Source organism: Ambystoma mexicanum, chromosome 3p (genome assembly GCF_040938575.1).
Source record: "Ambystoma mexicanum isolate Mex_15411 chromosome 3p, UKY_AmexF1_1, whole genome shotgun sequence".
Taxonomy (NCBI): Eukaryota; Metazoa; Chordata; class Amphibia; order Caudata; family Ambystomatidae; genus Ambystoma; species Ambystoma mexicanum.
Genome location: NC_090925.1, coordinates 260,409,714 through 260,698,071, shown reverse-complemented (window position 1 = coordinate 260,698,071; position 288,358 = coordinate 260,409,714). Strand labels below are relative to the sequence as shown.

General features: G+C 45.7%; 1 long non-coding RNA gene across 2 annotated transcripts; it reads left to right on the top strand.

Moving 5' to 3' along the window:
• The first annotated feature begins 133,321 nt into the window (after window positions 1-133,321).
• LOC138580319 (uncharacterized) lies at window positions 133,322-284,113 on the top strand. Of its 2 annotated transcripts, XR_011304231.1 has the most exons (4): window positions 133,322-133,711; window positions 165,974-166,131; window positions 282,362-282,546; window positions 283,581-284,113. It is a non-coding gene; the product is annotated as an uncharacterized lncRNA (long non-coding RNA). The 2 variants fall into 2 exon arrangements; XR_011304230.1 differs by lacking the exons at window positions 282,362-282,546; window positions 283,581-284,113 and adding an exon at window positions 172,657-173,082 and having other exon boundaries at window positions 133,342-133,711.
• The last annotated feature ends 4,245 nt before the right edge of the window (window positions 284,114-288,358 follow it).

Genomic DNA, 288,358 nt, shown 5'->3' with positions numbered 1-288,358 from the left:
ATATAGAGTTCAGCTCTCTTCCGTAGCACAATAGCTTTAAGGGAGATTAGTCCTAGCTCCAGCCTAATAACAGCCATAGGGATGCACTGAGGGAGGCCGAGAATTCTTCTCCAAAGCTTACCTTCAACTAACTGCAGCCAGTTCAAATTCATATTAATCAGTGGGTCGAGGCCGTACGTTACCATTGGTACCAAACATTGTACATACAATTGACGTGCAGCCCAGATTGAAAAACTACTCTGATCTTGTGTGAATTTATAGATTAACGCAGTAAATTGTGCCGCCTTTGTTTTATGGACCTGCATACAAGTGATGTAGTTTCCCTTGCTGTCAAAGTCCACGCCTAGGTATTTATACGAGTGCGTATAGTTTATTTCAATTAGTCCCACCAGCATACGGGGCCTTGCAACCTTGCCCGCTGTATATAGTATCAATTCCGTTTTGCTGTGATTAATGACTAATTCATTAACCTCAGCATTACACCAGAGTTGCTCTCTTAGCTAGATAGCTGTGGTAACATCCCATTACTGCGCAGCATAAAATACAGAGGACGAAAATGTTGAATATGTTACAGCAAATTTCACGCAATTATATGTGGGGGTAGGGTAATAAATAATCTGGGGGGATTATGGAGGGCCTGCGGGGAGTCTCCTCCGTAGTTATAATTGCATTGACATGTGCAAAAAGAAGAAAAAAGTCAACATTTTGTTCTGTATTTTCTATTTGTATTAATAACAAAGATCTAATAGCTGTTAAGAGTACATACTCGAAAATACACCCTGCTATTCACTAGAGTGTATTGTAGGATCCTTATATTTATTTAGTGTCCATGATCCCCCCAGCAGGACCTGCCGTAGGAATAGAGTTAGGGAAGAGCATAAACCTGTCACTGTGCATCAGCAAAGAGAGTAAGCAACAACCCCCTGCAGTGGGTGACTACACTCATTCATCAGCACGGGAGAGGCTTACTAATGTCACATTATATTTTATTGATGGTCCAATGCTCATACCTTCCCATAACCCTTAGTGTGTGTTTTAAGACATGTACCATATATAACAAATCACCACGCAGTACATTTAAATAGATGTCTCACACATTATGCATTTGTTCAAATGCTTCTGATAAGATTCTCAGTAATAAACACACAATGCATGCTCTTACACTCTTCTGTATAGTGTACATCTTTTTTTTAATGAAAAATAAATTATATAAAAACGTTGCTACAATTGTTGCCACTAAACATAATACACTTAATATGCGAAAGGGTATTGATGAGTAAGCAACTATTATTGTCACTGCCTCAAGATCAATCAATCATTCAAAAGCATAATAGCCACTTCACAAGTAATTGCCTACCTCCTCAGATCTTAATAGGCAACTTCACAGAATGATCTGCCCTCTCAATACCTCTTCTCTTTCGCAGTGTGTTATTAAAGATGGGTAAAACAGGAGCTCATACTCTCTAATATCCTTAGAATATAGGGAGATGAGCTGTGTAGGTGGGATGCCCGGAAGCCTCTAGTGTTCACAATCCAAGAATACATTGAGAATAGGTGGTGAGCTGTTTGTCAGGGATAGGCACATTCCCCATACTGCTCAGTCAAAAATGTTAGTTCTGAAAGTAAATAATAGGTCTGCTCAAAGAAGCAAATAGCAAAGTCTTATTGTGACTCAAAATCCCAATAATGCAATTTCAGGTGCTTTAAAATCAAGTTAGGAAAAAAAGGAGGAAGAGCCCCCACTCCACTCTGCGTTAGTTTACATGAAGGGAGCTTCCAGTCTGCTCTTGTGTGTCTTCCAGCCTCAGATCTGCCACCTGTCTCTTCCAGCCTCAGGTCTGTACAGCTCCCTCTCTCCCAGATCTTGAACATTTTATATTCACAGCCCAATCCGTAGCTCACTTTCTACCAATTAGAGTAAGGAGACATTTATGTAGAGGTCACTTTCTACCAATTAGTATCATGGCCAAAATGCGGCTGACGTAACTTCCCCTCTCTAACAATTAACATGAGGGTCATAATTCTGCTGAGGTCATCCTCACACTGTCAGCATTTTCATTCTCCTCCATATTGGCTATGATTCAAAACATTTTAGTTCTTAAATGATTGTTATTTTTAATTAGAACGTATCATTTTTGTTTACCAAAATTAATCGAGGCACGTGGAACGCTTCCCAGTAAATTTGTCTACACTTATGTTCACAGTGTTCCATAACAAATATAAAATTGGTGTACATCCCAGAAAACGAAATGAAATGTAATTCATTCACTGTTTTTCATTGTAAATGTTTTTGCATATCCTCCCGTAAAGGTAATTCAAATGCATTTCAAAACAGTGCTCGTGATCAAGAAACCTGACTGTTTACTTGCATTAATGCAATCATGGCTTGGACTATCGCTCAAAATACTATGCACTAAACACGGTTTGAAACTAAAAATACATGTCATTACAGTTCTCTGTATCATCCTAAAATGCATCCATTGGGCTGCTCCTGCCTACCTTAAGGACAGCATCACATGGTACATCCTAGGATGGAACAGTGGGTCTATGGACGATCACCAATTATTCATCCCTAGGACTCTGTTAAACCAGAGGAGATAAAGGACTTTCAAGCTTTCAACTAAATAACCAAATTCTACTCATGACAGCACAAGGTTTTCTAGTTGCATACACCTGTTGATGGAACATCTTTTCAGGTATGTTTTAGGTCTGGGTTTCAGCAGAGTTAAGATCAATGAGTAGAGAGGATTGATTTCACAAAGGCAGTATATAAATGTTCCAACTGACAGACCAACTGAGAAAAAAAGAAAAACAATACATGGGGGGGGGCTCCTTTTGCCTGTTACACACACTAAGCTGTTAACCTGTCATCCCAACAAACCCTTAACACATGTGTTGCACCATGTTTCGCAGCCGGGGTTCACAGTTCCACTACTTTGTTGGGTACACTTCTACCACTCACATGAAGAATGGTTTATGCTAGTTTGTATTTTGCTTTGCACCTTTGAGGCCTGAGGCCCACTTTGAGGATTGGGTTCGCTGGCAATCTTCTTCATGCCTCTATAGTCAAGCAGGATTTGTTCCAGATGCACAGCAGTGTGTGCAAAGGAATATCTGATTGAAGATTGAATGCCAAACTTTAGAGTTGACTCATTTCCCATTAAAGAGATGGGATTTGGAGCAATCCGCAGTATTTCTCTGAAACCAAATGTTTTATTATAGTATTAAAGGAAAGATACATTCATAGGTGGATAGTGTGACATTTAGACCTGGACGAATGGGATGAGGTTGGGGAGAATGGTCAAATATCAGAGTGGCACATGTATCTAAATTTTCTGAAGCAGCCCTTCTGTTAACACTAGACTTTGACGTCTCTCTGTATGATATCTGCACACACTTCTTCTCTGAGCTCACAATACCGTTCTGTAGCCCTCTTATCTCATGTCTCTTGTTCTTTTACAGATAACTCCCAGAAGGCACTGCACCACTTTCCCTCTGAAACTCCCTTCAATCTCATCTCATTTGCCTGAAGTATGAGTGCATCACTAATGAGAACGAACCAAGCCTACTAACACGTTCTATGGGATTGAGCTCATGCAGGAGTGTATACAGTCACATTTACCACAGTTCTATATAAATAAACATACAAACATAAGTAAATCAATCCTCAAATACCTTTATAAAAGCAAACAAATAACATGTGTTTTTATGAGTTTGTTCGGGGCCGCTTTGAACCCAAGTTGGACGTTTTAACATTAGGTGGTGGTAATGGCTCTGAGATCTCCTAGTGAATGGGCTTTTCTATTGCTCTATTTGATTTTTTTAGATGACGCAGTTTGTGTTCAGGAAGGGTGCAGGCTTTTGGGGGTGGACTACTGTGGTGGCACCTGTATCATAAATGATTAAATGAGCATGGCCCTTGCAGAGAAGGCCTGTGATGGCTGGCCAGATACTGGCAACTCACATTAAGGGGCCTTCTCGCATGAATTGACTGAGGCAGTTGATGAATTTTCTAAGTAGAGGGGCAACAATATTTGCACTTGATAGGTTGTAATGGAGCATTTGATGGTGCACATTTCAGAAAGAAAACAGATAACAGACTTTTCCTTGTGTATCTTATATCAACAAAGAAAGAAATGTCCCCTGATCATTCCTAAATGTTATGAAAACTTTTTATAGTGTATTAAGAAGAGAGTTGAGTGGAACAGTAATGAATACATGAACATAAGTCTACCATTAGGGAGCTTAACACTTGAAAAACTAAAAAATGAAAAAAAGCATCATTGCCTTCAGGATGCTAAAAGCAATGTACTCATAAGGCAAACATGGAATGAAGCAAAGGATTGTACGGAGAACAGGTATGTGAGCCAACACTGTCTATCTCAAGCCGAGAAGAAGAGGAAGAAGTAGAACAAAGCAACACTACAAGATCAAAAAACCTATGTATGACAGAATAAAAATGCTTTGTTTTCAACAAAGAAGATAAAAGAAGAAGTTAATTATATTTGATAGCAACTGATTCAGCAGGCATCTGTTTGACGAGAGCAGTAGAACTGTCTAACAATGAATGACACATTGAAGGTTTGTCTTAGCTATTGTACAAATCCTGGAGACCCTCGTGCAAGGGAAATTGCATATCACAAGCTATGTTGGAACACACATGTAGTGAATGTTTTACCATGCAAGCCTGCACTAAGCGGAAAGATGCTGCCAAATTACGAAGCAACAAATGTTGAATTTGTATCTTCAATCAGTGATTTTTTCCTTGAAGGCAATGTAACAACAATGGCGGGAATTGAAAAGCTTTACAGGACATTTGTAGTTAATAATACGTTAGAAGACGGTCAGATGAAAACAATAAAACAAAACAAAGGTTTCATAGAGGAAGAGCTTAAATGTATGGCATTATTTTTAATAATCCCAAAAGGGTAAATGTACCACAACGAGTATCACTGAAACTAAAATCAGATATCTCACGCAGAAGAAGAATTTCAATAAAAATATGAGAACACTTCTTGAAGCAGCTACTATTGGCTTAGGTATGCCAGAGGTCTGGGTCAGCTCCCAGGGACCAACATCCCTCCTCCACTAACAAACAGAGGACTCAGCCAAGGGCAAATTAGAACTGTTTATTATACAAATCACCAGGGATCATACTGGACATTTGAAAATTCCCAGAATCACCACTCCCAAGCCCATGGCGGGCCATTTTGTTGCCCCACTGCGTTACAATATGGGCCCTTCTCCGAAAAGCCTATAAGTCTTTCTGCTTGGGTGATTGGAGTGGGTTCCCTTATAGATTGTACCCATAGATTGTGGTTGATTGGCCCTTACATGTCAGGTGGCTAGCCTGCTCCTTCCCCAAGAAACTATCTATTACATTGTTGCAGGGTCGTAGGATTACTATTGGCCCTTGCCCTCTGACATCCACCATTGGATTTCTGTTCCATGATTGGCTGGAGCTGGTCTCCCCAGGCCTGGGACCCATCTCTGTTGTCAGCACTCTCTGCACCTCTTCAAGGTGACGAGAATCACTATGTGTTCCCAATGTAACTGTTAATAGTACCACTTTAGTCTGTGAGAGTGCCCTCAGCGTTGCAACTTTGTTAATGATTCCATGTTTCACTTCACGTCTCGTCTTCCCACCATGGGTGTATTACCACAAAACCAAGTTCTTCCACTCTGCAATTTATGAGGATTTATTCTGTTTTTCTGCAGATGGGCCTTTGTCATTTTAGGTTTGGAATTTGTTGTTTGTCACTGACCTTGGCTGTGAGCCCTGGCCGGCTGTTCTGTGTAGCCTGGTATGCTTTCCCTCGTCTCTCGTCCTGTGGCTTGTGGCCTCATGTTGTACAGGAGAGCGAGATGTCCACCAACAGGCCCATAGGTCAGTGCTCACCCTCTAGTACTTGTAAGACAAGATAGCTGTACCATGTGAGGGATGGGGGTGCAGGATTCACTTACTCCAACATGACTCAATAATGTAGTTTTGCAAAGGGAAGTCTGTTTAATGACAAGTACATCAAACAGGGAAGCAGTTGGGAATCAGCATCGTTGTGACCACCTGTCTCGCTCTGACTTCATCGAACTTCAGTTGAACAGCAACCTTTATGCATAAAACACGTCATCATTGACGTCTAATTCTACAAAAAACTCGACATGCAATATAATTGGTTAGGAAAGGTAACTTAAGTATAGGTGCTATATCTGTATATGATAATAGATCATGCAGATTTGATAATTCTTATCGAGTGGGTGTCTATGCCCCTCCCTCTACATCACACGTGATAGACGTCACTACAAGTACGACGTCTCATTGGTTCTATGATATATAGAACCCTAGATAACTTGGTCCATTGTGATTGGGCAGGTTACACCCCTAGACATAAATCTCGACTTTTAATTAGCAGCATGCAGAATGGACACCCAGGTGCCTGGTGTCCCAGGTTTCACCCTGCCTCCCTTCCATCAATCAGTATCTTGGACTATGTGTCAATTAGTTGGCTGGGTATGGCCTCGAAACTTCTGCCTCTTATCAGGAAAAGTTATGGCATCCTCGGGTTCTGGGTGACATCCGGCGGTGGTACCTCTTTGCGCCTGGCTGATCACGTGTTAGTTCATCATGAATCTGCTTCAGTTTCCAGCTTTTAGTGTATTTAATTCTGTTTTGGCCTCGCCACCTGCATGGGCCCCCCTTATCCTGACCTTCATGGGGCGGGGCAGGCTGGTATGCTCTGAAGTTTGAGTCTTGTTAGCTGACGCTCTCCTCCCTTTCGCTGGATGACCTCGATTTCCTAGGCATGAGCCACTCTTTGTTGAGTTTCGATGCCGCTCCTTCTCTTGACTCTGGCTGGGTTATGAAACTTGGCCTGTTAGGCCTCTGTCAGCCTGGGTACATTTCTGCTTTACAAAATGGAGTCGCACTTGTATAATGTGCCTTATTGAGGTAGATATGTGGTTGTCGCTTGCCAGTATTGGTTTCTAAGCTTCTTGCGTTCCAAGCCTATTTACACACGTTTAACTGGTTGGTTACTTCCATCTTGTCTTGTATCAACGTTTCCTTATGTTTTAACTTCACCTCTTCCCTGTGTCCATTACATCTATTTTTATAGCTACTCGCACTGCCATGCTATCTTCGATAGCCGTTTTTTATTAATTCACGAGTCTGTCCAGGCCCTTGTGTCATTTCCACCGGCCTTCCATTAAGGCTTTTTGGGTCTCTTCAGGGACTGTCTGTAGGTACTCTTCCTTTCGTCTCAGCGGCTGGTACGGCTGTCTAATAGGGTACCGTGCTGCCCAAGGCTGTCTGGTTATGGGCGCTTCAACAGGTATGGATCTCTGATGTACACTGGGCAGAGTCCCAGTGTAGCTCTTTGTTGGTTCATCTGCTCCTCATATGTCACATACCTTGGTGAGTACTCTCCTGGTACCTCGAAATGAGGGGCAGGGGTGCAGGCCATGTTTGGGACCTCCTCTACACTCCCCCCTCTGGTCGGTTCATCGACCACTTCTGCGATCTCTTTTGTATTTATTTCCTTTGATTCTTCGGTGTCATGTTCATCGTCTTCAGGGTTTGTATGAAGATGGTGTGAATGTGTGAGTCTTTGGAGTCCATATTTTTATCACCCCTTTGAAACGCCCTGCTGTTTTCACATGTTCGTCTTTGTTCCATGTCATTAGCTGACATTGTCCATTTGGGCTTCAGTAGATCCATTTTCCTTCATACCTTCTTCGTTTCTTAGGATATGTGAACTTTGTTCCTTCTGGCGCAAACTTGCTGGCCTTCACAAAGTCTCCTATTTCTTCATCAGGTCTCTGGGTTTCCATCTTGATTCGACATCAACCATTATTTTCATCCCTATGGCTTTCTTCGCAGTTTTCTGGCACTGTGTAATGATTATCTTGATAACACAGAATCCTAGCAGTACCATTGTTAGTAAAGCACCCAGAAACTTGAATATATCTGCCATCCATTGTGGGACCCATGAGAACAGGGCTCCAAACCTCTGTCATCATCCACTTCATCACTTTCATCGATCATCTGGTTTTTCAAGTTTGTCAACATACTTATGGCCTCTGTTAGGTTTCAGTTTTCTTCATCATGCAATGATACAAATGTGCAACATGATTCTCTGATTTTTGCACAAACACCTCCATCCATCGCTGTGATCATGTCAAGCACATATCTGTTCTGGAGGGTTATCAGTCTGATTGCTCTCAGTTCTTCTTTGATTGCGTTAAATCCTATTATAGTGGTATTGATGGTCTGCAATAACCCCCATCTGGTTATCTGCAACCATTTAGCATTCACTCCAATTTGGATGTGTGGCAAGAGCATCGTGGTGAACACTGTTAAGGTGAGGCTGAATAGCCTGTGTTCATATGGAATTGCATGGAATGCCTTTTCTGATTTGGCAGAAAAGTAGTTTTCTCTCTTCATTCTGGATACCAGTTCCACAGATCTCCTTCTCCTTAGATGAGCATCTGCTTTCGGGAAACTGTCCAACTTCAGGTCATTCTTAGGGATTACTAGCACGGGAACCTGCACGTTCACCAGTGTGCATATTCCTCCCCAGTTTTTCGCCAGCCTTATGTATGCCTTGGATCCACATGCCCAGTAATAGTCAATAATAACTGCGGTTCCTTGTGTCATTCCTGGGGCTTCAAAGATTTGTTCGCAATTTACATTCTCTCCCATCTTCCTCGGGCCATTACTTTTGAAGCATAGTTTTGGGCTTTCCAGTGGTACTATCTGCAGGGGTCCTCCTCTGTCTTCGACCCGTGTTAGCAGCTTTACCAGTTTTGGCCATAGAGGTTTGCATAACATCTGCAAATTCTCTATTGCTTCTCGGCAGGCTCCAAAGACCATCCATGCTCGGCAGATTACTACTCCTTCTTCCCACCCATCTGGGGAAACCACTGTTCCCCAAATCTGCATTTGGCCTCTGTTCTTCCAGATTTGAGCCTCTTCTGCAGTTTTTCCTTGAACGTTCAATCTTGGGTTTATTACCCAACGTGTTCCTGATCCTTTGACGTCAGGATTCTCGTATCTCATCACGTGATTCCTTGTGTGCGCCCTGTTTCTTGTTTTAATGTCCTGGACGTAGCCATCTTCATCTGGGTAGTCCTTTTCGTTGACCCATATCAACGAGGAGTCTCTTCCCATAAATTGTCCTCTGGTGTTGCACATTGCTACATGTGACATACAGTGTGCTGTGGGTACATCAATTTCTACAGCCTCAAAGATCTTGGATTTTCCCATGTTGTGTGGTAGAAGAGCACAGACAAAGCATTCTCCGTCTGACTGACTTTGTCCTACTTCCTTCATGTACTGGTACCATATGTTATTTCTGAGATGGGCTGTGCTGTCCAGATAATCGTTGAACTCATTGTTATCTTCATGCTGGCTTCTCTTGATTCTCAGCGTTCTTCTGTAGTTTGCTATTACTATTTCCTTAAAAGCATCTGTGCTGCTTTTCCACTCTGTGCGACTTGGTAGAGCAGGCTGCCTTGGCTGTATCGCAGTCGTAGGAGACGGTTTTTTGTTTCTTTTCCTTTCCTCTTGTAATCTTCCATAGAGATTCTCTAACCGCCGTTGACTCACCAACTCCCCAACGACCGGCTGTGTTGTAGATCTGGTGCTTGTTCCTTGCGCCTGGGCTGGCGTGCTTACTGTTATAGTCTCTGTAGTTCTATTTTTCAGCTCTTCGTGCAGTTTCTTTGCTCTGACTATGAATGGGAACAAATAATCTATCAGTGCTTGTGTTTTCTCTGTGAGTTCCTTTGTGGCTACTTCTGTTCTTCTGAGGGATTTTGCTATGCCCTCTTTCATTGGTTTCTCACTTGGTTCTCCTTGGTTGCTTCCGCTATTTTCTGGAACTGATTGTTCGGCAGGTAGTCTCCCCTTCTCTGCTGCCTTCGTTGGAGGCCTTGTAGCCATAGACACTTGCCCTTGTCTGTGTGCATTCTGTGTGCGGGCGCGTGTAGTGGTCAGTGCCGCGTTTTCATTCATTCCGTGCTGACCCTGTCTCCAGCTTTTCTCGTCATTCGTTACCTCAAGTGTGTCTGCTAATTATATTTAATTTTAGTTCGTTAACTTTACCATCAGGTTTTCTTGGGACTGGGATGACTATATATGGTCTGGGTGCTTTCGTAAGCCCCAGACATTCATAATCTGGTGGGTGCACTGAGATTGGGACACTTCGCGCACCAATGAAGAAAGCAGTACTGATAGTCAACGACAGAAAGACAATGATAATTACTACATATGTACACATAATAGACTTGTAGGACATCTGGCAGCATTTCCTTCCAGGGAAGCGGGGGCGCCCCTGCGCTGGTGGTAAAACCAAGTTACTGTTCTGTGCCCCCATTTCAAACAAGTCCATATTCAGTTATTTATTTAATTTCTTGCTCTGATCTCGTAGCTCATGACTTCATTACTACTAAAGTGACGAGTGCTTTTCATGTGTCCCCCCACTTGCAGGTGCTGTCGGTAATCTCTGGGTATACAGTACAGTTCCTGTGCTAGAATATGGTAAAGGGTTAGGCTAGCAACTCTGGTACATCACATTCATAATGCATATTTACAGTAGGTAAAGTCCCAGTGCATTCCTCGAATTTGCCTTGGTTCTGAGGACATGCTAGAACCTGTTCAATGCGAAGGAATGAAAAGGTGGAACTGCTAAAAATCACACAAAAATAAACAGTTGTAAAAATAAAAATGAAAGTGAACATGAAAAATAAAAATAAAAATATGGTGAAATAGAGGAAAAGGTAAAAAGAAAAAAATAAGATGGTGCAGTTCTTGTCTCTGCTCTCCTTGATCTGTCCTGTGGCAGAAGATTGAAGAACTGTGTCTCTGTCCTCGATTTGTCCCAGGGCAGAAGATAAAGCACTGTCTCTCTGTCTCCACGATCTGTCCCATGGCAGAAAGTCTCACTGGAACCTCCTAAGGTATTCTCGCTGGAAGTTAGATAGCTCCACCTGGAGCATTATGCCGTGGAGGAGTGTGCCCATGTGCGGGACGTTGGCTGGATCTCTAAGGAAGGTGATGACGTCAACATCTGCAGGCCTCCCCAACATTTCCGGATAGTCTGTGACTAGTCTAAGCAGGACATTGTGCACCAGCCGGGTGTCCTCGGGTGATAGGGACATTTGTCCTGTTTGGCTGGGTCCTGATCATGAGCTTTCCTTTTGATTCGCACAGTCTTTTCACCTTCCTGTTGCGTGTACTGCCATAAGGTGATTTAATTTAGTCCACAGCTGGTTCAATTGAACTAGGTTTCTTGGGTCTCTGATGAAAGTGCATGTGTCAGTTGTTCTCCCGACGAGTCTTGAGCATTTCTCGATTATTTGAAAGAACAAAGTAAATGTGAGTTCATCAATGTCTACTGGCGGTGGAAGCATTTGTGTCCTCTTTGTTGTGCTTGGGTAGCTCGGCGAAGGCTTCCGTGATGTCAGTCAGCAGTTGCCAAATTACCTTCTTGTTTGCAGGATCTTGAATAAAGTCTGTGACACTGGTTTCTCTCCCTATGAGTGACGGATATGATATTACCACCAGCTGAAAGTAGGTTAGCACATCCCACTTGAGGCTTCTGCTGATGGATATCATTAGATCTGTGAACAAAGTCTTGATACTAGTTGCTTCAGGATACTGTGTTACGTTCTCAGCAATGCATCTTATTTACAGTCTATTAGAGTTCTTGATTCTTTGTACTACTTGTGTGTGATGCTATTTCAAAAGTTCATTTAATCAACGTTGTTGTGGCTTTGTGTGCGTGTAGTTCTCTTCGTTACCCTGCAACTGTGGTGTACAGAGTGTCCACATTATTGTTCTTTATCACCTTTCTCTGGTTTGGGGAAGTATTCTATTTAAAGCCACAAATTGAACCAGAGTTCTTTTGTCATTGTTTTGCTGCTCATGCGTCCTTCTTCCTCACCATGGATCTTGTCTGCACGTGCTGAGGTTCTTCCCTGTTGTCTGTGGTTTCTTCGTGGTTAGATGCAGCTGGAGGGCTCTCTCCTATATAAGGTTTAATGTCATTCAAGAAGAGCCATGCCCTTCTTCCTTGGACTTTGACGGCTGAAGGAGTGCAGTCCTCTACGATGAAAGGGCCATTGAATCGTGGCTCATCCCACTTCTTCCTTGTAAAGTTCCTTATGAGAACAGCGTCACCAGGGAAGACGGGTGGCGCACATAGACTTTGCGCGGAGTCTGTTTCAGCACTTCCTGTTGTATTTTGTGCTGCGCTGCACCCTTTTCTTTGTCGCTGCAGCTGGCCTGAAATGACAGAGACGCTGGATGTCATACAATTCAAGTAGTCCTGCATCTCTGTCCCCAAGACCTCTTTTGTTGGCTGGGCATCACATCTAGCTCTATCTCGGGAGGTCAGAGGGGTCCTCATCCTTCTGCCTGTGACTATGTTGTGCGGCGTGAGATGATAGTCGGAGCCTGGTTGGTTCCGAAGTGCATACAATGCCAGTGGTAGACAGTGCAGCCATCCCTTTTTTAATGTGAGCTTAAACTTGGCTATCTTCTCCTTTAACAGGCCGTTGAGCCGCTCACATATACCATTCCCCTCCGGATGATATGCCGACGAGAACTTGTGCTTTATACCAAGCAACAAGCTGATCTGCTCGAAAACTGCATTAACAAAGTGAGCCCCGTTGTCTGATCTCATTACCTCGTACACCCCCCATTTAGGGAACACTTCCCTCACTAGAAATTTGGCAGCACAGGTACAGTCTGGGTGTGCACAGGAACCTGCTTCTGTCCATCTAGAGAATGGACACACCACCACCATTAAATACCTGTACCCGTTGCACACTTGAATCATGTCGACGTAGTCGATATGCAAGTGCTCAAATGGCCCATTTGGCTGGGGGATAACTCCTCTTACTACTTTTAGTGTGTGCCCAGCGGTAAATTGCTGGCAGATTATGCAGTTCACCATGAAGAACGCAACATGCTCTGTTAAATTCTGTGTAAGCCAGTCTTCTGTGAGCGTTGCAGGGAGATTTTCTTTTGACATATGTATAGGGTAGTGTAATTGCTTCAATGCTACTTTCAGTAGGGCGACAGGCATTACTGGTTTACCAGTGCTGTCTTGCCTCCACAACCTGTCAGAGGGGTTTAAGGAACACCCTCAACGCTTCCACAAATTTCTCTCCTCCTGAGGTGCCTTCCCTTCGAGTCCCATTAGCTGAGTCTGTCCCATGTTGCTATAGGCCTCTGGTGAGGTTCGTGTTACCATCATACGCTCATGGGTACGTGCCACCTCCACGTCCATGATTGTTTCATCCTTGGAGGCCATGCGCTTGGCTTCCGTGTCTGCTTCATGATTTCCACGTGACACGAAATCTGTCCCTTTGGTGTGGGCGGCACATTTCATGACCGCTATGCCCACTGGGAGCTGTAGTGCTTTTATCAACCTGTCCAATAAGGCTGCATGTTGCACTGGCGTGCTGTCCGCTCAGAGATAGCCCCTGCTTTTCCAGCGTGCTAAGCCTGCGTGCACGGTAGATGTCACATAGGCAGAGTCACTGTACACCATTACTTCCTGGTCTGCATGATTCTCAATGGCGAGTATCAGCGCCAATAGTTCTGCAGCTTGCGCAGAATAGTGAGATGGTATTCGTGCACTGACGAGTACCTGGAACTCTCCATTCGCTAGGTGTTCTAACACGGCCACACCTGTGTATCTTTGTCCATCTTCTTGGTCGATTCTAGATGAGCCATCAATAAACACGATCTCACCACCTGCCAGGGCATTTTCTTTTACCCTGGGGATTTCATCATAGAAGTCCTCATAATTCGCGCAGTCATGTACAGGTTCTCCCTCTGTGACCGGCTCAGCTATGAACGTAGCTGGATTCACAGTTTTACATCGCACTATTTTGATCGATGGGCTAGAAATAATCACTTCATATGCGGATGCTCTCTGAGATGTAAGCGTGCCCTTTGGCTTCTCTAATATGGCGAACAACGAGTGCTCGACATACAATGTCATGTAGCACCCCATCACAATGGATGACGCCTTTTGAATTGTGAACGCGGCAGCAGCTAGATTTTGTTCCCATGGGAAGTGGCCCTTCATGACCGGGTCCAGACTCCTGCTACAATATGCTAGGGGCTTGTACCCCAATGAGGTTCGCTGCGCGAGCACTGCCGTCATAAAATTACCATCGGTGTGTGAGAACAGGTAGAATTTCTCTGCATAATTAGGAATCCCGAGAACTGGGGCCTTTCAAATTGCCCCCTTGAGTTCTGCTAACCCCTTTTCCATTGCCTCAGTCCATACAATTTTTTCCATTGTTGCCTCGGCCTTCTTTAGGGCATGAAGCAAGGGCAAGACCCATGCTCTGACATAATTGCACAGGCCTAAGAAGCTTTGCATTTGTTTTATCGTGCGTGGTTTAGCCGTGTTCATGATAGCTTCAGCCCTTTCTTGGGTTACCTTTTTCCCTTTGTGTGAGATTAGCTGTCCTATGCACAGCACCTCTCGCTGACAGTATTGTAGCTTTTCCTTGTCAACTTTATATCCTTTCTCAGCCAGGATAGTCAATAGCTGGACAGAGTCACGCCTGCATTGTTCCTCAGTGACGCTGCAGATCAGAATCTCATCCACATATTGTAAAACAACACTGTCTACTGCAATATTGCTTAGGTCCATCTGCAGGACTCTCTTGAAGATGGATGGAGACTCACAGTACCCTTGTGGCAGCCTCGTGCTTTTCAGGCGCATTTGCCTGAAAGTAAATGACGTCAGATCTTGTGAGTCATGGTGCAACGGGATTGAGAAAAACGCATTTTTCAAGTCAATCACTGTGAAATATTTTGCCTCAGTGGGTATGTTGCATAGAATTGTGGATGGATTAGGGACTAGAGGGAACTCAGCTTCAACTATATTGTTTAATGCTCTTAAATCTTGGATTAAACGCCAACACCCTCCCTTTGATTTCTTGACAGGGTAAAATACTGTGTTGCAAAGTGATTCTGATGTCACTAGGATGCCCTGCTCCACCATGGCAGAAATTGTCTTAGCGATCCCTTCATCTGACTCTCTGGACATAGGACATTGTCGTGCTCTTTGTAAAAGTGCTCCTGGTTTCAGTTTAATTTTCACTTCACCTGCCCCCTTCAGGAGGCCTACGACAAAGGGCCCTGTAGTCCATACCGCAGCAGGCACTTGGGCCATGTCGTCATCAAAGTATTCTGGATTTATCAACGCCAACATCATTCTCTGTGGCACCTCCCGTTTGATCATTTTGACCCAAAATATGAGACTTACTTCCACCCTTGTCTCTTCTAGGTCAGGGTGGTCTTCGAACAGATCGTCATCGGTGACGTCAGTCACTCGATACCCTTCTTCGATGGCGATAATCGCACTCCATTGTCTGCCTTCATCGTCATATCCTTCGACCAATACAACTTTCCCTCGCACTGCGGCAGATTGTATCATTAAGGGAAATACTTGTCCCTCTTCTTCATGCATAGGTATTCTTGGTCTGAATAGAAACTCATCAGGTGTCCTCATAGTTCTATCTGCAAGGCCTGGCAATCCCGCCATGAGCACCGGTACGCCATATGAGAAGACTTCTGGCTCTAATGGTATAGCTCTCATGGCTATACGTCCGGAGTATGCACTGATCATTTCGCACACGTTTGAATAATGCATTCCTGGAGTGGAGCACACTATACTATTCTCGGTAAATGAGATTGTCATATTCAACTTAGTCATTAAGTCCCGACCCAGGATATTTCCGTGAATATAATAAAGGTACATTAATTTTGCGCTCTCCCAAAGAGATTGGGAGCGCGTCTGTAAAGGGAACTCTACTGTGAGCTCCCGTGAAACTCTGAGTATCTATGGCCTCGCCGGACAAGGAAAACTCCTTCTCGTATGCACGAGTGCGTCGCACCCGTGTCAACTAAGAAGGAATATTCTTTACCCCCTATTAGGACATTCATCCTAGGTTCCCTATTAGGGTCTGGTGTCACTGATAGGATAGAACACATCAGAGTCCCCCGTGAGCTGTCCTATTTCATTTATAAATTCGGCTGACTGTATACTTGCTGATTTCCCCCATTTCCAGGGTTGACTCCCCCTCCGGAGCTTGTGCCCTGCGACATTTGCGGTGGTGCCTGCTGGGATTGTCCTTGCGGTACTTTCCCCATGTGCGAGGGTTGAACCACTTGCTGCGCAGCTTGCTGCGAGACTGACACCTCCTGCTGCACTGCGTGATTTTGGGCACTGCCCTGGTGTGGGACAGCAGGCTGATTCGCCATGCTTGTTCCCATTCCTTGGCCGTTTTGCCACATGCCTTGGCTTCCGCACATGCGCACCACATATACTGTCATTCCACACAGCCAACACACTGGTGGTGGTCGGGCCATCTGTCCATCTGGCATAGCTGGACTGCCCATCTGTGCGTTCTGAAAGCCACCTTGATTATTCTGAAAGCCTCCTTGGTTATCTCGAAACCCACCCCGATTACTCTGCCATCCTCTTCCTACAAAACCCCTTCCCCACGGGTAAAATCATGCGCTACCCTGATTATTCAGCGATGGGTTAGTCGCTTGCTGGGCGCGCAGTTCAGCTGGGCTTGTCAGCATGGCTCCCTCGAGAGCATACTTTGAGAGTTTCTTTTGCACCAGCTTCGCCTCCTCACCCTTACGAGTTGCTTCCTTTTTCCGATTCTTTTCTTGCAACAATCTACAGTAATGTGCAATTGTCAACAGCTGTGTTTAGCTTCTATTCCTAACAATTTCTTGAGCTGATTTTGCACTGGCTCAGGCAATCCTTGGCATAATATATGGTAGAATACAGGGATAGATTTCGTCCAAGACTCATGTGTTTTGAGCACCCACGCGTCTTGAAAATTCTGGATATAAATCAACGGATCCTCTGACTCTTTAATTCTCCGAGTCATTATAGCCCCCATATCAGAAGTATCTGGATATAGCGTTCACAGCGCTTTCCACACTGCTGCTCTACAATTATTAAATGGCGCTCCATCATGGGAGGTGTTAATTAGGGTTACCCTAGGGTAGCCTACCCGTTTCCATACATCGTCTGCTCATTCACCAAGTATGGCAATTAGGAGGCCCTTAATGTCCCCTATTGCTAAGGTGACACTCCCCGTCATTTTCTCTGACTCGTGTATCCACTTCCCGGCTCCCAATGTCAGCATTGGAAGCTTATTTTTTAGGTTCTCTCGGTCCATGTGTGGCCATGGAATATATTGTGGTCTTGCCCCCCCTTTTCTAGCAGCGGGAATTGGAATGCACAGTCTTCCTTTTCTTTCCCCATAGCTCTCCGGTCTATCTCTGGGGTGGCATTTCTGCCTTGCCGTCTCCCTGGCAATGCCCTTAATCTATCTGCACAGGCTTCTGCTGACGCCCCCCACTGACCGTGGGGTGTTCCTTCATGTCGGCCGGACTGCGCGGCAGGCTTCGGTGTCCTACTTGTGGACTCGCTAGCATCTGACCATCGTACCTCTCGGTCCCCTGGGAGCTGTTTTCCGCACTGTCTCCCTTCCTCATGTGCCTCATCCTCCGTTTCCCCACCGGAGTCAGATTCTGAATACTCCCAGTTCACACAACTCCTTGCATCTTCTTCGTCCTGCCCAATCTCCAGTCTGTCTAGGGACAGTTCCCTGTTCCCACTACTTCGGGTGACATCCTCTGTGTCATATAGCTGAGTGCTCTCCAGGCGCTCATCTTCCCTTCCCCCATGGGATCTCTGTTCTAGCCCCATCTCATCTTATATCTTATCAATCGTTTCCCCAATGCTTCTGGTGTCGAAGTCATCCGCAATATTTGTCCCACTCGTACCTGGTACCGAGTCATGTGCAGGAAATAATTCTTCTATGTCTTCCCATTCTACAACAGGATTGAGTTTTTTAACTTCCCGCTCCAAATATTCAAGATCTCGTGCCCTCTGTCTGCGCTTACATTCTGCTTCCTCATCTATTCCCTTGCGCTTCCTCGCTTCTTCTCTAACTTTGTCTACTTCCCTCATCCTTTCGTTTCTATGTTCCTTTGCCCTTTTCTCTCTCTCTCCTTGGCCTTTCATCATCACTTCCTTTTCCATCTAGTTTCAGCAATATCTGCCCTCCCATCCATTCGTCTTTTGCGAATGTTATCTCATCAGTTCTACATTCACTTCCTTTCCCTTTCTTTCCCTCTCTCTCCCTAACCAGAGATGCACAACTCTCTGCCTGATCCTTTCCTTCGTCATTGCTTCTCTCCTTGTCCCTCGGGACTGTGGAGGCAAGATTAATTTCCTGGTCCTTTTCTTTATTGTCGTCATTACTATACGTAGGTGACTCATATGCAGGGTTGCTATACCCTGTGGCTGCCTTTAGTTCTCTTAACGGGTAGAGCCCCTCTGTCTTACTTCCCTCGATGGCTGGCTCAGGCGGGGCCGGTGGCGCGGTAGGCGTCTCACCCCCTCCGTGCATACGTTTAATATCCAATCTGCAGGAGGCTCTTCCTCCTTCGTCTGCTCAAACATCTTCCATTGTTCTAGAACAGCAAGACGTTTCTCTAGCTTCTTGCCTGTATATGTGGCATGTAGTTAAGTCGTCATGTCTTGTAAGACGGCTTTTGATAGGGACCCATTCTGTGGTCAAGGCATAAACATCTTGGGGGCGGTACACTTAACCCACTCTGTGCTATACTTTTTTAATTTAGGTGCATGCTTAGGTAGTTGCTTGCATAGATGCGCAAGTGGGGTGACCTCCTCCATTTCAATTCTGTTACCAACAATATTTATACAGTTTGCTATCCTTCTACTAGTATGAGAGAGCACCAGATACGCAAGCTCCAATCCAATCTTTTCCCGCCAAAATTTATATGATCAATTAACTCAAAACCATCAATTCATTGGCGATTCCCTCTTCTTCGCAGAATTGCGTAAAATCAAATTTCATCTCACACAGTCAACAATACAGTTCTCTTACATTCAGCATACAGCAGAACACATAGGACAGACACTTGACAGACTAGACAGACACGAGCTGGTCATACATATACCTGCCTTTTAATCAATACCCCGTCATGGAGTTTAAACAAACTCCTTTAATGCGTCTTTAAACGTCATCGTAGTCTAATTGTCTAATTATTATGTGGGCTATGAGTTCATGTTTCTTCTGACCGCTGTATTAAAGCTCAGGAACAAGGCGAATCCTTACGTTTTTCTCTCGGGTGCCCCCCCAGTAACCTTATGTTTTTCTCTCAGGTGCCCCCCCGGTAACCTTACGTTTTTCTCTTGAGTGCCCCCCCAGTAACCTTACGTTTTTCTCTCAGGTGCCCCCCCCGGTAACCTTACATTTTTCTCTTTTATAGTCGAGTTATTAACCCCTTATATATATATATATACATATATATATATATGTATATATATATATATACAGTCTTCTCTACTTCTGACTATTTATTTTTTTCTCCGCCACCCTCCGTTACCTTTCCCTTGCTTGTTCTAATGCCTACAAGACATTTGCCAAAGTAATGAGTTTGTTGTTTCACTCACTGATCGCATCTTTTCCTCTCTGGAGCTTCGGGATCACCGCCCCTCCTTTTCAGCCTCTTGCAGTCTTTTCGTCCGATTGGCTGCCCGTGGGAATGAGAAGGGATATGCTTGGAAAGGCGGGTTCCTTCAGACCCACTGCAGATTTTTATGGACTCACACTATCATTGTCCACGGGAAGCTTCTCAGCCTACTCAGCCAGAATGGCGAAAGGACTTGTGATATTGCCGAAGGCCTAGAGTTACTTCGTGCCGTCGGTCTATAGGTGTCTTATAACTATATTAATCAATAATCCATAATCGATGGCTGAAACCATCCTCTGCTACCAAGTGTACAGGAGAGCGACATGTCCACCTCCGGGCCCATAGGTCAGTGCTCACCCTCTAGTACTTGTAAGACAAGATAGCTGCACCATGTGAGGGATGGGGGTCCAGGATTCACTTACTCCAACACGACTCAATAATGAGGACTAGTTTGGCAAAGGGAAGTCCGTTTAATGACAAGTACATCAAACAGGGAAGCAGTTGGGAATCAGCATTGTTGCGACCACCTGTCTCACTCCGACTTCCTCGAGACTCCCAAGACCCCCCTTGTTATTTCCATATTTTAAGTAACTTTGGGTCTCAAACTAAGTTACTAGGGGAATCCAGACATGGACCGCTTGCTCACTATTCTTAGAGAGGCACAGCTCCACCCCAGTGATGAGGCCCAACCCGACTGAAACACGTGTCTTGGCTGCTACCTACTACTTCCAACTTCCATCCTTCTGCTGTGTATACCTGGCCATACACAAACATTTGTGGTCTTTCCCAACATCCTGGTTCTCCTCCTATTTCCCTGACCCTCCTCTTCGGGCATGGCAATTCCTTCAGTGTTATTATTTTTGTCTCTCCTTTCTGTGGGCCATCTGTTATGTATTGCATCATCTGATCTAATTGCCAGTAATTGTTCCTCATGTCAATAGTCTTTATATAACTGTCTTCATAGGGAAAGGTTGCCTTGGACATCTATCTCAATGTTGCTGTCTTCCCTTGGAACCTTCCTCGTGTTGTTACCATGGATAGGTACATAAGGCACTGTGCTCTTGCTGCTGCTACTTCAGTTGCTATAAATGTTCTGGAGGCACTCATGGCATAGGGGATTAATAAGCAGACATAGTAGCTATTCCCAGTGGTTTCCCTGCCTACTTTGGTAATGTGCCTGTACCACATGTTTTAGATACTCAGTGAGATATAGGTTCACCCCTAGCATGTCTGTATCAACACTGCACTTACCTCTCCTTACTGTGCTTACTGTGTACCCCTGTTGACCAGACATGGTTGTCCCAACTGCCGGAGTTGGGGTAGTGTTAGCAGAGGATACAGTGGTAGCACTAGCAACAATAGATATTCGCCAAAAAAGGAAAGCAAAAACACCACTTGGGAATAAGAGACAAGACAAGATAAGCACTTTTTTAAATAACCATCTATATTACCTGTGCTGCTTGGATCCTGGTGCAGCTTGAAGATATCAGTTGCCTGCCAAAAATGTGCAAAAATGAGTATTATAGTATTAGTATGGTATTAATTCAAGACTCGTGGACCATGTAGTCGGCCATGGAAAAAATGAATAGTTGTTCCCACACAGCTTTAATTCTAGGGTCGCAGAGTACTGCAAGGACAGATGGGTTTCCTCTTTCTAGTTGTGGGAAAACTTGGGCCAGACATGCGATGAAGACACAGAAATCCACATTAGGGTGACATCCCCAGGTTCTGTTGGACCTCCTAACAAATTGGGCAAATTTGCCTTGGAAGGTTTCAGGATGGGTATCAGTGGAAACATGGAAGAAATGTAATAAAAACAGTGGCACTTTCAGGAGGAATGTGTGTGGAAAGAAAAATAACAAACAGATATTTTGGATGTGTAGGAAGTCCTTGCCCTAAATCTGCAACCCATGGGCAAGTACCTATTGTGTGTCCTCTACTGGGCTGAAACCAGATGATTGTTTTGCTTTTCTTGTTGAGGATTGTTGACCCTGTCGAAGTCGGTGCTAGGAGAGGACACCGCTCTTTAGGGCTTGATGTCGCTGAGGTGATTCCAAGTTGTCTTTCCAACTAATTTCACTGCTCTCTCAGTCACGAGTTTGGCCACATGCAGGCCTGTAAACTGTGGGGCATCCCACCTGCGGGAAGAATTTTGCAGGAGAACCAGATCACTTGGGTACAAAGGTGGCTGCTTAAATAAGTTCTTGTTGGTGTCAGTGCTGTCATTCTATTCTACGGCTTCAGGCCTCTCCTCTTGTCTTTGAAGCTGGTGAGAAATAAAAGAGGCTCTAGCAATCAAGGAAGTTGTATACTTGTCCATTTCCTGAACCAATACATCAGACACATTTTCAAGATCCTTTATTGCCCTAGTGGGAGGAGCAAGGGGAAGTCGAATGCACCATCCTGTCACCACCTCATGTGGGGTTAAATGGTGGTTGGACCTGGCTTATTGTGCAGTGCGAACAAGGCTAAGGGAAGTCAATGGAGCAAGTTCTTACTTAGGGTCTTCTTAATTTTGGTGATAGCCTCCTTCAGCAAGCCTTTGAGACACTCACATTTACTGTTTGCTTGTGGGTGATAGGCACAGGAGAATGAATGTTGGATTTCTTGCATAGTTGTGATGTATTGGAACATATCATTGGTGAAGTGAGGGCTGTTGTCAGACCGGAGGACCTCACACATGCCCCATTGTGGGAATATCTCCCAGACTAGAAATTTTGCCACTCTAATGGCATCCTGATGGGAACAAGGACTGGCCTCGATCTAATGGAAAATGGACACAAAACAACTATCATGTAGCGGTACCCATGGCAAACATGGATCATGTCAACATAGTCGATGTGCAGGTGTTGGAATGGACCCATTGGGTGAGGTATGGCTCCTCTCACTACCCTCAATGTATGACATGCAGTATATTGTTTACACACTCAACAATTAGTCATGAATTCGGTCACGTGTCCCACCAAGTTAGGACAGAACCATGTTTCTCCAATATGAGCAACAAGCACCTCCTTCCATGTATGGGTTGGATTGTGTAATTGTGCCAGATACTGGGGACCTTTGCCATGTCCTCCTTGAGAAAGGTTGGTGGTGCTTTCAGCACCATCACCATTCTCTGTGTGGTACCTCTCTGTAATGTATCCTCACCCAATATGTGATGCTCATTTCGAACACCATCTCATGGTCTGATATGTTGTTTTTGAATAGTACTTAGTGACTGTAGTCAACCTGTATCCTTCTGCCACTGTGATGACTGCTCCCCATGGTTGTCCTGTGTCATCTGTCCTATGCGCTGCTATCCAGTCATCCCCCACTATTAGTGGCTCTAATTCTAGTGGCACTGTTGTCCCTTCATTCTCGTCTAATGGTATCTATTGCCTGAATAAGTACTTATTTGGAAGGTGCCACATTTTCCACTGGATCCCTAAGAGCCATGCTAATATTTTTTCGGTCCCATACTGGAACAGATACTCGTCTACTGGCACCCTACTCTGTACCCTTTGTCCACAATAGGCTTGAATGAACTCCCTCACGTTTAGAAAGTGTATCCCTGCTGTGGAACACACTATCCCCTCGTAGGTTAATTAAATGGTTATGTTAAGTCTGCTCTTGATGTCTCTCCCCAGTATGTTTACAGGTGTCTGTCGGGAATAAATTAGAGGCAGAGCTAAGTCATAGTCCCCTATAGAAAGTGCAACATTTTCTGTTAAAGGAACCAATTTCATTGCCCCAGAGAACATTTGAGCATTCATGGTATCGCCTGATATACTGTATTTCCCTTCCTGGATGCAGGATTTAATCGCCCCTGTCTCTACAAGAAAAGAAAAACATTTGTCACCCTTTGTCACCTCTATATGTGGTTCCTCCGCAGGGCTTGGTGTAATCGATAGGATGGGACACATCAATTCCATCTGTGGCTGTGCATTTAAGGGTGTAATTACATTCTGTTTCCTAAAAATGGGTTGCCCCCAATGCAGTGACCCCCTCCTAGTTTCCTAATGGGAGTTGTTGTCATGGAGTCTGTGCATGCCACTGTCCTATCGTTTGGTTGTGTGCTGTTCTGCATCTGCAGAATTTGCTGTGCCGTGTATGTGTGTTGTGTGTTACCCTGCACCTGTGGCATCTGTGGTGCCTGCGAATACTGCTGCATGGGTGCTTTCATTTGTGGTGCCTATGTCATGGGCTGGTGTGTCTGTGGGGATATGTTTGGTATCTGTGCTTGGGGTTGTGTTTGGTCCTGGGCAAAGAATCCATTCTGTTCCCCTTGATATGCTGGCTGGTATTGCATCCCCCATTTTGTTGTGTCCCTCCCCTGCTTCTGTATATCCTCAAGATATGCCCTAGCTGTCCACACACTCAGCACTGGGGTGGTTCTCTCAATTGCACCTGAAACCCCTTCTGGGCCCTGCTGCATTTGTTGCCTATATTCTCGAAACCCCCTGGAAATCCACCTTGGTTCTGCTGCATCTGATGCCCATACCTGCATCCCCTTGGTGGCCCTCCTCTTCTTCGGAACTCATGTTGCACATCCGCATACCCCATGAACCCCACCCCCCATGGGAGGTGTTGTGTACTGCATCTGTAGTGCCCCTTACCCTCCCGTGCTTGTTAATACTGCCCCTTCCATGGTGTATTTAGTTAGCTTCTTCTGTATTAACTTTGGCTAGTCCTGCTTTCTTTCCTCATGCTATTTCCTCTCATTCTCCTGCATTAATCTGCAGTAATGCACTATCATGAGTAGTATTTCTGACCATAGTTTTGCTTCCATCCCCACCAACTTCTTCAGTTGCCTTTGCACCTGTACGGGAACCCTCTGGCATAGTATATGATATAATAATGCCACTGTGTTGTCACGTGGATCTCGCTTTTCAAGGCGCTAGAGCTCTTGAATAGTCTGAATGTAGTGTAAGAGTTGCTCCATTTTGCGTGCCATAATCTCACTAATGTCTGACGTGTCTGAGTACTATGTCCGTAGAGCTTGCCATACGGTTGCTCGGTAGTTAGCAAATGGCACACCATCATGCACAGTGTCCTGGGTGGTTACTTCTGGGTACCCCGCCCTTTTCCATACGTCATCAGCGGCTTCCCCGAGGATCGCCACTAATAGCCCCTTTAAGTCTCCCGCTGCTAATTTATGTCCCGTGGTCATCCTTTCCATTTCATATATCCAGTGCCCAGTGTTAACAAGGGTACCCTACACCTCAGGTTTTCTTTGTCTATATGCTTCCATGGTATGTACTGAGGTTGCCCCCTTCCCTTTTCCAGTAGGGTAAACTGTGTAAACCTGAAATCCCCATTTGCCCCTCGTGTCAGCCTGATCTGCCTATCCAATCTCTCAGCATCTTTAATGACAGTGTATGCCTTTACCGGCTCTCTCTTCCTTCGTCGGGAAGGTCCCTAATCCTCTGCACGTAGGGGATTAGGTCATCCATACTGCATGATGCGTCTCTGGACTGTCGTGATCTGTCGTCCTTGTCACCCCTAGATTCCCCTTTGTCCTTTCCTACTTCCCATGTCACGCTTCTATCTGTGCTTCTCCCCATCAATCGATGCCTGGGTCATCCCCTTCCCTCATCCTCACTTCTCTATGCATCCTCATCTGATTCGTTACGCCCCCATGTCACTGTCAATATCGTCTGCAAAGCTGAGCATTCTTGAGGTCTTGTCTTCTCTTAGGTTACCCTCAAAGTCAATCAAGTTCCTGCTATCCATTCTCCGAGAGGACCCTGTGTCTGTCCGGCTCCGATGGTGTAGCAGTCCTGTCCTGCGTGGTGCCACTGTCTTGCTCCATTGACCTATCTCCTCCCACCTTGTCATCTATCCTGCCCATTCCCCACTTTGTCCTTATGTGTCTCACTGCGTGCTCCTCTTCCTCCTTGTGTTTTCACTCTCTTACGACTCTATTTTCCACTTTCTTCGTTCCCTTCTTACTAAAACCTACCTTTCCCTCTCATCTTCTTCCCTTCATCTCTCTAACTGTTCAAGCTCCCTCCTCCTCCACATCTCTCGCTGCTCCGGCTCCTTTTCTTCTTCCTTTTGCTTGTGTCTTTGCACTCTCCCACGCTCTTCCTTCTCTTCCCTCTATCTCCTTTCCACTTCATCCATCATCTCTACCCATTCCAGTGCTTCGCTGCTCCCTTTATGACTTGCTATTTCTGTACTCGCCCCTCCTGATACTCCTGTTGTGTTCCCATCCAATTTCAGAAGTATCTGACTTCCTACCCAGTCGTTCGACGCTGTGCCCTCTAGCCCCTTCTTAGTGTTTATCTGGGTCTCACTGCGTGCTCTCTTCCCACCATCTGTCTGTCCAACCCCTTTCTTGTGTACCCCTCCCCTGCCTTGAGCTCTTGTATAGGGTATATCCCCTGCGCTTCTGCTGTAGCATCTATTTTTTTGTGCTCAGGAGGAGGTGGGGGAGTGGGCCGAGGGTGCTGCGCCCTGTGTCTCCTGCTGGCTTTACAGCTGAAACAAATGTTCTTTATCTCCCTTGATGTCACCTCCAATCTCCTCCTGAATACCCCCCTCCTCTCAACTGATGTTACCTCAGACCTCCTCCTTAATAATCTCCCCCCTACCCATTTGATGTTACCTCCAACATCAGCGGTACACCTTCCTCCTTCAGCTCTGCCTCTCGCCACCTCACTCCTTATGATGATCCTCCTCATCACCTCCTCACTCTTCTCCACTACTTCCTGTTTTCTATCTATCTGCTCATTTCTCTCCCACCTCCCTCCTCCTGCTACAGATCAGTCTCCTCCTGGTTTCATCTTCATCCCTCTGCAAAGGCTCTCCTCTGCCTCCAAATGCCCACATACTGGTTCAAATGCCAACGTGTTATATTGTGGGATTTCCGCACTGCAGGGAATCTCCCTTGCCTAGTCGAATTCAGATGTTTACTCTTATTCTCAGGAGTGAGTTGATAAGTCTCAGATTGTCTGCAGATTTCCTTGTCTCTTTCTAGCTCCATGCCTCTCTGGGAGGAGCACAGTACACAGCTTTATTAAGGCTGAGCCTATTTTGAAATCACACGCCATACACCCTGGGACAATGGCTGCTGCCGCTGAGCTTTTCCTCCCACAGTCAAGTGATGAACTGTTCCACTATGTCTGAAAGTTCCGGGAGCAAATGGCTAACTGTGCATGGCAAGCAGATTAGGGTGCTGGAAAGTAGCAAGCGGTCTCTCCCATATGGACAACGTTCTCCCTTGTGTCTGGTAGTTCAACCACATTTTCATCTTTCCAGGCATGTTCCAAAAAACGCTTTGCACCTGCCAGACACAGCATTACCTGGGCAGTAGTTGGGAATGTCCATGAGGACACCTTACAGGAGATGAGGGTCCCATGGATATTTTGCATGCATCGTTCTGGAGAATAGTCTATTTGTACCTTATCTGCTTCATCCAGCCTTTGAAGACCCAGGGACATGTTCTTGACATATTTATTTATTTATTTAATGTTTGCTTCTTAGGCGCTTATACAATAAGGATATACTGTTTCAAAAATGCCCACAGGGCAGGGAGGGAGGAAGAGTGGGGAATCCATTACAACATGACAACACAATATTTAAGAGCAGAGGGGGAAGAGGGAGGGGTGAACCTGCTATGCTTTGTGAGTATTCAGAATGTGCAAGTTCAGAAAGGAAGAGGGAAGCGTGGTAAGTGCTGGGGAGTCCGAGCACGTGGGTGAGCCATGGACGAAGTCCTAGGACTGAGGAGTGCTACATGGCCTGGGCCACGGGAGGTGTAAGTGCGAGTCTCCAGAATGGAGGGTGTGCGGATGCAAAGTGCTGGGGGATAGACAGGAGCTAGGGAGAATTTATGTGGGAGTCAAGGTCCAGAAGATGCATAAAGGCCAAGGACACTGATGATTCAGCAACTGTGGGATTAGCAGAGGAGAGAAGAAGGGACGGGGAGGTAAAGAGGAAAGTCTTAAGGAGCTTCTGCAATTTGAGAAGATCCTGCTCAAGGCGCAGGGGCAGGGGGAGGCTATTCCAGAGGAGGGAGCCTGCAGAGGAAAGTGAGCGACCCTCTGCCCTCTGTTTCGTAAAACGCTTTACACAGAAAGAGTTGGTGACAGAGGAGCAAAGTGGTTTAGAGGGAGAGTATTTAGTGAGATAAAGTTGAAGATCGTGTGGTGCTCGGGCTATGTTATGGGTTCTGCCAAAATACTGTGGGATTGTGGGATAGTCAAGTCAACAAACCTTTATTTTAGAAGCAATTTCCAACAAAGTACATACAAAGGATTGCACAATAGTTTCCAGTAGTATAATAAAAGCAAGAATCGCAAAAATTAAAATAAATTGTAAACATAATAATAAATACAGTACACACACAAAACCTACAATGTGCATATTGCTTTAGCAGCACACTCATTCGCCTTGCCATTCCAAATCAAGGTAATAATACAATGTCTTCAATCATTACACCCTCATGTCACAGGGGGGGTGGTGAACTTCCAAGTACATTCTCATTGTCTGGCAATCAAGGACAGAGGATCCTCATTATATATATATATATATATTTTTATTTTTTTTATTTTTTAGTTGTTTTGGTCGCGAAAAATCGAGACCTTTCAACTTAAAATCTTGTTTACAAAAAGCATTTAAAACAATCTACAAACAATCATACAGGATAATAGATAATTAATAGAAGGTTACAAAAAAGAAGATAAAAGACTTTAAAATAACTGTTACAGTTTCGCTATGTTGAGACAGCATATTTTGGTATTTGTATTTGTTGCAAGTAATTAACAATGGCATATCTCACTGACTTCCTTTTGGTATAAAACAATAATGCCCAGAGTTCTTCAGCAGTCATAATTTCTTGATCCACAAATAAGTGTTTGAAATGAATGCAACGAATTTCTAATAAATTCACACATTCGGTACACAAATGCTTCAATGTTTCTGCTTGGCATTTACAGAACCGGCAAAGCAGGGGTGTGCCATTTTTGTTGCGGTTATTAGTAACATCATTTGTAAGCCAGAGGTTTAATCTGAATCTCAGGAACCCACTACGATGATTAGAGTTTGGAGATTTTAGCAAATAATTAGCCACAACATTGTAGCGCTTTAGTTCAAAGGGATTAGACTTAAAGTTTTTATAATATGTACATGCCACACGTGTGTGGATCCAGTCTGTTTCCCATATTTTTGTTTTTGCTTTGTCTGGATTTTCTAGCAAAAGCGTACTATTTATTTGCGCTTTATCCAAAAACTTTTGAACTTTCATGCGCCACATTTTCGGAAATATATCCACAGAATTCAACAAGTAAGTTGCTATAACGCTCGTTATTCCTATTACATGCTGATTCATCAAACACTTGCGATATAAGGCACACAGTTTCCATTTGTACATCGCATAAACTGAAATCAAGCCAAGTTCGTATCTTATAAGTGGTAATGGTTGCGAGTTTGGTAAGTTCAGGAGTTGCCTCCAGAAACGACCTTCTCTCGCCCACCAATAGGCATATGACATGATTTTTTGGGTTTCTGCACCATACAAAATTATAGGCACCACTTTTAGTTTGAAGTATGAGAGTACCGGTGACATGGAGAATTTACAATAACGTGCTCTGATGATACGTGCTTGTGAGATGGTCATCTGCAGTTTAAGTAGACCCTGCATGTTGTATTGGTCCACAGCACATAGATTACAGATCAACATACCCAGATATACATATACATTGGAGACAGTGATTTTACAGTCTTGAAGTGGCCAGTGCAACTGTGTCTTACATTGTCTTCTAGTCCCAAACTGGACAATATTGGTTTTTGCCACATTAACCTTAGTATATGCATCCAGAGCACCCAGAAGCTTGCGCAATCCTCGTGGGGTATGGGAAAATAGCACCATATCATCTGCATACAGTAAACATTTTATTTCAACCCCCACGAGCCTCTGAGAATCAGATATCACATTGTCAAAGGTTCGATTAATATCGGAGATAAAAAAGTTAAACGGGGCCGATGCTAACAGGCAGCCCTGTTTCAATCCCCGGGCAGTTACAATCGGTGGTGTTAATAAACCTTCATTATTTAGCCTGACCTGAATCGTAGTGTTGGAATGTAATTGGATTACCCATTTGAGTATGCTCCATGGACAGTTTGCATCCATCAACTTTTTATACAATAGTTCTCTAGGAACCGCATCGAATGCCATTTGAAAGTCGATGAATGCAAGATATAAGGGTTGTTTCCTCTGGTAAGTTCGCTGGATAAGGCTGGACAAGGTGATAATATTTATGCCAGTGCCTATACCCTGCAAAAACCCAGTTTGAAATGGGTCCCTTAGATTGTACTCCTGGAGCCAGTTATTAAATTTCGTCAACAGTATCCTAGCAAATAACTTGCCTGGGCAGTCTAATAAAGCTATAGGCCCATATGACTTTGGATTCTCTCGATCGCCCGTCTTAAATATTGGAATAATGATGGATTTCTTCCAAGTCTCTGGGATGTGACCTGTCTCAAAAATTTGTTTGAAGATGCGACATAGAATGCTTGCCCATTCATCCTTGTACTTTTTTAACATTACATTGTTCAAACCGTCTGGTCCTGTAGCCCGAGAAGAGCTCAGTTTGGAAATACACAGTTTGACATCATCCAAATCAAAATGAAATTCATCTGATGCAGTAAATTTATGGAAGTTCAACCGCATCTCCGGAAAGGGAGTATGATAAAGTTTTTCAAAATACAGCTGCCATACATCTGATGCAATTGAGTGTAGCTGGGTGACCTGCTGATCTGTATTAGAGGTACGATTAAGTAATGCCCATATACCAGCAGTGGATTTTTGGAGGAGCTGTTTTAGCATATCAGCTCCTTCCTGTTCATACAATATTGCTCTCTGTATTTTGAGCCATCTTTTGTATTTTTGTTTTACCGTCCTAATTTCGGTGAGCATGTCACTGGAATTTAACTTTCGTAGATAACGAATGGTATGTCTCAGATTATTTTTTTTTGTTTTTATTTCTGCATCATATACGTGCGTATGTTGTTGTTTCGACAGCCTATTGCCACTAAAAACTCGTGCAGCTGTTTGTAGGGCAGCTGTATAATCTTTACTTATACCATCATGATTCTGATACAGTTCCCATAGGGTTTGGTCCAACTTTGCTAACTTTTCTCTATCCCAACTTAAACGATTACATCCATTATTTACTATCAGATCGGTGATGTTCGGATTCTTCCATTGTGATATTTTCATGTAACCAATCTGTTGAGTAAGTTTCAGTTTGTGATGGTCACTTAAATCTGTCAGTACTATCTCAAAAGTTTTAACCAAATTGAAAGCCCTCGCGTTAACATAGGCATAGTCAATAACAGCACATTGTGTACCTCTATGCCATGTGCTTTGTGCTGGACAATCCCCTCTCATATTACCATTAAGCATCTGGAAATTACGCTCTGCCATGATCAGTGACCACGTCAATTCATCTCCTACTAATGCAGTATCCTCCTTTGTAATGAGATGTAAATTAAGATCACCCAATACTATAATGGAAGTTATGCTCTCATCACAGGCCAAGGTATCCAAGATTTCGATAAACTGTTTGAAAAATATCTCAGATTTTAGTGCAGTGGTAGACCAGTAGATATTCACTATTGCTATATGTTGTTTATTGCAAGTGAGTTGTAACACTTGGAAAGACATGGAGGGCGATTTGTTGATAAGCATGTTAAAACCACGGTCTTTTTTTACCGCTATAATTAGCCCGCCCTTCGGCCGACCAAAATGACCTTTTTCTGCCGGGGTAAAGATTATATTATGAGAGTCCCAGACCGGAGGGCACAATAGCCATGTCTCCTGCAATACGATTACATCATTGTTGATCAAGTTCCCTATAGACGGGGAGTTCAGATGGGTGTGCCCTCGAGTGTTCCAAGATACTATTGTCAAGGTTTCTGTATCAAGACATAGTTATGTGGGCCCTGTCTGATTCGACATATTCTGGAATAGTGCAGAGCTGTTTGTTGAGGTGAAAATACGAGACGTATGACCTTGTAATATAGAGGGGCTAGAGTAAGCTTCTTGTGTGATAATGAAACCTAAATCAAATAGAACCATTCTGGCTTGCCATAGGGTTTCGGCTACCAAGGCTGAGCGAACATATAACCGTACTGTAGAAAGGTCAGAATGGTTTAAAAACTCAATCTGATGTATGTCCACTGACGATATGGTCGACAAAACTGGAATTTCAGCACATATGTTCAGAATGCTCGACCGGTTTAAGTCATAAGATTTAAAGGGAGATTCTCGACATTTAATTATAAAGCGAAAGCATGTCCGCTCTTGTTTTGCCTTAAATTGGGGTGCTCGTTCCTGTGTCATTATTGGGAGCCTTACAGGTGAACTTAGTTGTTCTTTTTGGGTGTATGTACGCCATTGAGTCCCTCTTAACAGAGGATTAAGTGCAGGGTAAGCCTTTTCTGGAACAGTTTTGATGGATTTTGATTGTTGCACAAAAGCTTCAATGGATGCTCTTATTTCTTCTCGCATCTCCTGCCGAGAAACTTGGGTCTCAGGGGATATTGTGGTGGGACAAGTTACCACTACTGGTTGCGCCTGTTGTTTCTGTATTTGGTTAGAACCATTTTCTAACAAGTAAGCCTCAACAGAGGCCCTTATTTCCTCCCGAAATAAATGTGTGGGCCCAACTTCCCCCTTGTGAATATCTGTGGGGGAGGGTCCTTTCTTCAGATATGTAGCAGTTTGTGGAAGCTGGCTAGTATTAGTCTGCGGGTAAACAGTTTGTGGGAACTGTCTAACATCAGTCTGCGGAGGACATATGTCTAATGAAACAGTCCCTATCGTGGGCTGTTCCATTTGAGTGTCCACCTGGCTGTTCATCACCATGGGATGTTGTCTTTTCCACTGATCACTTTGTATTTTTTCCGAACAATTATTCGGAAAGAGATTTAAATACGCATCAACCGATTTCTGGATTTCTGACTGAATTGCAAGTAGCATTGATGCATTCTGAATAGTGTTGCTTTTATTAGAAGACAGAGTAGGAGATGATACAGTGGGTAAGGATGGCAAAACTGATGATGTTATAAGAGGTCTCGTTTGGACTACTTCTTGCTGCTTGTTATTACATTCGACCAGTTGAACCAGATCATCCAAGGATTTATATGGCAGGGCTCCAGATGCCATAACGGCTATCTCAGGGACCTGCTGACCGGTGAGTACTGGAACTATCGGGTCCTGGTCAGCAGATGAACCCACTGCATTCTTCCTTTTCTGTCCCTTTCCCATTTTAAGGGTAGGTGCAATTGGTTTAGTTATTTGGATTTTTCTTTTTTTATTCGGGCGCCCATTGTTAGAATTCGTAGCTGGTGAGCTAAAAACTTCAAACATATTTCGGGTGGTTACTGCCTGAGCTGGTTGTACACTTGTTAGATTGGAGACTGTTTCAACAGATGGTATGGTCGACTGACCATCTACTGTGATTGTCATGGAGGTAGTCGGCCCCTTTTGTACTTGAGGGATAATACTGATGGATATTGTTTCACCTGTAGGAGCTACTTCGGCTGTGGTGACCATATTATTTGGCAGGTTCACTTGGTTAGTCAGGAGAGTGCTGGGGTCAGTTGGTGGTATCTCAATACATACAGTTTGGGTGGATTTTGCGCTTGTAAGTGTTTCTATTGAAAAAGAATTTTTCTGATGAGATTTACTTTTAGACTGCAACCAGAGAAGTTGTTCCAGAGACTTGGATACATTATGAACTTTCAAGTCCAAGCCTTCATATAGTTTTGCTATGGCTAACAGTGCTGTATTCATAGCAGATAGCGTATTGTTTAAGGCCGGGGCTTCTGGAAATGAAGATCTCTCTTTATGGACAGGATTCAGAAAGAAGTCTGATACTCGGGCCTCTTGATCAAATCGTGGCTGTCTAGGAGTAGGGGCTATGAAAGAGACAGACTCATCAATGGATTCAATAGGGGCATTCATATCCTTTACGGGTGATACATCTAGATCACGGTTAGATATCTCATTATTATGTATTGAGGATGGTAAGAGCTCATTATTTGACTCCTGGTGATCCTCCTTATCTGGCTCCAACTGAACAAGATCGCCAGTATTCGAACAAATATATTGTACCTCCTCAGACAATTCTTCAGTATGATTTGTGAGATTCATAAGCTCAATGTCCTCTTCCTCTATTTCGCCAATCATGGTGAGGTGGGTGTAGGCCTGCCTTAGCTTCTGTTGGGCTAGGACCGTGCATAACATGGGTTTAGGCATGTTATCCCCCGGGAGAAGGGGCACTAAAGGTCGTAAGTCTCCTTCCAGACATGCTGCTATTATCGTCATGTCTGTGGGGGCACCATGCGGGCTACTTTCATGATCAACCACCTTCGAGGTTAAAATATCACTTGTGGTGCAATTCTCTTTCAAAATTTGTGATGATATCGTACTTAACTGGGTGTTTGTGGCAACAGTATATATGGAAGGGGACAATGAAACAGTGTGTTCGTTAGTCTCAACAGTCCCTTCTTTATCTAAACCTAACAAAAGTTCATCTGAAACTGAACGTGACCGATAGGTCGAAGAACGGCCCCCTTTTGGTAGCATGCTTGTGAGCCGAGTTTGCAGATGGACTTTTTTGGGGATTTTTTCATGATCTACATCATTAAATTTGGCTCGTGCCTTTGTTGATAATGGCATATTACTAGTCAATGTGTATGGAATCATTCTCCTAGGAATAGCTTAAAAGCAAAAGTAAAAAGGAATAGGGTACCTTAGACTCTGGACTCTGCGACCCGCGAACAGCCAACAGTACTTGTGGTACTTGGCGGGTGCGCGCGGGGGTGCGCAGTCACGTGATGCTAAATAATGCTGAGCAAGACGTGCTCGTAGAGGGAGGAGCCAAGTAAGCAAGTAGACCTTTCAAATAGGATAAAAAAAAAAGGTCATGTGTTACTATTGTTAACCACTAGGGGAAACAGTAGAGCTTTTGAAGGCTCCACAGCCTACACAACATAGAAATCTGATAAAGCACAAGAGTGCACAACAACAACAAAATGGACAAATCAATGTGCACTAGAGTGCACAACAATGGATGAACAAACGTCCACACTGTGCACAAGATGCAGTCAGTTCGTCACCTTTGTCTCTGTCTATAACTCCAGGCAGTGGAGAGGTGTTACAGCCTCAGACGTCCTCCTGCTGTATGGGCTGCACCGCCGTACAAGTCCGCTGCAAAAAGAAAAGAGAGTTCCTCGATAGAGATGCGGGTAATCCAATGCCAGGTCCTCACGCACGCAGAGTGCCGACACAGCCAACAGTACTTGTGGTACTTGGCGGGTGCGCGCGCGGGTGCACAGTCACGTGATGCTAAATAACGCTGAGCAAGACATGCTCGTAGAGGGAGGAGCCAAGTAAGCAAGTAGACCTTTGTCTCTGTCTATAACTCCAGGCAGTGGAGAGGTGTTACAGCCTCAGACGTCCTCCTGCTGTATGGGCTGCACCGCCGTACAAGTCCGCTGCAAAAAGAAAAGAGAGTTCCTCGATAGAGATGCGGGTAATCCAATGCCAGGTCCTCACGCACGCAGAGTGCCGCATTATATATCCTATACCATCAATCAAACAAGAGGTTTGATGCTGCACTTTGAGTTTTGATCAATACTCAATCAACACACTAATAATAGAGTAGAACATGGTTTAAAATTGATAGTACAACCCAAAGCCCTCATAAAAATACACATTATAAAGATTATGCGTACAAGTTGAACAAAATAACATTAAGGAATGAGTTACGCAAAGTGTAAAAAAGTTGGTATCAGAATCCTGATGTTTTATCCTTGTTTTATGTAAAGATTTCACATAAAACAAACATATTCATGAAAAGAGAGCAGGGGCATCAGTGATTGCCTCCATTAAGATGTGCTACAGTCATAGTAATTAAAGCCCCCTTAAGCTTATTTTCGAGGGTAATATCAGTATTCTAGCCAGAATTGGGCTTCTCCTGAGGTGATAGTCAACTGATATCTTTTGGACCCTTTATAGACCCTTCAATTGCTTGCTCGTAAGATGGATAAAAGCCGCCTTCCTCCGCATCATAGACAATGTATTCTTCTTTTCTTAAAGGCCCATTCCATAAGGGTAAATCACAGATGAAGAAAGGCTTAGCCTAGACCATACTTTTATGTGAGATGTCAATGAGGGCTGGTCCAGGCAGAGCCTGGTTACTTGGATCCTATGTTTACTATCTTGCATAGAATTAAGACATGCAGGATATACATTCTAACCAAATAAGTGCTTGTAAATGCCCACAGTTTTCTTTCCAATTTCATTTACCTACCTTTCGTCTGTCTTATCTGCAACCACTGTTGATTTCAGAAGGAATATCATGTAGGCAGGGATTCACTCAGTGCTTGAAAACCATTGCGGCAGAAACTATGGGATCATCTCAGCACCACCGCCGGCCCGTTATCAGTTAGCAGGTGGAGTCATCTGCCATCCCACCCGTTTCACCGAGGTTAAGGCATGGGGCTGCATTCCACATCCCTGAGCCTCCCATCCCTAACATGTGTCTGGCACAAGCGAGAATGCATCTTATCGTCCCATGTTTCAAGAGACTAAGGTACATGCAAGGTTTTGTGGGGGGCTGTTGAGGTTCCAGCCTAGGAGCCGCCCACTGCATCTGTTACAGAAGAGATGGGCTTGGAGTTGCAGCCCTCAGCCTTAGGTCAGGGGCAGAAGGATCAAGCTCAATCACCCAGGTTAGAGGTGCAGACTGTTTCTCAGCCTGGCAAACCCACTGCGTCTCTCCCCACCCCTTCCATTCCTCTGACCTATGAATCTGATGATGGCAATGGTGGGCTGAATCTGGAGATGGGGAGGATGACTTCAGTTCTGGATATGCCCCCCCCCAGTGTCGTGAGAGAATGCTGAGAGATATATTTTAGAGCACAGAAGATGAGTCCAACCCTATCCTTATCAGTAAACCAGAGGGACAGGTAGCTCAGCAAGCAAACTTCGAAATGGCACCATATGCTTCCAGACAGCATATATTAAACAAAGCACACGTCCTGTTGGCACTCACTTTGTGTCATGAAGACATAGACCCCACTGTGTCAGGAGGGTAGATCTGCATTATGGAATGTCTGCACCGACTGTGTTGTCAAAGATACCAGTGTCACCTATGGCAGCCATTTTCCTTGTGGTGCACCATGTTGCCTCTTCTTTTGCCTCTACCCAACAGCCAATGGCACCTACTTTCCCTACTGTGTGCCCACAACTCATATCTTCCACGTAGTATTGTTTTGTTGAATGTTTGTCCCGTGGGAAGGAAGGAGCCAATCTGGGTACCTCGTTGACTCTTGGCCATAAGAAGCAGCTTCATGCACAGGAATGGGACCAACGTACACAGCAGACTCCCAGGCATCAGTGGAAAATCATCTATATGCTGGAACCCCCTGACCCAGTTACCCTGGAGCGGGAGGGGGTCAGGGGGGATATCAATCCCACAGCAAAGTGTTCCCAGCAGCAAGCAAAGCTATTGCCGTGGGAGGGGACCAGTAAGCAAGTACAGACTTTGCTAGTCATTTGAGTGCAGTCAGAAATATCATTCTAACCATCAACAGGTATGGCTCTTTAATGCCAAACCGGTGATAACATTGGACAGTTGACCTTTTGCTTTATGTCCTTATTCAAAACAAACGTGTTTGCGACCTAATAGCAAACGCCGACGCCCGCTGCCAAATCCCCACTTGGAATGACTGTGCATGAAAGTCTATACCCTAGTTGTATAATGCTCAACTTCTTGTGGTGAGTAGGACATTGAGCAGGACGGGGGGGGGGGGTAGCGGTGGGTAGAGAAAGTCCTCTTTCTGATGGATGTGTGGAGAAGCTGCTAAAGCACTGGCCACATTGGGTCACCTTGAGCTCTAATGGTGATCAAGAGCGGTCATCTCAGCGGCATTATGCTGTCCACGAGCAAGCCACTTTGTTCATGCAATTCTTTGAGAGCAAGAGCCACAAAGGTGCAGATAGCTTGAATAAAGTAAAGCATGTGGTTGCACAGAGGCTAACGGGGGAGATGGGAGCATAGATCATTGTAAGACACTCCTGCAGGGCAGGGGGCATATAACCAATTGTTGTCATTCTCCCACTGGGAAATGTGGGTATATGCTATTTTTGCTCCACTCCTGCAGAAAGAAGGGACACGCACCTTAAGTTTGTTTCACTCCCAAAGGGCAGGAACCACACACCAACATTTTGCCACAGCTCTGAAGGGAAGAGGTGCACCCGAAATGTTTGCCACACTCCTACGTGGAAGTGGCCAGACACTTAATTTTTGCTGCACCTCAGCAGGGAAGAGGGCACTGCAGTCCCACCATCAAACCCAGCATCAGCTGCATAGGTTGGTGGAGAAGCTTGATCGTCCACGTGTATCATACCAAACTTGTTACATAAGTGCGCCTCCCCCTCATCAGATTCAAGGTAGGAAGACACTTGTATCAAATCAACCTTCTCCCCTGCAGCAATATCATTTTACTCACTGGTGGACAGCACACGTTCTCCCAACTTTCCATGTCCTTCAAATAAAAAGAAAACACAAAAGAAGATGTCTCCAACAAAAGATTTCCCTATCAAAATACATAAAATGGCTTCCCAAACCACACAGGCTTTACAAAACAAAATGGCTTCCAAAACCAAAATGACATCCCAAAGCAAACAGGCTTTTCAAAACGAAATGGCTTCCCAAACTAAGACAAAAATAAGTTTGCCTTGCATATAAACAAATATTATACACAACATACAATCCTCTTTTATAGCAAGAAAACATGTTGCTTCCTAATCTGATATGAATCAGCCTTGCCTCACCTTCCTGCAGCCAGCTTCAATACCATGAACTAAGTTCCTTATAAATGTGTGTGAAGTACCCTTCACTGAAACGTTACCTAAATCTTCCAGTGAGCACGCAGAACCCATGACCATGTACGAGTCACCCACCAGCTCCCGCCCTTGGACGCACCCTAATCCAGCAGATGAACCAGCAGGCCGCGCAGATGGTTTTTTTGGGAAATTGACCCAGGCTTACTTGCAACACCTTGAGTTCCTTGTCAGCATCGTCTCAGCTCTAGTGCTGCTGTGCAGATTTCGGGCTATTTGAAAGTTTCCAGCCAGAGTGATGTAGGCAAGTTCAGTGAAACAATATAGCACTCTAGATTATCACACGCAGCTCCACCCCTACCCCACCCCACCACCACCAGCAGCGGGGCCTGCGCGCGTGTGTAATTGGAAGGTTTGAATATCAGGAGCCCCAGTATAGGCTACAAATGGAGGCAGCAATTGGGATACTTCTACAAGCAGTCAGTACTGATGTGGGATACTTCTACAAGCAGTCAGTACTGCTGTGGGATACTTCTACAAGCAGTCAGTACTGCTGGAATCGCTGTTAAATGGTTTCACTATAAGGCAGTGCCAGAGAATATCGCTAGTGGGCCAGCCTTAGGCATGGGTGACCTGGGCAGATGACCAGGGCGCCAAACCGAGATTTATTTATTTATTTATTTGTTTATAAAGCGCCAAAGCCCTAAAGATCATATACATACAGCGCCACAGCCTCCGCCTCGCCAGCATGGAGGGGCCTTTATGAAGCTCCTTCGTGCTGGTGCAGCAGGGGCCGTGGCACTCTGCTGTAAAATAAAAGGCTTCCCCATGCTGGGTGGCAGTTGCGCCCTACCTAGGTGAAAGGTTCTTCCACTGGAGGAGTTTTTCACTTATATTGGGCACCGCTGCTGCCCTGCATGGGGGAGCAGTTTTTCCATTAAAAAGGGCGCCGCTACCACTCCAGCTTGGGGAAGCCTTTGAAAGCCTGCCCTGAGCTGGCACGGTGATGGCACCCTATTCAAATGAACAGCCCCGCTCTTGTGCTGGTGCCAGGCTCACCAGCACGGGAGAGGGGAGCTTTTCATTTGTATAGGACGCCGCTGCCACACTAGTGCGGGGCAGCCATTGAGGCTTCCACAAGCTGGCAGGCTGGTGGCACCCTATTAAAGTGAAAAGCTCCCTGCTCCTGTGCTGGAGCGGGAAGCTTTGCACTTTAATAAGGTGCAGGGGGCAGCCTTTCAAAGGCTTCCCTGATCTGGTGTGGTGGCAGTGAAAAGCTTCCCACTCCTGTGTTGGAGAGGAGTTGTTCACTAAAATAGGGAGCCACTGCCCACAAAACAAACCAAAAAAAAACCTCTGTTTTCCTCCTCCTCCTTGAGGAGGAGGGTGGAGCTTTGGTCAAACCATGCATTTTGCATACAGGCAGAGAGCATTGTTCCCAAAATACTGAGCCTCACTCGTCCCTTTCCCTGAAGACGTCTTCCAGGTTGAGGTGAGTGGGGGGAAGGGGGGTCTGCAACTTCCTGCAGTGGCTTGCCGTGTCTTCTATATGGAGTGGGATGTGAGGTCAAGAGCCTTGCTGACCTTTGGAAAGGAAAGTCTGAGAGAGGGAGCAGGGGCCATATATTCAAAATCAAAAACCACGATGGGTCACAAGCATATGACCAGGCGAATAACTTGATAATGGCTGCCAATATAAACGTAGGACTAGATTTCCATAGCACTGGGTTGGGCATAGGATGGTCTATAGTTTGCAATGTGAACACTTTGGAAGTGATTGCATAACTCGAAATGCTAAATGCTGTCATATTCATTCAAAAATCAATTTCCCATTTGCAAGTCATTCAATGAAAGCATCACTGCATTTAAAATGTACTGGTCCATGTTCTTTCCCTTGTTATTCGGGCAGATATTCAGGCAGACAGCCAATCAGAGCAGTAACCGAATGTGGCAACTCTTATCAGAGGTTCTGCAGACCCTTGCACCCAGTCCCCTCCATCACACTCCCTAACACATTGCTTGCACCCCATTTGCTAGAGCCGTGGCAGCCGTTGCTGAGTGCAGCTTTAACCGATTAAAAAAACAGATATGTAGATATCTCACTATCAAAACCTAGAATAAACAAACACATTATTTCCTATTGCACTCTTTTTAACTACCTTTCGAGGGGGTCGGGGGGGGGGGGGTAAATAGCAATAAGGAGGCTTTCTAGCTGCAATCACATTTTGGGAACATAATAATGACCACAGATCTTTATATTTTGTCAAAAATGCCTGTGATAAAATAAGTGTATGCGTGACACATTAACTACACAATGCACCCTACACTTAGTGCTCATGTCATTGTTCGCAACACTCACCCTAACATCAAGTTGTTTGTAGCCATGAACCATGTACAATAATTCACACCCTTTCAGGATTTTGATGTCAGGTATGCTGAAGCCCTCCGAGTCCCTAGTGGGGATGACTAGAACAGAAGGGGAGGTAGGTCTCAGGGTAAGGATGTCTGTGCACATGCCCAGTACCCAACGCACAGACATCCTTAGATAATTATATTTTTAGGATGCTTGGGACCACCTTGGCAGATCCGATTCCATGGCGGGCAGGGAAGCATACATGCCAACCCGCCCCCTGGCCCCTGCTTTAAGCGGGAGACTCCTGATTTTTCGATTTAAAAATATTGCTACTTTTTACTTACTCCTGTCTAAAATAATCAAATCCCCAATGCAATCCTATTGGGGAATTCCTTTCTGCTGCTTTCTGGGCAAAATCTCTCCCTCCCAGGTGCTCGAGGCATGCATGAGGAAGGAGTGAACAGGTTGTCTTCACTATTTCCCCAGGGGGTGGAGAATCCCTGGGATTCCTTCTGGAATTAGATGGGAGTGGGTGGGAAGGTACACTGCTGGGTTTTCCAAAGCCCTGGCGATGACTCCTACCATTGGACTGCGTAAGGTAGCGAGCTGCAAGCCCCTGTTCTAGTAGTTGAATTTTTAAGTCCCCGCTTTGGGACCCCAGTATTAGTAGGCACTTCCCAAAGCAGGAGGCATTGTCACCAAGGGGTGTGACTGTGCCCATTTGGTGTTTTGGGCAGTGCCAGTACCTCCACCCAAGTTCAAATCAAGGACAACATATTGCAACATATGGCCTCAGAAATGGCACTGCCCTTGGAACACGCTACATGTGTCTCTCTCCTCTCCTACAAACCCTGCTCGAACAAAATCACCTCAGACCATCAAAAAGCCCCGTAGAATTAAAAGGGTGATGGCAAAATCAGCGAGCCAATCAGCGCAGGCGCCGTGAGAAACCGACCATGGGGAATAAAAACAAATGGGAGGACACTACATGAATTTAAAATCGATTTTTTATGATGGTAAAATGGGCCTTTAATGGTACAACGCGGGTGTCTGTCAGAGAATAGCAAAAACGAGATCATTATAGTGACAGTTTTGTAGCTGCCGGCTCCCCGTGGAAGGAAGCCTTGAAGAACATTATAGTATGGAAATGCTCAAATAAATCCCTTTAATGGGCCACAGTTTATTGGTTTTTACTACTTTTGTTGCTAGTATTATCAGTGGACAATGCCTTCTATCCAGCTCACAAACTCTAAGGGAAGTTAACCAGCTCTATCACGTCGAGTCACAGAGAACAGGCTCATTGTTTTTGTAAGTGGGCTTGAAAGCAACAGCCTAGGCTTAACTAAAAGGCACTCCATTTGCCACACAGGGCTCAGGGCTCTTTCCAGGTTCCAAGCAGAGAGATCCGGGAGAGGGAGTCCGTCTGTCAAGATCCGGGAGGGGGGGTGGTCAGTCTGTCGAGATCTGGGAGAGGGGGTCAGTCTGCGAGATCCGGGAGAGGAGGTCAGTCTGTCGAGATCCGGCAGAGGGGGTCAGTCTATTGAGATCCAGGAGAGGGGGTCAGTCTGTCGAGATCCACGAGTGGGGGGGGTCAATCTTTCGAGGTCCGGGAGAGGGGGGCAGTCTGTCGAGATCCGGCAGAGGGGGTCAGTCTATTGAGATCCAGGAGAGGGGGTCAGTCTGTCGAGATCCACGAGTGGGGGGAGTCAATCTTTCGAGGTCCGGGAGAGGGGGGCAGTCTGTTGAGATCCAGGAAAGGGGGGTTCAGTCTGTCGAGATCCACGAGAGGGGGGGGTGTCAATTTGTCGAGATCCAGGAGAGGGGTCAGTCTGTTGAGATCTGGGAGAGGGGGGGTGGTCAGTCTGTCGAGATCCGGGAGAGGGGGAGCCAATCTGTCGAGATCTGGGAGAGGGGGGTCAGTCTGTCGATATCTGGGAGAGGGGGTCAGTCTGTCGAGATCCGGGAGAGGGGGAGCCAATCTGTTGAGATCCGGGAGAGGGGGAGCCAATCTGTCGAGATCCGGGAGAGGGGGATTAATCTGTCGAGATCCGGGAGAGGGGGGTCAGTGTGTCGAGATCTGGGAGAGGGGTGTCAGTCTGTCGCGATCTGGGAGAGCTGGGTCAGTCTGTCGAGATCGGGAGAGGGGGGTCAATCTGTCGAGATCCGGTGAGAGGCGGGGTCAGTCTGTCGAGATCCGGGGGAGGGGGGTCAGTCCATCATAATCCAGGAAAGGGGGGGTCAATCTGTCAAGATCCGGGAGAGGGGGTGAGTCTGTCGAGATCCCGGAGAGGGGCTCAGTCTGTCGAGATCCGGGAGAGGAGGGTCAGTCTATCAATATCCGGGAGAGGGGGGGCCAATCTCTCGCGATCCGGGAGAGGCGGGTCAATCTGTCCAAATCCGAAAGAGGGGGTCAGTCTATCGAGATCCAGGAGAGGGGGGGTGAGTCTGTCGAGATCCAGGAGAGGGGGTCCGTCTGTCGATGGTTGGCAATGGTTGATTATTGTTGGCAAGGTCGACTATGATGGGCAATGGTCAAGGATAATGGACCAAGGTTGGCAATGGTCGAACAAGATTGACTGTTGTCGACAAATGTCTGAGGATGGTCAACCACAATTGGTCATAGTCAACCATGGTCGGCGATGTGGTTGGGAAAGAGTTGGAGATACTTGACCCTGGTTGGCAATGGGTGCAAATAATTACCACTGTTCCGTGATGGCTGACTGTGGATAGCATAGAGCTAGCAAGTATGCATGCACGCAGCCTCACCGCAAGAAAAGAAAAAGCCAATTCGAACGATGCCAAATGTCTGACCCTAAAAGTGAGACAGAAGACAGTGAAGTCAAAAAACGACCCCAACATGCCACCCACAACTATGCCATCCATTTTGTATCACCACCTACATGAGCCAAAACTAAAACCCTAAGAGCTCAATGTGGGCTCCTCTGAGAGAACTGCGGTGCTAGGCGCACTATTAAAGCTTAATATCTAACAGAAACCTTGCTGGGCCACTGCAGAGCACGTTACCACAAGGGGGTTCAGTAGCAGGATTCGATACCGACACAACCAGGAGGACAGAATGTTAAGGTTGCAGGTGGAAGGATATTGTAAGAGGGGCTAGAGAGGGCTACAGTCAGGGTATACAGTCTAGGGCGGGAATGCCAAAGCCAGTCTGGCTCAGGGAGGCTCTGCAGATTATCAGTCCATGAATCATATTGCTAACAAATGAGACCTGCTGTCCCAGGTGTGACTGCAGTGCGTGTGTATGTGTCGGGGACTGTACAGTATGTACACATGAAAACCTACAGTGTTAGCTTAAATCACGCACATGTAGACTGGCCTATTGGATATTTGGGATTGGATGGCAAATCGGACTGGGGCAGAGTCAGCCACATTTCAGGCTCAACACTAGTTATAGAGGTGTCAAGGGAGGCTAGAGTCTGTTTGCAGCAAATGCTGTGTTCGTGCACACAGTATATGATAAAGCCGAGATGTATGTTTGTCTGATGCAGTTATGCGCAGTAGAGACTACATGCTTCGCGGTTGTCACCGCTAGAGGGAGCTGTTGCCTTAGGATGTATAGTGGTCCTACTTTTTGTCTGAACATGTCTTTCTTTACGCACGTTGGCCCGTGTACAAGGCTTTCACACTAGTTTACTAATATTTGACTCCATATTCAAGTTGTAGTGTAAATAACGATGTTTTTTAGTCTTTCCAGAAATAGTTATGTCGTACAAAGCATAAACACATTTGACTTTGTATTATCCTCAAATCAGGGCATGCTTTATTTTAATGTATAGGTATCACGCATGAGCATCCGGTTAGAGTTGGGCAGCAAATCCAGCGCTCTCAAGTTGCCATGTGTGAGCAGGCCATCCAGTTCTGTGCTTGGACTCTGAGATAGCATTTTTTTTTTCATTCCCATTCGAAAGTTAGGAAAACTACAGGTCCCAGAATGCCAAGCAAAAACAGGATTGAATGGACTTCTCAGGCATGGCCGCAGCAAACCTGCGAGCTCTGACTAATCAGAGTGTTCAGAACTGGTCTCTACAGTATCTAGCGAAAGAAGACTTCGTCCTTAGCAGTCTAATGGCTGCCTGTGCCTCGCAAACACCAACATATCACTTCTTATTTCATCAAATATTTGCGTACCTGAAGCTCCTGTTGTATTCTCCTACTATCTACCAGGCCAAGGGGACCCACTTCAACCACACCCTGTCTGCCATGAAAATAAAAAGAGGGCTCTTGTTATAGTGAAACAGCTTTCTTTATTTCCTTGGCGTCCATCTTTTCTTTAATTCTTGAAGAATGCTATATTTAGCTTGGAGCACAAAGTATTTTGTATTTGCAACGACAAAAATGTCCATCCTTTCCATTAGCATCCTTAATGTCACACTAGGGTGGTAAATGTAATGGGGTCGTGCCTTGCCTGCAGACAGAGGTGCAGCTGGCCAAGGGTAGGCTCTTCTGCCATCAATACCTTATGTGCCTTGATTTAGGCCTCTACTCTGAGACCTTGGCTGTGCATTTAGTTCTCAGTTTTGTGCTAAAACATCCAATTACTCAATTACACTGTGAAGTTCTTCCGCGTTGCTGCCCCTCACACCACAAGGGCGGACCTGTGTGTAGACCGTCCTGCTTCTTCAATAAGTCTAAACTAGAGGCACTCGTGCAGCAGTGAGGAAAGGAAAATCTGTGTGTGAATTAAAACACAGATGAGAATCATGTTTGTCAATCTTTGAAATACATTGGAATTCTGGAAGCTCTGACATATCTGAATTGAAGTGAATATTAGCAAGACTTAACCTTCAACGTGTGCACGATTGGGGCATCTTAATGCCAAAAAAAACATTGCTCTGGGCATTCCTTTTGCTGGAGTAACGTTTTCGCCTGCACAGACGTAGCTAGGTATCCTCACTGTTGTTGAGCTCGTTATCAGTGAAGGATTGGGAATTTTTTAACTGGAAGAGTGTAAATATTTTCCCGTAACGTGTGTGATGAATGAGTTTAGAGATGGAGCGCAAACTAACCAGGGGAGGTTTAGTGGTGTTGCCCTGACACATTTTTTTTAAATAATGGGTAATAATCATGCATTCTACAGCACACTTTTTTGTAATGAAAAGTTGTCTAAACAGCCATACAATTTGCAATCATTTCGGTTGGGCAATACATGAAACGATCCAATACGTGCAGGGCGACCAATAGTGCAAAGGAGCATTTTCTAACACATTTTCATGATACCTGTTCCCATAGTATATGCCAGCATTGCCACTGTAAGAGCACGCTTATGCATTGTCTTCTCAATAATGTCAGTATTGCCCCATTACACTCATGCTCAAACTCATGTTGTTTTTGCCCAGTAATGCAGACATTGCTACTTTAAGAAGTCATGCTCAGACTGGCTGTTCTAGTACATTACAGTATTGACACTGTAAGAACACACTTATGTTGCTTTGCCCAATAATGTCAGTAATGCTGCTTTAAAAAGGCATACTCGTGATCACTGTGCAATCTATGCCAGTAGTGTCAATATAAGAACACTCATGTTGGCTTTTCCCAGTAATGCTTTGTTGCTACTTTAATAAGACAATGGGCCTCATTACACGGATGGCGGCAAGGGTTTACCGGTACCAGTATTTTACCGGTACCGGTAAATCCTTACCACCTTACTAGGAGGTCCCTTTGCGGGTTGGGGAATTTAATGCCTGCTTTTTGCAGGCGGTAAAAACTAACCCGCAAAGGGACCAGGGAGCTAATTACGGTACCGCAATTTGCGGTACCGTAATTAGCGCCTTCCCCATTCCCATAGAGCCCTATGGGGAAAAATGGGAAAGGGGAAGGGCAATGGTGGAAGGGGGAATTACTGCCCTCCTACCTTGGAATAGGGCGGTAATTCCCCTTTCCACCAAGGCGGTGCCAGTATTTTACCAGCATGAACCATGGCGCTATTTGCGCCATGGTTCACCGCCATCCGTGTAATGATGCCAAATGAAATTTTGACCATGCCAGTATATGTCCGCAATGCCTTGTAAAATGTTGCCCTGCAGCCATTCCTATAGAAAAATTACAATTCTGGTGCCAGGCCTCCATACCCTCTGCCTCCACCATCTCCTCCATCTACTAGCATCAACACCAGCCCCTCACGCACACAGATACATTTGAATAATGCACACACATCCACGTTAATGCACACGTGCATATGTGCATATTTACACCCAAGCACTCTCATTCACACAAACACACATTCAAATAACACTGACGAATGCAAACATTATTTCTTAACCTTACCTCATCTTGATTAATGGTCCTATACCTGGTCTGCAATCTTTTCTTTTCTAGATGAAAGGACAGCACAGCAGGGAAAAGCAGGGAGGGACGTTTATTGACACTTTTCTCCGAGTCCCATCTCCAGCATGACCCATAGGAATACAGGAGTAGCGCATCCAAATAGATGCCCTTATAGGATCCTATGAGCCATGCTACCTTTATCCACCTACCACCACCCAGTTTGGAGGCCTCCACCTGGGACACTACCCCAAATGAGGGCTTGGAGGATCCCTGTCCCTGGAGGCAGCCGGCAGTTGTTCTGTCATGCACAGTCTTGAAATTGAGCACTGTTCATGAAATAATGTTCACTGTTCCTGTTCTTAATGGATGAACTGCACTCTGTAAACATTATGCACTATCTACCACTGCTCCTTATAACTGAATCTCCACCAACCAACCAGGGACGTCATTTCACCAAAATGCCAGGGGTAGCAGAAGTGACATCACACAACTCTTGACCCCCTGATGACATCACAGGAAGTGATGTAATTTGACCCCACCCCGAAGTGACATCGAGGTAAGCGATGGAACACGATCTTTCACTACGTTGACAAAACAGGAAGTGGCATCACATAGCATTGTACACTACGAAACCTATAATGTGATGTACATTTCATACAAGAATGGATCACCATATGTATCGTTAATATCAGTGTGTATAGGCCCATATTACCAAATTACTGTGAATGCAAGCAGACGTCCATGGCCAAATGATAATGATGTGTTATTATAAGCACTTTATATTAAGCGCTTTATATAGAAAAAATATACACCCAATATCACCCAACCTGTGTTGGTACTCATTTACCGACCTCAGAAGGATTAAAGGCTGAGTTGAGGCTTTTAAAAACAGACTAAATCAGTGACTCACCCCATGAAGTGTGCCTGAAATAAACCTTTAATGAGTTTAGCAATTACTGTATAAAAATCTAGAAAGACACAATATTTGGTATATTGGCGTTAGACATGTGGCACTCCTGTTTTTTTTTTAAAGGGGCTTGAACAAGAAACAAGAAAGCCAGCCACACCAGAAGTAAAGAGCCACATGGTGCTGGTCACATCCCAGCATCTTGCATTGAAAAAGAAAAGAAGAAAAAAACACCTTTTTAAATTATTTTCTTTTTTATAGAGGTTGGAAGGGAGACCACAGAGGTCGCATTTGCGACCTCTGGCGACCCCTAAATGACGTCCCTGCAACCAACCAGATGGCCGAATCCTCAAAATCATGCCACGGTATGGGACACTTACTGTGAAATCATCTTGACCTCTGAGAACCCTGGTGCTCAAGAGATCAGATGTGTCCTTTATTGGGTCGCGTAGAATCCAGGAGAGGACAGCCCTGCACATAGAACTGGGAAGGAGAATAAGTGCACCTGCCATAGTAACACTAAGCTGCCAGGTGTTTGCCCAGGACTAATTTCTCCAGGGAGCCAGTAGAAAGCCCTGGGATTCAGCCAGGGGTGGACTGGGAACCAAAAGAACCCCTGGAAATAATGTTCAAAGTGGCCCCAGATAACCCTTTTCCTATGAGAAAATGTGGAAATAAAATAGGTTACCACACAAAAGAGACCAAGGGTGGAGAGACCCACTGGGAAATGTCCAGAGTTCACTATAGACCAGTCCAGCCCTGGATTCAGCCTTGCCCACGCTCAGTGAGAAAGAACCTTTTCAAAGGCTGGTGTTTGAGTGCCTGCTAAGGGTCATGCCTGAAGTTAGTAAAACATCCTGCAGCCAGAAAATACAGTTGTGCGGAGGTGCACCAGGCGCTTTTTTCCCTTTGCTTAGAGTCCCAAGTGCCTGGGTACAGTCCTGCATTGGCACCTACGAGCACACGCTCTAAGAGGAAGCCCCAGTAATTCCAATGTCATCATGGTTAGCGAGCCTGCGTTCATTTTCAGCACTATTGAGTTTGCCATCTGCAGTGCTACTGAATTCACTGTTTGATGCAGGTCAAATGTCATAATCACCAGGCCTCCTCAGAGCACAATCTTTGAAGCTGAATGACCTTGTGCTGCTTGTTTTAGGGCAAGTGCTGTATATATTGTTGCTGGCCCTTTGCAAAGATATATTTGAGGTTTAGTTTAGATAACCTAACTCAACCTCTTTTTGCTGCCTTGATGGTTTTTCTTTTAGCATCAGCATTTTCAGACCTGGCCTACCAATTTGGGGGTCCTAAACCTTTTTGAGGAAGTTGGGTTTGCTTGGATGATAGCTTAGAAAGTTAAGTGCTCACCTCAGAAATGAGACAGCCTGCATTTTGTAATTTCAAATCCTGGCAGGACCCACTCAGCTCTTCATCCTTCCGATGTCAAGAAGTTAAATACCATTCAAATTGTCACAACAGTTAGTAGAACTCTGGTCTTAACTAGCTGGAGACATTGTATCATAGTTCAACACAGGCTGTTCTTTTCAGAGTCTAATTAAAGAGATCAATGATTTCTGCAGACCACACACATCCGTCCTCTCCATCTCCCTCCCCCCTTGCATATGCCCATTTGAGAGAGCCCCCCCTAGCCGTTGCTGACAGTAGCATGACCAGAGATTGATGGCGGTGCTGCGAGCAGCAGTGGCAGAGGCATCCCCAAGGATGCAGACCTCACTGGTGTTTGGAGACGTACATTGTCATTACCTGTGTCCTGCAGGAATGTCTGCAACGCAATTAAGAAGAAGGCAAAGAAGCAGGTTATCATTGCGGAACTGATAGTCTGGTACACACCTATTGTACTTTTGTGAAATACCCTTTTAAGAAAGGGGATGGGAGCAAATAGCACCAATAAGAGTTCTTTGCTCCACTTCATAAAATCAAACAGCATTCTCGGAACAAAATACGCAACACACATATTTATATATGACAAATATGTCTTGGATGTGTTTGCAAGCCCAGTTCCGAATGCGCAGACATCCTTCGAGAGTTATAGGTCTAGGCGTGCTGTACAGGAAGGTGATATTATTAGCTATGCCTCTTTATACTCGTCTATTAATGATGGCAAGAATGCTTTTTATAGTAAGACCTGTTGGAGTGTAAAATATCGCTATAGGTTTATTTTTCTAGTTCAAGTTAAATGTTTATGAACAGATCATTTAACATTTGTCCAGAATATTCGCTGACTGATAAAAAGGACTATATTTTTCAGTCACTCCAATGATCTGTATTTGAACATTGGACATTGAAGTCTCGGGAGGATAGCTCAAGGGCAACGTGCTCACCTTAAAAGCAAGACGACACAGAGTAACACAGGTCCGATCCCCGGATCTGTGCTTAGAAACCTCTGGGTGTTAAGCACTTTATAAATAACCTATAATATAACAGCATTTTATGATAATGAATTTATTTTTGTGATTGTGGATATATTTTTCATACCTCCCTCCCTTCCACAGAACCCGGGTGCCCTGTGCAACATGTCTTTTAAAATATTTTCCACCCTACGTTTGTAAGAACTATGTCTATTTAAAATACGTTTTTCAAGCAGCAGAGCCATTGATAGTTTTTTTTAGGCAGAAAAATAAGGATCAGCTCCAGCTCAGCGAATAGCAACAGACAGCTCAGTGAATATAATTTAAAAAATATGCTAATCTTATAATCAGTCCATCCCACTGCCTGTTTTGTTTAGTGATAGGCCAGCAATTATCAGCCCTTCCATTCAGGGTCCGAAATATCACTGCGGGAAGTTTGAAGAACATGTTACTTTGTCGCACTGGAGAAATCATCTTGAGGTTCACAATGCGATGGAACAGGGACCCCTAGCAGAGCACACCCCAACACCTAAATAGTCTCTTGATGCTTGAACTATTTGTGCTATTCTTACACAACTCAACAGCGCACATTTTTATAGCACTTTGATTTCATACAAGCTGTACCCAGTATATCACACACTGATCTAGCACTCCCTCTATCTCTGCGCTCTCTCTCTCTCTCTCTCTCTCTTTGTTAGTGAAGTTTTGTACACACACACACCCGCTATCAGCATGGTCTGGCTTTCTCACTCTATCCCCCACCTCTCTCAGTGTCTTTGTCTCTCTCCTCCCCTCTATCTCTCCCTCATTCTCTCTCTCCCTATGTGTCTCTCTCCTTCTATTTGTCTAAACCCTTGTGCCTACGGGCTGGACTGAGTGCATGCATTGTACCCAATACACAGACCTCCAAATGGGCATTCCCAGTCCCCAATGTGTATTGGGACTGGGGCTGCATATGCACTCAGCCCAGCCCCTTACCCTGAGTATAGGCTTCTACTCTCAGCCCCATCTCTTCTAGAATCCAGTAGGCGGCACCCAGAGGATTGACAGATGTTGAATTTGTCTGAATTAGTATATATGTCTGTTGTTACATATACTTAATTTTACTGTTAGAGCGGATGTGTAATAATTAAGGTGAAACCTAACACATAATGTAGATCTGAACACTCTTTGACTAATAACCTTTGACCCATAGAACGGATCTTCATGAACCTTTACAAACTAAATGTCTGATCCAGGTCCCACAAAACGGTTGAAAAGCTATAAAGGATCAAAAAGGGTTGTTTTTCACTTCATGTCTTGGTTTTCCCTTAATAGAAATGTGCAATTATTGCTCAGGCTACAGCCTAAACGACTGGATGGATTTTCACCAAATAAGAAACAAGTTGGGCACAAAGTGCTTGATGGAAATTCGTGTTGGGTTGGTGGAATTCCGCCAGTAGTTTTTTTTAAAAACATTTGTCAGAGAGTGCTGTGCCCCTGTACCTACAAATTCAGTTATGTCTCCCATGATGCATTGCAGGACCCAGCAATTTTCATTTCTGAAAACCCACCACATTAAAATTCGCCTCGAGATAAGATAAGGTGAAGGTGTAGTGTAGTTTAGACGGTGGGCAGCATGGACAGGTGGGCAGGGTAAGAGAGGAGAATTTGTGAAGGTTTAGGGTCTGGGGATACTGGTCAGCGTTTTCTACTGAACTTGTCCTCAGGAAATATGAAGTGTTTACACCCAAACGGTAATAAAATGGGATCTCAGAGTAATCTCTAAGCACACGTCAAATTCCCACCAGGTGTGATTGTGTACCAGGAATCCGGAGTACAGGAGGGATTCAGGCGAGCATTTCTCCTTAATCGAAGAGCTGCAGCAAAGGGTGGGAGATAATAATGAGAGTTATTATCAAACGGCAACGGTTTATGCCAGTAGGTTCTATTAATAATCAAGGTACCTGTTTAGGGATTGTTAATCCTCTGTATATGGGGAACAACACATCCCTTTAATCTCAGGGTAATGCTACGCCGTTTCCATATGCATACAAAAGGCAGGGACAAGTCAATATGCACTCGCTGTACTTGGCTCTGAATGAACTCTGTTGCCGCAAGGAGGGATCGTAGCAAGAATCTCTGTGACGAACATAAATAACTAAATCTAACTACCTACAAAACTGGAACAGTGGATCCATACCTGGTAGCGGTGCTTGAGTTCCGAAAGGAGGGAAAAGTTATTTTGTTTCTTTGGAAGGATGGATGGCAGCGATCTCCCGTCAATCAACTTTAGAGAATTGTGCATTTGAAAGTGTGTGCCAAGTGGTGTATGAAACATTGTGGCACGTAATGCTTGGTCCAATACGGTTGCAACAGTCTACTGGATAACAGTCGTGAGATCGGGGGCCTTTGCTTAGTGTCAGGCGTTTGAACCCTGACAGTACAACCTCTCCCACCTGGGTGAACCCCCAGGACAATGGGTTAGGTAGGCTCTGGGTGCCACAGATGAAACCGTTTCACTAGGATAGGGACGTGAACATCATTTGCTGAGATCCAGGCCCGTATCCCACCCAATCAACTAGATATTGCACTGTCTTCCTCCACCGCTGGGAATCAATGATTCTTTTGACCTCATACTCATCCTGTGGTCCTACGGTGGGAGGTTGGGGTACTCCCCTATCTTTGTAGTGTAGGGAATGAGTAGCAGGCGTGAGAACGGACACATGAAACACGGGGTGGTAGAGATAAGTTCATGTTCACAGGATTAACAACCTCAATTATATTGAAAGGACCAATGAATCGTGGTTTGAATTTTCTATGGCACTTCTGCAAGGTGATGTGAGTAGTGGCTAGCCACACACTGTCATTGAGTTTATAGTTAGGGGCTTCTCACCTCTTTTTGTCTGCATGTTTTTTTGTTATCTCCTGTGCATGCATGAGTTGTCCTGAAGCCTTCGAGAAGCTTTGTTATACTCTATCGATGTGTTCTCTTCCAACTGATAAGGTCTGTAGGGAAGGATGAGGGGTGATAGCCATATGAGATGTGAAATGGCTTGTCTGCCAATGAAGCATGATAAGAGTCGTTATAGACAAACTCTGCTATAGGGAGTAGAGTAACCCAGTCTTGATTGCAATCAGTAGCGTAACAACGTAGTTATTGGCCTATAACCTGGTTTACCCTCTCTGTTTGACCATCACTTTGCGGGTGGCATGCTGAGGTGAAACACAGATCGATTTCCAGGAGCTTGCTGATTTCTCTCCAAACTCTTGAGACAAATTGTGAACCCCTATCTGTGACAATGTAACTGAAATATTTTTTTATTTTTCATAAACAGATTGGCTGAAGGAATCTTGGCGAGAGCAATAAAGTGCGCCATTTTCGTAAAATTAATCTACAACCGTTATTATCGTGGTTTTGCCTTGTGTCAGAGGAAGATCAGTGATAAAATCCATCGAACAACGGTTCCAGGGACCCTTTGGTATAGGCAGGGCTTTTAGTAATTCCATGTTTTTTTGGTGATCGGTTTTGATTCGAGCGCAGATTCCACAACCCTGTATGTAATCATGGACGTCCTTGGCCGAGTCCTTCCAGCAAGCATACATTTCCACTTTCTTTTGTGTCTTTGAAATGCCGAAATGTCCGTAACCAGTGGTATCATGGCACCAACGTAAGAACTAGGACAGGATCGTTTTAGTAGGCAACCACAGTCTGGTATTGTAAAATAAAAGTCTTTGGGCCTCATTACACAGATGGCGGTAAGGATTTACCGGTACCGGTAAAATACCGGTACCGGTAAATCCTTACTGCCTTACTCGGAGGTCCCTTTGCGGGTTGGGGGATTTAACGCCTGCTTTTTGCAGGCATTAAAAACCAACCCGCAAAGGGACCCAGGCAGCTAATTACGGCACCGCAATTTGCGGTACCGTAATTAGCTCCTTCCCCATTCCCATTGAGCCCTATGGGGCAAAAATGGGAATGGGGAAGGGCAATGGGGGAAGGGGGAATTACCGCCCCGCCAACCTTGGAATGGGGCGGTAATTCCCCTTTCCGCAAGGCGGTGCCGGTATTTTACCGCCATGAACCATGGCGCTAATAGCGCCACGGTTCTCCGCCATCCGTGTAATGAGGCCCTTTGTCTTTCTTGAAGAACAGGACTTTCTTCTAAGAACCTTTTCTTCATGTTGGGAATGTAGGTGGCAAATATCTTCCTTTTGTATCCTTTCAGAGTAGACTGTAGTGCAGAGATCATTTGAAAGGGGGCTACAAAAGGGAGTCCTTCCACCGATTCCGATGGGAATGGATTCCTACGTGATAAGACCTCGGCTTTGGTGTTTTGGTTGCCTGGGCTATACGTCACGTTAAAGTTGACTCTTGAAAAGAAATGGATCCATCTATTCTGTCTCTGGATAACAGAGTTGGCAGTATATTGAAACTCCAAGTTGTGATGGTCTGTAATGACCAGGATGGGTGTTTCGCACCTTCCAGGTTGTGTATCCAAGTGATGAAGGCTTTCTTTATTGCTACTAGCTCTTTGTCAAAGATGCTTTAGTTCTGTTCGGCTGAGTTGAGCTTTATGGAATAGAACGCTATGGGGCGTCTCTGGTTAGTAGATGTTTCCATCTTTTCCGTCTGTGATAGTATGGTGCAGACGGCATAATCTGAAGCATCCGCTTCGACTACATAGGGCAGTTTGGGATTGGGTATCTTCAAGATGGGTGCCATGGTGAACTTAAGTTTTAGGCAGTCAAAGGCGTCTTGTGTGGAGCGATTCCAGCTGTATGTTTGTCCTTTACAGAGTAGAGAAGTTAATGGTGCCACGATCTTGGAGTAATGTGGTATAAACCTACTGTAAAAGTTAGCAAATCTTAGGAATCGCTGCAGTTCTTTAATGGTTCTGGCTATTCTGTAATAGCATCGATCTTTCCTGGGTCCATCTCGAACTTACCCGCAGAAAGAATGTATCACAAGTATGCTACCTTTTCTTAGTGAAACACACATTTAGAGGTTTTTGCATAGATGTTTTGATTGCAGAGCCGAGATGTCACTTCTTTCACGTGATGCATGTGTTCATTTTTGTTGGTGGAATATATCTATATATCATCCAGATATATGACCACAAAGACGTTGAGGATGTATTAAAGTATTGAAAGGCTGCAGGACAATATGAATATCTGGTAATGCAGGAAGACTGCAGGAGCATTACATAAACCGAACGGCATTACCAGATATTCATAGTGTCCATAACGGGTGCGGAATACCATTTTCCATTGGTCTCCTGCAGCAATTTCTATCAGATTATATGAACCTTTTAGGTCTAATTCGTGTATATGGTACCATGACGGGCTTGATCCAATAAATCCTGCATTAGCGGTAGGGGATACCTATTCTTTATGATTATATCATTGAGCTGACCGTAGTCTATGCAAGGTCTCAGCACGACTCTGTCCTTTTTGGGATAAAAAAGATGGGTGCCCTAGCCGGGGATGTAGAATGACATATGAATACTTTTTCTAGGTTATCCTCGATGTACTGTTTGCGAATGGTGTTTTCTTTCTCAGTTAAGGCATGTGTCCTTCCACAGGGTATCCCGGCTCCGGGTGCCAGTTTAATCTGACAATCATATTGATTATGTCGAGGAAGGTGGTAGGCCTCGACTGGGTCAAAGACATCAGCATAATCATGATTCTCAGACAGGATATCTGGTAGTTAAGCCACCTCAATAGTTAGAAACAGTGATGCACACCGATAGGTAGTTTGTGGTATACCAAATAAAGGTAGTAATTCAAGTAGAGGGATGCTAGTCACATTTTAAGGTTCGGGAGAGGAACTGGGATCATGGCACAAAATCCCTACATAAAACAGAAAGAAAAAGATTCAACAAGGGAATCCTCCCGTCCCCTGCACACTATCAGGTGTTGGCATAGAGACAATTACTATATTGTCTAAGATGATAGTCAATATATTTCAAAGCACTGTGAGTTAAAATAATTTCATTACACAGAGAGAATTCTTTGAGAAAAAATATGTATCTAATTGTTTCATAATAATGAATATGCACTACATTTGCACAGAGATAAGGTAGGTGTCTATGCTGTGGTCTTCCCCAGCGTTAGGGACCATCTTCAAATCATGAAACTTCACTAATGAACGCTGTTTTCCCTTTCTTTATTTGTAGCTTCTACAAGCGCGCTATGATTCCACTACATTAATCCATCTTTCTACTGCAATTGCTGTGAAAGCGCCATTACCAAATCCGATTCTTATCTCTTGAATGGTGGATCTACACCTCTCCGGAGGTATAAACATCTATTAACATCTAGTTGTTTATTTCTTCTCACATTTTTCTTTTCTTACTTTCTTGTCTCATATAAAAAAAAAGTTTTCTCTACCATTGGTTGTAGGTACCTAGAACTTACACAAGACTTACCTTAATGTTTGCCTGTTTATTCGTGCTCTCTTCGGCTCGAGTTGTTCATTCAACACATTACATGAGATTCCTTTGCCTAACACTCTAGGCAGGTGAGTCTTATACTGTGCTTACCCTTATTCAGTCACTATTTTCTCCTTAATCCAGCTATTGCGCACTCTCCATTAGAGGACCGGTTTTCACCTATATTGTTTACTTATTTTCCGCCACCTAGAGTCATAGTGGGTGGCTCTAGTGGATAGTCTAACACTACTTTTGTATTTTCTTACTTTTTTCATACGCGTATTTACACTTTGCTTTTTAGACCTTGCAACACTCTTGGTATTCTTGAGCGTCCACCACAGGGCATACTTTGGAAGTTGGCTGATCGAAGAATTTTGATATCTACTGATCAGACACACAGTTCTGTGTCCCCGGACTATTTGACTTTTTGACAGGTATGTGTGCATTCTGAGACCTGGTTCCATTGACTGATCTCCAATTAAAACACCCCTTCTCTTTTCTTCAACTTACATTCTACTAGATGGGAAGCCACCTCCATAGTGCGCTGGTTGGTGAGAGTGATCAGAGTATATTATATTGTTTGATGACTGATGCAACTACTCTGTGATTATTAGAACTAATTACCATGAGTGAAAATACAGTCTTAACCAGTTCAATCATATATTCTAAGTAACCTGCCCTTCTACTCTATGTATCCTGCTCTTCATTTTTCATTAGACATGTCTCTTTTGTTTAAATTACGATGTTGAAGTGCCTCATATTTCTCTACCAGATTCTACAAAAATTGAAAGTGATTTTATTAATTCAAAGGATAATCCACTTTGACTTCTGCACTGTGAATTAATTTATGACTATATTAACACTTATACCTAGTATTGTCTATGCATTTCAAAGGTCCTGATTGTAACAATGTAATTATGTTTATTTAACAGTCCGTATTGGCCATTTGAAGAAGGGGATCAAGCCTTCGAAACGCGTCGCCTTAGAAAACGGACTAACATTTGTTTGCTTCTTTTGTACATTCATTTCTGTTATTTGTATACTTTGTATATTCATTATTATGAAACAATTAGATACATATTTTTTCTCAAAAAATTCTGTGTAATGAAATTATTTTAACTCACAGTGCTTTGAAATGTATTGAAAATCATCTTAGACAATATAGTAATTGGCTCTATGCCAACACCTGATAGTGTGCAGGGGACAGGAGGATTCCCTGTTCAATCTTCTTTTTCTTTCTAGTTTAGCCACCACCCCATAGGATCCCTAATGTATGTCAGCCATGATGTCTGTCATAGGGATCTGGCAATGTGAGGGACATCTTTCTGCCAAAAAGTTAAGTTTCCAGTGGTGCCAATCGATCAAGGGCTTATAGCGCGTGAGCCACGGAATACAGAGGATCACTTGAAAATGAGGAACAGCAATGAAGTCAAACTGGATCACTTCTTGTTGTCTCCCTGATCATATCATCTGGAGCAGAAAGCTATGATGGGTGATTGGTCCCGACGTAAGGCTGGAACCGTCAACGGAGATGGTGGGTTTTTCTACCTGTTTAACAAGCAGTGGAATCACGGTCTTCAGAGCAAAAGAGGCATCAATGAAATTACCAGTCGCGCCACTGCCAGTCATAGCCATCACGTCCAACCACTCTTGAGAAGTTATCTTGAGGGTGACCAAAATGATGAAGTGTCTAGGGATATCCACTGGTTTGGTTAACTGAAGTGAAGTAGAGGTGAGCATACCGGTACTCATCGATTCCTCCCTCTTGATAGACGAGTACATTAATTTTCCGATTTAGTAACTGTTTTTCTGTGACAATTACGGGCATTATCTCCTGGGCTTCCACAATAGAAACATAGGTTCCCCTTTCTTCTCCTTTCCCATTCATCTGATGTAACCGGTCCTCGAGTGCTTCCTAGTTGCATAGGTTCTTGTTGTAACACTCATTAATAAGAGGTAGGTGTTGAGCGACTCTGGAAATTGATACTGTGAGGCAGGAGAAAAATACACACTGTTTTTCAAAGATCTAGATTCTCATTGCGATCCAGAAACAGCGATTCTTATCAAGCTTCAAAAGAAAAGAGTAAATACTTCACATAAATATAATATGGTGTGGCAAGCACAAAATAGGCTGGATGAGTAGAGAAGTATTTTCGATAAATTTAAATAAACTATGAAGAGCTTGATTTTCTTTTGGTAGTCAGCATTCTTATTTAGTTAACACATATTGATAATAAAGTATATGACATCAGTTATGTTATCAGAAGAAATAAATGGTAGAATTACAGATGGTGGGAGGTGTAGCATAACGAAACCCTTGACATTCAGTGAAATAACTTTAGATAAGGGATAGTTAAGGTAAATAAGTTCAGTGCAACAAAACTCTTGTAATTCGGAAAAAAACATTAGTTCCTGTGACGTTAAGGTGTCGATTTAATGCAACAATAACCCTGACATTTGGCATGTGTCGGAAGCTACGCCACCTTAACTATGAGGATCCCATTGTGCAGCCTCTAAACACACTGATGGCATCATTCATTTTCTTACACTGAATGTATATAACTCTCTAAGAATATCTGTGTATTGGGCAATAGGTATGTGCATAGTTCTGGTTAAGACAAATTGTCTATGAGGTTTCAGAAGATAGCATTTCCTGATAACCTTTGAGTCAGTCAATGGAAATTCAGGAATATTGCCACAGTAAATTCTGGAGACATACCTCCCTAAATGGAACGTTTTAGAATCTTTCTTGCACTTTCTTGCACTGCTTCATATCTAAAAAAAATATGTGCTTTTTATTGTGTTTTGAATACCTTAATACCTTTTAACGTGATTTTCCCGAGGATAAGCTAAAATGTTTTGACCCAAATATCTCAAAAGATACAACTTCGATTTTTGAGATTTTTGGCAAGCTGCTAGATCTGATCCAAAATTATTCTGAAAATCGAGTTGGCGCATTTTGAGATATTTGAGTTTTAAAATGTATCTGTATTTCACGCATGGGCAGAATGAGCGCACATTTTCTATACGAGCTGAACATGCACGTGTAGGAGATGTATATTTTGTCCTGACTTTGATAGGAGTTTTCCTGTGAACATGAGATGTATTGGAGATGTAAACTGCAACATGGACAAAAAGTAAAACTCCTATATGCCTCTTACACGTATACAAACGAAAAACAGTCACATCTCACTTTAATATGAATTTTCCTACGTATAGTAGTAGTATAAGATGTACAAAATGAAAGTAGATCTTCTAAACGAACTAGACATGTACATGTAGGAGATGTACATTTCATACATGTACAGTACCATATGTATGAAAACTCACATCAAAGTCAGGGAGACCTTTCCTGTCAGTTTTCCAAAATAAATGAGATGTATTGTAGCTGAAAATTGCATACATGAAGTAATGCAAAAGTCCTATATGCATATAAATACATCAAAGTTAGACATCGATTTAATATGAGTATTCAAACATATAGGAGGCATGTAAGACATGCGTGGAATGAATGTGCATCTATATGAACTGCACATGTATATGTAGGAAATGTACATTTCTTAAATACACACAACTGTTCGTATGAAAAACACATCAAATGTAGGACTGCCTTTGATGTGAGTCATCATATGTATATAAGATGCATGGGAGAGGTAAATTGCATACAGGTACGGAATGCATAAAATCCCACCTCAAAATTAGACCTCACTTTAATGTGACTTTTCATACATATAGGACATGTGCATTTTACATGACTGTATAACATAGACTTATGAGCTATGCATAAATGCCACCCACTAAAATGTTATGTATTTATTTATTTTTAGTGCACCTAAACCCATTGGTGTCAAAGCGCTTTCACATGTAAAACAACACTATAAATGATAGTCAAGAGGAAACAGGGAAACAGGGCCAGTTATCAGGAAGTCTATCCAAAACAATATATGAGAACGTATGTAAAATATTCTCTGAAGAGATGTGTTTTCAGATGTTTTTTAAAAAAAAATTGAATCAAGGTGCTGTGGTAGCATGTTCCACCAAACTGAAGCAGAAGCTTGGAAAGAGCTGCCATCAGCAGGACTACGCTGGTGACGTTTGTTAGTTAGGAGTTGTTGTGTTCTTGAGCGGAGGGAACAAGACCGTATAAAGTATTGTAGTCTGGCCATAAGATATGCAGGGGCATCCCCAAACACACATTTGTGGACAAAAGACATGAATATGAAGTTAATTCTCTGGGCAGCTGCCAGCCAGTGCAGGCTTTTCAGTGTGGCAGTGATATGAAATCCTCTGGGGGTGTTAGCCACAATGTGTGCGGCTGCATTCTGTATCACTTGGAGTCTAGCGACCTCGTATGATGGTGCTCCGGCAAGCAATGCATTGCCATAGTAAGAAATACATGGTCTGAACTGAGGAAGCAAATGAAGATAGTAATGGCTGGAGCTAACAGTAGTTGAAACCTGGGCATTCATGTTCATCTCAGTATTCAGATAAATGCCCAGGTTTATGGCTTTCCTCAGTAGCGGAATAATATGAGAGCTTATAGACAGTGCATCATAGGAGTTCCCAAGCTTCTTGATGGTATACATTCTAGACACCCACACACGCTCATACATTTTACACCACATACTCCTATGTTCCACATGTTATGCTACACACTCTAACGCCACACAATCTTAATCCACAGACTGTTTTGTCACGCACGCGTATGCCACATGAGCCTCTATTACACACTCTTAACACGCAAACACACACATATGCCATGTGGTCGTACACCATATGATCATATGCCACATGCTCTTCTTTTACACCTGCTTTATAGCACATGCTCATAAAGCACACACTCTTATGCCACACACTCTTACCCACACGCACACACACACGCATTTCATGTGCTCATATTCCATGCGCTCTTATGCCACAAGTTTGTTGGCCACATGCTCTTATGCCACACACTTACACAATATTTTTGCAGCATGCACTCTCATACCCCATGCTCTACCACCACACAATTGTATGCCACATGCTCTTATGTAACACACTTTTACACCATGTGCTTTTATGCCATATGCCTTTATGCCACACACACTTATACCACACCCATGTATATCACACACACAGATTTACATCACACACTCCTCTTATGCCACATGCTTGTATGCCATATTCTCCTACTACTCACACTCTTGTGGCATGCACTCTTATGCCACTTGCTCTTAGGCCACACACACTTAAACTACTCACACTTATATCCCATGCTCTTATGCCATGTACTCTTCACCAAACACTCACACTCACACCTTGCATTCATATGCCAAGCTCTCTTATGCCACACATACATAGGCCATGCTCTTTTATGCCACACACTGTTACACCCCATGCTCTTACTCCATGCACTCTTACACCATGCACGCTTATTGCACACACTCTTACACCATGTACTCTTATGTCACACGATTATACAATGCACACTTATGCCGCGCACTCTTAAGGCACACTCTCATATGCCATGCACTCTTAGGACATTCATACACATATGATGCACTCATATGCCATGCTCTCTTATGCTGTGTGCTGGTAGCTTACACATTCTTATGCAACACACTTGTACCACACTCTTACATCATGCATGCTTATGTCACACACTCTCATGCCACACACTATTACAGCACAAACTCCCACAAGCTGTTATACCACACAGTATTATGCCACCTGCTCTTATTTCTTGCACACTTACGCCACACACTTACACCATACACTCTCACACCTTGCACATTTTATGAAATCTGCTTTTATTTCTCACGCTCGTACTCCAAACAGACATACGCCACACACTCTTATGCCATGTGCTCTCATGCCATGTGACTTATGCAACACACCTATGCCACACACAGTTACCCATGCTGTTATGCCACACACTCATATGGCACACACTCTAACAGCACAGACTGTTATGCCACACTCTTATTCGACACACATTCTTACACCACACACACTTTTATGACACACACTCTTACAGCACTCAATGTTACACCACAAACACTTATTCTATGCACACTTACATCACATGCTCTTATTCTGGATGCTCTTAGGACATATGCTCTTACACCATGTGCGCTTACACCATGCACTCATATGGCACACACTCTTATGCCACAGACTCTTACACCATGCACACTTATTTCATGCACACTTACACCACACACACTCAAAGCACATGGTCTTAAATCATAAACACTTATGCCAGACTCGCTAACACCACACACTTCTATGCCATGTGGTCTTATACCACACACTCCTATGTCTCATGCACAAACTTAGGTCACAAACGTATGCGACAATATTTATGCCACACACCTTTAACACAAACACTCTTATACCATGCGTTCCTATGCCACACACACTCCCACCTTGCACCTCTATACCATCTGTTTCCACGCCATGCTCTTGCACTGCACACTTATGTCACTTATGTCACACCCTTACACTATACAATCCTCCACTGCATGCCCTTATTCACACGTTCATATCATTCATGCTATTGTGAAACATGCTCCTATGCCACAGAGACTTACACCACACACAGTGATACCACACACCCCCACACACTCGTAAGCCACACACTTATACTACATGTAATGTGTATTTAATCCTCTTTTTGTTTAAAGTGCAGACCTAGCTCGAGAACAGCAGAGTGATGTACAGGGTGTGGGTTGGCATCTTTTCACAGTAGTGCAGTACTGTGGATTGAGGTCTGTGCATCCATTGAGATTAGTCCTTGGCCAGGTGTTGGTGAAAAAGCCACATTTTGAGAGATTTGCAAAACTGGTAAATTGAGTGGGCATTCTGAGCAAATACTGGGATTGAGTTCAAGAGAGTAGGTGTACTCTTACACCACACCCACTTACACAACATGCTCTTATGCTAAGTGTTCTTAACCCATTCCCTCTTAAATCACAAACTACTATGACCCACATACTTATGCCACACACATACCTATGCCACACATACAAACCTAAGCCAAATGAAATATGTCACCCACTCTTATACCACCTGCTTTTACACTGCACACTTTTACAACACTGTTAAGATGGATTTCCGACCTCTGACCCGGTGGGCAGAGGTTTAGAAGGCCAGCCCAGTTTCCTGGAATAGGGTAACCTTCTGGACAAGCCAGACAAATCAATGAAGCATTCGCGGCGGTCAAGACTAGTTCTCAGGAGGGGTGACGGTGACTGAAGGACCTCAATGAACACACAGAGTAAAGGACACTTACAAATCACTTCCAGTCAGGTGTATATATTTTAAAAATACAAATACACATATTCAAGGCCTTTAAGTTTCAACACAATAGTTATTAACACTAACACTTTTAAACCAACACAATCCTACTAAAATACATATATACAAAACCAAGTGGCCTAAAGTGTTAATGCACGAAAAGGGTCCACAAGCTAGAAAAGGGAAGGAAGCAGGTAGTGCAAAGAGTCTTTAGGCAGTTCTGCAGTAATCACAATCCTAACTGAAAGGCAGTCCAGTCCCTCAGAAGAGGGGAGCCTATTGCTCAAATGTACTTGCAATGCAGGCGCACACAGTAGTGCAGATGGGCGAAACAGGGTCTCTTATAGGGTCTGTAGCAGCTCAGGAAGGTGGGTGAGGTGATGCAGAATAGGTTCCCAATATTTGTAGAGGGTCTCCCCAAGAGGCCAGAACAGGTTCCAGGTGTTGGGAATAGTTCGATAGCCCAGGTTATCTGTGGAAAGGAGAGGGGCAATCAGGGGCCACTTGTGTGTAAAAATGGATGGATGCGCTAGGGGCCACTGGTAAGGGTTGCAATTCTCACTGACCTCAGTCGCACCCTGGACCAAACTTCGGCAGTCAAGTCTGGTTGCAGGCTCAAATGCAGCAATCTCGCGGCTCTGGGGCTTTCAGCAACAAAGGTCCAGCGTTGATTCCCAAATGGGACAGTGGCGATTATTGCGCTCCTGGTGGATGGATCAGGCCAGTTTCACTGTAGCAGGCTTCAGGGCAAGGAGGGGCATAGCTGCAATGCACTTGCCAAGTTCGTCACCATGGCGGGGCGACACGGTAACTGTGTGTACTCCGGTTCGGCACTCTCTCTTTACTCCAGACCTGGGAAAGCCAAGTGTGTGAAATTCAGTGTGAGAGTGCCGTGAACACAGAGCTTGTGATGTACCAAGTTTTGAGGGCCTCCTCAAATTGGCAGCAGTATCAGAGCAAAGGGCCTGTACAAGCTTGTCAGCCCACTGGTGGCCCAGGGACACTTCCGAGAAGGCTTACTTGAAGAGTTTGATGAAGGTGCCGAGAATAGTTGATCCTACTATTCCAATGGGTCAAAGCGTCTTTGCAGACCTTCTAGTTCGATCAGATGCAGAGGGTTCCAGTGGGCTCAGGGTGCCAAACCTTCCAGCGGGTCACCAGCGGTTCCTTGACTCGGCTTCTTAGTTTCAGGATACTTGGATCCTATTCTTCATTCAGTGAGAACTCAAGAGATCGTCATGGTATGGGTGTTTGGACCTTCTCCAGAATCTCTTTCGCCCCAAATGAAGAGGACCCAATGGGAGATCTGCTCACATACAGGCACACCATACGTGGACCAATCATGGACCACGGTGGTCCCAGGCATTCACAGCACACCAGACTCTCTGGTATCCAGGATGTGTATTGTAACCAGACTGTTCATCCCACATCCTGGAAGCACACACACAAGGCAAGCAGAAGCCCGCGAACGCTTGGCATTTCGCGAGAGAATGCATGCCCAAATAGGGACTAACCAGGGTCGGCTGGACTTGGGGAAGGTGAAGTGGCAAGATGGCCAAAGAACAGGACAAAGAACCTTGTGGCATGGTCATTTTGAAGCCAGGCCACCTATTTGTGCCAAACGCGGTAAACAAAGTTTACCTGGCAAGAAAGGGTTAAAGATTTGAGGAAAGATAACCTGCCACCAGCCCTGTCCAAGGCACATCTGCACTTCTCCTTAAAAATCCTTCGAGAGTGTATAGGGCCTTTGGAAATGACAGGAAGACCCAAGTGCACTGTACTGTAAGGTACTTTGTGCACTTGCAACATGGTGCAGAAAAGTTGCTACATTGACAAGGACTAAGGGAAACAAAGTCTCCCAGTACTCACTCTCTTTAAGGGTTCCCCCATAACAAAGTGAGCGAAAAGCCCAGGGGAGTGCAGCTGAAGGCTATGCTCTTCTGTCAAAGTCAGACTATGGTGTTAAACATCAGCAAAAGGTTGGGGGATACACAACTGGAGGGAAAATTGCACATGAAATGGAAATCTTTCCTAACAGATGCACACTCTTGTGGCACACCATCTTTTTTTTAAACGGGTCGCCCTTCACACCTACGGTAGATATTTGTAAAGATTCAGTTTGTATACAAAAGGGAGTGCGTTATTAACCTGATTAATAAAAGGGAGCCAGGTTGTGGCGTAAGATGCATTTCTCCCTTTTGATAATGGCGTAATTTTCTCTGAAGCAAGAATCTCCCACACTTTACCCCACCACATCTGTATAATCGGATGCTCTGGGGCTTTCCAATTTCACACCTCTTTCCTGCCAATAACAGGTAGGTAAAGGGCTGCTCCATTACCCCCAAGTGGATAAATCCCACCTCCCCGATTCCCCAACAGGATTACAAATGGTTCAATTTGCAAGCTAACTTCTCTGATCGATTTAATGTGTGAGAGAACCTCCTTCCAGAAGCACTGGGCTTCAGGACATAACCTCCACATATGGATATAAGTTCTAGTAGTCTCACAACCCCTGCAGCAAGATACTGGGTACAATCTATTAATTTTATTGAGCCTTTCTAGGGACAGATAGAATCTGTAACATAATTTTAGCTGGCATTCCTTGCCATTTGTACATCGAAAAGCCTGGTGGTTTCTTTCCCAGAAGTGTCTCCAGGACTCCTGCCCAAACTGGCGACCCAAGTCCCAACTCGACATATAAGGGAACTGTTCTTGGAGATCGAAGTAGTCAAGTAGTTTATAGAGCTTTGAGACTTTTGCTTTAGTGAGTCCCGAGAGGTACGTGAATTCCAACGCACCAAGTGGCACACAATCTTGCAGCACAAGCTCTTATGACATATGCTCATATGCTACATGCTCTTAAACCACACACATGTACACCACATGCTCTTTTGACAAGTACTTTTATGCCATGCCCTCTGTTAGGGAGAATTCTCAAGAATGTCCTTATTTCACTTGCCTTTTGAGATCCCCAAGAACTTTGCTGGATTTGTAGGATTTTAATTTTTACATGGAAAGAGTGTTAGCCTTTTTTCTCACTCTTTCATGTATTTTGATTTGTGTTTTACATTTTGTGTTCTTTGGATATGGAGTTTTTAGACAAACTCCATAGGCATCATCTTTTTCTTGTGTGTCACACAGCATCTTCAGTGCAGTGGCACAGGGGTGTCTTTCAGACTCCCCAAGGTTTAAATACCTTCTCTGGGACTGACTACTGTCTCCCAGAGCATGTGAAGTTAAATTGACTTTACTAGTCCTTTTAAGATCATAGACCCAGCACACACTATCCTCCTATAGGGTTCTGGAGGGGTTGCCCAGCATCCCTTGTGTCTACACACTCATGTAACAGTCAAATGTTAGACCCTTTCCTCTTGAAATGGCTGGTGGCAGTGGTTTTTGAACAAACTACCATGATTTTTCCCGACCGCGAACACTGATAGCAAAAAATAGGGTCAGCCATTTTTTTCAATATGGCGCCCATGACCCCTCTGTAAAAACAGACTCCGGTCATCTTTTTTCACTGTTTCTTTTAGGAAAAGTCCATCTTGTGTTTAACTCTGCGTGCCAAACCAGGTTTGGTCCCTTTGTTCGATGCCCTTTTGCAGGCTTCAGTGCTGAAGCCCTCGTCTGGCACCTGAGTGCCTGGGGTGGACAGGATGTGAGGGAGATGCCTGAAACTCCCTTTGCTTAGTCTCCTGGGAGACTTGAATGCACTCTGGCGTGATTTGCTGGCTGACAGTCCTGGAAGGACAGTCACCCTGTTGGGTGAGTGACAGCTAGGCTGGAATGAATGGGAGAAAACTAAACTGTTTAAAAGCAGGTCTCTGGGACTTGGAAGGCAGAGTCGACCACTGGAACGAAAGAACCGAAGACAAGCTGAAGGAAGATGACTGCTGCAACTCCTGGACCATTGGTTTGCCCGGTGAAGCCCTGCTGCAGCTCCGAATTGCCTGAAAGTCCATCGACGGAGAAGCTCCTTCAAGGACGAATTCTTCCCTTAAACTGGTGGGAACAACCAACTCGTAAGCCACCTGGACACCGTCTCCATACTGGCCGAATTTTCATCAGACTGGTGTTGAAAACCGGATAGCCAGTGAGAAGGATACCAGTTTGTGGACTTTAAGGCACTCACACCTTAAACCGACGCTTAGCCAAGCTTGTGGCCTCTTCCCTGGGAAGTGCAGGAACCTCCCGACATCCTCATTTTCTTTTCCCCACGCCTGGAGCTCAGGAACAGCGAGATTTGCAGGAACTGCAGGGAACAACTGCCTCAGCTACAGCTTTTCTTCATCAATAAGGTACTATGCAAACGCGGTCTGGAAATCGTTTCTGTCGCAGTGAAAGTTTGTGAAACTTTCCCAACTTTGGAGTCTTCCTGGCTCCTAAACCAACATATCTCTCTTTTTCTGGCAAACTACTTCCTCGAACATTGGCAAAGACTTAACCGTTTACTACCAGAACTGTGCTATCCTATCCAAGACTCTGAACCATTGACTTTGGCCTAGGCCTATTGAATTGAATTGTCAGTTGTAGTGAACTGAAACTATTTTCCCTGCCTTTGAAAGTAATTGTACTTTAATTCTTTTAACCTTTGTCTTTCTACCCCTTTTAAAGTTACTGAAGTGCCATTTCGCTCCCAGGGGAGCCTAACTTGTTCAGAAACGTATTGGTTGTGTACTGTAGTGTATTAAGATTGTGATATTGAGCTGCTTCTTAATAGTGGAATGTTTTCCAACTGACTGTGTAAATAAATGTATATTCTTTTACCAAGAAACCTTGAATAGTGTTTGTTGGAACTACTGTGATTGCAAGTCCTTTGTGTAACCTCTTGTACTGCTCACAATACTCTTGAGATAAGTCTGGCTGGTCACCCACTGCTACCACATAACTGTGTAGTACAGACTTGTACCAAAGGTGAGATTGTGCTTACACCTGTAGTCTTAATTGTGTGTAGTGTTCCCAAAGCAGTGGTTGAAGTGTATGAAAAGAAATAGTGGAACTATGTTCCCTGCTGGCCTGCCCCACTCCCCACAAACCGCTTCGCTACACCCCCTCCAATGCACAGTACAAACCCCCCAAACAAATGTGCCTGCTGTTTAAGGTGCAGTGCACTGAAGTGCAAGTTAAAACTGCCTTGTACACATTTATCTTAAAACAAAACCATTCCAGAATGGTATCTTTTTAAAATAAAAGTATAGGAACAGTAAAACATCATTTAAAAATGTAGAGGAGCACCGCTCCCAACCACTCCCACCCACTTTGACCACTGTCCAAAGGGTACTGCATGTAATTCTGCCTAACACCCTCTTAAGTCACACACTATATTGACTGACATACGTATTCCACACACATGGTTAAGCCACAAGCACTTATGCCATGCACTCTTATTCCAAGTTTTACTCTGCACATTCTCATGTCACACCGTCCTTCTTACACCACTAACTCTTATGGCACACATATATGCCACATACTCTTAGGCCATCAGCTCTTCCATCATGCATGCTTACAGCACACATGCATATGCCACATGATCTTATTCCACACACTCTTTCAATGCGCATTGTTACACCACAGTCTACTGTGGCACACACGTACGCTGTATGCTCTTAGGCTATGAGCTCTTTCATCATGCACGCTTACAGCACACACTAATATTCCACACACAGTTATGCCACACATGCATACTCTTACACAACCTTATGCCACATGCCCTTATGCCACACTATTTTACACCATGTGTTCTTACACTATGCACTCTTACACCACAGACACTTACCCCATGCACAACTATGTGACACACTCTTAATCTACATGCTCTCTTGTCACATGTTCTGCTCCTATGCCACATGTTCTTTTGCACCATTCTAATATGCCACACACATTTCATGCCACATGCTCTTACTGCACACAATTCTATGCCATGCACACTTAGACCACAAAACACTTATGTGATGGCCACTTACAAAATGTGCTCTTATGCCACATTCTCTTACACCATGCACTCTTATGCCATGTGCCCTTAAAACATGCTTGCTTACTCTACAGACTCCTACACCACACATTGTTATCACAAAAACTTAAACCACATGCTCTTACACAACATGTACTTATGCCACATGTTCTTACACCATGCATGCTTACACCATGCACCCTTATGACACACACTCTTATGCCACAGACTCTTCCACCATGCGCACCTATTTAATGCACACTTACACCACTCAAACTCAAAGCACATGCTCTTACACCAAATGTACTTATGCCACATGTTCTTACACCATGCATGTTTGCACCATGCACGCTTATGGCACACTCTTATGCTACAGGCTCTTACACCACACACACATATGCCATGCATACTTAGACCACAAAAATATACAGCACATGCTCTTATGTCATAGGCACTTAGGATATACTCTTTTACACCACCACTCCTATACAATCCATTCTTACATCTCATACAAACTTATGTCACATAGCTATGTCACACATATGTGTCCCTGCATTTGTATCACACTCTTATGCCATGCACATCTAAGCCACACACTGAAACCATGCACTCATACAACACATACTGCCATGCCATGAACTCTTAGGCCATGTGCTTTTGCATCACACACTTATCCCATGCCCTTATGCTACACCCTCATGCTCTTTTGCCACATGCTCTTTTACCACACACATACCCCACACACTCTTATGTCACATGCCTTTTCAATATATGTTGTTATGCCAAGTGCTCTTAGGCCATTCCCTCTTATGGCACACACTGTTATGACACACATACGTATCCCACACATACTTATGCCACACATATGCTTAAGTCACAAACATGAATGTCACCTACTCTTATGCCACATGTTTTTACGCTACATGCTCTTATGTCACACACTCCTATAGCACATAGGCCCTCATTACGACCCTGGCGGAGATCCATGGTGCAATTTGCACCATGGTCCATGGCGCTAAGCTGCCAACTCCTCCATGGTGGTTGGCGGACTTACCGCCCCATTCTGACCTTGGCGGGGCGGTAAGTCCCCAATCCCCATTTACCCTTCCCCATTCCCATTCTTGCCCCATAGGGTATAATGGGAGTGGGGAAGGCGTTAATTACGCCACCGTAAATTACGGTGGCGTAATTAACAACAAGTCCCGTAGCGCCATGGATTTTTCCGCCTGCAAAAAGCAGGCGTAAAAATCACCATGGCGCTACGGGAACTCGTAGTCTGGCGGAAAGGTACGCCATGCATTACGCCGGCGTAAACCCCTTTCCGCCAGGGTCGTAATGAGGGCCATAGTCTTTCAGCACATGCTCTTATGTCAAAAGGTCTTACACCACACATATGCCACAACCACATACACCACATGCTCATATGCCACATGCTCTTATTCCACAGGTGCTTATGTCATTCACTCTTATGGAACTCACTCTTACACCACACACACATATGCCGCACACACACTTATGCCACACACACACTTATGCCACACACACACTTACACTGCATGCTATTATGCAACAGGCCCTTATACCATGCACTCGTACTCCACCCACTTATGCCTCTTACACCAAACACTATTGTGCCACACACTCTTATGAGCCACACGTTTATGCACACACTTTTACTCTACATGTTCTTGACCAAAGTCTCTCGCGCCACATGCTCTGTCACCACACACCCTTATGCTACGCTACTCATTCTTACATCATTCACTCTTACTCCATGCACTCTTATGACACACACACTTATATCACATGGTCTTACAACATGCATTGTTACATCACATGCTTTTATGGCACACCAATTCATGCTATGTGCTGTTATGACACAGGCTTTAACACCAAAAAACTCATAGGCCACATGTTTATGCCACACATTCTTATGCCAAACACTCTAATGCCAGACACCCTTACATCTCAAGCTCTTATGCCACACACTCATAGACCATGGGCTATTTCACCACACATGTATGCCACACTCACATACTTCACATACCTTTACAATGCATGCTTTTAACCCACCTGCTCTTCACAAACACACATACACAATGTGCTCTTAAGACATGCATGCGTATGTCATGCAATACTACTCTGCACACATACTTATTAAACACACTTATTCCAGATGCTCTTATAACACATGCAGTGTATGCTACACACTCTGACAGCACACACTCTTATGGCCCCTGCTCTAATGTCACACACATCTTATTCCACAAAATCTTACACTACATGTGCTTACGCTACATGCTCGTGCACCAGGCACACATACACTCTTGTAGAGGAGACCCCAGACGTGGGCTGCACCCTTGCCCCTCGCTTCGAGGTGCCAGTAAAGTACTCGCCAAAGTATGTGACGTACGAGGAGCAGCTGAACCAACAAAGGGCTGCAATGGGCCTCTGCCCTGTGTACATTAGAAGATCAATACCTGGTGAAATGCCCATAACCAGGCAACCCTGGGCAGCACGGTACCCAATCAGACAACCATACCAGCCGTTGATACGGAACAAGGAGGAATGCCTACACACGGTCCATGAAGAGACTCCAAAAGCCATAATGGAAGGCCAGTGGAGATGAAACAAGGACCAGAGCAGCTCCGAGAACAAACTGAAGGAGCACTGAAAGCATGCATGCCAGTACTGACAACTGCGAGGATAATTGTAAAGGACAAAGGGGAGAGACACTGTGAAAAACGTATGAGAATGGTGCCATGAGACAAGATGGAAGCAACCGCCTTATTGACGTGTGTAAATAAGCTTGAAACGCAAGATGCTAAGTAATCAATTCTGCTTGCAGTGCTTAGTAGAAGTTAGAGCGGCAAGCGCCGACTGTATACATCTACCTCAATACAGCACAATGTACAAATGCGACTCCATTTTGTATAAACAGTAGTACTCCCAGGCGGCCAAGGCCTGACTGGCCAAGTTTCATATCCAGGCCCAAGCTGAGGAAAGGAGCGGGATCGAAACTTAACAAAGGATGGCTCATGCCCGGGAAATCGAGGTCAACCAGAGAAGGGGAGGTGAGCATGAGCTCACGAGGCTCCAACTTCAGAGCATGCCAGCCTGTCCGTGAAGGTCAAGATAAGAGAGGCCCATGCAGGTGGCTAAGCGCATACAGAATTAAATACACAAAAGGTTGGAAACTGAAGCAGATTCACGGTGGACCAATACGTGACCAGACAGGTGCAAAGATGTACCACCGCCTGATGTCATCCAGAACCAAGGGGTGCCATAACTTTTCCTGATAAGAGACTACAGATCCAAGGCCATACCAAGCCAACTAATTGACACATAGCCCTAAACCACTGATTGATGGAAGGGAGGCAGGGTGAATCTTGGGACATTAGGCACCTGGGTATCAATTCTGCATGCTGCTAATTAAAATGGAGATTTATGTTTAGGGGTGTAACTTGCCGAATCACAAGGGACCATGTAATCTGGGGTCCTATAGACATTGTAACCAATGAGACGTCGTACTTGTAGTGACATCAATCACGTGTGGTGTAGAGGGAAGGGCGTAGATGCCCACCGGATAAGAGTTATCCAATCCACTTGCATTATTTCCATATACAGTTACAGCACCTATACTTAAGTTACCTTTCCCAACCAATTGTATTGCATGATGATTTTTTGTAGAATTAGACGTCAATGATGACGAAGTTTGCCCATAAAAGAGGATGTTGTACTGAAGTTCGAGGAAGTCGGGGTGAGTCAGGTGTTCGTGAAGCTGCTGATTTCCATAAACTGATGTATGTATCATTAAACAGACTTCCCTTTGCCAATTTACTGAGTCCTGATTATTGATCCTTGCCGGAGTATGTGAATCCTGCACTCTATCCTCGCATGGTGCAGCTATCTTGTATTACTCGTTTTCGAGGGTGAGTGCTGACCAATGGGCCCGTCAGTAATTACCTCTCCTCGTAAACACTTGGTAGCAGAGGATGGTTTCGGCCATCGATTAGTGATAATCGATTAATATATTTATAAGACACCTTTAAACCGACGGCACGAAGTAACTCTGGGCCTTCCGTTACATCACAAGTCCTTTCGCCATTCCGGCTGAGTAGGCTGAGAAGCTCCCCGTGGACAATGATAGTGTAATCATTCCCAAAAAATTCTGCAGTGGGTCTGAAGGAACCCGCCTTTCCAAGCATAACCCTTCTCATTCCCACGGGCAGCGGATCGGACGAAACCCATAAGAACTGGAAGAGGAAGGGGCGGTGATCCTCAAGTTCCAGAGAGGAAAAGAGTTGATTGGTGAGTGAAACAATGAAACACTCGTTATCCTGGCAAAGGTCTTATAGGCCTTAGAGTAAGAAGGGAAAGGTAACGGAGGGTGGTGGAGAAAGAAATAAAACATCTAGAAGCAGAAAAGACTGTATATATATATAGGGGGTAAAAGACCTGGTCATCTGAAGGAACTGGGGTAAGGAATACTGGGAGGGCACCCGAGACAAAAAACTGTAAGGAATTCCGGGAGGGCACCCGAGACAAAAAACTGTAAGGAATACCGGGAGGGCACCCGAGAGAAAAACGTTAAGGGATACCGGGAGGGCACCTGAGAGAAAAACTGTAAAATTCTCCTTGTTCCTGCGCTTTAAAGAGTGGTCAGAAGGAACTTCAACCCAGAGCCCAAATAGAGGGGGGCGCTAGGCTACGATGACGTTTAAAGACGTCATAAAGGGGTAGTTCAAAGCCCATGTCGGGGTATTAATTAGAAGGCAGGTATATGTATGACCAGCTGGTGTCTGTCAAGTCTGTCAAGCGTCTGTCATATATGTCCTGTTTATGCTGAAGGTGGAATAATTGTGTTATCAAATTAATGGCAATGCATTTTTGCTTTACGCGATTCTGTAAATGAGAGGGAATCGCCACTGAATTGATGCGTTTTGAGTAGAATTGTTGGTATAAAATTGCAGAAATATTGGATTGGAGCTTGCATATGTGGTGCTCGCTCATAATAGTGTAAAGTTGAAACACTGTGTCATCATTGTTGGTGACAAAATTAAGAATGGAAGAAGTTACCCCACTTGTATACTTGTGCAAGCAATTGCCAAAACATGCAGCAAAGCTGAAGAAATATAGCCAGTAGTGGGTTAAGGGCACCGTAAATAAAATGTTTATGCCGTGGCCCCAGAATGGGTCATTGTCTAAGGCTGTCTTACAGCACATGACCACGTTCCTACATGCCACATATAGCGGGAAGAAGCTCGAGAAACGCCTTGCTGTTCTCGAGCTATGGAAAATGTTTGAACAAGTAAAGGAAGAAGAACCTCCCGCAGACTGGATATTAAATGTATGTACAGAGGGGGGTGAGACGCTTAGCGTGCCACCTGCCCTGCCGGAACCAGTTGTTGAGGGAAGTAAGTCGGAAGGCCTTTACCCACTACGAGAACTTAAGGCAGCCACAGGTTATAGCAACCCTGCATACGAGTCACCTGCGTGTAGCAGTGACGAGACGAAAGAGAAGGAACAGGAAATTGACTCGGCCTCCACGATCCCGTGGGACAAAGAGAGGCGAGATGAAGAAAGAAAGGGCCAGGCACAAACGAGTGCACCTCTCGATAGAGAGAGAGAGGGAAAGAAGCGGAAAGGAACCGATGAGGTAACATTTGCAAAGGACGAATGGATGGGAGGGCAGATACTATTGAAATTAGATGGAAAAGGAAGTGATGACGCAAGGCTAAGTGAACGGTCTGTTGAGGCGCAAAGTAAGGAAAGGAAGAAAGAAATAGCTATGAGAGATGAGAGGGCAAGAAAAAAGGATAGGTTGAGGAGAAACCAACTATATCGCAAAGAGCAAGGAATACCGATCAGTCGCACACAATGCGCTGCCTATGAAAAGTGCAGGCAGAACATGCTAAAGTTGGAGGAAGAAAGGAGGGTGCACGAAAGGAAAGTGAAGAAGAGAGAAGATGAGGAAAGTAGAAGGGCAAAAGAATGTAGAAACGTGCGGATGAGGGAAGTAGATAAGGCTAGAGAGGAGGCGAAGAAGCAAAGAGAAATGGATGAGGAAGCAGAGCGTAAACGCAGGCAAAGGGCGCGAGATTTAGAATATTTGCAGCGGGAAGTGAAAAAACCCAATCCTGTTGTAGACTCGGAAGACATAGAAGAGTTCTTTCCAGCAAATGATGCAGTACCAGGTACAAGCGGGACAATTATTGATGATGACTTCAACACCAGAAGCATCGGGGAAGCGATTGATAAAATATATGATGAAATGGGACCGGAACGAATCTCCCAAGAGGGAAGGGAAGATGAGCGCTTAGAGAGCACTCAGTTATACGATACTGAGGATGTCACCCGAAGTAGTGAGAGTAGGGGACGTTCCCTAGATAGACTCGAAGTCAAGCAGAACGAAGATGATACAAGAAGCTGTGTGAAATGGGAGTATTCAGAGTCTGACTCCGAAGGGGATACGGAAGAAACTGTGTATGACGAAGGGAGACGGTGAGAAAAGCAGCACCCAGGGAACCAAGAGGTACAATGGTCAGATGCTAGAGGGTCCACAAGTAGGACACCGAAGTCCGCTGGACAGTCCAGCTGACACAAAGAGACACCCCACGGTCAGAGGGGGGCGTCAGCCCCTGCCTATGCAGACATGCTAAGAGCATTACCAGGCGGCGGAAAGGCGGAAATGCCACCCTGGCAAAAGACCAGAAAGATAGAGAGGACTGTGCATTCCAATTCCCGCGATTAGAGAAAGGGGGAGCAAGACCGCAGTACATTCCTTGGCCGCACATGGACCGCGAGAATCTTAAAAATAAACTTCCCATGCTGACGTTGGGGGCTGGGAAGTGGATACATGAGTTAGAGAAAATGACATGGGGTGTCACTCTAGCCATAGGGGACATTAAGGGACTCCTAATTGCAATACTTGGTGAAAGAGCAGATGATGTGTGGAAAAGGGCAGGCTACCCTGGGGTGACCATAACGAATACCACTCATAACGGAGCGCCATTTAATAATTGTAGGGCAGCAGTGTGGAAAGCGCTGCGCATATTATATCCGGACACATCATGAATCTTGGACAAATCTATCCCTGTATTTTACCATATATTGTGCCAAGGGTTACCAGAACCGGTGCAAAAACAACAAAAAAATTGGTAGGAATAGAAGCTAAACCATGGGCCGAAATCCAGTTGATAATTGCCCATTATTGTAGGCTGTTGCAAGAAAAGAATCGAAAGAAAGAGGCAAAGCGTAAGGGAGAAGAGGCGAAGCTAGTGCAAAGGAAATTCTCGAAGTATGCGCTCGAGGGAGCCATGCTAACAAGCCCAGCCGATTCGAGTGCGCAATGTGCCACTAACCCGCCGCAAAACAATCAGGGTAACGCGGGATATTATCCGAGAGGAAGGGGATTTGGAGGAAGAGGATGGAAGGGTAATCAGGGAGGCCTTAGAGGTAACCATGGAGGTTTTCAAAATGTTGAAGGTGGTATCCAGAGCACACCAATGGGCAATCCAGCTATGCCAGATGGACAGATGGCCCGATCACCACCAGTGTGTTGGCTGTGTGGAGTGAGAGGACATGTGGCACGCATGTGCAGAAGCCAAGGAATGTGGCAGAACAATCGAGGAATGGGGGCAGGCACGGTAAATCAACCTGCTACCCTACAACAGGGCAATGCCCAAAACTATACTGTGCAGCAACAGGCAGCTGGCTTGCAGCAAGGTGCACAGCAAGTGGTCCAACCACTGACCACTGAACATGGGGAATGTACCACAGGGCCAACCCCAGCAGACACTGACGCAAGTGCCTCAGAGCACTAACACTAGTGGGGGAAACCCACAGGTATACAGTGGACCGAACCTATACATGAAATAGGATGGCTCACAGGGATCTCTGATGTGTTCTATCCTATCAGTAACACCAGACCCTAACAGGGAACCTAGCGTAAATGTCACCATAGGGGGGAAAGAATATTCCTTCTTAGTTGACACGGGTGCAAAGCGCTCGTGCATACGGGAAGGCAAGTTTTCCTTGTCCGGTGAGGAAATAGACACCCAGAGTTTTACTGGAGCTCATAGCAGAGTTCCCTTTACTGCTGCACTCCCAGTCTCAGTTGGAGAGTGCAACATGAATGTACCTTTATTGTATTCGTGTCAGTCCCCGGTGAATATCATGGGTCGGGATTTGATGACGAAGTTGAATATGACCATCTCGTTCACTGAGGATGGCATAGTGTGCTCTACCCCAGGAATGCATTATTCAAAGGTATGCAAAATGATCAGAGCATACTCTGGACGTGCAGCCATGAGAGCTGTACTGTTGGAACCAGAAGTTTTCGCATATGGAGTTCGAGTGCTCATGGCAGGATTGCCAGGCCTCGCAGACAAGACTATGAGAACCCCTGATGAGTTTCTATTCAGGCCAAGAATACCCATGCACGAAGAGGAGGGACAGGTGTTTCCCTTAATGATACAATCCGCCGCGGTGCGAGGAAAGGTAGTATAGGTTGAAGGATGTGACGACGAGGGTAGACCTTGGTGTGCGATAGTCACCATCGAAGAAGGGTATCGAGTGACTGACGTCACCAATAACGATCTGTTCGAAGAACACCCTGACCTAGAGGAGACACGGGTGCAAGTGAGTCTCATATTTTGGGTCAAAATGATCAGGCGAGATGTACCACAGAGGATGATGTTAGCGTTAGTACGCCCAGAGATCTTTGATAATGAGATGGCCCTAGTGCCGACCAAAGTATGGACTACAGGGCCCTATGACGTAGGTCTCCTTAAGGGAGATGGCGAAGTAAAAATTAAATTGAAACCAGGAGCAATTCTGCCACTGGTACGACAATATCCCATGTCCAGAGAAGCGGATGAAGGGATTGCAAAGACAATCTCCGCCATGATGGAGCAGGGCATTATAGTGACATCGGAATCACCCTGCAACACAGTGATTTATCCTGTCAAGAAATCAAAGGGAGGGTCCTGGCGTTTAATCTAGGATTTACGAGCCCTAAACGACATAGTCGAAGCCGAGTTCCCTTTAGTCCCAAACCCATCCACAATTTTGTGCAACATACCCACTGAGGCAAAATGCTTCACGGTGATCGATTTGAAAAATGCATTCTTCTCGATTCCATTGCACCGTGACTGACAAGACCTGACATCATTTACTTTCAGACAAATGCGCCTGAAAAGTACCAGGCTGCCACAGGGGTATTGCGAGTCTCCATCGATTTTCAACAGAGTCCTGCAACTGGACCTAAGCAATATTGCGGTGGACAGTGTTGTTTTGCAGTATGTAGATGACATTCTAATCTGCAGCATCATTGAAGAGCAATGCCGACATGACTCAGTCCAGCTATTAACTATACTGGCTGAGAAGGGATACAAAGTGGACAAGGACAAGTTTCAGTACCGCCAACGAGAGGTGTTGTACATAGGGCAACTGATCTCACATGAGGGGAAAAAGGTAACCCCAGAAAGGGCCAAGGCGATCATGAACACAGCCAAGCCGTGCACAATAAAACAAATGCAAAGCTTCTTAGGCCTGTGCAACTATGTCAGAGCATGGGTCTTCGACTACAGCTCATATACCAAGCCCTTGTTGCAGGCCCTTAAAAAGGCCCAGGCGACGAGGGAAGAAATTGAATGGAATGAAGATATGGAGAAGGGGTTTACTGAACTCAAGGGGGCAATTTGTAAGGCCCCAGTTCTCTGGATTCCTAATTATGCTGAGGAATTCTATTTGTTTTCTCATGCTGATGGCAACTTTTTGGCGGCAGTGCTCGCGCAGCGAACCTCATTGGGATATAAACCCCTAGCATATTACAGGGGGAGTTTGGACCCGGTAATGAAGGGCAACTTCGCATGCGAACAAAATCTAGCTGCCATTGAGAAGGCGTCATCCATTGTGATGGGGTGCTCCATGACACTATATGTTGAGCACTCGCTATTTGCCATAGGGCACGCTGACCTCTCAGAGAGCATCAGCCTAAGAGGTGATTATCTGTAATCCATCGATCAAAATAGTGCGATGCAAAACTGTGAACCCTGCCATGTTTATAGCTGAGCCAGTCACAGAGGGAGAACCTGTGCATGACTGTGCGAACTATGAGGAATTTTATGATGAAATCCCCAGGGTAAAGGAAAATGCCCTGGCAGGTGGGGAGATTGTCTTTATTGGCGGGTCTTCTAGAATCAACCAAGAAGACAGACAAAGATATACAGGCTGGCCATAATCAAACACATAGCGGGTGGAGAGTTCAGAGTACTTGTCAGTGCACAAATACCATCCCATTTTTCGGCACCGGCTGCAGAGCTAGTGGCGCTGATACTCGCTATTGAGAATCATGCTGACCAGGAAGTAACAGTATACAGCGACTCCGCCTATGTGACGTCAACAGTGCATGCAGGATTAGCGCGCTGGAAAAGGAGGGGCTACCTCCGAACAGACGGCACGCCAGTGCAGCACGCAGCCTTATTGGACAGGCTGATAAAAGCACTACAGCTCCCAGTGGGCATAGCGGTCGTGAAATGCGCCGCTCATACCAAAGGGACAGATTTCGTGATACGTGGAAATCACGAAGCAGACACGGAAGCCAAACGTATGGCATCCAAAACTGAAACAATCATGGACGTGGAGGTAGCATGTACCCATGAAAGAATGATGGTAAGACGAGCCACACTAGAAGCTTATAGCAATATGGGGCAGTCACAGTTAATGGAGCTCCAGGGGGAGGCACCTCAGGAGGAGAAAAATTTAAGGAAGCAACAAGGGTGTTCTTTAAACTCCTCAGACGGATTGTGGAGGCAAGACAGCACTGGTAAAACAGTAATGCCTGTCGCCCTCCTAAACATAGCTCTAGAACAGCTCCATTACCCAATGCATATGACTAAGGAAAATGTTGCCTCAACACTTTCCGAAGACTGGTTTACACCGAATTTAGCAGAGCATGTTGAATTCTTTATGGTAAACTGTATTATCTGCCAGCAATGCACTTCTGGGCACACATTTGGCCTCATTACGACCGTGGCGTTAAGGGTTTAACGGCGCTGTAAAAGGTGTTGGCGCCGTTAAACCCTTAACGCCTGATTACAAGGTCCCTTTGCGGGACCCGACCTTAACGGCTGGTATTTCCAGCCGTTAAAGTAGGGACCCGCAAAGGGACTTTGGTGCTAATAACGGTACCGCAATTTGCGGTACCGTTATTAGCGCCTTCCCCATTCCCATTGAGCCCTATGGGGCAAAAATGGGAATGGGGAAGAGCCATGGTGGCATGGGGAATTACCGCCCCACCAACCTCGGAATGGGGTGGTAATTCCCCATTCCGCCATGGCGGACACCGTCATAGGTTGTAATGAGGCCCATTGAAAGTAGTGAGAGGAGTCATCCCCAGGCCGAATGGACCTTTCCAACACCTACATATTGATTATGTCGATATGATCCAGGTGTGTAATGGGTACAGGTATTTACTTGTGGTGGGGTGTCCCTTCTCCAGGTGGGTAGAAGCAGGTCCCTGTACACACCCCGATGCTGCCTGTGCTGCTAAATTCCTGGTGAGGGAGGTCTTCCCTAGATGGGGGGTGTGTGAGGTTATGAGATCAGACAATGGGCCTCATTTTGTGAACACAGTGTTCGAACAGATTAGCTTGTTGCTTGGTATAAGGCACAAGTTCTCATTGGCGTATCACCCAGGGGGAAATGGGATATGTGAACAAATCAACGGCTTGCTTAAGGAAAGGATTGCCAAGTTGAAACTCACATTAAGAAAGTGATGAATGCACTGCCTACCACTGGCATTGTATGCGCTTCGGAACCAACCAGGCTCCGACCATCATGTTACGCCGCACAAAATAGTCACTGGGAGAAGGATGAGGACCCCTCTAACCCCCCGAGACAGAGCTAGATGTGATGCCCAGTCAACTAGGGAGGTTCTGGGATATGAGATGAAAGCGTACCTAGACTGTCTCATAGCCAGCACCTCTATCATTTCAGGCCAGCTGCATCAACGGCGGAAAGGGGACAGCACAGCACAAACCACAACAGACAATGCTGATGCAGGCGCAGCTTTCAGCCTTGGCGCACCCCTTGTCTTCCCAGGGGACAGAGTTCTAGTGAAGAACTTTACGAGAAAGAAATGGGATGAACCAAGGTTTAACGGCCCCTTCATCGTAGAGGACTGCACCCCGTCCGCTGTCAAGCTCGTGGGCCGAAGAGCCTGGATTTTCAAGCTATTCATAGGAGAGGGCACCCCTGCTGCACCCAGCGACGAAGAACCTACAGATAAGGAGGGAGAACCTCAGCACGTGCAGACAAGATCTATGGCGAGGAAGAAGGACACATGAGCAGACAAGTAACGAGAACGTTAGGAAAGTGAGACTCGTAAAACAAGACATTTCCTCGAGCCAAGTGAAACATGTCTAAAGAACAAATACACGAACAAGTCAGTATAGCCAACAAAAGAACTATTGTGAAAATTGTGCCTGCGACTGAACTTTTTCATATACACTAAAAGAGACAATAGTAAGCAAGCAAACACTCTGTGCAGCCAAAGGTGCAGGGTAAAGGAAGAAAATCACGTACTCATATCAGAAAAAGCGTTAACCTCATGAACATTTAAAACCGCACGAAGCATTCATAAGCCTAAGACTCTGGTAAGCAACCTAACAGGACATTCCTGAGAACTGAAACTGTTATCCTGAAGGACCCAGCATAAAGACTTTGTTCACGATCACACGGTTCGTCCCAGCAGAAGCCTCAAGTGGGATGTGCTCACCTATTTTCAACTAGTTGTATTGTCCTATCCGTCACTTATAGGCAGAGAAGCCAGCGTTACGGAATTAATTCAAGACCCTGCAATCAAGAAGGTAATCTGGCAACTATTGACTGTCATCGCAGAGGTCTTCGCCGAGTTGCCCGAGCACAGTGACGCAAAGACCAATGCTCCCGCCTCAAGTAATCATTGATGAGATCACATATACTTTGTTCTTTAGAGATCCAAAAAACAATTACTTTCTCAACCAAGTGTGGTACAAGCTGAACCACGTGGTTGCAACTCACGCAGCAGGAAAGTGCAAAACTTGTTCACATCAAAAGAAGGGACTGCGATTAGGGTCCAGCAAACGAGGCAAATGTCCCTATCACCTGAAGGTACATGACTGGCACACAACGTTTTGCTTCGATTAGTCACAGACTATCCGGAAATGGTGGGGAGACCTGCAGATGTGGACATCATCACCTTTCTTAGGAATCCAGCCAACACACCACACATGGGCGCACTCCTCCAAGGCATCATGCTCCAGGTGGAGCTGTCCAATTTCCAGCGAGAATTCCTGAGGAGATTTCAGTGAGACTAGCCGACGAGGGACAGATCGAAGAGGAAAAAAAAAAAGAAACAACTGAAAGCACAATGCGAAAGAAGGCCTGTGACTCTAGAGCCAAAGAACCAGACAAATGTCATTAACACCGGAAGACAGTCGGTATGCTTTTCGCGTTTTGTTTCATCTCATTGAAAACTTTCCAGAACTAGTGGGCAGACCCTGCAACATTGATGTGCCCACTTTTCTTAATGATCCAGGAAAGAATGGCCAACTAAACAGGCTCCTAAGAGCTATTGCATCACAATTAAGAAACAATTAGGGACATCCGCTGCTGAGGCGAGCCTTAGAAGGAGAGATCCAAGATAAAACCCTTTAGAATCCCCAGCCGGGGACAGAGCAAGGAAACAAAGACACAGTTATTCATGCTTCCAACATAGAACAAATCGAAAGGAGGTAACAACATCTTGAACTTCTTTTCCTATTTTCCTTATTTTTCCCTATTTTGTGCATTATCATTCCGCAGTGGAGTAAATGGGGAAGAGAGAGACTGTTCCTCAACTCGACCTCGAACAACCAAGTGAAAGGAACACCAACATGAACTTCACTGCCGTGTTTACCATTTTCAACCTTTTTCTTATTTTTTCCTACCTCCTCATATGTTCACTTTTATTTTTATTTTTGTTTTTATTTTTTCAATGGTTTACCTATGCGTTATGTGTAACAAATCCATTTTTATGGTGTCACTGCGAACAAATTCCTGCATGTCCTCAGGGCCAAGACGAATTGGGAAGGTGCCCTGGGAATGCGTTGTATACACAAATGCAGGAAGAACGTGATGTGCTAAAAACGGTAGTCTAACCTTTTTCCATACTCTAGCAAAGGATCTGTACTCCTTCTGTCATCACTCGCAAGAGGGGGGACATTAAACTGCACTTGTCACTTTAGTGTTTGCTGAACTTTTTAAGTAACAAAATCAAGATAAGAAAAGAAATAAACTTTTGAATATGGACTTGTTTGAGATGGGGACTCAAAACAGTAATTTAGTTGTGCCACCGGTGGATGGGCACCCCCGTTTTCCTGGAAGGAGGTGCAGCAAACTGTACTTCAAGGCAATCATATGTATATGTATAGTGATTATTGTAGTATTTTTGTCGTTAACTGCATTTTTTATTGGTGCACGAAGCATCCCAATGTCCGTGCATCCACCAGGTAATGAGCGTCTGGGCCCCACAAAGGCACCCAGACCTTATATTGTTATGCCTGTTCCAAGAAAAATTGATGATAAAGCAAATGATTTACAGTTGAATTTAATTAGCAGTGATATGGAGGCACCTGAAATTATGAATGACGAGAAAAGCTGGAGACAGGGTCAGCACGGAATGAATGATAACATAGCACTGGCCACGGCACACACCCATACACTGAGTGCACATGAACAAGGGCAAGTGTCAATGGCTACGAACCCGCAGGCTAAACCAAATGAAAGAGAAAAACACCTTTGGAACAAGCAGCTCCAGAAGGCAGGGAGCAACGCGAGAAACCAAACCGAAGTGAAATAGCAAAATCACTCGATAGAACAAAGGAAGCAATGAAAGAACTCACTGAGAAAACACATGCGATAGCTGAGCATGTGTTACCACTCATACATAGAGCAAAGGAGCTACATGAGGAGCTGAGAAAGACAACTACCACAACTATGATAGCGGGCACACCAGCTCCAAAGTTAGAAGCGTGTCGGAAGAATGGTAAGCCAGATGTGGTGGGAGGAAATCTACAAAAGAATGCATGAGGGAAGGAAAAGAAACACAAAACCTCCCCCTGTTACTGCAGGGCAGGAAATGAAACCTGCCCCTCCAAGGATAATACCCGAGAAACTACCTGAACGAAAGAGCAGTACAGACGCATTCAGAGGCTTAGTGATGGCCAACCACAGAAAAACGTTAAGAATCAAGAGAAGCCCACATGAAACTAAACAACTACTTGGACAGCACAGCCCATCTTGGAAACAACATATGGTACCAGTACATGAAGGAAGTTGGACAAAGTCAATCAGAAGGAGAATGTTTTGTCTGTGCACTCCTGCCATACAGCATGGGAAAGTCCAAGATCTTTGTGGCTGTAGAAGTAGATGTCCCCACAGCACACTGTATGTCACACGTAGCTATGTGCAACACCAGAGGACAATTCATGGGAAGAGATGCCTCATTGATATGGGCCAATGAAAAGGACTACCCTGATGAAGACGGGTTTGTCCAGGACATCAAAACAAGAAACAGGGCGCACACAAGAATGACATTATTAGATATGAAAACCCTGACGTCAAAGGATCAGGAATAAGGTGGGAAATAAACTCAAGACTGTACGTCCAAGGAAAAACGGCAGTAGAAGCTCAAATATGGAGGAACCGGGGACAAATGCAGATCTGGGGATCAGTAGTTTCCCCTAATGGATGGGAGGAAGGAGTTGTAATCTGCCGTGCTTGGATGGTCCTTGGAGCCTGGAAGGAAGCAATAGAAAACTCACAGAGGTTATGTAAACCTCTATGGCCGAAGTTGGTGAAGCTGTTAACATGGGTCGAAGACAGGGCAGGGCCCCTGCAAATAGTACCGTTGGAAAACCCGAAACTATGCTTCAGAAGTAATGGCACAAGGAAAATGGGGGAGAATCAAAACTGTGGACGTATATATGAGGCACCAGGAATGGCACAAGGAACCACAGTCCTGATGGACCTCTATTGGGCGTGTGGATACAAAGCATGCATAAGACTGCCAAAAAATTGGGGGGGCATATGCACATTGGTCAATGTCCATGTTCCAGCACTGGTGATTCCAAAAAATGATCTGAAAATGGACAGCTTCCTGAAAGCAGATGCTCATCTGAGAAGGAGGAGATCCGCAGAGCTGATATCCAGAATGAAGAGAGAAAACTACTTTTCTGCCAAATCGGAAGAAGCATTCTATGCGATTCCATACGAACACAGGCTGTTCAGCCTCACTTCAACAGTATTCACCACAATGCTCCTGCCACACATCCAAATTGGAGTGAATGCTAAATGGTTGCAGATAACCAGATGGAAGTTACTGCAGACCATCAACACCACAATAAAAGGATTCAATGCGATCAAAGAAGAGCTGAGAGCGGTTAGACTGATGACCCTCCTGAACAGATATGTGCTTGACATGATCACAGCAATGGATGGAGGTGTTTGTGCAAAAATCGGAGAATCATGTTGCACGTTTATACCATCGCATGATGAGGAAAATGGAACCCTTACAGAGGCCATAAGCATGTTGACAACTTTAAAAAACCAGATGACTGATGAAACGGACGAAGTGGATGATGACAGTTGGTTTGGGAACCTATTCTCATGGGTCCCGCAATGGATGGCCGATATATTCAAGTTTCTGGGAGCCTTGCCAGCAATGGTGCTGCTAGGATTCTGTGTTATCAAGATAATCATCACACAGTGCCAGAAAACTGTAAAAAAGGCCATCAGGATGAAAATTATGGTCGATGTCGAACCAGGCTGGAAGCCCAGAGACCTGACAGATGAGGAGATAAAGGACTTTGTGAAGGCCAGTGAATTGGAACCAGAGGGAACAACATTCACTTATCCCAAGAAATGAAGAAGGTATGAAGGCAAATGGATTTACTGCAGTCGAAATGGACAATGCCAATTGATGACCTGGAACAAAGATGAGCATGTGAGAACAGCAGGAAGTTTGATAGGAGTGATAAAGATATGGACACCCAAATTGCATACATTCACGCCATCTTGTGTAAACCCAGGAGACGATGAGCAAGAAGCTGAGGAATCAAAGAAACTGAATATAAAGGAGGAAACAGGAGTGGTCGATGAACCGACCAGAGGGGGGAGTGTAGAGGAGACCCCAGACGTGGCCTGCACCCCTGCCCCTCGCTTCGAGGTTCCAGTAAAGTACTCGCCAAGGTATGTGACGTACGAGGAGCAGCTGAACCAACAAAGGGCCGGTACCCAATCAGACAACCATACCAGCCGTTGATACGGAACGAGGAGGAATGCCTACACATGGTCCATGAAGAGACTCCAAAAGCCATAATGGAAGGCCAGTGGAGATGAAACAAGGACCAGAGCAGCTCCAAGAACGAACTGAAGGAGTACTGAAAGCATGCATGCCAGTACTGACAACTGCAAGGATATTTGTAAAGGACAAAGGGGAGAGACACTGTGAAAAACGTATGAGAATAGTGCCATGAGACAAGATGGAAGCAACCGCCTTATTGAATGTGTGTAAATAAGCTTGAAACGCGAGATGCTAAGTAATCGATTCTGCTTGCAATGCTTAGTAGAAGTAAGAGCGGCAAGTGCCGACTCTATACATCTACCTCATTACAGCACAATGTACACATGCAACTCCATTTTGTAAAAACAAAAGTACTCCCAGGCGGCCAAGGCCTGACTGGCCAAGTTTCATATCCAGGCCCAAGCTGAGGAAAGGAGCGGGATCGAAACTTAACAAAGGATGGCTCATGCCTGGGAAATCGAGGTCAACCAGAGAAGGGGAGGTGAGCATGAGCTCACGAGGCTCCAACTTCAGAGCATGCCAGCCCGCCCATGAAGGTCAAGATAAGAGAGGCCCATGCAGGTGGCTAAGCGCATACAGAATTAAATACACAAAATGTTGGAAACTGAAGCAGATTCACAGTGGACCAACACGTGACCAGACAGGCGCAAAGATGTACCACCGCCTGATGTCATCCAGAACCAGAGGGTGCATAACTTTTCCTGATAAGACACTACAGATACGAGGCCATACCCAGCCAACTAATTGACACATAGCCCTAACCACTGATTGATGGAAGGGAGGCAGGGTGAATCTTGGGACACTAGGCACCTGGGTGTCAATTCTGCATGCTGCTAATTAAAAGGGAGATTCATGTTTAGGGGTGTAACTTGCCCAATCACAAGGGACCATGTACTCTGGGGTCCTATAGATATTGTAACCAATGAGACGTCGTACTTGTAGTGACGTCAATCACGTGTGGTGTAGAGGGAAGGGCGTAGACGCCCACCCGATAAGAGTTATCCAATCCACTTGCATTATTTCCATATACAGTTATAGCACCTATACTTAAGTTACCTTTCCCAACCAATTGTATTGCATGATGATTTTTTGTAGAATTAGACGTCAATGATGACGAAGTTTGCCCATAAAAGAGGCTGTTGTACTGAAGTTCGAGGAAGTCGGGGTGAGGCCGGTGTTCGTGAAGCTGCTGATTTCCATAAGCTGATGTATGTATCATTAAACGGACTTACCTTTGCCAATTTACTGAGTCCTGATTATTGATCCTTGCCGGAGTATGTGAATCCTGCACTCTGTCCTCGCATGGTGCAGCTATCTTGTATTATTCGTTTTCGAGGGTGAGTGCTGACCAATGGGCCCGTCAGTAATTCCCTCTCCTCGTAAACACTCTTATGCCTCCCATTGGTACACCATACACACTTATGCTGCATACACTTAGGCCACATGCTGTTACGTGACATTGTCTTATGCAGCATGCTCTTATGCCACACATTGTTATGCCACATACTCTTATGGCACACACTCTGATGACACACGCACTTATGCCACACAAACGTGCATGACACAAACTTACACGATATGCTTGTTTGCCACATTCTCCTATGCAACAAGTTTATTTGCCAGACACTTAGGCCACACACCTAGGCCATACACACTATTATGACACCTCCTCTTACACCATGCATGTTTAGGCCACACACACTTGCTCTTACACCATGCTGTCTCTATGTCACTTATTTTTACCCCACACACTCTTATGCATGCGCTCTATTATCAAATGTGTGAGACCGCACAGACTTATGCCACACACACACCTATGCTGCACACACATTTATGCCACATGTCATGCAATCTTGCATCACATGCTCTTACTGCACCTAATGTTACATCATGCCCACTTTTGCCACACACACAATTATGACACAAACACTTACCCCACATACTGTTACACCACATGCTCTTACACCTCACACTCTTATGGCACAAAATATTATGCCACATACTGATAGGCCATGCACATTTATGCCAAACACATTTATGTTGCACACAGTTTGCCACATGTTCTTACTCTACAAGCACTTACTCTGCACACTTGTTTTCCCCATGCTCTTACACCACATGCTCTTAGGCCACCTGCACGTATGCCATACACATGGATGCAACACACACCTATTTCGCACATCTTTTGCCACATGCTCTAACCAACATGCTCTTATGCCACACTCTGTTACACCAAAAACATCTATGCCACAGACACTTACATCATCTGCTCTTATGACACATGCTCTTACGCCACATATTCTTATGCCATGCACTCTTAGGCCATATGATCTGTGACACAAACTCTTACACCACACTCACTCACATCAGACACATAATTATGCCTCACACTTTTATGCAGCACAAAATAAAGGTATGCCACACATACTTCTGTCAAACCCACATATACCATACATATGTCAAACACATATATGCCACACACGTATGTCACATCTATGCAGCATGCTCTTATGCCACATGCTCTTTCACCAAATACTCTTATGCAATGCACTCTTATGACACCCACAGATTTACAGCACATGCTCTAATGCCAGACGCTCTTATGCCACACACTCTTATGACACACGCTTTTAAGCTACACACTGCTACACAAACACATATGCTATACACGTTTATGCCACATGTTCTTACTTCATGTGCTCTTATGCCACTAACTCTTAAGCCACAAACTCTTTACCACATGCTCTAAACCACATGCTCTTATGCCACATACTGTTAAACCAGAAACACTTATGCCACAGACACTAATGGCATCTGCTCTTATGGAACATTCTCTTACAACAAATACTCTTATGCCATGCACTGTTAGGACCTGTTGAAATGGATGGGCCCCAGCCGGCCCATAAGACTGAGGGTCTCCAAAAAACCCTTTAAAATGAGCAGCAGCACCCCTGAGATAGATGGGGCTGCAGATTCGTACTCTTGCATCAAATAATAATGACAACCCACTAATTTGGCAAAGGGAGTCTGTTTAATGACAGGTACAGAAAACAGAGAGTTCAATGAACATCGGCAACCTCTCGATCTTCCTTTTAATATCAGACAAAACACAATATTTAAACCAAAAACACGTCATCATGTGTAATCTTAAAAACCTAACATGCAACTTGATTGGTTTTAGGAAGGTAACTTTAACATAGGTACTATATTTGCATATGGTAACGGTGTGAGGGGATTGGATAATCAATGTCAGGTGGGGCGACTAAGCCCTTCCTTCAAACTGGCCAATTTAAACATCACTAAAATTATGACATCCCATGGGCTCTACTCTCTACAGGACCCTATATTACATGGTCCACTACGATTGGGTTGGCATTGATCCCACTCATACTTCTCCACTTGAGCTTAGCAGCATGCAGAACAATTATCCCAGTGCAGGGAATAAGTCTGCACCCCAGCTTCCCTCCAATTATGTTACAACCATTCATCACCACAGTGGTCGTGTGTCAATTACTGCTTTATAGTTTGGCCTTGAGTCTGCTTCTTGGTCTGAGAAAGTTAAGGAGTATGGGTATGGCAGGGCTCCATGCGTAGGTGTGAGAGTCTCATCCCATTCTGCCTGCCTTGCCACATGATTAGGACACCGTGAAATCGTCCTCTTCTTCATGCAATTGTCGTGTATTTGATTTAGTTCTGCCAGTCGTCTACCATTTGTGGCTTATCGCGACCTTGCTGAACAGGCTACTCTGTTCTTTTTCTCTTAATTGTATCCATTACTGGCCTATTCCAGCCTGATACAGCCCTGGCTTCCTTGCATGGTTACCTTCAGCTGGGTTTCTGTCCGTCTTAATTCTTGATTTGTTTGCTGCAGCATTCTCCTCTTGAGACCTTTAGTAACCTCTGTTCAATACTGCTCATGTGCATAGTGGATTTTCACTCATCTATAAAGTGCTTTTGAGGTAGATATATGCATGGTTGGCGCTTGCCGCAATCTATTTTACTACCAAACATAAGCAAGCTTCACAATTTCTTTGCTTCTTACGGGGTCTTGCATCTGTACACGTTTAAACTGATTTAATATCTTCATTGTGCATATGGCATAAGTTTCTTCATCTTGACATCAACTGTTTCACCTTAGGCTCACAATGTCACTTATCCATGCTATTTCGTCTCTTTGTTAGCATTCTTATGTCATTATATATTCTATACGTGCGTCAGTCCGATTTCTTATGACATCACCATTCATCTTGTTTTAGTATCTTCTTGGCTTCTTCAGGTATTTCATTCTGACAAACATCATTTTGTCTTCTCTGTAGATATGGTCTTCTCTGTGGGTACCTTACTGTCCAGGTTTTCTTAGGTGTCGGTACTTCAATAGGTGCTGTTATTCTGATAGGCACTGGGCAGAGCCCAACTGTGGCTCTCTGCTGGTTTATCTGTTCTCCATACGTCACATATCTTGGTGTGAACATTCCTGGCACTTTTAAGGGGGTGGCAGGAGTGCAGATGATACCTGGCACTTCGTCTTCACTGTGATCTTATGGCATACAATCTTACACCCCACTCAAATTTCATACATACACACACACTTACGTCTCACACTATTATGCCACACACTGTTACACCACAAATATGTTTGCCACATGCTCTTACACAACATCCTCTTATGCCACATGCTCTTAGGCCATGCACTTTCATGCCACACATTTACGGCACACATTACTATGCCACACACTCTTACACCATGCACACTTACACCACACCACATAATTACACCATGCAGTTATACCACATGCTCTTATGCCACACTTTTACACTATGTGCTCTTATGAAACATGCTCTTATACCACACACACACACACACACACATACACACACACACTTATGCCACACACATGTTTGTCCCATGCTATTATGGCACATGATTTTACACAATGCTCTGTTATACCATACCACCTCATGCCATGAACATATATGCAATGTGCTCCCATGCCATTTGCTCCAGGCCATTTTCTCTTATGCTACACACATATGCCACATTCATATGCTACACAGCCTTATGCCACAAGCTATTCCACCACACAATCTCACACCACAAGCTTTTATATAATGCCTACTTACACCACGTTCACTAATGTCACACAGATATCCCATATACTCTTACACCTCAGATGTTTACAGCACACACCATTACCTTACACACTCTTAAACCAAATATACTTATGCCATGTGCTATAGTGTCACATGCTCTTACACCATGTGCTCTTACACTACATATAATGATGCCACACATACTTATGCCAATAAACTTATGACACAAACACTTAAGCAACATGCTCTTACACCACATGCTCTTATGCAAATCACTTTTATGCCACACACACTTACAGCAAATGCTCAAATGCCCATGCTCTTACAACACACTCTCTTATGCCACACACTCTTATGCTACACACTGTTACACCAGAAACATGCATTCCACACATGTTTGTGCAATATGCTCTTATGCCACATGCTCTTATGCCACACACTCATACACACACACATACACATCCACATTTACACCAAACACACCTATACCAGACACACTTACAACACATCACCTTATACCACATGTTCGTATGCCATGTACTCTATTGCCAAAATTTAAACCACACTCTTATGGCACACTCTTATACACCACACTCATACAGCACATGCATTTGTGCAACATACTCTTATGCCACATGCTCTTACACCACTGGCTTGTAGGCCACATGTTCTTAGTCCATGCACACTTATACCACGCACCATTATGACACAAAAAATTACAGCACATATTCCTAGTCTATGCCCTTTTACACCATGCTCTCCTACTCAACAATACAATATTACGCCACCCAACTTTTGCCACGCAGATTTATCCCACATGCTCTTATGGCACAAGCACATATGCATCAACACACTGCATACCTGCAGGTTTTTTATGCTTGTCACATCAAAGCATAATACAATAAATGTAACAAATATCCATTTTTTTTAAATTCACTATATAAATGTAACCAATAAAGTTCAAGAAATGTATCTGAACAATTCTCTCATCTAAACATCATTTCAATATAAAAATCTATCTAATATACACTCACCCTGAGAAACACTGTCAAACCTGAATGCTTAGCAACCAATGTCTGTCATCACGGGCTCCACAAAATAAGATGTATAACATGGGGTCTCTCTACATTCGACATTATTTATCTTACTCTCTGAACAATTTAATTACAACATCACCTGTCTGTTGTATACTATTTTCAACATGTTTCAGTCCTTTTCCGTTATTATTTCCGAACCATGATCAGGAGTAATGCCTAAAAAACACCCAAAATGTTACTACATCACCACAAAAACCAAAAGTTGTTTGTCTCATGCAACATCTGTGAGATACACCCACATAACCAAATAATAGAATAACAACTTTTTTTGTTTGAGTTTTCTTTTTATGAACATCCCAATCTTCACAAAAACCCTGCAAGTAACATAACACATAGGGGTTAGCTTACACCTGTGTATATTACCACTTGCTTTAAAGTAATTGGTCCAAACACAGTTACCAGTACCGTAAAGACTTTTTTTATGGTCGCAATTTGTTATTATTACAAGCTTCTTTGAGTTCTCAAAGACACTGTATCCGATCTGTAAGAATCCATGCGGAATAACACAAGTGCCATCATCAGGGCAAAACAAAACGAAAGAGATTTCAGTGTATCGTGCCACCTCTACCCATGTTGTGAGTGAGCACGTACCTTTCATTCCTTACTCATTTCATAATTTTTGTTGCAAACTCAGTCTCTAGACCCCTTCCAACTGCCAAATGTCTCTTGGCGTTCTCTTGACTCACCCTCACCTCTAGCCTGATAGGATTTGTATGATGTTTGACCTTGAAATGGGTTTTTTCTGTGTTTTATTTTCCGATACCCTCGGCTGTAACCACAGCTAGCTCCCACATCGAGAGAAAAAAAGATGTCGACTGTTTCATTTATAAACACCCGGATTCTTGGTTATTTTTATCAAAGTTCTAGCTGTCTATTTTGGAGAATATTTTAAAAACTACTTGACGGAATAGCCACAAACCACAAAAGGACCCTCATTCCATGCTACATGCCCAATTTGTTTCACACCTGCTCCTACTCCCTCCATTGGTTGCGCTATGCAGTCCTGCAAACATTTCCCTTTTTTTGTCTATGGGAAAATTAATGGGGTCTAGGCTGCAACTTTGTTTCTTTTGTTTTTTTGTTTTCTTAATAACTTGTTTTATTTTTTAACAAATCATTCCCACAATGTGTATTCTGGGGGGTGAGGGGCTAAGGCATACCTAGTTGCCTTCCCAATTTCAACCAAATCTGTTGCACGAGTTGAAAAGTATTAGCAATTCATTTTCTCGGCTTTCCTATGAGAGTCTGACTCACCTTAACTGTAGGGCACCCTATAATATATATATATATACATATATATATATACAAAATTCGACCAAACTCACCATGGGGAAAAACGCACGAGTAATGTTCAAACAAGGAAACTGACATTGTTTAAAAAAATAAAAAAAAACATAGCGATTATTTGTTTATGATTTATTTTGTACTTCTTGGTGCAGTCATTATTAACTTCCTGGTAATCTTTTTTGTCAAGTAGTTGACTCTCTTTTGTATTGTTATGTGTGCATGATCACAACAGTGCCATCCTGGTCTGCTGGTTTTATTAAGATTTCCTTGTTCATTTGGAGTGTTCTTATTGCCCTAGTCTCTTGGGGGTGAGTTTCGGTTTAGTTACATGTTGCTGTGTATGTCAGTGATTACACCTTTTCTGACATAGTCAATGTAGGTTTCAAGTTTTGGGCTTCACCATTTGTGGGGGTGTCCACTTAAGTGTTTTTGTGCAGTCGTAATCTGGGGAAGCCCTTTGTTGTTTTGCCCAGTGAAGTATCCTTTGAGGTGTAAGTGTTCAATGTCTCCACATAGTCCTTTGGGGAGTACAGGCATGTTTTTGAGGTACATACGAAAACACACGCCATCCTTTCAATTTGTAGGGATTTAAAAACTTTGTTGTAATGTTTCTAAAGCAATAGGACTATTTTTGTCAACTACTGCAAGATTTTTTTGTGCCTGTTTTTGTAAAGCTTTCATATGGAAGTTGTTTTATCTATAACGTGTACCTTCTACAAATGGTAATCAATTTCAATGTGTACAGTTGTGCCTTCGTGGTTCACACATGCATGCCTCTTGTAGATAAGGGAGATGTCCCAGACCTGCGTCCCATGCGTACTCTTGCTTCACCCAACAAAGAATAAAGGAACATTCTCGATTTTTGCACTTGGTGGCTATATGCTGCTCAGCGGCAGGCTGACCCTGTTGGTAATGACCCTATGCCCAAGTGAAGATCCTGATCAAAGTGAGGGCCACAGGCGGCAGTGCCCTTTCCAACAGGGTCGGCCTGCCGCCAAGGGGCATATCGCCTTTAGCACCTTTAGTCGACGGTCAAGTAAACAAAAAAAAAGCAAAACATACTTTTTTTCCTTTCTGTGATGCTCGTCGCAGACGGAATAAAGGTATGTTTTCATTTTGTTTTTTACTTGAATGACCATTAAATTTAGCACCTGCGTGTTGTTACTTGTGGGTGCTAAAGGCGGTACGGGAGGCGGGGGGAGCAAGGACAGCACAGGGACAGGGGTGTACCGCCATGGAGGGGGGCTTGGTATGCAGGCTTAGACCAAAGGATTCAGCCCGCTTTCCGAGTTCCCTGATTGGCTGGCACCCCAGCACAGGGTGCTAATAATATTTTCAGTTAGTCCATTAAAAGTTATCAAATGTAGAATTTTGTATGACTTCAAAATTGGAGTAACCCAGTGTCAAAACCTTCTTTTCGCATTTCAACCTAAGAACTAACCATTGTTGGAATGGTATATGATTAAACACAGTTTAAGAGCAAATCCTGCTGCATGAAGCTCACGACGCACACTCCATCTGCATGTCATGCTAACTGAAGTCTATATGGCCTCCTCATTCACATTTCACTTAATTGCAATCCACACTCCAATATCAAAAGTAAGCTTATGTGAGCTCAAGCATTCGTTTGCCCATCCGGGGCTGGAGTGCCGCATCCATCTGCTCCATTGGCCCACTGAGATCTTGATCAAGTCACTATTTCGTAGTCTCTCGGTTCCCTTCACTGCACTTTGGAAAAGTAGAGACAAGGCAAAATGGGCAGTGCTAACATATTTATTAATGTTTGAGTTTAATAATGCGCTAACTCACTGTGGTGATGCTTCAAAGCTTCCAGGAAAAACAAACGAGGACCTTGAGTACAATACAAAGGTGTTGCATGTGTATACCAGCAATAGGAAGCTTGCGATGAGGGTACATCTTAGTCAGAGTCTCTATCAGAGATTTTAGCGGACATTTGGGTTACAATGCACAGGTGGTTGTAGTCATTCTGGAGCTTTCAAGTTATTCATATTACAAAAGTCATAAAACAAGTGGACGCAGGAACAAGTCAGATAACATTTTGCAGGACCAAGGGAGGCAAATGCGAGTTCACCAGGTCATAGATACATGAGTGCTAGTCATAAGGTACCAGTGTGGTGAAGTCAAGTACAAGAGCCATTGGGGCTGACACACCGGAACTAGATCTTCTGTTCCTGGAGCCAGATCTCCCCATTCCTTGCAACATATAACACAATTGCACTGGGAGCTTATCGTCTTTCTTGCATCAAAGAGAATACAATGCGCAGATTCCTTTCTTGAAAAGAGGAGTTGATTTGCAGATATAATAAAATATTTAACCTCTAAGCTTAACTTACTTGTTATAGAGTGCATTGTCTATACGGGCATTAATACATTGTGTCCTCGGTCCCTATGTCCCTATAATTTAGAAGGATGAAAGGCTGAATTGTATGTGGATGTTTACCCTTAGGTGACACACACACAGACCCGCACCCGCGCACCCTTCCCTCACCTCAGCAGCAGGCGCTCCCTACACTACCAGGAAGGACCCTGGTTCTGACTCAGTGGTCTTTCAGAGACTGGGCGTGAAAGCGCTTCCCCCTGCGGCTTTTAAATCCCGTGCTCTGTACATTGATGAATGGGTCTGCGTGGAGCATGGCTCCTTTGGGTACCCCGGAGGCCTCTGTAAGCCCAGCCGTAGATCCGGCTCCTGCGCCTGCCTGCTGTGCTCAGCAGGCAGAGCCGCCATCTGGGCACACCTGGGAGGAGCTGCAGTAATTATATGTTCCTTAAAATTAGGCATTAATATGAAGTGTTTAACCAAAGTGGCCAGCGCACATATAGAAGGGGTGCAACACAGAGGCAGACTGGTGCTGGGGAAGCTTTAGGCACATGGCAGGCTGTGCCTGACATGATACAAGGTAGAGGGAACTAATAGCCTTACCAACAGTAGTGTGATGTGCGTCGCATATAGCACACGTAGAAGCTTATTTTCATTAGTGGGGTGCCGGGAATGAAAGGGGTCAATCTTTTATGCCTTTCATTCACGCCACATTTTCAATCATTTGTATGGCGGAGAGGAGGGGTGGGAAGTAACCTGCGTTTCCGCCACCTTCCTTCCACTCCACCATACAAATGCTGCTGCATTTGCGTACAGCATGGATTTTCATGCCAGCGCAAATGCTGGAGATTCCTATGGGGTCCACCGGTCCATTTAATGCCCGTACACCAGTTCATATTATGTAACAAGAGCACAAAGGATAAGCTCCCGGTTTCTTCCACAATGCGTGGCTCAACTCTGGTAGTTCGGCTTTCAACTGACCAACGTGATCTTGTAGCTCTTTCAGCTTATTTGTCCCTTTTCTTGGTCCGCCCTTCCAGGGTGATTAAATATCAGATAGGCTATACCTGTCGGTGGTCCTGCTTGGACTGAGAGAGTCTACTTCATACAACAGCTTATTGTTCTTCAGGCAAAGTGTGGTGCTGCAGGTTGTATCCCGGACTGGACTCAAACCTCTTGCGTTAAAGTTTCCTTCTTGACGAATGTATCTTTCAGCTACAGCCCCTGTGGCTGTTTCTGCTTCTTGAAGCCTTGCAGTCACCCCTCCTAGATATATGGGGCTCTTTGCTTACTTTTTGGTTTGTGGTAGCCCCCTCTAGGGCCTTATGTTATTTTAATTCCTCTTTTGGTTTTTCCTTTCAGCTTTGGCGTGCTTTTTGAGTTTAGGGTCCTCCTTGACGTCTGGCAGAGCTAAGCCGCCCACCTTCCTCTCCTTGCCGCAGCACACGTACCTGTGTTCTCACATGGCCCATCATCAGGGGTGCTGGTTGCTCCTTCTGGTGGGAACCATCTTTTTCTGTTTGCCGACTTCCTTCTTTTTCGCTCAGGTTCTGCGGTTTGGCCCTGTTGGTCTGTCCCTTCGGTTGTGGCGCTGTCTCTTTTTCCTTGAGACCTCAGGGAAGCGAATCCTCAGCATATCTGGAATCCGCAGAGGTGCGCAGGCTCTCTGCCCACCACATATGCGTCATGGTCCTGCCTCCAGAGGAACTCATCTCTGCGTGGCAGCAGCGGCTCCTGCTCTGCAGGGTGTCCCTGCTGCTGGTCCCTTTCTGGCAGTCGTCCTCTTCTGCTGTAGCTCCGCTTCACCCCCAGGTAAGAAATCTGTCCCTTATATGTTCTGTCATGGGAGCGAGAGGCAGGCTTTCATTGGTCATGGACTTTCCGTTTCATGTGGGAGTCAGCAACCAAAGCCACCATTTATAAATGGACCACTTTGTTAACAATGTCATCAACTTACATGTTTGCAACAACTCTGTTTGACAAGGGTATTAAGGGAAATTATATAGATAGCTTCACATGGAAGTCGTTGTCCCCTAAGGGGGGTCCCCCCAGTGAGATCCTGTTCTACCAATACCATAGGGAGTGTTTTGCGTTGCAGGCTCACCTGCCTAGTCTCAAAAGGGGTGGATTGCCCTGGGGGAGAAGGGACACATTCCCTGGATTCATCACATAACCTGCCCATTAAATGGGAGCTCCCCTCTTCACAATCAAGTGGAAAGTGACTGAGAAAATTGACACTCTCTTGTTCTTTCCCTACAGAGAAGCAAAAGAGTTGTAAATCTAAAAACCACCTCATGACTCAAGCATTTGAGTCCTTTCGGAGGCTCGTATAAGTTAAGGGGGAATGATCCGTGACCGGTCAGAATTTATAGCCCATAAATAACATCTCAGACTGGTAATTGCCCACTTAATGGTAAGGACTTCCAGTTCCACAGTGGCATAGGTCTGTTATCATGGGAACACCTTTCTACTTGTATAAAGCACTGGATGTTCTCTTCCATCATGCAATTGGAAGAACACTGTCGAAAGACCTACTTTGGTCTGTATGATGAATTCCCAATTGAAGTCGGAATCTTCAGAACAGGTTCATCACAAAGGATCTGTTTTAGTCCTTAAACATTCCTATAATGTGGATGGGTCCAAGTGAGCATATTTGGCTAGGAAAGTTTGAGTTTGTCAGTGTGGGTAGCTGCAATGGTCCAGTAGTTAGGAAGTAATAGCCTATAGTATCAGGCCAACCCCAGAAATTCTTGAAGTTCCTGCTTGGGTTAGGGGTAGGTGTCAACTTCACTGTCTTTACTTTTGAGTCTGTGGCTGAACAAGACCATTACCAATGAAATAGCCCGAATAGTTCATGGCCTTTTGGGCAAGATGACAATTGATGGGTTTGTCCCTAAGCCCAGCTTTTCTTAAGGCCCTGGTGACTTCATACAAGTGGAACAGATGTTCTTCCAAGCTGTTACTATGTACGACAATGTCATCCAGATCGGTGCCTGTGAATGCAGCGTAGGGTCAGAGCACTTTATCCATAAGCCTCTGAAAGGTGGCTGGGGCACTGTGAAGTCCAAAGGGAAGGACAATAAATTGATACAACCTCTGTGGGGGTGGAGAACGCATTTTTTTCTTTATCAGAGGTTTTAAGTGGGACTTGCCAGTATCCTTTGGCAAGATCTAATGAGGAGATATACTCAGCATTCTCAAACCTTTCAATCAACTCATCAATCTGGGCATGGGGTAGATGTGAAAATTTGAGACTGAGTTGAGTTTCCTGAAGTAGATACAAAATCGTCAAGACCCAGTAGGTTTGGGAACAAAAAAACGATTGGGGATGACCCGGGCCCTCAGAAGGTTCTGTCACCCCCAGTGCCAGCATATTAATAATCTCTTACTCTATAGCCTTTTTTTAAATTTAACTTTTATTGATTTTAAACATCAGTATTGAACATACAGGTGGGTACATGTTGTATTCACATAGTAACACCAAGAAACAATCTCCTTACCACCTGAATAGACTTTTAACATCAAGAACACGTCTACCCCTCATGGGGGGACGTTTTGAACCCATACCCCCCTCCCACCCACCCCTTGACCTTGCACGTACAACTTCCGGGACTTCTGCGTTTGTTGTGGCGATTTGTAGCGAGCGACATGATGTTTGGCGCTTATCAATGCTCAGGTTGGAGTTTGTTAGATGTATAGTGTAGGTTTGTGACAGGCATGTTAAATTGGCGGTGTATCTTGAGATGTTCTATCCGGGCAATGGTTGGATGTTGCTTGACTTTGCTGGTGCGTTGGGTCATTCGTCACTGAGCCCGAGATGTATTGGTTGGCAAAGTCGCACCAGGCCTCTTCATGTCATGCGGCCTTGTCATGGAGTGCTGCTGTGATTTTTTCCATTGCGAAGATGTTTGTTGCAATCTGTATCCAGTCTTTTTTAGTCGGGAGGTGTAAGGACTTCCATTTGATGACTATGCTCGCTCGAGCAGCCAATAGCAGGGGGGATACCAGTCCTCTAACTCTAATCAACTCATCATCCTCTTCTTCCAGACCGAAGAGGATCAGAAGGGGGGACAGTTCCCTTTCTATGCCGTCTAGCTGTTTGATCCATCCCAGGACTTCCTGCCAATAGATGCGGGCCTTGGGGCAGCCCCGCCACATGTGCCAGTAATCGGCATCCATGTCACATTGACACCAGCACCTGGGGCTAGAGGACTGAAACATTTTGGAAAGCCGGCATGGGTCGTACTACCATCTGTGGAGTAGCTTTGTTGCGTGTAGTTTATATTGGGCTGCGATTGAGACTTTAGATGGAGTTTCACAAATTCTGTCCCAGGCCTGTTGGTCAAATTCTCTACCGAAGTCTTTCTCCCATCTCTCTTTCAGATGGGAACTCGAGGTTTGATCCTTTGAGATCAGAGCGCTGTACATGCGTGCTATTAGGCCTTTATTTGTGGTGGTTGTGTCCAAAATTGTCTCGAAAGGCGTGATCTCCCTCTGCGTTTTGGCCTTCCACTCTTTCTTGGATAATACTCCTTTGAATCGGAGGTACAGAAAAACTGGGATCGGGTGTAGTTGGAGAAAACTGGGATCGGGTGTAGTTGGAGGGCTTCCTCAAGGTCTGTAATTTGAATGAATTTACTGTTTCTCCACAGCTGGCCTACTCTCTCAAGTCCAGCGTCGAAGCAGGCTTGGAATCTGGCGTGTTCGGGGATCTCCTCTTTGATCCCGGGAGACCAGAGATGGCTCAAAGGAGAGGGCCACGGGGTGACTCCGGACATTCCCTTTGCGTCCTTCCATATGTTCCACAGAGTCCCCAGTATTGGGTGGTTGCGTAATCTTCTCGTCAGTTTCGGCCTGGGGACCCATAACCACTCAGCGAGGGTAACAGGGGTGAGATTATCATTGTCTAATTGGATCCATTGCAGGTCCCTTCTGTCACGCAGGTGTGGAATCAGGATCCTAAGCTGAGTCGCCTGGTAGTATCGTTCTATGCCCGGTAGACCTACTCCCCCGTGCTCTTTTGGTAGTATCAGGGTTTCATATGATATTCTAGGTTTTTTCCCATTCCAAAGGAAGTCTAATATGGCTTTCTTAACGTGTTTGAAGAATTGTTCCGGGATCGTGATGGGAAGGACCTGGAAGGGGTACAAGAAACATGGGAGTCTCACCATCTTGATGGAGTTCAGACGTCCCATCCAGGAAATCGTAAGAGGTTTCCATTTTGCAAGGTCCGCTTTGAGGGCGTCAAGGAGTTGGGGGAAGTTTGCCTCATACAGATGTTCGAGATCTCTTGTTAGGTTGATCCCCATGTATCTCAGTGTTGGACCTCTGATGATTAATCCTAGAGTCTCCAGGTCCACTTGGTGGTCCGGGGAGGGTATGTGGATCGATTTGGTTTTGTTTATTTTGAAGCCTGAAAGTGTGTCATATTCTTCTATCAGGCAAAGTGCTCGAGGAATCGATGACATCGGATTTAGCACGTGAAGCAGGATGTCGTCTGCGTACAGGGCCAGCTTCTACTCTCTGCAGTTTACTCGCAGTCCCTCTACATCAGGGTCTCCCTGGAGTGTCTGGGCGAGGGGTTCCAGCAATAGCGCGAAGAGAATTGCAGAGAGAGGGCATCCTTGTCTCGTTCCACTACTAAGTGGGAAGCAGCGGGAGTATTGGGAGTTTACTGCTACTGATGCACGTGGCGCTGTGTAACCGGCTTTGATCCCTCGTCGGAGCGCAGGTCCCAGGCCTATTTTCATCAGCGTGGCTTCTAGGAAGTGCCACTCAACTCTGTCGAATGCCTTCTCGGGATCGATCAAAAATTGTGCGGGCGTCTTTGGTATTTTTCTAGCCTCGTGTATGAGGTGGAGGGTCTTCCGGGTAGAGTCCGCACCTTGCCCCCCATGGATGAAGCCCACCTGATCATTGTGGATTATCGCTGGCATGTGAGATTCAAGGCGCGCAGTTAGGACTCTCGTGTAAATCTTCGCTTCAATGTTTAAGAGGGAAATTGGACGGTGGGAAGCACACAGGGTGGGATCCTTGCCTTCCTTGGGTATGACAGTTATTAATGCTTCTGACAAGGTTTCCGGCGCGACACCTGATTGAAGTATATTATTAAAAAGCTCGACCATAAATGGGAGGAGGGTATCCTTAAAAGTTTTATAGAAGCCTGCTGTGTAGCCGCCGTTACCAGGGGCTTTCCCAGCGGGAAGTCTTTTGATCGCCTCTTCAATCTCTTCACCTGTGATCAGGGCGTCATTGGTTTGTGCCACGTCCAGAGGAAGGGACGGGAGAGGCACTCTGTCCATATATTCGTTGATCGCCTATGGATGTGGGGCGGCCTCGGAAGTATACAGCTTTTCGGAGAAGTCGGCGAAGACTTCCGTGATATTGGGAGGACGATGGTCATGGGATGTTTCACCATTGTGTATTGTTGGGACCCATTGCTCTTTACGTTGCCCTCGGAGTCTTGCGGCTAGTAAGGCGCCCGCCTTGTCCCCATGTTCGTATTGTTTCTGCTTGAGGCGTTGGAGTTTGTACACAATGCTACCAGTTTCTAGTTGCCGCAGTTCTTCCCTCTTGTTGTTGGCTTGTTCTATGTTCTTTAGTCTGTCGGGGGCTGAGGATCGGGCGATGAGGTCAAGCTGAGAAATTTCTTTTTGGAGTCTATTTTCTATGATTTAGCGTTCTCTTTTCTTAGTGGCCCCTTCCTTGATGTGTAGTCCTCTCCAGGTGGCTTTACCTGCCTCCCATACAGTATTTAGAGAGGTCTCGCCTGTGTTATTTTGTTCAAAGTAGTGAGTGATGTCCTGTTCCAGCTGATCCCGAAAAATCGGATCTTTGAAGAGTGTCTCGTTGCATCACCACTTAGAGCTCCTCTGGGGGAGAGCCATCCGGTCAACAGTAACTGTGACCATGTCGTGATCTGACCATGTTACAGGAGATGTGTTGGATTCGACCATAGCCACAGTGAGTTGGGGGGTAAGGTATATGTAGTCAATTCTGGTGAACGTTGCGTGTGGTGCGGAGTAGAAAGTGAAGCCTGTTGAATTCGGATTCATGTGTCTCCATGCGTCCTTGAGGTTGTAGACCTCCATCATTTTTGGAACCTGTGAGCGACCTGGGCCAGCTGGGGGCGGCGGCAAGTGGGTTGCCTGCTTGTCTATCTAGATCTGGGTCCATCCATGAATTTAAATTGCCTCCCAGGATCAGTTCGCCTTCTGCTTCAATCATGACCTTGGGGACTGTTTATTGGAGGAATCTGAACTGACCAGCGTTAGGCGCCTATATGGATGCGAGCGTAAGAATGGTGTCCTGTATTTTACCAACAAGCACGAGCGCTCTACCACTTACGTCAGCCCAGGTTTTAAGGTGTTCGAAATGGACTGCTTTGTTGATTAAGATGCCGACTCCAGCTTTCTTAAGGGGGCCGGAGCACCAGTATTCGATGCCAGCTTTGGTGCCTAGAATTTTTCTCTCCTCTCTTTTGGTGTATCGGGTTTCTTGTAGAAAGAGGATGTCAAGTTTTGCTCTCTTGAACTCTCTGTAGACTAGCGATCACTTGGTGGGAGAATTGAATCCCTTAAAGTTCAATGTGCCAATTTTGAGTGTACTATGCCTGTCACTTCGATTGTCATGTCCGTCAATCAGATGTGTGTTCTTTGAGTATCGCTCATCATGTTGTGTCGCTCATCATGGAAGGTCGACGTGAAGGAAGAGATCAAATAGGTGCCTCTGAGAAACTGAGGCTGTAGCATTTTCTGCCCCCCTCCCTCAAAACGCTCCCCTTCAGGGTATTGAACATCATACCCGGTGCCCTCTGTCTTGTCTTGTTGCTCTTTGCTCTTTCAATGAAGGTCTGTGTCTTATTGCGGTGGCGTCCGGGTTGGACTGGATGTGAACAGCCGGTCTACTATCGGACCACCAGCAAGGGTCGTAACCGCATGGCCCCATCAGCAACTATCCTCAACATAACATTTTGAGCCCCCACCCCCCCTTATGTGAAACTTTGTAACAAACAACATTATGTTTAACAACAACAACTTTTCTTGTGAACTAGCATATTTAGTGATACATGCGGTTTCCGGAGTCTTCGTTCATCGGCAGCTCATGCTTGCGCTCCAGGCAGTTCACGTGCCATGAGATGGGACCAGTTATAAGGGAGTGCTGAGATCCGGAATATAAGTAGGTCCTTTTGCAGAAATTCTTGAAGTGAACGTTGCAGGAATGCCAGACTTGGGTGAATAGTATCACTTGATGTCAGGTGTGTCGTTGGGTCGCCTGTACTTTCTGGATCCCTTTACTCTTTTCCTTCTCGGGCCCTGGAGTTCCCATCTCGATCTGTCCTGTGCTGGGGCGTCCTGTCCCCCCTCCCCTGGGGCCGGCCCAAGGAGGTCTGCGATGCATTCTCAGATTTCTTCCTTCGAGTGGAGTAGTATCTTCCTGCTACCATGTTCAAACGTGAGGGAAAAGGGATATCCCCATCTGTATCTCGTGGCTTGATCTTTAAGCCATCTCGTGAGGGGGCAACAGAGACGGCGTAGGGCCAGTGTAAGCGAAGATAGAGCCTGAACGATAGTGATTTGGGCCCCCCCAAGAGTGAGGGTGCCCCCGGACCAGGCTTTAGCTAGTATCCTTGTTCTGTCCTTATATCTGTGGAATCTGGCGAGGACCGATCTTGGGCCCCGTGGAGGGCCTCCAGCTCTGTGTAGCCTCTCGGTCTTGAGTTCATTGATGTCCTCGTCTGCAGTTAGAATTTTTACGATGTCATGTATTGTTTGTTTGAGGTCTTCTTCCGTCTCCCCCTTCCGCTCTGGAATCCCAAAACTACGTAGGTTGTTTCTTCTCTCTCTATTTACCAAATCATCCATCTTAAGGCGAATTTCATCTTCCCTTTTATCTATGTTTCGTATTCTGAGTTCCATTTGGGCCTCTAGGGTGTCGATGGAGGCTTGATTGTTCTAGACTCCCTCTAGCCGCTCCTTGATATTGTCCACCTTCTGGGTCATCTTGTCCATTTTACTGCCGAGGTTGGCCCCCATGTTCCGGATTTTACTTTAGAAGTGTGGCAATGTCTCCCTTGGTAGCTGCCACTCCCGTCTCGAAGGCATCTAGTGACATTATTGTTCTTGGTTCAGGAGCCTGAGGCAGTGTGGTATAGGCGTATCTGGCTAATTTGCTTTTAAAGTTCATAAGGTACTTGCATGCGAGGAGGCACATGCCCCGGGAGTGGGGGCCCTACCCTCTGCACTGGTGTGTTGGGTGGCACGTGAGCTGTGTTGTGGGAAGCCGGGGGGGTGTCCCTTGGTTCGGGAGCTCTTAGATGGGACGAGGCACATGCCCTGAGTAAAGGGGCTCTACCCTCCATTCGGGTCGGATCCTGTCGGTGGGCCCGGTACTGTGTCAAGGGGGTCCAGGTATCGGTGCAGGCCCGTGAGAGGCTCCGGGAAGGTTGTGTGATGTAAAACCTCTGATAAGGGGGTCTTGGCTTCCCAGTTAGGGGGTGGAATCCGAGGTCTCCGCGGTCCTTGGTGTTGGGGGGGAAGTGTGTGGAGCCCGCAAGTGTCGAGCTATCAGCAACTATTCCTTTACTTGTGGAGGTTGGGGCTGAGGTCCACAGGGTCCCAGTGCAAGTGTCTTTGTCCAGATGGAGACAGGGGCCGGTGATCGTAGCAGGCAGCCTTGTGCTTCTTATCAGTCAGGGCCTCACGTCGGGCCTATGGGACTTGATGTTTGGCTCTGGGGGCGAAGGGGCACCCTCCTCCGCTGTAGTTACTGGGCCTTCAGTGTTGACCCCTGTCCCGATGTATGGGTCGTGAGAGGGTGACTTCGGATTCTCTTTTGGGTAAATTGCTTGCTCAGCATGTGTTCCCACTGTAGGTGGTTTTGCTGGGTCGGAGTCGATGGGTGTGGATGATGCTCCAGCAAGGGCCTGTGACACCCCAGTGGTCGAGGCGTGTATGGTTGTGGCAGGGCAGTTCTGTGGCTTCGGGGTCAACTCACAGGCACACTTCGGACCCTTAATTGTGGCATTGATAGGTTATAGTCTGGGGGCCCAAGCCTTTATGGGCCTCTATTTTCACTTTCTATTGCCCACCCTTCCTCCTGGTCTTCTCTGATACTCTTCCCCACTGTTAGGGGGATTTTCGCCCTTTCCGCACTTGTTTCCCACTATTTCCGTGTGTGTGGGGGCTCCAGAGGCTCTTGGGGCGGGCGCGCACCTTCCTTGGATTTGCGCGTTCTCCTCAGTACGCGGGTAGCGGGCTCCATGTCTGCAGGACCACCCGCACATTAGACCGCCCCCGGGAGGGGTGGAGGAGGCTTCGGGGTGTTGCTGGGCTGGATGCCGGAGACACAGCGACAGCATAGGGCGGTCGCGCCCTGAGCATGGCCTCGTGAATGTAGGGAGGGGGGCGGCCGCCTACCTTACTGAACTGGTGGCCGTGATCCGTGTCCCCAGGTGTTCCGCTCCTCACTGCAGGCCCGGGAGGGACGGTGTTGGCTGCTGTACCGGGTTTTGCAGCAGGGCTCCGGAGAGGGAGAGGGTGTGCGCCCGACGGGGGAGGAGGCCCAGACCGCACCTCGCACTGCCAATCCGGGGTGTGCCCTCCAATCCTGTGCGAGCCTCCCGGGAGTCAGACGGGCCGTGGAACTGCCAGAAGCGTGCCCTGCTTACGAGGCGTGTTTCTTTACTTTCCACAATCCGATTTCACTCAGGATTTCATCAGCGTTGGGGGGGGGGGGGATCTTCAGCCAACTTCCTCGCGATTTTGGGTGTCAGAAATTAGGTTCCTGCTCCATGCCCATCAACAAAGTGGCCATGGTGAGCGTGCATTGTCCCACTAGGTCAACCACCACCTAACATGATAGACCTGGTTTTCTGGTGCCTCTCTGGTTCATTTTCTTCTAGCATCTTGTAGGGGCCGTACCTTTTCAACATCATCTTGTTCTCTGAGGTGGATACAATTACCAAGACTGAATCAGCCACTGAGAAGGATATTGCTATGGCCTGTCTGTCATGCAACTGTGTCTGGTGTTCCTGGGCCTTGTAAAGATATTGGTTGACAATCTCTCTTACGGCCATCATATGAGATTTAGGTTTATGGGCTGTTTGGTCGATCGGTAGGAAGCCTCTTCCCTCTGTTCCCAGGTTTCTCTAAGCATATCCAACACATCCCATGTCTCCCTTCCATACAGGAGTTCAAAAGGTAAATATCCTAGCGAGATTGGGGAGCCTTCCGGACAGCGAATAGAGCCTGCAGGATCATTAGGTCTCAATTATGCCCATCTGTTTCTACCAACTTCCCTATTATTTGCTTTAAGGTTTGATTACCAGATTGTCGGTCTGGGGTTGTAGACAAAGGTTTTTAGTGTCTTTATGTCTACTATTTCTTTAACCTCCTGTGGGACATTAAGGTAGTGCCCTGATCACTAAGGATCTCCTTCGAGAAGCTCACCCTGGAGAGGAAACAAATGCAGTGCTTCATAATTTGTTGACTCATGTTATTCCTCAAAAGGAAAGCTTCAGGACATCTAGTACCATAGTCAACAATAACTAATGTGTATTTATTGCCCAGTTTGGAGGCCGCACTATTTCCATTGCTATATGCAAAAAGAGTCTTTGATAATAGGTAGCGGTTGTGTTGGAGCCCAAGGTACGGGATCTGCTGAGGTCTTCTAGCATACCTCACATACAGCCATGCAACTCTTTACATCAACATATACACCGGGCCAATAAAATGCATTGAGTACATGGCCTTGGCTTTTCCCTACTCCTTGATGACCAGCCATCAGGTGGGAATGGGCTATCTCCGTGACTACTCAGCAATGACATGGGGGGTTTTCTAGCTGTGTTTTTCTATGAACTAGGATGGGTCCCAACCCTGTGTCGGTTTGGTCTGATCCCACTTCTGACACCACTTGTGGTAGGTCAGAGATAGGAGGTGGACAACTGGACATTGTAGTCCATGTCTTGGCTTTACTAAACCCAAAGAGAATCCTCAACTGGCCCTATCGTTATGGTGGAGTTTCCCTATTCTACAAAATAACAAACCATGCGTGTCAGGACATCATACACACACAAATAGTCCTCTGTCCAAACCTATCCTTATCTAACTGGTCCTTCCACTAAATAATAGAAAGCCAAACTTAGCCTAGCAAAGTGGTTCTCCCTTCCTTTCCTTGGCTTCTGCTGCTTAGTGCTTGACCCCTCCCCAAATGTGTCTCTTGAAAAAGTCTCTCAAATCTGCTCAAGACCTTCCTGTTCTCCTCTGCTTTCTCTCTTTCTCTCTCTCTCTCTCTCTCTCAATGGGTAACAGGCTCCTCCATGATCAGTCTCCTCTGCACTGCCTCCGGGCTCACTGCGCACGTAGGAGCTGTAATTGTAACATTTACAGCCCCCTGCCTCCTGCACTTACTCAGAGTCACGCGACCCTGACTGCACTCACTCTGAGCAATGCTGCCCTGATTGCACTTCCCCTTTCCCTATCCCTGGCCCTTCCCCTCTCCTGCACTTTGTTTGCTCTGTCGTACTTGCACGATCAGAATGACACAAGGCCTAGTAAGATCATTTTCCCTATCCTTCCTCTGTCTCCGCCCGCTTGTCATGTCACGCCTAGAAACACTTGTGTACAGGCGCGTTATAAATGACTTATCATATCATATCTCTCTTGAACTCTCAGGTTCTTGTCTTTGGATATAGTTCAAACAAAAATAGGATGTAACTGCAGGTTCCCACAACAATCAAAAGAAAAGAATATTCCTTTTAGCCCACTAGGCTTCACCTTTCTTGTACAGTTCCAACCAATCACCAGTTTGTGTTATGTAACAAGAGCACCAAGGATAAACACCCAGTTTCTTCCACAATGAGTGACTCAATTCTGATAGTTTGGCTTTCAACTGACCAACGTGATCTTGTAGCTCTTTCACCCTTCTTTCCCCTGTTTCTCAATTCACGCTTCATCACTGATATCTTTGTAGATGGTTAAAGGAATGGACTGGTCCTTTTAATGACAACACCTCTGTATGTGTAGTTATTTATCTATTTTTGTATTAATAGATCCTTTGCTGAACCTGGCCCCAGCTTGTCTTTCACACACTTTTCATGCTCAACAGGCAAGATACAGTGCTTGCTCTTATTGTATCCTGGATCCATTAAAACACTTGAAGTGTTATATTTCAGTGCATGGTTTAAAGAGGAATTTCCTTCTGACTCTGATGGACGCTCTAAAGAGTGTATTTTAACTAATATATTGTTCAAGCTAGTCCTCTTAAGGTCATCGAAGTGCAAGTACAGTATTGTGTCTATGCGATCTGAAGTCAAACACCTGGGCATTTATTGGCAGATACATTTGAGGTTGGGATGGCTAGAGGTTAAAGTGGTCAAGATCTGGGCTACTTTGCTCTACATTCTTAAGAGTGAGCTCATGATGGTAGCTGGGGGCTTAATCAATTTCAGGCTGTAGTACACACATGATTTGAATGTTGAGCTCCCCACTTATCAACTGCACCATCGTCAACTACAAAATACTACTTTTCGTCTCATTTTCAAACTCAGTAAATCCCATTTCTTTCAGCCTGCAGACACTATCTTTACTGGTTATAGTAGGGGAGCATTTGTAAGTTTGTTGGGGTTTTAACAAGGAACATGTGGAGCTGACCTTGTGTCATCAACAAGTGCCAATAGATGACTAACTTACATGGCGTCACTATGCCGTGTGCTGTGTAGGACTGATGACATCATCAAGATGGTTGCTAACAAAGTTCATAACATCTTCAATATCTCTGTTATTTATGGATCAATTTTAGTTTCTATGGTTGCACCTGAAAGATATATTCAGACTTAAAAAAGTGTTTCTGATATGATTTACTGTGAAGCCAACGTGTTCCAAAAACTACCATATTTATATTATGAAACCTCATTTGTACTTTGATTGTATGTTCTACAGAAAACAAAACCTAGCAATATACTATTTCAGTAATTGCCTCTATATTTAAACTTGTGAACCTTCAGATAACATAGTTATATAGCATCTTTTTGTAGGTTAGTAATTACGATCAACATCATCTTTGCTGCATTTCTTGTCCCTGTCAAAGCCTGCCAAGTCTGGCATAGTGTGAGAATCATCATCATTTTCTCCACACCAGGGAGGTCATTTGGGGGTCAACAAAGGTTGCACCGGTGACTACTGAGGTCTCCCTCCCTTCTAGTCTCCCTTACTAATCCGAAAAAATATATATCTTAAAAAAAATGTTTATATCGCAGCTCCTGGGCTGTGACCAGCGCCATGTGGCTCTTTGTTTCTGGAGTGCCTGGCTTTCTTGTTCAGGCCTCTTTAAAAAAAAACAGGGGGTTCCACAAGTGTAACACTTTGAGTTGTGAACCTAAATAAGAAAGAATAGGAATAACAAATTTGACTTTCCGGAATTCTATATAATAATTGCTAAACTAATTAAAAGTTTATTTCAGGCACACTTCAGGGGGTCAGTCTGTTCTTTAACAACTCAAATTCACAATGCAGACAAAATGTACAAAAACCATTTAGAGTAGAATACGTATTCATTTCGGATTATCACAGGTTGTGTGATACTGTATGTATATTTGTATTTGTGCATATATATATATATATATATGTATATAGGTGTAAGTGTATGTGCTATATAATAACACATCATTATCATTTGGCCTTGGATGTCTGCTTGCATTCACAGTAATTTGGTAACACACTGATATTAATGATACATATGGTGATCCACTCTTGTATGAAATATATATCCCATTACAGTGATATTGTAAGCCTATTTTATTTCAGTTTCATAGTGTACCAAGGAACAATGCTATGTGATGCCACTTCCTGGTTTGTCAAGGGGCAAAAGGTCCTGTTCCATTGAATTTCACAGGTTTTTATTAGTGCCACCTAACCATAAAGTCCTTTTCACAAAGTTTTTTCATTGAATTGTTTAGGTTTTTATTGGTGCAACGTAACCATAACTTCTCTTTAACAAAGATTTTTTCAGAGACTTCCATGGGTTTTTACCAGTGTATGCTATTTCACAGGACTGTTCGTGAACATATGGACCGTTTGCAGACTTTTACAGTGAAAAACACTTGTTTTTTGGCTTCTTATGGCCATACCCCATCCCATCCAAATCACCCCTCTCCTCCCCAGAGATTGTTTGATAAGTTTGCCAAGTGTAATGTTGTGTTTTTTTTATATGTTTTTACCGTGAAGTCCGCGGACATCGGCCGAAGTCCGCTAATCCAACATGGCGGGCGTTTCCAAAAATCTGACGCACTTCACGCTTTTCACCATCCGATCAGTGGGCGTGTCCGATGTCCGCGGACATCACGTGTCCCTCTAAGCCAATCGGATGCCTGTCTGTGAAGCAAACATGGAAATGGGTCTGCGAACCGAACCCAGATATCACCATTTTTGTGACCTACATTTGGTCATTTTAAAAATAAATTCTGGATGGGTTTCCACCAAATTTACAAAGGCACGCTTTCTGGACCAAGCCGCTGCATCTGCAGCAAATTTGGTGAAAATCCATCCAGCGGTTTGGGCTGTAGGCGTGAGCAAAGGTTTTTTCCAGTCAGTCTATGGAGAAAATAAAAATGTGGGACGCCCACATAACGTTGCCTCCTCCCCCCTTGATAAAACCTCACCAAACTTGCCAAAAAATTCAGAGCGGGACGTATACTTTTTTTGCAAAGTTTGGTGAGGATTCGTCCAGGGGTATAGCGAAGTTATAAGCTGCCCAAAAGGTGCTGTTAATATGAGTTGAGCAACTTAACCATAACTACATGGGCGCTACCGCAGGCCGTGTAATATGTATATATATTTGTTGGAGACAAAGGTACGCCCCAACACTTCCCCATTTCGCAGACACCAGGGTAAGCAGGACAAGAGCATGAGGAATCCTACCTGTCCTGACCAATGTGGATACGCTCAGAGAAATAACCAAAATGACACATCAAGATGACACGTCAGTCATCCAAACTCCCATTCAGTGCAAACTCAAGGTGTCCTGAATACTGAATAACACACAAAAGTAAGCCTCGTCCCCACCTATTTTGTAGGCACATCTGAGAACAGAGAGAAGAGTGAGGGTCATGGTGATGCCAGCAGTGATGGTGAAGAAGAGTCCTCCTGCATGCAGCCAACAAACCCCACACCAGCAAGATATGACAGCTGACCTTACACCACAGGACAACCAGCAGATGTGCTGTAGGGCTCAACACTAGATGGGCGCACTGTTTTAGTACTAGGTGAGAGCTTCTGTGCCCCAATCAACATTTCCCAAATGCCATGGCTATGCCACATGCCTGTGGGATCCTTGATGTGCATACCTGTATCGCTGACCACTGTGAGGGTTTAGCAATGGCTGGTGGATCTGCTGAAGCAAGCCAAGCATCTCTCCACCCACTCACTCCGGGGAGTTTCATCTTGTCAACTCTCTGCCACTTTCTCTTTCACAAACTCTCTTTTTCTCCTTTCCCTCTCTGTCTCCCGTCCTCCCCTATTTCTTGTCTCTATCGCTCCCTCACTATGCCCTACTCTACCTCTCGAGCACGCCTGCCATCTCAAACTCCTTTCCATCTTTTCCCTTCACTCTTTTAGAGAATTGGGAGCCTTGCTCAGCTCCCTCTTTCTCACTTATTTGTTCTGCATATCTCTCTTTCGGTTTCGCTCACTCTTTCTCTCTCTCTCTCTCTCTCTCTCTCTCTCTCTCTCTCTCTCTCTCTCCCCCGTCTTATTTTTCTCTCTCTCTCTGTCTCTTTCGCTCTGTCTCTCTCTCTCTCTGGGTCTCTCCCACTCTCCTTCTCACTCCTTCCTGTCTGTCCCTCTTGCTCTCTCTCACTCATTCTTTTTATCTTTTCCTCTCCCTCGGTCGATGCTTTAGTATGGGAGCCTGCAGTGCTTGCCTCCTTCCCCAGGCATTGTGGAATGTGAGATAATGAGGGGCTGTGGGCCAGCAGGGCTGTGGCTGCGTTGAGAGCCTCACCTGTTTTAGTAATCGTATGTGGGGATGATGCGAGGTCTGAGCCTCACTAACTATTGCAAAGGAGGGGGCGTGAGTGGGAGCAGGGGCTGCATAGAGGGTGGCCAGATTTTCGAAATGAAAACAACCTGCCAACGAAAAACAAACATTGGCAATGCCAACGGTTTGGGCTTTTATGTGGGCATGAGAAAGGCACTTGCCAGGCACAGCCATGGTGGAATCAATTGGCCATTTATGGTAGCAGGTGGACAACAGTGTGAGTACCTTGTCATCCAATAGCAGTGCCTGCCAAATGCCTAATACTTATACACAAGCCAAAACTCACTGTTGACTTTGACAATGTTTCTTTTTACCAGGACTTCAGTGAAGGACATGCATGATGCTTATACATCGAGTAACCAAAGTCAGACCTGGTTAAGACATTTTTATTACACCAGTAGTGGGTTTACAATTCCAATTAAGTCATTAGCTCAGAAGACTTATTTGAGAAAACACCGGCAGGCACTTCGAGTGCAATGTTTGATGGTAAGACTTAATTAAAGCAAGCTCAAAGAGTTTCCATGGAGAGGTGTTTTGTGCAGGGAGGGGCAGGAACTGGGTGGGCTTGGCCACAGGGATTAGCATGGCCATGGGCAGCCAATGGGTGGGCAAATAACCAAACAATACCTACAGGCTGTGTGCCCCTCATCATATGCCATTGCTCCCCATCTGTACTCACAATTTGGCAGCAGTTGCCAATACAAAAGTAGGACACTTCAATAGTGTGGGGGCGGTTTGGAAATACGATGTTCTCTAATTTATAATTTCATAGATTTTGACAGCAATCACATACATTCATGAAAATATTGCTTAAAATGAGCCTCGGGTGGAGCATGTTGCCATGCCCCCAGCCCCAGGGAACGATCGTGGCGGTGATAAGGTGACCCTGTATGTACCAACAACCCTCACAAACTGCGCCCCCTACGCTGATAACCTATCGGGTCAGCGCCAGCCGATGAGCTCCTCCATGGCAACTGCAATGGTCAGCGGCAGGCCTCGGCCCTCATTTAGGAGCAAAAGATCTGCCAGAAATGTTCCCCAATGTTTAGACTAATTTACTCAAGTCTTCTCACTAAAACCTAAATTAAAGGGACGAGTGGGTGGGACAAAGAACAACGTTCCTGCGCCGAGAAGCCCTGTGGGTCCGGAAACACCAGGAAAAAAGAGAAGGGGTTGCTTTCCATCTCCTTTTATCCTCCTACTCTCAGCACACTCGCACTCCACATGTGTTCTCCACTTCTGACACCCGATGATGACATCAAGCCGCCTGATGCCAGTCACAGGTGCCTTATGGTGTCCTGCTCACACAACCAAGCAATGTAACTCTGGCATGCTTCTGGAGCTTGCTTACTACAAGAACCTCTGCTGCCCCGACTTGCTGGTGGAATATACACTTCCATCAAATCAAGTGATATGGGCCTGAGGCAGGGTCGGTGTTCCCATAGTGAAATTCCAGGCAACAGCCTAGAGGGCCACTAGCATAGGAGCACACGGTGACAACATTTTGTCTCTGAAATCATTAAGTCTACTCCACTAAAGGAGGCTTTTTTAAAATAGTGTTAACGTAATCACTTCTAAGGACTCCAATGTCTGTGGTTAAGGTACAGAGTTATAACATTATTTGCCTAGGATCACACACTTTGGGTAAGCAGCAAAGCAGGGATTTTATCTCACTGTACCATTGAGGCATTTGACGACACACCTTCTGAGCACTAGCTAGTAAAACATATTTAAATTTTGTCTTTAAGAACTTCAATAATAGGGTCGTATAGAGTTTATTTGCAGCATAAACAAATCACCTAAGACAACCGGCCAATATTTAAAACCTTATAGAAACACATTAAGGCAAATCCCAATGATTGTTGCCACATCCTGGATAGAAGAATCAATCAATAAATTTGCTTTATTTCAGAAAACTCCATAAAAGCCCGATCACAATGTTTAACAAATACAATTGATAAAACATTAAAAATATTAATAACATTAAATTGGAAGGTGCACCGTGCAATATTTACATATGTCAAGAATATATCTGAAAATGTAAACTAGTATTACATTTCTTCACACCCTGATCGATCTAACATATCATTTCAGAATTCTCGGTGATGCATACTGTAACACAGTGTATGCCCAAATATCATAGCCTTCAAAATATGTAAATATCAGAAAAATAACCAATCCACACAGCGCTTCCAGATAAAGAAAGTGGGACTAAACAATTCACCTAAGGCCAACCTTCAGTCTGTGGAGGAGCACTTTTTAAAGATCCTTCCAGCCGCTTCAGTCTGTCTGATTCCAAATTCCTTCAAATAATGCCATTTCTGATGAATAGATAGACACAGAGAACAACATAATAAGATGGAGCACTGTTTCAAGGGTATGTTTACAAATATAACACAATTCTGTGCTCCCTATGGCCAATTTAGTTGTGAAAACAGCAAGAGGTATGCAACAGTAAATTGAGAAGCCACCCTCAACACCGGGAGTTCCTTCCCTCCCCACTCGCCTGGTTATGCATCAAACTATTTAACAGATTCTTTTTTTTAGCCCTATCCAAGACACATATCATGCCCCTTGGATCCATCTCCCTTGGGCTAACAATAAGCCAAGAACCAGGCCGGTGTACAGGAAATATATTGGTATTTATTTAAATGAAAAGTAATAGAAATTAGCATGAAAATGTCAAAAAGCACTTTATCCGTGGCACAACACAATCAACTCATCTCAGCATAAATAAATCACAACAGTGAGTTAAAAAGAACACAATTGTGTTCTTCACTTTCTGCAAATTTCACTTCACAAAATAATTACACTAATCAATAACAAAGGCACTTATGCAATGTGCGATTTTGATTTTCCTGCATGCTTAAAAGGGTAGCAGTAGGATTTCAAGATTGGTAAAAATCCATATGGCAATTATAATTTCGCCCACACTTTTGGTTAAAAATAAACACTGTGATGTATTGCTTTGTTTTTCAGACCCCACCTTGCTTTGGTCGATTTTGGGAAGTCAGATAAAAGAATTGGTATTCTTTGGGGAGTTTTGGATTTCAGACCCCCCCTTACTGAAAGGCCTGTGTCAGGGACACTGGACAAAAAGATTGGACTGATTTTAGGACAAAGACACCTCTCTTCTTTAAGAAGTCGGGATCAGCTGGACAACAAGGATTACCTAAAACATTTATAGGCTATTGTTTTCAGCACACACTGGGAAGTGAGCTTTGTTCATTTCGAATTTAAACAAAATTCAACCTGTAGTGTTATGGCAAATGGGGAATTAATTAATAATATATTTGGTTAAATAGGCCAAGGATCTATACCTTCCCCCCTCCAACCCACTATAAAGGGAAAGGATTTCATACAAGCAGACTCCCCACCTTTTGGTTTCCCAGGGCTCAGTTCTACTTACATAGCAAGCCTCTGTTTAAGGTTCACGAAAGCTAGCTGCATTGCAGGACACTCTGGAATGATAGGGCAGGGGTCTGGTTGCTCCACTCTCAAAGATGGCCTCCCGCCCTTGACCATTGGACCCAGTCAGCTTTGAGGCTTTCCTAGAAATAGACAGCTCCCCCCAGATGCACTCTCAGAAATCTCTGAGTCTTTTTACACCTATCAGATGGTAAATGTGAGAAGATTTCCCGATGATATGTCTGTTGTCTGTCTCTTCCTATTTCTCTTCCCTGTCCCAGTGCAGTCTCCCTTATATAGCAGAGATGACACACCAATTTTACTATCTTGGGGAAGTACCCTGCAATAATCCCTGCCACTAGGATTGGACAGTTACCCTTGTCTCTCCTCCTAAACCCAGCCTCCAACTAAGGATTGGTTCAGGGGTCTGGAACAATATATGGCAATTCCCATTTGTAATCACCCTTTATTCTCCTTTCAACTTTTTGGCAAAAACTAGTTATGTATCACAGCTTCATAATTTTACAGTTGCCATACTAAACACATTTTCTGCTTCAGCTAATCATGGAGAATTAGATAAACTGACTACCAAATCCGTACCATATAGCACGGCCATGTGGCATCTTGCTGCCGTTTCCAAAAACAAAAGCTCAAAGGTTATGAATATGTAAGTTATTAAGGATTTCCCCAATTTCATTTTCCACCTGCTCACCAACTCTCACATTTGGAGCATGTTCAGATCAGCCAGAAAGCTAGTTAACTGGCCATTACAGTTCCCAGAGTCACAGGTAGCTAGCTACATTTTATATTCCCAAAATTGCCTGGAAATTACATAAAAAATGGTACATAGATGAAATCCATCCGCCTTACGATGGCTGAGAAAAAGGCCTAAATGATAATAGTCCTTTTAAATTAAGTGTGAATTTTTATGTGGGACAAATTGTCCCACATTTATTTTCACTGGGTCAGCCTGTGGCCAGAGTTTATTTTATCAGTCTACTTTGTGCTGAAAGCTTGCTCTTTGAAGTGGGCCCCCATTTTCACACATATTAGCCATGCTCCAGCCAAGTGGTAACTTTTCTTGAAGTCAATGCTTTCAGGGCCGGAAGGTCCAAAGAACACTGAATTGTGATGCCTTTAGCAGGACATTTTATTGCAGTTGGTCATTAGATGGAAGATGTGACATCCAGGCTGGAAGTGGGAGATGTCCTTGTGAAGTTTTGCCCGAAGCCAGCAAAAGGGTCTGCCTTGGGTTGACATTTTCCAGCAAGACAAAGTGGCTCTTCAAATGTCACTGGAGTTTTGTATGTGAAACATAATATACATTGCTTTTAGTCAACCAGCACATCATGTTTTTTTTTCCTGACATTTTTCTGTGAGCAGTGATATTTTTTCTCTTTTACTTTTTAAAACCGTTTTTGTTTGTGCACACCTGTGCAGACCGTTTTTGTTTGCAGTGTTTAAAAATCCTGTTTTCCACTTGACAACGATCTTTGGTTTCTCCTTCCTTTGTAAATTAAAATGCTGCTTATCAATTGGTAATCACAGTAGGCCCCTTTCCACATGCCTCTTTAATGTTATTTGAAAAACAACAACAAAGTCCAGGCGGTTTTTGTTTCAGTGTTTCAAATCCTGCCATTCATGTGAAAGGGACTTCTGTTTGGAACCTTTAAATGCACCCCACAGGTAAAATATCCAAACAAAATTTTGTTGAAACATTTCTGCGCGAAGGATCACTTATTCTGATTAAATGCTTTTAAAAACTCTTTAACATTCAAATAGACTCTCATCTTTTTGCCTCTTGGCCAAAAAATCAGAAATTGTACAGAAGCCACATTTTTCAATGCCACCTTAATTTTATTGTTCATAGACTGGAAAAGGTGAATATGTCGTCCCAGGAATGGCCAAAGCCTATCTCTGTCACTAAAAATTGTACTGATTTCCGCCATTTCCAATTGCTACCTTTGAGGTTATTAGCTATAGACCATGTGATGGTTTCATGCTGTGCCAGTTCAGGTTCAGTGTTTAGGTTGAGCCAAAAAAGAAGTGGAAAAAGAAGTGGCTTCAAAGGAACCTGAAAAGCCAATCGGTAGTATACTCACTTCCATATTCATGGCAACTATTGGGCCGCTAGACAGTAAATGAAGTAGCTGTCTCAAAAACGTACCTTTGGCCAGACACAGTGTTTCTGTCGCTATCTCTCCCTATAGGTCTGAACCATGCATTGCTGCACTACTGGCAAACGCTTTATAAATCCCCAGCATAGGTTGAAACACACTACCCCCTCCCCCTGTTTATAAATAAGGGAGGTATTCACTCTGGCCTTTGCCTTAAGGTTCACTCATTTTGTTTGAAATAGTCCTGCTATGGTCCTTTGATAGAGATGCGGATTCCAAAGTGATTAAATGATTCAACTGGGAAAATCCTTTCGCCATTAAGGACAAATGGCGCTGTTTAATTTCTTGGCACCGGAATGCTGACATATAATTATCAGGGTCTTACTATTATACTATTATCAATAGACGGATTTAGATCAGATTTTAGATTTAGGTTTTGATGCTACAGTAATGGGGAGTGTTGGTTCTCAGCACCTTGCAACTACAAGGACCAGAATTCAATGCACTGATGGGTGTTGAAATAATCATGAACACCTGGGAGTGCCTTCCTGAAGAGAGCATGAGGCTCGGAAGGGCTTGAAGGAGAGCCCCACCTGAGTTGCCAGATACACTGAGAGCTGGAGTGCGCCCTTTATCTTGGTACACATACATTACTTAGCCTCTCCAATGACGCGACCTGCTTTTTAATGCCTACGGGGGTCTTCGTTGTACTAGCCACATCATCGGCATAAAGTCAAATACCCATGTTTTCACCTATTCGTCATGGGGGCGTCATACTCTAAATTTTGCATCTGGGTTGCCACCTTATTTATATACATTAAAAACAAAAATGGAGCCAAGATTCAACCCTGTCACACACCCCTATTAAGTGGGGAAAAATCTGTACTCTCTCCATTATGGGGTAAGCAGACATCCCGGTTTTGCTGGGACTGTCCGGGGATTGGGACCTCTGTCACCCTGTCCCGAGAGTTTTTATGTTTTACAAACCCTGTGCCTGGTTTTGAGCAAGAAGAGAGTGAAAGTCCTGTTTTTTTTAAAAATCTCAAACAATTATCAACTATAATAAACAGTGTTAGATGTAAAGAATGTTGTCATGTTAGGATGGGGTTCGAACCCCCAACGTTCCAAGTACTAGCGTTATGCATTAACTGCTTGCACCACAGAAACAGGCAGAGAGGACAGTACATAGCAAGATATATAATGTCAAACGGAGCAAAAGCACCTTTGTTATTAATATTTCCATGTTTTTTAGAGTGTTATAGTTGAGATGCTCAACATTTTCACACTAAATACCAATAACAGTCAAGTTCATTGTACAAATATAACATTAAAATACATAATTCAATCAGTATCATGCTTGGTATTTGCATGATGATTTTATCAACACTCAAAGTGCACCATTTGTATGCATATACTGTGGGAATAGGGGTAGGGTGAGGTCCGGTTAGGGGCAGGGGAGTCCTTCTTTTATGTTGTTGGCTGTCCCGGTTTTTTGTCTTGAAAATCTGGTCACCCTACTCCATTGTTGCTGAACCTGACTCTAGCACTATTATCAGAGCATGGCTTCTGGATTGGACACAATAGTCATGTGGGAAGCCCCGCCTTCCTCAGCATCTGCCATCATTTAGGTCTATCCACAGGGCTAAATGCCCTTCAGCAATCCACCAAAACAATATAGAGGGTCTCCCTTTTGACCGTGAGAGCATTGAATATCAATGAGTCAGAAAGCCTGCTCCAGAGTGTCCTTCCAATTCTGAAAGCCGCCCTGGAATTCTGAAATAACTTGTTCTTCATGTTCCTATTCTTCAAGGCGAGTCAGTAAAACCTTCCGATAAACCTTAGCGGACCAGCAGTGAGATTGGCCGGTAATTCAGAGGGTTATGGCAATCTCCCTGCTTAAATATAAGCATAATTTGGGCATTGTCTCGGGGGAATACCACCGCGACAATGTGCTTGCCTTGGAAACAAGAAAACATGAAGCAACACAGGTTCGATCCTGGGGTCCGCGCTTAGAAACCACGCGTTATAAATACGCAACTAAGACATATTCCTGTAACAGCACCTCGATGCCGCTGGGCTGTGTGAGCGCTTTAAAAATGCAAATTAATTAAAATTAAATTGATAATGCCAAGACGTAGGGGTCGTTATAGTTTAATTTACAGTGTTTAAAAAAGCATTAACGAGCAGACTCAAAATTTAGCGTTCATTATGAAGGAAATCGCCAGGTATCATGTCAGGCCCGGGTGCTTTATCTGCCGTTTGTGCTTCAATCACTCCTATTGCCAAAGTGGTTTCCCATAGGGGAATAATTGGGTATACACTCGGGATATTCAGGGCTAGACCCAGACATAGCTTTACTGAAGTAAAGAATAGAGAAATGTACCATCCAATCGCCGCCTTCTATTTGAGATGCTATTGCTGTATCTGATGTCGTTTGTTTGGGTATCAAACTCCAGATTTTCCTATTGTCTTTATGAAGCACACTCTGCAGGTTCATGGCCCAGTTACAAGAATTAGTCATTCTTTCTTGCCATCTGTGAGGGTTTTGGATAGAAGACTACGAGTTCCACAATCAGTAAAGTACTGACCGCAGGGGCCAGCTTGCCCCCACAGAGGGATCCACACTGCGGAAAACAGGGACACTTGGCTAGCTAGCAGTCTGCGACATTTTGTAATGCCGCTGCCTCGTCAGGCAGGCCCTGCCTTTAGGTGAACGTGTCTACAATGCTGCTCATTCTCTGGTGTCCTGGCCAGCAGGTTTCACACACATATTGGACTAGAGCAGGACCCTGCTAATGGGCAGCAGTTTCAGTTAATGTCTGCAACCACTCCCTGGCATTTTAGGCCACTGCTGAAGGGACCTACCTGCTCATCTTAACAGCTGTCATGAGCAGGAGAAAATGCAGATGTCAAAAGGCACCTTAAAATACTTAAGTCAATTAGCAGAGTTATAGGACATTTCCAAAGAAAAGTCCCCCTTCACTCCACTGGTTACCTACCAAATCTGTGTCTGCTATCAAGACAATTGTATTGAGTAACACAATAATGCTCTTTTTAAAGATTAATTTATTTCCATTACGTTTACTAGCTTGACATGCAAAAATGGTTTGCTTTTATGTGGATAGTTAAAATGTCCTTAAAATTAACAAGCTGGAGGTTTGTGACAATGTTTATGATCGGGTGATCTTGCCTCCAAACTGATTTTAGTGTTTTTCTTAAAGTGCTAAAATTACAATGGTGAAAAGAAACAAGAAATATTCGAATATTATTTTGCATTCTGTGATTTGTAGTTTTCCATTTTGTATTTGGAATAAAGCCATGATCATATTCTTTGGGCTTGACATGTTTCTTTAGGAATGTAGTTTTTGTCAGGTTGCTTTACTATTTGAATTTTGCATTTTGCAAGTATTTACTACAAGACAGTATTATTATAGTTATTTAGGTCAACAAAAAAATATGTGTACCAAATAAGACTCAGAAAGTATGTCGTCAAGTTCAGAAATTACAGAGTGGGCGTTAATTTCATGCCATGCTGCTACCAATCACAGACGTTGCTTGGGCCCCCCGGAGTACTTTCCTACAGGTGAATGAGTGAAGCTCTTTAATTCGCCCTGTAATGTTATGTTATTTAGTCTACCACTGTACACCTGCTCTTTTCAGAGGTCCTTGGTGCTTCACGGTCTGCAAAAGGAGGGTAGGGAACTGGCGTACAAATAAGGGGAGCCGGGTAGGGTTTATTTGTTCCAATGTGCAGATCTGCAAATATAAGGTTTTATGTGGTGTTTACATTTTAGATTTGTTGTGAGTTGACAGGGGGAGTGGTTAAGGTACACTCCATGCTGCTAATGTAAATTCCCCTTGTGGGTGTATGCAGTTTCTGTCAAAGTGGTGTTTAAGGAGTGTGAAGAGTTGTGTTGGCCTATCTGTGATGAGTTAGTGTGATGAATAGGAACTTTTATGTGCAGACACATGTCTTCAGGTGGCATACCCTCCACTGTGTAACATGTGTTGCTTCGGTGCTGGAGTCGTGTGTGAGATGTGCAGTTTGTTGATGGGAGTACAATGATTTTGAGGTGGTTATTGTTATTATGTCTTGCCTAACAAACCATCCAATTACTGGGGCTACCCTTTCCACTTTGGAAACATCACAGTTGATCACATGTGTCTGTTTATGTCATTGCAAACCATTCTTTCTCCAGGTGTTAAGCCATATGATGTCATATGATTTGATGTTAGGCTAAGTGATGCTACGTGAGGTGACACTATCCATGGCACAAACTCACAGCCCAGTTTCTATTCAGTGGCCAATGACCTCCCTCCTGACTGCCCACTAGCACCTCAAAGACACTCAAACTGTAGTGTCACTCAGTCATACATGGCAAGGTGGTAAAATGCAGATGGACGTGCCCCATGAACTAGCAATTGACAAAGCCATTATTTGAAGTGTTCGTCTACCCTCCACCCCTGACGTTTTGGCAAAGTTGCATCCCTGACACCAGACATGGCAAACAATGCAGGGGTACCTATTACCTCTCAAAAATGTCAGCTCTCTTGAAGTGTTACAAGTGTTGATGTGCAAAGGTCGTCTACATAATCCACCCCTTTGTCAAACAATGACTACAAGCAGACGGGTTTATCACAAAGGCTCTTGTGGGGCTATAAGAGTGTTGCACTTATGAAGATGTATAGGGCAGTTTATGAGATCTCATGTTTTCCATCTCCAGTTATGAAATAATTAATCATGTGTGATTTTTAGGCTTATAACAAAGAAAACAATGTATGTTTAAAACATCTTTGATGGCATGCGTGTTTGTGTGTATAAGTGTACGCACCTGCGTGTATGTGTCTGGGGAAAAGGAGCAGTTGGTGACCACTGCGAGCCGCATGATGCAGAACTGAGAGCAGCGCTGGCATACATTGGGACAGGCGGCAGCACCTGATTTAGGCACCAGCCTATTGCAAGGGGAGCAGCACGTGCAATATTGTTCAGACAGGCCTTGTTTGGGCTCTAGCAGCGAGCAGCGTGAGAATGTCTTTAACAGGGGCAATGCTGGCATGTATTTATTCAAGACCAGCCACAAAAAGCATCAAGGTGGGACAAAACTCATGACCTGGTTTGGGCATAAGCTGCTTGGAAATGGGGAAATGTTGACATATATTGTTGGGAGAGGTCCACTTGTTACATGTTCTGTGTACTGTTGAAATGTTGCCCTGCAGATTGGAATGTAAATTCTACATGGCTACCCAATTGTTCTGATTTTTTTTGCTGTGAAATGAACAGTTGCAGCCCATTATTTAAAAACATGTCTAAGGAGACGCACGGCCAAAACCTTCTTGTGTTCGGTTAGGGGAGCCAGCTTGGTTCAAATCAGGGGAAACATTTACACCCCTCAATTTTACAAATTCACCAGCTGCAGCTGCTTTAGACTGGCAATGCTGTCGCAATGGGGCATGGAATCCCATGAAGGCGTCTGGTTAGGAATTGCTGCCTTCTTTGACCACTCATTGGAGCACCTGATTTCCTGACTTTTCCATAGTTTACCCCCACTTCTGCCACACTCATTGCTAACCCCCTTTTTCATATTTGAGCAGTGGGCACCCTGGATTTACCTAAGCTTCACAAGGAAGCTTTGTTTTGTGACTCTCTCTTGCTCTGGGCACTTTTGACATAATGCTTTGTTGGGGCGTGTAACTTCTTTACACTCCTTCCACTGCAGACATGTGAGGACTGCTGTGAAGTTGTCTGCTGGTCCCTCTTACCATCACTCTCTTTCCTGCCATACAGGTGTTGACATACCAATTCCTTCATTAAGACCTAATTGTTTTCACATTCATTTATTGTTATGATTTGAACTCGTTTCCTCTACAATATGTGCCTTTTTAATTAAAATAAACTATCTGTGAATCCCTTTAGTTATCCTGGAAGCAGCCACAGATTTGGTAGATTACTGCAGCTGTGCAGCGGCTTTCGGTTGAAAATGTCCCACCACGGTTTCAGTGGCCTAAACATTCATGCATTAGAAAAATCCTGCATGTGTTACAAGACGTGTTGTTAGGCCTTGCTTAAACTGGTGGCTCTCGCTCCCCTCGCAGGCCTGGGCACCGGTATTATGGGTGCCCTGTGATGTCCATGAATGCTCGGTCGGGGAGCGAGCTTCAGTCATCAATAGACCAGCATGTCGGCGCTGGAGGGGTTGAAGCCAAATTAGCCCAATTGCTTGGAACTGCATCGGTCGGATATGCTGTGATCTGAGCCAGCCCATCCTGCTAGAACAGAGGACAGCCTGAGTGTACGACCTTGCTACCAAATGGTGAGCCCTGTGCAGTGTTCTCATTACCACGCCTTTGACATACAGTCAAGAGCTGTGTATGCTGAGGTATCAGGGAGCTTCAGACCACCTTTGGAACTCCCAAATCCCCCAGGGTTTACAGACCAACACCGGCGCTTAAAGAGGTGGTGTCGACTGCTTGTGTCTTGAGCTTCACATTGAGGTGGACTCCATGCACTCCATCAACTGGGGGCGCTGATGAAATCTTGCAATCCCACAGCAGAGTGATTCATTTTTCTGTATTCTGCTCACTGCAGGGCCTTCGTCGGTCATTGGAATTGCAGTTTGACGCAAATAGCAGCGTGTACAGGTGTGGGCGTGCATGAAAGGTCTCACTAGGAACACGACCTAAATAGGAGAAGGTCATCACATCCAGGGCGGGAGTGGAAGGTGGGCGAGTTGGCACAACTGACACTGAAGTCACGGGTGCACTCTGAAACCTGCCCGGGTCTGACAAGAAGGCAGGGCTGAAGGACGCACTCCAATTCATCCCCCGAATATCTGTGAGCGGGCGCCGTCAACCCGCGTGCATCCTCGACTTGAGCCCTGGGCATCCGTCACAGAAACCTTCGTGACCCCACATCACGTGGCTCTGGCCATCAGGCCAGACTCTTCGGGTCTCTGTGGATGGCCTCTGCTGCAGCTGTGGAAGAGGCCTTGTGCGACGAGCGCATGTGCGTCTAGACGAGCATCACTGCAGAACGCTTCCTGCGACGGTGGGTGCTGCTACTGCGAGACAATGCAGCAGCACGTATGGCTTTACCCCGCATTCCGCTTAACAAGTAAAATAGATGACATTTGCATATCCGCCCCATTGCATGGCGGGAATTGTGCGCCAGCTGCTCAGCTTATCGCGGTCTCCTTGCGATAGGTGGTTTGTAGCTCTCATCCTAATGCGCTGGGGGTCGCAGCGTCTCCACTGTCAGCGCCTCCAATTGGTACCACGCTAGTGAGGGTCACCCTGCACTGCAGAGGAACTTGCGGAGTCCAGCCAGGCCTGGGGGGCGGTTTTTTAAAGCGGCAGTTCAGCGTATTTGGTGGTAGCAATAGAGTCATTACTGGAAGTTAAAACGTCTAAGGTCAAACAACAGCCATCCTGCCCTGCCTTAACAAGGTGTTGGTGCCCTTTAATGCCCTGCGTGGTTGTTTAGAGCACGCCCACTAGCGCAGAAGGGAAAGCCCAGCGTCATTTAATGGCGACTTTGTGAGTACCTCTCGACATGAGAGCATGCTAAATTTTGCTCCATCACTTCAGGAGAGCTCCCTAAGGATGTCTGTTAAGAGGACAAGCACCATTGCAGATGTGAACTGTCTTCCGAAGGCAGGCACAGATGCGTGGAGGGAGGACGGGAGAGGCGATGGGAGGTTACATCCATGAGCAGGTCATTGTCATTGGGTGGGAGAGTTAACATGGATACGGGAATTTGTAAGTAGGCCGGTGGTGGCTACATGAAGTGGTGGGTCAGTGTGTGGTAAATTACTAGTTCTGGGAATACTTTTTGAAAATGGACCATGGGTAGGACACATCTTTTAGAACAGCTAGTTCCTGTTATCAAGTCCATCTGTCATTAAGAAGGAAACTATACTTGAGAAGGTATTTGCCCTCAACAGGTACGACTGTTACTGAGAAACACTGTGCCAGGAATGCCAGGTCACTGGGAACGGGCTGGCATAGAGGCTGCAAGGCTGGGCCTTTGATACATGGCGTGGGGTTGCTCGCACTTGCTAGGACCCTGTAAGACGAAACACCACCCTCCCTGCATGAAAAAACATTCTGATGGCCACAACACTGAGTTAAAATCTACCACCTTGCAAATATGCAGACGCACTAGTTATAGGCAAAGCATGTACAGTTTGACTCGTGTTCCTCAATTGCGACCCATAGAAGACTTCAAGAACTATGGGCCTCATTACAACTCTGGCGGTTGCTGCGCCGGTAGAACCGGTAGGCTGCCGCCGCAGTTGTGATATTTTCTGGCGCCTGGCTCCACGGAAACACCGGGGGATTACGACCCCGGTGTTCCGGGAAGTCAGGCGCTGTCAAAATGGTATTCCTCCTTCCCATTTGAGTCCCGTGGGACTCAATGGAAATGGGGAACATGGAGGCACTAGCACCGTAAATAACGGTGCCAGTGCCTTCGTGAAAGTCTGCAAGCGGCTGCCGTTCTGCCCGCCATGTCATAGCTGGCGGGCGGGATGGCAGCCGCATGCAGACTCAGAGTCTGCCAGTCCGGTAACAAAGGTGGCGGTAGGCTTACCAGCATTGTTGTTACTGACCGGCATGCTCGTAATGAGGCATCCATATTTATTTATGTATTTATTTATTTATTTATTTATAACATTTTTGTAATGCCCAAACCCAAGGATATCACAGCATTTGTACAGAAGCAATAGAAGTACCAAAAGACATAAGTACAGGGTGGGGTTAGACAACTTTTATGGCGTAGCCAGGAATACAAGATTTCGGGCTAGGTAAGGTGGCAGGTAGCACCAGAGGTGTGGTGGTTAGTCATATCTGAATACCCACGAGAATGAGAACTCTCATGACACTTTGGATGGTGATGTTGGATCTTGCAGTACTTATATCACACTCTTCCAGGTGCCCATGCCTTTTTACAAGTATACTTTGGCGTGACTGGAGTTCTGTATTTTCAGGACCAGCCTGAATTCCGAGCACCTACCCCAACCTAAGACCATGGTGTCACTGCTGCCGAGGCTCCTGCAGCGAAAAAGAGACGAACAAGAGAAAACAAGATGATATGGTGCCAGCGCTCATGATAGGAAATGCGTGCACCTGTGGGAGCAAGGCAGTGTTCAGATCAAAGTACACAGAAAACAACCAGAAACGGAACAAAGGGTAATTTGTGGCAGGATTTTGAGTTGTCCTGATAGACCTTACACACATAGGAAGAACCTTGAATACAAAATATGTTAGAGCCGGCTATTCAGCAATCAGGATAGCGAGAGGTGTGCTTAATTCACATTTCTTCAAAAGACATTGAACTAGGCTTAAAAGTTCAATCTCCTACCGAAGGATTGTGAAAACTCAACAAACTCGATGACTATTCAACGAGTGCGGCCCTCACCAATTCCTTCAGCAACCCACTAAGAAATAACCCACCCCCTCCAGATTCCTAGGCCCAAGGTACAGGTACCGGGTGGGGACTGTGTTGGAAGATGGCTGCTCAAGAGCAAGCATTTGCATGTGTGCTTTGGGTGTCCCTAGGTTTCAGCCCAGGAGGAGACCGTCATCATTCTTTGTCAATCCCTATTCCCCGCAATTTCTAGAGTTTTTCTCTGCTCCCAAGAGCATCCAGAACCTCAGGTCTCACTGGGCTCTGTGGAATGTGTGCCTCTATGGTCGCACTGTGGGACTTGTGCCTCTCTGGTGGGTAATCAAGATATGGTGGTAGTAGGTCTGTTCCAACTGGCCAGCTTGTATTTTGCACAGATTCATTTGATCAAATGTAACCCCAAAAATTCAACAAGTTGTTTTTGGGTCAGCCAAAATTGGTGGGGGGAGGGCAAGAGAGTGGGGAGGGACAAGGGGGGCTACAGAGAGTCTTCTCCTACAATCTGGAGTAAAACATGTGACAACAAATATGATCACATTAAATTCGACCAGTTATTTTTGATCAATTTACTTCTGATATGATAAGCTGATGAATGAGAGGAAGGTAACTCCTTTTAACTCCTTTCTGATTGATAGACGTTCCCCCCACTTGCTACCTGTGGTACATAGAACTTCCTGTTATTGTACATTTTAAAGCCTAGCCTTTTGTGGAAGGACAGAGGGAGAATGATGTATTAGCCTCAACCCTTCAATGGCTTCCGGAGCACATCGCCGGACCCTCGCACAACGATGCCCCCTCCTTTCCCCCCTCTCTCTCTGGCCGCACAATCTGGGCCCTCTTCCTGCTCCTACCTGTGAGGCTAAGAATCTTGGGGTCATCTTTGACTCCTCCCTCTCCTTCTCTCCTCACATATCTGATGCCTCTAAGAAGTCAAAGTATGAGCTGTACCTCAGAGGTATTCTCCCTTTCCTCACTTTCCCCCAGAAACGTACTGTCTCTAGAGCTCCGGCTCTCTCTAAGATGGACTATTGCAATAGCCTCTTTCTAAATCGTCCTGCCTCTACTCTACAACCTCTACAACATATCCAGAACAGGACTGCGAGACTTGTCCTTGGCCTCAAGCCCACTGATATTATCTCTCCAGCTCTGAAATCTCTTTACTGGCTCCCAGTGGCAGCCAGGGTCACGTTCAAGGCCCTTAGCATCGTCCACAAGGCTTTCTGGGGCCCGGGACCGCACTACCTTCAACTCTCTCATCCTAAACATCTCCCTTCTTGAGCTCTCCGCTCATCCTCCTCCAACTCTCTGAGGGTCAATCGCTTTTCCATGCAGAGAGTTGGGGGCAGATCTCTTTTCTTGGCTGTGGCCATCTCTGGAACAGACTCCATGCCTCTCTCAAACTTCAGCAGAACCACCTCCGGTACCGGAAGCAACTCAAGACCTTCCTATTTCCTTTTTCTTTCTCTCTTCCTCTCCCCCTGCTGATGTCCCGACTGCTCCACGTACTGGTCACCTGGCTACGCTTTGAACTTGGGCCCAGACTTCTGTATGTCCAGTTGCCCTTCACACTGCCTCTTGTCTCCCCCAGCACTTGTGGTCTGTATCTGCAACCCTACAGTCCCCTCGCTCTGGACTTTTGAGCCAACTGCTGGCTGAACCTATTGAGTTACACGCACTTAGCCACCCGCTGGCTGCACTTTGAGTCACATGCACTTCTCCACTGTGCAGCATAAAAGCTTCATAACATATATTGATACATTTTGCTAGAAGAACTGCACCCCCTTACTGAAGTGAAATGCACTAGGATAGAACCCTGTAAAGTGAATCGTTCAACAAGGGAACTCTTCTGCAATTGATCTCTGCTGGAAAGAGCAGAAGGCGGTCAAGTGCATATGCCCTTGGAATCACACTTAGTCAATTTGCTTAGCGGTGCCATTCCGCATTGTCCCCCCCCACTTTTAGGCATATAAGACATCATGCAATGCTTACCTATATCTAAGAATCACAAGGACAAATGGTGTATATTTGGAAACACAAGATCACATGTATTGGAGTCAGACAACAGCCCCAAATAAAGTTACATCTCCTTAGACTTCTAAGGTAGCCCATTGGTTATGTAGGCTTTGTCATTATCTTATAGTTCCCGGGGTCATGTGTCACTTCCGGTTTGCAGAGTAGCGGACGTCCACCTCTGATTGTAACTGTCAAACAGTAATTCCTCGGGACCACTGAATCTCACTGGCGAGGAGTCGCAACTGTCCCTAAAGGACTCAGTGCCCGTCGTCCGAATTTGGCTCGAGTGTGGAAAACGGGAAACTGCCGACAAACCTACACCATTCGGAGTCCGCTGAAAAGAAAAGCACCTAATAAAACATGTATTACATATAAGTCAACCAAACCTTATTAACAAGCAACCAAACTCCTAATTACATACACATGCACCTAATTACAAACAAATGCTCCAAAACGCACAACCTGTTCGGTAAGTTACTGCTTCGTGCCCATGCTATCCTACCTAAAGGGAGAGGGTGGTGGGTATTCAGGCAGGGGGCTGTACAAAGAGAATGGGCTAAGCAGCCCCCGCCTTATAACTACTCCCCAGAGCCCAGCTGGATGTGGCTGGGCCCGGGGGAGCCCCTTCCTATCCTGGAGGAGGTGAGGTGAAGTGCTATGCAGGCTGTCCATCTAGCGCCCTCTCTGGGGGCTGGACATCCCCTTAGCGGGCCAGTTTCCATTACCCCCCGCCCCCTTCTAGGGGTATAAGACATCATACAATGGTTTCCCATACCTAAGAATTACAAGGACAAATGGTGTATATTTGGAAACACAAGATCACATTTATTGGAATCAGACAACATTTTGGGGGGCAGCCCCAACCCTAAGTAAAGTCACATCTCCTTAGGTTTCTAAGGTAGCCCCTTGTTTATGTTGGGCAATGTCATTGTCTAAATGTTCCAGTGACACTTGTCACTTATGGTTAGCTGAGTAGTGGACGTCCGCCTCTGATTGTAACTGTCAAGCAGAAATTCTTCGGGACCACTGAATCTCATTGACATGGAGTCTCAACTGTCCCTAAAGGACTCAGTGCCCGTCGTCCGAATTTGGCTCGAGTGCAGCTATCAGGAAACCAGCCAATGCCGAAACCGCAGCGTCATATTCCTCCATGCTATGACTGCCCGTAACTCTGCCACGCTTTGGGGGTGGGGCCCCTGCTCCCCTCAATGCCCGCACACACTGAAATGTATACTTGTGTAGTGTGGGCTTGCATTGCTTTATACAATGCAAGCCATGGAATGCTGGTCAGGTTGGAACCTTGTGTTCCCTCAGGGTTCCAGGGACTACAGTTGGGGATTCAGGATGGGAGATGCTACTAGAAGGATGTCTATACCTATGCTCTTCCTTTACTGCTGAAACTACAAAAAAGCGTACTTACCTTTTGTACATTCTGGCTCCTGTGTGATCACTGCATCCTGACTGCCTTCCCTGAACCAGACAATACAAATTGGCGACGAGGAATTCGAACCATGAAGAAATGTGGAGCTTGTGATGAGAACCGGAGTCATGATGATATGCTGAGCCAGCTTGAGAGGTGTTGTCCCCCGGAACTGGTTCAATGTGAAATGATGATTTCCAATGCGGTTTCATTCTAAGAAGTTGATTGGCCATATAGTGCTCCATGGTGGCTTGGTGAAAGGATTAACTGCAGGAGTGCAGCGATGTTAAGAGCACTGGAAAAAGGGAGCACCTGTGGATTGCGACAGGTCAGTGCCCGGGACAATGAGCTGGCGTGGCTGTGGGAGGCATGCTGGGACATGTGGTTCCCCATCTGGCGGTGCCTTCTCGTTTTATGAGGCTAAATGCAAAAAAAATAATAAATGTTGGGAGAAAAGTAGACAGTGGAGCAGGAGCACTTGGTGTCGGATGTAACGGCATCCAGTTGTTGCAGGCATCGGGAGATGGTGAAAGTGGTTGGCTGCCAGTGGTGACTGTTGGGGTGGTCGTGGAGTTGGAGCTGTGTGCGTCTCAACGGTAAAGAGACCAATGGTGACGTCATCATCATGCTGAAGATGATCTGTGAAATGGCTCACGTCACTGGCTCAGAGGTTTGTGTAAAGCCTGAAGTGCTGAGAGGAAAGCACCCCATTGCGCTCGGCAAGCATGATGACGTATTGAGCCTACAAAGTAATGTTCAGAAGGAGGCTTGGAATGCGGAAGAGGAAAGGCAATCCTGTGTCGGAGGAACGTATGAGGTATGAAAGCAGTGAAAGCGTTGCAGCAATATTTAATGCTGCGCATGAAGGAGTTTTAGGCCTTGGAAGTACTGCTTTATATCTTCCGAACATGACTTTTATTTTTCAATGGCTGGGTTTGAATGGACAGCCTTTTCGAAGCGAGGAATGTGTCTTCGTGTGTTCCGGAGTTTAAACAAGGTACTGCATTTTTTGAGCTGTGCTGCATTGAGAGAAGATTATCCGTTATTTCTATCAATGAAACTGGCGAGTTGAAACTGTCCATCCTGGCTGGGCAGGCGCAGGCTGTCATGGACAACTTTCCAGGAGTGTGCAGTTCCAGGATTATCGAATATTGCTTGTATGTATTCCTCCAGCGTTTTCATGACATTTTTTATTCCGCTCATAATAGCGTTTAGTGATTTCTTAAACTTTATGACTCTGCACGTTTGCAGGGGTATGGCTAGGCCTCCATGCTTTGCTGGGATCTTGTTTTAAAGTAATTTCAAAGTGATGGCTAGTCCTATTTTGTTTCAGATGGACATGTATTGTGAATTCTCACATTTAAATGTAAAACGTGTTTTAACAGGTGGACATTTGAAAGAAATTATTTTGTACAGGAATGAGGCACAACGTACTTGCATTGTGCTATGTTACATGGTGATGACTGGATTTTTGGCAATTTCGAACCTAAGTGAAATGAGGCACAGGTTTATGGTGGGGTGCTGGGAACCTGTGTTAAAAGTATTTTATCATGTTTAATTGAACCATAGCGTGCCTTTTCTGTGAGTGGTGCCTGATCACGACCACTTGCAGGGAGGTGTAGAAAAGTGCCCAGCAGCACCACACATGTGTGTATTTTAATGTGCCCAACTAAAGTGCAAGGAATTTACCGTATTGTTGAAGTTTTAAGGAGGATATGTAGTTTATGAAAATTAGTGATTGATTTCACTGCACCGTCCCGGGAGGATAGCTCAGCGGCAGCATGCGCGTCTTGGAAGCAAGACGACATGAAGCAACACAGGTTCGATACCCGGGTCCGCGCTTAGAAACCTCTGGGTGTTTAAGCGCGTTATAAATACGTAACTAAGACAAAAAAACTATTCCTGTAACAGCGCCTCGATGCCTGCGGGCTGTGTGAGCGCTTTATAAATGTAATTAATTATATTACTACTAGTATCAGAAGGTGTGACCCGATTGAACATGGGTATTACATACGTGCCACCAGGTTTGATAGTGAGGCAGTGACTTGAAATGAATATGTCTGTAAACTCAGGTTCTTGGTGATGAGTAGGATAGTATAGTGTATATTAAAAGCCAGTGGGCGAAATTAATGAGTATGTGACAGCGCTATGTTTGTGCACAAGAAAAGGAAACAGTATACTGGCTATTTCGTGTTCTGTTTTATTTGGACATTCACAGGTGTAATTATTCTGTGCCTGTGTTTCTAAATGCTTGGTTACTTCAACACTGTCATCTGTTTCTATGTGCTGTTTGTTTTGTGTGTCTGGTGTGTGTGACGGTTTTGATTTTGATCTGGCTGCTGACCGGATCTTTGTGAGTGTTCAGGTTGGTGGTATGACTGCTGTAGAAGGTTACGAGTGTCTCCGTTTTCGAGAATGGCATGTGATTATGTGTGGGTTGAGAGCGTGCCTATCGAATGTGCTCGGGTGTGGCAGACCTGAGGCCCCGTGTGGCAGGCGGGGTAAGAGGAGAATACACTGTGATGGTTCTGATTGCGGTTTGGTGTGGAATGTGTTAGAGGGTGCTTTGAGCTTTGAGATCTGAGCGTGGCAGTCCTGGATAAATGGAGGTATGTTTAAGTGTTGGTCTGGAATGTTAGTTACGTGTTTGTGGATTATGCTCTGAAGGTTGCAAATGGGTTTTGTTGCTAGGAGGTTGTTACATGGTGTGCTTGGTGAAGGATTCTGTTTGCTATGGTGTGAGTCTCTGTATTGACCCCTTCTTTGTAAGGAAGGGGGATGTGTAGTGTAGGATTGCATTGCTTTATACAATGCAAGCCATGGAATGCTGGTCAGGTTGGAACCTCGTGTTCCCTCAGGATTCCAGGGGCTAAAAAAGTTGGGGATTCAGGATGGGAGATGCTACTAGAAGGATGTCTATACCTATGCTCTTCCTTTACTGCTAGCCTTTACCCTGAAACTACAGTAAAGCGTACTTACCTTTTGGCTTACTGCACAAAAACCCAGACTCATTTAAAAGTGGAAAAGGTCGCTTTAATGTGACAGGCCAAAGCTTACAATCAAAAACGCTTAACTGGCTCCATGGCCTAACAAACTAAAGAAATATTTTAACAACCAATTAAATAAATTAAACATTTTCATTTTCCCCCAACAATTAAATAATTAAATAACCCATTTCCTCCCTAATTATCCCTTGGACCATACTGTCTCCTTGCCCCTTTTCCAGGCGTGCTTTCTCCCAGGGGCCATGCCCCTCCAGGCTCAATACCTGTTCCCCCGGGGTGACCTGCTTGTGCAAACAGCGCCACCCCATCCTTTCCCGTGTCATTCCCCCATTGTACTTCCCTCCCCCCACATCAAAAGGGGCCATGCCCCCGGCACCAGAAAAACCCTCCCCCGAGGAGTTCTTTCTGCCCCCCCCCCAATTTTTTCTACCTCCAACTTTTTACCCAGTCTCCCAGCCAAGAACCCAAGTCCGCCAGGTAGTGATTATTCCCATACACGGACAAGTGTACCCCATCCTCTCTAAAGATAAGGAGACCCTCATATGTTATTTCCTTATGGTCCATGACCTGCACCGCCACCGAGGCACAAAATTTGACAATTTCTCTGTTTATCCCCTTCCTGGCCCGCTCTATTGCTCCCTCACTTCTCGCTCCCCTCCAAACTCTTCGCGGCAACAACTTAGTCCACACCACTGTTAGGAAAGATTTCGTAATTGTGGGTAATTTTCCTTCCATGTGGCAACCCCTAAACATTTTGCTGTTGTTTTCACCATGATCTAGACTTTGCCAGAGAAGTGCAGCCTTCTGCCGCACTCCTCTGGGCTTTCGCTCCATTCTTACGGGGAAACTGACATGCCCTTAAGACAGTCAGTACCGGGAAACGCTGTTTTCCGTAGTTTCTTTTATCATGTTGCGGCTTTCGTGCAACATGACACAAGAGGGCACTGTAAGCAAAGTTACTGCTCTCTTGGGTCTCTAGCCTTCTACAGGCCCAAGATACTCTTTCTGGATTGTAACTGATCGGTGCAAGTGATTCACGGACGGGAATGGTGGCAGCGATCGTTTCTTGTTTTTTGTGCTCCTTTTGGCGTTTTAAGCGCGTTTCTCGCGCTTAGCCCAAAATGGTGGCCTGGCTCCCAAAATGGCCAGACCACGAGGCTCCTTTTGTCCTGTCCGCTGACCGTCTTGCTCCCTTCACCTTCCCCAGGTCGAGCCGACCCGGGGCCTTCCTTATTTGGGCATGTACTTTCCCGCGAAACACGGATGCTTACGCGGGCTTCTACAGGCCTTGTGTGTGCCTCCAGGATGTGGGCTGGGATGTCTGGTCCCAATACACATCCTGGGTGCCAGAGAGTCTAGGGTGGTGTGAATGCCCGGGACCACCGTGGTCCGTGATAGGTCCACGAATGGTGTGAGTGTTGATGAGCGGATCTCCCATTGGGTCCCCTCCGTTTTGGCGCGAAGGGAACCGTGGATAAGAGGGGGCTGGAAACACCACTACCATGTCGATCTCCTGCGTTCTCGCGAACGAAGGAATACAGGAGCCAAGTATCCTGCAACCACGAGGCTGAACCGAGGAATCGCTGGTGACCCGCTGAAGGACTGCTTCTCTGCACTGCTGTCGCCTTGTGAAACCCTTTTTACCTCTGATCGAACCAGAAGGCCTATACTGGTACTTCGACCCTTGGAATAGCGGGAACAGCTATTCTCGGCATCTTCACCATCTCCTGCTCGTAAGCCTTCGGAAGTGTCTCTGGGCCATCCAGCAGACTGACCAGCCTACACAGGAGTCTTGCTCTGTAACCGCCGCCAGGTTGTGTTGTATTTCTAGTCCTGGTCACTCTCACACAATTCGTACACTTGACGTTCCCAGGTCTGAAGTGAGTAGTGTACATTTGACTGAGATACACACGGCCGCTCCGTTGCCCTGCTGTGATAACAAACTGTGCGGGTTCACTTCGTTTGGGACATCTTTAACTCAACTCTGCTGCTGCAGAATCAACACGACGACGAGACGTCCCCTGCTCTCCTGAACCTGCCAGCGACTGAAACTGACACGGAGAAGCCTGGGTCTGCTTGCATCGGGGACCGGTGAGTAGCATAGCTAGGAACTGGTCGCCCTCCTGCAGGAGCCCATAGCTTTTCCCCGCTGTGTCAAAACAGCACGCCTTTTTCGTACTCGCACTCTGCTTCTGCCCACAGTGGAGGCTGCGCTTGAGTCACGGAACTCTGTTCTTCTTCATTTGTGCACTAAACTGAAATGCCTGATTCCCACGAAGAGACTCCCCCTTTTGCCCGTTGGCACCAGCGTGTGCAGGTACTTTTGAGCACAAGGCTCCACTCTTCGTAGGGCTCGGACTTCCTTTTAGTTAGGTGCCTCTGAAGGCGGACTGGGTCTAAGCATTATTTCGCACTGCCTGTTTCCTTCTCTTCTAGGTGGACTACACATTTCGTGCATCTAACGCTTTAGACTTGTTTGTATTTGTATATATATTGTATTGGTATGGTATGTGTTGGTTTACTAGAGTTGTATTGTGATTTCTCGCTACGGTCATTGTTTTAAAGGCCTTGGAATAAATGTGTATACATTTTTAATATAACACCTGTTTGGAGTAGTTTGTAAGTGTCCTTGCTTTGTGTGCTCATTGCGGGCTTTCAGTCACCCTCACCCCTCTTGAGACCTAGTCTTGACCGCCGCGATCGCTACCCTGATTGGTCTGGCTTGTCCAGAGGTTACCCTGTTCCAAGTAATTAGGTTGGCCTTCTGAACTTCTGCCCCGCCAGGACAGAGTTCAGAAATCCGTCTTAACAAATTGGTGTACAGCGGTGGGATACGACTGAAGGTATCCAGTGTTGCGCACGAACTAAGGCATTTCAAGTTATTCCTACCAGGACACGTAGTGAATTGTTATAGTATAACTTTAAAAAGGCCATAGTCCTATCTAACAGTATGGAAACAAATACCTTGTTAACTTTAAATGCTTCCAAATCAGAAACATTAAAAAAGATGTGTGCGGAGAGAGGTGTTTCCTCTCAAGGCACGAAATTGGATATGATCCAAAGAATCGTGGCGTGGCAAGAAGCGCAGCTTGACGCTATAACATCTGAGGACAGTGCGGAAGGAGGTGGGGCTGCTCTGACTGGTAGAACCGACAGTTCTGCCGCTGCACTGATCCACCGCGACCACGAGGAAAGGGAGGATGAGATGTCTAATGTTTCCTCTGCCAGTGCTGATGGGGAGGCTATGCTTGAATTCAAGAAGCAAGAGCTGCAGTTTAGGCAGAAGGAGCTTGAATTCAGCATAGCCAAACTAGAAATCGAACAGGCAGAAAAACAGAAAGACAGGGATCACCAGTTGGAACTGGCCAAGCTTCAGGTTGAAAATGGGTCCAAGGGTCCTGGACATGGGTCTGGGGCCTCCTCTCATCCACGGTTTCCGAAAGATCTGCTCAGTGTGTATGAGGAAAGGAATGACATTATGGACTGGCTGAATGCGTTTGAGTATGCATGCAAAGTTCAACAAGTTGACAATGCTGATAAGATTGCCTGGTTACTCAGCAGACTGCCACATTCTGGCTGTAGTGCCATTATGGAAATGTCGAAGGCTGAGCAAGCTGAATTCGCAATGTTAAAGCAAACTCTCATTTTAAAGTTTGGAAAGACTACGGCCCAATATCTGAAACGATTCAGAGAGTATAAGAAAAAAGATGGTGGTATCTTATGTAACTGAATCCTTAAAAAACTTAACTGGCTGGGTCGAAGGTTATAAGGTTCTACCTTTGAAGGCATGATAAATCTTGTCATGCTGGAACACATTTTTGCATCTTCAAGCAGCATTTGGCCGATTCGACGGAGATAGATCCTAAAAAGCTGGCCATTGCAGCAGACTTATGGGTGTCACATCGAGTGTCCCATAAGGACAACACTCATCCTGGTAAGCAGGAGGAAGGGAAAAAGTCCAAAGATAAGGAGGGTGGAGAATCTGATAAATCTTCTTCTCAAAAGGGCCACAAAAAGAAAAATAAGGGTAAGACACAAGAGAACTCACAGGGTAGTGGAGGTCAGCCTCCGAAACAGAACTCTGTTTACACTAAGCCTCCCTATGTAAACAGACCCAATGGATCTTGTTTTGCTTGTGGAGCAACTGACCACGTGAAGGGGGATCCCCGGTGTAAGGTTAGACCTTTGGGGGTCCACCGCGCTAATTTGGCCTTCTCCATCCTACGAGGAAGATGAGATTACAGGAGCATCCTTCTCCTCAGACTCATTTCCCAGCGGGATAGAAGCTGAGGTAGTTTTAGTTTCCCTGGGTTCCTGGGAGCCTAAAGTTGCAGAGGCTTATGCTAGGATTCCAGATAATACCAAGCACTACTTTAAAGACAGTGTGCTGATCAATGGAGTAGATACTCCAGCTCTTAGGGATAGTGGGTGCAGTCGAACTGTAGTGGATTCTACCTTGGTAGACTCAGAGGAAGTTGCCAGAGCTACTCTGATGCCCACTAAGTTGGCTGACGGCCCACTCCGTATGTTTCCAGTAATACCTGTAAATCTTACTTTAAATGGTACAGCAGTCAGGATTCCAGTGAGCATTCAGAGAAACGTCCCAGGAAAGGTCTTGTTAGGTAATGATCTCAGAACTTTAGGGCTAGTAGGAGACACTGGCGAAAGACCCTACACACGGTCTCAAGCACGGGCAGCATTGGCCAAGACCAATACGCCGCCCCAGCCGAAGGGGAAACCCAAGGCGAAAGGAGTAAACAAGTCAAGTCGAGGGAAAGAGAATATTCCCCCGAGCTCGTCTACCACTGCGGTGGAGGAAGTTGGTCAATCGCTCGGGCCTGACGAGGAGGTGGCGATGCCTGAAGTATTTGACCCCAATGACCATCCTGAACTAAAAGACTTGTTAGTAGAAGGTGGTCCTGATAGGGACGAATTCAGTAAAGGCCAACGTGAGTGCCCATTTCTGGAAGGCCTAAGGAGACAGGCCTGCTCCCAGCTTGATGGTGAACCTCCTGGGACGCATCAGATTTATTGGGAAGGTGGACTCCTGTATAGTGAGCCCACAGAGTCTACAGAAGGAGACCATAGGAGGTTGGTGGTTCCCCTTGCTGTTAGGCCCTTCCTCCTGCAGTTGGCGCATGAAGTGCCCCTTGCTGGTCACCTTGGTATTAAGAGGACCAAGCAAAGGTTATCCATGCACTTCTACTGGCCCAAGATGGGGGTGCAAGTAGAAAGTCACTGCAGGAGTTGTGCCTCCTGCCAGTTATCTGGTAAGGTTGGCTCGACAATCCAAGCTCCATTGGTACCACTCCCAGTTGTGGGAATACCATTCGAAAGGGTAGGGATCGACATCGTTGGTCCCCTTGACCCGCAAACATCCTCAGGCAATAGGTTTATCCTGGTGCTGGTAGACCATGCAACCAGATATCCTAAGGCCATCCCATTGAAAACTGTAACTGCCAAGTCAGTTGCAAAAGCGTTACTTGGCATATTTACTAGGGTTGGCTTCCCTAAAGAAGTTGTGTCGGATCGTGGCAGCAACTTTATGTCGAAGTATATGCAGGCTATGTGGAAAGAATGTGGGGTCACCTACAAGTTCTCTTCTGCATACCACCCCCAGACCAATGGTCTGGTGGAACGTTTCAACAGAACGTTAAAGAGCATGATTGGGGCTCTGGAAGAACCTCAGAGAAGAAAATGGGATATTCTTTTACCATGCTTACTGTTTGCCTACCGAGAGGTACCACAGGAGGGTGTTGGCTTCAGCCCCTTCGAACTTCAGTTCGGTCATCCTGTACGGGGACCCTTAGCCATAGTCAAAGAGGGATAGGAGATGCCCACTCCCCCTGTTACTACCAACGTAGTAGATTATGTGCTGGGGCTCAGAAAACGGATGGTACTTCTGATGGGCTTGGCTAGTGATAAATTGAAGGCAGGACAAGCGCTGGTGAAACATTGGTACGACCAGAAAGCTTCCCTCATCAACTTTACACCTGGTCAGCAAGTCCTGATCATGAATCCCATAAGGCCTCGAGCTTTACAGGACAAATGGTCAGGCTCTTACACAGTGGTGGAGCCCCTGGGTGAGGTTAACTATTTAGTGGACCTTGGAAGGCCTGGACAGGCTCCAAAAGTGTTTCACGTAAATAGGCTGAAGGATTTCGTCCCAAGAGTCGAAATCGCAGCACTGCTACTGGCTTCAGACGTTGAGGAAGAGGAGTCTGAACCTCTCCCCGACCTGTTCCAAAGCGGTCCTTCAGATAGCTCCTTTGAGGGTGTCCGAGTGGCCCCTCACCTGACTTCTGATCAGCAGGCTGAGGTGAAAAGTTTGCATAGGCAGTTCCCCCCCCTGTTTTCACAGTCGCCTGGTTTGACACCTTGATGCAAACATAACATAGACACAGGAGACAGTGTACCTACCAAAAGTAGGGGATACAGGATGTCAGACAAAGTACGGTCTTATATTAAGACCGAGGTCAACAAGATGTTAGACCTTGGGGTGATTGAACCCTCTAGTAGTCCTTGGTCCAGCCCTGTGGTTTTGGTTCCAAAGGCAGGCACTTCTGAATTGAGGTTCTGCGTGGATTACAGGGCTCTGAATGCTGTCACCAAGACAGATGCACACCCCTTGCCTCGAACAGATGAGCTGGTGGATACTTTGGGTGCCTCCAAGTACCTCAGCACGTTTGACCTCACTGCTGGCTATTGGCAAATAGCTTTAGCAGAACATGCCAAGGAGAAGACAGCGTTTTCTACTCCAGACGGCCTTTACCAATTCCGGGTAATGCCGTTCGGGTTGAAAAATGCACCTGCCACTTTCCAGAGGCTTGTGAATCATGTTTTGAATGGGTTGGACGAATTCTGTCTTGCATATCCGGACGATATAGCAGTTTTCAGTGCCACCTGGGAAGACCATGTGAAACACCTCGGGATTGTGCTCCAGGCTCTTCACAAAGCACACTTGACCATAAAGGCTAGTAAATGCCAGATTGGACAAGGCTCAGTGGTTTACCTTGGACATGAAGTAGGTGGAGGGAGGATACAGCCTCTTCCCAGTAAAGTACAAGCAGTACAAGACTGGCCTACCCCCACTACACAGACCCAAGTGAGAGCCTTCTTAGGACTCACGGGGTATTACCGCAACTTCGTGGCAGACTATGGCACCATAGCTGCCCCTCTGACTGCCCTCACCACTCTGAAGAACCCCAAGAAGGTAACTTGGACCGACGAGTGTGAGAAGGCCTTCAACGGCTTAAAAGACTCCTTGTGCCAGGCCCCTGTCCTCAGGGCCCCTGATTATCAAAGACCTTTTATTGTGCAGACGGACGCCTCTGACACTGGGATATGATCTGTACTATCGCAAGTAGATGAGAAGGGTAAGGAACACCCTATTGGTTTTATTAGTCGCCAGCTTAAGGACAGAGAGCTCAGATGGTCCACGGTAGAGAAAGAATGTTTCTCTGTTGTGTGGGCCCTACGGAAGCTGAGGCCCTACCTCTATGGGACCCACTTCACTGTGCAAACTGACCATAAGCCCTTAAAGTGGCTAATGAACATGAAGGGGGAGAATCCAAAGTTGCTTAGGTGGTCCATAAGTCTACAAGGCTTCGACTTCACTATTGAGCATAGGCCAGGTGTCCAACATAGCAATGCTGATGGGTTGTCCAGAATGTTTAACCGACCTGAACAAGAGACTCATCCAGGGGTGGATTAGTTCCCCCTGTCCATAGTCTGGGAAGGGCGAGTGTTAGGAAAGATTTCGTAATTGTGGGTAATTTTCCTTCCATGTGGCAACCCCTAAACTTTTTGCTGTTGTTTTCACCATGATCTAGACTTTGCCAGAGAAGTGCAGCCTTCTGCCGCACTCCTCTTAGCTTTCGCTCCATTCTTACGGGGAAACTGACATGCCCTTAAGACAGTCAGTACCGGGAAACGCTGTTTTCCGTAGTTTCTTTTATCATGTTGCGGCTTTCGTGCAACATGACACAAGAGGGCACTGTAAGCAAAGTTACTGCTCTCTTGGGTCTCTAGCCTTCTACAGGCCCTAGATACTCTTTTTGGATTGTAACTGATCGGTGCAAGTGATTCGCGGACGGGAATGGTGGCAGCGATCGTTTCTTGTGTTTTGAGCTCCTTTTGGCGTTTTAAGCGCGTTTCTCGTGCTTAGCCCAAAATGGTGGCCTGGCTCCCAAAATGGCCAGACCACGAGGCTCCTTTTGTCCTGATCGCTGACCGTCTTGCTCCCTTCACCTTCCCCAGGTCGAGCCGACCCGGGGCCTTCCTTATTTGGGCATGTACTTTCCTGCGAAACACTGATGCTTTCGCGGGCTTCTACAGGCCTTGTGTGTGCCTCCAGGATGTGGGCTGGGATGTCTGGTCCCAATACACATCCTGGGTGCCGGAGAGTCTAGGGTGGTGTGAATGCCTGGAACCACCGTGGTCCGTGATAGGTCCACGAATGGTGTGAGTGTTGATGAGCGGATCTCCCATTGGGTCCCCTCCGTTTTGGCGCGAAGGGAACCGTGGATAAGAGGGGGCTGGAAACACCACTACCATGTCGATCTCCTGAGTTCTCACGAACGAAGGAATACAGGAGCCAAGTATCCTGCAACCACGAGGCTGAACCGAGGAATCGCTGGTGACCCGCTGAAGGACTGCTCCTCTGCACTGCTGTCGCCTTGTGAAACCCTTTTTACCTCTGATCGAACCAGAAGGCCTGTACTGGTACTTTGACCCTTGGAATAGCGGGAACAGCTATTCTCGGCATCTTCACCATCTCCTGCTCGTAAGCCTTCGGAAGTGTCTCTGGGCCATCCAGCAGACTGACCAGCCTACACAGGAGTCTTGCTCTGTAACCGCCGCCAGGTTGTATTGTATTTCTAGTCCTGGTCACTCTCACACGATTCGTACACTTGGCGTTCCCAGGTCTGAAGTGAGTAGTGTACATTTGACTGAGATACACACGGCCGCTCCGTTGCCCTGCTGTGGTAACAAACTGTGCGGGTTCACTTCGTTTGGGACATCTTTAACTCAACTCTGCTGCTGCAGAATCAACACGACGACGAGACGTCCCCTGCTCTCCTGAACCTGCCAGCGACTGAAACTGACGCGGAGAAGCCTGGGTCTACTTGCATCGGGGACCGGTGAGTAGCATAGCTAGGAACTGGTCGCCCTCCTGCAGGAGCCCATAGCTTTTCCCCGCTGTGTCAAAACAGCACGCCTTTCCGTACTCGCGCTCTGCTTCTGCCCACAGTGGAGGCTGCGCTTGAGTCGTGGAACTCTGTTCTTCTTCATTTGTGCACTAAACTGAACTGCCTGATTCCCTCGAAGAGACTCCCCCTTTTGCCCGTTGGCACCAGCGTGTGCAGGTACTTTTGAGCAAAAGGCTCCACTCTTCGTAGGGCTCAGACTTCCTTTTAGTTAGGTGCCTCTGGAGGCGGACTGGGTCTAAGCATTATTTCGCACTGCCTGTTTCCTTCACTTCTAGGTGGACTACACATTTCGTGCATCTAACGCTTTAGACTTGTTTGTATTTGTATATATATTGTATTGGTATGGTATGTGTTGGTTTACTAGAGTTGTATTGTGATTTCTCGCTACGGTCATTGTTTTAAAGGCCTTGGAATAAATGTGTATATATTTTTAATATAACACCTGTTTGGAGTAGTTTGTAAGTGTCCTTGCTTTGTGTGCTCATTGCGGGCTTTCAGTCACCCTCACCCCTCTTGAGACCTAGTCTTGACCGCCGCGATCGCTACCCTGATTGGTCTGGCTTGTCCAGAGGTTACCCTGTTCCAAGTAATTAGGTTGGCCTTCTGAACTTCTGCGCCGCCAGAACAGAGTTCAGAAATCCGTCTTAACAGCCACCACTGCTTGAGGCCACATTTCCCGCACCCACACTAAGTCCCTCTTCATTTTCTTTAGCAGAGCCACCCGCGTATCTCTCACCAGGTCATTCTCCCCTGCATGCATAATCACCACCTCTGGAACCCCATAGCGTTCCCTCATCCCTGCCAATATAGGAAGCAGCTGATCCCACCGCAGGCCCCCCAACCCGTGCCATCTCACCACCACTTCCTTGTAACTGCACCCCAGATGCCTGCCAAACACCCTTTTTTCCGCCTCTTTTCCAGCCCACTTAACAATTGAATGGCCAACAATCCACACTTGCGCCAACTCACCCTTTTTTCGTGCAGCATCTGAAAAAGAAATTACAAAATCACTGACAAGTCAAAATATATTTCAACAAAAACAGTTGGCCCCACAAAGTCCTACGCCACCTTTCTTCAACATTCCCCTTTATCAAACTCCCTGACGTACCCCTTGTATTTCCCAGACCTCCAACGCCCCAATCTTTTCACCTTGTCTTCTGAAAGACCCAACCTAGCACCTTGTCTTCTGAAAGACCCAAACTAGTACCCTCAGATGCTGCTCCCATCCTAAAGGAATGAGTCCCAAAATCCTCTCCCTTTTCTCCCACTGCCACCAGCGCCTTCCGCAATACCCCTAGCACCTGGGCCGCTGAAACCGGCGATCCATCTGCATGCTGAAAAACCAAGCCTGTCTTACCCCCACAGCGCTACTTCCACACCCTGCCTCCCTGAACTGGGCATAAATCCTTGCTCCCTCGACCCAGCAAAACACAAGAGCCCCTTCCCTTCTGGTCCGTCTTAGACCTTTTAATCTTGATGTCCAAACCTTCTTCTGTAATTTGAACATCTTCCCATTGCAGTCCCCCTACCGCCCCTTTTCCCCCGACCAACTCAGAAACCCTGAAAGCCCCAAAAAATAACCACGTAAAACAAGTCGCAAACAGTTCCCCTTCCCATACCGACTAGCAAACTCCCCCCACCACCTCAATCAACCTCTGCAGCAATTCCGCCGATATCGGCCTCCTCTTATCCTTGTCCCTCTTACTCTCCCTTGCCCATCCTTCCAACATCCTACTCTCCATTTCCCCCCCACTTGGCTGAAAACCCCAAAACCATTTCCCATAAAAGGCAATCCCTGCTAGCTTTCCCGCTATCGTTGCCCTTGACCAGCCCCTGTCCATGCACCTCAGGAGGAAATTCGTGACATCATCCCTCTTCCGCATCCCATCTACCCTTCCAACTACAAGCTCCTCCTGTAATAAAATCCTCCCAGGCCCTCCTGTATGACTTCTTAGATGCCGAGGCCAATGAACCCTCCACCAAAGCAAGCGCTCTCAGCTTCCTATCTTCCACAGCTCCTCCGGAATCTGCTGCCCCTCCTGATCTGCATCTGGAGCCAATCCACGGAATCTCTGCCATTGAAAACGAGATAATGCATCAGCGATGCCATTATCCTTCCCTGGCACATGTGTTGCCTTAAACAGCACATTCCATTCCATTCCATTCCATGCAACGCAGAACAAATTCTCTCATCAGTCTTGCCACCCTCTGATCCCTAGCTGACTGTCTGTTCACCACATGGACCACGCATTCGTTGTCGACATTGAAGTTCACCTTCTTGTTTTGCAGCTCCTTCCCCCACAACTCCAATGCCACTAGTAATGGAAAAAATTCAAGAAATGCTATACTCCTTCCTTCCTTCAACCACCTTGCTGGCCACTTCTCCGCACACCATTTTCCCCCCCAAAACACTCCAAAACCTCCGACCCCTGCTGCATCCGAAAATATCTGAACTTCCCATGTCACCGGGTCTCCCTGCAACCACATTGACACTCCATTGAAACTCTCCAAGAAGCGCAGCCAAATTCTGCAATCCTCCCTCACTGCCCCCGATACTCTTATCCGATGATGTGGCAAATCCAGTTCAATTCCTAGAAATGTTAACACCACTGCCGGCCCTTCTGTTTTGTCTTTGGCTAAGGGTACACCTAGCTCCTCCATCAATTCCTGAAACAACCTTAGCATTTCTTTGCAGTCCTCCTCTTTCTGCCCCGCTAATGAACAGAAAATCATCCAGATAGTGCAGCACACTCTCCCAACCCGAGCTAAATGAGAAAACCCACTGTAAAAAGGAGCTGAACCGTTCAAACAAAGCACAGGAAATTGCACACCCCATTGGCAAGGCTTTGTCTATGAAAATGCGGTCCTCAAACTGCAAACCCAACAACCAAAAATCCTCCGGGTGCACTGGCAATAACCTGAAAGCCGCCTTGATATCGCACTTGGCCATGAAGGCCCCTCGCCCTTCCTTCCTTATCAGCTCCACCGCCTGTTCAACACTTGCATACACAACCCCACATTCTTCTGGGGCAATGAAATAATTAACTGACATACCCTCCGGCCATGACAAATGATGAATCAGTCTGAACTCCCCCGGAGCTTTCTTGGGCACCACCCCCAATGGGGATATCACCAAATCACCCGGCATGTCATCAAATGGGCCCACTATCCTTCCTGCCGCTATTTCCTTGTTCAATTTTTGTCTTACCACCTCAACATTCTCTCTCCCCGACTTCAAATTGTCAGCCCACCGACGCACCCTTGGGCCCTGGTACCCTAATCTGAAACCCTGACAAAACCCCTCACTCAAAATCTTAGCCCCCTCCCTATCCGGATAAAATTGCATCCATTTTTCCAACACCCCCACTTTAATTGGAGTAAAAGCTTTTCCCCACAACCCCTTTTCCTGAACCTCTCCCCTCCCCCTGTCTCCCTGTTGGAAACACTGAGTGAGAGGGTGTTTTCCACCACACTTGCTACACTCGTGCCTGAACCTACACAGGGGCCTTGTGCAGCCGTCCTTATTATACCCCCAGCACGCTGCTGAGGACTGACCCCTGCCTCCTCCCCCTACCCCCTCATGGGTGGGGCGACCAAGAAAGGGCCGGAAAGGCACGGGCAGCCCACTTGCTGTGTGCAATGTCGGGGCAGGCCTCGTTGGGGCCATCCATTGCAGCCAGAGATCCATGTCTATCTCCCTCCAGACCGCCTGACTGTCCTCTGCCATTCTCGCTCTGAATTCCTCATCATACCTTACCCAGGCAAAGCCCCTAAAACTCGTGAAAGCCTTCCTTATTACGTCCATATATTTAAGCAGGGCCACGCAACGCTCCGGGAATTTTTCACAATACACACTGGCATAAATGATAAACGCCGACGTTCAATTCTCAATAGTCACTGGGACCCTTGGGCGTGAAGCCAGTTCCCTCTCTTCCTTCTTAGACCCCTCCTTTGCTCTCACTTCCCTATGGAGCAATTTAAAGACATCCACAAATTCCCCCGCCTGAATCTTCTCCCTGGTCGCTGCCATCAAATGCGCCCCCAATGGTTTTGTTATCCCCATGTATGGCAATTTTCTCTCCTTTCCTTTCACTTCAACCTCCTTATCTTTTCCAGCTTGCACTTCGGGCATCAATGGCTCCACCACCTTGTCCGTTTGGACCTCCACTGAGCAAATGCTCTTCCCAACCCCTGCGGCTCCAATGGCCTGCACACCAACTTGTTTCCTTACACCTTGCAGTCCAGACCCTTCCTCCCCTGTCCCCCTTCTTGTGACCCCTCTCTGCCATGCAGATGACCATTCCCTTTCCCGCTCACCTCTTTCCACACCTGCCGCCTGTGGTCTGGCGTCCACACCGATGCTCCTCATCTCCTTTCTTAGAGGGCTCCTACTGCGGGGACAAAACATGTCAGCACACTCACCCAGCCAATAGTTCCCCTGACCCCTTACCCCCCGGCCACCCTGCACTTCCCTTTCCAGATCCGACCTCAAACTTCTTCTCTCCTCCCCCTTTTCCCTTTCTGCCCTATGATCTTCCACTTCCCATTGCCCCCCATATTCCTCCCATCCAACTTCATTACCCCTTAAATACCATTGCGGATGCGAGCTCATGCCCGAGTTGAGTTGATGATCTTCTTGCGAGCCCGGGGCGTCCGCCCCGTCACTCCTTTGACGTCTTCTTGGCGGGGTTGTGGAAACCCCTGCCTGGTCCTCTTCTCTCGGGCGAGGCATTCCGTCCTCTACCCTGGAATCCTCATTGCTAGGGGATGTGCTGCACCCTCTAGGCTCTCCTTGCGCTGATCGAGGAGGGGTCGTACTGAAACCCTCTACCTCCACCTGACCAGCGGGGGCTGCGCAGCGCCCACCGCCCTCACTCCTCCTACCCGGGGGGGCAGTTCCGCGCCCCACTCTAACCTCCTCAAATGACGGGGACCTCTCCCACCTTCTCCCACCTGCACTCTTCTGCAGGTATTTACCCCCTCTTCCCTTCTGCCCTGTCACCCCCTTCTGCCCCCTTTCACTGGCTCCGCTCTGACTCCTTTGAGCCCTCTCCATCTGAGAATTCCTATCTTCCTTAGAACTATTAGTCGCTCCCTCCCTCCATGGCTGCCCACCCGAAATCATTTCTCCCCCTGACGCCCTCCTGTCTATCTCCTTCCTCAACTTCCTGCCCCTAGTTTCCCAAACCTCCCCTCTCTCCGCCGCGGGGGTGCAAGCCACCACTGCCGCGAGAGCCCCATCTGCCGCTGCTCTATGCTGCGGCCTGCTACCACTTACCTCTCCCTCCCCTGTGACCTCTCCACCAGTGACCTCCCCCACTGCTCCCTCCAACTGGGCCCTAGATGCCCTACTAATTAATTCTAAGGCCTCCCTCAGAGCCCCAGCATCCACCAGACCCTTCTTGCTGGCTCCCTGGCCCACCATTGTGCACTAACAAATTGGTCAAGCACTACTATCTATTCCCCCCTTCCTACTTAACCTAGCAACCTAAGCCCCCGAGCCAGAAACTACCCATGGACCTGTGCCCAAAATGCAACGCACTAACTAGATAATGGATAAATATGCCCTTAAACAAACCCAAAACGCTAATAAAATACCCAGAAGCACTCTTAATTAAATGCTGTATATTTTCCTTAATATAAATCTTTTTTTTATATTTTTTTTTTATATTTTTTAAAATTACCCCTCAAATACCGCCAAACTCCTTAAGAAAACCCCCCAGCCTGAAGAACTAACTTGCCCAGGAAAAGCGAGCCCTAAAGCCAGAAACCAGCACAACTGTGGCAAGATGTGACAAGAATGCACTGCCCCCTGGTGGCGTCTGAGCCCCACCGCACCTACTGGCCACAAATAAAAAAGCGTCCCCTTTAAGAAAGGCTACACTACACGGCGCTCCCTCTCCCCAAACCCGCCCTCCGCAACTAAAGAAATCAGGACAGGGAACAGCTGCCTGACAGACCTCCCTTTCCTTCGCCCTAAATCACTCCCGTCGAAAATCACGTACTGCTAAATTGACCGGAGAAAATCTACCGGACCCCTGGATACGCCGAGGGCGAACAAACTAAACAGTAAGGGGGGGTACCTTATATACGGTACCCCCGGCTATGACAAACCAATAATTAAAATGAAAACTTAAAATATATATATTTTTTTAAATTTCCCCCCCAAACTCCCTCTCTCCTTCTCCTAAACTAAAACTCTCTCACCTATGCTATCCTGCACACGAAGACCCCAGCTAACTCAGGGAAGGCTCGGGAGCAGGCGACAGGACCGTTCCACAATCACCAAGTCCTAACCGTCGCCTGCCTCCCGAACCTTCCCTGAGCCCTTAAATACCCCTGGGAGGCGCTCTGCCCCCCACGGCCACTCGCTGGCCGTGTGCAGCACCAAAGACTCCCCGGGGGGAAGCGCTTCGCGTTCCCCCCGGGGCCCCCCTTTTGTACCAACTTTCTCCTGTGTGATCACTGCATCGTGACTGCCTTCCCTTAACCAGATACTACAATTTATCAAAGAATTTAGCTGCAACCCGCCTTCAATAATGCCCCCAATATCGCTGTTAAGGAAGAGATAATGCCCCTTGTCGGTTAAATGCACCACATCAACATCATAATGGGAAGGGAGCGAATTCAAGCAACAGTGTCTAATAAATGCTAAGCCCTGAGCTTTTGCACATTTTTCAATTCCTCTGTTCAACCTCCTTCTAGATTTATCCATCTCCACGTGGCATGCTGTACCCTGCCGTTTCAATCTGGGCACTACCTCTGACCAGATTATGTCCGTACCAGGCAATTCGTGCACCAAGGTACGCAGAGCGACTTGGATCTGTGCCAACAAGTGGCCTCTCCCCATGATGGCGAGGTCATTGCCACCCAAATGTACTACTAGAACTCAGAGTGCCGGTCTCCACTGCAGTTGTCTGTGCACTGCAGGCAACAAAGAGTGCCACATCATACCAGGTGACCCGAGCCAAATCCCCCTGTTTTTCAGAAGTCCTACATCAGGACTCAAAATCCATCGATGGGTTGCTTCCTTAGCCCGAGCTATAAACAAATGCCCCATAATCCATATTGTTTCATCTGTTGATACAAAGCATAGTGTCATAAGGTGTTAAAAAGATGGAAATCAGAAAGTCAGTCCTTCTTAAGTTGAGATTTCCCTCTGTTCAGTGCCCAAAGTGGGGTCAGGCTTGCCCTGTGGCCTCTTATAGAGTTGAAAGCGGTTAGAAACCCATCTACCGATTTCCTTAATTGCTGGTGCGGGCATCCCTTGCGTAAAAAATTGGTAACGGCACCTATTCAAAAACTGTGGGAGGACCAGCCCTTGCCATGTACTCCCAGTGTAGTCGACAGAATTTTCCTAAATTGGTAGTTGGTCAGTGGTGCTCCACTAGCATGCATCAGGAGGGGGCCCGGTTGCTGGGACTCGGTTGCGATAAAAGCCTCAGGGGCAAGACTGGACAGCTGTTGCTGCAGGGGGCCCTGTACAGAATAACCTACTTTCCCTTAGCCCCTTGGTCTGTCGTACACTGGCTGAACTTGATCTGTAACACTTTGCTGACAAAACTGAACATCATCCAGGGCAAGGGCATTCCCATACTGGTCCCGCCTGCCGGCTGACACTAATTCACTGACCCGAAAGCCCCAAAAAATGCCAGCAAGGATGCTGCCCTAAATAATGCCACCTCAAATGCATCAGTGTATACCCTTGGCATGGTGTGCAATAACCTCTGCAGCAAATCAAAGACAATGGGTTTGCGCCCATCCTGCTTAGGTCCCTTTAACTGGCCCTTTACCTTAAATGCCATGCGTACCACAAAATCTTTGGTTAATTTGCAGTAAAAGGCTTTGGCTGCCTGTTGCCCCAACACCCAGCTCCTGCTCCTACCTTCCATGTGTGCCCAAGCCACAAAAACATGCACTTTTTAAAATTACATTACATTACGACATTTGTATAGCGCACTGTGGACCCACCGGCATAAAGGTGCAGACAGTTAGACATACACTTCAACGAATAACGGATATCACATGATAGATGTGAGAAAGAGACACCCAGAGAGGTCAGGGCAGGAAATTCCTGGTTTAAGTAAACAAGTATGCTTTTAGCTCTTTCTTAAAAGACGACAACAAACCCTGGAGTCTTATGTATTTAGGAAGTTTGTTCCAAAGTTTGGGGGCCACCAGATGGAAAGCTCCCTTCTCGGCTTTTGAAGTTCTGCTTCTAGATTGAGCACGCAGGTTCTGTTCGCTGGAATTTAGCCCTCTTCCATTGACTTTGAAATAGAGTACTGCAAATATGCACTTGAAAGTGTGCACTTGAAAGTCATGGTTAGTATCCTGTAGGTGACTCATGCTTCTATTGACAACCAGTGAAGAGACCACCTGGCGCCCGTTACTTGGTCTCTTCTTGAGAGGCCCAAAACTGCTCTCACCACCCTATTCTGCATGGTCTGTAATCTGTGCAAATGATGTGTACTAATACCCGCCAATAAACTTCCACAGTAATCCATCTTCGCTGCAATGATGGCTCTGGCGATTGTCTCTGCACCTTTTTTGTTTTTCAATTCCTCGGGCCACAAAGTGAGTGCTATGAAAATGTGGAAGAGCTCCAGCGCCATGATATTCTTTGTCCTCCCCTTCTTTAGCCACTGGGTCGGCCATTTTTGTGCACCCCACTTCTGGCCCAGGATTACACCAAATCCCTCATTACCTGAAGCATCAGAATACATCTGCAACATGGTCCTGTCATTTGATAAGGTTCTCTCTATATCAGCAGTCATCTCCTAAACTTTCTTCTGTGGACAACTGCAAGTACCCTTAGTTTGATACCTCTGTAATCCTTGTGTTTTCTCCAGTGTCAGCAGAATGCCCATCCTGTTCATCAGGTTTTAAAGAAAGACAGTGCATGACCGCAGTCCATTGACCCTTCCCTACTCATAAACACGAAATCATCCAAATAATGGATGATGCTACCCCGTTGCTCTACCCTGCGTGCCGCCCATTCTAAGAATGTGCTGATAGCTTCAAATAGTGCGCAAGACACACATCAAACCATTGGCATGCATTTCTCAATGTAGTAACTGCCATTCCATTGAAACCCCAATAGATGAATACTGTCTGGGTGTACAGGTAGGAGGTGGAATGCTGATTCTATATCTACTTTGGCCAAGAGTGCCCGTCTGCCCATGCCAGCCACAATAACCATGGCCTGGTTTGAGAAGTTTGAGAATCCCCTCGCAGGATTCTCAAACTTAGGTGGCCCTGACCTACTACGCATTACTGTTTGCTCTGCATTGTGTTAAACTAGGGTGTTTTTCTCCCCTCGCAGGATTCTCAAACTTAGGTGGCCCTGACCTACTATGCATTACTGTTTGGCTCTGCATTGTGTTAAACTAGTGCCCTCCACTCACTTCCTGTCTGCATACTCGTGGCGTCCGCTTCCCCTCCTACTCCATGGTGCTCTCTATCTCGCCTATCTACTCTAACTGCTTCTCCATTGACTATCCTGCTCTCCTCACTAAATCCGGTAGGAAAAAGTTTAAAAAGGACATCCTGGTCTCCAACCCAGGCCTCCCTATCGCTGACACCTACACGAGCGCCTGCTCCAAGGAAACTCTCACTGACATTCTCTTTTTCGTGCCTTCACCTGACCTATGGACCCCTCACATGGTCGCTGTGCTCTCTCCTTTCTCCACCTCTCCCATTAATGGTGGCACCCGTTGGGATGTCCTCTTGGCCCCTTTCCACTCCTCTAAAGCCATCATTAATGTCTATGCTAACGGGACCGTCTTGGTCCAAGGCCCTCAGGCCAACCTTCACCTCTTTGATAGACGCTTCCCATGCCTCATCAACTTCCTCTCTGCTCCCGCTGTCCCCCCTCCTCTGTCCTCGGCTACCTTGCCTCTCCCCTCCCTCCCTGCCCCTTCTCTTGCTCCCTCTTCAACTCCTTCTCTAACACCTCCGCAGGGCGTACCTCTGATCTGTACCCCTCCCCGGAAGTTTTTCAAGGGTGGCAACCTTCTCCACATTGCCACTCTAAATTCTCGCTCTGCCATCAAGCACTCCTCTGATATCTGTCGCCTTCTTGAGGAACTGGACCTCGACGTCCTCGGTCTCACTGAGACTTGGTTCACTGCCAGCTCTGCCACCAGCTTCGACACACTCCTACCTGACGGCTACAAGATCCTCTCCGTGCCCAGGCCCAACCGTTCAGGGGGTGGTGTTGCCCTTATCTTCCCTGAGTGGATTCCTGCCACTGTCATTCCTACGCAGACCTACTCCTCTTTTGAATGTCTTGTCTGCCGACTCTCTCTCTCTCCTAGCCATTCCCTTACCGTGGCTACTATCTATCGGCCACCTGGTCAAATTTCCTCCTTCCTCTCTGAGTGGGCTGACCTCTCCTCCTCACTCCTGTCCTCAACCACCCAACTCCTCTTTCTCGGTGACTTCAACATCCACCTCGATGCCTCCTGTCCCCCCACTGGTCTCTTTCGCGAACTCTGCAACTCTCTCTCACTCTCTATTCTCCCGTCTGGGCCTACTCACTCTGCAGGGCACACTCTTGATGCTCTGATCTCTTCTGACCTTCCCCTCTCCCTCCCTCTCTCCACTCCTCTCTCCTGGAGCGATCACTTTCTCCTATCCTCCCACCTCTCCCTCCCTACCCCACAGGCAAAGCCACCCTCTTCACTGCCACCCACCTTCTCGGTCATCCGGCCCATGAAGCGCGTGTCAGTTGAGGCTTTCGCTGCTACCTTCTCGCCCCCTCCTCCCACCCCGGCTGACTCCCACCCTGACACAGCCCTCTCCATGCTCTATTCCTCTATATCTGATACTCTCAATATCCTTGCCCCCGTCATGAGAATCCGCCTGAAGCCCAAAGCCAAATGTAACTCCTGGTATGACTCGGATCTCGTCACCCTAAAACGCAAGTGCAGGGTGGCAGAGAGGAAATGGTGTGCTTCATGTTCATCCTCTGACAAACTGGCCTGCCGCCTGCTCCAAAGGCAATACCGGCTCTCCGTTCTCACCAAGAAGAGAGCCCTTATCCAAGCCCGCATCTCTGAGGCATCTAACAACTCGGCCGAACTCTTTAAAATCTGCAAGGAGCTGGCCAACCCTGCTGCAGTCTCTACCTCTCCTGTCCCCTCCCAGGCCCTCTGCACTGCACTGGCCTCGCACTTCATCTCAAAAACTCAGGACATCCTGTCCTCGCTCTCCTCCGCTCTCCTCCCTCCCTCTCTTCCCGGCTCTTCCTCTTGCTCTCTTGCAGCAGCCCCTCCGCCCTCCTTCTCTGCTTTTCCACCTTTTTCTGCTGATGAGGTTTCCAGACAAGTCCGATCTATGAAAGCCTCGTCTAAACAGGTTCACCCCTGTTCCTCCAAAACCATCAAGGACCACATCGACTCCCTGGCTCCTGCCCTGGCTGACTTTTGCAACCACTCATTCGCCTCTGGAGTCTTCCCATCCCCCCTCAAGCACTCCCTTGTGCACCCCCTCCTTAAGAAACCCTCTTCCGACCCCTCCTGCCCTGCCAACTATCGCCCAATCTCCATTACTCCCTTCCTGGGCAAACTCCTGGAGAAACTGGCCATCTCCCAGCTTAACCTCCATGCTGAATCTGTTGGTAATCTTCATGACCATCAATCCGGCTTCAGAGCGGCCAGAAGCACGGAAACTGCTCTCCTGAACATCCGTGAGGACCTGCTCCTTAACCTCGATTCCAACACTCCCTGTGTTCTCATTCTGCTCGATCTCTCCTCTGCCTTTGACACTGTCAACCATGCCATCCTGCTCAACCGTCTCCGTGATAACCTGGGTATCACTGGTCAGGCTCTGGCATGGCTGACCTCTTTCCTTTCCGGTCGACCCTCCCAGGTCCAAATGGGCTCCTTCCTCTCTGACATCTTTTTCTCCACCTGTGGTGTCCCCCAGGGATCCAACCTCTCGCCCTGGCTTTTCAACCAGTATCTGGCACTCCTTGCCCACCGCATCGCCGCTCTCTGCCCCCACTTCCAGTGCTATGCGGACGATACCCAGCTCATTTTCAGGCTACCCTCGGCCTCCTCCTCTCCTTCCCTCATCTCCGACTGTCTGTCTGCTATCCAGGAATGGTGTGCTGCCAATGACCTCTGCCTTAACGCCAGTAAGACTGAGATTCTACTCATCGGCACACCCACTCCCTCCTTCCCTGCAGCTCTCTGGCCGGCCTACCTTGGCCCCCTTCCCGCCCCTACCTGCAAGGCTAAAAACCTCGGGGTCATCTTCGACTCCACACTCTCCTTCTCTCCTCATATATCTGACGTCTCTAAGAAGTCACACTACCAGCTGCACCTCCTCAGAGGTATTCTTCCCTTCCTCTCCTTCCCCCAGAAGCTCACTGTCTCCCGAGCCCTGGTTCTCTCAAGGCTGGACTACTGTAACAGCCTCTATCTTAATCTGCCTGCCTCCACTCTCCGCCCTCTGCAACTTATCCAGAACAGAACTGCGAGACTTGTCCTTGGCCTCAAGCCCAGGGACCGTATCTCTCCAGGACTGAAATCTCTTCACTGGCTCCCAGTGGCTGCGAGGATTAAGTTCAAAACCCTCTGCATTGTCCACAAGGCCTTCTGGGGCCTGGGGCCTAAATACCTTCAACTCTCTCTTCCTAAATATCTTCCTTCACGAGCCCTTCGCTCATCCGTCTCCAACTCCCTCATGGTCAGCCGCTTCTCGAAGCAACGAGCTGGGGGTAGATCTCTCTCCGCAGCAGGGGCCTCCCTCTGGAACAGCCTTCCTGCCTCCCTGAAACTTGAGGAGAACCATCTCCGGTTCCGGAAGTACCTCAAAACCTTCCTCTTCGCTTCTGCCTTCTCTCTCCCTCTCCCCTGCTAAACCTGCTTAACTCCCCACTGAATTCTGCACTAAACCTGCATCTGGGCCACTCTCAGCGACCTCGGTCCAGGGCCCAGCCACTCTCCACTTTCACTGCCTCCCTAGCTCCCCCTGCACTGTGGGACTGTCACTGTATCCCTACAGCCCCCCTTCCCAGCACTTCTCAGCACTTGTTCTGCACTTACCTCGCACTTGCCACCAGCTGGCCCTTTTTATTTATTATTTATTATTTTATTACGCTACTTACCTTGTACTGCACTTCCCCTCCACCTCCTCCCCCTGCACTTTCTCCTTTTCCCCTTACCTCTGCACTTGCACGATCTGAATGACACCTGGCCTAGTAGGATCGTTTGTCTGTCTTCCCCTTGTTTCCCTCCCTCCCTGCCTCGTCGCGCCTTGAAACACTTGTGTATAGGCGCGTTACAAATACCATATCATATCATATCATATCATACCTGGTCAAAAGATGCGTAATGCACTGAGCAGTGGTCCTGATCCACCCAAACATTGACTGAGTTCCCTTTCGGGTATGACAGGTGGTGGATCAATCTGAACTTGCCCTTTTCCTTCCTGGGCACAATGCCCAAAGGGTAAACTATGCAATTAGGAAGCGGGGGGTCAAGAAAGGGGCCCGCAACCCATCCCAGTTCCATTTGTTTCCTTTTTTTGTCACTCACCACTTGTGGCTGTTGAAGTGCAGAGGGGAGGTTCCTGGCCACCCGACGCATCAATGATCCACCATAAGGGATCTTTAACCCCTTGCTAAAGCCCTCCATCAATAGATCCTGCTCCTTTTATTTTTGGATAGTCTTGCAAACATTCCTGCAAAACTCTCCTATCCACAGGAAAGATCCTTTCACCCACTTCACACTATTGGGCCCCTCTGTGTTACCCTCTGCCCCAGGCTCCCGCTTCTATCTTGAAGCAATTCACAATTGGATGATTCCCCCCGCATCTAGTGCATTGGTGTTGAAATCTGCACCTGGAGTCCCGGGTGCAAGACCCTTTGTTAAATGATCTGAACAGGTTTAGGATTTGCCTAATTTTCCAGAGGCACTTAGGCCATTGTAAACGTATCAACATGTGGGTGTACCTTTGTGTTTTCTCAAGGAAAAAAAATATGATTCAAAAAGGGGCCCATTAAATTGGGCTATTTTTTGTCATGTTGCTGGGTCTCCTAAATTGAAGATCCCATGTAAAAATCTACGTGTACCGTCCACTTGTCCTTATGAGGTGTAGTTTCTAAAGTTAAAGAGAGAGGGGCTATGTAAATACACTGGTTATTTCATACAACATCCTAATGATGTATACATTTGAAGGATATGTCATGTCTCAATTGACCCCTAAAGAATCCAGAACTGGAAAAAGTCAAAACAAGATTTAATAATAATTATTGCAATATATTTGGCATTGACAAACAATCATAACTCTTAATTCCCAAATAATGTTCCTAGGTATACAATGATTAATCCGAAAAATCCCATTGAGTTAGTGTATAACAATACATGTGATGCCCATAAAGCTTGTGCATAAAGTTAGAGGGTTCAAAACAGTTATGAATATTTTCTGAGGCTGCTTTTCTCCAGCCATGTCTATTTCTCTCCTCACCTTTTGGTTCCAAGAACGTATTTATGTGAATCCTAAGGGCCTTTGGCTTTATTTTCTCCCACTAGTCACTTGGCCTATCCTCGGTTAAGTGAGAGATACTCATGAAATTTCGACAATGTTATTTCCTTTTCATCAACGTTATACATTGATCTTATGTATATCCTGTATTAGTAGAACAGGGGTTGTCAGGGTCTTTCTTCAGCCCTGTATTGAACCTGTGTTAGTAAACAGGTGTTTATCAGGGTCTTTTTTTTAGCCAACGTGAAGAGATTATATGGAGGGAACAGGTCTACTTAAATGTCTTGGGGCTTTCAACACCAGATCTGCAGGCCGGTCCTGCAGAGAAACCTCTGTGTGCTTGATCATTACCCCTCTGTGTTGAGGAGCCTTTCTGAAAGGGCCGCCAATCGGTTTTCTGGTTATGCTCAGACTTACCATACAATGGCTTCCTTGTACCTTTTGATGCTTCAAAACTCGGTTTACTGGCTCTGTCCTTACCACCCATGAATGACACCCAATATTCCATATTGTTCTGATCCCATGTCATGTTGGGCACCATCTCCATCTTAGACCTAAAATCCCTGTCATGATCTATCCTGTGTGTGTTCCACACCAGCCGGGGCTGCCGCCTCATTATCCCCTGGGAAGTGCACCCTGGAGTCCCTCGCAACTGTCGAAATCTGCGGCTGTACTGGTGCTAGACAACTTGGCGTGACCACTGCCCCTCTTAAACTTTGCAAGTTACCTACCCCTGCAATCCCCACAAGCACATCGGGTTCTGGGGGACCATCAGATACTCTTCTTGCCGTCTCAATGCTGGCCGCCTCCCTAGGTGCCTGCACCACTCCCTGTAATAATTTCTGCATATCGTCCAAAGCATTGCTTATTTGTTCACTTACTCCTGCAACACCTGCAGGCAGTGTACTTATTGAATGACTGCCCAACTGCTAGCCAGTTTGTGTAGTCGCCAATCCACCTATAACCTCCAACTGTCGGGGCCGCCTGCTGCATCTACACAGAGTGCCCTGCCACCTCTAACAACGAGGGTTCCCGTGGCACAACCACCTTACACCTCGGTTTGCGCACTGCACGCTTCTTAGTCAGTGGTGCCTCAGGACTCATTGCCCCCTGTGGCACTACATCTTCTTGTGACAAGAAACATACGACCTTCGCCTGGGTACGCGAGTCGTCCATTTAGTTATTGATGCTGTTATGATGGCAGGCATCCCCACTTGCTGGTGGGTTGTCCAGTGCTGGGGGCACGCACACCTAGGCTTGCACAACCTGCTGATGACTGGGCACCTCTTGTTCATCCTCCAGCATCCTTTTGGCCCAGTCCTTCCCTTTCATACGCATTTCTGCCTTGAAAAGAGCAAACATTTCTGCCTCCACCCCAAACCCATCACCACTGGGACTGTTCAAACTAACATCAATGCTGGCAAACATGTCTAGTGAGCCAGCCTGTGACATTTTCAGCGTGCCCTATAATGATGAGACAAAATGTTATTGGTGGACTGTGGTGATAGAGACAGGGGGGAAAAGAAGCTAGGGAAAGGGTCACCGGCCAAACCTATAGGCTCAGTTAGGTAAACAAAACAATTAAACGGTCCCACTGAGGGGCTGTGACAAGCTCAGGAATAAAAAGGGCTTATAATGATGTAGCCTGCTCTTGAAAACGCCTGCTTCCTAATCCAGATTCACTTGGACCCCAGACGTTCTTTCTCCGGAGCGCCGCTCTGCCCCCAGAATGTCCCCGATACTGCTTGGCCTGCTCACACATAAAACTTCAGGTTGTAAATGCTGCATCATTATGAAAACGTGTAACCCACACATACCAAGAACCCGCTTTACACCGAGCTCTCAGAAGACTCACAGCGAGTACTGTATACCACAACTGACATTCTCCCTACGATGATAATCTCAATATTCCAAAAACTCTTTCGGCATGCCCACAATATCGTTTCCTAAATGATATAATTGAATTTTCAGATGTACCCCATATTCCCATCGACCCTTGGGGCATGGTGACAGCCACCTAACCAACAACCATCCTGCTGCGCAGGCTAACAATGGACTCCATTGAGGTAAACCAAAACACGAATAAAGCCTGAGACATGGCGACCGTACGGGGCACAAAGAGCACAGAGCACAATTTCAATAGACTATAAAGGACAGGAACAAAATAGGAACCACTCGTCCGCATTTTGAACTACCAAGCACTCCGACCGGCACACCAATAAACCCTGCAGCATGCGACTGAAGGGAACACACAGGGCACGAATCGCCATTTCCCCAGACTCTAAGGAGGGAAGCAGCATAGCAACCACTCGACCCTCGTTTACTAACAAACACCACCGCCCGGCACACAAGGAACCTACATTTACAATTCCAACCCAGCAGCAAAGCGACTAACCAGGGAACGCCAAGATCAACCCAGACACAAAGCTTCAGCATTTAAATTCACAAAACCCGGCGGCACGGCAGCCGAATGGAGAGACACAAATTCAATATTTAAACTCACAAACCCCTGCTGCACGGCAGCCGGGGGACCCAAAGGTTGAGCATGCACAAAAGTCCAGCATTTACAGTAACAAAACCCTGCTGCATGACGGCCGAACGGGGAGACCAACATTGCATATTTATATTCGCAACTGCTGCGGTATGGCCGCTGGGGGACACAACGGTCCAGCGTTCAAAGTCACAAACCCTGCGGCACGGCGACCGAACCGATGAACACATATTCACTATTTTAATCCAAAAACCACTGTAGTACAGCACCCGGAAGGGGGCACAACGATTGCGAAACATGTCAATAAACCTGCGACCCGTCAACCGCAATACGATAAACTTTAAAAATCACAATCCCCATGGTGGCTGCATCACATCAGCCGGTTCACTCAAAATGTCTACCTTGCTCTTTACTCTCTGTGCCGAGCTCCTTTCTGGAATGGACCCTGGGCTCCTCCCTAGATCAACACTGTATCTCTTCAGGCAGGGGATTGTGCAAAGAGAATGGGCTAAGCAGCCCCCGGCCTTATAACTACTCTCTGGATCCCAGCCGGATGTGGCTGGGCCCGGGGGATGCCCCTTCCTGCTCTGGAGGAGACAATGTGAAGTGGGGGGGTGGCCAGAAGGGTGGCCTGCTATGCAGGCTGTCCCTCTAGTGCCCCCTGTGGGGGCAGGATATCCCCTGAGTTGTTGCACCACTCCCTGGACACCATTTCTTTTGTTGTTGATCTCAGTAATTGTGAAGTGTGGATGTTTGCCACCATGGGGTCTGTTCAGTAAAACTTGATTGTCAACTGTATTGAATGGAATTCACAGAGCTAATACTATCAGTGCATGCACTCAGCCCTCACTGGACATCAATGGCTGCCTTGCTGAGGTTGTTGTGAAAAAGACAACAGAAATTTGATTAGTACTGAGGCTATAGATGCCCTGTTTATATATTCCATGTGTTTTCCCTTCAGGTGTCCCGGGTCCTGCTTTGGCACTTTGGGGAAATACCTTGCACAGGGCTGCTCTTCACCTGCCTCCATTTTCTGATACGGGTGCACCCTCCACAATTCCTGGAGGTGCCCTTCTCTCTCACATGCACCCAACTCCCCCGTTTCATGCAGGGGACACCCCACAACCCTCGGTCTACTGCCAGCCCTGCTTTTCCTCCCTCTCCTCGATATCTCCACCTGCCTACATCTGCCATCCTTTTCCACACCCCTACCCTTGCCCCCACCGACCCCTGACTTGACCCCAAACTCTGCTCCTTACCTCGCTGTGCCATCGCTGCTGCTTCGGTTTCTACACAAGCATGCAGACATTTGGGCATGCTCTGTTCCCAACAGACCGCCACTCAGGAAAGACGGGATGTTGAATAAAAAAATATTCACCAAAAGTGGGCGATACCATTTCTACAGCATGCAAGTGGGGGTGACAACAGAATTCTCACTGCAGGAGAATGCCAGTGGGTGCTGTTACAGTTAACATGAAGCAAGGCCACAGAATTGGGCTAAAAACCAAAATGCCTTTTAAAATGCAGCTTTTGCAACCTTCACAGTGCTGTTTTGGTGCTAGATCCATTCATTTTCCAGTGTAGCATTGAAATTAAAAGTGTACTGAAATCACAGATCCTCCAGGTGGCTCACAGAAACTGGGCCTCACTGACTGACAGCAGCTAAGAAATGTATTTTATGAAAAACCAGTCCAGCAACATTTTGTTTTCAGTTACATAGGAAAAATGCGGCTAAAAGTGGCAATATATAACAATTTCAGCTGTACAAAGAAAACTCCAAACAAAGGCTGGATGCATATATCCAGATTGCAAAACAAAGCCCAGCATTCAAGGACAGAAATAATGCTGAATTAAAAGTGTATGTGCTGCATAAGAAAAGTGGATTTAAAAGACTCAGTTTAAAGGTGCTTTTTCAGGGAAGAAGTGCAAAGATCGCCTGTTTAAAAGTATGTTTTTGTGAAAGGCCTAATTCTTTAAATATCATAATCTACCTATAAACTGTGTTCAAGTTATATATTGTAATGAAAGCTGTAGGTAATTCTTTAAAGTCAAAACCCAGTTTGGAATTAAATAATTAATACTGACTTAATAGTGGCCAACCTGGGAAAGATGACACTTCATGTTAATACCTTGCTGCTACAGGAAGGCTTAATTGATGCTGGAGGTTCTCGCATATTGACAACAATGAGCTGATTAGACATTCGTCTCTGGCCCAGCCAAGGACAGTGGCAGGCTGCCTACTGATCCCTACAGGGGAGGAGCCGTGAGCTTCCTTCTCAAGCAAGAGGACACCCCACACTGATCAAAGGAAGTTGACAGCTGTTGCCAGTTGAATGAAAGTAAAAAACAAAACTGACAAGAACTTTTGGTGTTTAAATGCCTATTTGTAATTAAGCTTTAAAAACTGTTAACTTTGCCACAAGAAGGAGGATAAATGTATGCTTTTCATTTGAGAGAAGTGAACCCTGTACTGCATAACGAACCAAAGATACACCAAAACACTGATTGCGCCAAAACTATTAATGCTGCACGTCTAATATTATACATACACACTCTAGTGATGATTGCCCAGATATGTACTGAATTAGGAATTGTTAGGCCAAACCGTTATGATTAAAATTGACAAAATTCCACAGAATGACAAAGACAGCTCTCACTGAGACAGGAATTGAATGTAAAGATAACCCATCAAATATGTAATGCATGTGTCTGATTTTAGTAGGGGACATAATTATAAAAATGTGTATTTGTGGAAAAGTTAAGTTTTGGTCAAAATCACTGTGGGAGTTCCTAAATCACCTCATAAAATATGACAGCTCTTTCTGGCTTCCAACCAGAACAAGGCAAGTGCCTCTGACCTATCACAGCCGAGTGGGTGTGGACTGTAATTCTGCCCCTACCATCAACTTTGTGATGTCACTTGGCATGATAAATATAGGGACTTCACCACATAAACACACACACACACACTGATTCCTGACTACATCCTGATTTCAGCGCAGCGCTTTGTTCCTGACTACTTCATCCTGTCCAGAACTTTTCATCTTGTCCTGATTCCAGTCTACTTTGCAAAACCAAGGCCCAGCAATTGCTGAACTCTTCTTCAGCTATGCCCAAATACTGAACCATCCCAAACTTCATGAAAAATAATTCTGATCCAGTCTGGCTATTCCTTTCATTCTAGGCACTAAAAGGCTGGTAGGAAGTCGTAAAAGGGAGACAGTGTGTGTATCTGCAATTGAGACCTGGTCGGGTCCAGGAAAAGAACAGCTTGGACATCCTAGGGTGAGCTGGATTTCGTTGTTGTGTCAGGTTCTAATGGTGGTGGACATTCCAAAACCCTATGTGTTCAAGGGAAGGATATTAACAAGATTACTACCTTTGGTAGATCACTCGAGGTACTCTTTTTCGAATTCTACATGCTGCTGTTAGTAGTGAAGAGCCAGAATTGTTATGGCTGGTGTGGTCGAAGACATATATTTCTTCTGACCCTGGATCGGGTATATGATATATTGTATACTTGATACCCTATTGGTGATTAGGGTTTGGCTATGGTGTTTGATTACACTGATTATGCCCGTATTAGTGATACTTTTTTTCTTTTGTTTACCCTTAGAGATAGCAACCTGGTGTATGTATAGGAAGAATCTACCTGAAGCACAGGATTACTTCTGCCCCTGATGAATGTCCGGTTATTTGAAACACAAAGGACAGAAACTTATATAAGTTGGGCTGGTTCACACAATGGGAAATGAGAAGAATTGAGTTGCCATTGTTGTGTGGTGCTAATGAAATATTTGGCATATAATTTTTGATACTGTGAGGTGGAATGATTTTAACATGTATATGATTGTTATGTGTATTTGTTTTTTAAACAAAAGAGTGTATTATTTGTGCTGAAAAGAGATTAATATATTAAAAATGATATTTTTTTTCGTAACATTGCCTTTGATGATCATTTAGAACACAGAATGCAGCCCATATTTGTTAAGTGGCCGCTACAAGAAATTGCTATCTGAGGGTATATATTGTTTGATTTAGTTTGTTGTATGTTCTTTCCTTTTGTTGAAATACAGATTACTTATCCTCACTTAGTAGGAGGGAATATCACCATAGTATGGGGATACCCCTGTAGAAGATTATTTTACCAGTCTGGCTTGCTACCATTCATGCTTGCCTACTGAACTCACCATCCCGCTAATCTATTGTGTCCAGTGACCAGAAGGGCCAATCCAATCCCAATCCAGTCTGAGGTGCCAATAAAATTGACCAGAACCGCCCAGCTGACCATCGTACCAGAGGTGGCCTGCTTCGGGTAGATTCGATCCGGATGACCAGAACCCTGACGGTCCAATCTTAATTTGCAGTGGACTGTAAGTATCAACAGGAATCATAGTAACCATACTATAATTGCCTTGTCCTATCCTAATCTTAACCCATCCTCTCTTTAACTTAAACATTTAAGTGTCACACCAGTCTTGAAACCTTGCTTTGATTTCTTGTGCTAGTGATAATTTCTGGAAAATCCTTTTGTCTTGTGAAAATCCCAAACCCTTAAAATCATCAAACGGGTATATATATTATATTTGACCCGTTATTATAAAAAATCGCATAGCGGAAATTGGGCGCGAATTCACGTTTTGCAAAAGTTTCACACGTGTCTTTTTCTCATTCAAAGTATTTCCACACTCCCATTCTTATTTAAAGTGTGTACCGTTGCTCATATTCTAGCTTATGTTTGCTAGGACATGTTTAGTGTTGCTCCCATAGGAATTTATATCAATTTAAGCATTTTTGCACACTTTTCATTGCTTCACAAAGCCATTTTTAACTGTCAGTTTAAAGTGTCCATGTTCCAAAAATGTTCCTCTCTTGTGTGGGGAGGGAAGATTATATTCAAACCCTGTATTCTGTTGTTCATTCCTGAACACCTGCTGCTCACTAACATTGCTATAGAATTGCTCATGTGTGAATTAGAACTTTGCGGGGGGAAATATTAACCTAAATGCTATCTTTTCACAAACCCAAACTGTCTTTTTCCTGAGGTTTATCTTCTGTGCTGCTCAAAAGTGAATTCAATTGCCTTACTTATTTACTGATTTGTATTGTCGCCACATTGGTGATTGCTGCCCCAACAAAGAAGAGTGCGAGGGGCGCACTCTGGGTCCCAGCTAGATGTACCTTTCCACAGTCCAGTTGATGTTCTCCTCCTAGCGCGCTTTCTTGCCTCTTGCAATCATCAGGGAGGCAGTCTGTTCAGGTGTTTATTCAGGTGTTGATGGTTACTACCAGTGATGGCCTCAGGGGATTCTGGTTGCTGTAGTCATTCAAGTAGCCAGGAAACGACTCAACCTCCAATTACAAAGTGTAAAACCCCAGTTGGGGGGAGGGGGGAAAACCAACAGTGTGGCTCTCCTGAGTAGGGGCATGTGTCACCCCGGTGCCGCCGACTCTGGAGCCCGGGACTCCTAAAAGATTTGACAAAGAAGGATGTGAGGGGCGCACTCTGGGTCCCAGCTAGATGTACCTTTCCACAGTCCAGTTGATGTTCTCCTCCTAGCGCGCTTTCTTGCTTCTTGCAATCATCAGGGAGGCAGTCTGTTCAGGTTTTGATGGTTACTACCAGTGATGGCCTCAGGGGATTCTGGTTGCTGTAGTCATTCAAGTAGCCAGGAAACAACTCAACCTCCAATTAAAGAGTGTAAAATCCCAGTTGGGGGGAGGGGGGAAAACCAACAGTGTGGCTCTCCTGAGTAGGGGCATGTGTCACCCCGGTGCCGCCGCCTCTGGAGCCCGGGACTCCTAAAAGATTTGACAAAGAAGGTTGCGAGGGGCGCACTCTGGGTCCCAGCTAGATGTACCTTTCCACAGTCCAGTTGATGTTCTCCTCCTAGCGTGCTTTCTTGCCTCTTGCAATCATCAGGGAAGCAGTCTGTTCAGGTGTTTATTCAGGTGTTGATGGTTACTACCAGTGATGGCCTCAGGGGATTCTGGTTGCTGTAGTCATTCAAGTAGCCAGGAAACAACTCAACCTCCAATTACAAAGTGTAAAACCCCAGTTGGGGGGAGGGGGGAAAACCAACAGTGTGGCTCTCCTGAGTAGGGGCATGTTTCACCCCAGTGCCGCCGCCTCTGGAGCCTGGGACTCCTAAAAGATTTGACAAAGAAGGGTGCGAGGGGCGCACTCTGGGTCCCAGCTAGATGTACCTTTCCACAGTCCAGTTGATGTTCTCCTCCTAGCGCGCTTTCTTGCCTCTTGCAATCATCAGGGAGGCAGTCTGTTCAGGTGTTTATTCAGGTGTTGATGGTTAGTTTCAAAGTCTAGGATGCAGCGGGTCTCTTGTTGTCGAAGCTTTCTCTCTCTATCACCCCCTCTTGGACTGCTCTCTATGAATTCCAAAGAAGTCAAAACTTCCATGTTGTTTTCATGATACTCAGTAAAATGTTTTGCCATTGGGTAATTTGCATCTTTGTTTAGGATAGCTCTGACATGTTGTTGCACCCTTGTTTTTAGTTTGCATTTGGTACTTCTGATATACCACTTTTTGCATGCGCATAACAGTATGTATACCACATACTCTCTCTCGCACGTGATTTTCTCATCTGTACACACAGTCACTCCTGTTATTGGATGCTCAAAAGTGGCACAGTTCTTTGCAAACTTACAGATATTGCACCTTGTACACTTGTAAAATCCCTTCCTTCGGCTCGTCAGCCAGGTATTAGCATCTCCAACTTCTTCTTTTTGCATGAAACTATGGACAACCATTTCTTTGATAGAGGTGTTTCTTCTAAAACTGATATAAAGGTTCTTTTTCAATATCCCTCCAATGTCCTTGTCTATAGTTAGTACTTTCCGGTGCCTTTATAGTTCCCGTTTCACCTCTGCCGTCTGACTATCAAAGGTTAGTATGAGACATATTGGTTCATTCTCTGTTTTACTCATTGTTTGTTTTTCCGACAAGAGAACTTGTCTGTCCTGACTTCTGGCTCTGAGATACACTCTTTCTATAACTTCTTTTGTATAGCATTGTCTTAGAAATCCTCTGGCTGTTATTTTACTGTCATCATCATATGTGTCCAGAGTGGAGCTATTTCGTCTTACCTTATGAACTCTCCATAGGGTACGCTCCAAATTAAGCTCTTAGGGTGTCCACTTTTTGCGTGTAGTGGTGTGTTCGAACCCGTTGGTTTTCTGTGTAGTTCACACGTCAGTGATTGATCCACTATTCATAGATTAACATCCAAAAAAGTTATAAAGGAACAGCTATGGGTTTCAGTGAACCTGAGGTTATTGTCATTTTGATTTAGTGATTTCACAAATTCCACCCAACCTTTTTCAGTTCCTTTCCACATTATAAATAAATCGTCTATGTATCTGAGCCAGATGACGACATTTTCCATTTGTTTGTGGTTTTGTTCCGTCCATACCTCAGTAGCTTCCTAGGCACCCATGGTTAAATTCGCGTAAAACGAAGCAAATGTCGTGCCCATGGCAGTGCCCTGTAGTTGCCTAAAGGATTCTTCATTAAAGAAAAACACATTGTTGTTCAAGCAAAGATCGATCATCTCTAGGATCATATGTGTATGTTCATAGTAGTTGAGAGACCCTGTGTTCAAATATCTCTCACATGCCTTCTTTCCATAATCATGACCTATCGACGTATATAACGACACAAAATCCATTGTGGCCATCATGTAGTTAGATTCCGAAGGAATGTCATTTACATGGGATAGGAAATCCCTGGTGTCTTTGAGATAAGAAGGCAATGAGGAGACAAATGGAACAAGTATTTTGTCTATACATTTTGACATATTCTCCAAAACTGACCCTACCAATGATACACTATGTCTCCCCGGTGATTTTTTGCAGTTCTTATGTATCTTGGGGAGAAAGTATATTGTGGGTGTGATGGAGTTTGTTGTCTGTAAGAATTTACAATTCTCTTCGGTTATTGCCCTTTTGTTCCCAACTAGCTACAAAGTTTGTAACCTTCCATTCTAGTTCTTTTGTGGTATTTTTCTTAATTCTTTCATAGCATTTTTTCATTTAACTGTTTGTATGCCTCTTTGATATAATTTTCACAAGTCATTAGGACAATATTACGTCCTTTATCCGAGGGCTTAATTACCCAGTTGGTCAGGTCACGTAATTTTTTAAGGGCCATTCTGTCCTTCATTGTGAGATTGTTTATCACTTTATGACCTCTTTGTCTTCTGAGTTTCTTGAGGTCTTCAATGACCAAGGTTTGGAACGCCTCTATGTCATTGGCCATGTTTAACATGGGATTGAATTTCGATTTTTGTTTTAGTTTACTTTTCACTGTCTAATCAGTCCTTATATCTAGTTCTTCGAGATCTATTGATTGTAATTCTTGGTCGGCGTTTACCTCTATGCCTTTTTGTAACTCTACCAGGTCGGCAAGCACCCCTATTTCAGCAATGGTTACATCAGTTCTTCCTTCTGATGCTGTAATTTTCCATGCCTTCAATTCAGTGGTGGCGAAGAACTTTCTTAGACGTAACTTTCTCACAAAATGGTCGAAATCTATCTGGGTTTGCACATAATTAAAATATGATGTTGGGCGGAAGTTCAAGCCCATACTCAATAATTTTGTTTGGTTGTCAGTTAGACATATATAAACTTGTGTGATTTGAATTTTAAATAAATAAATACATATTTACCTTTATCAACAAACCTGATTCCTGGTCCACTGTGACCTCGGGGGGGGGGGGGTATTTTTGAGATGGGTGTGATATGAGTGGTATATCACTCAGAATATTGAACCTACAGACGTAATAAATAAGTATTTCATTTGTGCAGTACATGCTAGGCGAGACCCAGGTGTGTGCCTGATTGAAATCCTTAACAACTGCTCTAGGATGACTCCATAACAACATCAGGACAGTTGGGGGATTATTACAGGATGATTCTATGACAATTTCAGGATGGATGGGGATTACTACATGATGGGCCTCATTACACGGTAGGCGCTAGGGATTTAACGCTACCGGTAATGGAATACCGGTAACGTTAAATCCCCATGCTAATTACGACCCCGCTCACCGATATTAGCGGCACCGCTAAGTACGGTGGCACTAATAGCGGGCAGTCCGCGTGCGCGCCACCCTCCATCCCGTAAATAACGCCATGCCGCTAATAGCACAGCATCACAAGGTGAGCGGACATGCCAATAGCGGCATGGTAAAGCCCCCAAAACCCCTTACCACCATGGTGCTAATACCGCCATCGAGAACCACCCGTTAAGAGAACTGAGCAGTGTTCCCACCTGCCACAGGTGGACACAATCAGCACAGGTGGAGGCAATGGAGACTGTGGCAGCTCAAAAGGAGCACACCACACCCCTTCCCACACCCCTTCCCACACCAAGATGGTTCCAATACTTGCAGCATTACATGGGCTGGAGGACATGATTGCAGCGCAGCAGCAACAACAACAGGCAGCACAGAGGAGACGCAGGAGGAGGAGGCAGAGGGCAAGACAGGCACAGCAAGCACCACCACGGCACCCAATCATACCACAGAGGCACCCACCAATACCCAGGATCAAAGTCAGTCCATTTAACCTAACCCCAGAGCAGATACACACCCTGTACCATCACCAGCATCGTGAACATGATACATAATGACATTGTGAGCCTCATAGACATCCGAACTGCCATCCCCCCTCTACTCAAGGTGGTGACTGTGCTCCACTTCCTGGCCACAGGCACCTACCAGCATACAGTGGGACAGATGCATGGCATCTTACAACCAGTATTCTCACGCACGCTGAACCAGGTACTTGATGCCCTCCTGAAGCATGCACCTGAACACATATTCATGCCACGGACTGCCCAGGAGATTGCAAACACCAAAGCTGGCTTCTGTTCACTGGCAGGCATCCCAAGTTGCATCGGGGCCATCGACTGTACCCATGTGGAATTGGTTGTACCACATCACAATGAAGTAGTCTACCGAAACAGGAAGCAATTCCACTCCATCAATGTCCAAATGGTATGTGACACCAACAAGGTAATCACACATTGTTGTGTCATTGTTGTGCCCATTTCCCCGTATCAACCCATGATTCCATGGTCCTGCGGAACTCAACTATCCCACGCTACATGGAGCGACAAGCCAGACAACGTTCATGGCTACTTGGTGAGTTGCAGGGCAAGCACATGGCTGTGTGATGGGGGGGTAGATACTCCAACTGGGTGTGATTGGGGGGGGAGAGATACATACTCGAAATGGGTGTAGCTTGTCGTCCGTCGGACGAATGCACATACAGATGTATGCCAATGTCCATCTGGGAAGCCCGCAACGTACTTGAGATGAACAGACATGCAAGTATAAGCTACACAACATAGATGACAATCCAGGTCTAGAAACCTTGAACATCCATCCACATCCACATTGCATAACATTCCACGCCACAAAATACACAAATGTCATACATGCCGTCAAGATAGTCATACAGAATTAGTCCAGCACAACAATAATAATGCAATGTGCTCTTGAAAGCATGCAAAGGGATCACCCCTAGCCATAGCATTGCACCACGTACCTATAGCACCACTGAAGTGATGCCTCTCAGCATGGGAACATCAATGTTGGAATGGCATAACACCAGCAGTGTGGTACCAAATCTGCCTGGGCCCAGGGACACCCAAGACCAGGTCTCACCCAGGACATGTCAATTACTGTTGGAGGCATTAATGGGGCATGCCTACTTGCAGGGTCGAGCTCACCTTTGCACATTGCAGTCACACAGACCATCTGCATGTATGCTGTTAATTGTGTACTTCAATCACAATGCAAAGTCAATTTGTGTGATATGAACAGGCCGCTCTTGAGGTGAACAGTAACAGGACCCCATTTGTCCACCCATACAGTTGATGCCGGCTATCCCCTGAAGAGGCGGCTCCTCACCCCTGTACGGAACCCACAGAACAGGCACGAAGAGGAATACAATCGTGCACATACCCGTACCTGCATTGTGATCGAGCAGACTTTTGGCCTTTTGAAGACACGGTTTAGGTGCATTAGCAGGTCTGGTGGCACTCTGTTGTATGGCCATGAGAAGGTGGCCAAGATCACCATGGCATGTGTCATGCTGCACAATATGTGTATCAGACGGAATGTGCCACTGACCCCTGACGTTGAAATAGAAGCACCTGATGAGGATGATGATGGTGATGAGGACGGAGGTGAAGGGGATGCAGGTCATGCAAGAGGGGATGGCCAGGAGGGACGTGCTGTGAGACAGCATCTGATCAACCAAATATTCTGAGTAACATGGTTTCGTACTGTCACATGGATATGGGTAGTAATGCACTGGTGTCTGTTTGGAAGCACACAATGGACCCTGGCGTCAATAAAGTACACATACAATGAAGAAGTCCAAGCCTGTGTTTTGATGAAACACCAGTGTATTAAGGAACGTAAAGAAGAAAATCTGCATGTCCCCAAACATTCCACCACCCTTCCCCCCACCCCTCACAACAGTCCCATAACACCCTTCCCCCCACAACAGTCCCATAACACCCTTCACCCCACCCCCCACAACAGTCCTATAACACCCTTCCCCCCACCCCCCACAACAGTTCCACATCTGTCTGCCACAATGTTTCCCTCCAGCCATGCACGCAGAGGCTTCACCATGCACTCCCTATTGGCCATTGCCAACACCAGCATTGGGAGGCTGCGTAGACGTGCGCCTCGTGGTGCGTGAGGAGCGGCGGAGGGGGCTTGTCTGCCTCGAACTGGCGGATGAGGATGTGGCAGACTGTCCTGGTGGTGGTGGTGGGAATTGCCAGTCCAATGCGCCCGCTATCCGTGTGAGGACTTCCCTGACTCGCATGATCTCGCCACACAGACTGTCTGTACATGCCTCCATCCCCTCCCTGTAGTGCCTTGCTGTCTCCGTAATCTCTGCCCTGAGACGGGCAGCCTCCTCCACATGCTGCCCAACCATCACAGTGAATTCTTGTTGCCGCTGGCTGATGCTGGCCAGGTCGAGGGCAGTGCTGGGTTCTGGTGGTGTGGCTGCTGTGGCCTGTGATGGTACCAGGTCAACAGATGAAGCCACCGGGGGGCTACTAAAAGTTCCCATGTTCTCATCGCCAGTGACATTGGACCCAGGTGTGTGCTGTGGTGATGGCTCGGGGATTCCAGGGGGGGTTGGGGTGTGCAGCTCTGTGTGGAAGTCGGTTGGGTCCTCCACATCTGATAGTGGGGCAGTGGCTGCTGCTTCTCCTGCAGAACTAGCTGGAGCTGAGGGTGGGCCCTCTGTGGCTGGGATCGGTGGTGGTGGGTTAACCTCCGGAGGTGGGGCAGTTGGTGGTGTGGCAACTTGTGTCTTGGAAGTGGCGCTCCACCGATGTTTCGCACTCTGCATCTGGACCCTTCTGCCTTTGCCCCTTGATGTTGTGGGGGTGTCCTCTGTGTCCAAAGCCCTTAGTTCCTTATGTGCAGGGGGTGCCTGTGATCCATTTCCAGAATCCTCACTGTCTGTATGTGAGCCTGTCGGGGACAAGAAGGGGGATGTCATTGGTTACGGTTCGATGTACTTAATGCAGTATACATCAATAATGCAGTTTTGGCCATTTTGACTACATTGTAAAGGATGCAGGTGATGTGTCAGTTCAGTGGCTCATCCATGCATGGTTGTGTGTGGCACTTGTCTCTGGTGATGTGTGCATGTATGTGTGTTTGGGTCTGACACTGACATGGCCAGGCTGTGATGCATGTGTGGATGTTTGGCCAACCATGAGGTGATTCTGGGCTCACATTTGGGGGGACCAGTAGATTCACATGGATGCTTTCATGTGTACACTCACCTCCATCTGAAGTGGTTGCCACGCCATGCTCCATCGTGCCGACTCCCTCTATGCATTCCACTCCAATGAGGTTGGCGCATGTCTCCTCCCAGTCTTTAAGTTTTATGGGCGACCCAGATCCACCTGCTGTGGCAATTTTGTGGTTTTCGGCAAGGATGCTTCTCACCCGGAGTCTCAGGTCATCCCACCTCTTTCGCCACTCACGCACATTGCGAGTGGTGGTGCCCACAGCACTGACTTTCAATGCAACCTCAGCCCAGATTGCCTTTTTTTTCATGAGTGTCTCCCGCCGCATGTCGCTGGCAAAGACCACGGCAGCATTGTCAGCTAGGGTCTGGGTCAGCATTATTAGCTCCTCTGAGGTAAATTTTTCTTTCCGCTGCCGGTCGGTGGTTTTTTTCAATGCCTTGGGCATGTTGAGGGTGTCCCTGATAATTTTCAACTGCAAGCTACTCCAAACAGGTCCAGGGGGCAGAGGATGGCAATGGATTGTGTTTTTAAAGATGGCCGCCGTGCTCTTTCCCGTTCCTGTGCGATGACGCTATTTCCGGTTCCGCAATTTAACGGTCACCGCTAGTAGCGGTGACCGCTATTTGCATGCAGCGTGAGGGCGGAGGTGCTATCTGCACTTTCGTCGAAGGCGGTAAGAGACTTTTTGGGGTCTTTAGCGGCATGGCGGTAGGGTCATTACCGGCATGGTGCTATGCTCGTGTCCGCGTACTAGTAATGGTATGCTATTAGCGCCCTCTTGCGAGGGCAGACACGTTAAGAGCGCCATGCCGGTAATTTGAGATTTTTAGCGCACAACGTGTAATGAGGCCCGATGACTCCATGTCAACTTCAGGATTGATAGAGGATTACTTCGGCATGATTCCAAGACAACTATAGAATTAGCTGTGTTGATTACAAGATAAGCCCATGACCAGGGAGCAACATGTGGGGTCACCACTAGTCATTGGCTAGTCATATTTGACTTTTAGGGAGCACAATATGGTGTGGCCTGTGAATGTATAGCATTGCGATGGCAAGTTACTTTTTTATGTCTGGCTAGTAGCTTGAAACTTGAATTTTTACCCCCTGCCAAGAGAACTTCAGGATTGGTTTGAGATGACACCAGGACAATTCCATGACAACTACCGGGTGGGGTTGCACGACTTCATGAGGACTGCCTCAAGGGAGTTTCTGTGACTGCCACTTTTCCATCCACATCACCACTGCAGACTGCTCTGTGTATCATGGGCCCCCAATGCAACACTGAACAGCATACAATCAACCTAACCGTACTCAAATCCAACAAAACACAGCAACAGCAGACAGGCAGTTCCCTCCACAAAACTATATGCCCCACCCATTGTCTACCATCCTTCGCCATGTCAAACAGCACTCATTCACCACAGTCATTCAAATTAACTCCTTCATTCATCAACACTTACATACCACAGCAAACCATATGCCACACGCCAGATGTTTAAAATGGTCATAAATATTAAAACCCAGTGTTGTAATTCACTGACACTGAAAGGTGTAATAAAAAAAAATTAAAAAATGCCTTTATTTGATGTAAACAGTAACATCGTTAGGATTTAAAATATGATTGAATTTCAAACAAACACAGTATAATTATATTGGATGTGTACACTTTAATTAACAGGTTTTTTGGTAAGGAAATCTGTAATTTGAAATATACCCATATTTTTGTGCAGTCATTTTAACCACATGTCCCCTCAACCAGTTCCTGAATGTGCCTCCCAAAAATCTACTGACAGGTCAAACCACTCACCCCTTCACTAACATCAGCCCACACTCACTCATTTGCCCAACCACATGATGACCAATTCTCCCACTCACTCAATTGCGCTCCCACACACTGAATCATTCCCCCAGCACCTGCCCCCCCCCTCACACAGCCACAGCCTCCTCGGCACACACACACTCTCCTTCTCAACAGCAAAAACGCTTTTTCACCAGCACACACAAACACCCTCAACCACCCAAATAACCACCCACCCACCCACAATCTCTTAAACACACACTCACTCAGCCACACGCGTGCGTTCTCTACTCAGCACATCCTCTAAACTCCATGCACACATGCACCCGCTCTCCACTACACTCACAAACACGTATGCTTTCTCCACTCCGCGCATACACGCTCCCTCTCTTCACTCCCAAGACACAAGTGCTCTCCACTCACTCATCATGTGGGGTGTTGACCATTGCATGCTCAACACCCCACATGATCCACTCCCCACACACAAGCTCCCTCCACCCCATCACTCTCCATCCCCATGTGCCCCTTCTCTCTTCACTCCACACATGCGCTCGCGCTCTCTCTGCATGCGCTCTCGCCCTCCACTCCCCACACATGTCACTGCTCTCTCTGCTCCGTGCACGCTCTCTCTCTGCTCTCTGCCTGTGCATGTGCAATCCCTGCACGCACACTCTCACCATTCTCCCCGTGCACACTGTCGCTCTCGCCACCTCCATGTGCTCTCTCCACCCCTGTGTGCTCTTTCTCTCCAACCCCACTGCACACTTTCTCTTTCTTCCTCCCCATGCGCGCGCTCTCTCTCTCCATTCCCCCATGCATGCACCCTTTCTCTCCGCTCACCGGGTGCACTCTCTTCCCTCCCCAGACATGCTCTCCCTCTACTCCCTAAGCTCTCTCTCTCTCCACTCCCTGTGTGCTCTCTCTATCCACTCCCCATGCTCACGATCTCTGTCTCCATTGCTCCCACATGTGTTTGCAATCACCCGACTTCCCTGCGTGTATGCGCTCGCTCTCTCCACTGTGCCCACATGCATGCTCTCTCTCATTCCCCCACACACGCACTCTCTCTCTCCACTCCCCCATGTACATGCTCTCTCTCCATTGCCTCCACGTGCGCTGATCTCTCTCTTTCCACTCCCACGGTGCTGATCTCTCTCTCCACTCCCCTCCCCTCCCCTCGCGTGTGAACTCTCTCTCTCTCTCCACTCCACCCTGCACATGTGATCTTTCTCTCTCACTCTGCACTCCCCCAGCGCGCTTGCGATCTCTCTCCACTCCCCATGAGCACTCTCTCTCCACTCCCTGTTCCCCTCTCTCTCCGCTCCCCGAACCACGCACTCTCTCTCCATTCCCCTGCGCATGGAATCTCTTTCTCCATTCACCCCGCACACACAATCTCTCTCTCCACTCCCCTTGCACATGCAATCCCTCTCGCCACTCTTCCCATGCATGCACTATCCTCCCACATGTGCAATCTCTCGCTCCACTCCCCTCACATGCACAATCTCACTCACTCAGCACTCCCCCAGTGCGCTTGTGATCGCTCTCCACTCCCCGTGAACACTCTCTCTCCACTCCCTGCTCCCCTCTCTTTCCGCCCCCCATGCACGCAATCTCTCTCTCCACTCCCCCGTGCACAGAATACCTCTCTCCACTCCTACTGTGCATGCACTATCCTCCCACAAATTCACCCACAAGCACAGTATCTCCCTCCACACCTTCCACATGCACAATCTCTCTCTAGATAGACTCCGCTCACGCGCTTGTGATCTCTCTACACTCCTCGTGTGTACTCTCTCTCTAATCCAATCCCTGTGCCCCTCTCACTCCACTCCGCCGTACGTGCAATCTCTCTCTCCACTCTCCCCGCACATGCAATCTCTCTCTCTCCACTCTTCCTGTTCATGGAATATCCATCCACGCATGCGCAATCTCTCTCTCCACTCCCCCCACACGCACAATTGCTCTTTCTCTCTCTACACTCACACCGGGCCATTTCTCTCTCCACTCCCCTGCATGCACTCCCTCTCCACTCCAAATGTGTGACATCTCTCTCTCCACTCCCCCTGCATGCATGACATCTCTCTCCACTACCCTAACTTGCGCTCTCTCACTCCACTTCCCGGGCATGCACCCTCACTCTCCACTCCGCCATGCAGTCTCCCTCTCCACTCCCCCATGTGCATGATTTCTCTCTCCACTCCCACTGCACTCGCAATCTCTCTCCACTCTCACCACACATGCGATCTCTCCACTCCCCCTATATGCACAATCTCTCTCTCCACTCCCCCCTGCATGCACAATCTCTCTCTCTGCATTCCTATGCACACGTGCGATCTCTCTCAACTCTCCACACACCCTCTCACTCCATTCCTCCCAAGTGCTCTCTCTCTCCACTCCCACACATGCTCCTCTGTCCACTTCCCATGTTTGCACATTCTCTCTTTCCAGTTCCCCTGCATGCACAATCTCTATCTCCACTCCCACATCTGCTCAATCTCTCTTTTCACTCCCCCTGTGTGCTTGCTCTCTCCCTCCACTCCCCTGTGCGCTTGCTCGCTCTCTCCACTCCCACAGCACTCTCGCTCCCTCTTTCTCCACTCCCCGAGGGTGTTCTCTCTCTCCCTACTCACCAAGCATGCACTCTCTCTACCCACACCCCATGGGTGTTATCCCTCTCCACCCGCGTGTGTAATCTCTATCTCTCTGTCCACTCCTTGGTGTCATCTTTGACTCTCCTTACATCGCAGACCTTGCAAAGAAGACCCACTATCAGCTGCACCTCCTCAGAGGCATTCTCCCTTTCCTCACCTTCCCCCAGAAACTCAATGTCTCCAGAGCTCTGGTCCTCTCTAGGCTTGACTACTGCAACAGCCTCTTCCTCAATCTTCCTTTATCCTCCCTTCACCCCCTTCAACTAATCCAGAATAGCACTTCAAGACCTATCCTTGGCCTCAAGCCCAGGGACTGCATCTCTCTAGCAATAAAATCTCGCCACTGGGTTTCGGTTGCTGGTAGGATCAAGTTCAAGACCCTATGCATCATCCACAAGGCTTTCTGGGGCCTGTGACCCCACTACATCCAACTCGCTCTCCTAAATACCTCCCGGCCAGAGCCTTTCAGTCTTCTAGCTCCAACTCTCTCTACTGATCAGCCGCTCCGCTAAGCAGAGAGTGGAGGGTAGATCTCTCTCCTCCACAGGAGCCTCCCTCTGGAATGGTCTCCCTACCCCTCTCAGGCTGGAGCCGGATCGCCTTAAGTTCCGGAAGCTCCTCGTTTTCTCTTCCTCCATCCCTCTCCCCCTCCACTGCTAACACCCCCATCTGCCACAGTGACTGCTGCCTGGTTCCCTCTGAATTCTACAGAACACCAGCCCCCCCCCCTGACCAGTCCACCCCACTCCTCACACTTAGCATGTGGACCCTCACCCACTGCACCCCATGCACCCCATGCAATCCCTGGCACTTGCCCTCCTGGACCCCTTTTAGCACTTGCCTAGCCCCTGCTGCCCTCTTCCCCCTCCTACACACTCCCTTTTTCGTTGCACTTTGCGTTTCGTTCAGACCGGCACCCCCCTCCCTCGCACTTCTTGTTACTGCATTTGCATGATCCGAATGTCACAATGGCTAGTAGGCCCGTCTTTGTTATCTTTCTCTCTTCTCCCACCCTTTTTTGTCTTGTGGCGCCTTGAAACACCATTTGTTGTATATATATATATATATATATACAAATATCCAACAAAATAAAACAAATAAAGTATGTGCTCACTCTTCATGCCCCATGTGCTCTCCACTCCCCCCTCGCACTCTCTCTCTCTCTCTCCACTCCCCCGAGTGTGGTATCTGTGTCTCCTACTCCCTGTACATGCTCTCTCTCTCCCCACACCCCATGCATGCTTTCTCTCTCTCTCTCTCTCTCCACTCCCCTTGCACACGCGATATCTCTCTCCACTCCCCACACGTGCTCAATCTTTCACTCCACTCCTCCTGCATGCTCGATCTCTCTCCACTCCCTCCGCAAACTCTCTCTCTCTCTCTCTCGCTCTCTCGACTCCCCCTCATGCGTTCTCTCTCTCCCTACTCCCCATGTGTGCTCTCTCTCTCCCCACACCCCATGCATGCTCTCTCTCTCTCTCTCTCTCTCTCTCCACTCCTCTGTGGTCTCTCTCTTCACTTTCCTGCACACGCTTTCTCTCTCTCTCTATACTCCCCCCTGTGCATGCTCTCTCTTCCCCCCCTGTGCTCTCCACTTCCCCAACGGTCTCCATTCCCCCTTGCTCTCCACTCCCCCTCATGCTCTTCACCCCCCTCACTCTTTCTCTGCACTCCCCCTGTATGTGCTCTCTCTCTCCACTCCCCCCTGTGCTTGCCACTCCCCCTGTGGTCCCCACTCCCGCCCGCTCTCCACACATTGTTTCTGAATTGGGCTATGGGATGGTATTTTGCAAAACCCAGAAGTCATTGCTCAGCCTCACTATAAATTGCCTTCTGGGGTTTCCTTAATGCTTGGGAAAAAAAATACATTCATGATCTTTTTCATTATCATATTTCTATACGGTTTCACATACAACAATATGATTTGTGTATTTTATGTCACATCTCTATGAAACAGAGTAATTGTGAAAGACAAACATTTGTACCAATCACAGGCAGGAAAATATATGGGCAGCGGCCTAATTTGCAGACTGGCTTCAAATCCCACCCTTACCATTTAACTACAGCGTGTGATCCTGGGCAAATCATGTTTTTTTAAAGGAGCTTTAGCTGACAAAATTAGAAGTCTCTAAAAACGATTCAGTTCACTCTTCTCTACTCAAAAAAGGCCCACTCATGGTATTGCTCCCTGCATGACATTAACAGTAACCCAATAACCTATGTTGCACAATCCAAAATGTGTCTATCTCTTGGCTTACTTATAGTGACTTCTTGTAATGTAACGTTTTGTCATTCACTACAGTAGCAAAGGCGCATGTCACCACATTTGATGTAATGATCTATGATGTTATATTTGTTAATATCTATGCAAATTAAGGGGTCTGTTGTGTCTTGTCTTTCCCTGTACCCTGCCCTGTATGCATTGAATGCCGTGTGTGACTCACATGGAATGCTGTGTATCAGAATGTTATTTTCTGAATGGTTCTCTGAAGGCCAGGTGAGAAGATGGGTTGACTGAGAGAGGATGCCGATGGATGTTCTGTCCAAGTAACTTACCTGATGTGGCCTAAATGTATTCCTGCACCCTGTACGCGTAGCTGGGACCATGGTGTCAGTGTCATGCTTGGCCAGGACCCAGCTTATCAGGGCCTGGCAAATCCTAGAACTGGCCCTGAATGTGAAGACACTCATGGGTTTGTACATGACTTCCTTCCGGTAAATAACTAAGTGGTCAGTTACTTGTGGTACATTTCATTGTGTTTACTCAAGGGGCGGTCACCCTTGCCCCTCAACCTATCTCTATTTTCCCCTGTGGTGAAATCTACCCCCGAGTAACTTACCACTAGGTAATTTTAGTTCATTAAAGCACGGAATACATACTGTTTGAGTTTTGCGGCTCTGTGTCTGCTCTCAGTAAGTATTGGTGATACTCCGCTACAGAGATGAATTGAAAAGTACTCCTTAAAAAAATATACATGCGTATAATTTCCTATAAAAAATATAAAATACACTGGGCTTGTCCGTATATCTCCAGTGGCTAGTAGGGTGTTGTGCTCTGCATCACACACGTTCTGAAAAAGTACACCACCACAAGCTGATGGATGCAGCTGATTGTAAAGGAGAAGTGATGGTGGTGTAGTTGTGTTCATACATTAAGATTCAAGTAATCTAGCCACCAGGTGGAATTGATGAACGCCAGCTGGTAGCCGCGCAGATCGAGCCCATTTTGGGCGTTCAGTAGGGCTGGCATACCTTGCAATGTACCTCTCCTCGTACCTGAATGACAAACTCTGCACTCCGATTGTGTGTGGAATAAAAATGTGAGCCGTAGGCTTTAGTGCTTGCAACACAACACACAACAAGCGATTAGAAAAACAATACTCAAGGTGTTCTTTTGGGCACCTCGTGGTCCAGGAGAGTGATGCCTGCCACCAGCCAGATGGTCTTTCATAGCTCATCTTAGTGCCCCACAGCAGACTTTCTACTCTTCCTGAGCTCTGTTAGCAAGTCCTATTTTGCGCCTGCAAGCTGGGCGTTTGCCCCTCCAGCTTTTAGCATCCCCTTCCATTTCTGGCTAGCGCCCCTCACATATCCAGCTGGCATTATCTCCTCTGACCCATACCGCCACGCCAAAGTGGGTCCCCGGCCACTAGGGTTCCCCTTAAAAGTACCCTTATACACACCCCTGTTCCGCTAATACTGTAGAAGTGTTTTTTTCAAAAACCTCTATACCTTTTGGTGACAGGTGCACCCCCTTTGGGTAAAATAGATTGGGGTTGTTTCGGGATAACCCATGCCTAATAAAATGTAACCCAATATTCTTGCAAAATCTCTCTAGTACAATGTTTAGTTTTCTCTGCGATGTTTCCAAGTCTGTCTGCCTTCGGCCCCGTGCAATATCCTCCTTGACACCCATTCTGTCAGGAATACGTCTGTTTCCCTCCAGTGGTGGGCTGTGCTGTTTAGTGGGCCACACAGGTCCAAACCCCAAACCCAAACTTTCCTAGATTATTCCCACACAAGTGTATTGCCAGGTATTCGGGCGGGTCCCGGTACCCAATCAAATCGAATAGTCTGCAATGGATGCCCTCCCATCTCATGCCCGGGGTCCCCCACCAGGCAGTGATCGTCTTTTGGAAATACAGGCCTTTGTGTAAGCCCTCTATCCACCTCCCTGCCCGAGTCACGAAAGACTGACCCACGATCCATGCCAATTTGTATGGGCCGCCACCTACAGGAGAGAACATGACACGTTACACCAAGTCTTCCTTAATGTATTTCTTGAAACAATTAGATCTGCAACCCCCTATCTATTTTTCTTCCTTTGGCCCCAGGATTCACACCCAGGCTGAAATTGCCCCCTCAATCCGGAATGAATGAGTGCCATATTCCTCCGAATCCATCCTACCTCCCTTATCACTTTCTTTAAAACCACTTGAAACTGAAATCTGCTGAGTGCCCTGCCGTCTCTGTGTATTAATAGCTGGGTGCATTTTCAGGAAGCCCTTTGTGATACAGATGGAGCAGCGACCCCCTATCTCAATACACTGTACTGTTATAAAGCTCTCCTTCCTAGCTGATCCATTTTTGATTTTTTTCAACAGCATGGTCATGCACCCTTCCCCCCTGGTGACGGCCCCCGCTGCTAGCCCGTCGCCTGCTGCCATGTTACTAGCTACTAACTGCCCAATTCTAAATGCCCCAAAGTAGGCTAGGGCGAAGGTTACCCTGAATAGTGGTGTCTCATAACTGCTAGTGCAGGCGCTATGTAGAGCCCCCAAGAGGCATGTTACCTTCCCAGAGTTTCAAGGTCTTCTGGTATCGGGCCTTTTTCCTTGAATTCTGGCCCACCCTTTTAGTGCATATTTCACTAGTGGGCTACTTGTTGGGTCTGTACCCGAGGCTGCCTTTACTGGGTATGCCACCACTGCCAGATGCGCTAGCGCCCAGCCCCTTATTGACCTTGCGTGAATGCCCATTCTAGACATTTGTGAACATCATCTTCCTCAATTTCCAACACTTTCCTTTTCTCAATTACATCCATTACATTTTGTAGGTTCTTACACTACTGCTCAGCCATTTTCTGGGCCACAGCGTTCTATGCGAGGTCTGTTATTACCCTTCGGGGCCTTTCCTCCACCCTGCCCTTGCCTTCGTCGTGCTTTCTATCCGCGAAGCTTTCTGCTTCGCTCTGTGTGCCCCACCTTTTCTGCTGCTTCCTGTCCCCTCATCTGCTCTTCCACTGCTGCCCAGAACTTCTCTGGCGGGGCTGTCATCGCTAGATCTGCATCCAGCCTTAGTTGCCTGAAAATCCTTCCCTGTCAGCGAGATGCTCCTTTCTTCTGTTAATTATATGAGAAATTCCAAGGTCTCCTTGCCTAAGTTTCTCTGCTGGGGCCCTACGAACAAGAAATCGGCCAAGTATTGGACTACCTGCATCTCTGGGATGCTTCTGCTCAGTGCCCGTTGCAGGAAGGAAGACGCTTATTTTTTTTAAGTAAGAACAGGAGGCTGCACACCCAGTTGGAAGGCATTTGTTGAAGTCATATTTTCCCCCGAACTGAAGACATAGCCATGGATGCAATGTCCCATGCAGGGGCTGCAGCCTGAAGGCTGCCTGAATATCTCTCTTTTATCACCTTCCTAACCACTTCCTCTGCGTCCTGAAACTAAGTGAAGGCTACCTTGATTCCTGGCTTGAAATGCCATTGTTTACTGACATGCCCTCTGGGTATGATAGGTGGTGTATTAACCTATAATCCCCCTTCTTCTCCTTGGGTACTAGTCCAAAAGGGGAGCGCAAAAGATTGTGAAATGGGGTCCTATCGAATGGTCCACCTACCCTGCCCAAATCAATTTCCTATTGTATCTTTTTCTGGAGCAGCTCAGGATTGTCTCTTGCTGACCTCAAATTTTGGGTAATTTCTTGTGACCCTTGACCTTTAAACAGGATGGTAAAACCATGTCTGAACCCCTTCCTAATTATCCTGCCTGTTTCTCTACCTGTGAAGGCTTGTAGCCATTTGTCCATTGCTTCTATTGTTATCGGCGACCTCCCATGTGCGAACGGCACTCAATGGGTGCTTAACCTCAAATTGCCTGGGGTTGCCCGTCATAGACATCTTGGGCACCTGGTGCTGCTCTGTGCCACACCTGCTGCACTGGTGCCTAAATGCGCATTCCATTCCCCAGCTGCATGTTCCCTTATCGAACCTCCAGCACATTGCAGGAGGCCCCTGGGACGACCATGTCCCTTTCCCGCTCCCTTGTGCTGTGAGAGGCATGTGGCACTGCCAGCTCCTCTGGCTGCCTGAGAACTGTTGTGGTATGCCCTGCACCCATCTTGCCAGTACCCTTTTGCTGCTTGCCCGCCTGTGGTCCGGGGTGCAGGTACCCCGTCTTCGTCTTCAGTACATTAAATATGCATATGTTGGCATCCTCTTCTTCCCATCCCAAGTCTGGGGAGCAATCCATCTGCATTCGAAACTATCATATTCCAGGCATGCATCACCTCCAAAGGTTGTATGTACTTTGGTTACACCCTCTGTTCCTACGCTGCTAGCGCTGTCCCCTCTTCCGGGTATTTCTCCATCATTATAGTGGCCAAAATGTGAAATGCTGACAACCAGTTGTCAAACGTCTGCTCCATTGGGGGGCTCTTATTTGCTCCTTTCTCCTCATTCTCTTTTCTGCACACATCAAACCATCTTCTCTGGAACTCCAACAAAGAAATAAGTTCTATAAACTCTTTGCGCCAAATCTTCCCTTTTATCCTTTTCTCAATGTGCCATGACATGGTCTTATTCACTCTTCTGTGCACATCTTCCCCCATTGTATTTCTCCCGAGCTTTCTTTTAAATGCACCCCCACCATCACCTTTCCCTTCTGCGGGGGTTGACTTCTTCCCATTCATTCATGATGCCCTTCTTATTTAGCCAGGCCCTTAAATGCCTCCTTTCATCATCCCTGCCAGGCTCCGTGTCCTCTTGCCCGCAATCATCTGTGTCGGAGGAGCTGGGGCTCACATCTCTCGTGCATTTACTGCATCCCTCTCTCTTTCTGTTCCTGCAGCACTTTCTGGGCATTTTGCGCAAGCCAGTCCTGCACGAGCATTACATTTTTCAATCCCCTTTTTATTTTGTTCTGTACCTGTGTGTTTCTCCTTGCTGCTCTTCCTACATGACCCCTCTTTTGCAGCCTTCTCAGGTGTTGTGGCGCTTACCATTCCCCCTTTTCTCTTATGACCTCTTCCTCATCGGATTCCCTTCTGACACTCTCGTCCATGAACATGGAAGACATCTCCCTGCTATGGTCTGATCCTTGCCGGACCGTCTCGGCCACCCAATCAGCCCCAAAGTCCTCCCCCCACCCTTGCTCAGAGGCTGGCTCGCCCCCATAGGGGGTGCTAGAGGGACACCCTAGATAGCGGGCTGCCCCTCTGGCCACACCTCCTGGGGACATCCAACACCTCACCTCCCTGCCTCAGAGGCAGAAGGGGCATTCGCGGGATCGACACATCCGTCCTCATGCCCGGGGAGCGCTCTAAGGGGGGGCTGCGGTGGCCCTTCCAATTTCCAGGAGTCCCCCGCTTCAATTCCCACCCTCCCTATCCCTTTAGAAGCACCTCGAGTGGGGTCAAGTTAAGGTATTAATTTTCGATTGGAGTTTGATGGATTAGGATGGCTTTTCATTGAACAGTGTGCAGACTTTAAGGATCACTTTCCCGTTTCAGGAGCAGTAGAGAAGGTTTTTGGAGAGTATTGTTGTACTTGTGTGATTATGTGTGTAGTTGCTATCTTTTTCTGTCGCAGGCAGAGTGTCAGGCAGTCCTAGCCAGAGAGCAGAACCTTGACACTGTGATTTTGGCCACAAGTAGTTCAGGAATAGCCACACTCGAGCCAAAGCCGGTCGACAGGCACTGACTCCCCGTAGGGACAGTTGAGACTCCTCATCTGAAGTCAATGGTCCTGATATATACTGACTGGCAGTTCATAACCAGAAGCAGATTGCCACTGGTTTGCAAATGGCAAACGGGGAGTGACTCGGCCATGCCCTTTTGGGATTTTGTAAACATTCTTTCAATACTCAAAACACACAACAGATAGTATGTCATACATGTCTGCACGCTTACATTTGCTTTCTGGTACTCGTGGACACCAGCTTTTTATTTTGTGAAGATATGTGGTCAAAGTACTTAGGTTTCAGACTGGTCTCGAATCCCAGATTCATCACTTAACTAAAGTGTGTGTGCTCCTAGACACATCATTGAATTTATGCATTTTATTTTTTGTTTATTTAATTCTAATGCGCTCCTCACCCGAAGGTATCTGGGCAAGCTATGCGTGTCACTGTGCAAACAGTCAAACTCCCTATAAGCGATGGACTTCACACTGTATACTATTGAAAAAAGCATCAGTCCTGCGATTGCTCCATCTATAGGAAATACACTGTACGTTATATGGCTATTGCAATTGATGACCTTAAGCCCATTTATTTGAACAATCACAAGGGCAGGTAGCGGAGAGTACCCACCACAAGGACAAACGGCCACCTACAAAGGACGGCCTGCAAAGAACGATGTGCTTTACACATATGCGGGGTCAGACAGGCTGCACTCTGCTCCCACTGCAAGCAGCCATGCTTTGCTTACTGGCCCTCTCATACGCCGGCGCACTGCCCACCGGCGCTCCATTCACAGGCTTACAGGATATGCACATTGCCAGACGTGTGTGGACTCAGGTCCCAGGGGCTTTCCACTGAGATCAAGGACACAGCAGTGCTATGGGAGGGTGGGAGGAAGGGGGAGGGGAGAGAAGGTAATATCTATCTATAAATAATGAAACGCTCCAGAGTACACGTGGTGCGAGCCTCACGAGGCACGGCTTTTTCTAGCACTTAATACGATGAGGAACAATGCGTCTCTTCTACGCGCGACTTTATCTCTCACTCCTTCACCCTCTACCCATTGTCTCTCTCCTTCTCCAACTCTCTCTGTCCCCCGCTCTCCTCTCTCTCTCTCCCTCTCCCTCCCCACCCCCGCACCCCACTCCCCTCACTTAGGCCCATTGCGCCCATGAATGGGGCGTGAGCGTGCTCTATGTTAACCACCATCAGAGTCAAAGACAATTTTCATGACTTTTCACTTTACTTGGCAGCACTCCTCAAGCACCTACGGAGCCCCTCCCACCAAGAGAATGATATACTTCGAAATGAACAGAAAGTACATTCTTTTCAAAATGGACACAATCTTAAGGAGCATTTTCGAGACGACGCATCCACTCCTTCCACTATTTTTTAGAGTGCTGGCCGATTTTCCATGCACCCTATCTACTCCAACCAAGCACACTAGAGTGCCTGCACCCCCACCACTGTCATTACAGTGCTAGTAGATCCCCAGCTACCACTCTCCACATCTACCAGTCTCATTACAGTGCTAGTAGATTCCCAGCCACCACTCTCCACATCTACCAGCCTCGTTACAGCGCTAGTAGATTCCCAGCCACCCCCCACATTTACCAGTCTCATTACAGTGCTAGTAGATTCCCAGCCACCACTCTCCACATCTACCAGTCTCATTACAGTGCTAGTAGATTCCCAGCCACCCCCCACATTTACCAGTCTCATTACAGTGCTAGTAGATTCCCAGCCACCACTCTCCACATCTACCAGTCTCATTACAGTGCTAGTAGATTCCCAGCCACCACCCCCACATCTACCAGTCTCATTACAGTGCTAGTAGATTCCCACCCACCCCCCACAGATATCAGTCTCATTACAGTGCTAGCAGATTCCCAGCCACCACTCTCCACGTCTACCAGTCTCATTATAGTGCTAGTAGATTCCCATCCACCACCCAAACATCTACCAGTCTCATTACAGTGCTAGTAGATTCCCAGCCACCACCCCCACATCTACCAGTCTCATTACAGTGCTAGTAGATTCCCAGCCACCACTCTCCACATCTACCAGTCTCATTACAGTGCTAGTAGATTCCCAGCCACCACCCCACATCTACCAGTCTCATTACAGTGCTAGTAGATTCCCAGCCACCCCCCACAGATATCTGTCTCATTACAGTGCTAGTAGATTCCCAGCCACCACTCTCCACATCTACCAGTCTCATTACAGTGCTAGTAGATTCCCAGCCACCCCCCACATTTACCAGTCTCATTACAGTGCTAGTAGATTCCCAGCCACCACTCTCCACATCTACCAGTCTCATTATAGTGCTAGTAGATTCCCAGCCACCACCCCACATCCACCAGTCTCATTACAGTGCTAGTAGATTCCCAGCCACCACTCTCCATATCTACACGTCTCATTACAGTGCTAGTAGATTCCCAGCCACCCCCCACAGATATCAGTCTCATTACAGTGCTAGCAGATTCCCAGCCACCACTCTCCACATCTACCAGTCTCATTATAGTGCTAGTAGATTCCCAGTCACCACCCAAACATCTACCAGTCTCATTACAGTGCTAGTAGATTCCCAGCCACCACCCCCACATCTACCAGTCTCATTACAGTGCTAGTAGATTCCCAGCCACCACCCCATATCTACCAGTCTCATTACAGTGCTAGTAGATTCCCAGCCACCACTCTCCACATCTACCAGTCTCATTTCAGTGCTAGTAGATTCCCAGCCACCCCCCACAGATATCAGTCTCATTACAGTGCTAGTAGATTCCCAGCCACCACCACCCCACATCTACCCATCTCATTACAGTGCTAGTATATTCCCAGCCACCACCCCCACATCTATCAGTCTCATTACAGTGCTAGTAGATTCCCAGCCACCCCCCACATTTACCAGTCTCATTACAGTGCTAGTAGATTCCCAGCCACCACTCTCCACATCTACCAGTCTCATTACAGTGCTAGTAGATTCCCAGCCACCACCCCACATCCACCAGTCTCATTACAGTGCTAGTAGATTCCCAGCCACCACTCTCCACATCTACACGTCTCATTACAGTGCTAGTAGATTCCCAGCCACCCCCCACAGATATCAGTCTCATTACAGTGCTAGCAGATTCCCAGCCACCACTCTCCACATCTACCAGTCTCATTATAGTGCTAGTAGATTCCCAATCACCACCCAAACATCTACCAGTCTCATTACAGTGCTAGTAGATTCCCAGCCACCACCCCCACATCTACCAGTCTCATTACAGTGCTAGTAGATTCCCAGCCACCACCCCATATCTACCAGTCTCATTACAGTGCTAGTAGATTCCCAGCCACCACTCTCCACATCTACCAGTCTCATTTCAGTGCTAGTAGATTCCCAGCCACCCCCCCACAGATATCAGTCTCATTACAGTGCTAGTAGATTCCCAGCCACCACCATCCCACATCTACCCATCTCATTACAGTGCTAGTATATTCCCAGCCACCACCCCCACATCTATCAGTCTCATTACAGTGCTAGTAGATTCCCAACCACCACCACACATCTACCAGTCTCATTACAGTGCTAGTAGATTCCCAGCCACCACTCTCCACATCTACCAGCCTCGTTACAGTGCTCGTAGATTCCCAGCCACACCCCACATTTACCAGTCTCATTACAGTGCTAGTAAATTCCCAGCCACCACTCTCCACATCTACCAGTCCCATTACAGTGCTAGTAGATTCCCAGCCACCACCCCACATCTACCAGTCTCATTACAGTGCTAGCAAATTCCCAGCCACCACTCTCCACATCTACCAGTCTCATTACAGTGCTAGTAGATTCCCAGCCACCACCCCACATCTACCAGTCTCATTACAGTGCTAGCAAATTCCCAGCCACCACTCTCCACATCTACCAGTCTCATTACAGTGCTAATAGATTCCCAGCCACCACTCTCCACATCTACCAGTCTCATTATAGTGATAGTAGATTCCCAGCCACCACCCCCACATCTACCCGTCTCATTACAGTGCTAGTAGATTCTCAGCCACCACCCCCACATCTTTCAGTCTCATTACAGTGCTAGTAGATTCCGAGCCACCACCACACATCTACCAGTCTCATTACAGTGCTAGTAGATTCCCAGCCACCACCCCTCATCTACCAGTCTCTTTAAAGTGCTAGTAGATTCCAAGCCACCACTCCCCACATCTACCAGTTGAGTAGATTCCCACACACCACTCTCCACATCTACCAGCCTCGTTACAGTGCTAGTAGATTCCCAGCCACCCCCCCCACATTTACCAGTCTCATTACAGTGCTAGTAGATTCCCAGCCACCACTCTCCACATCTACCAGTCTCATTACAGTGCTAGTAGATTCCCAGCCACCACCCCTCATCTACCAGTCTCTTTAAAGTGCTAGTAGATTCCAAGCCACCACTCCCCACATCTACCAGTTGAGTAGATTCCCACACACCACTCTCCACATCTACCAGCCTCATTACAGTGCTAGTAGATTCCCAGCCACCTCCCCCACATTTACCAGTCTCATTACAGTGCTAGTAGATTCCCAGCCACCACTCTCCATATCTACCAGTCTCATTACAGTGCTAGTAGATTCCCAGCCACCCCCCACATTTACCAGTCTCGTTACAGTGCTAGTAGATTCCCAGCCACCACTCTCCACATCTACCAGTCTCATTACAGTGCTACTAGATTCCCAGCCACCACCCCTCATCTACCAGTCTCTTTAAAGTGCTAGTAGATTCCCAGCCACCACCCCAAATCTACCAGTCTCATTACAGTGCTAGTAGATTCCCAGCCACCCCCACAGATACCAGTCTCATTACAGTGCTAATATATTCCCATCCACCACTCTCCACATCTACCAGTCTCATTATAGTGCTAGAAGATTCCCAGCCACCACCCCCACATCTACCCATCTCATTACAGTGCTAGTAGATTCCCAGCCACCACCCCACACCTACCAGTCTCATTACAGTGCTAGTAGATTGCCAGCCACCACTCCCCACATCTACCAGTTGAGTAGATTCCCAGCAACCACTCTCCGAATCTACCCGTCTCATTACAGTGCTAGTAGATTCCCAGACACCACCCCCACATCTACCAGTCTCATTACAGTGCTAGTAGATTCCCAGCCACAACCCTCCACATCTACCAGTTTCATTACCGTGCTAGTAGATTCCCAGCCACCACCGCCACATCTACCAGTCTCATAAGCGTGCTAGTAGATTCCCAGCCACCACTCTCCATATCTACCAGTCTCATTACAGTGCTACTAGATTCCCAACCACCACTCCCCACATCTATCAGTCTCATTACAGTGCTAGTAAATTCCCAGCCACCACCCCCACATCTACCAGTCTCAATACAGTGCTAGTGCATTCCCAGCTACCACCCTCCACATCTACCAGTCTCATTACAGTGCTAGTAGATTCCCAGCCACCACTCCCCACATCTATCAGTCTCATTGCAGTGCTAGTAGATTCCCAGCCACCACCCCACATCCACCAGTCTCATTACAGTGCTAGTAGATTCCCAGCCACCACCCTCCACACCTACCAGTCTCATTACAGTGCTAGTAGATCCCCAGCCACCACTCTCCACATCTATCAGTCTCATTACAGTGCTAGTAGATTCCCAGCCACCACCCCCACATCTACCAGTCTCATTATAGTGCTAGTAGATTCCCAGCCACAACCCTCCACATCTACCAGTTTCATTACAGTGCTAGTAGATTCCCAGCCACCACCCCCACATCTACCAGTCTCATTAGCGTGCTAATATATTCCCAGCCACCACTCTCCACATCTACAAGTCTTGTTATAGTGCTAGAAGATTCCCAGCAACCACCCCCACATCTACCCATCTCATTACAGTGCTAGTAGATTCCCAGCCACCACCCCACACCTACCAGTCTCATTACAGTACTAGTAGATTCCCAGCCACCACTCCCCACATCTACCAGTTGAGTAGATTCCCAGCCACCACTCTCCGAATCTACCAGTCTCATTACAGTGCTAGAAGATTCCCAGCCACCACCCCCACATCTACCAGTCTCATTACAGTGCTAGTAGATTCCCAGCCACAACCCTCCACATCTACCAGTTTCATTACAGTGCTAGTAGATTCCCAGCCACCACTCTCCATATCTACCAGTCTCATTACAGTGCTAGTAGATTCCCAACCACCACTCCCCACATCTACCAGTCTCAATACAGTGCTAGTAAATTCCCAGCCACCACCCCCACATCTACCAGTCTCAATACAGTGCTAGTACATTCCCAGCTACCACCCTCCACATCTATCAGTCTCATTACAGTGCTAGTAGATTCCCAGCCACCACCCTCCACATCTACCAGTCTCATTACGGTGCTAGTAGATTCCCAGCCACCACTCCCCACATCTATCAGTCTCATTACAGTGCTAGTAGATTCCCAGCCACAACCCTCCACATCTACCAGTTTCATTACAGTGCTAGTAGATTCCCAGCCACCACAGCCACATCTACCAGTCTCATTAGCATGCTAGTAGATTTCCAGCCACCACTCTCCATATCTACCAGTCTCATTTCAGTGCTAGTAGATTCCAACCACCACTCCCCACATCTATCAGTCTCATTACAGTGCTAGTAAATTCCCAGCCACAACCCCCACATCTACCAGTCTCAATACAGTGCTAGTACATTCCCAGCTACCACCCTCCACATCTACCAGTCTCAATACAGTGCTAGTACATTCCCAGCTACCACCCTCCACATCTACCAGTCTCATTACAGTGCTAGTAGATTCCCAGCCACCACTCCCCACATCTATCAGTCTCATTACGGTGCTAGTAGATTCCCAGCCACCACCCTCCACATCTACCAGTCTCATTACGGTGCTAGTACATTCCCAGCTACCACCCTCCACATCTACCAGTCTCATTACAGTGCTAGTAGATTCCCAGCCACCACCCCCACATCTACCAGCCTCATTACAGTGCTAGTAGATTCCCAGCCACCACTCCCACATCTACCAGCCTCATTACAGTGCTAGTAGATTCCCAGCCACCACCCCACATCCACCAGTCTCATTACAGTGCTAGTAGATTCCCAGCCACAACCCTCCACATCTACCAGTTTCATTACCGTGCTAGTAGATTCCCAGCCACCACCGCCACATCTACCAGTCTCATAAGCGTGCTAGTAGATTCCCAGCCACCACTCTCCATATCTACCAGTCTCATTACAGTGCTACTAGATTCCCAACCACCACTCCCCACATCTATCAGTCTCATTACAGTGCTAGTAAATTCCCAGCCACCACCCCCACATCTACCAGTCTCAATACATTGCTAGTGCATTCCCAGCTACCACCCTCCACATCTACCAGTCTCATTACAGTGCTAGTAGATTCCCAGCCACCACTCCCCACATCTATCAGTCTCATTGCAGTGCTAGTAGATTCCCAGCCACCACCCCACATCCACCAGTCTCATTACAGTGCTAGTAGATTCCCAGCCACCACCCTCCACACCTACCAGTCTCATTACAGTGCTAGTAGATCCCCAGCCACCACTCTCCACATCTATCAGTCTCATTACAGTGCTAGTAGATTCCCAGCCACCACCCCCACATCTACCAGTCTCATTATAGTGCTAGTAGATTCCCAGCCACAACCCTCCACATCTACCAGTTTCATTACAGTGCTAGTAGATTCCCAGCCACCACCCCCACATCTACCAGTCTCATTAGCGTGCTAATATATTCCCAGCCACCACTCTCCACATCTACAAGTCTCGTTATAGTGCTAGAAGATTCCCAGCCACCACCCCCACATCTACCCATCTCATTACAGTGCTAGTAGATTCCCAGCCACCACCCCACACCTACCAGTCTCATTACAGTACTAGTAGATTCCCAGCCACCACTCCCCACATCTACCAGTTGAGTAGATTCCCAGCCACCACTCTCCGAATCTACCAGTCTCATTACAGTGCTAGTAGATTCCCAGCCACCACCCCCACATCTACCAGTCTCATTACAGTGCTAGTAGATTCCCAGCCACAACCCTCCACATCTACCAGTTTCATTACAGTGCTAGTAGATTCCCAGCCACCACTCTCCATATCTACCAGTCTCATTACAGTGCTAGTAGATTCCCAACCACCACTCCCCACATCTATCAGTCTCATTACAGTGCTAGTAAATTCCCAGCCACCACCCCCACATCTGCCAGTCTCAATACAGTGCTAGTACATTCCCAGCTACCACCCTCCACATCTATCAGTCTCATTACAGTGCTAGTAGATTCCCAGCCACCACCCTCCACATCTACCAGTCTCATTACGGTGCTAGTAGATTCCCAGCCACCACTCCCCACATCTATCAGTCTCATTACAGTGCTAGTAGATACCCAGCCACCACTCCCCACATCTATCAGTCTCATTACAGTGCTAGTAGATTCCCAGCCACAACCCTCCACATCCACCAGTTTCATTACAGTGCTAGTAGATTCCCAGCCACCACAGCCACATCTACCAGTCTCATTAGCATGCTAGTAGATTTCCAGCCACCACTCTCCATATCTACCAGTCTCATTTCAGTGCTAGTAGATTCCAACCACCACTCCCCACATCTATCAGTCTCATTACAGTGCTAGTAAATTCCCAGCCACAACCCCCACATCTACCAGTCTCAATACAGTGCTAGTACATTCCCAGCTACCACCCTCCACATCTACCAGTCTCAATACAGTGCTAGTACATTCCCAGCTACCACCCTCCACATCTACCAGTCTCATTACAGTGCTAGTAGATTCCCAGCCACCACTCCCCACATCTATCAGTCTCATTACGGTGCTAGTAGATTCCCAGCCACCACCCTCCACATCTACCAGTCTCATTACGGTGCTAGTACATTCCCAGCTACCACCCTCCACATCTACCAGTCTCATTACAGTGCTAGTAGATTCCCAGCCACCACCCCCACATCTACCAGCCTCATTACAGTGCTAGTAGATTCCCAGCCACCACTCCCACATCTACCAGCCTCATTACAGTGCTAGTAGATTCCCAGCCACCACCCCACATCCACCAGTCTCATTACAGTGCTAGTAGATTCCCAGCCACAACCCTCCACATCTACCAGTTTCATTACCGTGCTAGTAGATTCCCAGCCACCACCGCCACATCTACCAGTCTCATAAGCGTGCTAGTAGATTCCCAGCCACCACTCTCCATATCTACCAGTCTCATTACAGTGCTACTAGATTCCCAACCACCACTCCCCACATCTATCAGTCTCATTACAGTGCTAGTAAATTCCCAGCCACCACCCCCACATCTACCAGTCTCAATACATTGCTAGTGCATTCCCAGCTACCACCCTCCACATCTACCAGTCTCATTACAGTGCTAGTAGATTCCCAGCCACCACTCCCCACATCTATCAGTCTCATTGCAGTGCTAGTAGATTCCCAGCCACCACCCCACATCCACCAGTCTCATTACAGTGCTAGTAGATTCCCAGCCACCACCCTCCACACCTACCAGTCTCATTACAGTGCTAGTAGATCCCCAGCCACCACTCTCCACATCTATCAGTCTCATTACAGTGCTAGTAGATTCCCAGCCACCACCCCCACATCTACCAGTCTCATTATAGTGCTAGTAGATTCCCAGCCACAACCCTCCACATCTACCAGTTTCATTACAGTGCTAGTAGATTCCCAGCCACCACCCCCACATCTACCAGTCTCATTAGCGTGCTAATATATTCCCAGCCACCACTCTCCACATCTACAAGTCTCGTTATAGTGCTAGAAGATTCCCAGCCACCACCCCCACATCTACCCATCTCATTACAGTGCTAGTAGATTCCCAGCCACCACCCCACACCTACCAGTCTCATTACAGTACTAGTAGATTCCCAGCCACCACTCCCCACATCTACCAGTTGAGTAGATTCCCAGCCACCACTCTCCGAATCTACCAGTCTCATTACAGTGCTAGTAGATTCCCAGCCACCACCCCCACATCTACCAGTCTCATTACAGTGCTAGTAGATTCCCAGCCACAACCCTCCACATCTACCAGTTTCATTACAGTGCTAGTAGATTCCCAGCCACCACTCTCCATATCTACCAGTCTCATTACAGTGCTAGTAGATTCCCAACCACCACTCCCCACATCTATCAGTCTCATTACAGTGCTAGTAAATTCCCAGCCACCACCCCCACATCTGCCAGTCTCAATACAGTGCTAGTACATTCCCAGCTACCACCCTCCACATCTATCAGTCTCATTACAGTGCTAGTAGATTCCCAGCCACCACCCTCCACATCTACCAGTCTCATTACGGTGCTAGTAGATTCCCAGCCACCACTCCCCACATCTATCAGTCTCATTACAGTGCTAGTAGATACCCAGCCACCACTCCCCACATCTATCAGTCTCATTACAGTGCTAGTAGATTCCCAGCCACAACCCTCCACATCCACCAGTTTCATTACAGTGCTAGTAGATTCCCAGCCACCACAGCCACATCTACCAGTCTCATTAGCATGCTAGTAGATTTCCAGCCACCACTCTCCATATCTACCAGTCTCATTTCAGTGCTAGTAGATTCCAACCACCACTCCCCACATCTATCAGTCTCATTACAGTGCTAGTAAATTCCCAGCCACAACCCCCACATCTACCAGTCTCAATACAGTGCTAGTACATTCCCAGCTACCACCCTCCACATCTACCAGTCTCAATACAGTGCTAGTACATTCCCAGCTACCACCCTCCACATCTACCAGTCTCATTACAGTGCTAGTAGATTACCAGCCACCACTCCCCACATCTATCAGTCTCATTACGGTGCTAGTAGATTCCCAGCCACCACCCTCCACATCTACCAGTCTCATTACGGTGCTAGTACATTCCCAGCTACCACCCTCCACATCTACCAGTCTCATTACAGTGCTAGTAGATTCCCAGCCACCACCCCCACATCTACCAGCCTCATTACAGTGCTAGTAGATTCCCAGCCACCACTCCCACATCTACCAGCCTCATTACAGTGCTAGTAGATTCCCATCCACCACCCCACATCCACCAGTCTCATTACAGTGCTAGTAGATTCCCAGCCACCACCCTCCACATCTACCAGTCTCATTATGGTGCTAGTAGATTCCCAGCCACCACTCCCCACATCTATCAGTCTCATTACAGTGCTAGTAGATACCCAGCCACCACCCCCACATCTACCAGCCTCATTACAGTGCTAGTAGATTCCCAGCCACCACCCCCACATCTACCAGCCTCATTACAGTGCTAGTAGATTCCCAGCCACCACCCCACATCCACCAGTCTCATTACAGTGCTAGTAGATTCCCAGCCACCACCCTCCACACCTACCAGTCTCATTACAGTGCTAGTAGATCCCCAGCCACCACTCTCCACATCTATCAGTCTCATTACAGTGCTAGTAGATTCCCAGCTACCACCCCCACATCTACCAGTCTCATTATAGTGCTAGTAGATTCCCAGCCACAACCCTCCACATCTACCAGTTTCATTACAGTGCTAGTAGATTCCCAGCCACCACCCCCACATCTACCAGTCTCATTAGCGTGCTAATATATTCCCAGCCACCACTCTCCACATCTACCAGTCTCATTATAGTGCTAGTAGATTCCCAGCCACCACCCCACACCTACCAGTCTCATTACAGTGCTAGTAGATTGCCAGCCACCACTCCCCACATCTACCAGTTGAGTAGATTCCCAGCAACCACTCTCCGAATCTACCAGTCTCATTACAGTGCTAGTAGATTCCCAGCCACAACCCTCCACATCTACCAGTTTCATTACCGTGCTAGTTGATTCCCAGCCACCACCGCCACATCTACCAGTCTCATAAGCGTGCTAGTAGATTCCCAGCCACCACTCTCCATATCTACCAGTCTCATTACAGTGCTAGTAGATTCCCAGCCACCACCCCCACATCTACCAGTCTCATTATAGTGCTAGTAGATTCCCAGCCACAACCCTCCACATCTACCAGTTTCATTACAGTGCTAGTAGATTCCCAGCCACCACCCCCACATCTACCAGTCTCATTAGCGTGCTAATATATTCCCAGCCACCACTCTCCACATCTACCAGTCTCAATACAGTGCTAGTGCATTCCCAGCTACCACCCTCCACATCTACCAGTCTCATTACAGTGCTAGTAGATTCCCAGCCACCACTCCCCACATCTATCAGTCTCATTACAGTGCTAGTAGATTCCCAGCCACCACCCTCCACACCTACCAGTCTCATTACAGTGCTAGTAGATCCCCAGCCACCACTCTCCACATCTATCAGTCTCATTACAGTGCTAGTAGATTCCCAGCCACCACCCCCACATCTACCAGTCTCATTATAGTGCTAGTAGATTCCCAGCCACAACCCTCCACATCTACCAGTTTCATTACAGTGCTAGTAGATTCCCAGCCACCACCCCCACATCTACCAGTCTCATTAGCGTGCTAATATATTCCCAGCCACCACTCTCCACATCTACAAGTCTCGTTATAGTGCTAGAAGATTCCCAGCCACCACCCCCACATCTACCCATCTCATTACAGTGCTAGTAGATTCCAAGCCACCACGCCACACCTACCAGTCTCATTACAGTACTAGTAGATTCCCAGCCACCACCCCTCATCTACCAGTCTCTTTAAAGTGCTAGTAGATTCCCAGCCACCACTCCCCACATCTACCAGTTGAGTAGATTCCCAGCCACCACTCTCCGAATCTACCAGTCTCATTACAGTGCTAGTAGATTCCCAGCCACCACCCCCACATCTACCAGTCTCATTACAGTGCTAGTAGATTCCCAGCCACAACCCTCCACATCTACCACTTTCATTACAGTGCTAGTAGATTCCCAGCCACCACTCTCCATATCTACCAGTCTCATTACAGTGCTAGTAGATTCCCAACCACCACTCCCCACATCTATCAGTCTCATTACAGTGCTAGGAAATTCCCAGCCACCACCCCCACATCTACCAGTCTCAATACAGTGCTAGTACATTCCCAGCTACCACCCTCCACATCTATCAGTCTCATTACAGTGCTAGTAGATTCCCAGCCACCACCCTCCACATCTACCAGTCTCATTACGGTGCTAGTAGATTCCCAGCCACCACTCCCCACATCTATCAGTCTCATTACAGTGCTAGTAGATACCCAGCCACCACTCCCCACATCTATCAGTCTCATTACAGTGCTAGTAGATTCCCAGCCACAACCCTCCACATCTATCAGTTTCATTACAGTGCTAGTAGATTCCCAGCCACCACAGCCACATATACCAGTCTCATTAGCATGCTAGTAGATTCCCAGCCACCACTCTCCATATCTACCAGTCTCATTTCAGTGCTAGTAGATTCCCAACCACCACTCCCCACATCTATCAGTCTCATTACAGTGCTAGTAAATTCCCAGCCACAACCCCCACATCTACCAGTCTCAATACAGTGCTAGTACATTCCCAGCTACCACCCTCCACATCTACCAGTCTCATTACAGTGCTAGTAGATTCCCAGCCACCACCCCCACATCTACCAGTCTCAATACAGTGCTAGTACATTCCCAGCTACCACCCTCCACATCTACCAGTCTCATTACAGTGCTAGTAGATTCCCAGCCACCACTCCCCACATCTATCAGTCTCATTACAGTGCTAGTAGATTCCCAGCCACCACCCTCCACATCTACCAGTCTCATTATGGTGCTAGTAGATTCCCAGCCACCACTCCCCACATCTATCAGTCTCATTACAGTGCTAGTAGATACCCAGCCACCACCCCACATCTACCAGCCTCATTACAGTGCTAGTAGATTCCCAGCCACCACCCCCACATCTACCAGCCTCATTATAGTGCTAGAAGATTCCCAGCCACCACCCCCACATCTACCCATCTCATTACAGTGCTAGTAGTTTCCCAGCCACCACCCCCACATCTATCAGTCTCATTACAGTGCTAGTAGATTCCCAGCCACCACCCCACACCTACCAGTCTCATTACAGTACTAGTAGATTCCCAGCCACCACCTCTCATCTACCAGTCTCTTTAAAGTGCTAGTAGATTCCCAGCCACCACTCCCCACATCTACCAGTTGAGTAGATTCCCAGCCACCACTCTCCGAATCTACCAGTCTCATTACAGTGCTAGTAGATTCCCAGCCACCACCCCCACATCTACCAGTCTCATTAGCGTGCTAGTAGATTCCCAGCCACCACTCTCCGTATCTACCAGTCTCATTACAGTGCTAGTAGATTTCCAACCACCACTCCCCACATCTATCAGTCTCATTACAGTGCTAGTAAATTTCCAGCCACCACCCCCACATCTACCAGTCTCAATACAGTGCTAGTACATTCTCAGCTACCACCCTCCACATCTACCAGTCCCATTACAGTGCTAGTAGATACCCAGCCACCACCCCCACATCTACGAGCCTCATTACAGTGCTAGTAGATTCCCAGCCACCACCCCACATCTACCAGACTCATTACAGTGCTAGTAGATTCCCAGCCACACCCCCACATCTACCAGTCTCATTGCAGTGCTAGTAGATTCCCAGCCACCACCCCACATCCACCAGTCTCATTACAGTGCTAGTAGATTCCCAGCCACCACCCTCCACACCTACCACTCTCATTACAGTGCTAGTAGATCCCCAGCCACCACTCTCCACATCTATCAGTCTCATTACAGTGCTAGTAGATTCCCTGCCACCACCCCCACATCTACGAGTCTCATTATAGTGCTAGTAGATTCCCAGCCACAACCCTCCATATCTACCGGTCTCATTACAGTGCTAGTAGATTCCCAGCCACCACCCCCACATCTACCAGTCTCAATACAGTGCTAGTAGATTCCCAGCTACCACCCTCCACATCTACCAGTCTCATTAGAGTGCTAGTAGATTCCCAGCCACCAGTTCCCACATCTATCAGTCTCATTATAGTGCTAGTAGATTCCCAGCCACCACCCTCCACATCTACCAGTCTCATTACGGTGCTAGTAGATTCCCAGCCACCACTCCCCACATCTATCAGTCTCATTACAGTGCTAGTAAATTTCCAGCCACCACCCCCACATCTACCAGCCTCATTACAGTGCTAGTAGAATCCCAGCCACCACCCCCACATCTACCAGCCTCATTACAGTGCTAGTAGATTCCCAGCCACCACCCCCACATCTACCAGGCTCATTGCTGTGCTAGTAGATTCCCAGCCACCACCCCACATCTACCAGTCTCATTACAGTGCTAGTAGATTCCCAGCCACCACCCTCCACATCTACCAGTCTCATTACAGTGCTAGTAGATCCCCAGCCACCACTCTCCACATCTACCAGTCTCATTACAGTGCTAGTAGATTCCCAGCCACCACCCCCACATCTACCAGTCTCATTATAGTGCTAGTAGATTCTCAGCCACAACCCTCCATATCTACCAGTTTCATTACAGTGCTAGTAGATTCCCAGCCACCACTCCCCACATCTATCAGTCTCATTACAGTGCTAGTAGATTCCCAGCCACCACACCCACATCTACCAATCTCATTATAGTGCTAGTAGATTTCCAGCCAACACCCCCACATCTACCAGTCTCATTACAGTGCTAGTACATTCCCAGCCACCACCCTTCACATCTATCAGTCTCATTAAAGTGCTAATAGATTCCCAGCCACTACCCCCACATCTATCAGTCTCATTACAGTGCTAGTAGATTCCCAGCCACCACCCCCACATCTACCAACCTCATTACAGTGCTAGTAGATTCCCAGCCACCACCCCCACATCTACCAGCCTCATTACAGTGCTAGTAGATTCCCAGCCACCACCCCCACATCTACCAGTCTCATTACAACGCTAGTAGATTCCCAGCCACCACCCCCAATTCACTTTGAACCGGACAAATATTTCATGAGTGGGGCCCTGTATGTCCGAAATCCTGAGGAAAAAGTAGTTAGCATACCCTTTAAAAGATCACAGAAAAGAAATTAGAAAAAAGAAAGCGGTTGGGGACTGAGAGACCTACTTTCTCTGCACATGTTAGAAAACCACATAAATTGTGTGTGTAATTTGTTGTTGCTGGGAAACCAGGAGACCGTCACTGTTGCGCATGATGAAAAAATGAATGCACACGCTTGTGCTCATAAACAAATCTATTAGGACAATTATTTGTTATATGGGATCATGCTCCCGCATGGGCGTAGCACATGGGGGTATGCAGGGGGGACAAATCCTCCCCTCAATTTTAAGTGGGGGGGGGGGTGTAATGTCATTTATCTCCCCAGAATATGTGTTTGGTGTGTCGTGCAGGGATCTGTTTTTGAAGTGGGGGGAGAAGCTGCTTACTATGTAAGCTGCCCTCTCCCCCCTGGCCACCAATGCATGGGGGCAATACCCTGGGGGCAGATGGGTGATCATCTGCCCACAGGGAAGGGGGGCAAACAAAAAAAGATAATTTGTTTTAAATGTAGTTTTGGGTGGGGTGGGGTGGGTGCGGGTGGGACCACTAGGCACCAGGGATTTTTGCAAGGGGGGGTGGCCCTCTTCCCCCACCCTAAATTGATGGGGGGCACCTTATGTAGCCCTCCCTGAGGGCAGATTTCTGCCCCTAGGAAGGGGTACATAAGATGCCCTCCATCCATTTGGGGTATGCAGGAGAGGCCACTGCAAATATTGGCAGAGCCACCCCTCCCAAGCCAGGGGCAGTATGTTTTGACCCCCCAGGGGCAGATAGCCGCACACATGTGCCCAGCTGCCCCTAGGGAAGGGCAAAACAATATATATATTACATGGCCACGGTAGTGGCCATGCAGTTATGGTTAAGTTGCTGTTTCCATAGGAAGAGCACTTTTTGGGCAGCTTATAACTTCGCTCTCCCTGGACGGATCATCACCAAACTGCAAAAAAGTATATGGCCCACTCTGAATTTTTTTGCAAAGTTTGGTGAGGATTCGTCCAGGGGGGGGAAAGTTATAGGGGGGGTCCCAAAACTTTTTTTTTTCCCATAGACTGAATGGGAAAAAACTTCGCGCACGGCTACAGCCCGAACCGCTGGATGGATTTACACCAAATTTGCGGCAGGAGCGGCGGCCTGGTCCCGAAAGCATGCTTTTGCAAATTTGGTGTAAATCCGTCCAGTAGTTTTTTAAAAAATGACCAAAATGTAAGGCAAACAAATTAGTGATATCTGTGTTCGCTTCGCGGACGGACTTCCTTGTTCGCTCCGCGGACAGCACCCCGATTGGCCCATGGCCTTGCGTCATGTCCGCGGACATGCGACGTGTTCGCTGATTGGACGGCGAGGGGCGTGGAGCGCGTCAGATTTTCTGTGGCAACCAACATCTTGTATTCGCCGTCGACCGCGTACAGCGCGGTGAAATGTGGATAAAAAATTGTATTTAGTGCCGTGTGTTGGTGTGTAAGAGTGTTTGGGGAGGGTGGGGGAGTATGAGATAGGTTCAATGTTTTGTTTTTTTATGTGCTAGACGTTTTTGTTGCGTTCGATTTGTCCGCGGAGAACACGGCTGTTCTGACATTTTGTAAATAAACTAAATGGTGGGGTGTTTAGAGGACGGATTATGTGTCATTTCTGTTCGCAAGGAAGGTAAAAATGAGCTATGAACACTCGCGGTGTACTTAATTGTTCGTAAATACACAAACTGGGGGTGTCCTCAGGACGCTGTCCGTATTGTAATCTGTCTAGTTGAATGTGTTCTAAGAACACTCGCGGTGTCCCGAAATGGTTGCAATTACACAAAATGGGGGTGTTCTGAGAACGTTGTTTGTATTGTTCGTTGTCAGGGTGAAAGTGTTTTAAGACCACTCCTTTTGTCCGCTAATAGTACAATTTCCTATTGGCGTCAACCGACTTTTTGTCCACTAAAGAAACGATAAATCCGGCTGGTGTGCGCCGACATTATGTGTTAATCCTATGACTGGCGCTATTGACCTGGCTGACTTGCTTTTGCGACACTAAATCATATCTCCCGCCCCTAAGCCTGATATTATCAAAGCATTCATATTCCCCGCCTCTCTCCGTGACGTTACAGGGTGCGTCATCAAACGCGCCCAGTTTTCTGCAGGCCTAAGTGACTTTACACAGAACCCGGAAGACAACACATATTATGTCACAACACAGCGCGCCACAATTCGGAATATGAAACAGTGATTTAAAAGCAAACAGCAAGATTGTACATTTTGTAAAGTACATTTATTTGACATCAAATGTTTAGAGAATATTCAGCAATTTGCATTTGTCTTTGTTGTCGATCCGCAAAAGTTCATGTTGAGGCACGCAATGTTCCTTTGCGGTACAGAGGGTGTTAGATCAGCTTACAACTCAGTGCGCCACAATTCGGAATATGAAACTGTGGTTTAAAAGTAAACAGCAGGATTGTACATTTGGTAAAGTACATTTATTTCACATGAAATGTTTAGTGAATATTCAGCGATTTGCTATTGTCTCTGCTGTGGATCAGGAAAAGTTTATTTGGAGCCACGCGTTGTTCCTTTGCGGTAGATAGGCTGTTGGTTTATGATAAAAGCAGTACATGGTCGCTCTGATAATCGGAAGGTTGCTCCAACAACGAGCCATTAGACCACCCTATTGATTGGTATGTTGTTTGTAGCCGCTAGTACTGCGTAAGGGCATATTGGTCCTTGGCGATTGTCCCATAAAATGGTGAGGGTCATGAAGTTGCATATTTGGACCTGCACCTGGCAGTTGAAGACCCCATCCGCTGGAGTCTGTAAATCGTGACATAGGCAAAATGGGGCCACATACCTGTTTTAAAAAACATAAATTAGTCTCACCAGCCGATCTTCATTAAAAATCATAATTTTATTTATTAGGGCGTGAAACTATTTGCTATCGAAGATAGTGCAACGGAGTATGTTAATAATAAAATAATAATATTTTCCCATTCATATAGCGCTAAGAACCGTGAGGTATCTAAGCGGTGCTTATTATTAACCACGGTGTGTGGTGCTCATTTATCGACCACGGAAGGATGAAAGGCTGAGTTTGGCCTTGCCGGGATTCAAACTTGCGTTAGCAAGCTGTGCACCGATGTCAAAGCCAGCGTTGTACTCGCTGTGCCACTTGACAGGCTACAGTGAAGTGGCACAGCGAGTAGAGCGCTTGACCGCCTATAGACCGGTTAAATTATTTCTATTAACCCACCCTGTGTCGTCTGCCTTTTTCAGAGCCCTCTAAACGACAGGGGACCAATTCGGCGGTGATAGTGCGCCGTAGAAAACATTATGCCACTTTCAACGAACAAGTTCAACTTGAGCGGTCTTTAATGCTACGCTATTGTAATTATATTTGGTATAAAATAATCTAAAGGGTTACTTACAGCACAATTGCAATTTCCATTGTCTACGAGTGGTGCAGTCCCAAAATACGACTCCGCGTGTGCGAACGATCTTTCGCATAGTGATATAATATATAAAAGTGGTTTCATTTCTGAAATTTCATCTTTATCTTCTCTTACGTTTTAGCAACACTCCTTCAAGGGAAGTCTTTCATCACAATCTCTGTCTGTCAAGGTCAAAACACAATACAACCTTATAGTCCGCTTTGTGAGCCTCTCCGGGGCCCGAGAAAAAAATGGAAGCAGCTGACCTTCACTGTGAACGAGCATAAATTCTTACTTTGCAACATTCTGTGTAAAGCCATTTGTAGAAGTTGGTTTTTGCACGCCATGTTTGTATATTGTTTGCGTGATATTAAAAAAAGTTTGTTTAAGGGACGTTATGGTTCTAAGTACAGCCGAAAGACCCCTGAAAATCGCAAGTTATGGTAAGCTATGAAAAATAACTCGCGCCACCACCGTGCACTGCTAAGATTAACACCCAGGACATCAAAGATGACATCGCAAATGTCATTGATGAAATCATTGATGGCATCACATGTGTATGTACCTTTCATGGAATTTGTGTACTAGGGATTTTTATTATAATGTTGTGAAAAAAGTGTCAAGGATATTGCAATAAATATCATACCGTTATTAGTGCTTTGAACGATGCATTGATATAAATAGCATTGTATTATGGGATTCTATTTAGTATACTGAGCTACTAATGGAGAAACATAGCATTGTGTGCAGAGTACAAGATGAAAGTATAATATTTGTAATGTTAATATGTTGAATAATGAAATGATAATTGTCCTGAAATGTTAGAAAATTCACAAAATGGGGGTGTTCTGAGGAAGTTATTCGTATTGTGTGATTGCTTAGCTGTATGCAATGAGGGAATGGCACAGAGAGTAAAGTGGACGCCGTCCGCGGACACCGCGGCTGTTCGTGGACAGGGCGTGCTACATCCGGGTTTTTCCAGGAAATCCAACATGGAAAGAAGACTGTACGGATCAGCCAATCAGATGTCGAGGTTGTGGATTTGTGTTGAAAGAGACTGTGTGTGGTGAAGATGGCAGAAGTAGAGAAAGTTAGGGTGTTGGTGCTTGGAGATATGTTTGTGTATGGTTTACAACAGTACGCTCAATGCAGGCATGTTGCAAAGAACTTTGATGTGAAAGGAGTGGAGGTGGTGTGGAGCACTGTGCCTGATTGCAATGTACAGGGAATTGTACAAGTTTGTGAGGATATGGCCACGATGAACAGTCTGCATGTGGTAGTTTTGCACTATGGTGCTTTCCATTTGGGCAACGTCAGTGCCCCTACTTTGTTGGCTGATTTGGAACACTTGGTTCAAGCCGTAATGAAGATCCTTCCAAATTCGACTGGATTACTACCTAGGGCAATATAGGACAATAGTTCAGTTTTTTGTCCACAGCAAAACATTGCTAGGTGTGTCATCAACCGAGGCATGTGTGCCTTCATCCTTAGAGCTGGTATGTTCTTTTGTAATAATGAGAATATTGATGCCAGTAATGCTGTTAATTTTAAAGAAGATGGCATTTCTTTATCTTTTACGGGAAATGCCTTTATATTTTGGAATGTAAGGGTTGCTTTGGAGAAGGTTATGTGAAGGAGTAAAGTAAGAAAAAAAACAAGAAAAAAAATACAAAATAACAGGTGTCTGTCAAGCATCTGTAAAAAAAAACAAAAAAAAACGGCTCTTTTCAGAGCCAACTTCAAAGGGGAAATGGGGCACACTATTTAAATTTACATTCACCACGCTCAGATTTTCGATATGTCCGCGGACATGGCGGTAGTCCGCGGACATGTAAATCACTACGAGGGGGGTAGTATGTTCTATGTTACATGTATATGAAGTCAGGGATATTATGGTTAAGTTGCGCTACTAAAAACCTATGAAATTCAGTGAAAAAACTTTGTTAAAGGGACGTTATGGTTCAAAGTAAAACCGAAAAACCCCTGAAATTCGGCAGTTATGGTAACATAAGCAACCATAACTCGCGCCACCGTGCACTGCTAACACTAACACCCAGGACATCAAAGATGACATCACAAATGTCATTGATGACATCACTGATGACATCACATGTGCATTTACTTTTCATAAAAACTCTGTACAAGGGATTCTTATAATGCTGACCAAAAACTGTCAAGGATCATTGGGATAAATATAATGAGGTAATTAGTGCATTAAGCAATGCATTCATATAAATAGCATTCTATTATGAAGTTCTATCCAGTATACTAAGCTACTCATGCAGAAACATAGGCAGTGTGTGCAGCATACATGATGAAGGTGCCATATTCATAATCTTGCCATGTTGAATACTGAAATGATAACTGCTTTCTTATTAGAGTTTTGCGTACTGTGAAACATGTAATAAGTAGATAATAAAACCTACTTGATAGATAATTATTACAGACAAAACACAAAGAGACAGCAACACATACAAATATGAGTATATTCAGGGACAGTGAAGTAAACAAAAAAGCAGAAGTACTAGCAGAAAGAGTTCATAACCTAACTGATTGTCTTTATACAGAGAAACTATTGCTCAGTTTCAAAGCTGCTACTTACCATATGTATGTGTATCACATGATGTGACTGCACCCAAAGGAAAGGAGAGTGAGTATAATGTATACAAATATGAGCATATACAGGGAAGGTAGAGTAATAAAAATAAACCTATGAGAAAGTGCTGATAACCCTAATGATTATCTTCATGCACAGAAAGGATTGCTCTCTTTGAAGCCTGTGTCTTCCGCTATGTATATGTTTCATATGATGTTACTTGACTTGTGACTTGACCCTAAGTCTACAAATATAGTACCTTTTCAATTTTTACTTCTGACTGTACTGAAGAAAACTATGTGGCTTCGATATGTCAGTAAAGGATAAAAAGGGAGAGCCAGCCATGTGATGTCATCAATGACATTTGTGATGTCATCTTTGATGTCCTGGGTGTTAGTGTTAGCAGTGCACGGTGGCGCGAGTTATGGTTGCTTATGTTACCATAACTGCCGAATTTCATGGGGTTTTTGGTTTTACTTTGAACCATAACGTCCCTTTAACAAAGCTTTTTCACTGAATATATATATATATGTATATATATCTACTTGTTTTGGCTGGGGGCAGGGGGTGGGGGGGCCCACCAGACGACCAGGATTGTTTGTGTTTCAAAGGGGGGGTGGCCCTCTTCCCCCACCCTAAGTGGATGAGGGGGCACCTTATGTAGCCCTCCCTGGTGGCAGATTTCTGCCCCTAGGAAGGGGTACATGAGATGCCCCCATCCATTTGGGGTGAGGGGAGAGGCCACTGCAAATATTGGCAGAGCCACCCTGCCCCCCAAGCCTGGGGAAGATGTTTTGCCACCCCCCTGGGGGCAGATGGCCACACACATGTGCCATCTGCCCCTAGGGAAGGGAAAACAAATATATTATAACTTGTTTTGGCTGGGGATGGGGGGCCCACTAGACGACCAGGATTGTTTGTGTTTGAAAGGGGGGGTGGCCCTCTTCCCCCACCCTAAGTGGATGGGGGCACCTTATGTAGCCTTCCCTGGGGGCAGATTTCTGCCCCTAGGAAGGGGTACATGAGATGCCCCCATCCGGTGGGTGACCAGAGTGAAATGTGCGGAAATTGTGTTTTTTTTTCTGTCTTTTTCCCGATTTCCCCCAAAACTATGGAATCTTTCCCTACATAGTTGTTGCCTGACCTGTGCAAATCACCCCTTCCTAAACTTGGAATAATGTCTACTTTTCAGAAATGTATGCCTTTCTGGCTTCCCATTCAGCTTTCCTACCCTTTTCTTCCATTCCGTCCACACATGTACTATTGGACAAATAAAACGCCAAAATCACCTACCTCTCACAAAACGGCTGATTAGCATATCAAAATATGTCATTTTGGTTTCCACTCAATCTGTTCTTGAAAGCCTGGAAAATAGTGAATCCAACACAGCAAACCATTTGTTCCTAGCTCTTACAAGGCAAACACCACAGGCTTCTTTGTACAACATTTTATTGGCATTTTCTGAAAAAACCCAAATGTTCTCCTTTTTGGTTATTTTCTCTCACCCCCTACAGCAAACTAGGAATCCTGAGTGGCGTTACGACCGCCTACATGTGGGAAAAAAGGGTCCAACTTTGGCTGAGATATCTCATGTAACAAAGAAGTTACAAGGGATTGAATAGCGACATACCGAAAACACCAAAAAAGGCCTTGGCACTGGGGGGAAATACCCATAGCAGTTAAGGGGTTAAGACGGTAAAACCCCAGAGGAGATATCATTTGTAAGGTAGCTCAGTTAGTTAATTCTCCAAATGCAGATAGTGCACAGGAATATGTAACACCTGTGTTCAGCACCTGGCTTAATCTTCCGGTGGGATAATAGGCAGAGTGAATGCATTCAGCTTCCGATGCAACACAGCATTTTCCAGGTCAATTTGTTCAGAAAAAGTGGTGGAAAACACTATTACTGTCGCTTTTTCTAATTGCCCAGATTTTCGTGCATTTTCTGGGTGGAGTTCGGGAGCCGAGTGAACACACCAGGACACCCGGTATTTCCTGCTCCATCAGACAAATGCGGCCTTACTGCCAGCATGGATTCTCATGCTGGAAATAAGGAAAGGGATTCCTCTGGGATCTGCTTGGAAATGAAACTTGGTAAAAGCGGGCAGAGACCAGAGGAAGCCATTGTCAATTCCACCAGCAATTGCTAATTGCGTGAGGTATTTACACTCTTCCAAAGTGGAAAAGCAATGTGATTTCACCTGCCTTTTACACTAAAATCTTCCATTTTGTGGCAGAAAAGTAAAAATGTGCGCCAATGGAAGTGGTCCACTCCATGCAGTTTACTTTGTGTCTTGATGCTTGGGGGTTTGCGTGATGCTACACATGTAATAAATACATTTAACATGACCCCAGAAAAATGCCAATGCCAATCTTGAGTGCGTTGGCAAATGCCCTTAATTGCTATCTCGCGTTAAGCAGGTGCTGAAACCCATCAGTGTGGATTGCGCAATAATAAATAGACAGAGGTATTTCAAATGGCCAATTTCGCTCTTTGGGTGACATTGTCAAGGTGCGAGAATCTTGCCCATAATGTGCCACTTTCTCTGCGGAGTGAATTTTGCCCACCCCGAGGAAGAAGTGTGAAAAACCCACAAGGGCACTGTGCCCTGCTCTTTCTGTGTATGTCTTCCCCACAGGGCGACAGATGCCGACTCAGACATGGGTAAGTCTCAGGTGGCAAGTCTGTACCCTAGTTGATGTGGCAAAGGATTCCAGACTTCTGAGGCTGATAACATTAGTAGCATTGAGTTACATGCCACCTGACAGGTATGTGTGATAAAGTTGCAAAGCAGAGCTGTTAGTGGGCTAAAGCAGGAGGCAATGTCTGCCCACCCTCAAAGGTTACGTACAACCAAAAGTAATAGGCCCCTCCCCCCATCTTGGCTGTAGGAGCCAGGCTCTAAAACAGGGCAAGAATGCCCTCCAATCATCCATGCCCACGAGTAGGGTACCCCTTGTGCTCAAGGAACCCTGTTGAGCAACCTCTGTGCTAGCCAGGTGATACTAACGTTATTTAAAGCCAGAAGTCTAAAAGGTAATTGCTTAATTGCAGCTGGAAATTAGCTCCTGGCGTGATCAAAATGTCTTAACCAAGTGTGACATCATCCCCTTTTATAAGCAATATGTGTGCTCTCGCGTTTCTTCATCCACTGAATTACTGTTAGAAACAAAGGCAAGAGTTGTGTCTCTTGCGTAGGCATTAGGAAGGCAGTTGCCAGCCTCTGGCATAATATGGCCATGTTCTTCCAATATTGGCTAGCTGTTGCCCTGTTATGGCCAGGTACAACCATCATGGCAGTGACTGGCAAATGCCTTTCCCCTGCAGACATAAAAGCGGAAATAAGAGGCCATTTCAAGACACGAAACAAATAGAAGTTAAGTCAGACTGCAGCTGCCTTTGCTGTGTTAGGGAGAATATGTTGAGTGTTCAAGCAAGGAGGTATGTATTAAGCAAGCAAGCTGTGAGGCAAGTGAGAGGCAAAGAAAGGCCAGAGGGGCTCTTTGAATAATGTAACATGGGCAGACGACCCATGCTCTGCTGTCCTAGTAACATATGAGAGAATCAAATAGATCAGACTTTGCAGCAAATGTTAAACGAGAAAGGAACAGAGTCCAGCTCTGCATTCAGAATAACAAAGGCAAAGAAAGGCTAGGCTCTGAAGCCAGCATGAGATGGAATAAGAGGGACCAGACTCATCGTGAGAGGCTGGCCCGGCCCTCGCAGGGGCGCTAGAGGGGCAGCCCACCTACTAGGCTTACCCCGGGTCCGACACATCCGGCCGCGGACCTAGGGATTGCTTATAAGGGGGTGGGCTTGTGATTGCTCATCCTCCTTGTTTGCTGTACCCCCGCCCACCAAGAGGACAGTCAAAGCAGCAAATTCACACACCTGGTCCCTCTACTCCCATAACAGGGCTTATTCACAGGTACAATCAAGATTTCCTCTTTCTTTGAAACCCCCATCTTTCCATTCCAAGAGACACACACGGCCTTGCCCCACACAAAAAAGTAGCAACTTGCAGTTGGTAGAAAAGGCTTCAACTCCTTTATTTGGCAGGAGTCCACTTACAGGTGATCTGCCTCTTAACGAGCTGGCGTCCTAGCTGTGGCCCACTGGAAGTCATTGTTAGTTCCTCTCTTACCATGAGCTCATAGTCGCATGAAAAATCCAGAAATGGAACATACATGTTCTTTGCTGCTGCAGCCTTTAATTTTCTTCTGTTTTCTTTTCTTCTTTTCTCTTGTTTTATACAGTGATATTTGTGATTCAATACATACTGCTATTTTAATTCTAATTTTGTGAAAAGTCGAGTTCTTTGACTAAAACGCAATAAATAAATAAATAAAGCAAAGTCCCCAAAATGTCCCCTGTCGCCCCAGATTTTATGTGTCTCCTACGCCCCTATGCTCCCGACATTAATGTATGCACAGGGGCGGGACAACGCATCTTTGCGCTCATGTCTAGCCCATCCAGAATGGCTCAGGTCACCTTTGTGAAAAAGGTGACCTGAGCATCTCTCATAACAGTGCAAATACAACAAGCGCATTCTCTCAGCTCCTTTCATTTACGCTATTATCTGAGGATCTGTCCTCCGGTATTTTTCTCTCAATTCTAAATTCATGTTAACTTGAATTTATGATTTTGATGTACACCTTCCTTTTTGTTTAGGTGGGTAGCCCCACTGCCCCACCCACCCACATGCTCCTTGTTCGGACTTCCACATCCTTTCTTAATGCATCCATACCTAATCTCCCTTCCCAATTGAGATTGTGTAACCAAATTTAAATATTTTGGTTTTAATTCCCACGTTCTTCGTATTTTTTGGGACAGGTTTCTGGTTTTGGTACGCTATCTTGTTAGTTCACATGCCGTCAGGTTATATAATGCCTTATTTTGTTATGTCATTTCACATTAATATTTGATGTCATGCACTTTGAAGCAGCCACTAGGTAGCAGGTTACACTCCGAAAAATACCCAAATAATGTCACTCATTTTACACAAAGGGCCATAAGGCTCAAAAGAAACCTGCATGTGTAAGATGGTAAGCAGACTGTACATGCCTTTTTGGACCTCAATGCTGCATGCGGCTCCTATTAAAAGGACACGGTCATTGCAGTCAAAGTCGGGTAGGATAGGCAACGTGGATTGTGCAGATTAGTTCCCAGAAGAGTCCATTCTCAACCCAAGAGGCTTGCTGCCTCACGCACTACTAGACCCATCCTCATGGGTTCCCTAGCATGCCTCATAAAGCTGGGTGCAAGGGTTTGCTCGTGATGAGGCACTTATCAAAATCCTCCCTCGTTTGAAACTGCCCATAGTTCCTCCCTCGCCCTAGTCTTATGATTACAGCCATATAAAACATGCTGTTCACTTCAGCTCTGTATACAAGAACCCCGAGCACTTCACCAACTGTGTACTCGGACAAAATACTGTTAAAATATCAAAGAATTCAGGAGAGCAGCGGACGACAGTGCAGTCTGCACGGTCTCTTTCTTTCATTGTGCAACGTGTTTCCAGTGGGATCCCTTTTGACCGAACACAAGGGCACTTCAAGAGCGGCCCTTAGCGCGGACTGCAGTGCAAGAGAGTGGCAGTAGAGAGTACAGTCTGCACAGTCTCTTTCTTTTATTGTGCAACGTGTTTCCAGTGGAAGCACTTTTGGGTAACACCCAGACCCTTCAAGACCGGCGCCTAGCGTGGAGCGCAGGGCAGAAGAGCGGCAGAAGAGAGTTCCGTCTACACGGTCTCTTTCTTTTATTGTGCAAGGTGTTTCTAGTGGGAGCACTTTTGGCACACCACACAGACTCTTCAAGGGCGGCCCCTAGCGTGGAGCACTGCATGCGGCACAGGAGAGCAGCAGGATAGTACAGTCTGTGGCAGACAGCACCAAAAACAACAACCTACTTTTCACACGCCGTGGTGGCTCTCCAAATAGTTTCCACCTTCTTGTGTCTTCTGAGACAAGGTAAGTTACAAAAGCATTTATCTTGGTGAAACTCAGTTCTTTCTAGATATATTTTGACTTTTAACATAATGTACAATCCAAGAAGCAAAACAGTCCCTGTCAGGCGTCACTCATTGGGAAATTGGATCACTTCCATCCACCTTAACAATTGATAAAAGTCAGAATAAACATGATTCTGTTAGATTACCGCAACTCTGCCGACAAATAATGACACAGTTCTTTCAAAGGCAGCAACAACATGATTTTGCCACTTCACTCTTGATCTTGGATGATGTAAATGTATTGGACGGGGATCTGAATTTCAAGCAGTTGAGCAACGCGCATGAGAGCAGTTGTCAGGGGCTTGGTTCAACTTCCTTTCCTACTCTCACTCAACTAATACATTACACGGACATGACCGATTATCCGATGAGACCTTTTTCGATTATGCAAAGAGACTTTCTCCGATCATCCGAAGAGACCTTCTCCGATCATCCAAAGAGACCTCCGATCATCCGAAGAGACCTTCTCCGATCATCAGAAGAGACCTTCTCTGTGCTCAGTTTCGAGTGATCGCCTTTCGTTCTCTCCATCTTTGTTTCAAGACAACCCCGTTGTCACACCTCAGCAGTCTTCAACAGAGGATATCTCGCTATATGAAATGTTGGAATCATTGTGTGACTCCATTAAACAAGGGATAAATACTTTTTCTGCGTTAAACTTTGTCTTAACATCATTACTTAAACCGTACAAACATTTTTTTAGTGAGTTAAAAAAACATACAATGATACTGGATGATATAACTCACCAATTGGGCAGACAGTATAAAATATCTCCTCATTTTCTTCAATCCCTGGTAATTAGGAAACTAACGCTTGATGATTCTGATCAAGGGGTAACAAGTCCATGTGATTAGCATCTTCATACCATGGACATTAGACAGCGAGCGGTGGAGAGTGGAGCTGATGAAGAAGTCATTCCAAAACATAGCCTTGACGTATTTAATAAAATAATCGGAAAAGATTAAAATGACAAAGGAAGCCAAAAATCAACACAAAACTGGTGAAAAAAAATTGTAGATCAACTAGGACGTTTTAAGAAATCTGAAAACCAACATCTCAAATGTTCACGATCCAATCTTGCAGCAGGCTCCACTGTATACTGAAAACCTGCCACACAGCCTACCTTACAAAAAACAGGAAAAATGCAAACCTCTTCACGAGTTGGGTGGTAGCCCTTAAACCTTAAATGCGGTGATAACGCGATTACCGCTGCATTTAAGGGTCCAATCACGAGTCTGGCAGCATTTAATGCGCCATCTTAAAGCCCATTTACGGGCGCAATTAGCGTGGCGCCATTAGTGTGCACTTATTGCCCCGAAAATGCTCCATTAGGTCCAATATCCATTACCGCCCAACTCTTGGTAACACTATGAGTCCGTCCAGTATCCCGGACGGAATACCGCCGGGATACCACCCAACTTGTGATGAGGCCCAAAATGTAAAAATTCTAATCAGGCCTATGACTGTGATGCTCGAACAGCAGCTAACAAAATAACGTTTTAATGTGATCGTCCAACAGTAACAACACACAAGGACAATATACTTATGTTTGATAAACCAGATTAACCTTGCTGCAGATGTGGCCATGGACGATGTTGGTTTAGAAGCCCGTCAACAAACCATACTTCCCAATATACAAACTCAGTCCCCGTTCCCAGCAGCTGATCTGATGACGGATGGGTGTGCTAACCACCCCATCATATCGCAACTGCTCTACCTCTGAAGCTAGGCCTGGAGTTTCCTCTTTCTTCTCCTAAATCTCAAATTTTGAACAGAGCCAATGTTTTAGCACTCTTTCACGAGATTCCAAGGCTTAGAAATCTTGGATTCTATGGGCCTCATTACGGCTGCCTCCAAACTCGGGTCCGGGTTCCCTGAATGGGGAAATACCGGGCCATTCCGACCTAGGAGGTGCCGGTATTTCCCCATTCAAGGAACCCGGACCCGGTATATCCCCATTCCCATTAGAGCCCCCATAGGGCTCAATGGGAATGGGGAGCATGCTAACAACGGGCCCGTTAATGATGGGCCCGTTGTTAGCATGCTGGGCCGCTTGCGGGACCCGCTCAGGACCTCGTAATGAGGCGCTTTGGGGTTAACGGCGCCGGCAGCTCTACCGGCACTGTTACCCCCATGGCGCCAGGGTCGTAATGAGGCCCAATGACTTTGAATAGGGGGCCGAGTGGTAGATTATCACACTGACATAGTATGATTGCATTGCATGTCTCAAATCATTGTGGATCTACTATTATGTTGAGTTCTTATTATATACCTGCGCTATTCTTTAGAATGTCTCTTCAGAATGTTATGTAAATACGGTTTAGAATAGTTTTTCCTGAGAAGTTGAGAGACGCACTAGGAGATTGAACAGCAGGGAGCTGCGCTCTGCAAGTCCTATCAATAAAGAACTTAACTGTCTCCATTTCAGCCTCCTCTTCAATGGCAACGAGGTGGTCTTTAGAGGGACGGACCGAGGGACCTTTGGTGGAGCCCCTGCCCAGCATGGGCAGCAGCTGTGAGGCCCTGAAGTGCAGCTGAGGCAGTGAGAAGAACACCCGTGCTGAGACGAGTCCGTGCTGCCCGTTCTTTCTGCCAGTAGTCCAGAGCCCTGCAGTCTTTTCGAGTGTGATTGCGGAGTCCCACAGGGGGTCTATTGCCACCATTGTACAGTGTTGTTTGCATGAATCTCAAGTGCCTGGGTGAGGCATCGTGCTATAGGCTAGAGCAAAAGACTCTGCCGAGTCCTGCATTCTCTCTGGCTCGCCTTAACAATGTGATGCGTTGCTATACCCGCTGGAAGCTCATGTCCCTTGACGACCGATCGGGTCTTGGGAAGCGCTTCTAGCAAGCAGGTTTTCCGGATCTGCCACAGCAGCGAAATTGAGTTTTGAGTTGAGTCTGCAAAACGAAGGTCGCTAGCAAAGCAAAACAACGTTTGGCCAAGCCAGTGGGCGTTGTAAGGTGGGTCCAAAATATTGTTTGCCTCAATTTTGCTGATTTGCTATTCATAGTGACTGTGCACCATCAGCAAATCCTATGAGCCCTACAAGGCAGGTTCATCTACTGTAGTGATTCTTTCATCTTGTCCTTGTCCTGTGGAACAATGGCGGCTGCAGGGAATCCCTCACCTCCTTCTTGGCTGAGCCTGGCACGCCACCCCAATCAGGTGGGAAAGATGGAAGAGAATGTTAGAAAACTATATGCTTTCCATGGGTGGGTGGAGGGGGCAAGTTTGCACGTTCAAGGAATCAAGCCTTGTAGCTTCCTAAGCTAGGAACTGAAGGGCGCTGCGTTTTTGATGGGCTGCCTGAGCTCGCAGGTATTGGGTCGGGGGAATTGGATGATTTTGCTGTAGCTTTGAGGAAACTCGAAGAGCACTACAAGTCTAGGAAGAATGTGACTTTTGAATGCCATAGGTTCTTTCAGAGACACCAGGAACCATTGGAACCCGTTGAAGGATATGTCGCAGTGCTGTGAACATTGACCTATACCTGCGGGTTTGGTCCCGTAACTAACTCACTCATCAGAGACCAACTTGTGAGGTGCAGCAATAGTGTCAAGGTACAGGAGAAGCAACTAGCCAATGATTTCTCCTTGGAACAAGCAGTGGAGCTTGCCGGGAGCATGGAGCAGACAGCCCACTATATGAAAAATAGGAGAGTTGAGAAACAGTACAACGAGGTGTGCACAATTAGGAACAGGAGAGTGAATGAAGGGAGCAGAGAAACAAAGTATTTCAAATGTGGCAGTCCTAGGTATTTGTCATGCAGCCTGCTATGTCTGTCCCGGAATGCTAATTGCATGAAATGCAAATGTAAGGGACATTTTGCCCGTGTCTGCAAAGATGGGGCAATAAACGCTGCCAAACAAGTTATGATTAGGCCGGAGCAAGAAGTGACTCAAATGACCCATTGAACTCTCGCTGAGGTAGGTGATCGGCACGCATTTGAGATCTCTGCTGTCAACGGGGGCAAAAAGGGCCCATTGGATGACTTCATGATAAATGGCAAATTGTTAACCATGAAAGTAGACAGTGCCTATCCATGAACAATCATTTCAGGGGAGACATTCACAAACATCTTGGGAGGAAACCTTCAGGATCTTCTCGAGTATGACATTCAGCCATATGGCTATGATGCAGTTAAAATCGAAATGTTGGGCACATTTCTGGCCAGCGTAGAGTACAAGGACAGAAAATGCTGTGCTGAGGTTTTTGTGGCTAAGAAGGGATCATCTCTCTTGGGCTGGGACAAACATGTCAATCTGGGTGTCCGCATGCAGGCTAATCTAGAGCATCCTGTAATGATTGTTGAACATCAAGATACGAGACAAAGGGAATTCCATGAAGTTTTCTCAGAGGATCTGGGAAAATGTAAAGACTTTGAACACCTTATCAAAGTGAATATTGATGCTTCTTTCGTTATCCAAAAGTGGCACCCTGTTCCCCAACATTTGTGGGAGCTGTTAAGGAACGAGCTCAAAGTACTCTTGCAGAAGGGCATCATTGAAAGGGTGGAAGTTACTGAGTTGCAATCCCCTATGGTTTTGGTAGCGAAAAGCAATGGGAAATGAAGACTTTGTGTAGACCTTGGGGACCTCAACAGAAACATCCTGGTGAATATGCACCCCTTGTCCATCATCTCAGAAGTATTGGCCATGTTGGGTGAGGCCAACCTCTTTACCGTAATAGACCTCTCAGCAGCCTGCCACCAAGAACCCTTTGCAAGGAATTTTCAAGAACTTACAGCTTTCGTTAACCCAGAGGCAGACTTCAAATACTACAGAAAAGATGAAAAGACTCCAGGACTCAGCGCCAGTGCAGAGTTGGATTGTTTAATGTCACAATCTGTTTGCACAATCAAATGTGCGAGCCCTCTACTTGATTACGCGTTTCGGCTCCCACAAGCCTTTATCAAATCAGGGCTACATTCATTATTCAAACCAAAATTCTTTTGTTCATAAAACACAGAATATAATAGGCAAATGTATGATTCAATTGCACACATTGTATATACATTAATTTGTTACAAAGCATATAGCACATTGTCATTCGACAGAGAAACAGGGGTTGGTGAAAGGGAGGATTGAGTGGGTTGAGAATATTCAAAAACAAAGTCATCATATCAACCATAATCATATCGTGTTCAAGTAATAATCATAAGAAAAACAAAATACAATTGTTTCAAAAAACGAGAAAAAGGGGAAATGGAAAAAACAAAAAGAAAAGCCCATTAGTTCCAGTTACTACAAAGACGAATCACTAAGTATAATGCTGTATTTCAAATAAAGTACATGCCTGGGGCTTACCCAGTAGCAGAGAAATCCGTACGAACATTGTCTGAAACAGTTATAGGGGCAAATCCCAAGGTCGATATTCTGCAAGCACAAAAATTAAACATGACCTGTATTAGTGGGATTGTGAGAAGGCCATTAGAGGTTCTTACATAGCAACATCTAGTTGCGCTTTCACGAATTTTCCAACCTGCATTGCGCCTTTCTATCACAACAAAAACCTACCTCGCGAGTGTATGACTACCAAAGTATAAAGTTACATTCCAAGGTATACTCGTATCCTTTACCAAAAAATAGACCTCGCCTTCACAGGTGTTAAAAATGTAAAATCACACTATGCCGTTATATCTAATTCATGCACAAACATATATTGAAGATGAATCTCGCCTTCGCGAGTATTTAATTACTATACGAACACGTGCCGCTTAGTCGCACTGCATTCTCACGAAGAAACCGTGCTCATTATAAAGCACTCCTCGCATGCGCGAGTGATTTAAAGTAAAAAGAAACTCACTGTTCCGCTGAGTTTCTTTTTTCTTTTTACTTTAAATCACCTTGGAATGTAACTATTCTATTCTATTGAAGAACATGACAATATCTTTATGGAGGGTCTGTGTAGATTGAAGGAGGCTGGGTTCACAGTGCAATAAAGTAAATGCAGGATTGCTGTAGAAAGTGTAGAATACTTAGGTCATTGCATTTCATCTACTGGTATTGTTCCAAAACACAGTTTATTGGAAGCAACCCATCTTGCTCCAGAGCCCAAGGACAAGCATCAAGTGCAGTCTTTTCTAGGGTTGTCAGAGTATTATCACAAATTTGTGCAGAACTTTGCTGTGATTTCGGCTTGTAAGAGGATTCAATTCAGCACTACAGCCAAGTCAACGCCTAGTCTAGAATACTGAATGAAAACCCTTATTGATATATCTTAATGTCCAGTTCATGCGTTCTGGATGACTACCCCTATATAACACCCCTCTCTTGGAATCCTCCTGACCCCACTGAGCCAAGAAGTAGTTCTGTTTTGCAAGTTAAAAGGTTTAATTGATAATTTAAACAATATATATATATATATCACGCTTTATAATAAATTAATAATTGAATATCACACTTAATCTGATATGATAAAGATTAACAACGGAGAATCTGGCACTAGCACACTTCTTTATAATCACTAAGGAGTTGACATGAAATGGATAAGATAGCAACAATACTTTTATGGTTTCCAATGGATGCAATGTGGAATGAAATGCAGTACAGAAAATAACTTGATAGGATTTCAGCAAAAGACAATGTAATCACTTTCTTGGACAATTCACCCCCCCTTTTATGCAATGCAGGGAAATGGAAGGAAGGCACACAATACTCAGAAATGCAATTCAAATGTAATTCAGTTCACCCAGCAACTTAGACTACAGAAGTTGAAAACACAGGCCCAAATGCTTTTAAATGTGCTGGCAATGAAGAAAAAAAATATGCTAAAATGCTTTTAATTCCCTCTAGAGGTTTAGGGTGAGTGGTATCTAGTTAATATTAGCTCAGGCTCACTCTAGCAGTGATGCAGGGATAGTTTTTATGAGGCAAACGATTATTTTCAGAGGAAAACAAAAGCAGCTATCTTTTTGCAGGTGGAGAAATTTTCAAATCGCGGCAAAATTCGCGAATGCGTCTGGCGCGATTACAGAGGAACTACAAGGGCTAGCAATATCGTTTTGGGGTCCTAGGAAAGCCTAGGATCTCAGCTTCCAGATGAAAGTTACTGCAAGTCTCTAGCACAAACGGTCACGGAGATATGAGCGATTAAATAAAGGTCGTTTTTCAGATTGAAATTTTAAAGTTCACAAAGACAAGTGCAGCTTGCAACTAGCAAATCACAGGTGACAGCTTTACAAATGACAGGTGACAGTTAGGAGGCAGTTCTACTTAGATTAAAATAGAATTGAATTATATTATTTTAACTAAGAGATTGGTTCTGCACAGTTCTACTATGTACTCACACTATATTTAGAAATATGCCTCGCCACGGATATGGTCAGGTTTTGGACTGGACTCCGGTTCAGCTCTTTGGTTCTGCTAACATTGGCCTGGGTCAGCTCTGCTCTCTCTCTCTGGGTACAGCACTGCTTCTGGATTCTGGAGATTGAGGGATTTGAAGTCTGGATCTCTGGATGTTGATGGAGGTAAAGTATGGAATTTTGGCAGAGCTTCCAGCTGCAAGTGGAAAATGAAAGTCCCTATCTGTCCTGTCTGTCTGCTTTTATCTGTTTTTAAAATGGGTGTGTGTGCAGCATCACTAGACCCTACCCCTCTCCACTTGCCATTGGTCAAATTTCCATTTCTCACTTGATTGGGGAAGGAACTGTGAGTCAGAGCGATGTCATTTTATGGCTTGCAGAGAGGACACTCCCCTGTCAAAGTGCACACAATCTACATTTGATAAAAAAAGACATATTTGCACAGGTACACATTTGTTTAAAATTACATGCACCCCTCACATATCACAGGAGGTATCCCCTGTTCAAACTTTGCTCTTCCTGGGGGCTTGCATTCAGAAATGGCAATATTTGCACCTTTTTAGTGGTTTTGCAACATCAGATTTTTCTCCAGATTTGTACACATGTACACGGCCTGTCCATACATACTCCAGTAAATTTTCATTTGTCTTACTTAAACACAGTGTCTGTAATATTAACAATTAGCGGGGTTTTGCCCCAGAACATCACACAAATTGGAGTTTGGGCTTGAATTGAAGGTACATTTTCTAAATTAAGGCTCTCAAGGTTATACATTTCTGTCATTTGATTACAAAGAGTTATCAGTGTTTTTGTAAAATATATATTTTGCTTTCAAGTCAGTTCTCAGAGTGTTGGAGTCCGCCTCCAAGACTTGGGTGGGTCAGTCACATGTGTCCTCTGGGCAGGCAGGCCTTTGTTGACAGGAAACAGTAAAAATCAACATATTCCTATCAGAGGAGAGGGGCCATTGTGTGGTCTTTGGGAAGCTGAGATCAGGAGGCCAGGGAGCCACTTTGCATTTAATTAACAGAACCCTGTGATTTCCTGGCTTCTTGTGTTGAGTTCTGAAGTGTCAAGAGTTCTCAGGACAGGCAACCCCTTTGAACTTTTAATGAAATAAGACCCCTTTCTTTGCACTAGACAGTTTTGCAAGACAGCTCTCCTGTCAGAGTTTAGACCGCTATCGCCACCCTCAGGATTTTGTGGTTACTGCATCCATCCTTGGGATTTTTTTTAGATTGATTCATTTCAGCAAGTGATATTACATGGAGTATATTGTCCATGTTCAGGACATGGCATTGGTGTGTTTCTGCAGTAAAGTAATTCTGTGCCCATGATTTTGCCATATTTGACATTCAAGAAAAATGAATTCCCAACAGTTATGGGTTTGCTTTTAGCAATCAGCATTGCCTCTCTGAGCTCACAATATAGGCGAAATGGGATTTTCCTGTGCATTTTCTGGGGAGCTCTGGCCATTATGATGTTTTCAATGCCAGTAATGCACAGCTTTGGTGGTAGGGCTTGGATGCATGGATAAAAACATCCCACAAGCCCCCCTTCTTGCGGTGGCCATCTGATCCTTCACTGGTGGGACCCGCAAGATCTGGGATGTAGTTCTCATCTTCTTCCGGTAGATGGCACAGTTCAGCATCTTTTCCTCCATCCGGTACTGATCGATCGGTTCTCCTCGCCGGGAGGTCATTCCCTAGTAAACAAGGGGTGCCCTCTGGAGTCACAACTATGACCGGGTGTTTCAACTTGTGTCGCCCAATTTTAATTGTCAAGTCTGCCGTCCCCTCGACGGGAATTTCCTTCCCGTCAAAGTTCTGGAGTTGTCCAGGAAGTGAGGTGAGAGGAATTTGGTAATTCTCTCCCCTTCCTGCATTCAGTTCATCAAAGGCCCTTCTGGACAGAAGGGTAGCTTGAGATCCCGTGTCCACCAGTGCCAAAATTGTACCCTGCCCCTGTACTTGTACCGGGGCATAGTATCTTCCCTCCTTCTCCTCAAGGGGGCACAGATAATGCACATTTTTGGACAACTGGTGGGCTAACTTTCTGGTTTTGGACATTGCAAAAGAAGAAATTTGGGCAGAATTCTGTGGAGAGCCTTGGGAGTCTGAAAGAAAAAGTTGGCAACTGGAGATCAGAGCCATTGTGGGTTCCCCTGGCTCCGGTTCCGGGCCGCCCCCCCCTTTTTGGAGGCAGTCACCAGGATGGGTTTGAACCAGGGGATTTTCTTGCTGTTGGTTCTGGGATGAGATGGTGGGCGGCGGTAGCTCAGTCTCCACATCTCCCCAGTCTGGATTTGAATCCCTAGGGACCCATTTTTCTTTGGGAGGAGTTCCCCCCTCTCTGAAGGAGAAGATCCTTTTCCCAGGATCCTCTGAGGATCCCTCTCCCTCAAATTGGAAGATCTGTACCTCCTCCTCAAACTGAGTCTGTTTGGGTCTTTTGTTTCTCCTACCCCCCCTCTGCTCCTTAGGAGGCAGACTTTCAGGGGCAAGAGAATTTGTTTCCGGTTCCTGGGTTTCCAGGGGCTGTTTACAAGTGAGGAAGGAAGCTTCCTCCAAGGCTTTACACCCCCCTTCCCTTTGTGCCTCCTCCCTGGGAACCGGTGAGTTATCGGGGCGCTGCCCCCGTCATTGTTCTGGAGTACCAGGTCCAGAGTTTGGGGCATTCTGTGCCGGCATGCCGATCTGAGGGTTCTGCTGAGCCCTCAGTATGTGACCCAGATCCCGCGCCATGTTTTGAACCTGGCGCTCTAACTGGGAAACCCGCTCAGGCTGATACGGGGCCCTGTTTTCTCCCCTGGGCTGATCCCGGGAAGGGTAGCTATCCCTTCTTTGGTAGTACCCCTGGTTGGGAAGATTTGGATACCCCTCCACCCTTGGCCTCCCCTCTCCCGGATTTGGTTGTCTGGGCTCAGGGAATTGGGGAAAGAAGGATGGATGATTTTGGGGTTGGAAATTGGGTGGATACCTTGGGAAAAAGTTCTGCCCAGGATTTGGAGAATTTCTGCCCTCCGGTGGGAAGTTAGGAGGGAAGTTCCCTGGGTTAGGTGCTTGGCTGGATCCCCCCCCTTGGGCTGGAGGAGTCCACACATAACCCAGGATGGGTCTGTTTCCCTTGTACCGGGGGCTTACATAATCAGGAGAGCAAGGGACCCCATTTGTGGGGCTGCCTCCCTGGCCCCCTGTCTGTGACTGGCCCGAGGACCTTCTGGGCCTAGCATTATTAGGTGCAGGTAGGTTTTTAGGCCCCCCATCTCCAACTCTAAAACGGGGGTGACCTTTACCTCTGCCACCTTGGCAGCAGCAGGGGTGCTGTTAGTTTTGGGGTTTTTGGGCTGGTTTTTGTTTTCCACCGGTTTCTGCACCTCGTAGATGCGGGTGGCTTGTTCAATGACCCATTCTAAAGATCTTTTCTCATGAAAATCTCTCACGAGCTGGGTCATTATGTATTTGGGCAAGGCATGAAAAAATGTATTAATGAATTCTCTACTGTCTGTGCGCACCCTTCTGGTGGTCTGCGCAAAAGCACGGTTCAGTTCTTGCACAAATTCTTGTGGGGCCTGATCCTCCCCACATTGCAAATTGTAGGCTGCCTTGCGAGCCTCTTGGGGATTTCTGTGAACAGAAAAATGTTTCAAGATGGCCGCCTTATAGGTGGACCATCTTAAATGATTTTGGTCCTCCAGCCCCGCAAAGAAACTGGAGTATTCCGGGGAGAAGGTCCACTTTACATATTGAATACAGCTTTGGCTGTCCTTCAAATGAAAAGTCTCCATCATTTGCTCATAGAGCTCCAAGTGTTCCCAAACAGAGTACTTGGCGTTCTTATGATACGGCGTGATGACACTCCTGATTGCCTTAATCTGTTTCAATGGGTCCTTAATCAAAGCCCTTTTTGCCTTATTGGCCTTTTTGGTCCGGGTAACCCTGGTCCATTCATCCTCTGACTCAGAGGCACTGCTCCCAGAGGTTCCTGTCTGATCTTCCAGGTTTTCCCGGATTCTGCGAGCCTGGGAATGGCTGGCAGAATGTGGGGACCTGGTCTCCTGTGTCCTGTACCGTTCAGAGGAGTCTTCAGATTCCTCTTTGCTGCCAGGATTTGATGGGTACCCCCCCCCACTGACCTAACTGGGCAGAGGTTTTCAGGATGCCCTTAATGGGCCTACTCTCCTGGGGTTCCCCACTAAATTGCACTGTGCTTGGGTGCCCATACCCGGATGCCCGCCCCTCCATTCCTGGGTGGTACTGGCCTATGAGCCCCATGCTTCTGGCTGGATAGTAATCTGCCATCCCTGTGGCCCTGTGCTCATGTGCGCCAGGGGACATGGGGGTGGCAGAGTCCAGGGACTGAGAGAAATAAAGGCCTCTGGTACTAGGGCTCCTGGGGTTATGCTCAGGAGTTTCTCTTTCCCAGCGAACCTCACCTCTATCCGCCCCTGCTCCCTGTTGCAATGCAAGAGCCTGCGCCTTCAGTTCCTCAGTTAAGGCCTTACTAGACTCTATCAGTCTCTCCTGCATCGCTACCTGTTGTTGGAGCCTATCATTGTGCTGGCAGAGAGCCTCATTCTCTCTCTGTGTTTCCTGATTGGTCCTGGAGCACTGGGCCAGTCTTTGCTGCAGGAGGGTTACCTCCTGAGCTGTGTCCCTATTGGCCTGCTCCTGTCTTGCCAGAACCTCCTCCACCCTCCTGGTGTGCTCTAGCAAGTCCTGGTGTTCTTTTTGGAGGTCACCCAGTCACTGGTGGGCCAGGTGATTTTCTTCTGTTTTTCTTTTTAATTGGCAGACTTCCTGGCCTAAGGCGTCTCTTTCCTGGCTAAGAGCCTGCATTTGTGCCGCCAGGTCGTCCCTCTGCCTTTGGAAGGCACCAGCTTTCTGGCGCTCCTGATCAAACTCTGCCTGGGTATCCAGGTCTTTCAGAATCAGCTTGTTGCTCTCTGCCTTCACTCTATCTAGATGACTTTGCAGGGTGGCTACCTGCTCCGTGCATGCCCTGTTAAAGTCTAATTGTTGCTCCAGCTTTTTCTGGCTCTGCAGTAGGGAGTCCAAACCTTCTTGGTACTCCTTCTGCAAGGCCAGAAATCTGGTAGCCTGGTCAGCCTTTTCCTGTTGCAGGATGTCCATATCCCTCTTTATTTTAATGATGTGCTGTCTACTCTCATTTTCTGACTCCTGGCTCCCCTGCAGCCTCTGCTCAGAAGAGACCAGGTCAGATTGGACCTTCTCTAACGCCATCTGTCGCTTATTCGCCAGATCTTGGCTTTCAGTACATTTATCCTGCATGTCTCCCATATATAGGTACAGGTATGCGGCTATCCTAACCATCTTGTCTTGTTCATCCTTAGCTTTAGGAGCCATGTATAGTTCACTCAGGGCCACATGTAGGGGACCCTGATCTCCCCATATATCTGACCCTGTTTCAGTGACCTGTTGCGTGATGGCCCGCAACCAGACCATGCGGTCCTGGTGAGTCCACTCACCTCTCACAAATAACTTATGTAAGAAGTGCTCTCTGGCTATTTTCATGTCTACTAAGGTCGTCATTCTAGAGATTGGTCTCTGTCGTGACTTACAGAAATTAGTATTTTATTTTTGCAAAACAGACCTTTTTCTTAGAGCGTTCCTTTGAGAAGTGCTTTACAGCGTAACACAGCGTGTGCTCCGACCGGATATGTGTATCTGGTCAGCTGGCACGCTGTATCAATCTGCACAAGTGATAGATCTAATCCAAACGTCCGGCACGAGCCCCCAATTTGTAAGAGGATTCAATTCAGCACTACAGCCAAGTCAACGCCTAGTCTAGAATACTGAATGAAAACCCTTATTGATATATCTTAATGTCCAGTTCATGCGTTCTGGATGACTACCCCTATATAACACCCCTCTCTTGGAATCCTTCTGACCCCACTGAGCCAAGAAGTAGTTCTGTTTTGCAAGTTAAAAGGTTTAATTGATAATTTAAACAATATATATATATATATATCACGCTTTATAATAAATTAATAATTGAATATCACACTTAATCTGATATGATAAAGATTAACAACGGAGAATCTGGCACTAGCACACTTCTTTATAATCACTAAGGAGTTGACATGAAATGGATAAGATAGCAACAATACTTTTATGGTTTCCAATGGATGCAATGTGGAATGAAATGCAGTACAGAAAATAACTTGATAGGATTTCAGCAAAAGACAATGTAATCACTTTCTTGGACAATTCACCCCCCCTTTTATGCAATGCAGGGAAATGGAAGGAAGGCACACAATTCTCAGAAATGCAATTCAAATGTAATTCAGTTCACCCAGCAACTTAGACTACAGAAGTTGAAAACACAGGCCCAAATGCTTTTAAATGTGCTGGCAATGAAGAAAAAAAATATGCTAAAATGCTTTTAATTCCCTCTAGAGGTTTAGGGTGAGTGGTATCTAGTTAATATTAGCTCAGGCTCACTCTAGCAGTGATGCAGGGATAGTTTTTATGAGGCAAACGATTTTTTTCAGAGGAAAACAAAAGCAGCTATCTTTTTGCAGGTGGAGAAATTTTCAAATCGCGGCAAAATTCGCAAATGCGTCTGGCGCGATTACAGAGGAACTACAAGGGCTAGCAATATCGTTTTGGGGTCGTAGGACAAACGGTCACGGAGATATGAGCGATTAAATAAAGGTCGTTTTTCAGATTGAAATTTTAAAGTTCACAAAGACAAGTGCAGCTTGCAACTAGCAAATCACAGGTGACAGCTTTACAAATGACAGGTGACAGTTAGGAGGCAGTTCTACTTAGATTAAAATAGAATTGAATCATATTATTTTAACTAAGAGATTGGTTCTGAACAGTTCTACTATGTACTCACACTATATTTAGAAATATGCCTCGCCACGGATCTGGTCAGGTTTTGGACTGGACTCCGGTTCAGCTCTTTGGTTCTGCTAACATTGGCCTGGGTCAGCTCTGCTCTCTCTCTCTGGGTACAGCACTGCTTCTGGATTCTGGAGATTGAGGGATTTGAAGTCTGGATCTCTGGATGTTGATGGAGGTAAAGTATGGAATTTTGGCAGAGCTTCCAGCTGCAAGTGGAAAATGAAAGTCCCTATCTGTCCTGTCTGTCTGCTTTTATCTGTTTTTAAAATGGGTGTGTGTGCAGCATCACTAGACCCTACCCCTCTCCACTTGCCATTGGTCAAATTTCCATTTCTCACTTGATTGGGGAAGGAACTGTGAGTCAGAGCGATGTCATTTTATGGCTTGCAGAGAGGACACTCCCCTGTCAAAGTGCACACAATCTACATTTGATAAAAAAAGACATATTTGCACAGGTACACATTTGTTTAAAATTACATGCACCCCTCACATATCACAGGAGGTATCCCCTGTTCAAACTTTGCTCTTCCTGGGGGCTTTGTCATGCATGCTGGACGCTACGCTCGTAGAACAGCTAGACCGTTCTACTCCAAATGGAGGCTATTCGATACGTTACCGGGAAAACGACGTTTACACTTTTCACGTCGCTAACTTCACGTGACTTTTGCTTCGTCACGTGAAATACGGTATCACGTATTTAAGCAGCGTAGAAACTTCACTCGCTGCTTCTGATCGTCTCTATTGGCGTCGTGTAGCTGAACCTCTGATCTACATCCTGGTATATTCCTACAGCTACTTTTGGGCCTTCGATAGCGTGTGTTCCGCCACACGCTGATTCCTGGAGCTATCCCTTCGCGTGATAGTCCACACGCGCTCCTTGTCTTCACACGCGGCTGGCCAAGGCTGCGTGAATCCTGCCCGCGTGTAAAATCCACACGCGCTCTTTGTCTTCATACGCGGCTGGCCAAGGCTGCGTGAATCCTGCCCGCGTGTAAAATCCACACGCGCTCTTTGTCTTCATACGCGGCTGGCCAAGACTGCGTGAATCCTGCCCGCGTGTAAAATCCACACGCGCTCTTCGTCTTCAAGTGCGGCCGGCCCAGGCTGCGTGAATCCTGCCCGCGTGTAAAATCCACACGCGCTCTTTGTCTTCATACGCGGCTGGCCAAGGCTGCGCGAACCCTGCCCGCGTGTAAATCCACACGCGCACGCTGTCTTCACACGCGGCTGGCCCAGGCTGCGCGATTCCTGCCCGCGTGTAAATCCACACGCTCACGTTGTCTTCAAACGCTATTTTCTTCTAACTCCTGCATCTGTGGAATTAACAGAAGGATTGATCCCTAAGTGGGAAGGAAGCCTTTCAAGGATTATTGGAAGTGACTTTGAACTGAACTTTGGACGCTATCCTGTGGTGAATTCAACCCGTATCTAGCGTGAGCCTCGTTCCGTCCGGGATAAGTCTCCCTTACTAATTTTCCCTTCCCTGTCGTTTTGTTCTTCAATTCAAATCCATCAAGAGGCTTCTGGATTGTTCTACCCAGAGATACAGGTCAGTGTGATCATTCCTGTCATTATCTAACTCATCATACTCAGGTTGGAGCAGTTATTCATGATACTTTAATTTGTCCTAGGCTGGATTACTATACCTTACCCACGCCCTTTCCAGTGATCCATCGCTCTGCCTGTTTTATCAGCCAGAGGGTTGTATCATTTGGAAGGTCTTTGTTGACTTCACGACTATCAAGTCGGGTGAACAGGGATCCGGAAGACCCTACCTCCTGTATCCTTTTGAATATCGTATCCTTTTCAGTTGATACTTTGGTGCATTCTGACAGAATCAGAAGCCATGGAGGGTACGGATCCTTTAACTGTTTTGACACAGTTGATCCACGATTTGAGAAACGAAATGGTTACTGCACAGGACATGTTACGGCACCGTATGGACGTTATGCAAGACGCCCTACATGGTAGTCCTCAGGGAACACAAGCGCCGATGGCTACCGCATCCGGATCTGGGACTACGGCACCCCCACAGGAGACTATTAACGTGGTTATGCCCACTCAGTTTCCCTTGGCCCCTCCAGAAAGGTTCACGGGTGATCCCAAAACCTACAGAACCTTTGTAAACCAGTGCCGACTCCATTTCCTTTGCCGTCCTACATCTTTTCCTGACCTAACCACGAAAGCAGCCTTCGTGCTTTCCCATTTAGGGGGCACGGCTGCTGCTTGGGCTAACCCTTTGTTGGAAACTAATAGCCCTTTGTTGTACGATTGTGACGATCTCTTGACTGCTATGAGTAAAGTCTTTGACATGCGTTACTCTACTCAAGCCACAGATTTAGAGTTGCTTAACCTACAACAAGGCAGCCAACCCCTTATGTCTTACGTCGCCCGGTACAATCAACTGACGGCGGAAACCCAATGGCCTGACAGCAAGAAAACGGCTGTTTTTTACAAGGGTCTTTCTGAAGAACTGAAAGACGCCTTATCTACTGTTCCTGTGGTTCCTACGGGTTTCCCAGAGCTGCTCGATTTGGTTCTACAAATCGACGCCCGAAGGAATGCTCGAAAGGGAGAGAAAAAGCCCTTCATGCCAGTCTCGGGGCGGTCAGAGACACCAGCAGTCATCTCTAACGACCCTGAACCCATGCAAGTAGGCGCCGTGAGAGGCCGATTGTCCAATGCAGAACGGGAGAACCGAAGAAAAAACCACTTATGTATGTATTGTGGTTCTTCCGAGCATTTATTGGCAACATGTCCTAAAAAACCCGTCAAGCGTGCGGGAAACGCCAAAACTCGACATTAGCAGGAGTCCCTATGTCGAGTGTTTCATCGGACTCCAGTACCATTCCTAAACATGCACCTGTAATAGTTCAGGTGACGTTACATTGTGATGAGCGAGAAGTGGTTTCCAAGGCCATGGTTGATTCGGGAGCCACCAGCAATTATATAGACATCACCTATGCCAAGAACCGTTCCTTACCCCTAGTAAACAAAATAAAACCGGAAACGGTGAATACCGTGGACGGATCTGTGTTAACTTCTGGTATGGTAACCCAGGAGACGGTACCTGTTCGGATGATGTTATCAAATAACCATTCAGAAGAAATCGTCTTCGATGTTATTGCTGCTCCGCAGTACGAGATCATACTTGGTCTTGCATGGTTAACCCTTCACAATCCTACTGTTGACTGGGTTTCGGGATCGCTCCAATATCCTTCGACTCATTGCAACGAACATTGCTTTACCAGTCAGGAGGTGTCAAATAAACAACACATATTGGCCTCTGTGGTGGAGGATTCTACTATCAGCGTTGTACATCAATGCGACAATATCATACCATGCGAATACGCTGATTATGCTGATGTCTTTGATAAAGGCCAGGCAGAACAATTACCTCCTCATCGACAGTACGACTGTCCTATCGAACTGATTCCGGGTGCCAAAATTCCTACAGGCCGTGTTTATTCTTTAACACCTAAAGAAGATGTCGTGTTAAAGGAATACATTGACAAGGCGCTAGCCACGGGCTTTATACGACCCTCGCAATCTCCTGCTGCATCTCCTCTATTCTTTGTTCCTAAGAAAGAGGGAGACCTCAGACCATGCATTGATTACAGGGCACTTAATGATATCACCATCAAAAACCAATACCCCTTACCACTAATAAACGTGCTGTTGGATCAGTTAGGCACTTCCAGTTACTTCACCAAACTGGACTTGCGAGGTGCATACAATTTGGTTCGCATTCGTGAAGGCGACGAATGGAAGACCGCTTTTAAGACACGGTATGGTCTTTACGAATATTTGGTGATGCCTTTTGGTCTGTGCAATGCTCCCGCCACATTTCAATTCTTCATGAATGATATATTCAGAGACATCATGGACCGATTTGTGGTTGTCTATCTGGACGACATTTTGATTTACTCCTCATCTCTATCGGAACACGTCAGACATGTTTCTACAGTCCTACAAAGACTTAGGGAGAACCACCTTTATGTGAAAGCCGAAAAATGTGTCTTTCATTCGCAGGAAGTGGAATTCCTTGGTTACGACATTACCAATCTAGGTGCTCGAATGAGTCGTTCCAAGGTAAGGGCCGTCTTGAATTGGCCAATTCCACATAACGTCAAGTCGCTACAGTCTTTCTTGGGCTTTGCGAATTTCTATCGCAGATTCATCCATTCCTTTTCCAAAACAGTAGCTCCTTTGACGGCTTTAACTAGTTCCAAAGTACCTTTCTGTTGGAACCAACATGCCCAAGCAGCATTCGAAAAACTGAAGGAAGCATTTACCACTGCACCCGTGCTTCAACATCCGGATCCTGATCGCCAGTTTGTCGTTGAAGCGGATGCATCCAGTGTCGCTATTGGCGCAGTGCTCTCACAAGTCTGCACAGAAACCAAGGAGGAACACCCAGTGGCTTTCTTCTCTCGTAAACTCACCTCATACGAACGGAACTACACCGTTACTGAGCGGGAACTACTGGCTATCAAAGATGCCTTCCGAGAATGGCGTCATCATCTTCTTGGGGCCAAACAACAGGTGTTGGTGTACTCTGACCATAGAAATCTCCAAGCATTCAAATCCATGAGATGCCTTACGGCCCGTCAGGCCAGATGGCATGTCTTTTTTGCCCAATACGATTTCCAGGTCACCTATCGTCCTGCCCGAGAACATGTTAAGTCGGACGCTTTGTCCCGTATGAGTAAAGAGGCGCAGGAAGAAAAACAAGTACAGATCCAGCTGTTGGCAGATCATGTGATTTGTGGTTGTTCGGTTCAACCCTCCTTAAAAACCGAAATACAAGAGTGGGTAAAAAATAATCCACAAGCAGTCCAGGATATGAATCTAGACGTGCATAACGGTTTACCATTCACACAGGGGGTGCTTTATCTATCAACTCCTTCAATGCGGAATAAAGCCCTCAAATGGAATCATGATTCCTTGATTGCAGCCCATCCTGGACAGAAGAAAACACTGGACCTGCTCAAAAGGTGGTGCTGGTGGCCATCCATGGCAAAAGACGTTATAAACTACGTATCTTCTTGTTCTGTATGTATCCAATGTAAAAATACTCCTGGTAAACCAGTGGGCTTACTCCAATCCCTGCCTGTCCCTACCAAACCATGGGACATGATATCTATGGACTTTGTGGTGGAACTCCCCCCAAATCAAGGATATGATACCCTATGGGTCGTAGTGGATTATTTCACTAAATTGGCCCTATTTATTCCTTGTATTGGTTTACCAACTGCTACTGTTCTGGCTGATCTATTCATCCAACATGTATTCCGTTTCTTTGGTCTACCATCAGTAATCATTACTGACAGGGGCTCGCAGTTTGCGTCACGCTTTTGGAGAGCCTTAACATCTGCATTACTAATTGATGATAGAATGTCCAGCGCTTATCATCCTCAAACCGACGGACAGACTGAAAGGGTCAATTGTACTATGGAACAATATCTGCGGTGTCTGTGTTTGCAATACCAATCGGATTGGCTCACGGTACTGCCGGCGGCTGAATTCGCCTATAACAACTCTTATCATAGTGCCATAGGCACTTCACCGTTCTATGCTCTCTATGGACAACACCCCCGATCAATACCTCTAGATTCCGGTCTATCCCTGGACACGCCTGCGCAGGCCGTACGCTTCGTGATCTGAAGAGATTACAAACAAAGGTGAAGCAGCAATTGGAGCAGGCCAAACGACGTGACAAGTTCTATGCCGATGCTCATAGGGTATCCGCACCTGTCTATAAGGCTGGGATGAAAGTCTGGCTATCCACTAAGAACTTAAGAATTCCGGGCAAAAAGAAATTGTTGCCTAGATTCATCGGTCCGTATGTTGTGCTCCATGTTCTGAATCCTGCTGCTGTACGTCTGGCTTTGCCACAACGATGGCGGGTGCATCCTGTATTCCACGTCTCGCTCATCAAGCCATTCTCTGACACTACTAGACTGCCGGTACGGCCTGTTGCTATTTCTGTGCGGGGGTCTGATGAATACGAGGTACAAGACATACTGGATATGAAACTCCGTTCTGGTAGACCATATTATCTGGTGGACTGGAAGGGCTATGGACCCGAAGATAGGTCCTGGGAACCTCTTTCCAACATTCATGCTCCTGCTTTATTGAAGCGCTTCCACACAAGAAGGGAGAGGTTGTCCCTTTGGGGGATGGCACTGTCATGCATGCTGGACGCTACGCTCGTAGAACAGCTAGACCGTTCTACTCCAAATGGAGGCTATTCGATACGTTACCGGGAAAACGACGTTTACACTTTTCACGTCGCTAACTTCACGTGACTTTTGCTTCGTCACGTGAAATACGGTATCACGTATTTAAGCAGCGTAGAAACTTCACTCGCTGCTTCTGATCGTCTCTATTGGCGTCGTGTAGCTGAACCTCTGATCTACATCCTGGTATATTCCTACAGCTACTTTTGGGCCTTCGATAGCGTGTGTTCCGCCACACGCTGATTCCTGGAGCTATCCCTTCCAGTGATAGTCCACACGCACTCCTTGTCTTCACACACGGCTGGCCAAGGCTGCGTGAATCCTGCCCGCGTGTAAAATCCACACGCGCTCTTTGTCTTCATACGCGGCTGGCCAAGGCTGCGTGAATCCTGCCCGCGTGTAAACTCCACACGCGCTCTTTGTCTTCATACGCGGCTGGCCAAGGCTGCGTGAATCCTGCCCGCGTGTAAAATCCACACGCGCTCTTTGTCTTCATACGCGGCTGGCCAAGGCTGCGTGAATCCTGCCCGCGTGTAAAATCCACACGCGCTCTTCGTCTTCAAGTGCGGCCGGCCCAGGCTGCGTGAATCCTGCCCGCGTGTAAAATCCACACGCGCTCTTTGTCTTCATACGCGGCTGGCCAAGGCTGCGCGAACCCTGCCCGCGTGTAAATCCACACGCGCACGCTGTCTTCACACGCGGCTGGCCCAGGCTGCGCGATTCCTGCCCGCGTGTAAATCCACACGCTCACGTTGTCTTCAAACGCTATTTTCTTCTAACTCCTGCATCTGTGGAATTAACAGAAGGATTGATCCCTAAGTGGGAAGGAAGCCTTTCAAGGATTATTGGAAGTGACTTTGAACTGAACTTTGGACGCTATCCTGTGGTGAATTCAACCCGTATCTAGCGTGAGCCTCGTTCCGTCCGGGATAAGTCTCCCTTACTAATTTTCCCTTCCCTGTCGTTTTGTTCTTCAATTCAAATCCATCAAGAGGCTTCTGGATTGTTCTACCCAGAGATACAGGTCAGTGTGATCATTCCTGTCATTATCTAACTCATCATACTCAGGTTGGAGCAGTTATTCATGATACTTTAATTTGTCCTAGGCTGGATTACTATACCTTACCCACGCCCTTTCCAGTGATCCATCGCTCTGCCTGTTTTATCAGCCAGAGGGTTGTATCATTTGGAAGGTCTTTGTTGACTTCACGACTATCAAGTCGGGTGAACAGGGATCCGGAAGACCCTACCTCCTGTATCCTTTTGAATATCGTATCCTTTTCAGTTGATACTTTGGTGCATTCTGACAGGCTTGCATTCAGAAATGGCAATATTTGCACCTTTTTAGTGGTTTTGCAACATCAGATTTTTCTCCAGATTTGTACACATGTACACGGCCTGTCCATACATACTCCAGTAAATTTTCATTTGTCTAACTTAAACACAGTGTCTGTAATATTAACAATTAGCGGGGTTTTGCCCCAGAACATCACACAAATTGGAGTTTGGGCTTGAATTGAAGGTACATTTTCTAAATTAAGGCTCTCAAGGTTATACATTTCTGTCATTTGATTACAAAGAGTTATCAGTGTTTTTGTAAAATATATATTTTGCTTTCAAGTCAGTTCTCAGAGTGTTGGAGTCCGCCTCCAAGACTTGGGTGGGTCAGTCACATGTGTCCTCTGGGCAGGCAGGCCTTTGTTGACAGGAAACAGTAAAAATCAACATATTCCTTTCAGAGGAGAGGGGCCATTGTGTGGTCTCTGGGAAGCTGAGATCAGGAGGCCAGGGAGCCACTTTGCATTTAATTAACAGAACCCTGTGATTTCCTGGCTTCTTGTGTTGAGTTCTGAAGTGTCAAGAGTTCTCAGGACAGGCAACCCCTTTGAACTTTTAATGAAATAAGACCCCTTTCTTTGCACTAGACAGTTTTGCAAGACAGCTCTCCTGTCAGAGTTTAGACCGCTAGCGCCACCCTCAGGATTTTGTGGTTACTGCATCCATCCTTGGGATTTTTTTTAGATTGATTCATTTCAGCAAGTGATATTACATGGAGTATATTGTCCATGTTCAGGACATGGCATTGGTGTGTTTCTGCAGTAAAGTAATTCTGTGCCCATGATTTTGCCATATTTGACATTCAAGAAAAATGAATTCCCAACAGTTATGGGTTTGCTTTTGGCAATCAGCATTGCCTCTCTGAGCTCACAATATAGGCGAAATGGGATTTTCCTGTGCATTTTCTGGGGAGCTCTGGCCATTATGATGTTTTCAATGCCAGTAATGCACAGCTTTGGTGGTAGGGCTTGGATGCATGGATAAAAACATCCCACAGGCTCCTCTCAGATCTCTTCTTAAGAAGGGAAGGAAGTCTGTGTGGTCAGAGGAATGCAAGTTGGCTTTTGCAAGTATAAAGGAGAGTATTGAGAGGCCCCCCTCGCTTGGCAAATTCACTGTTAAAAGCAGGACACACTTGACAGTAGATGCTAGTTTTTTGGGATTAGGAGCATCCTTACACAGAGTGATGGTGGTGGGGAAGAACGTGTAGTGGCATTCAGATCTAGGATGGCCTACGATGGACGGATGTGTTGAGAGGAGAATAAGAGATTGTGTGGAGTGTCTCAAGAGTGACAAAAGTAAGATAGTTTGTGAGACGCCCCTCATACCTGTTAAAATTCTGGCTAGCCCCTGGCAGAAGGTGGCAGTGGATGTTGTGGACCCAATTCAAGGCGTGGGGGATGACTATAAATATTTGTTTGTGTTGGTAGATTATGACTCTAAGTGGATCGAATGGAGAGTAGTGAGGGAGGCTACCATGGTGGAGTTGATCAAATATTTTGACGATGTGCTTTTATAGGGAAGGTTTTCCCATGACGTTGGTGACTGATAACGGTGTTCAGTTTTGCTCAGAGATAATGGAGACATTTTTGGAGGAATATTCCATTTCGCACATCCGCACGTGTTGTACCTTCCAGAGCCAATGGCTTAGTGGAGCGTGTGAATAGATTCTTGAAAGGGGGTATTTAGCTGGTGTTAAGATCTGGACTGCCCTGGTGAGTTGTGTTGAGGCAAATGATATGGGGATATTGTACAACTCCCCATTCGGTGACTAAGACATTGCCTTGTGTGTCCTTGTAAGGTTGTGAATCTGGTACAGAATCGTGTCCTGGGTGGATGGGTTCAGCAGTTCCTGTGTTGGTGGACCAGGAGGCGATTGTGAAGGTTGTGGAACAAGGACCGCAGCATTATAAGAAGGGTTTTGATGACTGCCATGGTGTAAAAGAATGTGTCTGGGCAGAGGGTGATTGGGTGTTAGTGAAAAATCCCAGATTGGGCCTCAAATGTATAGAGAAAACGTTTCTAGGGCACAAGAGTATCACAACAGTGAGAAATGGAGTGGTCATTGTTGAGGATGGTGAGGTCTGGTCATAGGCAGATTAGCCTCCTATAAAAGAAATGCAGTGGTAGGTGGTGACAACCTGTCAGAACGTAAGAGAAATGTGAGGGTGAGTGTTGCAAATGGCATGATGTAGAAGGAGGGTACCGGTGTCGGGGTGGGTGAGAGAATCAAGAAACTGCCTGCTCGGTTCAAGGTTGTTGTGTAAAGTTTACTGGTTCGAGGGTCCCTAACAATGCCATTTTGCATATTTCCGCGCACCTCTGTGGTGCAACGTACTCTCTCCAACTTTCCCTGGACAATTCAAGACTCTGTTGTAGATATCCCTCCACCCCTGTATGTTGCGCATTCCTGCTCCCTACCTTTCCCACTGTGAACCTGTCCTTTTGATTATTTTGAGGGGAAGATGTGTTTGCGTTCTTTCTTTAGAATGTCTCCAGAATGTTATGTAAAAACGATTTTGAATTGTTTTTCTTGAGAAGTGGAGAGAGGCACAGGGAGATTGAACAGCAGGGAGTGGCGCTTTGCAGGTCCTAGTATGAAAGAACTTACCTGTCTCCATTTCGGCCTCCTCTTCACAATACAACAAACAAAAACGTTCTTATGATTGGTATACACACTTTTTTCCCTTTCCTGAGAGCATTACTTCTAGCTTCACAAAAAAGAATTTCTTGGTAATCCACACATGTAATTACGTAATTTACACATCTCTTGTGCAAAAACAGTGTCAGTTCACTTTGCGCGGCATTCCCTGATTAATATACAAAATAGCGATGATTGGTCCTGCTTACCTTCGACCCGATGTAATGACTGATCTGAATCTCATTTCAAGGCAAAGGATCTTTAGCACAGAGCCCATGGTAATCCTCTCTTGTAACACTAGAGGCCATAAGCAGGGCTGCCAGAAAAGGAAGCACATTTCTAGCCCAAATAGAGTTAGGAAGTAGCCCAACCTTCACAGGCCTACATTATCTGTTCAAAATAGAATTCCTATGCATGTAACACCACTTGTTTAGGAACGTATATTAAAAACTGAAAGAACATTTGACTGTAGACATGAATCACACCTGCCTCCTCCCCCATGTCATGCTACCGTCATGGGTGTGACCAAATCTTTAACGTGGGCTTTATTCTATCGATTTAAACTGATGTGGAAATTGACACATTTATTTCAGATTAAGTGCTGTTATTTTGATGATTCTTTCAGTTGGAAATGTCCTGGTCATCTGCATAAGAAAAGGTTTGCTGATGACAAAGGAAATGTGTTTGCAAGTCGGTAAGAGGTGTTGGCTGCAGCCCATGGACCACGCTGTGTGTTTGTCTCAGCCAGGCTAGTCTTGGAAAATGGAAAGCCACTACAGATAGGATATGAACACACATTTCACTGTCAAAGCAGTGGCGTTCAAACTACCCCAACCCAACATAGCTCCAAAATCCCCAACCCGCATACTCCTGTAATTTCGATTTGGGGTTGTTTTACCACGGATGAAATGTTCCAGGGAGCAGCGACTGAAGATTATTTGTTGGAAATAATCTTTGGTTGTTTCTCCCCTGAACATTCCTGAAGTGTCAGTTTGGCTGGCTCTCAAAATATCAAGTTGGCTTTAGAAAACAAGTAGGTACTTAATGGATGCATGCTTTCCAGTTTCCAGAGTCAAGCAGTTCCCAGAGGTTTCTGCTGTCAGTATTGATCTATCTGTGGCCTTCGACTAGGTTAACCATACTCCATTGTGGGCCAAATTAGCTACCTGGGGAGTCCTGATTGGGCTGTTAAACATTATAATCCACCTTTATTCCAACGCTGCTATAGAAATCAGACTAAATCACCAGCGCATTCTTACTGGGGCCTTGCCGATGGCTAGCGGATTAAGGCAGGGCTGAGTTCTTGCTCCCTGCCTTTTCAGTCCATCTATTTCAGACCTGCAGCAAACCTTAGATATGCCAGTTCCTTTTCCTCCACAAACTGCTTCTTTGAGGGTACACTGGCTTGCCTATGCAGACGACATCATCATGTTTGACTATACCCCAATAGGCCTTCAGAGATCCTTGATTTCTTTGCAAAGCTCTCCAGAAATCGAATATTATTCATGTATCTAGTCTTAGCAAACCAAGTAAGTTTAATTGGTTGTTGAAAGGAAAACAAATTGATCAGGTTAGAGCAATTACATGCTTGGGTTTTAAAATGTATGACAAGAATGACATTCAACATCTGAGCTCCATCTTAAAGAGAAAGAGATGCCTACTTGGGGCTCAAATGAGATACATTCAGAACATATATTGTCGATACTCACTTCTTCTGTTAGTTAAGTTCTACAATGGCAAAGCTATTCCTAGTTTAATCTATTGACTGGAATTGTGGCACATGACTGATTGGACCTTTTTTGGCTAAAATTGAGGGTTTACTGTGTATCTGTTTTGCGGCTACCAAATTGTGTTCCAGTTACACCATATGTTTTTGACCAGGCTTGACCTCCTTAAAAGCCCAAACCGATCTAACATGAGTCTGCTCTTTTCCAGGATTATGATTCCAGTGTGAAAGAGTCTACTCTGAGATCTACACAATTGCTGGAAGTCCGGTAATAACACGTGGCTAAATGCATTGGCAATTAAAAGCATGGCATTAGCTAACAATTTAAATACAGACTTGCAGAATATTGTGGAAAGATCTAAAGTTGTTCAATCTAAATTGTGGTAGATTGGCTGGATTCAACATATTCCAGAATGTGTCTACAGATCCATAACAGCGGGCATTACCCTTTCTATTTGGGAGTTTTCCCCATCGGAATAATGAAAAAGGTAATGCTGGGTCATAACACATCACAATTTTACTTGGTGACTGCAAGATAGAGGCTTGAAGCCCTCTGCATCAATACATTGCCTCATAAGTCAACCGAGAAGAACAAGGACCACATAAACATCGTTTACCTCTACATTTAGGAGCCATGGGCAAATCCACATTACATGATTAATTCTCGCTATCACACTCCCCTGCTTTATTTTACCAACAATATTCAGGTTGTCATAAGTCTCAATCTGGTGCAAGGCCACCTTCTGGAGTTGGTTCAGCAGTCCCCAAATTACTATTCATGAACTTACGTTCTGTACCATAAATAGATATTGCAGGTATTTTAAGCTTGCATATATACCTGGATTGCCCGAGCATGCTCTGGAACCTCTTACACAACCAACACCACTTGATCTCTAACCTATAATTCTTCCAAATGTGCCTTGGAATACCAATCCAGCAAATCATTTTCTGTGTCTTATCTCTCTAGATGGTGGTCCATATATACTGGGCTAGCGCGAATCCACACTCATACATGCTCGGAATCAGGTTATGTATCCCAATTCTGGACAGAATCACTTCTATCCATACACTTGCCTCAAGAATAGTCTTCCTGAAACTTTAAACTGCCAGTGGAAACCTGGAAAACACGGTAACTGTGACAAGGAAGGAGGATCTGGGGAGCAGGGGGTAGATCTGAGCTAGAATTCCGCGCCCCCCGCCCCGTGAACATCCCCCTTTGAATGCAGTGTAATGTGTCTTGTCAGTCTGTGATGTCCCCGCTCCATGAACTCCCTGTTGACTTCGCCCTCCACCACCTGGCTCTACTGTTGTCCACTAATCGGTTTCTGTTATTATATGTTCGGCACACTCAGTGCCTGGATTGCATCCACACATTTCAATATGAATTCCCATTATATTTGCGTGCTTTCTCATGGTGTCAACCCTCTAATAAGAAGCCTGTTTTTGACCAGTGTTTATATACGTGTCCGAAGTTACAGGAAGAAAAAGACCTGATGGAAGAGAACAGGTGAGTCCTTCATGCGGCCACACCCCCTCACGTGGCTGAAGGCGAGCATCTCAGAACCAAAGTAACAGGGGTAGATTGCTGCTGAGCATGTGTTTTTGATTATTACTATGATGACAAGCATTCTTACATGGGCATAAACTGCTAATAAATACTCTAAAACTATCAAAGCTGCACCTTTTCACCAATTGTGCAATGTTGGCAGTTACTGAAAACCGCCTGCCATTTCAGTCTACTGTGCAGTGGCATGCAGCATCAGAGCACTGGCATCCACGCTGCCTATCCGTGTCATTATGGCATATTTTCTATCTGTGCCTCCTAGCACAGGGGCGTTGCTAGGGGGGGGCTAAGGGGGCTATAGCCCCTGATCTTTTGGTTGTTGCCCCGGATAGAATCTCAGGAGCTACAGCCAAAAGACTAGCTAGCCCCCAGTCCCAACAGTTCCGACATCAGCTTAGCCCCGGGTCTTTTCCAGACCTAGCAACTCCCCTGCTTAGCTATATGATCTAAGACCCTCATAATGTACAAATGTTACCTATATGGGAGGGAGGGAGGGAGGGAGGGAGGGAGGGAGAGGAAGGGAGGGAGGAAGGAAGGAAGGAAGGAAGGAAGGAAGGAAGGAAGGAAGGAAGGAAGGAAGGAAGGAAGGAAGGAAGGAAGGAAGGAAGGAAGGAAGGAAGGAAGGAAGGAAGGAAGGAAGGAAGGAAGGAAGGAAGGAAGGAAGGAAGGAAGGAAGGAAGGAAGGAAGGAAGGAAGGAAGGAAGGAAGGAAGGAAGGAAGGAAGGAAGGAAGGAAGGAAGGAAGGAAGGAAGGAAGGAAGGAAGGAAGGAAGGAAGGAAGGAAGGAAGGAAGGAAGGAAGGAAGGAAGGAAGGAAGGAAGGAAGGAAGGAAGGAAGGAAGGAAGGAAGGAAGGAAGGAAGGAAGGAAGGAAGGAAGGAAGGAAGGAAGGAAGGAAGGAAGGAAGGAAGGAAGGAAGGAAGGAAGGAAGGAAGGAAGGAAGGAAGGAAGGAAGGAAGGAAGGAAGGAAGGAAGGAAGGAAGGAAGGAAGGAAGGAAGGAAGGAAGGAAGGAAGGAAGGAAGGAAGGAAGGAAGGAAGGAAGGAAGGAAGGAAGGAAGGAAGGAAGGAAGGAAGTCACTTCCATCTCCTGCTACATTTTCCCTATCCAGCCACAATGAAAGGGAGCAGGGGCTAGGAAAAGTTCCTTTCCCATTTTCAATGGCGGACATCTTTAGTAGTTTTGTTTAACATGTGAAACGACCACCGCACTGTTTCAGAATTTGAATAAAATGTACGCCCCAGAAAGCATGCTGGTGCGCTATTAGCTACAACCCACTCACTAATGGTGCTGGGGGGCCGGGACATGGACTCAAGGCCATTACCGAGTGATATAGCTCCCCACCTTGGGGTCATTTATTCAGGGGGGGACGAAGAAAGGGAAGAAAGAAAGAAAGATTGATTCAGAAGCACAGTTGAATGTGGACTGCTGTGGGGCAGGCGAGTAGACCCACCTGGTAACCTTTGCAGAAGCGAACCTGTTATGAGAGTCATTTAGGGGAAAGTTGAAGTGAAGTCATCTTGATAAAGATATTAATTGTGATATAAACTGTGATTCATAATACTATAAAGGAAGACTTGAGAAGTGCTAAACAGAAGCTCTGTCTCTTTTACCTTGCCAGAGCTTGTGTTTCTTTGAACGTAACAAGGAACTATATTTCTCTTTGAAATGTATAAATTGTGGCAATGCATCCTGACCTGGAACATCACTGATGCTTTTTTGATGAAGTGTAAAATCATTGTTCAAGGAAGAAGAGAAACTTTTCTGTTGGTTGAACATTGGTTGACAGAACTTTCTTTTGACACAGTGAAGGAGTCAAGAACTGAATGGAGACTTTATTGTGAACCCGGATTTCCTTGTTTCTTTTTGTTGAACATTGGAACTTAATCCAACTTGAAACCGGGGGAAGGGAAATATGCCCAGGTTATCAAAAGTGACTTTGAAAATATTAGAGGTAAACTGTTGAGATTGTTGTGAATTGCCATATATTTTCATGTATATTTTATGCTTAAGTGTGAGGGCCAGATATCCCTTGTTAGAGTGTTCCCTTTATTTTTGGATATGCAGGGAAATCCTCGCCAGGGTAGGAATAGTGAGGCGTTTGTTGAAACTTATAATTTAATAAAATGGCACAAATTGAGAAATCATCTAAACGTTGTCTGCCACACATTTCTGACTCTCCACACCCACATTTCAAGCAGACGTATAGACATGAAATAGCCACTTATGCCTAGCACCTGCCTTTACCTGGCATGATGGAAATGACTGAATGATTGTGATGTTATGCTATAAATCTTTAATAATATCAGAAATCACCACTACAGTCTATTTAAAGCACTGAGGCCTGTCTTGAAGTTGGTGTATTGTACATGATGATGCATGATGATGTCGCACCCACTGCTTTTGTACTCCCCAGTCCTATACCCCCACCTTCGTCCTTGCTCATTGTGCTGTACCGCTTCTGCCCCTCTGGTTCCATCACCTAGCCTGTCTGCGGGGCTCAAAATAAGTTACCACTAAATAAATACAGTCCGCTACAGCAGCAGCATTTGTGGGTCACATTATTTTGTGTCATCTCCTGGAACAGAGGTGTCTACAGATGACAACCCAGAATGTTTCTACTTAGCACAATGCACGACACAACAACATGTCTACAAATGACTGTCCAGAATGCTGGTATTCAGGGCATCACTCAACACAAGGCTGCGTCTACATGTGGCTGCCCGACCTGTTGTACTTAATGCTGCAGCGACCTGGGGTATCACGAAAAAAGGAAGTCTCAATGAAAGGCTTTTTGATCAGGGAGCCAAGGATGTATCCACAACAAACCTCCTAAAATGCAGCTACTGTAGGCATGGTTCAGGAGAAGAACATACACCTGCAGTAATTTCCATCACCATTAGTAAATATCGCATTTTATATCCTATTATAGCTGATAGAAAGTGTTTTCATGGCCATGCGGCCCCGGGTCTCTCTGCTTATGTCATGGTCAAACACCACATTTCTCATCTGACTTTTACTCTCCGCATTAATGTGTCTTCCCACTGCCCTCTTGCTGGCCTTCCTGGGGCACAAGCTTGGCAGTGCCCGGGACATCAGGCACAGTCGGGAGTAAGCAAGGGTTGTGCCCTCAGAGACTAGCAGGTGTTGGAGCCTGTTTCCATCACTAATTTCCTATGTTGATAGGTTAATTGACTGCATATTAGGACAGAGAACATGGGAACTTGGCGCTGTTGTCCTGCCTGGGACTCGGTAACTGCCACCACTACCTTGACGCATGTTAATGTTAATGGGCCTTGTACTGTGCACTCTTGCCACTTGCGTTGTCTCTTAGTGCTCTGGCAGAACTGCAATGGAAGGAGGGTTGTGGGTATGTTACTGGGATCGAAAGGGAGAAGTGCAAGAGACCTTTTATGTGCTGTTGGCAGCTTCATTTCAGAGAAACCGTTCACTGAGCGGCGGTGCATTTTCGGTTGTTAGCTGTGGTGTTGAGGTATGATTGTATAGGTCATGGTTTCGTGTTGTGAAGTGCGTGGGGTTTGCGGTGCGATAGAGGTGTGGTTGTGTTTAGTTCAGAGTTTGAGGGTATTTAGAATGGTGAGTTTTTAGTATGGTTAGTTAGGAGCAAAACCTGTGTAAAACATTTCCTACCCCAGCGCTCCATCTAAGTGTGATGCATTTCCTACCCAACTATCCAAGTGTGATACATTTCCTACCCCCAGCAATCCATCTAAGTGAGATACATTTCCTACCCAAATATCCATCTAAGTGTGATATATTTCCTACCCCAACAATCCATCCAAGTGTGATAAATGTCCTACCCCCAACAATCCATCTAAGTGTGATACATTTCCTACACCTAACAATGCGTCCAAGTGTGGTACATTTCCGACCCCAACACTTCATCTAATACATTTCCTACCCCCAACAATCCATGTTAGGGAGCAGAAACCAACAGAGTACAGATGTTGTACAATGTTAATTGTAGGCCATGCCAGGGAGCATAGGGTTTACCTATACAATTGGTCAAATGCAAAACATGGCTAACCTGAACAAATAGGCAAAGTGCAAACCGAAAGGGCCACCAATGCCAATAGGTCAGGTGCAGAGTACGGCCAGTTATAAAGTTAGGCTGAATGCAGGTGGGTATATGATGTTCGGTAGACTGTAACTCTGGTATAGTGCTTATCTCTGAACGCAGAAGCAAGCAGAAGCTCACACAATATTGATGAAACACAAGCTTATCCCAGAGCATGGCAGGGGGCACACAGACAGCCTATATGGTTTGGGCCAGATGTAAAGCAGGCAAACTTACTCTGCAGGGCCAGTTTCGAAATGTGGCCACCTTACATGATTACACCAGGTGCAAACTGTGGCCACCTCATACAGTTAGGTTAAATGTCAACTGTTGAACTAGGCTAAATGCAACTGTGGCCAACTCACACACTTGATGTAAAATAAATCTGTGGTCAACTCACACAATTAGGCTAAATGCAAAATATGTCTACCTTACACAATTAGACTAAATGTAAAATATGTCTGACTAACACAGGTGGGCTAAAAGGTAGGTATGTTTACCTTACACAATGAGGCTAAATGTAAAATATGGCAGACTCACACATGGCTTCGGCACTCCAGAATGGCCACCTTCCCCCCTGCTGGCAGAGCATCTCCTGGCATGCCATGTGCAAGAGGGCCATCATGCGGTTGTCAGAGGTCATAGCAATCTTGTCCAGTTTCATATAGTGAAGCGCCTCGATCAAAGACCAGTACTCCAACTGCTTTTTTCTTTTTTTGCTATAGTTTTTAGTTTGTATATGGTTCATGAAGACAAGACAACAGGATCCACTGAAAGGCACAACACAAATAACTCTTGAGACTCAATAAAGGCTGCTTTATTTCCAGGCAGGCACGTTTTCAATCCAAAAACATTTTGTCACATTGCTTTCCTCTTATGACCCCTGTTTCTCCAATTCCCCAATATCTCAATCTTCAGCCACTCTCTCCTCCCCTTTCACTGCTTTATTTCCTGAATCAGTGGCATCTCTCTCCTTGGCTGCTGACTTGTACTTTCTTCTCCAGACTTCCTTTCTTTTTCTCCTCTCTTTTTTAGGTGTACATGCCCGCTCTAGAACCAGGTACCATTCTTTTTCTCAGTCGTGCTCCGAACTTCTCAACTCAAAATAGTCTTTAACTTTTAAACTTTCCTCTCAAACTGTTCTCGACTGTTTTCTCTGGCACCCAGTACACCCATCCCCCTTTGCCCCTCCTTTCTAACTACAGGCACTCAAATTTTGAGTAGTAGAGTGGGATACCTTTCATCAAGCAATTGAATTAACAGTGGCCATACCCCTTTACCATGCCCCTGAACTGCTATCCATTTGTTTGAACCCTGATAAATGTAATGACCCAACAATGTTTTATATGCATTCTATGTAAGCTCAATAAGAGCCCTGGAATAATGTATATAACATTTGATATAGATTTAACAGAACCCTTATAAATTTGGCTGAACCCCAATAAATGTAATGACCCCCAAAATATTGTATATACATTTTGTATTGATTCGATATAAATTTGATAAGAAGTCCAAGGAATTTGATATACAAATTTGATATAGATTGAACTGAACACCTATAAATGGAATTGAATGCCCCTGGAAAAATGTTATATGCATTTTATATACATTTGATAAGAACTCGAATAAATTTGATGACCCCTAATACATTTGATATACATTTGATAAGAATGTCAATGGATTTGAGATAAAAATACAACTTTGATAGGACCCCTATAGTTTGATTGCTTCTATGTGCTAAATAATCATGTGTCTGTAGGCGGCACTAAGGCTAGGATGCTATTAGGGGTGGGGTCTCACAATACGAATATACAGCTGTTATTGCAGGCCTCAAAAACACATTCACTCTTCAGACTTCTCGTGGCTATCACGCGTGGTGTCAGGGAAACTCTAACTATGAACAGCTATAGTTACGATGGGGAGAAAACAGCTCCCGGCCCACTATTTATTTATTTATTTTACATTTATAAAGCGCTCAAACAGCCCGCAGGCATCTAGGCGCTGTTACAGGAATTGTTTGTTTTTCTTAGTTGCGTAATTGTGGTTTTTTTTTTCTTAGTTACTTACGTATTTATAACGCGCGTAAACACCCAGAGGTTTCTAAGGGCGGACCCGGGGATCGAACCTGTTGTTGCTTCGTGTCGTCTTGCTTCCAAGACGCGCACGCTGCCGCTGAGCTATCCTCCCGGGACTAGCGATCCCCCCCCACTAGCGATCCCAATGAGAGTTTATTGCTTTAGGAGCTGATACAACAGTCTTGATGGATGACTCACAGGCTTTGATGGTGGAGCAGAATGTTTGGGAGCTTAATGAGAACATATTTACACTTTGTGTGGGCAGTCAGCCAAATTTCATCGCCAGTGCCATGGGGCGGTCTGTTGGAGATGTTATTCAAAATGCTGAGGCGAGTGAAGTCAAAGATATGGCTAATTTGCAATTGGCTAACAATGTTGAAACTGTGGTTCTCGAGCAGCCCATGGGTGTAGAGCCTGTACTATCATGTTTAGATTTGCAACTTGCTGAAATGGAGTCCAAAGACAATGGATACAAGTCTATGATCATGCAGAATGATGGAGTTGCATTGGGGGAGAGTGATCCAGACCCTCTCAACATTTGGAAAACACAGAATGACATGGATCATCGATACTGGATGTCATGCCTGCCGTGGGTATATTTTTAGAGCAAACGTTTGTAACTTTTTAGGGGTGTGACGCTGAACCCAGCGTTAAAACCATGCAGTTCTGTTTTTGTCTACAGCTTCTAGCTGAGAAAAATAATGGCAATGAGGAGAGACACGATACAGCAGACACTGTCAACATTTACTGTGTTTCCTGCTCAAATCTAATTAAAAACCCAGGGAATCACAATAATAGACCGTGTAAGCATTGTATCACGATAATGGAGACCGATAGTGTTAAAGACGATACAGTCACAGCGGTTGTGACCTGGGCTGATATAACTTAAGCCAATTTTGGTTCATCCATTGGCTGATTGCAGAGAAGCAGTTTCTAAGACAGGAGGCCAACTCTGCAGGGTCACAGTCAATGCAAAGAATCAATTCAGTGTCATCTGCGTATGCGTAAAATGAACAGCCAAAGGACCAAATGCTAGACATCAGAGGAGTTATATGTATATTGAATAAGAGAGGGGAAAGAGACAAAGACATGATGGACTCTGCAGAATAAAGAAACCTCTTCCACCTTAAAAGGGGGCAGAGAGAAGGTCTGGGAGTGATTGGAAAGAGATGATTTTAGCCACTTCAGGGCCAGACCAAAGATCCCACTGTCTGCTAAGCATTGACAAAGAAGATGGTGATCAATAGTGTAAAACACTGCAGATAGGTCCAAAAGTATCAGTGCTGCTATTTGGGACATGTCAGCTAGTCTTGCCAAATTGTCAGTAACTTCCACCAGCCATGATTCTGTACTCATGCATGGCCAAAAGCCAGATTGATGCTGAGTGAGCACAAACTATCCTTCCAGAAAATGTCTGAGCTGTCAAGTTACAATTGTTTCAAGCATTTTCTTGAAAAACTTGAACAAAGGTATTGGCTGAAAATTGACAGGAACAGACGGTTCTAAAGAAGGCTTCCTTAATAGAGGAGTGACAAGTACATGCTTCAAAGACAGGGGGATGTAGCTAGAGTCAAAAGATGCATTGATTGGTGTTGTGAGGATCAGAGCTAACTCAAAACTGATATCTTTCAAAACTTTAAGAGGAATGGGATCAAGAATTGAGGTGGATCGGAGCTTGGAAACATTATTAAGAACTTGTGTTTCAGTAGCGGGTATAAAAGCTGAGGGATGGATTGCTTGAATACCATTCTCCTATGATGAGGTGTGATTCAGCAGGTGGAGGAAGAGTTGCAATAGTGTCACAAATTTCTGAAATTTTCTGGACAATATAGGTTGATAAAGAATCACACAGTATTTGGGACGCAAGAATTGGGTTACAATATTGAGCATGTGAAGACAGTTCCTTAACTAAAAAAAAATGAAAAGTCATAAAACAATTAATGTCTAAAATGTTGGGGACTACACAAGTGGCGATTAAGCCCCCTTTGAAAAGGAAGCAGTTTAGATAGGGATGTCCGCTGTGTGTAAGAAGTATCATTGAGAAAAAAAATTGCAAGTGAGGGGATAAAGTATATTTAAGCCATTACAACCGAGAAATGTGCATGGTGCCTTGAAAACTGACTTATGAAGATTGAGAATGTAGATAATTTACATGTATTCACATATATTTGCAGTAAAACAAAAAAAGGAACACCTGCCTGTTTAATGTGAAACCCGCCCCTGGATGTGTACACCAATTAATGTTGCCTTTACTTAAAGAACAACACTGCAGGCATACAGGGCATATAGGCAGGAGGGATGTCACATAATAAACAACTACGGCAAGGTTCTCTAATGAGAACGAACATGGGTCAAATACCCTGTTCTATGGAGGTTCTTCCACTCAGGAAGGTCTACAATCACATTTTAGCTCACTGTACCCTTCACAGAGGAGAAATATCCATTTGCATATCAGTCTCTCCCAACCACAAGAGCAGTCCAGCACTGAAATTCTAGGCAATTCTCCTCTGAACAAGAGTACCATCAGCAATCCCAGACAGATGTTTCGACCTTATTGGACCGCCTCAGTGAGGTGAAGCTGAGCCTCTCTAAGGCATAGTGAGCAAGGGGTTCACATCTGGATTACCCTGGGTTAAAATACAGGATCTTGTCAGAGTCATCGTCAAAAGCATGTCAACCATACTAGAGTATGGAGACACAGTGTTACATCTAGACCCACACCAGAGGAAGGTCTTTCTTCAAGAGTCAGATGCATCTGTCATGTTTCCAACAACAGGGAGACTGTGTAACATACTTGTGACCATGTAACGTTGTAAGTAGAGAACCGCGTCACAATTGCCGAGCTGAAAATAATGGGGGGTTTTACAGTTCACTAATTCACAGCAATATAGTGGAGTATCAAAGGGTGGGGGGTAGCTATGAACCATTCAAAGTAACAACAATGATATTGTAAACATTCAATACAGCAAACTCGAGTACTTCTCTGTGTTTAAAAACCATTTCAACACCATCAACATACAGATAACAGACGATCAAGGGCAGTTTGTATCATTTAAATATGGACAAACCTGGCTGTGGTTGCATTTCCAAAAGCTTCAGCTCAAAGTCTAATAAAACAGTGTTACAATGGCCATGTTGAAGAAAGATGGGGACCCCAGGGCTTTTATGGAATATCACAGGACACAGACCGCCAACAACGATTAGTCATATTTTAATGGGAGCCCCGTAATGTATGGAGCAGGGCTCAGTGGTATCTTTAGAAGTCTCTTTAGCGGCACAAAGCCCTTCCTATGCCACAGCTTCAAATTAGCTAAATCACACATGAAAACTGTTGCCACCAGTATTACAAAAGACATCATGAGGAGTGTGACAACAGCAGTTGCCAATCGTCTCACCAAACACAAAAAGGAGGGGCAGTATAGATCAGGTTTCATTTAAAGACATCATGGGAGTGTTAAGAGGAAGAGGTCCTCATCACATCTGTGCGGCCCTCTGAAACCCATCAAGGAAAGAAGCTCAAGGGCCCATTGCAGATATCAAAATAAGAAGAAGCGTGTTAGCCCTAAAACACACAAGTGCAGTGATATATTCTAAAGAACAATAGACTTCAGCCTTCTTACATGGTTCCTCCGGCGAGTGTGTGAAATCGGAGCTTGATCTCTTTGGCGTACCATGACCCAAAGCAGCACTGAGAACAGTTTTTTCATGGAGCTGTCACCCCTGGCAGCACTATCATTACTAGTCCACATAAAATATTTGTATCAGGATTGACCGAGATATATCTGGATTTGAATGACACATTGGGCCTCATTACACGGACGGCGGTAAGGGTTAACGGTCACCGTTAATGGTACCGGTGACCATTAACCCTTACCGCCTTACTACGAGGTCCCTTTGCGGGTTGGAGACTTTACCGCCTGCTTTTTGCAGGCGTTAAAAACCAACCCGCAAAGGGACCAGGGAGCTAATTATGGTACCGCAATTTGCGGTGCCGTAATTAGCACCTTCCCCATTCCCATTATGCCCTATGGGGCAAAAATGGGAATGGGGAAGGGCAATGGGGGAAGGGGGAATACCGCCCCACCAACCTTGAAATAGGACAGTAATTCCCCTTTCCTCCAAGGCGGTGCCGGTATTTTACCGGCATGGACCAAGGTGCTAATAGCACCTTGGTCCACCGCCGTCCGTGTAATGAGGCCCATTGTTGCATCTAACTTGTAAAACAATAAATGCTGATGGCACTGACCTCACAGCTGGCACACAAGTGGCTACGATCGCATACCCCATGGCCACAATGTTCAACCAGGTCGACATAACACTAGGCGATCGAATGATAACACAGAATGATAAAATGTATGCCTACAGGGCCTATATGGAGAGCATATTAAATTATGGCTCTGATGCCTTGGAAAACCAGCTCTCGGCCTGTCTCTTTTACCGGGACACCGCGTGACAGTTCAATGCCACTGCTCAGAATAGTGACAATACAGGGTTTGTGAAGAGATCCCACTACGCCACGCTCAGTAGAACATTTGATTTAATAGGACATTTACAATCTGACCTTTTCTTCCTGGATAAACTTCCTGGATAAACTGTCTTAAAGTGAAACTATCCTGAAACACAGATGCTTTCTCTCTCATTAGCGAGGATGGCTAACTATACAAACTAACACAAAACTGGACAGCAGGGAACCCCACTCTCTGGAATAAGGAATAACAGAAATGTTTTTTTTTTCGTGAAGACAAAATCCAGTGGACACAATTTACAAAAATATAAGAAGGAGGACGACTATGTACACAACTGCGTAGCCAACACAAAGCAATTCAGTGACACTAGAAAAGTACAGGAGCATGCAATTGAGGGGGGAACATGCTTTACATTGACGGGTCATCAACCATCAACCAAACGACTGGGAAAAGACATACTGGGACAACAGTAGTGAGATTGAGAAAGGACGGGATGAGTGAGGTGGTGACAAGCACACGTCTACAGTCACATTTATAAGCACACGCCACAGAATTAGTAGCTTTAATGTTAGCACTAGAGCACAGCAGAGAGAAGGAAGTAATAGTGCATTTGGATTCAGCAAATCCACAGTGCATTCTGGGCTGTCACATTCGCTGAGGAGGGGTTTCAGACGTGCTGATGGTTCACCGGTGCAGCACACACTCCTATTGGGCAGACTGATCGAGGCACTCCAGTACCCATAGCGCATAGGAGTGGTGAAGTGCCAAGTACACACAAGTGAGGAGTATCTCTAGGGGTAATGAGGCAGCTGACACAGAAGCAAAACATGCCACCTATTTTGTGGACCTTTTAGAAATGCATGCTTCGTCCCCAGCTCGCGATCATACATGAACAATGATACTAAAGAAAGGATAAAACACATTACCAGTGGCAGAGATTATGAAATTGCAGCTGCACCCAGGGAAGAAAACGAGTTATGGATTAAGAGGGGATGTACATTGTCTCCAAAAGACACCTTATGGTGGAAAAATAACACAGGGAAAGTGGTAATGCCATTCTCATTATTGGATACTGCATGACAAAATTACACTATCTGACCGATATAGGGAAGGAGGTGCTTGCTGCTCATATTGGAGAGGACCGGTTCTGTCCCAACTTGGCTGAACACGTGGCTGAATTGATGACTAGTGTAAACAATCTACTTCAGGTAATACATTAAGAGTAGTGAGAGGAGCCATACCTCACTCAATGGGTACCTTCCAGCACCTGCACGTCGACTATGCCGACATGATCCAAGTATGTCAAAGGTACCGCTACATGATAGTGGTTGTAGGCCCATTTTCCAAATGGATCAAAGCATGTCCTTGCTTCCATCCTGACGCCCTTAGAGTGGCAACATTTCTGGTTCGGGAGATATTCCCACGATGGGACGTGTGAGGTCCTACAGTCTGACAATGGCCCTCACCTTGTCAATTAGATGTTCCAACATATCACAGCCTTGTTAGGAATACAGCACAAATTCTCTTGTGCCTATAACCTGCAAGCAAACGGAATGTGTGAGCACCTCAACGGTCTGCTCAAGGAAAGCAAAACCAAATTTAAAATGACCCTCAATAAGAGTTGGATCCACTGTCTTCCATTAGCATTATTCACGTTGCACAATATACCAGGGCCTGACCACCATTTAATTCCACATGAGGTGGAGACAGGATGGCTCATGTGACTTCCCCTGACTCCTCCCACTAGGGCACTCAAAACCGCTGAGAACGTTTCAGATGTATTGGATCAGGAAATGTGCGAATACACTGCTTCATTGATGGCTAGTGCCTCTTTTATTTCTAGTGAACTGCAGGGACAACGGGAGAGGCCTGAAGCAGGACAAGAGAACAAACGCACAGAGATGAATGAGGATCTCTTAAAGCAGCCACTGTTGTATCCGGGGGACACTGTCGTTTTATGACATTTTAGCAGAAAGGGGGACAAACCACGTTTTACCGGAACACACATTGTCGAACTGGTCACTGCGTGAGCTGTAAAACTGATAGGGAAGAACACTTGGAATCACCTAGAGGACATCAAGCACTAAAAAGCATTAGCCTATCCTAGCACCAATATCAAAATGGCCAATGATGCACCAGCAAATCAACTAAACAACTGCCTTGAACAATCACAACCCAGCAGAGTACACCCTATGATTACTCGTTCCAGAGCAACAGAAATAGGGAAAGAACACACTACACATCCAGAGTGAGGGAACACTGTTTGTTATTTTTCTTTTTGCACACTGACAGCATTCATCGTGAAAGTGCGACTGTTATTATTGCATTGTTAGTATTGCAGTGTGTCATGCTTCCCCGTGATCCTCATCCCGAAACCTTCCAAGGTCAATTTGTCCAATTTGTTAGGAGGTTCAATAGCACAAGGATATGCCATCCAAATGTGTATTTCTGTGTCTTCATAGCTTATTTGTCCCAAGTATACCTACACCTTGAAACGGGAAATCCATCAGTACTCTCAGTACTCCAGGATCCCAGAATAAAAGGTGTGTGGGAACAGCTATTCATTCTTGCTATGGCAGACTATTTTTTTTGCAGGACTATAATTAATACAATAGTAACACAATGACGCTTGTTTTGCACATTTCAGGCGGGCAACTGCTATCTTCAAACTACACAAGGATCCTAAGAGGTGTAATTTATGGAGGACATTATTCAAAGAATGACTATTGTGTCTTGTGTCTTATTCAGATGTTTTAGTATTTTGGCCCTCATCTTGTGGCGAGTGTCACTTGTTGCTAGCAATGCTACTGTATCCTCTACTAACGCAACCCCAACTCCAGCAGGTGGAAAGACCATGTCAGGTGGACAGGTAAGCACTGTAAGTATAGTAAAGAGAGGTAGACGCAGTGCAGATGCAGACATGGGGTGGTGGAACTCTATCTCAATGATACTGCTCGAGTATTTAAAGTATGTAAACAAACCTCTGGGGAGAGCTGCTATGTCTGCTCACAAATCTCCTGTGCCATGAGTGCCTCCAGAACGTTTGTAGAAGCTGAAATACCAGCTGCAAGAGCACAATGCCTTATGTACCTGTCCATGGTTACAACCCGAGGAAGATTCCAAGGGAGAACAGTGACATTCAGATGGATGTCCAAGGCAACATTTCCCTATGAAGCTAGTTATATAAAGACACTGGACATGATGACCAATTACTGCCAACTAGACCAGGCTGTACAATATATAACTGATGGCCCACAGAAAGGGGAGTCGAAAACAATAACACTGAAAGGATTACCGTGCCCTAAGAAGGGACTCAAGCAAATAGGAGGAGAACCAGGATGTTGGGAACACCCACAGATGCGTGTGTATGGCCAAGTGTACACAGCTAAAGGATGGAAGGAGAGAGTAGTAGGTAGCATACACGCTCCTACAAGCTCCAGTAAACACAGTACAGGGAGAAATTGACAAGTGCCTGAAAGAATGGGATGAAAGCATGACCTGGGTGGACAATGAAGCTGGGCCAATGCCCATAATACCACTGAAGAAACCAGCATTATGTTTCCAGAATGATGGTGCAGTAAAGGTTGGAGAAAACAAAGAGTGCAACTACACAGAAAAGCAAGCAGCAATGAAGGTTGGGACAGCAGTTCTAATGGATCCCTACTGGGCATGCAGATCCAAGGCATATGAGAAGCTGCCATCCAACTGGGGAGGAATATGTTCATTGGTACATATCAATATACCAGCATTAGTAGCACCACAAAAGGACATCAAGACAGAAGATTGCCCTAAAATAGATAACACAAAGAGAAAGAAGAGGTCAGTGGAAGTGATTAGGTTGAAGAGGGAAACTACTTTTCATCAGCATCAGAAACATCACTAGACGATGTACCATTTAAACGTTGCTTTTTCAGTAGGACAGAGATGTTCTTTGTGTCAGTAGTTCCAGCTTACCGACATAACCAAATGCAAAAATGCTCCAGATTACGATATGGGAGCTGATGCAGGCAATATACTCAACTGTAAATGGTTTCAACACAATAAAATAAGAGCTCTGAGCATTAAGGGTCATGGCACGCCAGAAAAGATATGTTCCAGACCTTCTCACAGCAGTGGAAGAAAGAGTTTGCAACAAGATTGTGGGTTACTTTTGCACATTTGTGCCTGAAAACGATTAAACAAATGCACACTGACGGAAGCAGTGACAAGACTGTTGAAAATGCATGCCAAGATGGAGGAAGAAGCCAAAGGAACAGGAAAAGGCCAAAGCTGGCTGTCGTATATATTCTCATGGATGCCAACATGGATGGCAGACACACTGAAAGTATTACTAGGAGCACTAATAGTGGTACTAGTAGCACTATGTGTGATAACGGTCTGCATCAGCCAATACCCCAAGACGACAGAGAAAACAATAGGGATTAAAGTAATAGCAGATATAAATATGAATGGTGAAGAAGATAAGATAGTAGAGGAAAGAAATAAAATAAGGACCCAGATAAAGGAGTGCCCATTCTTCCCAACCGAGATGATAACATTCGATGATCCAGTGGGCAACAAGAGGTACTGGTCTAGATCGGTATGTTGTAGCCCAGAAGAAGACTGCAGTTACATGACATGGAGTTTTGATGCCCATGCAAATGACTATGGACATCTTGGAGGAATAACAAAGATATGGCTACCAAAGGCAACGGTGACTAGGTTTGGTGGTTTGGTCGACAAGTCAACCAGAAGGGGGACTGAAGAGAGGGTCCCTGGAATGCCGCTCTTGACCCCCATAAATATGACAGCCGAAAGAGTCAGAGATGCAAGATGCCAGTAACTGTTTGGACAGCCGTCCGGAGGGCCAGTAACAAATACATATGTGACCAGATATTCTCTCAGACAGCCATTCAAACCCTATCCTGCTAAAGTCATCATGAATACAGGGGGCCCAACATTGATTATGAATTCAGACGCCTCAATGAACACAATCGACTAATGACCAATATCGACTAATGACAAATATCCTACGGTGCTGACGCCATTAGAAACACAATGACATAGTAACGTTAGACATGATGCAAACTCGCATCCATGCATGAAGTTACATGGACACACAGATGCACACACGAAGAACATGCTTACACAGTTCTATAGTTAGAGGAAAGATATTTATGCATACTCTCAAAAGCTTTTATTAGTTTTTCTCATTAGCCAAACGCAGAAAAGCAGAAACCAAGGCAACAAGAGATGCAGAACAAGCGTGCAGATGCTTATTGCAACTAACCACTTGGAACTACAGGATTGTAAACTATAGGAAGAATAGCACAACATAAACTTATAGAAATCATTGCACAACTGTAGTAGAATTTCATGAAGTCACAGGCCTAAGAACAAAAGACGAAGCAAAGCAGGATCAGGCTGCACGAAGCACCAAGCCAAGACTCGTAGCCAAGGTCAGAGACGAGCAGCACATTCCTAAGCTCAGAGACAGGGATCCGTATGCAGAAAACAGAATATATCCTCACTAATTGCAGCCCAGAAGACCGGGTTTTGCGGTCTTCACCCACGTGGTGCAGCCAAGCCGGACAAAGGCCATTTACTTGTGGTGAGAAGAAGAGCAGTTCCCAGCTGAGCAGATTCTAACAGCCTCATCACGAGTTTTGCGGTAACTCTTAAATGTGGTTGTAACGCTATTACCGCCGCATTTGAGGGTCCGCCAAATCATGGGTCTGGCAGCATTTACCCCCAGCTTTAAGCTGGGGTAAATCCGTGGGGAATTTGCCAATTTTCAGTGCAATTACCGTGCAGTAATAAAGCTGATGGTAGTTGTGCCGAAAATTCCCCATTGGGCCCAATGGGGAATGGGGAATTACTGTTCTGCCAAAAGTGATAAATATAATATTCTACAATGTTGCAACCATAAGGGCACTCTCAAAGGCAAAATGGTAATACTGATGGCTACAATAGGAACACATAGGGCCTCATTACGGGGCTGGCAGTAGCCGTGCCTGTAATACAGGCACGACTGGCGCCGGTATTCATTTTTTTCCTGTGCCCAGAAATGGCCATTTACTGGGTCATTACAGCCTTGCCAGACCCGGTATTTGCCCATTCCTGGGCGCCGGAAAAAAATCTTCCCCATTCCCATTGAGCCCCATAGGGCACAATGGGAATGGGGAAGCCGGATGCATAGGCACCGTTGTGAACGGTGCCTGTGCATCCGACATGCTGTGCTTGCGGGTGCCTTTCATTCCGCCAGGTCAGACCTGGCGGAATGAAAGGCACCCTCGAGCACAAATCAGAGTTTGCCGGTCCAGATACAACGGTACCAGCAAGCTTACTGGTACTGTTGTATCCGGACCGTCAAGCTCGTAATGAGGCCCATAGTCTTTCTCATCACCTTGAGAATGTGTACTGAGCACTGACAACATAACTGGGCCGCAGGCCTGGAGAGATCATCTCCAGCCAATCAGGAAACTAAATTCCAGGGGTGGATGGAAGAGGGCAAGGGGCAATGGTAATCATGCGACCCTGCAACAATGTAATAGTTTTTGGGAAAGGGTCAGGTAAGCCACCTGACATGCAAGGGTCTGTGGAATAACATCTATATGGGCCAGCTTTAGGGGATACCACCCCGATCACCCAATCAAGCGGGATCTTCGGTTTTTGGGGAAGAGCCCTGGTTTGTGATGTGAGAATGTAACTAAACGCCCTGACACTGGCTCAAGAGTTGTGTATGCTGGAGAATCCCTTTTTTCCTGTATGATGCCTGTCTGTTATGGAAAATAAAGGACAGTTCTAACTTGCCCTTGGCTGAGTCCTTCGTTTGTATGCCAGGGGAGCGTTTGTTGGGCCCTGGCTGCTTTGAATGGTGACTACGTAGTGTGAACCCCAGTCCTCTCTGGCATACCTATTACAGCACATTCCAAATGTCATGAAGAGTGGCAGGAGCGTTGTTGTCTTGTTTCATTTATTGTCAATTTCCTTCATTGTCCTGGTTGTTCCATTGATACCTTGCCGTCTTGACTTGTGGCGCTTTGAAACACTATTCCAGCTGTATAAGCACCTTGCAAATGCCCCAGAAATAAATAACTCAATATATAGTATGACTAAGACTGTATTTTGACATTGTTGTTCTTATTTCCCCTGTTCCCATCCTGTTTGTCCTTGCGGTGCTTTCAACACAATTCTGTTGTTTAAAGCACCTTACAAATGATAAATAAAATATGAATAAAAATATTGATGGTCGTGCAAACCGTCTTTTCAGATACAGAGTCTTAGTTCGCTAGCAAGTAGTAATCTTGCTAAGACACTACTGATTGAAACAGAACAAAGGTTTATGTGTCATCGCATGTCCTTTTTCTGTACTCATTTCCAGTGCTATGCTGATGACACACAGCCTTCCTTCAAGCTTCCCTCTACTATCTCCTCTTCACCTCTCTCTTTCCCGATTGTATTACCACTATTTATGCTTGGTGCACAGCTAATGATCGGTGTCTTTTGGTGATCTAAGACTCGTCACTCTCATTCACCCCTGACATCTTTGACATTTCCAAGAAGACATCATTTTAACTTTGCCTCCTTCATTGCATTCTCCCTTTCCTCATCTTCCCCCAGAAGGTCAATAGGTAGGCGGTAAGGGTTTACCGGTACCGGTATTTTACCGGTACCGGTAAACCCTTACCGCCTTACTACGAGGTCCCTTTGCGGGTTGGGGAATTTAACGCCTGCTTTTTGCAGGCGTTAAAAACCATCCCGCAAAGGGACCAGGGAGCTAATTACGGTACCGCAATTTGCGGTACCGTAATTAGAACCTTCCCCATTCCCATTATGCCCTATGGGGCAAAAATGGGAATGGGGAAGGGCAATGGGGGAAGGGGGAATTACCGCCCCACCAACCTTGGAATAGGGCGGTAATTCCACTTTCCACCAAGGCGGTGCCGGTATTTTACCGGCATGGACCAAGGTGCTAATAGCACCTTGGTCCACCGCCATCCGTGTAATGAGGCCCCATGTCTTCAGAGCACTGGGGCTTCCCTGGGTGGACTTGTGCAAGAGCCTCTTCCACAATCTTGCTCTTTCCTCTCTTCGCCCCCGTCAACTATTATAGAATAGGGATGCAAGACTTATCCTTGGCCTGAAGCCCACAGACTACACCTCTACTGCTATACAATACCTCCACTGGCTTTTGGTTGCCCACAACAGCTGTGACTAGCGGCCTGGTCCTTCTCGAGTCTTACTGGGTAGCAAGCCCTCTGCTCAGTTGACACCAGTGTCCACCACCCTCAACACTTGCTTCTGGTCCCCCCACATTTCTTCAGGACGGCTGGGCATCCACTCTTCAGACACCTACGCACAAGCACTTAGCCAGTAACATCCTCCCATGGCACACCATGGCACTTACCATACTGGTCTCTCACCAGCACTTGCCCATACATTAGTCCACGACCCCCCACTCAGGCTCTTTACTCTCTCCTCCACTGCTAACATAAATTGCACGATACAAATGTAGTGCAATTTGTGTTTATTTATTGCTATTGTTTAGTTACTCCACTTGTTTACCTACCCATTTTATTTTTGCCACAACAATTTGTTGTATAGGCACATTCCAAATACTCATCAAATGAAAGTCAAATCGATGCAGAAATGAAGATGATTGGTGTAATAGATGCACACATAAGACAAGTAAGTCATTCAAAACTGAACTCACAATAGACATGCATTAATTATAGTGATATCCTATTTTATTTTTCAACTTCCTGGTGCGAAATAGCACATTTATCCAACCTTTCACATCCTTTGCACCCACTTCCAAGTCCACCGTGTCCTGTCTGCACCTGGACTCTGCGCATCTGTGAAACAAACCGTAAATGTTGTGTCACTAGGTGCTCTTTTACCATTAAAATACTAGTAAATATTTGTGTATGCGGAATACTGGAAGCTTCCCAAGAATATTTTTCATTTTTGTGGGATGCGTACCCGCATAAATGTAACTCGCTGTAAACACTGCACGAAGAGTCTCATTGTTATTTTGGCATTGAATCCACCGCACTAGCAACTTCAAGGACACAATGTTGCGAATATCAACAAAGAATTGATAAGATTCACTATATTAAAAACAGACACAGCAAAGTTCGTTTCTATTTCTGAAATCTGTATTTTGTCTCCCATGACAGACAGAGAGAATGAACGCTCAAAGCACATTGTAAGTAATTATGGAACTGAGGATGGAAAGTGTAGTGTATACTATATGATTAACCACGTCACGGATGCATGTCCAATTTGACGCAAAGAATCAACATTGTAGAAGTTAACTGAACTTGCGCTTGCCTCTTCACCACCCAAGAACTGTGTTTCCTACCATGTCTCGAATGCACAGCTCACAGACTTTATTCGTGCCAGTCTGTGTACTCACACCTATTCTGTCTGTAACCATATGCGTACTCATGCACTTCACTAATGTACTATGCACTTTCTGTACCTAGCGCCTAGATGCCGCCGGGCTTTGTTAACGTTAATTATTTCTTATAAGGCGCAACTCGCCTGTAGGCCTCACCAGAGGTGTAGCCAGGATTGTCCAAGAAGTGGGGCCTGAAGCTGATGTAGTTGGGCCCACCGCAGTGACATTAACATCTGTAAATGCCCATACAACACATCTGAGTGGCCATTTACATATTTTAGGTGGGCCTTCCCTGCTCAGGCCCTACCCTGTCTACGCCTCTGGGCCTCAGTGCCCAGCAAGTAAGAGAGCTCAGTAGAGAGAAGCAAAGGGTGGACCAGGCAGACGCAGGGGTTGATAGGCATTAGTTGTAAGAATTAAAAATAAATGTTGGTAAGAGATTTCTTAAAGGAAGAAAGCTCAGGGCAGGGGAGCAGAAAAACACGGAGAGAGTTCCACGAACATGAGGCAACAGAGTCAAAGCTAGTGCCGCCAAAGCGGGAAAGCTTGTAACTAGGCTGAGTTAGGTTATTGGAGTTGTTGGATCGTGGAACGCAGGATGACTGAGAAAGCTTAATCCTTTCTTCAAGCAAGATCAGGCATTGTCTGTGAGGCACTTATGATTGATGGAAAATACCTTATAAGCAATGCAGTGCTTAACAGGAAGCCAGTGGGGGTAGTTACGGGCTTCAGTGACATGGCTCCTTCTGGAGATACCACTTATTGTACGAACAGCATTATTCTGAACCACCTGTAAGGAAACTAGATTGGACTGAGACGTACCTGCCAAGAGGCATTTGCTATAGTCAAGTCTGGAGTTGACCACGGAACCGGCAAGGGCTGAATTATTGGTGGTAGATAAGAAATGTTTGATTTGTATGAAAAGGCATGTTGTATAGCCACAGGAGGCCATCAGCTGTCTGACATGTTTGTTCATGTTGAGATTGGCATCTAAATAAATGCCAATGGCCTTAACCCAGGGGCTGGTCTGACTTTTAGTTATGCTAAAGGCTGAATATCTGCAATCTAGTTTGGCAAGACATTGAGGAGTACCAACAAGCATGATCTCAGTTTTATTGCCATTGAGGGCCTGGGAATTTTCGATCATCCAGTCCTTCATGGTAGCATAGATAGAAGTAATTGTAATGAGGTCCAACTCAGGATTGCCAGTCAGTTTGATCACCACCAGTATCATCGGCATAGTTGGTATAACTTGTGCCGATGCTGTCAAGACAGTCAAAGAGAAGACGATGTAAGTTAAATAGAGTGGGAGAAAGAGATGCACCCTGAGGGACACCACATCACAGCAATTGGATGGGAGATTTGTAGCCCCCCGAGGCAACACGAGCAAATCTGGGACCGAGAAATGAGAGACAGCAAAAGGCATTATTGGAGCAGTTTGTGATAGTTCCTAGTCTCTCAAGCAGCAAGGAGTGATCAAAGGGATCAAAAGCTGCAGAAAGTTCTTGGAGCATTAAGAGGGCAATCTGTCCTGTGTTAGCAATATGGCACAGGTTACCTTTTAAGTCACCCAGAGTGGTTTCAGTGCCCTGTGATGCGTGAAAACCGGATTGCAATGAACCCAGTAGATGATTATTTTCAATGTGTTGCTGTAGTTGACTGCATGCGTCTTTGTCCACAATTTTTTACAAAAAAGGTAACATTAGTAATAGGGCAATAGTTGTCCACAGAGGCAGGATCAAGAGTAGCCTTTTTAAGAATCAGGGAGATCCAGGCATCCTTAAGAGAACCAGGCACAGTGGAATTGGTAAAAGAAGAATTAACCAGTCTAGTGACCAGAGGAGCTAGACAACTGAAAACATCCTTAATCTTAGCAGGAGGACAAATGTCGTCAGGGCAGGGGGATGGCTTAAGGCATTGGACAATATTGGATTACTCAGATTCAGAAAATTGAACACAGGGATTGAGGTCTCTCAGATAGGTTAGGGACAGGGGCCTCATTAGTGATGAGGATTGAAAAGTTTAGCTTGTAGTGAGGCAATTTTATTGGAATGAAGATTGAGTTTGGCATTAAAGCCTGACTGAGTATCAAGACACCACTGATTATTTTTAATTATGGGAGAATAGGAGTTAGCTTTGTCCTTGAAATGTGTTAAAATGGCAAAGAGAACTTTTTTAGATGACTTGGCATTACTGATGCGATTGTCATAGAAATCATATTTAGCAACCAGGATAGTGGTTTTGTAGTGAGTGGCAGCTTTGCGATATGAGGCAAGATTAGTCTCAGAAGGGTACTTCCACTAGCCCTGTTCCCTCTTTCTTTTTTGAGTTCTTATGTCAAGGATTTTGCCAGAGAACCATGATTGGCACAGTGTTTCCGTCTTCACAATTTTAGTTACGGGGGGGGGCAAGAAGGTGTGTGACAGAGGAGACAATGGGCCTCATTCCGAGTACGGCGCTAACCAATGGCGCTATTAACGCCTTGGTTGACGCCGTACCCGGACCGGCAGCGCCTTGGTGGTTGGCGGAATTACCGCCCCATTCCAAGGTTGGCGGGGCGGTAATTCCCCAATCCCCATTTACCCTTCCCCATTCCCATTCTTGCCCCATAGGGCATAATGGGAGTGGGGAAGGCGTCAATTACGCCACCGTAAATTACGGTGGCGTAATTAACTTCAAGGTCCCTTAGCGCCATGGTATTTAACGCCTGCTAAAAGCAGGTGTTAAAAGCACCATGGCGCTAAGGGAACTCGGAGTATGGCGGTAAGGGATTACCGCCACCGCTCTCGTTAGCGGTGGCCGCTATCCCTTACCGCCATACTCGGAATGAGGCCCAATATCTTTGCATTGATCAACTAGGGTGGTGTTACAGCATGAAGGTAGCAAGATTGCCAGCATAGGTTGGGCAAGTTGGCTGAAAGCAGCGGAGGAAATTTTGCAAATGTTCCTAACTGTGTGTTTGACACAAGGGTAGGAGTTCTGTCTAACAATTTTAGACAGAAGATCCAGTGAAAATGAAATAAGACAGTGATCAGACCAAGGGCAGGTCATAATTTCCACGTTAGTCAAAAATAAGCGATGAGACACTACCCATTTCAGAGTATGTCCATCTTTATGAATGGGCAATTTTATTCGTTGATGCAGGCCATTGGCCTCTAATGAGAGTATGAGATTGGTAGCTTCAGAGTCCTGGGAATTATATGCCCAATAATTAAAGTCACCTAGGATGATGACATAGAATGTAGGTTTAATAAAGTCACCAAGAAGCGTAAACAACTGTTCTTCAGGAGCCATCAGGAAGAGCAGGAAGTGCTGAGGCAGCAGCATGATTGGTTGCGTCGGAGAGCCAAGTTTCACTGAGGCATAGAATATCAAATTTGCTCATACCTATAAAGTCAAAATCTCCTCTGCTTGTTTGACTAAATAGCAGGTATTTAGGAGCCCAATTTTAAAGCAAGAAGGGGCAAAAGGAGTCACTTCCACAAGGTTAGGGCATGCAGGGTTAAGCGCAGTAGAACGGAAAGATGTTTTGATGGGCTCATGCAATAAGGTTACATAATAAGCGGGAGTGAAATCAGCATGAGGTATGGTTAGCAAGCTACCGGCAGGGCTGGGTATATCGTAGGGGAGCAGGTTCCTACCTGATGAGTCTCCCATTGGTGCAAAAGCAACAGGAGCCCAAAGAACAGCTGCAAGAATGGTAGGCCAGAAATGGAAGGATGGAACAGCACAGACCGGCACAGACCGGCTTAATTCACGTACCGGCACTCATGCGCATGGTTGCAGAATTAGAGGAGCAGGAAACGACAGATTTGATGGGATTTGTAGTCCTGGTAAAAAAACGATCAAAAAGACTAAGTAACAAAGTAATGGAGCTAACAGGACAGGGAGAAGTGCAGACTTAAATACCGGCACAGACCGGACAGTTAGAGGAGTGTAAAACTACAGATTTGATGGGATTTATAGTCCGGGTAAAAAACGATCATCACGACTTTTAAAAGGCAGAGCTAAAATTCTTAGAAGGCAAATAGTACATACAATAGATACAATACATAGACATCAAGGTAGGAGCTAAGGTAAAACTGATTAAGGAACTGATGTGAATGTGCAAATTAATTCTAAAGCTTCTAGTTTAGCAGCAAGCAGTAATCAAACAACAAAGTAACAAGGTATTGGAGCTAACAGAACAGAGAGAAGGGCAGACTTAAGTACTGGCACAGACCGGCCAGTTAGAGCAGCAGGAAATGACAGATTTGATGAGATTTGTAGTCCTGGTAAAAAATGATCAACACAACTTTTAAAATGCAGAGCTAAAATTCTTAGACGGCAAAAAGTACATACAGATAAAATAGATAGAAATCAAGGTAGGACATAAGGTAAAACTGATTAAGGAACTGATGTGAAGCAGCAAATTAATTCTAAATGTTCTAGTTTAGCAGCAAGCAGTAATCAAACAACAAAGTAACCAAGTATTGGAGCTAACAGAACAGGGAGGAGAGCAGACTTAATTAACGGCACAGACCGGCCAGTTAGAGGAGCAGGAAATGACAGATTTGATGGGATTTGTAGTCCTGGTAAAGGTTCCAGTTTAGCAGCAAGCAGTAATCAAACAACAAAGTAGCAAAGTATTGGTGCACTTAAAATAAATGCAAACAAATAAAATGAATTTAATGCATACAAATAAATAAATAATTAAAACTTGAACTCATAGTTAACATATGTATTTACTTTGTATATTGTAATAAAAAATGTGTATTGTATTCTCAATTTTGCAGTTACATCATCCCAATGCGCGCATGTCATGGAGTGACGCTTGGTGTGGACGGCTTCTTCAGTTGGAATTGGACAATACTAGCAAACAATGCATCGTTAATTACAGTTATCTGGGACTATCACCGGACAATAATCTGTCCTTTTGCCGCTGCAGTAACAAGGAGCAATATGGCAGCTTATAGGTTATTAAACACTCTGATCTGAAAGTGTTGCATTTCAAACTGAAACCACTCAGTCCTTCCCACTAGGGTATCGCAATGTACGTCTATCGAAAAAAACTTTAACTACCCTTTTAAAGTGATCATGAATCTAATAAGTAACTCACTGACCAATAACTGTAAATAAGCAGTAACGCAAGGTAGAAAGACAACAAATAGAAGCTGTAGAGGAATATATATGTAACCTGGAAACTACGTGTAACCAAGCTACCACAGAAACAAGCTGAAGCTGTAGAAATCAGTAGGCATGACAAAGACAGTCCTCTTAGCAGACCCGATGATGTGTCAAGATTGGCCCAGAGCGAAGATACTCTTTTCAAAGAATAAGTATAGATCACAAAGGGAGTTACCTAGATAAGCTCTGAATGTGAGCCATTCTTCTTAGATGAAGGAAGATGAAAACATCTCTGAGAGCCAAACTGCTGGTCAATTAAAAGTATATAAAGTTCATATGAGATAGAGTGAACAAGTATCTAGAGGCCAAGAGGAGCAACAGCACCTTGCATAATTAAATCAAATAGCAGTAAAAGAAAGGATGAAATGGACAAATTCGTAGTCCACTCAAACTTGACCCAAAAGTCGAAAAACAAAGACTGTTCATTAGAGCTTTAAGCTAAGATTGTGAGTGTTCACACTCCCTTGAATGTTCCAGAACAGTGAGCAGCAACAAGGTCAACTACAAACAGAAGACTTTGGCTGATGGCCTACCAATGACAGATGATGGTCTAATTGGGAAAATGGGGAGTAGTCTGATGGGATTCAAACACCTACGTTTTTTCATGTACATGCTGCTAAGGAGCCAAAAGTCCAAGGTTGGCATAGTATGCCAACCAATCAGTAGGGATGGGGGACAACCTAACATAAAATGTTGCAATAGCCAATCCCCTGATGTTTTGTCCATCATAATCGGTACTCTATGCATTTGGAGGTAGTTCAAGGCATGACCTACAGTAGGGTAGCCAAAGATGCACAAATCCATATATCTATTATATATATTCCCTTGACCTAAACCTCCCTTCTATAGGTTTTGTATTTTACCACATAGAATTACGTCATAGATGAGGCATATTGGGGTATAAGACCTTCCTGTAATCAAGTTACTGTATGAGTATGCAAGCATCAGTATGATGTCTGCCAGATGACCCTACATTATTAAACTGATATTAAAGTATTACTTTGTCAAACTCTTTGAGTCTGTCCAGTTATTTTGTCTAAGATCTATTATTGTAATTCTATCTAGCACAAACAATGTTTCAAGGTGCTAGAGCACCTTTGGTAGGTGTGTGTCGGGTACAGTCTAGTCACCGTAGGCCAGATCCAGACCGCTGAATGACCGGCTACTCCCACCATAAGCCAGACAACCGTGAAGTTTCATGTGGAGAGCAGCGCACAGAGTCACGTCTGAAGAGGATTTGGTTGACAGGTCCCTCTTTGACCAAATTCCTGTCCGGTCCCCACAGGTGCCCCATGGATGAAAGCAAACTGGCCCTTTGAGTGAGAGTCGATGCTGGAGGACTCACATTGAGTCACAGATGTAAGCAGAACAAAGAATGTGGCAAAATAAGGGTGTGTGTTTGTGGTGTAAATAAATATGTGTAAAAAGTAAAAGAACTTATTGGGGAGATTACAAAGACAAAAAGATACCTCGATTTCTGATCCCAAGGGGCAGAAGGGTATGCACTAAGTTATTTAAGATTCCTTTAAGCAAGGTCCATAGAAGAGTATGTATCAAACTCCAGAACGGAGTGAAAGAGAGAAGGGATACATAGTATAGAAAGGCGTACGCAGGAAAGTATTTTTTAAAGTATATCTGTGTGGGGTTATGAAATTGTTAATATAAATCTTTTGTTGTGTCTAGACTGATGAATATAAAACGATATTACAAAAATACATGTTTTTAGTTAAAGAGCTTAGTGAACATTTGACCAAGAGAATTAAGTCAATCAGGAAGGGAGAAATCAAAGGAAAATAATATACAAGTAAAGAAGTGACTCTTAGCATACTAATAATATAAGAACGATATAATAAAGATTTGTAGAAAGTGTAAATGAAGGGGGAAACAAAATATTATTGCATAGATTTAAAAGTGAACAGTTAAAATATATTTCGATTGGGATAAACAAGCAATGATTGATGGTGCCTGTCCAATTGATCGATGTGGTATATTTGATAAAATAAAGAATGGAACGAAATAATGGGTAAGTATCGACGATCGAAACCGATTTCTAATGCTGCAGGATACACCTCTTTTACACATATGTAGGACACTACCTAGATACACAGCGTAAATAAGGAAATACCCTTACGAATGGGTTCGAGACATGACCAATAAGACACTTATGTCGTGGCCTCAGGAGGGTTCGTTGTCAAAAGAAGTATTGCTGCATATGACAACATATTTGCATGCCACATGTAAGGGAAAAAATCTGCAGAACAGGTTGGCCATTTTAGAACTTTGGAAAATTTACTAGAGTGAGAAGGAAGATCCAGCCTATAGGGAATGGTTGCTCGATCAACATGGGGAGATTAAAACACCTTCGGCTCCCCTTTCCCCTCCTGAAGAGAAGAGTGCAGATACAGAGGAGAAGGGATTTTACCCTTTGAAGGAATTAAAAGCAGCAGCAGGGTATGTTAATCCAACATATCCGCCCCCACTCATAGTAGTGAGGATAATGCAGAAGAGAACAAGAGCAGAGAATGAAAAGATATATCAACACGCGATGAAAGTAAACAGCGTGATGAGAGAAAGGACAGGAAAGAAAGACGAATGGAGATAGAGGAAGAAACAGGGAAGCAGAAATAAACAAAAGACAAAACTAAGGAAATAATGATAGTTCAAATGAATGGATGGCTGGGGGGAAAATATTATTTAAGCTGGATGATAATGATTGGATATGAGAAAAAGAGGAGCGAGATGAGTGGGAAAGGAAAGAAAAGGAAGAAGAAAGGCCATACAAAGAAGAGACGGACAAAGATTGCAAGCAAAGGGAAGAACGAAGACGACATGAGGCAAGAAAAGAGAAGGAGAGTCTAGAATCAAAGAAATGGGAAGAGATACAACCCCATAGAATGAAAGTACATAGGTTGCAATGATGGTGAGCGGAAGATGAATTGAGGGAGATCAGGAGAAGAGAAGAAGAAATGAATACGTTTAGAGGATTAATAGATGATGAAATTGAATATTTATGCCATAGGCGTATAGTGCCAATTAAAAAAGAAGAATGAGGAGAGGAGATGGTTACAACAGCCCTTTAGGGAGCTGCAAGCAATGCAACGGTGAGCATGGGCTGGTGGGCAGGATACAGAGGACATAGAGCAAAGGCTTGGGAATTTATATAGGCAAATGAGGGACAGAGGAAGGTATGAAACCCAAGAGAATATAGAGGGATCCCTATTAAAGGGAACAAAAGGTAGATCAGGTGACATCATAACAGACAAGTATGGAATATTGCCTTTGAACAGATTAGATCTTGATGACGCTGAAGGAGACAATGGTCACACAAACTGGGGTATAATGATGTCAGATGAGGAAAGGGAGGAGAACGAAAGGGCGTGACGAGAGGGCGCATGCAGGTTTTCAAAATCATTGAGCGTAAAGGGGTCAAATTGTCAGATTTAGAGGATCCTAAAGAGAGGACAGCAGAATCAATACCGACTGCCAGCACAATTGCGCAGTACAGGGGATATATCCACACCATGTGTAAGTAGGTTGAGATCATTATCAGGAAGGAAACAAATGGACAAGGCCAGTTCTGCTGTGAAGACAAGGAGCGTAGGTAAATATGATTATGAATCAGGGTTTTCGCAACTCCCATTATTGGAGAAGGGGGGAGGATGACCACAATATATACCATGGCCACAGATGGATAAGGATAATTTAAGGTGTAAACGGCTGAGTTTAACTTCCGGTGTGGGAAAATGGATTGATAAATTAGAAAGGATGACATCAGAAATGACATTAGCTATAGGTGCTATAAAAGGTCTCTTAGCAGCTATTCTAAGGGAGAGAGCTGATGACATTTGGAAGCGAGCAGGATATGCAGGTGTGACTGCCCAAAACACGACAGATGATGGAGCGCCATTTAAAAATTGCAGATCAGACGTATGGCAAGTGCTCAGAGTACATATCCCGATACATCAGACATGGGTGCGATTATGACTAGGAAAATGGAAGAGGATGAAGATCCTATCGTTTATATTCAAGATATTCAAGACAGGTGGAAGCAGGAGACGCGTGAACCTTGGGATGAAACAGTAGCATTATTTTACACATTTAAGGGTTACCACCAAACTCATGATGAGGCACTTGTATCAGGGTGCAAAGGCAATTGAAAAAAACAGGTGGGAATGGAAGTGAAGTCATGGCCACAGATACAATTGACAATCGTGCATCACTGCTGATTAATGTTGGAAAAAGATTAGAAGAAAAGTAAGAATTGAAAGCAGGAAGAAGCAAAGTTAGTTCAGAAGGAATTGGTACAATTTCTGCCCAAGAGACAGAGGGAATGGTTTTAGAGGATTAGGACGAGGTGGATTTCTCAGGGAAGAGGAGGATTTAATGGTGGACAGTCACAGCAATGTTGGAATTGTGGAAAATTGTACATATAGTTAGGACATGCAGAAGCAGAGGAGGCATCTAACAGAATAGGCAACCTCCAAGATGGGGGGATGGGATATACTGCACAATATAATACAGAATCACAGGAATATTATGCCCAAGATAACACGTATGCACAGAAACATCTGCTGCAACACCAACAAATGCAGCCTGCACCGCTGCAAATATAAATAACACTCTCAACTTGTTGTTACACTCCTTCAGATTACTGCTCTTTCCGGAGTACACACAATAGTTTGTTTTCCTTATTGTTAGGTTGCATTACCATTGCACATACAACGAACAAACCAGAATATGCCAATAATTCTCTAATGGGCGCACAGATTTGGTCTTAACAAAAGAAGTCATTGGTCCTGAAGAAGATGATGTATGAAAAAAACAATCATTGAAACCGGTTTACCAGACTTTCTGATGTCCCCTGACTAAGGGCAACACACAGTGGATTTGAGCAATTGGGAAATCTACTTAATGATGTTGATATTCTAATTGTTTTTATGTGAAACCACAATCTCTCAGAAAATGAACTATTGTGTGTACTCCGGAAAGAGCAGTAATCTGAAGGAGTATAACAACAAGTTTAGAGTGTTATTTATATTCTTAATTGTTTTATTACATTTTACTTTGAGAAAATCAGACACACTTTGCGGAGGGCAATTAAACTGTCCGGTTAGTGACTCCTAGTCCCACGCGAACTGCCTGACTGACCAAAGTGTGCAGCCTTGGGGAGACTAAAATCCTAGCTGCAATTTTTAACTAACTCTGTCCACATTGGCGTTTTGAATAAGATAATTACTTGCCAGTATTTCGCCTTAAATTTACTTCATTTTTTGTAGGAATAGGGTGAGTTTGTCTTCATCTATCTCTTTCAGATAGGTTGTGCTACAGCGCTTCCTAGGGCCAGTAAGCATCATGAAGGGAAAGGGTGTTCTTCCGTTTAAGGAGAGTGTTAGGGCTACACATTGATGGTGTATTAAGTGACTAGCTCGAGAGAAGCTTTTTCTGGTTTCTGTTTTGTGTGTTAATATATTGTAAGATTCCAGAAAGGACAAAGTACCCCAGATTTGAGGTATTAATCTACAGTTTCCCTGTTTTGTTTATATAATTGATATTTATCACAGGGGCTTTTAAATAACACTATATAACTAGTGTTTAGTGTTATAGATGTGTTACTCCTACCCTTGTTGAACAAGCTCTGCACAATATAGCAAATGCATAGATGGTGGTGATGTGAATACTGGGTACATATTATTTCTAGCTCAGCACTCTGACCACCCTTTGTCATCAAATCATCCACAATGACCATAATTACCATACTCTGTGGTAGTAAGTGATCATAGTTGAGACTGTCCGGCATACCTTCTACAAATTGGAGGTGTTTAAACTGGTGTTATGATGTTATATAGAGAGGCTGCCAACAGCTATATAGCCAGACAATGTTAGTTGATATGTGTGACATAATGTGTGTATTTTTTGGATGTTTTCTGACAAAGTAACCCTTGCCGCAGCTGGAAGGTCCTGGCAGCACACATGCAAATGGATTTTGTAGTCTGGTATCCGTAACACTTGGTAATCAATAGTCATAGTGATGAGGTAATCCTCCTGCTGTTAACGTCCTTTTATCAACACGATCCTGGGAGTCTTCTGTAGAGTACTTATGCTAATTTCCCATTGCTTTTTATTGTGCACGATGCACAGCTCTGTAACAGTAATGTCCCTAGGGTTGTTCTGCACATCTCCCTGTGTATATGTCTGAACAAGATCTTTCATACTGTCAACATTTATATCAGCTGTATTGTTAATGGTCAACATTATGCCTTTCATTTTCATAATGACAGTTCCTAGAGATGTGTGATAGCCATATGTTTTAGGCCCTGCAAATACGAACTCCACAATGAACTTGCTGGGGGCAAAAGCAGAAGTTAGATCCCCTAGGTAATTGTCAGTGGCTGAATTGAAATCCCTAGGCATGCTGAAAAAGATAACACTATTGGTATCATTATACAGAACCCTCTCTTGAAATTGCACCATTACACACTATAGCTTCAAATGTGCATGAGCTGTTGTAAATGAGCTTGTGAATATATTGGTATTGTCAGAAGTTGTTGGGTATTCCCCGGCGTATCGCCAGCACAAACAAGCTTTCTCATCACCTATGAACACGCAGCTGCTCACATCAAAGGAATTATCAAATAAATAAGCTTGAAGCTCTTTGGGAGTTGTTGATAATGACTGTGTTTGACAAATTAACTCTTGGTGTAAACTTGCCCCATAGTGAAGTAAGACATGGTTTTGCTAACAGCCGCCGAGCATGGTTGTCCTCGATGTGTTCCAAATGCAAACGTAGGCCTTGATGTTTGTAATAATTATCTGCTTAAACCTGTTTAGTAGCATCATCCACACACATTGACAGAAAGCCGGAGGTTCCTTGTTTATGCTGTTGGAACATTTGAATGTATTTACAGAAGAGCAATAGAGTGACTGTTTTAAAATGCCACATCTCATGTATGCACCCCAGTCGATAGCCATATTTTAAAGTGGCCTGTAACTCGATCGTACACCAAGTGCTTGTCAGTACCCACTCTTCATCTGTGTGTTTACAAGCGGTCTGTTCTTTCTCGCTGCATGTATGACAATGCGGGAACATTAGCCCTCCACCACAACTATAGGACAACATAGATAAGTAAACGCCTCGGGTGGATAGACCTCACACCTGATCAAACCAAAATACTGGTCTATATCTCCAGAATTGTCACAAATGATCTCTTGGTGTCCTAGAGGATATGTTTTTTCATTGTTCACATCTGGGTATAGACAAGTTACATCTAAATAGTTATTTGCTCACCCTCTGAGATACAATGGTGTAACTTTAAAGCATTCATATGACCTCCATACAATGCATCTCAGGACTGAATGGGGGCTGGAAGTTTCTTTTCTTTAAGAAAGCTACCCACTTTTGGGTTACTTTGTACCATTGCATACCACTCATGTTCCCAAATAATGACAATGCAAACTCCTTGACTGGATAGGAATGTTTGTTTCAACAGGGTGCATCTACACAACTGCTCATAAGTAGTACCTGTCACAGTGTTGAAACCCCCGGATGAGTAACTTTTAGGATCCCCTGAAAAAAACAAGCATTGAATTCATTGGCTGTTTACACACCCTGAATCAAAGCACATCCGTCCAGCCAGTATTTACTGTACCGTTTCTCACTGCTAGCTGTTATGGTGTGTTGCATTGCAAGGTTTTCACTCAAGGCTATGTATAAGAGCCATTGAATAGGCACTGTTGAATTACATTTTAGGCGATGTGGTATAAATCCTGTGGCAGTAAGTCGATAATTTCAGGCTTTAGGTACAATTGTCTCTAGATCTGAAAAAAGCAACAGGCTAAGGTGATATTTTTAAATGTTCGACGTATGACATGTGCAAGCCACCCTGTATAGGTGTTTCCTGACGGGTAATTTCAATTATCCATTCCCTGAGAAAATTACATGCCAGTCTTAAAATGTTGACACCTTCTTTACAGTAAACCCTTAACTCCTGGCAAAAGTAAAATACGCTATGCTCATTTGCCTTCTACCGCATCATTAATTGATCTTTATCGATAGGCATCATGTACAGAACGCCATATTGTTCGGGGGACGGCATCAGGCCTACATCATTTTGATTAGCCGCTGTGTTGGAAAGATGTGGAAAGAAGCCCTTTGATCCTGATGAACGAAAAGCTTTTGGGAGCTTTCGGGGTTTCATGGGTAGGAAGTTCAAGGTGCCGATAAAACACATTTTCAATGTTACTACAAGCATTGACATGCGTTTAGCACCCTGTGTGATAAGTTTTCCCTTTAATTAGCTCCTTCACCAATTATTGAGTATAAAGTAACTGCCATAACCTTTGGCATTATGAGCTAAATATGAGTAGTCTGTGCATTTAGTTGTTCCAAAGGTGCTAACAAAATCACTCATACACAAATTACCCTCAAACTCCCAACAACTATCAGCTGTTAGATAGCTAGCATAAATGTAGTTTGGCTGGTGCATCATAGTTTCCTGCCTGGCTTCCATGTCATTCACAATATAATTCTCGCTTTTCTTTTGAGGTCTACCAGGTATCATATAACACAGATGCTCAGTCATGTTGACAACAGGTATTTTGCATACCGAGCAAATTAACCATAAGTGACCATTGGGGGTACATCTTCTGCATGTGAGACAGTCAAGCCGTGGCTCACTCACGACAGCCCCCATGGCAGCATTCTCAATGTGAATGTTTAGACAAACAAGTGACCTAGCAAAGATGTGACATTGCAGACATTTTGAAGGTCTCTCTTTAATCATTTTGCACTCATCTCTTAAACACAGACTACAGTGATACTGACATTTGTGTTTATTTTTGTTGTTAAAAATATGGTGACAATGCTTACAAAGGTTTTTAGCCCCTAGGAAGTTTTGTAGATTTGTTACACCATAGAAATTGTCATTGTGATGAAAACATACAATAGGCCTCATTACGGGTCAGCCGGTCCGGAAATAACAGTGGCGGTAAACCCGCGGCCACCGTTGTTTCTGGACCGGCTGATCTTGAGTTCTGCAGGCGGGAGGTGTCACTCCCACCAGGTCTGACCTGGTGGGTTTAACACCACCCGCCTGCAGGCGGACGTGGAAACACCAGCCCCATTACAGCATGGTGCCGGTGTTTCCACTTCCCCATTCCCATGGAGTCCTATAGGACTATAGGACTCCATGGGAATGGGGATTTACCGAATTCTGCCTCCAGAATGACCAGGTCACCGGGGTTGTAATGCCCCGGTGATTCCGGGAATCACTGAGGCGGAATGGTAATACGAGTCCGGCGGTAACCTGCTGGTTTTTCCGGCTCGGTTACAGCCGGGCTCGTAATGAGGCCCAATTTGTTTTTTGTTGTTTTAGTCATTAGCAGGACGTTTTTGCCATACACCGCTGTTGAAGTACAGTATTTTGATGGCTCTAGAGGAATACTGCTTGTAGAGAGCCAACTGTCCAAAACATATAGTTGTCCTCGATGAAATAACCAGCTCTCTATGAGCTTTCAATGCATTGTCACATATATCTGCATCTGTACAACTCTGCGGTTCGATTAAACCTATAAGACTAGACATCAAACACAGATTTAATGGCCCATGATTGAAATTAAATAGCCATCTGCTTATAAATTTGATAATATGACTGTGAATTAAATTGTTCAAAGATTGGAAATACCTCTGGAGGGGGGCTTGACAACTACTGCAACAATTCTTTATGGTGAAAAACACATAATTTCACAGATTTTTCAGAAAATGTAAAATGCTGAAAACATTGGGCGTTGATCACATTGTAAATAAGATCTCGTTAAACCATCTGTGTCCATGCATATCTGTATGAAATTGTTGGGTCCTACAGTTTCTAATATACGCCTGACCAGTGTGTCTAAGGCTTCCGTTATAATAGATAGCCCATGTCCAAAGGACTGTAACTGATCCAAGTTTACAAATGGTAATTCCTCTTAATACTCATCCATTGATATGTCTGCACCGTTTCTAAGTACACAGGATCATCAGGCTGTGATGTTTGGGGTTGTGGCATATTATGACGATCATGTCTGGATATAACCAATCTGGTTTTTTTGAAGATTTTAAATAACTGATGTCGCTGGGCTCTGGATTTACACCTTTTTAAGGATCATTCAGTGTCTTTACAGTCTCTCTGAAATGGGTATCAACCGTCACCCAGTAGAGACGTAGCGACTGTAACAGTGCTTGTGTTTTCAGCTTCACAGGTTGCATCCCTCCTGTCACATTGGGCGCTTGTTAAATGCGAGCATGCTCTAGTGGTTCACTGGCTGTTTAAAAGACGTGTTGGTTTTGTAATGGACCATTTTGTTTTTATGTGTGAACTATTTACTAGTCAGAATCATTTACTGTTGTTAGATCTGATGATTGTAATACCCCTTGAGTGGGTATTGATGGAGTAGCAACTGGACTAGGGATGGGTATCAATATACCATTGTTTTCAGTGGATATCAGTGGCATAGAAGATGTTTATGGTTGTCAAACCGACAGGTTCCCACACCCCCTGATATGCTATTTTGCACATTTTGAGCATTGCATGTTGCGCTATTATGATAGTCGAGCTGGCTTACCAAGGATGTTCCACAGAGCCCTGCTGCTAAGGCTGTAGTGATATCACCCACCTGTTTTATTAATGTAAAAATGAGCTGTTTCACATATTGAAAAGAACCCCTGATATCTGGTTCCCACAATTAACTTTTATAAGAGGGCTCCTTTAGGTTGTCAAAACAGCCATCATTTTTGTATAGGTCTGATTTAAGGCAGGAGTGTCTGCAGGTTTTTTCTGTTATTATTTGTTGGGGGCTTTCACACCATACTGGGGCCCACACCTATGATGGTGGTATACCTGCATACATCAGCTGTGTCATCTGTAGTGATGATGTAAGCATTAATGCCATTTTGAATGTTAGCGGGGCCCACCTGATGATTATCACGCACCCCCTCTGAGACATTAAAACTGCTTTTCTGAGTTTCAGCATCATGATCAATGTATGCGTTGGTGTCATTTAGAATGGCGATACTGATGGCACCACCATCTTGAATATCATTGGGGATACCATGGGTGTTATCAGACATATAATCTGAATTATTAAGCCTCATTATGCTACCGGCACTGTTGTTACCGGACCGGCACACTCCTAGTTCTGCGGGCAGGTGCTTCTCCGCCCACCTGGTCTGACCTGGTGGGTGGAATGGCACCCGCCTGCAGACTTTGACGGATGCACCGGCACTGTTGCACACAGTGCCGGTGCATCTGTCCTCCCCATTCCCATTGAGTCCTGTGGGTCCGCCGGAAAAAAACACAACTCCGGCAGCATGTCATTTTTACGGCACGGCTACCACCGGAGTTATAATGAGGCCCATTACGCAGTTCTTTTTGAGTTTCAACATTGTGCTCGTTATGCATGTTTGTGTGTGTAGTGCTTGTACTCAGGTCATCGACAAATGTTTAAGGGGTCATTTGGAAGAGAGTGTAAGCCATTTCACACACTGCCTAAGTGGCCATATTAATACAGGGTTGTAACTCATCAGCCCTCAGAGTACCCAGCACTGCATCTATACAATTGGACTGCACACCCTCATTAACAGGCCTATGACAAACCCCACAAAAACATCCTCACCCTCCCGCAGGCTGATATTTTCACACAGAGTGTGATCAGGCTCATAATGGTAAACAGCTCCTACATGTGCTGGCAAATGATCACCCTGGGGTTGGTGGTGTTATTGGATGGGTTCATTGGGGCATTGAAAACAATATTTGCAATCATTTGATCTTTACAGTTACCTATATTATTTTCTAATTCATAACTAATACCTGTTACACTTTGCCCATTAGTTAACAGTGTAGACTGTGTTTTATCAATCAAGGTGTTATGCTATCACAGCTGTGTCATTGTCAATGATTACCAAACCTCACGCTGTGTCATTGCTCTGTTGAACATGCATGTGTGCTACCCTGCCATAGCTGACGTCGGCTGTTGCTATAGCCTGAAGACCAAGTGCACCGGCACAGTCAATAGCAATGCTGTTCGGCATTGTAACACCCCCTGCACCACTGCTAGGTGCATATTTACTTCTTTTGCAGCTCAGTGTGTCCCTTTACACCTTGCCCCTGCCTCAACAACATGTTCATTTCTAACATCGTTCTGTACCCGGGGTTGAGGCTTTTGTATTTTGTGAGAGTGGGCAGTGAAAACCACTTTTGTATCTACACACCTCAGCTCTTTCTTAAGTTCAATTCTTACCTGAGACTGTTGAATGCTCTTGTTTTAAGCCCAAATGATCCGCTGTCCTGCATAATAGCACAGGTCTTGCAAGCTGCCCTAACCCCATTCCTAGACATCCAGTAACGGGTTGCACATGTAAGGGAAATGTCGAGCTACAATGACTGGGTACTTTGATTTTAGGAGACCGACCAGTGTTTGATATAAAGACATCATGTGGAGTTGTAGGGGTCCCTGTTGTAGGGTTTCTCGATAAAATAAGGCTGCAACCTGCAGAGCCCCCATGATGCAGATCAGCCATCATGGACAAGGCTCTCTAATCTGTTGTAGGGGCCCTGGCTCCAGGAAGTTGAGCTGCCCCATGGTGATAATAGTGAGGTGGACCCCTTCAAGAGCAACTTCTTATCCACGCTCAGGACACAACCCTGTTTTGGTGCACATGTAGAGATAAACCACGATCATATTTTCTAAATCCAAACCATCTCTTTTTTCCCTTTAGGCATTGCTACTGTCATACAGAGATAGCAGCCATGTTTGGTCTGTGAAGATAACAACCCTTTGCAGCTTTTGATCAACTGTCTTCAGAGGTTTTAAAAAACTACAGCTCAATAACACAAGGCCGTGCCTCTGGCTATTTTAAGGATTATATTGTTACCTATTCTCACAGGAGAGTTTGACCCTGGGTAAGGCGCTCGTCAATTCTTGCAGGGCTGTCCTGCAGAGGGGCTGATGATCGTGGTTTATCTCTACATGTGCACCAACACAGGGTTGTGTCCTGAGCGTGGATAAGAAGTTGCTCTTCAAGGGGTCCACCTCACTATTATCACCATGGGGCAGCTCAACTTCTATCTCAATGTGCCACCCCACAATCCCAAGTCGTCTTTTAAAGGCTATGTTAACGCCCTGTTAAGGATTATAAGATTGTGACTACATGCCATAAAAGGGGTAGCAATTGTGCTGTCTCATGCAACGCTCTCATTACCATCTGCCATAGCTCGAGCTGTTTTTTTTTTTTAAAGGGGCCCTCTCCCTGTAAAACTTAAAGACCACATGTTCTCTTGTTTACAAGAACATCTAAAATACTCTTAGTACATGAGAATACAACCAATGTCGTTATACTCTAAATACTGTTAGATACGCACATTTATTAACAGCTATCAGGTATATAAATAAAATATATATAACAACAGTTATGAAAGTTCTGTATCGCTATGAAGAGTATTGATCAGTTGTGAAATACATATATACAGCTGTGTGCTGTTATATCAGGTCTTTGAAAATATGTATAACATCCTAAATGTGGTGGCCAGAGACCAAGTAGCAAAATATTACTGTGAAATGTGTCAGATGATAGCAATAGTATGTATTAAATGTGCATTTTTTAATTTGATTTTATCGTTCAAAATCAAACTAATAGGGTCGCTCTCAAAGTTGTATTTTTATATCAAATTCATTGGGGTTCTTATCAAATGTATACCTAATTTAAATTCAATTTTTTTGAGGGGGTTAATCGAATTTATTGGGGTTCTTATCAAATTTATATCAGATTTAAATAAAATGTTTTGGAGGCCAGCACATTTATTGGAGTTTTCATCAAATGTATATAATATGTATACGGGAATAAACAACAGGGCAAATTAGGGCCTCTTTAGGCAAAAAGAAATGTTAATGTCATCCCTAACCGTAGGGGTATAATGGTACACAAAAGACGGTTTTTGTGGGGAAACAAGTATTGAATGGGCGGGATTGCCTTCAATAAATAGTCACGTTTCGAATGTCCAGGGGGGACGCCAGATCGGGAAATGTTCTGCCAGGTGACAGCCACCCATCAGGTCATAGGTTGCTTAGAGAGGGGACACGATTCTCTCTCGTTGTAATGACTCAAGCGCCACCGTGTCACTGACATGAATGGTGCAGGGGCATTGGGATCTGCATATGCTTCCTTTGTTAACCCAAATGTCTCGGTGCTAATTCGGGTGTGTAAGTCGGAGCAGCGAAGGCTGTGGAGTGATGCATCACTCCGACTTACCTCAAGTGCGGACACAGTAATTTTGTTTTCTCTGAACAAACTATTTGTGTGGTTACTCTGATCACTCTTTTTTTTAACGTTTTTAACTGAAGACAACCACCCACATGAAAAGGATTTCGAGACATTTGGGTTAACAAAGGAAGCAGATTATTCAATTCACCTAGTATTGCCAATGCCAAACTGTTATGAATGTTATTGTGTATGAGGGTGTTTCACTTTACAATAGCTGTTTGAGTAGAAATCCCAACTCTACCTACTACAGATCACTGAAGTCAAGGGAAGCAGACTGAGGAATCTCTACTGTCGAAAGTGGAAGCAAAACACTGGATGGGGACATCACCAGGACTGGAACCCTAGGAACAGAGAAGGGAATTTGCAATCTGCAGTTCTGTGTCCATGCTTTTTTCCCTACTGCCTCAACAGAGATTGAGGCCTACCATATTAAAGGTTGCTGGTCACTTCTGCTTTTTCTCTTCCAGTCTGATGTATGGACAAAAATGTACAGGTACTATTTAAAAAACCACTCCAAAAGGGGAGAGGAAAAAGTAGTGGAGCGCCTGTACTGGAAAGTGGCAGCCAAATAATAGGTGCACTGCTGAAAAACAAACTGGATAGAGCCATAACAAAACAATCTTTTATACAGGCGGAGGCCAAGTAACCTGAGAAAAGACTCAGGGCAGCTTTCTCACAGACTACAGGAGACAGTTGGAAAGCAGCAGAGTAGTGTAACCCCCAGCCCAAATGGGGAACTTTTAGGGGGGATGTTGTACTTAGGCATAGGTAAAGGACATGATATGATGGGGGGGGGGACAAGAACAATAAACACACAGACACAGTGAGGGGTGTTAAATAGTTATATTACAGTGTAGGTTGTTAACTATGTTGTGACTGATTTACTTGACTTACCTGACTCTGCTAAGTTCCTCACAATGGGGGATTCATGAAATGCTCATGACTCTCCCTACTTTAACCAGAGACTGTGCCCTTTGCCAAGACGTTTCTTCCGACCGTGCCTCCCCAACCCATATTTTCACTCCCTGGTCCACACCATTGAACACTATGTGAAGCTAACCGCTTTTCGTGCACTCATGCTTGTATCTGCAAGCCACTCTCATTCTCGTGCTTCACACCCCTCTGTTAGATGCCCAGCAAACCCCTACGCCACCAATCCCATAAACACCCTTACCCACACACCTAATTTTGGGCAGACCTTGCTTGAAATTACAGGTGTGGTATTGGCAAGCCGCTTGCCGTCTGCATGCCTGTCACTGGCATAGTTCTGAATCCATATTGCCCCATTGTAATCACTGGTCATTCCCTAACCTAGATCTGAATCACAAAGACTCTTGCCATTGGCTTTTAGCAATTAAGTTGCTGTCTCTAGATGTGGTTATTAAAGATCCACACCAGATGGGCTGATTTAATTGTCCTTTGGGCTTAAGACAATACATGTTTAATCTTTGCCCTGTTTCTCTTTCCAGGTGGGATTACGTCTTCTCTTTAACTAACTGAGCAACGACATCCACTGCAGTGGGAACTTATAGACCAGAGCGTGGATGTTTCAATTTTTGACTCATTTTTCGGATCATCACCGAAGACCAGCACAGGCCTTCTATTTATGAAAAACATTGTGGAGTATGCATACAGGCAAAATAGTTTCCCCTGATGAATTTCCTTTGATTTTATGATGAGTGTGTTGTATGAGGAATGAAACATGTTGGGTTGAATGGGAATGGAGTGTATTAGTTGTGAATGAATTATTGAGTTTGTAACACAGATTTTGGTTAACAACTGCATTTATTGTTGATTAACTAGCAGGCCATACCAATCATACTGTCGAGACAGAAAACTCATTAATTATGTTTTCGTTTCCCCTATTGTAATCTATATTGCTTGTCACTATTATTTTTGTCAGAATCTCCACAGAACATATATTGTGTATATTTCTATTCATTGTTTATGTTTATGAATTTTAAATCATGTTCAGAAATAAATTGACTATTTTTTTCTATGATTTGGAGTAGTCCAGTATTTAGTTGAATATTCCAAATATGATTGATTGTTACCACCTACTGTGTTTGACCATCTTGTCTGCTAAGTGTTTAAGAGATTACGTGCTAAGTTCTCGCCTGGAAGAAACTTTTGCACACCAGCACTGTATGTTGTTTTTTTTAAGTCGTACCTAATGTGGGGCGTGTTGCTCATGCGCAAGTTAGTAGTTGTGCCCCTGCCTCTCTTTGTGTGAGATCTGAATCCATATTACCCCATGGTAATCACTAGTCATTCCCTAACCTAGATCTGAATTCTTCATCGTACATCAACCAAGCAAAGTCCCCCAAAAGTATGTGCGATTTTCTGATAACATCCATGTACTTCAACAGCACAGCACTCATCTCTGCGAAATGTTTTGCAACAAACACAGCATTAATCAGAAACGCTGACATCCAATTTTCAATTATCTTTGGCACCCTATGTCTCCCATACCATGACGTTTCTCTCCTCAATCCCCATCCTGTTGCCACTCTGTCAACTCCATTTCCCCCTCCCTTTTCATCTGCTCTCCAGGAACCACTCTCGGCAGTGTTCACTGGCCCAGTCCTCTGCACTTCTCCACTGAATGCCCCAGAAGGTACACCACGCCTCTTTTCTGCTCCAGCCCAATCCTAAGGAGATGTCCGTTCTCCTTCATGGTCATTCCCTCAGATGCTCTCTTTCCACTTTTCACAGGTGGTGGTGACCTTTTCGATCAAGCTCCTGCTCGCTCATTTCACAACCCCATCCTTTAACTCACGTCCTTGTATCCACACCAAGGTGCTCTCCTCTATCTTTGAAACTGAAGACTTCACGCTCTTTCTTCTTTGAGGGCTCCCCTGCCACAGCAATTCTCAAGCACTTGTCCCCACTGCACCTTTTTGGCCATGTCCCCCCTTGCACCTTTGGGAGGCACCTCCTTTTCTGCATTACACTGCCCCACCTCTTTGTTGAGCTGCAAAGCAAGGTCAATGTGTTGTTCTCTCAGCCACACAGACCACTTCTTCATCCACAACACTAAGGTCTTGACCTACTGTGACCCCCTCCACTCACCTGGGAAACAGTCCTCTTGTGACTGTCTCCCAGGTGAGTGGAAATGCCCTGGGGATTGACTAGAGTTCTCTGTATATTTTTAAAATAATCTCCCCTGCCCCGGCATAACCCGTATCCCTCTCCCTCCCCTACCCACTTCCTGATTGTCTGCAACCTACTCCCGCCTCCCAAAACAACCACCCACTGACCCTGATTGACTTCCCGTGCTCCGGGCTTTGGCCTTATCACCGGCCCCTCACTGTCTCACCACTTCTTGTGACTGTCTCCCAGGGGTATCAGGTAATATTATCCCCACCAATAATGTCGCCATCTATATGGTCGTGGGGAAAGGTCATTGGTGATATAATTTATGGGGTTATTGGGACCGGGGATTACGGGAGTGTCCCCGTTCCATAAAAGAATATTATGGGGGTTGCAGGGGTGTCCCCTGCAGGGTCCATGGTTTAATATTGCGCAAGAATATGGCAATATTTTTGTATGCCAATATTTTTGCAGGTATATTAACAGATGGAACCCTCCTGGGGAAAGGTATTGGGGATTGACTAGAGTTCGCTATATATATTTTAAATAATGTCCCCTGACCCGGCGTAACCTCTGTCCCTCTCCCTCCATGACCTGCTTCCTCATTGCTTGCAACCTCCTCCCGCCTCCCATCCTGCACACCATCCCTGATTGGCTTCCCGCGCTCCTCGCTTTGGCCTTATCACTAGCCCTGTGCCACCTCACCGCCTCTTGTGAATGTCTCCCAGGTGAGTGGAAAGGCCCTGGGGATTGACTAGAGTTCGCTGTATATTTTAAAAATAATCTCCCCTGTCCCGGCGTAACCCGTGTCCCTCTCCCTCCCTGACCTGCTTCCTCATTGCCAGAAACCTATTCCCGCCTCCCATCCCACACACCACCCCCCTGTTTGGCCTTCCAGCAGTCATAACTGACCTTCCCAGGGCAGCCCTCTGCCTGTGCAGCCCCTGCGGCAAAGTGCCCCTAAGCAAAGGGCGGCTCCCAGTGAGGCGGCTCCAGCTATTGTCTGGAGGTGTCGGCAGGGGAAACCCATGGCCAGCCATCAACCAGAAGCAACTAAGTAAGGTAGGAGTGGCCCGGTTTAGGAATAGAGCTCACACTCTACCCTGAATACCCTGCTACATAGCAACCTCTCAGACTTAGGTGTGTTTTCTCCAGTATTTAAACTGCTTTGTGAAAGTATTTAAATTTGCATTGTGAAACTTAGGCCTTGTTTCCAGTATACAGGACTCTCAGACTTAGGTGTGTGTTCTCCAGTATTTAAATTGCATTGTGAAAGTAGTGTCTCTCTTGTGGTTTTTTGCCTTCTTAGCAAAGCACTCATCTAGCAAATTTTCTACCATTATCTGAGCTCCTGCCATCTTGTCTACCATTGTCTCGTCTCTCTGTGTCCTGTCTGCTTGTGCCCTTCCCTTTGTTTTCCCCTCTGTGTTCTCTCCTCCCCAACCCCTCCTACCCCTTTCCTCTTCTCTCCTCTCCCTACCCACTCTATGGTGCTTTAGGTCTCTCCGATCTTCTAACTACTTCTCTATCGACTACCTTGCTCTCCTCATTAAATATGGAATTAAGAAGTTTAAAAAGGACATCCTGGTTTCCAACCCAGGCCTCCCTATCGCTGACACCTATACCAGTGCTTCCTCCAAGCAAACCCTCACCGACATCCTCTTTGTCGTTCCCTCACCAGACCTATGGACTCTTCATATGGTCTCTGTGCTCTCTCCTTTCTCTTCTTCTCCCATCAATGGTGGCAACCAGTGGGAGGCCCACCTGTCCTCCTTCCACTTCTCTAAGATCATCATTAATGTTTACTCGAATGGGACCGTCTTGGTCCAAGACCCTCAAGCCAACCTTCTCCTCCTTGATAGATACTTCCCTCCCCTCATCAATTTCCTTTCTTCTCCTGCTGTCCCCACTCTCCCCTCCACAGCTTCCTCACCTCGCCCTGTTGTCTCCTCCTTGGCTCCCTTGCCCTCGCCTCCTTCCTCTTCTGCCTGCCCTCAGGCTTCTTCTGCACCTCTGCAGGCCGTAACTCTGATTTGTACCCCTCCCCGTAAGTCTTTCAATGACGGCACCCATCTCCATATTGCCACTCTCAACTCTTGCTCAGCCATCAAACACTCCTCTGACATCTGCCGCCTCCTCGAAGAACTTGACCTCAATGTCCTCGGTCTCACTGAGACATAGTTTCCAGCAAGCTCTGTCACAAGCTTTGACACTTTCCTCCCTGATGGCTACCAGATCCTCTCTGCACCCAGGTCCAATCATTCCGCAGGGGGTGTAGCCCTGATTTTCCCCAAGTGGATTCCTGCCTCTGTCATTCCTACGCAGGTCTACTCCTCTTTCCAATGCCTCATCTGCAGGCTCGCTCTCTCTCCTTCCAGAACCATCACCGGTTCCGGAAGCACCTAAAATCCTGCCTCCCTGAAACTTGAGGAGAACCATCTCTGGTTCCGGAAGCACCTCAAAACCCTCCTCTTTGCTTCTGCTTTCTCTCCCCCTCCCCTGCTGAATTCCTGGCTGAAACTGCACTGGGTACCTGGCTATCCTTCTGATCTCGGGCCCAGGTCCCGCCAGTTGCACACTTGCACTTCCTCCCTAGCAACCCCGGCACCTGGGGACTGTTTTCTGTATCCCTTCAGTCCCCCTACCAGCACTTTTGTCTGCACTTACCTTGCACTTGCCAACAGCTGGCCATTTTTTATTTATCTTATTTATTGTACTATCTACTATCCTATGTACTGCACTTTCCCCTTCCCTTCCCCCGTGCACTTTTCCCTTTCCCCCTTCCCATGCACTTGCGTGATCTGAATGACACCTGGCCTAGTAAGATCGCTGCTTGTCTTCCCTTTGTTCCCCCTCCCTTGCCTCATCGCGCCTTGAAACACTTGTGTATAGGCGCATTATAAATGCCTTATCATATCTTATCTTATCATATCATATATCATATCATATCATATCATATCATATCCTAGCCATTTCCTCACTGTGGCTACCATCTATCGGTCACCTGTTCAGATCTCCTCCTTCCCCTCTGAGTGGGCGGACCTCTCCTCTTCCTTCCTTGTCTCGACCACTCAACTCTTCCTTCTTGGTATGCAATTCCTGGTATGACACTGACCTTGTCACCCTTAAACGTGAGTGCAGGGTGGCTGAGAGG